At 40.9% G+C, this 235,366-nt stretch overlaps 5 protein-coding genes across 24 annotated transcripts in view; 3 read left to right on the forward strand and 2 right to left on the reverse strand.

The window, feature by feature from the left end:
• Positions 1–1,711, forward strand: part of baiap3 (BAI1 associated protein 3) — a 313,607-nt gene extending 311,896 nt beyond the window's left edge. For all 4 annotated transcript variants that reach the window (XM_063058746.1, XM_063058745.1, XM_063058744.1 and 1 more), the window contains one exon: positions 873–1,711. In XM_063058746.1, the coding sequence (XP_062914816.1) occupies positions 873–973 (101 nt within the window). In that variant the 3' untranslated portion in view covers positions 974–1,711. The remainder of the gene's footprint in view (positions 1–872) is intronic.
• Positions 1,712–9,947: 8,236 nt separating this feature from the next.
• On the reverse strand, positions 9,948–27,104 carry tsr3 (TSR3 ribosome maturation factor). 8 transcript variants are annotated; one of them, XM_063058749.1, is made up of 8 exons: positions 26,120–26,712; positions 22,317–22,434; positions 19,589–19,802; positions 16,627–16,820; positions 15,982–16,152; positions 15,000–15,060; positions 14,095–14,302; positions 9,948–11,109 (listed from the first exon to the last, which is right to left on the reverse strand). In XM_063058749.1, the coding sequence occupies exons 1-7, from the start codon at positions 26,174–26,176 to the stop codon at positions 14,122–14,124; spliced, it is 996 nt and encodes a 331-aa protein (XP_062914819.1). In that variant the 5' UTR covers positions 26,177–26,712; the 3' UTR covers positions 9,948–11,109; positions 14,095–14,121. The 8 variants fall into 8 exon arrangements, with proteins under 8 accessions (XP_062914819.1, XP_062914824.1, XP_062914826.1 ...); XM_063058754.1 differs by lacking the exon at positions 26,120–26,712 and adding an exon at positions 26,961–27,059 and having other exon boundaries at positions 9,949–11,109; XM_063058756.1 differs by lacking the exon at positions 26,120–26,712 and adding an exon at positions 26,972–26,988 and having other exon boundaries at positions 9,949–11,109.
• Positions 27,105–27,180: 76 nt separating this feature from the next.
• On the forward strand, positions 27,181–53,233 carry gnptg (N-acetylglucosamine-1-phosphate transferase subunit gamma). 3 transcript variants are annotated; one of them, XM_063058758.1, is made up of 12 exons: positions 27,181–27,624; positions 28,009–28,063; positions 30,881–31,101; positions 35,407–35,474; positions 35,722–35,776; positions 38,206–38,289; positions 39,899–39,992; positions 40,697–40,811; positions 41,255–41,337; positions 45,558–45,680; positions 51,586–51,664; positions 52,654–53,233. In XM_063058758.1, the coding sequence occupies exons 3-12, from the start codon at positions 30,941–30,943 to the stop codon at positions 52,701–52,703; spliced, it is 912 nt and encodes a 303-aa protein (XP_062914828.1). In that variant the 5' UTR covers positions 27,181–27,624; positions 28,009–28,063; positions 30,881–30,940; the 3' UTR covers positions 52,704–53,233. The 3 variants fall into 3 exon arrangements, with proteins under 3 accessions (XP_062914828.1, XP_062914829.1, XP_062914830.1); XM_063058759.1 differs by lacking the exon at positions 28,009–28,063; XM_063058760.1 differs by lacking the exon at positions 30,881–31,101 and having other exon boundaries at positions 52,654–53,231.
• Positions 53,234–55,370: 2,137 nt separating this feature from the next.
• Positions 55,371–208,216, reverse strand: unkl (unk like zinc finger). Of its 4 annotated transcripts, XM_063058762.1 has the most exons (17): positions 208,081–208,216; positions 207,576–207,785; positions 151,840–152,016; positions 124,292–124,425; positions 113,976–114,111; positions 110,814–110,931; positions 108,985–109,069; positions 103,981–104,162; positions 102,407–102,446; positions 102,258–102,331; positions 98,216–98,281; positions 92,508–92,673; positions 77,142–77,234; positions 73,816–74,034; positions 65,458–65,660; positions 64,486–64,743; positions 55,371–62,384 (listed from the first exon to the last, which is right to left on the reverse strand). In XM_063058762.1, exons 1-17 carry the CDS (start codon positions 208,143–208,145, stop codon positions 62,229–62,231), a joined length of 2,382 nt encoding a protein of 793 aa, XP_062914832.1. In that variant the 5' UTR covers positions 208,146–208,216; the 3' UTR covers positions 55,371–62,228. The 4 variants fall into 4 exon arrangements, with proteins under 4 accessions (XP_062914832.1, XP_062914831.1, XP_062914833.1 ...); XM_063058761.1 differs by having other exon boundaries at positions 102,258–102,446; XM_063058763.1 differs by lacking the exons at positions 207,576–207,785; positions 208,081–208,216 and adding an exon at positions 207,408–207,522.
• Positions 208,217–224,679: 16,463 nt separating this feature from the next.
• On the forward strand, positions 224,680–232,432 carry h3f3a (H3 histone, family 3A). 5 transcript variants are annotated; one of them, XM_063058769.1, is made up of 4 exons: positions 224,680–224,808; positions 225,869–226,011; positions 228,748–228,901; positions 229,474–232,432. In XM_063058769.1, the coding sequence occupies exons 2-4, from the start codon at positions 225,884–225,886 to the stop codon at positions 229,600–229,602; spliced, it is 411 nt and encodes a 136-aa protein (XP_062914839.1). In that variant the 5' UTR covers positions 224,680–224,808; positions 225,869–225,883; the 3' UTR covers positions 229,603–232,432. The 5 variants fall into 5 exon arrangements, with proteins under 5 accessions (XP_062914839.1, XP_062914838.1, XP_062914837.1 ...); XM_063058768.1 differs by lacking the exon at positions 224,680–224,808 and adding an exon at positions 225,322–225,415; XM_063058767.1 differs by lacking the exon at positions 224,680–224,808 and adding an exon at positions 225,346–225,428.
• The last annotated feature ends 2,934 nt before the right edge of the window (positions 232,433–235,366 follow it).

Genomic DNA, 235,366 nt, shown 5'->3' on the forward strand with positions numbered 1-235,366 from the left:
CTGTTCAATCTTTGTGAAGTTCCAGAATTCTCCTTGCTATGTCGATTCATGCTACCAGTAATAGCTCTTAGGTAAATGCTTTTCATTTTCAAGTATGGACGTTAAATATCAACAAATGTTTTCTTTAGAAACACACACAAAATGCTGGAGGAGCTCAGCAGGCCAGGCTGCACCTGTGGAAAGACGTACCCTTCCGGAGGGTCTTCGCCCAAAACGTTGTACTTTTTTCTATAGATGCTGCCTGGCCTGTTGAGTTCCTCCAGCATTTTGTGTGTGCTGCTTGGATTTCCAGCATCTGCAAATTTTCTCATTTGTTTTCTTTAGAAAACTATGTTTGTAGGATCAGCATGTTGCTGACAAGAACAGAATGTATTGTCCATCATTAAGTGCCCTTGAGAAGCTAGTGTAAGCTGCTTTTTAAAATCCTAGCAGAGACGGCACTTTCCTAATGTTGTTGGACTGGAGTACCATTATATTTAGATCATTGCAATGTTGGAGAGGTGATATATTTTCAAGTCAGGAATGGTGAGATATGGAGGGAAAGTTGCAGGGGGTTGGTGGGGGGGGGTAATGTTCCATTGTACTTGTTGTCCTTTCTAAGTGGTAAAGTCATAGATTCTAGAGGTGGAGCAGTACACCAGGTATGGATGATGATGACTGAACATTTAAAATGGGGCAATCAATGTCTGACTGCTGTGGTTTGCACCTGAGGACAATGCAGCCCCTGATAGTATCTGTTTTGCAGGTGTCTGTAGCAAGAACAAGAATTACAGTCCCTTGGGCAGTTAGATTGGGACATTTCTGGTTAAATGGCTCAGCGCCACTTTCCTGTAATGCATTCACTCTCTATGGAAAACTTTTTTTTTTAACAGTGATGAGACCAATCGTGAAGATAATGGAAGGACGCACTGGTGACAAAGAAGCACAGGACTTTGTCAAGATGATGAAGGAGATGGAGGTGTCTCCAGAGTAAATAAAGCAAATTTTAAATGTGTAAAAGATTCGGACTTACAGAAATGCATCAACTGTTGGAGTCATGGTTTGTAAATATGACGTTGAAGACATTCAAGAACTCCTCAACATTGAGACTCCATTGACCTAGTGCCACAGGGGGAGGGTAAGGGGCAATTTGATCCAGTACCTTTGGAGGCAATATTTGTCGTGTGCTGCAAGGACAGAAGAGGCGGTGATGACCTAGGGTCTGAGGAAGTGATGATCCATTGACACAGGCATGATCAAATGCAGTAGGGATAATGTTAATCCATGCTGTGGGTGTGATCCAGTGATATGGGAACAACAGCAATCCAAGAGGAAAAGGCAATTCAGTGCAGTAGCAATAAAACTGATCCTGTGCCTGGGGAGGTGGAACATGGGGTAAAAAAAGAAGTGCAGTGTTTTTCCAGTGCTTATAGCATCTCACTGTCATCACTGTGGAAATAATGTTGTAGCTCCTCGTCTCTTGCAATTTGGAATACAATCTGATGCTTCTTACCGCTGTGTAGGCAGTCACTGGGGTGATGTAGTGCCCATTTATTACCATAGAAAGACAATCAATGTGGGTGTGTTACTTTTTGTAATGAATTTCAGTGACCTGTCTGAGAAATGTTGATAAATGGTGTTAATTTTGTCCAAAATTCTGTCAGATTTTTGTAATTGTAATTTTGAAAATGTTTAAAAGTATTCAAAAGAGAGAACCTCCTGTTTTATTGTGGTAATGAAGTTTAAGCCAAGACCCTACCTCTGCATTCCAGTCATTGAAGGTCCAACCACCTGCACAACATTCAGCATTTAATCAACATCATCTTGTTTAATTGTTGAATCAGTGTGGGTTACCATGGAATTTAATGCAGACAAGTCTGAGGTATTGCACTGTGGGAGGACAAACCAGGGTAAGACTCGCACAGTTAGTGGTAGGACACTGAGGATTGTGGTAGAACAGAGGGATTTGAGAACACAGATCAATAACTCCTTGAAAGAGGCATCACAGGTAGACAGGGTTGTAAAGAGAGCTTTTGGAATATTGGCTTTCATAAATCAAAGTATTGATTATAGGAGTTGGGATGTTATGTTGAAGTTACACAAGATGTTGGTGAGGCCTAATTTGGAGTATTGTGTGCAGTTCTGGTCATCTATCTACAGGAAAGACATCAGTAAGATTGAAAGAGTGCAGAGAAAATTTATAAGGTTGTTGCCGGGACTTGAGGACCTGAGTTATAGCGAAAGGTTGAATAGGTTGGGACTTTATCCCCTGAGAGTGTAGAAAAATGAGGGGAAATTTGATAGAGGTATGCAAAATTATGAGGGTTATAGATAATGTAAAAGCAAGCAAGCTTTTCCTACTGAAGTTGTGTGAAACTAGAGCTAGAGGTCATGGGTTAAGGTGAAAGATGAAATGTTTTAGGGGAACTTCTTCACTGAGAGGGTGGTGAGAGTGGAATGAGCTGCCAGTGCAAGTGATGGATGTAGGTTTGACTTCAACATTTAAGAGAAATTTGGATAGGTATGGAGGGCTATGGTGTGGGTGCAGGTGGATGGGACTAGGCACAAAAGTTCAGCACAGACTAGATGGGCTGAAGGGTCTGTTTCATTCTGTAGCATCCTATGACTGTATAACTAATTCCCACATTTACCTGAGTCACTGTCATTGATGACATTGCCGACAATTCATCTCACACAAAGTGTCATCAAACCATGAGCTAAGGAAATAAGGTTGCATCTCACTTCAAATTCACAGTCAACAGAAACTGTGACACAGGTTCCACAAAACTTCATGTCAGGTGACTAGCACCTGTTGGTTGTCACAGTTAGAAATGGGAAAGACATGAAATATTATAACAAGGAAACACAACTTAACAAAACTAAAGGGAGCAAAGAATTCATGCTGCCAAAATGCACGAGCCATTAAAGGTGGTAGCAGAATGCCACAATAAGGCAATGAATAAAGATCATAGATCTCAAATTTAAGTGAACAGCGGGTGAACTGTTTGGGGGCTTGCTGCTTTTTGCTCTATGAAACTGAGAAGGTTCTGAGATCATCTCATAACAAGGTGAGATGTAGCTGATTTCTACAGGTAATAAGATGACTACAGGGCAATTTAAAACAAAATATAGCAGGAGGAGTTATACATCCTCTCAAATCTGCTCCATCACTCAGTTAGGAAATTCTTACATGGAGTTCTTCAGGAGTTTCTGAGGTCGCCTCTGAGCTGATCAACCTGGGTATTTGCGTACAACAAGACTGACTTGAGCAGACTGATGTCTGCAGTAGTCTGTTTCATTTAGAATCTTCCTGGCTCTCAACTAGAGCAGAGTTGGAGACACTCCAAAACAAGAGCAGGGGAAGTCACTTTGCCCAATTAGAGTGTGGTTGGTTTATTAGAATAAGATAAACCCAAGCAAGGTAGAGCATAAGGATTTGCAGAAACTGTTGCTAACCAATTATCAGGTGGCAAGGATAAAGCCTGTTGAGAGGATACAAAGAAGGCAGGATGTGGTACACGGGATTAGGAGGCTCTCCAGGGTGTTGAAGAGTAATGGATTAATTTTAATGGATACCGTTACCAAGGGTGTAGATCGAATTCTGTTTAAACTGGTGGATCTGCCCATTACTACTGGGGCCCCAAGGGTGGAGGGACATGGGCTGTCCATACTTTCCGAAAGGAGGGGAGTGTAGGCGAGGGTGCCGATTTGCAAGCCGAGTTTCCCATTGCTGAGGGCGGAGACCTTAAAGACAAGTTGCTCTAGTTTCTATGGTGCGAGGGGAAGCAGTGGTCTGATCTGGAAGGTCTAATGAGTCCTCCAGCGGGGTGGGGGGGGGAATGAATTCAGAGTTAGTAGCGGCCCTCACATCCCCGGCGAAGAAATGGCCAAGTGCGCCGGTGGAGAGTCCCTGTTATCGTAGGCTGAGGATGTTCTCAGGGGCGAAGCCCATCCCTGAGGGGGAGGAGGAATACGAGGCTTGGGCGGACAGACCTCTTTGATGCTGGGTGAGTGGCAGTGCCGTGATAATGTGAAAAGGCAGCGACTGGGAGAGAGTGTGAGCGGTCCGGCTGCTGAAGTAGCGAGATCCGTAAAGACAGAGGACACCGCAGGATACTTGCAAAGGTGCTTATGGCGCGGTGGGAAGCCGAATGAAGCTTATGACGGGGTTTAGGAACACGTTTCTGGGGAAGGGGGAGAGACAGCTGTGTTGCTTGCGGCGTAGAGGGGCCATCCAGACGGCTGAGGTAAATCAGTTGAGGACCGACCAAGTGGCGGAAGGCGCGCAGTCACAGGACATGATCGCTCTCAGCCTCCGAAAGTCTCGGGAGACGTGCCCCCTCTCTCGTTTGTTGAGCTGATCAGCGATGTAAGAGAGGAAGAAAACGCGATGGAGGAGCGGGAAGCCTCTGTCAGCAAGGTACTGTCCTCGGTAGCATCCTCCGTTGCCGAAGTGGCCCCTGAATCCCACAACCGGGGGTGTTAAAGGAGTTGGTGGCAGAGTTTCGAGCTGAGGTGTCTAGGTTGTTTCAGCAAGCATGACAAAGCGGACAGGGCCCTAGCCGGACCCACTGAGGGGACGCACGAAGCAGAGCACAGCCGTTGAACTGGGGCCTTGAAAGGGGATCGACCCGGTGTTGTCTGTTACAACTATGGTGAAGAGGGGCACTTCAGGCGGGAGTGTGATGGACGGGAAAGCCTTCGGAAAGTGAGCCCCCGGGTACCTAAGGAGAACGGGAAGTCGAGAAACTTCGAAAAGACCCAGTGAGGGAACGGCCTGGCGTCTCGGGGGTCTTCGCGTTCCAATCAATATATCGAGGAACTCGAAAGCGCAAAACCCTATTCCTGAGGGCTTAGTGGGGCCAAGCTCCAACGTATCCCTACAGATCGAGAGTATTTATGCTAGAGCTATACTTGACACCGGCTCTTAGGTCACTTTGCTGTGCCGTCCGTTTTACAACCGGTACAGTACTTGACACATTTACCATTGCCGCCACTCGGTGCGCTAGAGATCTGGGGTCTTAGTACGATTGACTATCTGTATGATGGTTATTTGTGAAGCTGGAGTTTTCGGAGGCAGATGCAGGAGTAGCTGAGGTCCGTGATACGTTAGGGTGGATTTGTCCGGACCCGGTCAAGAAGGGCGAAGCTTCAATTCTTGTGGGAACAAAAACTCCTTCTGTGAGGAGGCTGGTGGGACCCCGCTTAGCTTTCTGAAAACCTTGTCCATTCACCGTGTCCCGAGCGGCTTTTGAGGAAATGCGTGACCGCACTAGGCTAACTGATGAGTTTAAACGAAGAGCTGTATGGTACCGCCCCCACCCCCAGCCCAAACCAGTCATGATTCGGCCTGGGGAAGCAGCGAGAGTGATTTCCCGGAATGCCTGATGCCGAGGTCCTCCCAGTGGATGCTCCGGAAGACCGGAGGGAATGCCAATGGCGCGCCGTTTATTTTTAACCGGTGACGGTAATGTCTCGTTTTCCTGTGAGACAAGCAGGAGAGAAACCATCTCCCGGAAAGGGAAAGTTGACAGCCAAGTCATTCACTTTGGTGATTCTCCGGTACCTGGAGGCTGGAAGATGAGATTGACAGAGAATGCGTTGAAGCGGGAAGATGTCTTTTCTACCGACGAGTTTGATGTAGGATTGTTCCAAGGGTACTCGCCGCACCATCCGGGTGACAGAGGACACCGTGTTCAGAGAAAGGTCGCGGCGACGGGCACCCGCCGAAGTGGAGAACGTTCGGCAGCATCTGCGGAAGCTGGGATCATCAGAGTCCAGACGCCCCTCTGCGTCCCCCATAATGGTGGCGAGGAAGAAGAATGGGAAGCTACGAATATGTGTTGACTATCGAACTCTGAACAGGCGTACAGTCCCGGACCAGTAGACGGTTCCGAGAATCGAGGACGCGCTGGCCTGTCTGAGTGGTGCGAACTTGAGGAATGGGTATTATCAGATACCTATGAGTGAGAGGGACAAGGAGAAGACGTCATTCATCTGTCCACTTGGATTCTTTCAGTTTGAAAGGATGCCCTAGGATATATCAAGAGCACCAGCTACTTTCCAGCGTGTCGTGGAGAAAACAGTGGGGGATATGAACTTGCTTGAGGTGCTGGTATACCTGGATGATCTCATAGTGGTCGGGTCCACCTTGGAAGAGCATGAGGCGAGGCTACTGAAGGTGTTAGGCCGCCTGAAAACTGAAGGGTTAAAACAATTGTTACACGGGCGTGGTGGTGGACGAACCCAAGTGCAGAACACGGGCGCGGTGGCAGAGTCGGGAGGTGTTATTGCCGTAGCGAGCGTGGAATCGGTAGCCAAGAGGGTCTTTACCCGGAGTCTTGGGTTTGGAGAGAATCCGGGAGCGATGCTAGACTTAGAACTGACAGTCCTAAGAACCATGAAACGAGGTTACTCACACCGGACTCTCCTTATTGGGGTCACAGGGTCTTTATCCCGTATTTTCTGATGAAAAGCAGGTGTGCGTAGTTAGTGGAACCTGGGAATGATTGGAAATTAAACGAGGGGATTGAGACCCAATTCCTGAGGTAAATAGCAAGGTGGGGATTGCCAGAAGGGACCATGACAACAATTGCCAGTTCTGTAAGACGTCTGTCAACTATGCTGGGCACATAGTCTGACAGGATGGAGTAGATCCAGATCTGTCTAAGATAGAGGTGGTGACCAGCTTGCCAAGGACCCAGACTGTGAACACTCTATGAATTCTGTGGTTCCTGAAGGACTATTCTAAAGTGAGTCACCCTTTAAATCAGCTTCTGTGCAGTTACCCTCCTCTGAGAAAGAAAGGACAAAAGGAGAGGATGGTAAAGATTATCTTAGCCCTTCTGAATCTTTTGGAGCGAGATGGGATGCAAACTGTGAAGAGGCCTTTCAGTTGCTGAAAGAGCTGCCGATGAAAACGGCTGTGCTGACTTTTGCAGACACCCGGTTGCTGTATGTATTACATACGGATGCCAGGAGAGAGCGCTTAGGGAGTGTTCTGTATCAGGATCAGGGCATAGGGTTGAGACTTGCCCCGTTTGTCAGCTGGAGTCTGTCATCCCCTGAGCGAAACCACCCCACACGCAAACTGGAGTTTCTGACATTGAAATAGGCTGTGGTGGATAATTCAAGTGATTATCTAGATGGTGTCAAGTTCGAGGTGAGGACGGACAACGATCCATTTACCTGTACCTTGACCTCAGCGAAATTGGATGCCGCAGTTGGTTGGCGGAGTTGTCTGCTCTTCATTTCAGCCGGGAAGTAGGAATATCGATGCGAACACTTTGTCCCGATGTGCGCAGGAAGATCTAGAAATGGGCGGAGAGTACGAGAGCATTCCTGCACCTGGAGTTAAAGCCATGTGCCAATTTTCCATCACGGAAAATCAGAGGTGAGGCAAGGGCAGAATTGAGCGGTGGATCATTCGGGAGCTTCTGGTTGAGCTATTCCGCAAACTTACTGCAACCTGACCATTCTTAATACAAAGCAGTTGCCCGAGCTGGCCGCTGCTCAGCCAGATAACCCTTGTATAGGTACCGTTTGGTCAGCAGTTGTGAAAGGGAATATGGCCAAGCTGAAAAGATGATACGCTGCTGTATCTCTACTGCTGAGAGAAAGGAACAAACTAGAGTTGAGGGAACAGATTCTATACCAGGTCATGTCTCCTCCAGACAGGCTTCAGTGTTCCCAGTTGGCTTTGCCTGAGAAGCATCAGAGGATTGTGTTCAAGTCACTTTATGATGATTCAGGTCATTTGGGATTTGACAAGACCTATGGAGTGCTCAGAGATCGGTTCTACTGGCCTCGAATGAAGCCAGAAGTCAAAGAATACTGCAAGTCATGCATTCGATGTATACAGAGGAAGACACTGCCTAGGAGGGCCACTCCTTTATCCCACTTGACCCAGTGTGTATGGATTTCCTCTCCATAGAGCCTGATCCAAGCAACAGGGCGAATGACTTGGTTATTACTGATCATTACACCAGATATGCCCAGGCATTCCACAAACGATCGGAGGGCGTCCACTGTGGCCAAAGTGTTATGGAAATATTCTTTTGTTCATTATGCCCCCCACCCCCGACCTAGCAATCAGGGAAGGGATTTTGAGAGCAGGCTCGTACATGAGTCGAGAAGTACCCCTATTCACCTGCAGTGTGATCCCCAGCCTGAGAGGTTCAACCGGACATTGCTAGACGTGCTCGGAACCCTGGAGATCAGCAAGAAGAATAAGTGGAGTCAACATATTGGACATTTGATCCACTGTTACAACTGTGCACAGAATGAAGCCATCGGATACTCGCCGTATTACTTGATGTTTGGGTGTGAAAAGAGGTTGCCTGTTGACCTCTGTTTTGAGGCAGGCGGGGGAGATTTGACACAGACTTACCTGAAGTGTGTGTCTGATATGAGGAGGGAAAGTCAAAGGGCTTATGAACTAGCCGGGGTCTTGGCTACCAAACAAAATCAAGGAAATAAGAGGAGATATGGTCAAAAGGTTAGGTTCCTGGAGACAGAGTTCTCATAAAGAATTCCGGGCTACCAGGGAAGCAGAAGTTGGCTGACCTCTGGGACAGGAGGTACATGTTGACCCAGAACTTGACCTGGACACTACACCTAGTAGGTGGACTCTATGGTGACGTGGGAGAACAGAAGGACAAGCAGCGGAAAGGCCTGGAAGGGACTGAACCACTGAGTGTGGTACGGACTCAGAGGATGAGGAAATGGGGGTGTGGGGAATGCTACCCTACGCGAACTCCCCAATAATTGACAAAAAATTCCCAAACCTCCCTACGCTGAGGTTTGCAGCTGGACGATGAAGGGAGACTGGGCTCTAAAGTAACTGGGAATGAAGCTGAACTCAGCCAAGTGATGGGGGGCCTGAGTTGCTGGAAGACACGAGTAATTATCAGGGGGAGGCCTTTCCACATATACAGCAAAGATCCCAAGGGATGCCCGACACTGAAGAAGGGATTGGACAGCAAACCCCCAGACAGACTGGTATGTCGCACCGGGGGAACAGCGTGTGGCGCCTAATCCCTTAGTGAGATATGTCACTGCCATTAAATCAGGGGTCCCGACAACACAAAATTCCTTTGAAACTTTGTTATTCATGGGGAGATGATAAATTATCTCAAAGTCATGAGGACGTAACTATTTTTGGTGTGGGGAGAGTGTAATGCCCTGGTAAAGGTTGCACTGCTAACGTTGTGGGTATTTGATGTAATGGTCTTTCTGTAGAAGCAGAGGTTGGGTTATTGTTAGAGGTGCTTAGGAAAGTGGACCATCCAATCAGGAGAGAAGGCTGGGGGAGCAGGTTTTTTTTGTGCCTGACACCGGTGGGAGCATTCGGCGGAAGATGGAGAGAGAAGACACTGGAGAGAACCCATTGTGGGATTCGATCCACACGGACCGTGACTCGATGGAGCGAAGTGTGGGAGCCTACTGAGGATCGGTGAACGTGACTTGGAAGAGTTGAGCTCCAACCTATGCACATTTGACTGTTTAATTATAACAGGCCCTTTTTGTTTTTTTCCTTTACCAACTCTGTAGTTGTTCATGTTCATAAATATACTATCTTTAGTTATATGCCGTGTGCGGTCTGTTACTACATGGCAACGAGTTGTAACAGGGTAGCAAATCACACAAACCGGGGCTTGGGTGGGAGAGACATCTCAATCTCACGGATTTGGCCTGGAGCATGTATACCTCAGACGTAGGAGACCAGAGAACGATGGGTTTCTGGATGCTGAGTTGGGAAACTACCAGCGAGGGCTAACGAGCCAGCCCCTGAGACGTCCGGAGAAGAAAGGGGTTGCACATCTTGCCACACAAGTGTTAGAACAGAGAACAGTACAGCACAGGAACAAGCCCTTTGGCCTAGGATTGAGTCTGGATCAGCGTAGCTGTGATACAGCAGCTCTACTAACTATGCCAGTGCTACCAAAAACAAAACATTACACTCAGTGGCCACTTTATTTGGTACAGGAATGGAAGCCTGTGTGATCTTCTGTTGCTGCTGTAACTCATCCACTTCAAGGTTTTATGTTTTGTCCATTCAGAGATGCTCTTCTGCACACCACTGTTGTAAAGTGTAATTATTTGAGTTACTTTTGCATTTCTCTGAGCTTGAACCAGTCTGGCCATTCTCCTCTAATCTCTCTCATTAACAAGGAACACCATTCTTTGTAAACTTTAGAGACTGTTCTGTGTGAAAATCCCAAAAGATCGGCAGTTTCTGAGATACTCAAGCCACCCTGTCTGGCACCAATAATCATTTCCCAGTCAAAGTCACTTAGATCACATTTCTTCCCCATTCTGATGTTTGGTCTGAACGACGACTGAACCTCTTGACCATGTTGGCATGCTTTTATGCATTGAGCTGCTGGCACATGATTAGCTGGTTAGATAATTGCATTAATGTAAAGTGAATTTAATAAAATGGCCCGAGTATGACTGGAAACTCCGCAGAGTCCCTTCTCTAAATCAGTTAACAACTTTTTGAATTTTAGCTAAGAACAGAAGACAGGCTGATATTTATCCTCCTTCGGAAAAAGGAAGGAAGGAATTAAAGTTGATAAAATTATTTAGAGGCCTTAACAGGAAGGACTTGTTTCCTAGTACTGGAAGAAAATGCCCCACCCCCACTTCTCAAAGGGCAGTAAAGACGAGAATAAACTCTAATTACATTAAATATAATTGAAGGTGTGCTTGATAGACACGGTCTGTTGCACCACTGCTGTGCCAATTTCATATTAATATTAAAAATATATTATTCAAACTCTTAATAGGAAAAGTAAAGTACAAGCATGAGATCATCAGATTGTCAGCTTTGTGACTTCCCTTTGTTCTACAAATCCCACACCCAAGGTTCCACTTTTGAGTGTTAGTCCCAAATTCTTGTATTATTCCCATTTCCGCAGAGTTAAATCCTGTTTCCAATACCCATCTTGCTCCAGTTCCTTCTGTTTTCCAATTAGATTGTTGCACATCAATTTGCCAGTCCAGGTCCATTTTAGTATCCATGCAGCTGGACTACTAGTTGGTATTTGACAATCTCCATCTTTCACTTCAACAACTATGTAGCAACACACACAAAATGTTGGAGGCACTCGGCAGGCCAGGCAGCATCTATGGAAAAAAGTAAACAGTCAATGTTTCGGGCCGAGACTGGAAAAGAAGGGGAGAAGTCAGATTGAGAAGGTGGGGGGAGGGGAGGAAGTAGTATAAGGTAGTAAGTGATGGGTGAAACCGGGAGAGGGAGAGGGGTGAAGTAAAGAGTAGGGAAATTGATCGGTGAAAGAGATAAAGGGCTGGAGAAGAGGAGATCTGATGGGAGAAGACTGAGGACCATGGAAGAAAGGGAAGGGAGAGGAGCACCAGAGGGAGGTGATGGGCAGGTAAGGAAAGAAGGTGTGAGAGGGAAACACAAATGAGTAATGGTGGGGGGGCCGGCAATTACCAGAAGTTCGAGAAATCAGTGTTCGTGCCATCAGGTTGGAGGCTACCCAGGTACTACTATTATGTAGTATCCTCATCACTGGAACTGAGTCAAACAGAAACAGGAGCATGGAGTTTGTTGCTCCTGACAGTTTTCCCACATGGTTCTCATGTCAAAGTCTTACCACACAGATAACTAATCAACTTAACCTAGGCCTTACGATATCTTGTATTACCAAAATAACAACTAATTCTTCTAGAGAAACTCACACAAAAAGCTGGAGAAACTCAGCAGGTCAGGCAGCATCAATGGAAATAAACAAACAGTCAACATTTCAGGCCGAGACCCTTCTTCAGGATCGGAAAGGAATGGGGAAAACACTGGAATGAAAATGTGGAGGGAGGGGAAGGAGGACTAGCTGGAAGGTGATGTGTGAAGCCAGGTGGGTGGGAAAGGTAAAGAGTTGGACAAGAAGGAATTTGACAGGAGAGGAGAGTGGACCATGGGAGAAAAGGAAGGAAGGTACTGGGAGGAGGAACTAACTCCTAAGGCTTTGAACACCTGAATTCTACAGAAGACATTTATTACCATTGAATGCGTCACAATCCATTTCCTGATTTACAATTGTGTAGTCAATTAATGCCTAGATGTGCATTCTTTCAAACATGTTATTAATTTCCATGTACTTTCTGCACATTCTCACAGAATTTCATGGCCATTAACTATTCTTGTACGTGGCAATCTCCAGATGTTCATTTAAACTGGGCACCAACTGTGATGATTGTTTTTAAACCCTTTCACTACTTCACCAAGGACCTCAGACATCACACTGGAAGGAGGCATTAGGATGGCCTCAGATTTAACATTGCCATTAATGTAGAGGAATGAACAGTTTCCTTCAGTGTTATGAATTTTCTATAATTCCATTGCAGTGAATGAGTTCTCAATTTGGCAGATGAATGCTGGGGTCACAGCTATTCACTTCATTAACAGGATAAGACAACATGTGTCCAAGTTTGCTGGTGATACGGATAACATTGAATGCAGTATGAAAGATGGCATTAAATTACAATGAAGTATTAATAAAGCAAATGGATTCAAAAAATGAGTTTATTAATTTGGAACATAGGGTAAAATAGAATTTCCAAGTGTTCAAAATCCATAAATATTGAATGTCTAATGATCGCTAGGGGTGCATGAAAATTGTTTATATTACTAAAATAGCAGTCATACAAGTTACTCAATAAGCCAATTGAAAGCAGTCCTTTGTACCCCAAAGACTAGAGTACACCGGAACAGAAATTGTGCTACAGACTTATAAAGCCCTAATCAAACCCACAAGTGATGTGTGAAATTCTGTCCTTGGAATAAATTATCCTTGCTGGAGAAAAGTGCAGTATTAGTGTACTGTATCTGGATCAAGTGCTAGCTAGTTCACAGAAAGAGTGCAGAAATTAGGGGGTAACTCAGAAGGTGAGGGGCCGATTAGAGCTTTCAAACTTAATTCAAAAATTAGACCAAGGTCATTCACAGCTGTACTTAGGATATACTTCTGCAATCTGCGATTGAAATCTGGATCCCATAAATGGATAGAGAGAAAAAAAAAGTTTTGTAAAAAAGAAAAACAGCGCAAAATGCTGAAGGAACTTAGCAGGTCAGGCAACATCTATGCAAGGGAATAAGAAGTCAACAATTTTGGTCAAGACCCTTCATCAGGAGTTGGCCTGAAACAACTATTTATTCCCCTCCATAGATGCTGCCTGACCTGCTAAGTTCCTCCAGCATTTTGTGTGTTGCTCTGGACCTGCAGAATCTCTTCTGTTTATCAGCTATAAACTCATTGATGATATATTAGGCTTGAGAGGCTAATGGTTTACTATCTTTACATGGTTAAGGATACTGAAAAAGTGCAAGCTCTGGGGGCTGGCTGGTGGCACAATGACATCAGCACTGGACTCTGGAACGGAGGTTCCCGGGTTCGAATCCAGTCGGGGCGGCTCCCGAGTACGCTGGGTTGAGTGTCGAGATCGCAACTCGACCTCGTAAAATAAAGGGAAAAAATACTGCGAAATGGCTGTGTGAGGCGTCACACAGTCTCTCTCTCTCTCCGTGCCTTGTAAAGACATGAAAAAGACATCGTCCTGCCAACATCACATGCACACACGGACATGCAGCTGCACGCACACGCCGAAAAACAAAGAAAAAGTGCAAGCTCTTCAATTTGACCAATTCTACTGAGGCCGTCGTAATGCCTCCTCCCAGCGTGATGTCTGAGATCCTTGGTGAAGTAGTTAAAGGCTTTAAAAACAACCATCCCAGTTAGTGCCCAGTTTAAATGAACATTTGGAGATTGCCACATACAAGAATAGTTAATGGTCCACGAGTTTCTGTAAGAATGCTAAAAAAGTATATGATAATTAATAACATGTTTGATGTATGTGTGGATACAATAGGGTCTTTTAAGAGATTCTTGGATAGGTACATAGAGCTTAGGAAAATAGAGAACTATGTGGTTGGAAATTCTAGGCAGTGTCTAGAGTAGGTTACATGGTTAGCACAACATTGTAGGCTGAAGGCCTGTAAAATGCTGTAGATCATGTTCTAACCCAACTATATACACGCATTCTGAACATACTAATTTTTTAAAATAAAGTACCATGACGGAAGCCTCCTACCAATTCCTGCAAAGTTCTTCATCATTGTCACCCACAATCCTCTGCAATCCCAGTGGTCTTTCCAGGAAGTTGTTCTTCCTCACTGTTTGATGCTTGCTCTTCACATTCCCTGCAAACCTCTGCTTCATTTCTTTCCTCTGGGATACTATCTTCATCTTCTTCCTCAGGGTCTTCATCACTTTTGTCTTCAAGCTCCACAGTTCTTAAACAACATTAAGTGAAAGATACAAAGAAATGTGAATATAACAAAGTATTCTCACAATTTCCATGAGCTTAAAAGTTGCCAGGCATCCTTGAAGTATTATCTTGGGAAGTCACCCCCATTACTGAAAGTCATAAGATCTTGCGACATAGGAACATGGTTCCTAGCTCTTGGGCCCTGGTCCCGTAGTCTCAATTCGATCCATCACAACTATTGTGTACCTTCACACCACAAAAATGCCAGGTTGTACTGGGGGTTCAAAAGCTCCACTCCGAAAGGGAAGTTATTGATTGCAGTGCTCACTTTCCATTAAAGTGTGATGAATTGAGTAGTTAGCAGTTTTGTTTGCTGCCAGTAAGACGTCGCTGAGTTAAGGTTGGGTGGGACTACAACTAAAGGTCATGAGTTAAAGGGTGAAAGGTGTAATGTTTAAGGGGACCATGAGGGAGAATTTCTTCACTCAGAGGGTGGTGAGTGTGGAGCACTTGCAAGTGGTGGTTGCAGGGTTGATGCATTTAAGAGAAATTTGGATAAGTCCATGATGAAAGGGGTATGGAGGGCTGTGGTCCAGGTGCAGATCGATAGGACTAGGCAGATTAATTACTCGTCACAGACTTGATGGGCTGAAGAGCCTATTTCTGTGCTGTAGTGTTCAGTGACTCCATGACTTCAAATTAAATATATATACGGGCTTAGCCCTTACCTTCCAAGCATGGGCCTATTAGGATTGCAGAACTCTTTTCCTGAATCAACATCAAATGGATCTGCAAAAGAGAAATAATTTGAATAACAAAGTCATTTCACATTTTCCAGTTACTTTACATTTGTGAGAGGAGAGGAGAAGATGGCGGCACGACGCAGCGCGCAGCGGCCACTCTGGTGATGAATATCTGTTATTTGTCAAGTAGGGTGCTGTGCACAATCCTGATTTGATGGAGACAGACATGAGAGCACGGAGGAACATCTGGTGAAACTTCTGAAATGCCTGCTTCACTGCCGCTGCTACTGTGTGATCTGAAATCTTCGGAGGGGAAGGCCCTGAGTCCTCGGCTTTGCTTGTTGCTCGGCGGCAGAGATGGTACTCGGTGTCGGAGGGCTGGTCGGAGGCTTGAAGTTTTCGGATGGACTCAAGAGTCAGCTGTGGTCGGGTGCTTCCAGGGTGCTGCATCGGCAAGTTTGCAGTGCCGGAGGCTCATGGCAGAGAGAGTTTCTTCTTTCTACCGTCTGCGTGAGATGTTGGGGCTATCAGGACTTTGAGACTTTTTTTTTACCGTGCCCATGGTCTGTTCTTTATCAAATTATGGTATTGCTTTGCACTGTTGTAACTATATGTTATAATTATGTGGTTTTTGTCAGTTTTAGTCTTGGTCAGTCCTGTGTTTCTTGTGATATCATTCTGGAGGAACATGGTATCATTTCTTAATGCATGCATCTCTAAATGACAATAAACGAGGACTGAGCGTCCTCATAATCTAATCTAATTTCCCTTGAAAGTGCAAGCTCTCACTGGATTTCATTAGTGTCCCAACAGAGGAAAGCACAGTTACTGCTCCAGTTTACCAGCCAGACACACCTACTGGAAGAGGAGCAAACTCTATCAATACTCGGTCATAAAAGGACCATAGAGACTGTACCTACACAGAACAAATACTTCCAGAGAAGGCAGTGTATAAGATGAGTTTTACCTTCCACTTCTTCTGGCTCTTGTTTCGCAGCAAGCCATTCCTGCTCAGCCTGTTGGACCTCCACCTCATTCTGGCACATACTATACTTTGTCAAGACTATTTGATTCAGTTCCAAGAAAGTTTTGCCCCATTTGAACTTCTTCAGTAGAATATCAGCCAGTTCTGGAAACCCTGCAAGAATCAAACACTATTACCAGGATAAGTCAGTCTTCTCTCCAAATTTTAATCTCTCAAACCCATCCTTATACGCCCATAACCTGCTTCAATTCCTTCCTCCTTCCCATTTCTGCAACAATACCCTTGTACAACCTTCAGGTACTATGTTTCATAACTCTCCTCTTGTCTTGAAGCATAACACTACCATTCTCCATGACCAGGCTAGTTCTTTTCGCCAGTTATGCTCTACTCCAAGACGACAGCAACATTCTTTCACTGTCCTTCCTGGGTACTGCATCCAATCTGCGCTCAGAAACAAGAAAACGCAGGATTCTGTTTGGCTACAATCCCTTCCATAATCTTACTACCACCTCTCTGTCCCCAATGACTGCTACGAATCACAAAGCCCATGCAGCTCCGTCGGATGGGAGATCAGAACTGATGAATGGACACATCTGAAACTCATTCAACACAGCTCCTCCAACTTACCCACAATGAAGAAGGTGGCGGCAAAAGCCTCCACACAGGAAAGCTTGCAGGGTCGCCCGTAGTTCACTGGATTAGCAGCAACGAGGTGTGGCAACAGCCGGAGGTGTCTGCCCTTCATCCTTGAGAACGGAGTCTCCGTTAGTTTAGCCCAGGAACAATCGATGACGGCCACACCCCGCTGCTCCACAATCTCTCTGGAGGGGTACAAAATGCAAAACTAGGCAGACAGAATATTAGACAGTGTAGCAAGGGTCTTATTCTGTACTGTGCCTGTGCTGGGGATCAACTCCAAACAAACCTAACAGCAAAATACTACAGGAGCTGGTAGCTTGAAATGCAAACGTGTGTGCTAGAAATACTCAGAGGTTCAGACAATACCGACAGAGAAAGAAAGAATATTAATTCTTTAGGTGAACAACGTTTGCATCAGAACTGAAAAACGTTATAAGTCAGAGAAGTCATTGCAGATGCAGTTCAACATGGATGATTGAGAAGTTTCCCACTTTGGTAAGAAAAAAAGGAAAGACAAAAAGTAATACCAATAATACTGGGAAATACAAACCCCATTTCCAGAAAAGTTGGGATATTTTCCAAAGTGCAATAAAAACAAAAACCTGTGATATGTTAATTCACATGAACCTTTATTTAACTGACAAAAGTACAAAAAGATTTTCAAAAGTTTTACTGACCAACTTAATTGTATTTTGTAAACATACACAAATTTAGAATTTGATGGCTGCAACACACTCAACAAAAGTTGGGACAGAGTTAAAATAAGATTGAAAAGTGCACAGAATATTCAAGTAACACCAGTTTGGAAGACTCCACACTAAGCAGGCTAATTGGTAGCAGGTGAGGTATCATGACTGGGTATAAAAGTAGCGTCCATCAAAGGCTCAGTCTTTGCAAGAGATGTTTTTATTGCATTTTGGAAAATATCCCAACTTTTCTGGAAATGGGGTTTGTATTTATCTACAAAGGGGTCTGGGTATCATTGTATACAATTTACTGAAAATAATGAGACAGGTACAGCACGAAGTTGAGGAAATTAATACGTTGGCCAACATCGCAGAAGCAAGGATATCTTCCTATAATTAGACAAAGCCTCCGGTGAAACTGCATTTAAGAGTATTGCAAGCATTTGAAGCCTCCTTATCCAACAATTTACCAGACTGATTTGTGGCACTGTCATACAAGGGGAAATAGGGTGAACTAGGCCTGTATTTCATTAGCATTTAGGACAGGACATCACATTTACACTAAACTAGGGCCAGATTGAATGCAGGAATGACTTTCCCCTTGTTTGGACATGGTAGAATTGCCTTGAACCAGGATACATGGCAAGACATTTTGGAGATGAGAAATTCCTTCACACAGGTAATGGTAAACCTGTGGATTCCAATAACAAAGAAGGCAATGAAACTACGTCACTGAATATATTTAAGGGAACAGATCTCCAGACACAAATGGAATCAAAAGATATGGGAAGTGATCAAGAATGTGGTAATGAGATGGATTAGCCAGTAAGGGGATCAACAGGGCAACCCCACAGGGCAAAACTACCAACTCCTACGCTTTGTACAATGTTTGGAGAGCTGTGCTCAGACACAAAAAAAAATTGAAACAGGACTCAAGAATCTCAAGTCTATCCAAGAGCAGGCATAACTTCCAGGGCCAGAGGCAGCTTAGCAGACCGTATAACGTTATGACAGCCCCAGTGACCAGAGTTCAATTCTGCCACTGCCTGTAAGGAGCTTGCATTTTTCCCCATGACCCAATGGGTTTCCTCTGGGTACTCTGGTTTCCTCCTGTTATGGGGTTCATATTTGCTGTGGACTGTCACTTTAAGGCACAAGAGAGGAACCGAGACTGACTTTTGGACACTGTTTGAGCTGTTACAGAGAGAGGGATGAAGCCTGCCTTGAGATGGTGTTTATACCTGTTCGTGAGTTCTTAGAGAGAGAGAACAACGAACAGCTCGTGAGTGGTCATGGTAACCGACGGCAACGTTATGTGATGGACAGCTGGTGTTCAGCATGCTGAGATAAATATAAGGTCAGCTGGTTGTTAGACAGACACATGGTTTTGGACACTGGATGAACTTTATTGTGCCCACAGAAAGGTGGGTTTTTGGAGGATCGATCAGTCGCTGTTGCAGTGTGGACAAGGGATGACTGGTGGGAAGTTATTAGTGTGGCCAACCCTCGCCTGGGTTGATAACTTAACCACAAAAGACGGTCTCCTTTTCGTGGTCACATTCAGTGACTTCTAAAGGATTTCAGAGGACAACGGAGAATCGACGGCATCTGCTTACCTGAAGAAAAAACCCCTCTCTCTCTCTCTCCAACACTACTCAACTCAATAATACGAACTGAATTCTACCTATCATCGTAAGACTGTATCCAATTACCTCCTAAGCTCGAAGAAGCCTGGTGTTATTACTTCCACGCTTATATATAATCATTGCTAACCTGGTTGATATATCTGAATTTATATTACTGTATTGTGTAGTTACTAATAAACGAGCTTTAGTAAATAGCAATACCAGACTCCAGCTGTTTTTCATTTCTGCTGGTTCTTTAACCCATTATGGGGTACGTAACACTCCCACATTCCAAAGATGTACAGACTAGAAGATTCATTGGTCATATGGGTGTAATTGGGTGGCACTGGCTCATTGGACCAGAAGGGCCTGTCACTGTGATGTGTCTCTTAATAATAAAAAATAAAAATGTGTTACCCAAAAGGCTCCACACACATACAATACTTAAGTTTGCCGGTCAAGATCTGACATGTAGAGAACAGGGCCGGCCTGCAACACTCGCAATCTGTGATCACAAGAAGCAAACCATGCAGCACCATTGATAACTGAGCACCACTCAAGGACAGTAGCAATGCTCAGTCTATGGACAATTTTCAAGCTCTAAGTGGTCTAACATGGCTTAATGGATGTTGTGTTTACCTGTCAGAAGGGGAGACGTATGTGGTTCCTACAGGAGACAGAACTAGTCCGCTGAATCTCTCGTTGATGTACAGGTTGCGGACAAACCCTTTGCGAATAAGTTTCCTGCCTGTACATCTTTTTGGATCACAGTGTCCCAATTCCCACATAGCCAGTGGGCATGGGAAGCGGAATTTCGGGCACATTCCATCCTCGGATACCCCATTAGCAGCAGCTGAAAAAAAAAATCAGATACCATGGAGCTAGAGACCAACATGTGCACACACGCACGCGCAAGAGATACTGCAGTAGCAGCAACCGAAAAAATATTTGAAACTCAAGACAGAGTGAGACGGAGTAACACACACAAAATGCTGGAAGAATGATGTAGGTCAGGCAGCGTCTATGGAGGGAAATGAACTATTGACATTTCAGGCAGAGAGCCTTCATTAGGACTGGAAAAGAAGGGGGCAGAACCAGAATAAAAAGGTGAAGGGGAGGAGCACAAGCTGGCAGGTGGGAGGCGAGTCCAAATGAGAGGTGAAAAGAGGAATGAAAGGAAATTATGTGAGAAGTCAGTGGGTGATCGGTGGAAGGGGCAAAGCGGAATCTGAATCAGGAGGATGGGAGACCATGGAATGAGGGAAGCAGGAGAGGAACCAGATGGAGGAAATGGACAAGTTGTCAGGGTAGGAGAAGGGGAAGAGAGGGGGTGAGGGGTCACAGGAATAAAGGAAAAGGGGAGAGGGAGGAAAAGAGGAAGGTGAAGTGCTGCCTCACCTGGAAGCATTGTTTAGGGCCCTGAAAGGTGATGACAGGGGTGGTTTAGGGGCAGGTACAGGTGCAGCGTTAAGCATGGTTGAAGGAACAAGTGTTCAGAGAGAGATTGGAGGGATAGTACGAGCAGACAAGGGAGTTGCGGAGAGAGTCATCCCAGCAGAAAACCTGAACATGGGTTGTGTAGGGAATGTGTGCCTGGTGGTAGAATCCTGTTGTAGACGACAAAAGTCACAGACAATATCATGTTTGATGCAGTCTCATGGAGAGCTAAGTGAGGACAAGGGAATTCTTATCCAGTTATATTAATAGTGGGGTGGGAGATGAAATGAGGGCAGATGTGCGGGAAATAGAGGACAGAATTGATTGCAGTGGAAGGGAAACCCCATTTTCTGATAAAAAGAGGACAGATGTCCTGGAATGCAAAGCTGTATCATGAAGACAGATATGGCAGAGGTAGAGGAACTGAGGACAAGGAAAAACATTTTTTCCAAGTGACAAGGTGGGAAGAACTATCACCAAGATATCTGTGGGAGTCAGTGCGTTTGTAAAAGATGTCAGTGGACAATCCGCCTCCAGTGATGAAGACAGAGAGAGCAAGAAAGAAGAGAGAGGTGTCAATGATGGACCAAGTAAATCTGAGGACATGGTAGAAGTCGGGGGCAAAGTTAAAGAAACTGATGAGTCCAACATGGGTGCAGGAAGCAGCCCCAATGTAGCTGTCTAAATAACGAAAAACAGTTGTGGACCGTTTCCAGTGTAATACATAGACTTTGTCCACATAGCTGATGAAAATTCAGGCAGAGCTAGAGCCCAAAACAACACCTATGGTTTGGAAGAAGTGGGGGGCAGCTGAAGGAAAATTTGTTGAGACGGAGGGTGGAAGTGAAGGTGAACTGATAGGGTCCACTGTCCAGAAAGAAGCTGAGGGATGGAAGTGTACAGGGACAGGACATCCATGGCAAAAGTTAGGGTGGTCAGGGCTGGGGAACAGAAAGTCAAGGTGAAGGAGAACATGTGAAGTGTCATCATAGATATATGTGGGAAGGGACTGCACCAAGAGGGCAAAAGTGAGTCAAGATATGCGGACACAAGTTCAGAAACATGGAACTGCCAGGGCAATTAGGTACTGAAATGAGCAGTCCAAGGTGGCTGTATGTGGGAGATCTCCAAAGGTGACATGGTTAGTAATGATGACAATGGCCTGAAGCTTCTCAGTGATATCCTGATACAGAGGTGGTGTCGGAGAGCTGCCGTCGCTCCTCAGAATGGTAGAGGTTGGTTTGCCAGACTACAACAGCACCACACTTGTCTGTAGGTTTGATGTTTCCCCGATTCCTGTAACAACCCTCAGCCCTTTCCTTCCCCTCTCCACCCTCAACCTACCATTACCTTCCTCTAGAAGGATCTCCTTCCCTTTATTCCATGATCTATTGTCCTTGCTTATCAGAATCCTCCCTCTTCAGCCCTTTGCCTTTTCAACCAATCACCTCATATCATTCTTTTTCAACACCCATCTACCTATCCCCTCTCACCTGGACTCACCTATTCCTGCCAACCTGTGCTCCTCCCCATTCCCAGACCTTTTTGTTCTGGTTTTTGTCCTCTTCCCTTCCGATCATGATGAAGAGTCTCAGCCCGAAATGTCAACTGTTCACATCCCTGTACAAATGCAATCTGACCTGCTGGCTTCCTCCAGTGAGTGTAGGTACAGTATCTCAGTATTTTCAGCACCTGAAGGATCTCCACAGAGAAGGATTGACCAATCTGGTTACATTCCACTATCTTACTAGAAAAGGAGGCAGAAAATGACCAACACCATGATAAAGAGCTTATCAGTGCAATCAAAATCAAAGTCTGAACACTGTCTGCATTAGCCACACACACACGATGCAGAAGGCCAAGGAATAAACAGCATTTCCCTACTAAGCTTTGCTTCGTATTGCGCTAGGACATGGTAACAATCATGTACCTTCTAGTGCATTTTTAAGATCGTCTTCAAATGACTCTAAAGATCGGCCCTTCTCCCTATGGCGAACATCTTTCCATTTCAGAGGAGCATTCTCTCTTTTCGGTTTCTTCCGTCCCATCTGAAGAGGAGTGGTTGCAATAGAATTAAAGGTGTTGACAGCGCAGGGAATGCAGCTAACACAACATTTCATGAAATAAAAATACACAAAATTAAAGAGAACCTAGGCAGACAGCCCATGAAATAAGATCATCGACAAGAAAACTATGCATCGCTTTGTTCACTAACTCCATTCTGTATCTGAGAATTTATCGATCTGACTGGAATACAAAGTCTTAGAACACTGAGCAGGCCCTTCAGCTCAGTGTGTCTGGGTCAACTTTCAAGCACCGAACTACACTGATCTATAGCAGTCTTGGCCCAATCTCATCCCAAAGCCTCGATGCCACAGCATTTTGTGCATTTATCTGAATTCTCAAATGTTAAGAGTACAGTACATTTAGCATTAGGCAGTGCATTTCAGATTTTAACCAGTTCTGGGTGAAAAAATTATTTGCCACATATGCTTTAAATCTCCTACTGTTACCTTAACACATGTGCCCTCTGGTTATGAACCTCATTGTTAAACCAATAAGCATGTCACTATGTACCCTTGCTATGCTCTTCATGATTCACTGTACCTCAATCCAGATTCATTTATCGGGTGTACATACAATGAAATGCACTGCCTGCATTAAAACCAGCACAACCCAAGGACATGCTGGGGGGCAACCAGCAAATATTGCCATACATTCTGGTGCCAACACATCATGCCCACAATGCTTGGCAGAAAAAACACAGAACACAGCATGCAACAAAACAACAATAGCAAAACAAGCCCCTTTCCTCTCTCCCACCTACACAGACAGTCCTCCAGTGAACTTGCAAACAGGCATTCCAGTCAGCCATCCAACCTTCTCCAGGACAAAGAAGCCAAATCCAGCTGAAGCACCCTCCTAAGTAAAATCTGAATGAACCTCCTCTGCACTATTTCCAGTTCAATCACATTCTTCCTAAAATACACACAGTATTCCTTTATAGCCTATCTAATGACACTGAATATCAAAGATTTTGCTTCCTGAATACTTCTGGGTGTATTTTATGGATTTTGGGCTGCTGATCATAAAAATCACCATGAAATTTCCCTATCATACAACCATATAACAATTACAGCACAGAAACAGGCCATCTCGCCCCTTCTAGTCCGTGCTGAACACTTACTTTCACCTAGTCCCACTGACCTGCACTCAACCCATAACCCTCCATTCCTTTCCTGTCCATATATCTATCCAATTTAACTTTAAATGACAACATTGAACCTGCCTCAACCACTTCTGCTGGAAGCTCGTTCCACACAGCTACCACTCTCTGAGTAAAGAAGTTCCCCCTCATGTTACCCCTAAACCTTTGCCCTTTAACTCTCAACTCATGTCCTCTTGTTTGTATCTCCCCTATTCTCAATGGAAAAAGCCCATCCATGTCAACTCTACCTATCCCCCTTATAATTTTAAATACCTCTATCAAGTCCCCCTTCAACCTTCTACACTCCAAAGAATAAAGACCCAACTTGTTCAACCTTTCTCTGTAACTTAGGTAATGAAACCTAGGTAATATTCTAGTAAATCTTCTCTGTACTCTCTCTATTTTGTTGACATCTTTCCTACAATTCGGTGACCAGAACTGTACACAATACTCCAAATTTGGCCTTACCAATGCTTTGCACAATTTTAACATTACATCCCAACTCCTATACTCAATGCTCTGATTTATAAAGGCCAGCATACCAAAAGCTTTCTTCACCACCCTATCCACATGAGATTCCACCTTCAGGGAACTATACACCATTATTCCTAGATCCCTCTGTTCTACTGCATTCTTCAATGCCCTACCATTTACCATGGATGTCCTATTTTGATTAGTCCTACCAAAATGTAACACCTCACATTTATCAGCATTAAACTCCAGCTGCCATTTTTCAGCCCACTCTTCTAACTGGCCTAAATCTCTCTGCAAGCTTTGAAAACCTTCCTCATCATCCACAACACCACCTATTTTAGTATCATCTGCATACTTACTAATCCAATTTACCACCCCATCATCCAGATCATTAATGTATATGACAAACAACATTGGACCCAGTACAGATCCCTGAGGCACACCGGTCTCCAATCTGACAAACAGTTATCCACCACTACTCTCTGGAGTCTCCCATCCAGCCACTGCTCATTATCATGCACCATTAAAAAAAATCACCTATATTTTTTATTTCAATTCATAATTCAAGTCAGAATAACTGCTACCAAGATTAAGGACCACAAATCAAACAGATCATTGACAGGCAATTCGAAAAACATCTAGTGGAACCAGAGAAAATCTAATGGAAGGCATTCAAGGATGTTGAAAGTTTTCTTGCAACTACAGAGCACCAAACTACCTGCAGCTGGTTGACAACTTGCTTCAACCATACAAAACCATGAAGTGCAACATGTCACTAAGATTCATTTTGTGTATTCCCATTTAGATTTCTTCCCTGCAAATCTTGGTGCTGTCAGTGACGAGCATGATGAAAGGTTTCACCAGGATATTGCCATCATGGAGAAACGGTATCAGGGCACTGATTATTGGTGGATACTTCAGCGAGAAGCCTCGACACTAAGACCAAATCAAATTCAGCAACAAAATATTTTTAGCTTAGTTGAACTATTGCAAAGGCTCAGCACCATTATGCAATTAAACACATTATATCCAATAAAAGTTAATTTCTTGTTTCTCCAAATTCCTACATGATACAAGTGGTCTGAAATTATATTTGTGTTCAGCTTCAGGCAGTCTATAATAAACAAAAAATGACTGAGGAAGCAACACTTTTGAAAAGATTTGTTCTCCAATATTGTTAATATGGTTGCAGCACACAGACTCCCTGCTCTTACATTCTGTACGCAGGCTAATGACAGCAAGTATACCACGTGCCTTCTCAATCACTCTTCACTCGTGCTTGGGCATGCACATTAAGATCCCACTGTTCCTTTGACTTCCTGCAGACCTGCTATTCGGTATGTACATTTTAACCGTATTAGTTATCCCAAAATACATTACCTCACATTTTTCAGCTTTAAATTTAACCTGTCTTTCCTCTGTCCATCTTATCAACTGATCAATATTATTCCGTAGCCAAAGACTAACCTCCCATCTGAAAACTTACTAAAGATCTAAAGAAGGGTTAGCTTTATTTGCCACATGTACATTGAAACATACAGTACATACATACAGCTTGCACCAAATCAAATCAGCGAGGACTGTGCTGGGCACACACACATACATCTGGCACCAACTTAGCATGTACCCTAACCTATACATCTTTGGAATTTACTAATCACAGCCCCTACATTCACATTCAGATGGCTAAGGTATCCAACAAATTGCAAGCATCCCAGAACCAATCAATTGCTGGTCATAAGCTTACAAAAAGAACCCTACCTCCTGTAACCACCCAACTTTGATCCAATTTGCCAAACAAGCCGTTGCCTGGAGAACCCATCTTCCACATGGTAATTTGTAACTTATTAAGGTCTGTGGTTCCTTAAGGTTGTCATAGCTGGGGTGGTAATGGGGACAAGCTCCTACTACCTGTTAAATACTCCCAATGGAGTGCATCTCAAATAACCTCTGACAACCAAGCCCAACTCTGGCCTTCACATGTGACTTAGCTACAAAGCCCAGCAGAACTGTTTTTACTGACAGAAGGGGCAAAGGCAGGTTACTGGCACCTTAAAACCAGTCGCTTCGGGCAATTGGGGTTCGCTGGGTTGTGGCTGGTAGCTCATCTAGAAGCAAAGTTCTGATCTCAAACTTCCGCTTGCTTTGTGGCTATACTCATTCACGGGGAAGGCTTCGGGAGTGAACCCCGAGGAAAAATCCAGAGATGACGGCCTTGCAGCAGGTAAGTTCAATGCTGACTGCCAACCGAGCATTCCTGTGACGCCACTGGTGCCAAACTGCATTAGTCCTCTGCCGTTCCTTTGGATTAATCAGCTGTGTGGAAAGGGGGAACCTGCTGCATGGCCAGCAGATGGCTCTCCATATTGTACTGCCCAGACTTGGGTACGACAGCTGGTACGCAACATCCGTGGTCGACACCGACCATCGGCGGGCCTCAACTAAGGTCTATGTAAACAGCATCAATCACAATTCCCTCTTCCATACAATGGATAACTCCACAAAATAATAAATTAGTCAAACAAGGCCAACCTCGATCACTCCCCCAAAAGAACAAGCTGCTGGAGAATCCTAGCATACAAGTCTGCATCTGCGGATGCAAAAAAATTACCCTGCAGGTAAAACCCTGCATCAGGACTGAGAGATTGTTCCTTTGGCCTGTGACTGGCCCTATTCTTTCGCTGGTTACCTTCTTGCCCATAACATACTCTCGGGTGTTTCGGGATTTCCCTTACTCTTTCTGCCGCTGAATTCTGCGTCTCGCCTTCGCATTACTTTTTACGTGGGCCACGCACACAAATGCAAGCCTGCGAAACCAGGCCACGCCGTGTGACTGACAGTCATGGGCAGAGCATTCCACAGCCTCAGCGGCCTGCTCACCACGCCAAGCACCTTTATTTCACCGGCGTTAAGTTGGAGTTGTAACCCACCCCCGTACGGAAACTCGTCCACGGCAGCAACGCGCCACGAAACCCCTTCTTCCCCGGTCAGACTCGCCAGAGACCGAGGCCCCAGTGGACCCACCCCCAGGGCCGCTCCACCAATCCGACCGTCCCTTCCTATCTCCGACCAATCACTGCAAGGCTTGCTCGACGTCACCCTTTATGTCCGGGTGCCTGTGCACCGGTGTTTTGTCCGGCCTGACAGGGCGCCTTCTACTTCGCCGTGGTCCGGCCTGACCCCGCCTTCCTCCGGCCCTTCTACCTCGCCGTGGTCCGGCCTGACCCTGCCTTCCTCCGGCCCTTCTACCTCGCCGTGGTCCGGCCTGACCCTGCCTTCCTCCGGCCCTTCTACTTCGCCGTGGTCCGGCCTGACCCCGCCTTCCTCCGGCCCTTCTACTTCGCCGTGGTCCGGCCTGACCCTACCTTCCTCCGGCCCTTCTACTTCGCCGTGGTCCGGCCTGACCCTACCTTCCTCCGGCCCTTCTACCTCCCCGCAACTGACCGAGGGAAGTGTTGGGTTTACCCAGAACCCCGAGCTGTCGAGGTGCCCGGAAGTTGGCCGGACTCTGGTGTCGTTATGGTGACGGGTGGCTTCGGCCTCCTCTGGCTGCAGGGTGAGTCCGCAGGCTGCCTTCCTCCGAGTGACCGCCGCAGTAGACCCCCGGGGTGGTTACGTGTCCGCCATCTGGACATTTGAAATCGGGGTGACACCCCACATCCCCCCCGTTTGGCATCACAGTGAAGTTAATCTGTCCCTGACATAGTTTGCGGCCAATTACCAGCCGACAAGTCCCGTTTTTATTTGTGGGGCGCCGGGAACTTCGAGCGCTCCGCCGCCTGCAAATCGGGCTGCCCATCCTTGATCCGTCCCGCTGCTCTGACCGACTGTTGTCCTGGTCTCCGCGGGTGTATTGCCGCCAAAGCTACAACTGCTCTCAATTCTTTCAGTATTTCTGGGCTTTACTTCCAATAGTAATGGATTTTTCCCCCTCTTACAGTTCTGGCTATCTCGGCTGCTAAAATGAAAATTGTGGAAGAGCCCAACACCTACGGGTAAATCGATGCAACAATATGTTTCTATGGCGGGTCAGAATACAGCAGCACCTCCTTCATCTCGCTACTTTTCCTCCCAGTGTATTTTATGGCTGCTAAGTTTGTTGCTTCTCGAGGCAGAAGGTTGTGGATCAAACGCCATACCAAACAGCCCCGATTCAAAAGCTTGACTAACATATTTGAGTGTAAGGGAAACAAAGGTGTACTGGGGAACCGGGAGCTACAGGGATGTTTAGCACTCAGCAGATATAGAACATAGAACACTACAGTACAGCACGGGACAGGCCGTTCGGCCCACAATGTTGTACTGAACCAGCTAAAAAGGAAATCATAAACCCCCAAACACTAATCCTTCCTACCTACATGATGACCATATCCCTCCATCCTCCTCGCATCCACGTGCCTGGCCGAACATCTCTTAAAAGCCTCTAATGTATTTGCTTCTACCACCAGCACCTTCCAGACATCCACCACTCTCTGAGTAAAAAAAACTTGCCCCTCACATCCCACTTGATCTTACCCCTCTCACCTTCAAATCATGCCCTTTACTATTAGGCATTTCAACCCTGGGAAATAGTTACTCCCTGTCCACTCTATCTATGCCTCTCATAATCTTATAAACCTCTATCAGATCTCCCCTCAGCCTCTGGTGCCCCAGAGAAAACAACCCAAGTTTATCTGGCCTCTTATGATAGTATATGGCCTTTAAACCAGGCAGCATCCAGGAAAAACCTCTTCAAAGCCTCAGCATCCTTCCCATAAAGTCATGATAGAAAAATCCCATGACACTTTTTGAAGTATTTTTACCAGGGTCCTGGGATACTTATTGTCCTTGTAACACCCAAAGTGCTTGCATACTCATTTCCCCTTAAAGTACTTTCAGTAAATGTGCAAATGAAGCCATATTCTTGATTAGAAGGTAGCAGAGAGTGGGGATAATCCAGAGTAAGTCATGGCAGGGGAATCTGGGGGTGAACCTAGTCAGTATTGGTTACAACTAAGGGAATAGAGAATTAGGTAAGCCATTAATCAAAATGTTTCATGGTTCTGTAGGTCCTGAGAGAATTAGTGATTTATTTACCAAGGCATTAAATTATCAAAGACATTACAGAACCTAATCAAGAAGTGCAAGTGGACTGCTTCTCCAACTAACTGAGTGCAAGGTGGCACAAGCTGCAGCTATACAGTCTTTAGGTATTAAAAGGAACTGAAAAGGCAGGTAAAGAATTTCCATGAACTTGGTAATCTAGAACTGCTAAAAATGGCAGGCCAAGAGCTATTATTGCGAGGCTACACCACTACCAGGTTAAAGAGCTGGTGCTACGGTTGTCCCGGGAGAGACTCCGCTGCTATATAATGGGCGTCCGGTGTTCATTTACCCAAATTTAACCTTGGCTACCGTGAGGAAACGTCAGGATTTTCAGCACATTAAGGAGAAATGCAAAGCCGGGAAAATTAGGTGTGGATTCTGGTATCCGGCGAGGTTTGTGGTTACAGTTAACAATAGCACCCGTACATTCAGCACTGCAGCTGTAGCGGAGGAGTTCCTCAGCCAAGAAGTTAGAAATTGGCATTCGGACACCATATCAACCTAAAAATGGGTTAACGCTGGGTTACTGGATTCGTCGTTGATTGATAGCTTCATCTGGAGACTGTTCTGTTCAGTGCATGAGGAACTGAAAAATAAGCTCACACTAAGATGTGGGTGAGGACTGATTGTTGTTGTTTATTTTTATATTTCACAGTGTATTTGTGAAGTGATGTTTCTCCCGTGTTTCGTGAGTAATGGGTAGTTATCTTGCTATTCCGGGCCATGTGTTGGCTCTTGGATATAGCTTTGACTCTAGGTTAGGGGTATGAAAGTACTACTCCTGGTGTGTTTTTATTATTGGGAGGGTTTTTTGTGTTTCTCAACGGGTTGTTACAGCACATCTATTTGTTCGAGTTGCAGTTTGTGTTATGCCATGACCATATGACATTATCTTTTGTTAAGCAGCAGATATGACATCTAATTCGCATTTGCACAGCGTTGGTGAGACTAAACTTGTCAGCTGGAATGTATGGGGGATGAATAGTCCACTGAAGAGAGGGAAGGTGTATGCACATTTTCGTACACTCAAAGTTGATATTTGTTTTCTCCAAGAAATGCACATTAAGAAAACAGTAGCGAAAGTGCTTTGTCCCTCCCGGGCATCTCAGGTCTACCAGTCAAATTTTAGTACTAAACCTAGAGGTGTTGCAATCCTAATAAAAAAAAACCATACTGTTTATTCATACATAAACTATCGCTGACCAGAGGGGCAGAGATGTAATAGTAAGTGGAATATTAAATTCTTTACCATTGACACTAGTGAATGTGTACGGGCCCAACTTTGATCTAATTTTTTTTTCAGAACCTCTTTAAGGCCACGCCTAATCTGTCTGACTCTAACATAATTGTAGGTGGAGACTTTAATTGCATCTTAAATGCCCTCCCAGATAGACAACGTCCCCAAGTTTGTTCACTTAAAAATAATGTAACACTTAATAATCTCATGCAATCGTATAATATAGTGGATATCTGGAGGCTTCTTAATCCCACGAAGAACGATTTTTCATATTTCTCTGCAGTACATAAATCCTACTCTAGGATTGATTATTTTCTGTTAGATTCGAAATTGGTGTTGTCAGTAGTCGGTTGCACTTACCATAATATACTTATATCGGATCATACTCCTGTCTCCCTTATACTCAAATTGAACTACAAAAGAGGTGAATATAGTAGGCATTTAAATAATGCTTTGCTAAAGGTTAAGGATTTTTGCTCTTATCTTTCAGATAAGATAGATAAGCACCAATGATGTGGGCGGTGTTGATGATTCCACTCTTTGGGAGGCCATGAAGGCGGTTATTAGAGGTTGTATAATGGCATATGAGACAGCGGAAAAAAGAAGATTGAAGAAAAGGTTAACTGAAATAGATGATCAGTTGGCAAATCTGGAAGCTTCTTACAAGATAAACCAGGAAGCAGAATTACTTTATAAGATTACTGCCTTACGGTACGAGTATAATTCTATAATCTCCAAGAGTGTTTCAAGACTACTGACACAAGTCAGAGAGAGGTATTTTGAGCTTGGTGAAAAGCCCCATAAGTTATTAGACAGATGCAGGCCTCTAGGGCTATATATCGTATAAAGGTGAAAGATGGCTTTTTATTGACAGACCCAGAAAAAATTCATAAGTCTTTTGCGGAGTTCTATGCTAATGTTTACCAATCACAAGGCGGTCTGGACATTGAAGCAATGGAAGCATTTTTTGATAATCTGAATCTGCCCATGCTGTCAACAGATTCAGTAAATACACTTGATGCTGATATAAGTCTAGATGAGATCAACAAGATCATCCCTTTCCTCCCCAATAATAAGGCAGCGGGTCCGGAAGGTTTTAGCATGGAATTCTTCAAAGTATTTGGTCCAAAATTGTCACCTCTGCTCTTACAAATATTGAATCACTCTAGGATAGCTTCCAGATTGCCACCCACTTTATGTAAAGCTAATGTTTCTCTGATTCCAAAACCAGGCCGTGGTTTCATCATATCGCCCCATTTCGCTGCCACCCATTGAAACCAAAATTCTTGGGGAAAGTCTTGGCCAATAGGTTAAACGAATGCATTTGTTCTATTATTCATCCAGATCAAACTGGCTTTATGCCAGGTAGACATATGTACAGGTGCCCCCCCGCCCCCCCCCGTTTTCCGAACATTCACTTTACGACACCTCGCTGTTACGAAAGACCTACATTAGTTACCTGCTTTTGCTAACAGAAGATGTTTTCACTGTTATGAAAAAAGGCAGCGCGCGCCCCGAGCAGCCAAGCTCCTCCCCCGGAACTGCATTCTAGCCGGCATTGTTTAAACACGTGCTTTATCTTGATTTATTTTGTGCATCCATTAGCAAGATGAGTTCTGAGGTATCGGAAAAGCCTAAAAGAGCTCGTAAGGGTGTTACACTTAGCATAAAACTAGACATAATTAAGCGTTTTGACCGTGGTGAACGAAGTACAGACATTGTCCGCATGTTGAACTTGCCTGCGTCTACCATTCGCACTATTTATACGCAGAGAGAAAGAATTTTGAAAGCTGCCGATGTTACTGTTGGTTCTGCTTGTAGCAAAGTGGTCTCTCTTAGTCGGCATCCAATAATGGATAAAATGGAAAGTCTATTGCTTGAGTAGATTGATGGGTGTACAAAGCATGCTGTTCTGTTAAGTTTTCTTATACTTAAGGAGAAATCAGTCAGTCTTTTTAATAAGCTGAAACAGAAAGCACTGGACAAGGGTGATGAAAGTGTTGTGAAAGTGGAACTTAAGGGTAGTCGTGGGTGGTTTGATCGGTTTCTGAGGCGAGGGCAGCTTCATAGTTTAAGCAGTGGTCCCCAACCTCCGGGCTGTGGACCCGTGAAGAATGCAGCGGTACAGCGGTAGTCGGAACACACCAGCACATCTTTAAGAAAAAAGTCGAAATAAACAAGCTAATTAATTAGGTGCCACCCGGCACGTAAATGTCGGTCCAGATCAGAGGCGATTGCCGATTGCGTCAGGCAGTTATTCGTATAAGCAAGTGTTTAACTGTGACGAAACTGCAATTTATTGGAGTCTTCCCAATTCCGGTAAGTGAAACTACACTGTACATACATTATTTCTACTTTATATAGGCCGTGTATTTTTATGTGTTATTTGGTATGATATGGTGGCTTCCTAGCTTAAAGGTTACTGGAGAGCGCTTGCGCTGTGTTTCTGCGGAGAGCACTTCTGCGAGGTTTTCACTGCACTAGACAGTGCTGCAGAAAAGTATTTCTACTTTATATAGGCTGTGTATTTATCATATCATTCCTGCTTTTACTATATGTTACTGTTATTTTAGGTTTTGTGTTATTTGGCATGATTTTGTAGGTTATTTTTTGGGTCTGGGAACGCTCAAAAGTTTTTCCCATATTAATAAATGGTAATTGCTTATTCAGTTTATGACATTCCAGCTTACGAACCATTTCATAGGAACGCTCTACCTTCGCATAGCAGGGGAAACCTGCATTTTAATTTGCGTCGTCTTTTCAATATTTTATATACAAAACATGCAGAAGAGGCTGTAGTCATTTCATTAGATGCGCAACATGCGTTTGACCAAGTGGAATGGCCATATATGATGTTTGCACTTAAGAAATTTGGATTTGGACCATCTTTCGTTAAGTGGATTGAGATAATTTATTCACACCATCTGCTTCTATTATCACTAATCGGAATATTTCCTCCCCTTTTGCAATTCATCGTGGGACTCGTCAAGGCTGCCCCCTTTCTGCTTTTTTGTTTGCAGTTATCATTGAGCCACTGGCTGTTAGCATCAGACAGGACCCTTTGATATCTCCCATTGATCTGCATGGGCGTAAACATCACCTTTCGTTATACGCTGACGATGTCCTTTTATATATCTCCAGCCCACAAACATCAATGCCCGCCCTTCTGACTCTAATTAATAATTTTGGTAGTTTCTCATGTTTCTCTATTAATTGGGATAAGAGTGAGCTAATGCCAGTCACTGCAGTGGTTAATACAGTGTATTTACAGTTCATTCCCTTTAAAATAACATGATAATTTTTCCTGTCTTGGTGTGACTATTACAAAAAACCCAGATAACCTTTTGCAAGTGAATTGGCAAAACAAAGTTGAGCAGGTTAAATGCAATATTGACTTTTGGAAAACCCTTCCAATTTCTTTGGTGGGGAGGGTTAACGCAATCAAGATGATTGTACTGCCACCATTTCTTAATCTTTTCCAGTCAATTCCATGCTTTGTTCCTCTGTCATACTTTAAGCAATTGGATTCATTTATTATACCCTTCATTTGGAACTATAAAGCCATTAGAATTACTAAAAAGCACTTGTCAAAGCCCAAGGAAGCAGGTGGTTTTGCCTTATCGGACATTAAAATGTATTACTGGGCTGCCCACCTACCCATTATTGCATGGTGGAAAAAAGGCCCACCCTCTACCTCAGACTCATGCCCAGCATGATTACTCATAGAGCGAGTGCTTTGTAAGAAGACTTCCTTACCAGTTCTCCTTAATAGCCCCACTGCAGTTAATAACTCACATTTTAGTAACAGCTTCGTGGTTGGCAGCACTATAAGAATTTGGAAGCAGATTCAACTACACATTAAGGCCCCAAAAACTTATATTAGCACTCCGATTTGTGACAATCATTCCTTTTTGCCTGGCCTGAATGATACTGTTTTTTTCTACCTGGAAACAGAGAGGCATCTGTAGTGTAGGTGACCTATATATTAATGGAAACTTTGCCTCATTTGCGCAGTTACAAGCAGTTTACAATATCCCTGCATCTAGTTTTTTTAGGTATTTACAAATTCGAGATTATGTTAGAAAATACATACCTAACTTCGAAGTTTTAGACAAAGATGAGTCCCTGGAGGCAATAAATAAATTTGATACTGTTACTCGTAGTGTGGTATCCTATTTTTATCAGACCCTACATAATGGAGCTCGGGTGAATACTGCAGGTCTTACACAGGCATGGATGGATGAATTGGGTGTAGAACTGACAGAGGAGGTCTGGGATGAGGGTTTAAAGAGTATACATGATTGTTCGGTCAACGTCAGACACAGACTTATACAGTTTAAAACAATACATAGACTCCATTATTCCAAAGAAAAGTTGCACAGTTTCTACCCTGATGTTTCACCAGTTTGTAATAGATGTAAATCTGTGAACAGTAACTTGTCACATTCATTCTGGTCATGTTGTAAGCTTTATGCATACGGAAAAGTATTTGTCACTGCTTCTCTGAGGCTTTTGGGAAGCGGTGGGAACCAGACCCGCTCATAGCCGTCCTTGGAGCAACAAGCTCTCTATCTTCAGCCAATATGTATGAAAAAAAGGACTGTATTGTTTGGAATGGTGCTTGCTAAGAAGATAATCCTGCAAACGTGGAAAATGGACTCTGTGCCTACGTACGATTTGTGGCTGAGAGAACTGGCAAATACTTTACATTTGGAGAGACTGAGACTGTATAATGAGGAGAGAGGGGACATCTTTGAAAGGATATGGGGCCCTGTATTGGACTTTCTCACAGGGTGAGGACTGAGGTTTTTTGGTGCGGTGCACCTCTGCTGTGTATGTTTACTTTTGCCTTTATATTTTTCTCCCTTTTGCTGCTCAATAGTTAATTTGATTTTGTTATGGTTGTGGTTTTTGTGGATGTGCTTTTTTTTGTTTTTTTTTGTTTGTAATATATTAAAAATTATTTATTTTTATTTTTTAAAAAACTTCAATAAAATGTAGCTATTTGTATTTCAGGCTGAATAATCCTTTCATGTCCCAAGTAAACCGGCTTCAACCAAAAATCAATCCTGCTACCATTTCAGGTAATGGATAATGGGATTTTCCTCCTTCATTCTCACCTGCGTCTTACTCAGCCTCAGTTTCCCACCACCACCTGCTCACTACCTTCCTCTGCTACCTGTATCCCCTGCATCTCCTTGTCCCAGATTGTTTCTGCTCCCATCTGACCTATTTACCACTCCTCTTTCCCCTGCTGCTCCTCATCAGCTCAAATTTAATTGATCAAGTGACTCTGCTCAGTCACCAGTACAGGTGTTTGTTTTCTTTCAGGCCCCACTCATCTGCACAGACTGGCCGGAAAATGCTTCAGTATGATCGAGTCATCGTGAGTAGAAACTTTATTGACTGCAATAACTACAATTTCCCAGTTAAATGTGCGGTACACTTTACTTGCATTTTGCATAAAAATATATCACGTCTTAGAATTTTCTGTTGAAACTGTAAATTTCAATCTATTTTGTACTTTCACTTGGTTGTGGTTATGACTTTGTGAATCTTTTATTTTGCATTCATTCCAGCATCTTTTGTAATGTCTTAAAATTATCGTATTCCTTGCGTAATGGTCTAAATGAGAACTTGCTGTGGTTAGCAGTTCTGTAAGGTTATAGGTTATATATAGACTGGACTTGCACAGACGCTGAGGCTGAGATCAAGTCAAAGTTGTACAGCATAGAAACAGGCTTTTTGGCCCTAATTGTTCATGCTAACTGTTGCCAACCTTAGCAAGTTCCATTTGCCTGCATTTAGCCCATTGCCCTCTAAACTTTTCCCTTCCTGTCTGAATCATTGGAGGATCAGAGATGGAGAGGGTTAGCAACTTGAAATGCCTGGGTGTTAATATTACAGAGGGTCTGTCGTGGACCTAACACATAAGTGCAATTGTGAAGGAAGTACAGCAGAGCCTCTACTTCCTTTGGAGTCTGCGTATATTCGGTATGACATCTAAAACTTAGATTATGAAGACACGCAGTCCTCTTTTATTGTCATTTAGTAATGCATGCATTAAGAAATGATACAATATTTCTTCCGGTGTGATATCACAAAATACAGGACAGACCAAGACTGAAAGAAACTAACAAAACCACATAATTATAACATATAGTTACAACAGTGCAACAATACCATAACTCGATGAAGTCCATGAGCACAGTAAAAGTTCAAAGTCTCTCAAATGTCCCACATCTCACGCAGACGGAGAGAAGAAAGAAAAACTCTCCCTGCCATACCCGACCACGGTCCGACTGAGTCTTTGACAGACTTCCATAGATGTGTAGTGGAGAGTATTGACTGGCTGCATCACTGCCTGGTATGGGAACACCATGCCCTTGAATGGAAAATCCTACAAAAAGTAATGATTATGGCCCAGTGCATCACAGATAAAGTCCTCCTGGCTATTGAGCACCTACTTAAAATACTGTCATAGGAAAGCAGCGTCTATCATCCGAGATCACCACTACACAGGCTATGCTCTCCTCTCACTGCTGCCATCATGTGAAAGGTACAAGAGCCTCAGGACTTGCACCACCAGGTTCAAGAACAGTTACTACCCCTCAGCCATCAGGCTCCTGAACAAAAGAGGATAACTACACTCACTTATCCATCCATTGAAATGTTCCCACGATCAAGGCATTTCTTAGGAGCTTGGCAGAATGAAGGTGACCTTATTCAAGCATATAAGCTCTGAAGGATATTAGGGTGTGTGTGTGGAGTTTGACAACGTAGATGTTGAGATGTGTCTCCTAGTTAAGAGAGTCATGAATGAGAAAACATAGTTACAAAACAAGGGGGTGGTCCTTTAAAACTGAGCTGCAGAGAAATTTATTTTCTGGAAATACTCTGGCTCCTAGGGTGGTGCCAGGTCATTAAATATATTTAAGATGGAGATGGACAAGTATGTGAAAGATCAACAAATTGGGGGGTGGTGAGAAATCGGTAGAGAAGAGGAATTAAGGCCTGCATAGATCAGCCTTGTTCTAAGTAAATTTTTTTTTATCAAAGTACATATATATCATCATACACCACCCTGAGATTCATTTTCTTGTGGGCATTCACAGTAAATACAAAGACACGCAATAGAATCAATGAAAAACCATTAACAACAGAGACAGACAACCATTTGCAAAAGACAACAAACCGCAAACTATTGCGGAACAGATGGGGCAAATGAAGTTGAGTGAAGTTATCCCCTCTAGTTCAGGAGCCTGATGGTTAAGGGGTAATGACTGTTCCTGAGCCTGGTGATGTAGGCTGTGAGTCTCCTAAACCTCCTTCCTGATGGCAGCAACGAGAAGAGAGCATGGTCTGGATGGTAGGATGGTGTGTATGGGGGGGGGTGGGTGCGGTGTTCCTCCGATGATGGCTGCAGCTTTCCTGGGACAAAGCCCCTTGTAGATATGCTGAATAGTGGGAAGGGCTTTCCCTTGATGGACAGGGCTGTATCCACTAGCTTTTGTAGATGTTTCCATACCAGGCAATAATGCAACCTGTCAGTATACTCTCCACCGTGCATCTATAGAAGTTTTAGTCTAAAAGTTTTAGTCTAAAAGTTTTAGTCTAAAAGACTTTCTTTCAAGACAAACTTTCAAGATGGTAGCTGCCATGCTTTCTGTGTAGTGCAGTTACATGCTGGATCCAGGACAGATCCTCTGAAATGATAACAATGTGGGGGGAAAGTAGGGGTTTAAAACTAATTGAAGAACTCTACCTAAGAACCAGTGCAATGGTCTCAATGGTCTTATTTTTTGTTTCCTGCAGGTATAAGTATGAGTTTTGCCCCTTCCACAACGTTACACAACATGAACAGTCATTTCGCTGGAATGCATACAGTGGGATCTTGGGGTACGTATTTTATGATGGAGGCAGAAAGGAGAGAGGCATAAGCATTGGTTGGGAGATGGGTTAGTCCTGAAGTGTGCGTTGAATGCATTTGATATATTTTATAGCATTTGTCAGCAGGTATTTAGCTTTACTTCAATTAGCTTTGTTCAAATAAAATTATTCCAGACGTGATCCAGCCTTCACATAACTATCAGATCTGGGTCTCTTGTATCTGCCATTTAAGGTTGGAAATACTAAATATCTAGCGTTTCTCTTACTTTGAAATTAAGGTTCAAGTTTATTTATCATAAGTGCATCAAAACTTACAGTGAAATGCCTTGTCTGAGACGACAGCCAACACATCCGAGGGTGTGCTGGGGGCAGCCCGTAAGTGTTGCCACAGGTCCTGGCACCAACATGGGGCAAGCCCTCAATGCTTGGCAGGACAACACGGAACACAACAAGAAACAAAACAAGTCTTGTTCCTCGCTCTTACCATGCATGTACATAGTGCATTAACCGTAGACAGGCCTCCAGCCTCCTGCAGATATGGACTTGCAGAAGTTTGGCTTCAACCTCCCCAGCAGACTTGCAGACTCGGCTTCAGCAACCGGCCTCAACTTCCATACTTGCAATTCGATTCTTGAGCCTTGATCTTCGGCAACGATCTCGGGACATGCCAATCACCGAACACAAGCCATCAAACTCCGGATTTGCCGATGACAGGAATCTGAAGGCTAGCCCTCGAACTCTGGTCTCACTGATTCGTGAACCCAGGGATTTATTGGAACTTGCTCTTCTGGCTCCAGAACGAGCCGACAATTCCTTACGCCTGAGAGTGAATAAAAATGAAATGTTTAAACGTGTGAAGCTCTGTGACAGACCTGAAACCTTTCAACGATGTAGAACCCAGACCATAATTCCGATGCAAGGCGACATGGGAAATCTCAAGGATAAAGTAGAGTAAAACTCCAGTAACCCAGTATCCTCAAGACTTGGGTGTTCGACAAACAGATTTTCTGGACGGTCAGATATTATGTTGCACCAACATGCTTTTATTTTACTTTTTTTGCATGCTGCACAGTGGTGTAATAAATTTTACAGTGAATCTGATGAGTTAAAGGAAACAAAACTGAATCCTGTTAAGGGAGTGTGAGAAATAGATCCAGTGAGTTTCAGCTTGTTAAGCAAACTGAAGCATAAAAACATTCCAGATTCCAGCTCTAGCCACAAACTCGCCCATATTCCTGACCTTAGACAATAGTCTTCTAGTGATATATTGTGTGGGTTGTGGATAATGAGCACTTGATCTGTCTCACTCAATAGTACATTTTGAATTATGAGGTTTCCAAACAATTGGGTGCCAGATATCACAATTTTATGTACGGAATAGGATACGACCACTGTTGAGCAAGAAAGCTCAATGGGGTTCAAGAAATTGTATCCTGGGATGTCAGAATGTGACCTGTTAAGTTGGTTTTCCCCTTTGTCAGGTGGTGAGTGTTGCTGAGATGGGGGTAGAGATGGGCTATATCATCATGCAATTCATTGAGGCTGGGGCATAAACATGGAAAGAGTCAGGATTCAGAAAAAAACTGTGGATGGAATCTGACTGTCTTTTGTCCTGTAGAATATGGCAGGAATGGGAGATTGAAAACAATACCTTTGTAGGAATGTGGATGAAGGAGGGAGATTCTTGTACCACCAGGAACAGACAGACTAAGGTAAGTGTTCCCTATTCTTGTGCCCAATGCCGGATCGCAACTGACAGTACCAGAAGGGCTATTTACTTGCAAGCTGAGGAAATCTGACGCTGGAAACCAATATTTCCAAATTCCTTGCTGCTGCTGTAAGATAAGCTAACAGCATGTTGCAGATAAGTAAGAATGACAGTGCACTGAGTTACTCAGAGAGGGGATTTTTTTTTGCTGTCACGGCAGGTACAATCTTTCACAGCTCACAAATCAGAATCGGGTCTAATATCACCAGCATATGTTGTGAAATTTGTTAACTTTGTGGCAGCGGTACAAGCAATACATAATAATAGAAGGAAAAACTGAATAACTATCTATATATATATATATATAAAAATAGTTACATAAATAGTGCAAAAAATAGAAAAAAAGTGGTGAGATAGTGTCCAAGGGTTTAATGTCTATTTAGGAATCGGATGGCAGAGGGGAAGAAGCTGTTCCTGAATTGCTGAGTCTGTGCCTTCAGACTTCTGCATCTCCTTCCTGATGGTAGCAATAAGAAGAGGGCATTTCCTGGGTGATGGGGGTCCTTAATGATGGAGCCCACCTTTTTGAGGCATCACACCTTGAAGATGTGCTGGACACACTGGAGGCTACAGATCCTGGGTTCCTCTAGCAAAGTGAGGTTAATAGTTCTGCCATTCCCCAACCTTGTTTTTCTCTCCTCTTTGCAGGTCCTTTTAACGTGTGGAACCAGCCATAAACTGGCCCATGTTTCTGAGCCCCACACTTGCATCTACTGGCTGACCTTCGAGACGCCATTGGTCTGCCATCCACAGTCCTTACTGGGTGGGTAAGGAAGCCATTTCACAGAGCAGGGCAGGGCCAAAGACGGGTGTTCAGGCAAAGTGATGTTGTCACTCTCCTGCTGGAATAGGAGCTGCAATGCTATCCCACACTTCAGATTGACAATGTGCTTTGATCCAGCCAGAGACTGAATATGGTTTATGGCATAGTGTTAGCATATTGTCAATATTGTCATCAGTGTGAAGGGCTGAGATAAGTTTGGTGGGAGGGGTGAAGGAGGTTCTGAGTATAGGAAGATTAAAGATGGGAAGAATAGATTATATGTTTAGGGGTGATGGTTGTGATGAGAGTCTTGAGGTTAATTGTAGGGTGTTCTGGAGGGGAAAAGGTGTGGGTGGGTAATGGGTGTGATGTTGGGTACGTGGTAGAATTGGGGGGGGGGGGAGTGCAATATGGAACCTGCTAAAATGTGTTTATTTCTGTAGTTTACCCTAATCTGAAGGAAGAGCTGCAGAGGAGATGGGACCAAGCAGAACAGGCACTTTACGATGGCCTCATTACTCAGCAAGTATGTTGTATGTTTAGCTGGGCCTGGGTCTGAATAGATGTAAACTAACAATCAGATAAAAAGGACAGTACTGCTATATCTGGCTGCAGGATAAATAAAGGACAAAGGAATTCAGGAAAGAGTAATTATCAGAATTATCAGAGATTGGTGGCGTAAATGTTGGAAATCCAAAAATCCTGTTCAAGTGAATGGGATCTCTAGGCAGAAGCTTACAATGGTGCTAGAAGGTTTGTGAACCCTCTACTTTTTCATAAAAAAGGGAACTCAATTAAATAAATAACACAAAAACATTATACTTGTTCATTTATTTATTGAGAAAAATTATCCAATATTACATGTATTTGTTGGAAAAAATGTGAATCTTTGCTTTCAGTAACTGGTGTGACTCCCTTGTACGGCAATAACTTCAACCAAATGTTTCTGGTAACTTGATCAGTCCTGCACATCGGCTTGGAGGAATTTTAGGCCTTTTCTTCTTCCAAAACTGCTTCAACTTTGGGATGTTGGTGGGCTTCCTTGCATGAACTGCTTGCTTCAGCTTCTTCAGGACTTTGACTTGGCCATTCCAAAACACAAATTTTCTTCTTTTTAACCCATTCTTTTGTTGATTTACTCTTCTCTTTTGGATCATTGACTTGTTGCATTATCTAACTTCTATTAAGCTTCAGGTGATGGACTGCTACCCTGACATTTTTCTGTAAAATGTCTTGATACAATTTTGAATTCATTGTTCGCTCAAAGATTGCAAGCTGACCAGGCCCTGAGGCAGCAAAGCAGCCCCAAACCATGATGCTATGTTCCTTCCACCATGCTTCACAGTTGGGATGAGGTTTAGGTGCTGCTGTACAGTGCCCTTTTTCCTCCAACCATAGCAGCATGCACTTCTGCCACAAGTTCAACTTTTGTTTCTGTCCACAGAGTATTGTCCCAGAAGTGTTGTAGAACATCCAGGTGGTCTTTTGCAAACTTGAGATGTGCAGCAATTTTTTTTTTGTAGACCAGTGGTTTCCTCCGTGGTGTCCTTCCAAGAACACCATTCTTGTTCAGTGTTTTTCTTATAGTCGACACGTGAACAGAGAGTTTAGCAAGTTCTGGAGATTTTTGCAGGTTTTTTTGCTGTTATCTTTGGGTTCTTTTTCACCTTCTTCAGCATTGCACGTTGTGCTCTTGCAGAATGCTCACACCTAAGGAGAGTCACAACAGTACTGAGTTTCCTCTGTTTGTAGTCAACTTTTTCTTACTGTGGACTGATGAACACTCAAGTCTTTAGAAATGCTTTTGTTGCCTTTTTTTGGCTTCATGCATCTCTACATTTCTTCTAAGATCCTTTGAAAGTTGTTTTGATTGAAGCATGGTGAACGTAAACAGATCTTTCTTGAGAAGAGCAGGTTCTGCCAGTAACCTGACTTTGTCTTTTTGATAGGGCAGGGAACCTCTACAACCCGTTCTCATCTCATTGATTGATACACCTGATTCCAAGTAGCTTTTGTAGAAGGCATTACCCTATAGGTTCATGTAATTTTTCCAACAAATACATGTAATATTGGATAATTTTTCTCAATAAATAAATGAACGAGTATTATGTTTTTGTGTTATTTGTTTAATTGGGTTCTCTTTATCTAGTTTTATGACTTGCGTGAAGATCTGATCTCATCTTAGGTCATTCTTTTGCAGAAATAGAGAAAATTCTACATGGTTCACAAACTTTCTAGCACCACTTGTATGTACAGAATGGATTTTCCCACAAATCATGCTAATAGAAATGCAAAGTGCTGCATCTGATTGAAATCTATAATATAGACAAAATGCTGGAAAACCAGAGTTCATGTTTCTAGTGCATGAGTTCTGATCAACACTGGGAAAAGTTGGAACCGTTCCCACAGAAATGGATTCACTTTCAAGGGCTCTTCATCTCATGTTCTCTATATTTATTGCTTATTTGTTCTTATTTTTGCTTTTTTTTTGTATTTGTACAGTTTGGTTTTTTGCAGTTTGTTGGCTGTCGGGTTGGGTGTTGTCTTTCATTGTGTTTCTTGTATTGACTGTGATTGCCCAGAAGAAAATGAATCTCAGAGTTGTATGTGGTGACTTATACTGTATGTACTTTGAAGTTTGAAGTTGAAGATTTTAAGATCATGAGAAAGGGACATGAGAGGCAGGTACAAAGAGAGATTAACCAGGAGAGATTAAGTGATAAAAGGAATGTTGATACAAAGTTTAAAAAAGTGGTAATAGGAGAAGTAAAGAAACAGAGGGTCAGTCAGGTGAAACTATATATTCAGAATAATTGTTGCTACCAGAAGATACTGGATTGAATGCTGGAAATCTGGAATAAAAACTGATTATTTGAAATTGAGCTCTTGTCAAGTACAGATGTGTTCATGTGCTTTGCTGGGAGATGTGTTGTTTCTTCAACTTTAATTAAGATATGTATGGGAGAGCTGAGGATAGTGGGAGTGAGACCAAGAATTAAAAGGACAGGTAATTTGAAACTTGGGCCATACCAATGTATTGAACAAAAGTGTTCTACAAAGTTGTCATAAGAATATAAGAAATAGGAGCAGGAGTAGGCCATCCGGCCCATCGAGCCTGCCCCGCCATTCAATAAGATCATGGCTGATCTGTCTGTAAACTCAGCTCCATCTACCTGCCTTTTCCCCATAACCCTTAATTCCCCTACTATGTAAAAACCTGTCACTTTATCTTGCTGCCTTCAATAAATACACCATTTTGAAAATAGAAGTAAATTGGTGCTTCACATGGAAAGACTTGAGGACGGTGAAAGGGAGGTAGAAGGTGCTGCATCTCCTTTTATTATATGGAAATGTACTATGACAATGGAGATAGCAAACCAAGACATCATTGGAGTGAGTAATCCTGGACTTCTCGAAGGAAGAGTGAATTTGGCATTATTTTGGAGATACTGTAAATTGTGGAGAATACACAGCCCTTTGAATGAGAAGACGTAGATAGTTATTGTGGAAAAGTAGTAGTATTTCTTGGCTCTGAAGTAGGGGTGGAGATAGGAATAAGCAATAGTGTAAAAAATGGAACAGGCAAGGTGTGGACACTTTCAACTGTGGTGAAAGGGAATCCATGATGACAAAAGACCTGTTGCATGCACAGTAATGAAAGTTCTAGTGTCATCATCGATTACCGATTACATGGACTTTTGACAACTTGTATTTGTTCATCAATCACACTCTATTTACATGTAAACAAGAACAGTTCTGCCCCTGTCACCAACCTGCTCTGAAGTTGCAACTCAAATTTGTCAATTTGTATAGACGTATTAATCCAACAGAAGACTTAGTGCAGTTCTAAATGCTATTATTGGTATATTTAAGTACCAATCATAATACATATTTCAAGTGTTAATAACCAATAAAATCTACACATTAAAGGCCAATGACACTTGAGAAATAGTAAAATAATGGACCAGTAGCTAGTAAGTGCCATCGAGCTTGTGTTTGTATTCTTGTGTGGGTATGTCTGGTGGCCTTGGTTCTTAGGCTACAAACAAGAAGCTCCACTCAAAGTTAGAATTTTGTTTGGTAGCCTTGTTCATGTCGAGTGGCCATACAATGTCTGCATGCCGTCTCTGTCAGCAGATCATCTTAACCTTTGGCTTGCTGCAAATTTTACACTGGGCTGTAGCAGTTTGCACCAGTTGTAATGGAGGAAAAGTCAAGAAAATCAATTGTTGTTTTTCTCCAATGACTTGTTAATGGAGACATACCACAAGGAAACAGTCCCTTCAGGCCACAAGTCCACACACCAATGACCTAATCACATTATCCTACTTGTATTTGTTTTTCTCCCCACATTCTCTATCCCCCAGGTTCCACCACTCTGCTACACCCTAGAGACAATTTACACTGACCATTAGCATGCTTTTTGGATGTTGGAGGAAACCTATGCTATCACAGGGAGAACGTGCAAACTCCACACAGACATCACCTGAGGTCAGGATTGAGCCTATGTCTCTGGAGCTGTGGCTGTACTCACTATGCCACTCTGTCACCCTCAGAGATGCTGTTTGCTCACCATACTAAGTTTTGAAGAAGACTTTCACCTGAGAAAGCTTCACAGCCAGGCTATCATTCAAGCAAAGGGAGACTGTAGCTGTCCCTAATTCTGTTACTCCTCTCCAGCAGCCACCAGCTAGAAATTAAGCAGCCTCTCATGACGCAGATCACAGTCTACTTTGTGTATTTCAGGGTTACAGGAAATTGCTGCAAGCAATATTTGAAGATGCAGGCTACTTGAAAACTGGTCAAGAGAAAACAGAAACTGAAGAACAAAGCCACTTGCAAGAGGAGACCCTAGAAAGATGCAGTGAGGTAAGGTGGGATTTGGAGTATGGGGCAGGATGATAAGAGGAGAGTTGACTTGGAGGAACATTTATTGATGACAACTTCTGATTGATTAATTTTTTTTTGGCAATTTGCTTGAAGTTCTACTCCCCATAGTTTGCCTTTTGGGTGGTGGGTAGAGTGCAGTATGAGTGGAGTGTTTTACTATGTCAGATCAGATTTCATGACTTCATCACTTCATTCTGTATACTTCTCTGGATACCTCCAGGAACACTCTTTCGTGTTTTACACCAGCACTTCAAAATATTTATTCAAAACAACACTGTGGTCTGCATAAAAGCAGAAAATCCTGTGGTAGAAACATATACATACCAAGTCCACAACCTTTATCAAGTTGTTCATTTAGTTAAAATGTTGATTCTTGGTTCTTTTTTTAAAAGTGTGTGTTGATCAGCATTTTGGTTTCTGCAGTTCAATTTAATGCAAAAGATAGCAGCAGATGCTGGAATCTGAAATGAAAACAGAAATGCCAGAAGAACTCGGCCAGTCCAGCAACCAGGAAAAGAAACTAATTAATGTGTCCAGACCTTTCATCAGAAATGAGTAAGCAAGTTAGTCTAAATAATAGAGAAGGTGTGGGAGAGTGGTAGAGCAAAGGGAATGTTAATAACAGGACAAAATAAAGATGCCAGTGAATGGGTAATATTTCATCTGTCCTGAATCAATTCCCCTTCCTCTTTTACCATCCCTATGACACCCCAGAATATTGAGCTACCAGACCACAAAAAGCTCAGTACTCCGTGGGTTAGGCAGCATTATTGGAAGGAAATTGGTCATCAACATTTCAGATCAAGACCCTTCAGCTTTTTGCCTGCTGCTCTAGGTTGCAGCATCTGCAGCTTCAGATACCCACCTGCTGGCACCTAAGAAGAATGTGGTGACCTGCCTCAGTGACCATCATCCAGTTGCACTTACATCCACCGTGATGAAGTGTTTTGAGAGGTTGGTGATAAAACATATCACCTCCTGCCTGAGAGGAGACTTGGATCCGCTCCAGTTTGCCTACTGGAGCAACAGGTCCACAGCAGATGCCATCTCGCTGTCTCTTCTCTCAATCCTAGAACATCTGGACAGCGAAGGTGCATACATCAGAATGCTCTTTATTGACTATAGCTCAGCATTCAAAACCATCATCCCCTCAAAACTAATCTTCAAGATCTTGGCCTCAGTACCTCCTTATGCAATTGGATCCTCGATTTCCTCACTTGCAGACCCCAGTCAGTTCAGATTGGCAACAACATCTCCTCCACAATCATTATCAACACAGGAGCACCACAAGGCTGTGTTTTTAGCCCCCTACTCTACTTATTTTACACTTATGACTGTGTGGGTAAGCACAGCTCTAATGCCACATTCAAGTTTGCTGATGATGCCAATGTCGTAGGTCAAATTAAAGTTGGTGATAAATTGGCATATTGAAGATTCAAATTTGAAAAATCTGTTTGAGTGGTGCTATTACAACATCTCTTACTCAATGTCAGCAAGACCAAGTAGCTGATTATTGACTTCTAGAGGAAGAAACCAGAAGTCCATGAGCCAGTCCTCATTAGAGGATGAGAGGTGGAGAGGGTCAGCAACTTTAAATTTCTGGGTGTTATCATTTCGGACAATCTTTCTTGGACCCAGCAATTCAGTAGTGCAATTATGAAGAAAACACGGCAACGCCTCTCCTTCCTTAGGAGTTTGGGATGATATCTAAAACTATGACAAACTTCTATAGATACAGTGTTGAAGTCAGAAGTTTACATACACCTTAGCCAAATACATTTAAACTCAGTTTTTCACGATTCCTAGAAAACATTCCCTGTCTTAGGTCAGTTAGGATCACTGTTTTAAGAATGTGAAATGTCAGAATAATAGTGGAGAGAATGATTTATTTCAACTTTTATTTCTTTCATCACTTTCCCAGTGGGTCAGAAGTTTACATACACTTTGTTAGTATTTGGTAGCATTGCCTTTAAATTGTTTAACTGTTGGATGGTCTGTAATATAGCCCTGTTAATGTGGTCATACCTTCCTTATTTCTCAGTTCCACCCATAGCACCTCACTAGCTGAGTTCTCCAATCTGTCCTGACGGAGCAGTGTCATGACATTTTTCCTGACGAGTAAGGCCACCCCTGCTCCTTTAATTCCTGCCCCTCCTGCAACCCAGTTTCACTAATGGCTACATCATAATTCCAGGTGTTGATCCATGCCAAAGCTCATCTGCCTTTCTTATTTCAATAATTCTTGTATTGAAATATATGTAGCTCAGGAGACGAGTTGCACCTATTGAGTCTGGACTTTGTCTGAGGTCTTACCAACATCTGCCTCCACAACCACTCCACTCACTGTTCTGGCACTCTGGTTCCCACCCACTGCAACTCCAGTTTAAACCCCACCGTGTAGTATTAACAACCCTTCCCACTAGGATATTAGTCCCTCTCCAGTTCAGGTGCAAACTGTCCCTTCTGTACAGGGCTCACCTTCCCTGGAAGAGAGCCCAATGATCCAAAAATCTTATACCCTCCCTCATACACCGACTCCTTAGCCGCGTATTAAGCTGTATAATTTTTCTAATGAATCCCCCATCACCACAGCATGCTTCTTCTCCCCCCCCCACCCCCCAACTTTCTCTTGAGTCACAGAGCCAGACTCAGTGCCAGAGGCTCAACCACTGTGACTTTCCTGTTAGGTCAACCCCCGCCCCCCCCAAACAGTATTGAAAGTGATATACCTGTGTTAAGGGGGATGGCCCGGGGGTACTCTACACTGGCTCCTTAACCTCTTTTCCCTTCCTGACTGTCGCTCAGTTTCCTGTGTCCTGTACTTTGGGTGTAACTGCCTTTCTACCTGTCCTATCTATAACCACTTCAACCTCCCGAATGATCCACAGTTCATCCAATTCCAGCTCCAGCTCCTTAATTTGGATTGTCAGAAGCTGCAGCTGGATACACTTCTCACATTTGTAACCGTCAGGGACACTGGAGGCTTCCCTGCCTTCCCACATCCTGCAAGAGAAGCATTCAACTACCCTGCTGCAATTCGCTGCTCCTTTTTTCAACTTGGGCAGTGGACCAGAGAGAAATCACCTCCTCTCAAACTTCTGATGTCTAGATTGGTCGCTGGTCAAAGCTCTATCAGTTATTATTCCATAATGGATTTATTGAATTTGCCTGCAAAAATGAATCTCAGGGTTGTATCTGGTGACATACATGTACATTGATAATAAATTTACTGTAAACTTGTGTGTTTCCAAGCTGGCAGTCCGACCTATCCCTCAATCATGTTTCTGTAATAACTGTGATATTACAATCCCATGGGCTGATCCAAGCTTTGAGTTTACCTTACCTGGTCAAGTTTGAGTTAAGGTAAATGCAATTTAGCCCTACAGACCTTCCTTGTTCTGTGTCTTTCCCTTGCTTGCCTGCTGAACTTGTTTGCTTGCTTTAACCTCTCTATTTGCTTGAACTTTCTCACCCAATGCACTCCTACTTAGGGTCCTAAACCTTCATCCCCTTCCAGACTAATGACACAGGGAGTACAAATCTGGAGGTCCTGCTTCTTAATCTTCTTTCTAAATCCCCACTACAACATGATGTCCTAATTGTAATACTCGGTGCCTCAGCCTTTGAAGGTAAGCACACCAGTGCCGCCTTCACTGTCTTAACACACCATTTTCAAGAACTATGAACTTGCGCCATAAGATCTCTCTGTATATTAACTCTGTATAAGATCCTTGCCATTTACACTTAGCTGGATGAAGTTCCAACTGCTATTGGTCCACCCAACTTTCCAGCTGATCTATGTTGCCCTCTGTCCTTAGATATCTTTGCTATCCACAATTTTCATGACATCAGCTAACTTACTAATGAAACCAATATGACAAAGAAAAAGCCTCAGCACTAATCCTTGGAATACACCACTTGTTGCAGACTTCTAGCCATCCACCTCTACCTGTCACCAAGCCAAATTTGGATCCAGTTTCCAACATTTCTTGAATTCTTTGTACTTCAACCTTGTGGATAAGCCTACCTATACAGGACTTTTCAAAAATGTTGCTGAAGTCTACATCTACTACCTTGTCTTCATCAGATTTCTTGGTTACTCCTCAATACAGGTTAATCAGATTGCAAACATGAGGAAAATCTGCAAATGCTGGAAATCCAAGCAATACACACAAAATGCGGGAGGACTGACCTCTACCTTGCTGAGGTCAAGTAACAACTTTCAGACACTTCCTCTTACTTACCCCTCGAACAGGACCCCACTAAGGAACATCAGGCAATTGTCACCCGCACTAACTCTGGGAATCTCCCATTCACTGCCACCAATCTTATCCTTCCCTTATCCTGCACCTCCTACTGAAACAACACCTTGTATTCTGTCTGGGCAACCTCCAACCTGATGGCATGAACATAGATTTCTTGAATTTACAGTAATTCCTCTTCCCCCCCCCCCTTCACCATTCCCATTATCCCCTTTCACCTTATCTCCTTACGTGCCCATCACCTTCCTCTGGTGCTCCTCTGCCTTCCCTTTCTTCCATGGTCTTCTACCCTCTCCTATCAGATACCCCCTTCTCCAGCTCTTTATCTCTTTCACCAATCAACTTCCCAGCTCTTTACTTCACCCCTTACAGTTTCACCTATCACTTACCACCTTGTACTACTTCCTCCCCTTCGCCTCCAAACCCCGCCCCCCAACTTCCTTGCTCTGACTTCTCATCTTTTTTTTTCCAGTCTTGATGAAGGGTCTTGACCCAAAAAATGGACTGTTTCTTCTTTTCATAGATGCTGCCTGGCCTGCTGAGTTCCTCCAGCATTTTGTCTGTTGCTTAATCAGACTGAGATGATAAGAGCAAAATATTTAGCCCAACAAGTCTACACCAACCACTGTTCATCAGCTAGTCTGTTGCTTGCATTTGGTCCATCTCTTTTAAGACCCATCCATCCATCTATCTATCCAAGTGTTTCCAAAATGTACCTGCCTCAACAAGTTTCTCTGGTAGTTCATTCCATATACACACCACCCTGTGTGTGGAAAAAGTTACCCCTCAGATCCAGGGTGGCTATTGCTGGGAGTGATTGCTCTGTTGAGACCCAAGAGCAGAAAGCAAACCTATGCTTACCCCTATTACTTCGTGAGTTAGAGCATTGAACCAGATTAAAAACATGGAGCCCGAGAGTGGAAACTGAACAGGTGTTCAGCACTATTTGCTTGTATTTGACCAGTCTCCCTCTCACTACTACCAATGGATGGGAGGTGCAGGAGCCTTGGTTACCCACACTACCAGGTTCAAAAGCAATTGTTGCCCTGTGGCCATCAGGCTCTTCGACTGGCTTCACTTGCTTCAGCAGTGAACTGACTCCGTAGTTATTAACTCACTTCAAAACTCCGCAGCTCGTGCTCTGTGCTATTTGTTTACTTTTTAAAAAACTATTTGCACAATTTGTCTTCTTACCCATTGAATGCTCAGTAGTCTTCATTGTGTGTGGCTTTTCATAGATCCTTCATTTTGTGGGAGCTTGCAAAAAGATGAGTCTCAAGGTTTTATATGGTATATATACTTTGATAATAGATTTGAACTTTTAAATCATTCCCCTCTCACCCTACATCTATGCCCACTGGTTTAGGATTCCCCTGTCCTGGGGAAAAGATAATTTTCATTCATTTATCTACGCCTCTCAAAACTCTATGTGTTTCTATAGGGTTGTTCCATCATTTTCCTGTGTTCCAAGGAATAAAGCCCTAGCCTGGCCAACCTCTCCCTATAAGTCAGGCCTTCTAGAGCTGGCAACATCCTAGTAAATCCAAAGCTGTACACAGTTTAATGTAACTGAACTTAATGTAGCTTCTCCACTGTTCCTTCAATTTTTTGTCTCATTTTAGGAGCGCAATAAACTCTCGGCAGAGGTGCAGAGGCTAAAGGATATACTGACACACCACAACATCACTACATTCCTGTCAGGTGAGCATTACCTCATCCCTTTATGTGTCACTGCTTTTTTTATTCCAGGGCGGGTCAGTTCTAAAGGACATGACACTTGTCGAGGTGAAGTTCAGAATACCTCCCTGATGCTGACCATGTGGTTTGTTTTTCCTTTTGTCTGAGGATAGTGAGTGTAGCTGGGAGATTTTTCATGCCTATCGTCCTCTTTCAGATTCCTCCTCCTTCAGCTCTTTCACTTCCCCATCTATGACTGAGATGATGTACATGTTACTGACCCTTTATTTCTGTTACCCAACTCATTTGAATCCCCTGTGTAATCTCACCATTCACCATCTGATCTATCAGAACATAAAAAATAGAAGGCTTTAAATCCCTTAATTCCTGTTCCATGATTTAATTACATCACAGATGATCCTTCAGCTGAGCACCAAGTTCTCGTATGCACTCTGTCCCATGACTCCCTTAATATTAATCCAGATTACTGCAGCTAACTGATTCCACTGCAGAGCCATCACTTAAAGTTAAAGAATTTATGGCTGCATCTAAAAACCCCATAGATGGGCACACCCTGGATTACTGTCCATTTTAATTTTGTGTTCTAAGATTTCAGGTTACAGGAGTGATTGTTGAAGATGGTCTATTTGAAAAGTGGTTAAATGTACTTAAGAATTCCAAAGATTCACCACTCTGTGGAAAAAAAATTCTCATTTATATTTTAAAGGGTGCACAACCCCTAATTTGTGACTGACCCCTGGTCTAGAAATCTTGTCCACTTTAAATTGTTTTAAGACCCTACCCCAGCCATTTTAATTTTCTCCTTTTGCTGTTCAGTGGGAGAACAACTTGGAACCAGGGAATTTTAGGTGTGAGGGTGGGAGAATTGGAGGAACAAGAAATTTTGTGTTTGGGTTGGAGAAGAGTAGGCAAGGAAGGGGGCTTATGAAAGAAATCAGTGAAAAGTTTCAACTCTGTAACATAGCATCACTGAAATGTTTCTTTTTTCTCAGTGAGTGAGGATACACCAGCTCTACGCACACCTCAAATCCCAGGACACTAACAACAGCAGAGAGGCCCCGGGTTTTGGACAAATCACCGTGTGCAGCAGATGAATACTCTGGACCTTAAAACAGGCATTGTGTAGTTTAGAGGAACGTTTGTGCTTAATACAAACTCTGCTGGTACTACTGATTTTATTTTTGCAAAAGGGGATTTAAATGTAAAGTTTGATTTTATTCTTGTAGATGGTTTTTAATTAGTTTGTTTCTACATCGGAGATGCGAAGTAAAATTATCAGATTAAAGCTGGAATGAGAATGGTGAAGGGGGGTGTAAGGAGTTGAACTTTTAAAAAGCAAGAACAAACTAGAGATGAAATAAAACAACGAAATACAGGAGATAATGCATGACAGCAGCATGGAGAGAAAGAGTTAATGCTTCAGGTCTGTAGCCCTGTATTGTGATTAAATAAGTAAAATATTAATGGACTACTGTATATAGCTTCCTAAAATTAAAATCAACTTTTGAAACACAACTGGATTTTCTTTAAAAGGTGTAATGTGTGGAATAATTAAAAGGGTTAAGATTAAGAAAGGTGTCAGACTGAATTGCTAGTGAGTCTGGCAGCACCTGTTCCTGAACAATTTCTAAACTACAGCAGGACCATGGTGCTGTTCAGGAAGTGGACAGATATTACACTGGATCCTCTATTAATGGAGACCAACTGTCATTTTCTTTTGTTCTGGTTGGCTTCTAGAAGTATAGGTAGAAACAGAAAGCTACTGCAATAAAAGCAGTAATTAAACAGGTTACAAAATATGCATCTTCATCCATTACCGGAAGGCTGCAATTCAGTCAAAAAAGCAGCAGTCAGTGTTGCATAATAGTTTTGCAGTGTTCAGTAATACCTATTTGGCTACCCCAACTAAGCAACTGGTCCTGTGCACCATCCAATAGCTAGGACCCTGTGAAGTAAGAACTGCCTCAACCAAGTCAAATTCAGTCACCAACACAATGGATAAATGGAACCCAGTGGTATATGGATGTGACCAAACATTTCTCTTTGTTGCAACCTAATGCTGAGAAACTAGGTTGGAAACTATTTTCATTGACATTTTCAGTACAAGTTCCTTATTTCTCAAATCAGAATACTATTTGAGTATTAGCTATATGCAATTTGGATGTGGTACTTCCTACAAGTGAATGCATTTTTTAAAAATGTATTTCATAAATTTTGGAATGCTCCTGGGTAATGTTACATAGATGCACATTCAGTCTAGCACAAATAAGCAAAACAAATATTTGGCTTCTACCTGCTAGTAATTGGTTATTCTTCAGTTCATTTGAGCATGAGCACTTCAGCCTAGGAGTGCACTTTAAAGAATTTTAAAGCATTCAAACTCCACTCTCTGTATGGATGCACCTGTTTCATTGAAATGAAGTCAATTTGGTGAGGTGCTACCAAAAGCTTGCGATTGCATAGTGGGATTAACTGAAGATTGAATGTTAACTTGCAACTTCAGACTGAAAATCGATTAGAGCAGGAAAAAGTTATTTTTAAATTAACATAAGCATTTCAACTCCAGAGCACTATGTAGGGTGTTAATGAGCACAGTGCTACCACCTGTAGTGCCTGGTTAGTAATCCCCACCCTCCATACTATCTCACTGTGGCAATGAACAGCTATTTATCCTTTGTAGAGCAATAAAAATAAGTGACCAGAGATTCTCAGCAGGTGGAACAGCATCAAAGAGAAAAGTATCTACGTTTTGGGTCAAAACCCTGTATCAGGAGTATTTCTTTTTTTAAGTTGCTGTTGACACCACTGTTAAATTGCACTACTAGTAAAGCTAGCATAGTGTAATTCGTTATTTCCCATTGAAAATTAGGAACTATAATTGTATGGGATGAATAGCACTGTTGATTTCCAAAGTTGTAATGTGTCTATGGCAGGAGCTTGGAAGCGGACAATATGGATCAAAAGTGATGGTTTCATAACACAGCAGGACATGATCCAGAATTTATAACCTAAAATTAGAAACTGGCACCAAAAATGGAACTAAAGAAATAGCTGAAAGCAAGAAAGCTTTTGTGATAGATACTAATTATTTTTGTCCTTCTGTGCCGTTGACCACTCTGATGCTTCTACCATGTCAAATGCACAGCATGTGGCTTAAATTTGGAATCCAGAACAAAGTTTTTAAATGTATTGTCAATAGTAGAAAGGCTCATTTATTAAATACTGGTGGGCATGAAAAAAAATCCCAAATAGCACCATCATGGCCCAGTTTACACCAAAACTTAACATTTATTTTCTCCCCATGGCTAACTCTATTCCGTTAGAGGAGCACAGTGAATAGTTTACTGAATATATCGGGGTGATTAGGCATTAAACTAAGTTCAAAGAGCACACTCCATACTTGTAGCCTAATCACAAATTAAGGCACTTGGCACAAGAGAAATTTTCAAGTGTTATTCCCTTTCTGTAATCCCAAATAAACTTAGTTTCGTTTGCAACAACCAGATTGGAACAGGTTACTCAATCACCCACTACTGCAAATTTCCAAATTAGATTTGGGGATCACCTGGCTCCGAAGTTTCAAGGCACAAATTTAGCTAAGACCAGTGAATTAAGATTAGTCATACTCAATTTATCTCTTCATTTTTAAATCCTTAAGAATGATAGTAGTCTGGGAGGAGAGAAGCAATGAATAATAACACACTGAGGATCAAAAATTATTTTAATTCCCATATTGATAATAAAAATAATTCCATGAATTCTGTAAACCACTGCATAAATGCTATAGTGTAAAAATCTTAACAAGTGTTAACAATTTAAACAATGAACTAGAGTAAAATGATTATGCATTTATAAATACCTTCTGTAAGAACATTCCATTCAGATCGCCATTGTTTGTGTACACTCACCTAGACTGCATACAACAGGCTTCCATAAATTAATACACAAAATGAAAAATTCCAATAATATTCAATTAAGGTCTTGTTTTGACCACACAAAATTAATATACCAAGACAATATTTCAGTAATATTTAGACACTAGTTAAGATATGAGCTATTCCACATCAATACATAAATCACAGAGTCAGGGATATGTTACTAATGTAATACATTTCGCCAGTAATGTAATTGAATTCTTGCACCTTATGTAATTGAATGTCAAATTTTCATGAGAACAAGGTGGCTAAATTAGTTTGTTGCAGATCTGAAGCAACTATTTACTGGTTTAGCTGTTTTCTATTCATGCAAAGTTTTAGATTGGTCAGTCCTGTATGCCTTCTGATTTAAAAAAAAATGCAAGCGGCATACATAATTATGATTGGATTAAAGCAAAAAAAGATAAAGGGGGCAGTTGGGTATTTCATTTGAAGTGAAATGGTGATGTGCACAGAAACTAGCACAAATACATAGCTGCTGGATTTTTCCAACAGTCCATCATGCCTGCTGCCCTGGTCATAACAATAACCCCATTCAAAGAGCTTTCAAAATAAACAGATCTATAAATGCAGCTTAACTGCTACAGAATGGTTTACAGATTGTTCCTTTAAACCCTGAGAAAATACGAGTTTTTTTCCCTCCCATTTCATTGCTCTTCCCAGGCTGAGGAACTTGCATATAAATATTCTGAAAGTGTGTTCACATAGAAACTAATTCCATTAAAAAATTAAATTTTTACAGCAAAGTTAAGATCTTAAGACTGAAAATACTTTTACTCTGTACATTTACATCAATGGAATTATCGTCAGGTAAAAGATGAAGGCTAGTCTCAGTAATTGGCCATCTCAGCACATCTACCACCCGTCAATTATGGGCTATTATATAATGAATCCAATTTGTTTCCATGAACAATTCTGGCAGTAAAAAGTTACAATAACCAAGATTAACTATTTGTTGTTGCTTAACTTGTTCGTCTTTGATTACTGTTGCCCATGGTGATTTTCTATAGCATGGACCAATTGTGAAGTGGAGCAAATTATGTTATAAACTTAATTAGTTATTACAATTTAATTAATTCTACAAACCTTGCAGAAAATAGGCATTACTGCAATAGCCACAGGATTACATTTTATTGACATGGCAACAAGCTATTTCTATACTCAAGCATGTATTACAATAAATGAGCCTTAAAACACACCTACTGATGTGCAACAAAGTTATCACTTGCTGGAGGATACAAGTTTATTCATATACTAAAATGCTGCACTTCTGCTACGGGCAATTGGGGAAGACCATAAACACAGCTAATTAATTCTCCAAAAGGGGTAATCAGAGTATGACAAGGAACTGCACTACTCCCATCCTCATTAAGAGGGAAATAATTAATAGAAAAAGGTTCAGCCACAAAAGAATGTACCTATTGAATCAAAGGGCACAGGCACTGGATAGAATTCAGGAATTGTTAACATTATCCTTCCTGGCTCAATAGAATAAATTCAGACTGCTTAAAGTATCACTGACAAATCACATCAGTTAGCCGATATCTCACTGAACTATCTCTAAGTGGGATTGATACAATTCTTTAAAAATAGCGATGGAGATGGATTCATAAAATAAATGACAAGTTCTTTCAGCCCATCATGTTTGTGGTGGTTGAAAAAGTGCAAACCCACCTAATCCCATCTCCCAAGCACTAGATTCTTAAACCCTGCATTTCACAATTTTTAAATACGTCAAGCTGGTGCAGAATTCTATTTCGGAACCACTGGGCAATGCGGTTAACCGTTATATGGGGGAAATAGTTTGTATACCAACACACATTCAGTGACTTCACATACCTGGGAAAGATTTATTTCAACCCTGACAAGCTACTCACTATGGGAATTTCAGCAATTTATTCGTTATCACACTGCATGTAACTGTACCACCTTCCTAATCTTAACTGACCGAACCCAAAACTCAAGTCTGTTAACTATAAAACACATTAGATAATGTAAATGTTTATCTTTTGATATATTTTTGTAATATAGTTGGACAATTTTTTCTATACAATTGGTTCCTTGAGGATGGGGCATAGTATTCAGCATTTAATGTTTGAGTGGCTCTTAAGGCAGTTTTGGCACTGTAGGTTACTTTTTAAAATGCTCTTTGTTGACCATTTACACTTTTCTACCAGTTTGGCACCATTAATGCTAACCATTTCTTCCACAGGTTACTTCTGCGCATACTTCATACTTAATATATAGCACAAAGTGTGCAGGTCAAAGAAAACTTACATTTAATATATACATTTTCCCACTATCACTCAGCAAATGGAAGGAACTACAGAAAAAGAATCAAACATTAATTCACTGCAAATATTTAGGACATTTTGTGTTCAGGGTTTAATGTTTCTTATTAAGTGCTCTGCAACTTCAACTTTGCATTTCATTTTTTTAAAATTGGAGTTCATTGAGTTCTTTCTTGTACAAAAGTCACAATAATGCTAAGTAGTGGGGCTTCAGAGGGTAAATGCTCAGCTGGTGTTGTGAGGCAGTGGTTTACTAGGCCAGGTCACTCAGCACCTCCAAAGTATTTTATAATTTATAACTGACAGATCAGGGAGAAAAAAAGGAAAAAGTTAATCTCATGCTATCTAGGTTTAAGACAGTGAATGAGTGATCAAACGGTTCATTGCTGCAGTGATGTACAAGCTTTGGTACAGCACTGATGTTGTGCAAAGAACAAAAAAAAAGGTTAGTTAGGACTAACAAGATCCAATGAGAATAGTGACAGCTAGCTCATGAAAATCTGGATGATAATCTTAGCTTGGGCTGAATATATAATTTTACAACATATCAATTAAGGAAATTAAGTTGATTGGGCTTTCTGAACAAGTACTGACCCACAAAGCCGAAGAGGGAGGACACCAATAAAACTACAGGCAATCTGGTATTTCTGTTACCTTTATAAGTCTTTGGCCTGGGCAGCTAATAGGCAAGTACTTGAAGAAAGCAGTTAAGAAATTGCCTTGTCAAATGTATTTATTTAGAGATACAGCATAGAATAAGCCCTTTGAGATGCACCGCCCAGTAGCCCCTGATTTAACCCTCACCTAATCACGGGACAATTTACAATGGCCAATTAACTTACTAGCCAGTACGTCTTTGGACTGTGGCAGGAAAGCAGAGCAACTGGAGAAAACCCATGCATTCCACAGGCAGAACGTACAAACTCCATACAGGGGTTACTGGGATTGAACTCCGATACCCCAAGCTGTAATAACATCACGCTAACTGCTGCGATACTCTAAAGTTGACTAATAATCTTGCTTTAATGCAACAGAAATTCTTAATACTGATTTATATCAACTCTTTTTTTCCTACCATACTGTTTCCTTCCAATTACTAGATACTGGCCAAATTGCTAGTTTATGAAAAGAGAGTGAATACTTAAATGTATAATGAATACTGCACGTCAGTCAATGGCGCACATTCAGCACACGAAGTGAAAATAAATGGGGTCATTGGTTTTCTATCATAATGATGGCAGAGTACAGTACATGCAGTAATGAACGAATTTAGTTACATAGTTCCTCATGAATGCCAACAGTAGTGCACAAGCAATAATATGTAATAGGTTTAACCATTAACATGTTTCAATACAAAAAAAACCTACAAAATTCTTCTAAGCAGTTTAATTAAGCATTGATGCATATGGCCACTATTTCTTTTGGAAAAAACAACAAATACCAAGCAAAAGTTTTCTTCACAATAATCTTGAATACATGAAAGTAAACCTTGAATTGTTGACTGCTTATGTAAAGTTGCTATTTTCCCCCAATAGTTTACTTAGTAGCTGCTGAACTCAACACAATCCACATTCTTTTAAAGAAATGTTAGCAATCTGTGATCAAAGAGCATTTCATGTAATAAGTTTCATTTTTATACAAAAATTGGAATTTTTTTTCCCTTATTGAGAACATGATACAGAATTAAAATTTCTAATTTTGGTCACTGTTTCAGCAATTCTGCCTATAACAAGCTACCGTTTAGTATATACATGTCTTGTTAAAACTACAGATAATAAATTGCTATACAGAGAAGTTCTTTGGCAAAGACTACATGTGATCCAGAAGTCCATTATAACACTTCACCAAAGTGCAAAGAGCTTGTTTGGTTTGTGCACACAGTTCAGCAATAGTGGAGGATAGGGAGACATTGAGATTTGGTGGGTGGGTGAAACAAATGAATTTCACATGGTAAAATTTGTATTACTCCAGGACAGGGGTTTCCAATCTGGGGTCCATGACGAAAAGAAAGGTTGGGAACCTCTACTCTAGAAGCAAGTTCAACTCAGTTGCAAAATTTATACTGATGTGCATAGAATTTTAATCAGAGGTGGAAAATTACCCACCCAATGACATGATGAAAACAGTCTCTAAATCCACAGTGTACCAGGACACAAGTTCCTCAGTTTACTGCATAACTACAAATATATTTAAAGGTTAGTGGCAGTGTGTTTCATGAAATTGGTCCTTAACCACTGCATTTAGTTTACTGTACTACACAGAGTTATAGTCATTTAGACTTTCAATCAATAATGGACCCATCATCGAAAGAGAAGTATACACATAAATTCAAGGACATTAATTCTGGGTGCTTTTGAGGTTTTGGCTTGGATAAGTTAATCCAATATTTAATGTCATTGATACTTTAAAGACTTCAAATTTATTAATTATACATAGAATGGGAATTTCAAAGTTTTCCTGATTACATGTTACTGTAAACAATTAAAATTTAGTTCAGCTGCCTTAGTTCAGATTTCTTCCAAACACGCTGTTTTGGTGGAAGCTTAACTAGTAAGGTTGGTTGTAATGTCAAATCCATAACTGTAATGATTAGGTTCTATCAAACCAGCCACTTCCTCAGTTACTTGTTTCAAGGATGTTCCAATAAGGACTTGGACTCCTCTACATTTACACATGGGGCTAAACAATATGCAAGTCTTAAAAAGATCTCAAATTTTAAAATTAATGGTCAACAACACTTTATGATCCATTCACTCAGGATTTAAAGTATATGTTACTATAGGTTTCTTTGAGCACTTTGTTGGCAATATTATTAATGGACTTCTAATACAGAATGACAAGAAGTGAAGACAAATAATTTAAATCAACACAGTAATAGGTCAGTTTTTTTCCATTCTTAATTACAACTTGTACATACAATGCTGTTCAATCAAGTGACCAATATGAAAGAGAGGATAGGTCTTAGCCCTCCTGTAAGTATACTCAGAAATCAGACGGAACAAGTGGTGGAAATTTCAACATCCACAATCAGTATGGTTTTATCCTGAATTTTATGCACCTTACCTCTGTTCTATTAAGAGAAAGCTGGTCTGTGGTTTTGCATTAATTATATATTTAAGTATAAATCTGTATATATAATCAGTGCAAAGATTTCACAAAGTACCTTTGCCTGTCTGACAAAAGTTGTCATTGCAATTCAGGTTTAGGCAAGGCAGAAGGCACTTGGTAACAGTGGCCAGAAATTAGATAGTTATTTAAAATACTTAAAAGGCTAGGAGTTGCACCAACAGAGGAGGAAAAAAAAACTCATTAAAAATTTTCATGATGCTAGCTACAAAATCTCCAACCACAAGCTGGTCAATGCAGCTTACTTTGGAGAAAAGAAAAACAAAAAAAAGACTAGTTCATTTTATTATATAAAATAGCAAACTTGTCTTCAGACTATTTGTTTGCTTAGTTTAGCATATGTGCCTTTATGAAACTGCTGCTGGTTATCCTTTTAAGCATTAAAAGTTTGCATTTAATTTATAAATTGAAAAATGTAAAAATCCTAGCAAGTTGCACAATACTAATATTTATAATTGTACTTAATTAGAATAGGAAATCTAACAATGTTCACTGTACTATAATTTAACAGTAAGAATTGGAATACCAAATATCTATTAATAGGTTTCACAGTACACATACAAAGCTTTATATCATCACATATTCTGAAAAAAAACTACAAAGCAGCTTGAAAGCAATTTATTATATCTTCTAAATGAAAAAAAATACCCAGGTTAACAAAGTGCTTTACAGGAAATTAAACCTCTTCACATAACCTAGTCTTTTTTTTCCTTTTTAAATTTTATATGTAAAATACTAGAACATAAAAATGCTAAAGCTGCAGTGCTCTGCATGCAGTATTCATTGGAAATACACAGCAAGTCAATCCTACACTAGAACTTGGTATCTGAAGTGCCTACAGTTTACTTCAATTGCATTTCTGAATGCATGCGGTAGAGTCCAGTTGTAAACTTAGAAGTGATGGAAATGCAGCAACACTGTCTATGAAGCACGGTCAGACTAAAGCAAACTGTATAGCTAAACGTGCTTAACAAAATACCGAAGGAGTTACTGTGAATAACAGGTTTACCAAGATGCATATAGCAAGCTTTCCTAGTGGAAAGAGCTATATGCATTTTTTTAAAAATTAGAGACGAATGCTGTATTTTGTAGGGTAGGATGTACTCACTGCGTAATATAAAATATTTCCAACATGAGGGGGCACTACAGCTTTGATTTGTTAGAATAGTGTAGTCGTTCTTCAAAAGGCTAGTCCCTGTACCTAGAATATATTCATCACCAGTTCATTACTTTAGTTTTACAATAGGGACATTCAATTTTGTTAGGTGCACAGTGCTCACAGAGGACATAATGCTGGCAAGGCTGGAGTAATATAGAACGGTCACGTTCCTGGCATACAATGCATTTCTTCGACTGGAGCTGATATATTACCTGTATTGAATGAAAAAAATATTGTGATCTGAACATAGTAATTTCTTTGCCAAGTTTATAACATTATGTACATTTTTTTTAATTTGTAGAGATTACATAAAGGCTTTTTATGAGAGGTTACAAAAACTATTGAACTGTTAGTCTGACATCAGTGGTTATGAAGTTGTTAGAATTGACTGTTAGGGATGAGATTACAGAGAATCTCGAGGCACATGACAAGATAGGCCAAAGTCAGCATGGTCTCCTGAAAGGAAAATCCTGCCTGACTAACCTACCGCAATTTCTTGAGGAAATTACAAGCAGGCTGGACAAAGGAGATGCAGTAGATGTGGTGGACTTGGATTTTCAGAAGGCCTTTGACAAGGTGTCGCACACGAAGCTGCTTAGCAAGGTAAGAGCCCGTGGAATTACAGGGAAGTTACTAGCATGGGTGGAACATTGGCTGATCAGCAGAAAACAGAGTGGGAATAAAGGGATCCTATTTTGGCTGACTGCCAGTTCCCAGTGGAGTTTCACAGGGGTCAGTGTTGGGACCACTGCTTTTTACTATGTATGTCAATAACTTGGACTATGGGATTAATGGATTTGTGGCTAAATTTGCCAATGATACACAGATAGGTGGAGCAGCGGGAAGTGTTGAGGAAAAAGAGAGAGCCTGCAGAGAGACTTAGAGAGTTTAGGGGAATGGGCAAAGTGGCAAATGAAATACAATGCTGGAAAGTGTATGTATACTTTGGTGGAAGAAATAAACGGGCAGACTATTATTTAGATGGGGAGAGAATTCAGAACGCAAAGATGCAAAGGAACTTGGGAGTCCTTGAGCAGGATACCCTAAAGGTTAACCTGCAGGTTGAATCAGTGGTGAAGGCGGCGATTGCAATGTCTAGAGGTATAGAATGTAAGAGCTGGGATGTGATGTTGAAGCTCTATAAGGCACTCATGAGACCACATGGAGTACTGTGTGCAGTTTTGGGCTCCTTATTTCAGAAAGGATATACTGACATTGGAGAGGGTTAAGTGAAGGTTCATGAGAATGATTACAAGAATGAAAGGAATGAAAGGGTTACCGTATGAGGAACGTCTGGCAGCTCTTGGGCTGTATTCTCTGGAGTTCAGGAGAATGAAGGGGATCTTATAGAAATATTCTGAATGTTAAAAGGCCTGAACAGATTAGATATGGCAGAGTTATTTCCCATGGTAGGGCATTCTAGGACATGAGGCCACAAATTCAGGGTTGAAGGATGTCCATTTAGAACAGAGATGTGGAGAAATTACTTTAGTCAGAGGGTGGTAAATCTGGAATTTGTTGCCACAAGTGGCTGTGGAGGCCAAGCCAATGGGTGCATTTAAGGCAGAGATAGATAAGAATTGGATCAGCCCATGATTGAATGGCAGAGTAGACTCAATGGGCCAAATGGCCTATTTCTGCTCCTATATCTTATGGTCGTTTGTAACATGCATCTATGACCACTGCTGGGCAAGAAATATTCTAGTTTAGTACAAGCTCTGTATCTGTCAGTCCCTTTTCCCCACCTTCAAGCAAAATAGCACAGCCCTATTAATGGAACCTCCTGGCCTAAAGGTCTGGGCAAATAACAGATAGTTTCCAGTTCATGATACTCAAAATAAAATTATTTTATTCCTCAGGCTCCACTCTCTGATCACGAGGGCTGAGGCAAGTAATTTCCAAGGTTTTGTTATATAGCAGAATACAATGAAGTTGGCCTCTGAGAGTGCCAACACTCAATATAGTCAGCCATCATTTAGTTCTTCAAAGCCAAGTTTACATTACTTGTGCAAATATAATTCAATCTGTGGGTAAAACTTCACACACACAAACAACATCAACTGGAAAGCAGAAAGGAGAGCTATATTCTAGAAGTGACATGGTGAATTGAAATCAGTCAATTCAACCAGATAAGCAATGAAACTAATTGCTTCCTATTACGTAGAGGTTAAGTCATACAGTGGGTAATGCATGCTTACTTAAGTAAATAATGCAATAGAGGTTTCAAAATAGGAGAGTGGATAAGAACTGTATAGTATTTTTTCAATGTATACATGCCTCTATTTTCAACACCGTAAACAAATTCCAACTCACCCCATCTACAAGGTCCAAATCTGCACGCAATTGGCCTTGTATAGAATGTAACTTTGGTAAAGGAAGCTTGTCTATATCCCCATAGTTTCTAAGGAGGAGAAAGTTTGGAGAACGACATAAAGCATCAAAATCCTCCTGAAGCTTTTTTAGCTGTTTATCCACTTCTTCCTTCTGTTGTATTACTACTTGCCGTTCTGTATCAGCCACTTTTGCCCTTTCTTTGGCCTCCTGAGCTTCCTTTTGCCATGCATCACATGCCTAACAACAGAAACAAATCATAAAACAAGCAGAGGAAGAATGACTACTGTTATGGACATTAATTCATTCTCAAAAGTAAATGAGCAACTCCATCAGAACTCTTTTTTTTAAAAAAGAGATGCTGCATTCAGAACCCAACACCAATTAATGATCATTCCATTCAATCTGGGATTGAAGGAAGCTATATTGTGCTAATAAAATAATTGGCTGAAGCAAAGCAATAACAATCTACACTTGGAGCTACACTAAAGTGAAGTCTATTTCTATTGTGATGACACCAGTGAATGTGGTTCAGTTCAGTATATAATCATTTAGTTACACGATTTGTTATAACAGATACCAAACATTAGTTCACTATATGTAGTTTGTTTCATGTAATAGCAATGGCACACACTGAAAATAAACTGGAACTTAACAAATAAACAAACAAGAATGAAAAAACACAACTCATATAAAGCCCATGCAAACCTCTTGCCACCATCTCACCCCGGTGGGATTTCAACATTCTCTTACTAACTTTCTGGCAAACTAAACATCTATTAATAAGTGTAGAACCTCAGATCCTTCTTTTAATACTACTCCAATTCCTTGCAAATATATCAAATGATTCATACTTTCTAGTAATTTGTAGCATATCTGCACTAACTGGTGGGAGGTGAGCATTAGAAAGTTAAAGAAATATTTAAAAGTTACATCCACCTCCTTCACACCCACCTGTTTCACTTGTTGCCAAGAGTCTTCCCACTGTTTTATCTTGCGCTTTGCCTCCTCAAGTTCTCTCCGCACTCTGGCAAGCTCATTGTTACTAGAGCCAGCAGTGGTCGTTGTGGCACTACTACTGAATACAGGGGATGGACTGGGAGAGAAATTACCACTAACAAAGTGATCCCAGATACTTCCAGAAACACCATTCAAACCTAATGGAAGGAAAACAGATATTAAAGTGCACAATTCATTGAGCAAGCATGGGAAAAAAAAAAATCAGATTCTGATACTTGTGGCCTATCATCCACAAAATCTGGCCTTAAAAGCAAAGGAAGCATGGCAGTACCTCTACTTTCTTAGGAAGATTTAGCATGACATCTAAATCTATGACAAACTTCTACAGATGTGTAGTGGAGAGTATACTGACTGGCAGCATCACAACCTGGTATAGAAACACTGATACCGTTGAACTGAAAATCCTACCAAAAAGTAGTCCATCACAGGTGAACCCCTCCATTGAGCACATCTACTTGAAGCATTGTTGCAACAAAGCAGCATCCATCAGGGACCTCCACCACCCAGGACATGCTCTCTTCTCACTGCTGCCATCTAGAAGGCACAGGAGCATCAGTACTCACACCACCAGGTTCAGGAATAGTTATTACCCCTCAACTATTAGGCTCTTGAACCAAAGGGGATAACTTCACTCAACTTCACTTGCCCCATCAGTGAGGTGTTCCTACAATCTATGGATTTGCTTTCAAGGACTCTTCATCTCATGTTCTTGATATTTATTGCTTATTTATTATTTCTTTCTTTTTGTATTTGCAGTTTGTGTCTTTTGCCACCAGATGAATGCCCAAATTGGTGTGGTCTTTCACTGATTCTACTATGGCTATTATTCTATTACAGATATATTGAGTATACACACAAGAAAATAAATCGAGGTTATAAATGGTGACATGCATGTACTTTGATAATAAGTTTACTTTGACTTTGAAATCAACATGGAAGTGGCAACTTCCAGCATTTAATTTTCTACTCTGCTCTTGATACTTATTTAGCTAATTTCTTTATATCAAGGCATTATGCTTCTTTGTACTATTAATGTCCCAACCCAGTGTCATGCCCTTTCTATTCCCTCTCCATCCCCTCACCTAGAACTCCATCCTCAATTTGTGCTCCTTCATCTAGTTATTGTGCCTTGGCTCTCCCTAGACCCAATGCAATTTGGCTGGAGTATTCACGATGGTAATCAAATTTGAGAGAAAGTTTCCACCAAAAATTGGTAGAAAACTGGTACCAGTTTCCAGAAGGAACTGAGGAACATGTGACATAAGGGAGTGGAGGTGGCAGTTGGCACAAGAGTATGAAGTAGTAAATGAAGCGGGGCTAAGAGAATGACGATCATGAGTTCAGAAAGCATGTACAATGTATACTGTAAATGCAAAGTATGGTGAAACACGCAGGTGAGCTGCAGGCACAAATAGATGTGAGATATGTGATGTTACAACAATAACAGAACATGGTTGGAAAGAGAAAAGAATTGAATATTTTATAAATCTAGATGGTATAAGAGAGAAAATAATGGTAAAAGAGAGAAAAGTTGTTCTTGAGGAAATAAAGGACAAATTAAAAAGGACAGCATTATCAAGCAATTGGGATTATTCTGTAAACACCAAAAGGTGAGAGTGGGCTGAAGGAAATCTCCAGAGCAATTAGAGAAGTGTGCATGCAAACCTTCAATTACCACATTAGAGTATGAGGGAGAAGAATTTCTGAAATCTGTTCAGACGAACTTCCTTGATCAATACTTTTTTAACCCAATGAGGAAGAATGCATTAATGGATCTCCTTCCAGGGAATGAAGTGAGCCAAGAGGATCATGAAACTGTGGAGAATATCAAAGATGTGGATTATTCGCTCCCCCTTTCCATTACCAATCTAAATCAGAACTTAATTGGAAGAGGTCTAACAACAGAATGAGGGGGAATCTTGGCAGAGTGGACTGGCAGCTAAAATTGTAATGGAACAATGAGACCTTTCAAAGAGATGTCTCAAGAAGAGGTTACTTACATTCACACAAAAGTGAAAGACGGGGAACCAAAGCCAGAACTCTCATTTTATAGATAATTAAAAACAGAAGAAATGTGTGTGACAGATATCAGATGAAGAATTCAAGTGAGAACTGGGCTGAATACAAGATGAGAGGAGGTATAAAGGAAAATGAGGGCAATTGGAGAACATGGAAAAAAGCACAAGTTAACATAAAAAGAACAGCAAGTCTTCTAAAGGTGCATGAGTATTATGCAGGTGAGAGACATGGATCAAGAAGTAAATTTATACAGTGATGTAGATGGCAAAGTAGAAGACAAATCAGTGTCAGAGAATAGAAGTCTTCAGGCAGGAATTCACTGGTTTCACTGCAATCACTTTCTCCACATAAAAAAGGCAGGAATTCACAATCTGATTACCCCTGGATAACAAAGTGCATATAAAACAATCAGTTTCGTAGCATTAGTGAGGTATTTGGCTCCTTGAGCTTGTTCAGCTAATCAACATTACAGTGAATATGGTAGTAACCTGAATTCTGCATTCCTGCCAATTGCTAGTAACCTTACCCCATGCGCTTCCGGTTATCAAGCAGCAATCTACTTTTCCCTTAAAAAAAATACTCAAAAGCTTTGCTTCCACCATCATTTCAGGAAATGGCTCAACCCTCTGGAAAAAAATGTGCGTTTTTCTGTCTCCAAAGGATGACCTTACTTTTGAATAGAAACTTCAAGTTCTAAATTCTCTCAGAGGAAATATTCTTTTCACATTGACCTCGTCAAGATGCTTCATGATGTTACATCTTTCCCCAATGGACAAATCCTCCAAAGATACAGAGAGGTATCAGTGAAACTAAGAATAAAGTGAACATTTTGGCAGAAGGACACAAGGAATAATATAGACTAAGTAGTACAGATTTAAAAGGTATTTAGGGACACAGACCCTAATTCTTTGAAAGTGACAGGATACTTGGCAGGTACATGGAGCCTTCGGGAACAGGAGAGATCAGAAGCCTGACAAGACATAGTTCACTCAGGCTCGCCAAGTGAGCAGAAAGGGCAGCGACCTGTGGCAGATTTTGAGCTTTAAGCAGCAGCTAATCGGAGAGATCGGATGCCTAAGAAGATGTAGTTCACTGATTAAGTAGAAAAGGCAGTTTTGGAGCTTTGAGCAGTGGCCAATCCACATTTGGGATTGATTAGTAGGATCAAATTAAAGTAATGCAGAGATAAGTGGAGCAGCCATCATTGGAGTGTACAGAGTTAGGTGGAGGTTTTGAGGTTTTAGCTCTTCAGTGAGAGGACTGAGTGAGAGAAGGCAAAAGAGCAGTCCTGCTGAAGGATCTTGGCCCGAAACATGCACTGTACTCTTTTCCATAGAAGCTACCTGGCCCGCTGAGTTCCTCCAGCATTTTGTGTGTGAATGTGTATCTAGGTGCAACTGCTAACAACTCGTGTTGAAGAGCTGGAGCCGGAATGGATGAACCTAGGATCATTCAACAAGCTGAGGGTATGATAGATAGGACATACAGAGAGGTAGTTACATCTAAAGTGCAAGACACAGGAAACTGGATGATAGTCAGGAAGGGGAAAGGTGTTAAACAGCTAATGCAGAGTACCCCTGTGGACATCCCCCTAAAAAAGATATTACTTTGGATATTGTTTGGGGCGGGGCGGGGGGGTTGCTGAAATGAACTAGCAGAGGAAAGTCAGAATGGTCAGGTCTCTAGCACCGAGTCTGACTCTGCAAATCAGAAGGGAAGGAGGGAGAAGAGGTGAGCTGTGGTGATGGGGGATTTGTTAGTTAGGGGAACAGAAAGAACGTTCTGTGGATGAGAATGAGATTCCCAGATGCTAGGTTGCCTCCTGGGTGCCAGGGCCCAGGATATATTGGATCAAGTCCTCCACATCCTGAAGTGAGGGTGTGAACAGCCAGAGCTCGTTGTCCACTTAAGTATCAAAGACAAAGGTAGAAAGAGTGACAAGGTTCTGCAAAGGGAGTTAGGTGCTAAGTTAAAGGCCAGGACCTCCAGCATTGATCTCAGGATTGCTATCTATGCCATGTGCTAGAGAGGCCAGAAATATGAAGATTATACAGTTTAACACTTGGCTAAGGAGCTGGTGTAGGGGGGGAGGGCACAAGATTTCTGGATTATTGGGCTTTCTTCCAGGAAGGTGGGACCCGTACAGAGGAGATGGTTTGCATCTGAACTGGAAGGGGACTAATATCCTAGTGGGAAAGTTTGCTAGTGCTGAATGGTGGGGTTTAAACTAGAGTTGCAGGGGGATGGGACCCAGAGTGCCAGAACAATGAGTGGAGAGATTGTGGAATCAGATGTGGGTAAGACCTCAGACAAAATCAGGAATCTAAAGTTTGAGCACGGTGCGACTAGTGCCCTGAGCTGTGTATATTTCAATGCAAGAAGTATCATAGCAATGGTGTAAGAGCTCAGGGCATGGATCAACATCTGGAATTATGATATTGTGGCCATTACTGACACTTATTTGCAGGAGGGACAGGAATTGCAGCTCAACATTTCTGGGTACAATTGTTTCAAACGCAACAGAGCAGGAGGGATTAAAGGGGGACAAGTGACATTACTAGTCAGGGAAATTTTTACAGCAGTGCTCAGTCAGGATGGCCTGGAGAACTCGACCAGTGAGGCACTGTGGGTGAAACTGAGAAATAGGTATAACCACGTTAATGGGGCTATATTACAGACCATCCAACAATCCGAGGGATTTACAGGAACAAATTTGTATAGAGATCGCAGACTGTTGCAAGAAACACAAGATTGTTATAGTAGGTGATTTTAACTTTCCACATGTTGATTTGGGACTCCCATACTATAAAAGGACTAGATGAGATAGAGCTTGTAAAATGTGTTCAGGAATGTTTCCTTAATCACTACATAAAAGTCCCAATGAGAGAGTTTGTGGTGCTCCATCTGTTATTTAGGAATGAGACAGGGCAGGTGACAAAAGTTTGTGTAAGGATCACTTCGCATTTAGTGATAACAATGCCATTAGTTTCTAGGAAAATATACAAAAAGATAGTAACACACACAAAATGCTGGAGGAACTCAGCAGGCCAGGCCGCATCTATGAAAAAGAGTACTGTCAACATTTCAGGTCGAGACCCTTCACCAAGACTGGCCTGCTAAGTTCCTCCAGCACTTTGTGTTTATTGCTTGGATTTCCAGCATCTGCAGATTTTCTCTTAATAGGTCTGGTCCACAGGTTGAGATTCTAAATTGCAGAAAGGCCAATTTTGATGTTATCAGAAAGTATCTGGCAAGTATGAATTGGGAAAGGGTATTTTCAGTAAGTGGGAGACCTTCAAAAAATTAAATTTTGAGAGTACAAAGATTGTATGTGTGTCAGAATAAAAGGTAAAGATAACAAGTGTAGGGAAACTTGGGTTTCAAGAGATATTGAGATCTTGATTAAAAAAGAAAGGAGATGCATAGCAGGTATAGGCAAGTTGGAACAAATAAGAAATGCAAGAGAACAATTAAAGAAATCAAGAGGGCTAAAAGAAGGCATGATGCTGCCCTAACAGACAAGGTGAAGGAGAATCCTAAGGGTTTCTATAGATATATTAAGAGCAAAAGGATTGCAAGGGACAAAATTCGTCCTGTGGAAGATCAAAATGATAATCCATGTGTGGAGCCAAAAGAAATGGGGGGGGGGGGGATCTTAAATATTCTTTTTTGCATTTGTATTTACTCAGGAGACAGACAGAGTATACAGAAGTGAGGCAAGGCGGCATCAACTTCATGGACCCTAAACAGACTCCAGTGGAGGAGGTATTTGCTGTCCTGAGGCAAATCAGGGTGGATAAATCCCCAGGGCCTGACAAGGTGTTCCCTCAGACCCTACAGGAGGCAAGTGCAGAAAATATCGGCACCCTAACAGATATTTAAAGCATCTTTAGCAACAGGAAAGGTACCAGAGGACTGGAGGATAGCCTATGTTGTTCCGCTGTTTAAGAAAGTCTCTAAACGTAAACCAAGAAATTATAAATCAGTGCGTCTGACATCAGTAGTGGGAAAGTGACTGGAAGATAGTCTAAGGGACCAGATAAACAAGTAGTTGGATAGACGTGGATTGATTAAGGATAACAAGCATGGCTTCATGCCAGGCAGGTCATATCTAACCAATCTTAAAAGTTTTTCAAGGAAGTTACTAGGAAAGTGGATGAAGTCTACATGGACTTTTACAAGGCCCTGTATGGGAGGTTGGTCAAGGCTCAGTTGCTTGGCCTTCATAGTGAGGTAGCAAATTAGATTAGACATCGGCTTTGTGGGAGAAGCTACAGAGTGATCGTAGGTGGTTGCCTCCCTTGGACTGGAGGCCTGTGACTGGTGGAGTGCTGCAGGGATAGGTGCCGGGTCCATTGTTATGTGTCATCAACATCAATGATTGGGATGATAATGTGGTTAACTGGATCAGCAAAATTGTGGATGACACCAAGATTGTGTGGACAGCGAGGAGGAGTATCATGGCTTGCTGAGGGAGCTGGAAAAGTGGGAAATGGAATTTAATGCAGACAATTGCGAGGTGTTGCAAGGTTCAGCAGGACCAACTGGGGTAGGTCTTACACAGTGAATGGTAGGGCACTGAGGAGTGCAGTAAAACAGAGGGATCTGGGAATACAGGTCCATAGTTCATTGAAAGTGGTGTCACAGATACATAGTGTTGTAAACAAAGCTTTTGGTACATTGGCCTTCATAAATCAAAGTATTGAGTACAGGAGATGGGATGTTATGTTGAAGTTGTACAAGACATTGATGAGGCCCAATTTGCAGTATTGTGTGCAGTTTTAACCACCTATCTACAGGAAAGACATAAATAAGGTTGAAAGAATACAAAAAAAAATTTACCAGGATGTTGCCGGGTCTGGAGGACCCAAGTTATAAGGAAAGATTGAATCAGTTAGGGCTTTATTTCTTATAATTTTGTATACCACTATCAAATCTGTTCTCAGTCTGCCACATTCTGAGGGATATAGATAAGATAAATGTAGGCAGACTTTTTCCTCTGAGGTTGGGTGGGACTATAACCAGAGGTCATAGGTTAAGGGTGAAAAGTGATAAGTTTAAGAGGAACATGAGGGGAACTTCTTCAGAGCGTCGTGAAAGTGTGGAACGAGCTACCAGCACAAGTGGTGCACGCGAGCTCGATTTCAATATTTTGAGCAAAGTTTGGGTAGGTACATGGGTGGTAGAGCTATGGTCCTGCTGTTGGTCGATGGGAGTAGACAGCTTAAATGGTTTCAGCATGGACTAGATGGGCCAAAGGGTCTGTTTCTGCACTGTACTTTTCTAGAAACACACAGGTCAGACAGCATTAGTGGAAAGCGAACGTTATTGTTACAGCTCAGAGCCTTCATTAGAACTTCAGTTAACTGATTTTCTTCCCACGGGTGCAGTCTGAACTGATAGAAAATATTGAAAGCTCTTGTTTTTGTCAGATAAGATTTTTGTTTTACTTCCACATAGGATTCTGTGATTCATAAAGATATAGACGAAAGTACATTAGACTTGAAGTAAGATACTGGTTAAACCACAAATGGAGTACTGGTTATAATTCCCATCACCACACTTAAGCAAGTGTAAGCCTAAACAAATACAGAAGAGCTATAAGAAAGATGGATTTCAATTACAAGGTTAGACTGAAAAAACTGGGATGCTACTTGGAGCAAAGTTCAAGAGGAATTCTGATAGAAATGAACTTCATAGAGAAGCTACACCAATCAAGATATTGTTTCAAGAAGCAAGTAACAAATTAAAAGCAATGGCCAAGAAATGTAAGGGTTCTTTTAAAAAAATACACGAGCGTAGTTATGATTTGAAGCTCACAACCTACAAGGATCGGGTAATTACTGAAGCAAGGTTTTCAGAGAATTGTATAGGGATTTGAGAAAAAATATTTTTTAAGCTCCATGAGAAAAGAGCAGGGTAATGGGATCAAATTATTCAATAGAAGATAAGGGTCAGGGCTGTAGCCAGCAACACTGCAGGAACGACTTTGTAAATTTACATTTCATTCATGATAACACAAACAATGACACTATAAGTGTGCAAAATCTACATGCATGTGAATCTATGCGAGTATACCATGGTTTCCCCCCTAGAAATGTTCAACATACTACAAGGACACATTATTTAATAATCTACATGACAATAAAATAACAGATTATTGTAAATACAAGACCTACCATCAAATCATTAATAGATTTCTAAAAGTTTAATTTAAGATTTCCCCAAGTCAAAATGCATAATAGAAATCTGAGAAAGATTATAACAACTTACCCAAGGAACTGTGAGAAGAAGCTGAAGTACCTAGGAGAGTATGCTCAGATTTTGATTGTTGCTGAGACTGCTGCTGTGGAGCCATGCTGGATGAAAGGAAAGACTGGGAAAGGGAACCAAGTGGAGAGGCAGATAAGGAGGAAGAAGAATGCAAAGAAGAAGAACGAGCAAGAGATCCCGGAATATTTACAGGAGCCGAACTGCCCAATAGTCTTTGACCTGTGAATGTAAAGTAAATGAGAACTGAATATTTTTTTTTAAATCCGCTGTGCCAGAAAATACAACACATTACAAAGTTTATATCTTTATTGGGCCATTTTTAATTGGCACCAAGGCAAAAGCAACTCAGTGTTCAGTTAGAATTCAGCAGCAAAGCAGTAATGCTCATGTACTCCAAGTTACAGTAAATCTGTCTATGGGTCAATGGATCACAGCTTAATGATCTGTAGCCAAGGGGAAAGATGCCTGTACATACACATATTAATTAAAGGGAAAAGCTCTTTGACATTGCAATTTGCCTGAAGACATGAAGTTCAAGATCCACATCTGAAAAGTGAGCACATAATTCAAGGTAAGAGTGCATCACAATATAGCAAAACTTTGATCTGGTAGGCTGGGAATTTGGTGGTGTTAAAGATTTGCACATTTTCTAGACTATTGGACATTATTCCAACTAATGCTCCAACATTTCTAATTCACTTTATGACATCACAAAGTAGAGTAGCATAACATTTTCCAGCAAATCCAGTTGGTTTCAAGGGACTTTAGGAATGGGGGCCTTTGGGTGTCAGAGAGGGGCAAAACCAGAGCTGCCACGTGTCAAAGGGAGCAGAGGAATTGGGATCTGTTCAAAGGGGACACACTGAGTGAATTTTCAATGTGTCAAATACTGTGTTGATACTAGAGCCCCAGTGTCAGAGGAGGCATGGGGATATTGGTCTCTGATGCTGTGAGCTTGTGATGCAAATAAGCTTTTCATTGCAACTGTGCATATACAGTGTCTATAAAAAAATATTCAGCCCTTTGGAAGTTTTCATGTTTTACAACTCTGAACCACAGTGGATTTAATTTGGCGCTTTTTTTTAAAAACACACTGATCAACAGAGAAACTATTTTGTGTCAAAGTGAAAACAGGTCTCTACAAAGTGATATAAATTAATTACAAATATAAAAACACAAAATAATTGATTGCATAAGTATTCGTCCCTTTTTATATGACACACCAAATCATCACTGGTGCAGCCAATTGGTTGTAAAGTCACATAATTAGTTAAAAGGAGATCTGTTTTTGAAGACCAGTGTACAGTGTGTTTCAAATGATCGTAGTAAAAATACACCTGTATCTGGAAGGTCCAACTGCTGGTGAGTCAGCATCTGGGCAGAAACTACACTATGAAGTCAAAAGAACACTCCAAGCAACTCCACGAAAAGGTTATTGAAAAGCACAAGTCAGGAAATGGACACAAGAAAATTTCCAAGTCACTGAATATCCCTTGGAGTACAGTTAAGTCAATTATTAAAAAAAAAGAATATGGCACAGCTGTAAATCTGCCTACAACAGGCCGTACTCAAAAACTGAGTGACCATGCAATAAGGGAACAAGTGAGGGAGGCCACCAAGAGACCTATGACAATTCTGGAGGAGCTTCAGTGGCTGAGATGGGAAGGACTGTGGATACAACTGCTATCCTGGTGCTTCACCATTCACAGATTTATGGGAGAGTGGCAAACAGAAAGCCATTGTTGAAAAAAAAATTCTCATGAAATCTTGGCTAGAGTTTGCCAGAAGGCACGTGGGAGAGTCCAAAGTCAGCTGGAAGAAGGTTCAGTGGTCTGATGAAACCAAAATTGAGCTTTTTGGCCATCAGACTAAACTCTGTTTGGTGTAAGCCAAACACAGCTCATTATCTAAAACACACCATCCCTACCATGAAACATGGTGGTGGCTGCATCTTGCTGTGGGGATGCTTCACTGCAGTGGCCCCTGGAAGGCTTGTGAAGGTAGAGGGTAAAATGAATGCAGCAAAATACAGTGAAAACCTGATGCAGAGAACTGCGACTTGGAAGATTTGCTTTCCGGCAAGACAATGACCCCAAGTACAAGGCCAAAGCCACAAAGCTTAAAACAACAAAGTTAATGTCCTGGAGTGGCCAAGTCAGAGTCCAGACCTCAATCCAATTGAGAATCAAGCTGGATTAGAAAAGGGCTGTTCACTCATAATCCCCATGCGAAGAAGAATGGGGAAAAATTACAGTGTCCACATGTACAAAGCTGATAAAAGACTTATCCACATAGACTTGAGGTGTAATTGCCGCCAAAGGTGCATCTACTAAATACTGACTTGGAAGTGAGTAACTATGCAATCAATTATTTTGTGTTTAATAATTGCAATAAATTTAGACCAATTTGTAGAAATGTGTTTTCATTTTGACACAAAAGGGTCTTTTCTGTTGATCAGTATCAAAAAAGGTAAATTATATCTACTGTGATTGAATGAAACATGAAAACTTCTTGGCGGGGGGGGGCAGTGGTGGTGGTAAACACTTCCTGTAGGTACTGTACGTATTTGTACTTTGACAATAAACTTGAACTTCTAACCTTGGAGTCAGTAACAAGTGTTCAGATGCTAAACCACTGGGATTTCTGAATTATTTGTTAATGGATTATCAGAATTTAATTGCACTGTTGAGATTAGTACCACTGCAGTTTACTACTGCTGAGATTTTCCTTGTATTTTCTAACAAGAGTGCTCACAATTCAAATTAAATACCAGATAAACTTTTTACAAGAAATTACATATGCAAAGGAGCTTGATAAATAATTTCACTAAAAGCCTTTTTTAGAATTGCCCTGCTGAGTCTCCGAGCTTAACAGATTGTGGTCAATTAATCACTACATTCTAAGAAAAGGTTGAAGAAAATCATCGAGTCCAAGTTGTGAAAATAGTTCAAGGCAGAGAATATTTGAATGAAAGTCACGGATCTACTTACTGTCCTAAGCCATGATGACAATTTTGTAACTTAATGTTTGTATTTTTCTGTGGAGACTTCCTTCCATTAAGTGTGCACTAAAGTATCCCCAAGTTCTAAAGAAAAATAAAATACCCTTGCTACAAGACCCAGGTATGTGGTGAGATAACATTCTCAGTGCCTCAGTGATCAGTCAAGTAACTTGCAAAGCAACGTTGCCTAAATTCAGCAGAGCTAAGTAAAGAAAGATCAGTTACTCTGTGAAACCAAAGCACAGTGCTAGCCATCAAGAGGAGAACACCGGAGAAAGTAAGAATGAAATTACAATATTCTAGTGATTAAATACTTTCTGATTACCTTTTAATCCTATGTCACCAGTATCTTGATCCTCTAATTCTTTATCAAGAGATGCAACATTTACGTCACCAAAATGAAGATCTAAAGCAGAACCTAAGGTGTGAAAAGAAATTTAATATTCAAATTAGAATCACAGAGAATTTATGGGACACACACAAAATGTTGAAGGAACTCAGGAAATCAGGCATCTATGAAGACGTTTCAGGTCAAGACCCTTCATCAGCATTACCAGACTTGAAACACCAACTGTTTATTCCCCTCTGTAGATGCCACCTGACTTGTTGAATTCCGTAACATTTGATATGCGTTGCTCCAGATTTCTAGCATCTGCGGAATTTCTTGCAACTCAGATAAATTTTGGAATGGTGAGGCCCAAATTTTTTTTTAAATCTTCTCTGATGTAGACTTACCACAAGAAAAGCTGTCAATCTCAGAAACAGCAAGTGAAAAGTCACTGAATAGTTTTAAAGGACACAACTAATCTCAGCAAGGAATTTGTTGTACAGCAAGCTCTGCTGCCAGAGCACTGTTTGGGAAATTAGGAACTTCAAGTACATTAAAACCTCAAAATGAAAGTAATGTTTAAGGAAGATTAAGAGTAAAGAGCTTTGGAAAATAAGCCAGGTTATTATGGCAGCATAAACGTTGGACTTTAAAAAATGACTGCAAAATTCTAGTTCATATGGAATACAAGAATGTGGGAAAAAAATTGCTGCTGTGTTTAGGAACACAATTTAACAACTCAGTTAGTATAATCAGATATGGAAAATAACACAATTGGAAATTAAATAATGCAGATGATGGTTTAATATTTACTGTAAAAATGATACACTAATTTTCCAGGGAATGAAAAATATAACAAATAAAATTCAATAACAAATTCCTGTTGGATTCTAAGTCTAGTGTCATGAGACATATTGACCAGAAATTTCTATTCCTGGTCTGTACAGACCTCACACAGATGAGGAAAGGCTGGTAGAATTGGCCTCAGCACTGAGCAAAAATAAAAATCAATCCTTGGGGTGGCATAGTAATGAGGCTGTTAGCCCAACACTATTCAAGTGCCAGCTGTAAAATCAGAGTTTAATTCTCACTGCTGCCTGTAACGAGTCTGTACATTCTCATGACAGCAAGGGTTTCCTCCAGGAGCTCCAGTTTCCTCCCACATTCCAAAGACCTACTAATAGATTTAGTAAGTTGTGGGCATGCTATGTTGGCACTAGAAGCATGGCAACACTTGCAAGCCACCCAACACAATCCTTGTTGATTTGATTTAACACAATGGTTCTCACTATGTTTTGATGTACATGAGACAAATAAATCTAATCTTTAAATTTGATCACTGACTAATGACCGCTATATTCAGAATATTCAGAAAATATAGCCTGCAGCTCAGGAGAACAAGGAAGAGAATCAGAGCGTGTCACAGTAGCACAACTAGTAAAGCTGCTGCCTTAATGTTCTAACAGTCCAGATTCAATCTTCTATATAGGTTTCCCATCATGTCCCAAAATCATGTGGGCTGGTAGGTTAATTGACCATTTTAAATTACCTCTCATGTTTGGGGGGTGGGGGGGGTGAAGGGAAAATCTGGGGAGGGGAAAGAAAAGGGAATTTGAGTGAATGAATGCTTGATGGCCAATGGGCCTAAGAACCTGTACAATGACCTTATGATTATAGCACAAACTAGCAATCAAACAAATTGAATTTTTTTTCCCCCACAACAAATTTTGCAGACTTCTATTTTTTGTTGCCAAGTTCCTCATTCTGCTCCTCTTTAAGATAGTACTGTTACCAGGATACAATTCTGTTAACCAGCATGGGAATTTACCCTCATTCATGATATGGCTTATTCTTCATTCGACAACCTCCAACATCCACTTAAATAGGAAGCAGAATACAGCAAATTAGATCTTCCCAACTACAGGTATGGGCCAGCTGAATGAGCCTACAATCTTTCTCATTAAGAAAAATGAACACAGAACAGGTCAAGGAATAAACCACCTTTTGTTTTTAAACTTATTTTTGGAATCTAAAAGCCACTAGCAATGCCAGTATTTTCTTCCCCTTCATAATTCCCCTTGAATGTAAACTGTGATGACCTTCTTAAATGAGTTGTTTGTACAAACGTTTGTAGATCATTCCAGAAAGCACTCAAAACTCAAGCAAGCGGAGTGACCACATGGGTCAGGATGGCTGATTTCTTCCGTTGAAGGCAATGAAACAGATTGATTTTCTTTAAAAATGACAATCCTGTAGTCTTCATGCTGATCATTACCTAGAGACAGTATTTCTTTTCCCTACACAAATTCCAGATTATTCACTGAATTTAAATTCCACATGTGCAATTCTACAAGTTCTGAATGCCAGTCTTGGAAATGTTAACCCAGGTCTCTCTCCAGATTTTTAGTCTAGAAATTTTAACAATGCACTCATAAAAGTAAACTCTATTCCTAAATTAATTAGTTCAGATTTGACTGAGAGGTAGGATGAATGAACACCTCAGTTACGAGGCGAGACACAGTAATTACACCAAATTAAAGATAAACCTGTTTAAGGAAGCTCAGAATCAAAGTTAAAGAAATCCTTAATTGCACAAGGAACTTTCACTGATACCAAGAAATACAGCTTTCAAAAGCATCAGATAATTTTTTTTAAACTGCACTCCACACCAACAATACAAAGATACAGCAATAATTATCAAAGGACAAGCTGACCATCCCCAGGTTATTAATAAATGGGCAATACACCAAGTCAATTAGTGCAATATAAATACATGAGTAGAGGTGCAATACCAGGTCCTTCTTCAAAGTTTAAAAGCTCGAAGTAAATTTATTATCAAAGTACATATATGTCACCATATACATCGTTGAGATTCATTTTCTTTCAGACATACTCAATAAAACCAATAACCATAATAGAATCAATGAAAGACCCAACCAACAGGTCGGACAATGGGTGTACAAAAAAACCATGCAAATGCAAAATGAAAGAAAAAATATTAATAACAATAATAATAAATAAGCAATAAATTTCAAGAAAATGAGATGAAGAGTCCATGAAAGTCAGTCCATAGGTTGTGGAACCTATGATGGGGTGAGTGAAGTTATCCCCTCTGGTTCAAGAGCCTGATGATTGAGGGGTAATAACTGTTACCGTTACAAGTGTCATTTATAATTAATCAAAACAAAATCAAGAACACAGTCCTAAATCTGACATCAGTAATCTGTCAAGCAGGGTACCGTGCACAATTCTAATTTGATGGAGACAGGCGTGAGAGGACAGAGGAACATCTGGAGAAACTTCTGAAATGCTCGCGTCGCTGCCACTGCTACTGTGTGGTCCGGAATCTCCAGAGAAGGCCCCGAATCCTCAGCTTTGCTTGTTTTGGTGGGCAGGGCGAGGTGAGGTTGAAGGCACTTGGCAAAGGATGGTGCTCAGGAGGCTGTATCGGAGGCTTGAAGTTTTTGGATGGACGGACTCAGTGTCGGCTGTGGTCAGCTGCTTCCAATGCATCGGCAGTTGTTGGTGCCTGGAGGTTTATGGCGGGGAGTTTCTCCCTTTTGCCGCCTGCTATCGGGGACTCGGGGAGTTGATCGGGACTTTGAGACTTTCTTTTTTTACCGGGCCCATGGTCTGCTCTTCATCAAATTATGGTATTGCTTTGCACTGCTGTAACCATATGTCATAATTATGTGGTTCTGTCAGTGTTAGTCTTTGGTTTGTCCTGTTTTTCTGTGATATCACTCTGGAGGAACATTGTATCATTTCTTAATGCATGCATTTCTAAATGACAATAAACGAGGACTGAGTGTTCTCATAATCTGATCTAATGCTGTACAAGAACTGAGTATGCATCAATTCTGGGTACTATACTATAGCAAAATAGTTTAGACAAAATCTTTTGCTTAAGTTGGGGGGCATTCAATGTCAAATTTAAATTACTATTCCCACCTGTTGGCCTGAGGTATCATTGGAGTACGTTTGCAGAGATGATGCCCAGCCTCCTATTACCACACATATATCCCTACTATTTATTCAGATATCTCAACAGTGAGTGCTGCAGCCCAGCCATTTACTGCAGATCATGCTCTGTCACTTTCCACACACCTCAAGTGCAGTTAGTCTCTTCATATGTACTTGCACTGGGCTTTCCTCTTCCCCAAATTACTAAGCACAAAGGCCCAATGTATCAGGCCAAAGGGCAGTGACATATTTTAAAACTCTTTCAGTCGTCAGTACAAAGATGCTGATACCATATAAAGCATACCTTTACGATTAATATGAAACTTTACACGTGCAAGACCCTGTACATTACTTCTTTTTTGACAACCTGAATCAATACTTTAAGTGTTACACAAAACTCTATGTAGCCTTTTACAGAGTTCAAAACCTAAATCACCTATTACAGAACATTCCTTCCTCAATCAAATACTTGCGTTCTGATCTGTTCAAGTAATGATGCCACTTCCTAACAAAGCAAGACACTCAGACAAGAATTAGGCTTAGCTTCCTTATTGTGAATGTTCTTAAAACATCAAAACGTCCAAACATCCGTAAAACTCAAGAGAAAATCTTACATAGCAACACAATACATTATAATGGAGTATGACTGCAACTGAAAGCTTAGCAGTAAGAGGACACTACACTGCAGGAACTTATGCATTCTCACAGTAAATGTGTCCTCACCTTGGAGGAGTAAGCTGTTCAGGACTGGTGCTGGCCTTCTGACTGCTGAGTCACTCTGCACCAGCCTCTGTTCCACACCCATTTCCAGTCAAGCACACCCCTCCCTCTTCACAAACTGACTAATCAAAGCAATTTGCATCACGTGTTCTCTGCAGCCTAACAGCATTAAAAGCAACCCGACACCTCTGAGGAAGAAGCAGGCTGTATTAGTAACAACTTCATTTAACACTGTAATTACCAAGTCCCTTGTGATGGAAATACTGATTGAGCAACTTGTGAATAGTCAAGTTCAGCACATTAGCGTGAATAGCACCGTACCAATATATAAACCTAAAAAAAAACTAATTTAACTAATAAATTCTACCAATTTATTAGAACAGATGGCTGGGTAGATGATGTGTTGCAACTGCAACATGTGGGATTGGTGGATCCCATTGTAGTAAACAGTGATTGTAGGTGCAGCATGTGTTGGCTGCTCAAGGAACATCAGCTCAGGGTAGGTGAGCAGAAGTTCAGGTATTGACACTGCAACCCATCAGGGAGGGATAGAGTACCCTGGACATGGTATTTCAGAAAGCAGCCACGCCGCTTAAATTAACTACCTCAAAATTGGTGCATGGTCAGAAACAAGATGGTGTGACTACAGACAGGCAGGTTGAGGGAACTGAGAACCTGAAGCCCAACTGTTCACATTATCTAATATGGTCTTGCTCCCTGTATAGATCTGACGAGAGGACTGCGAAGAGGGTATGCAAACAGTCCATAGCAAATGGTGCTAGGAAGGCTGAAATGTAGCAGTCATATAGGATGGCAAACGCGAGGAAATCTGCAGATGCTGGAAATTCAAGCAACACACACAAAAAATGCTGGTGAACGCAGCAGGCCAGGTAGCATCCATAGGAAGAGGTACAGTCGACGTTTCGGGCCCAGACCCTTCAGTTAGGGGAATAGACACTTCTCTGCAGCAAAATGGTTTCCTGAAGACTGTGTTGCTTGTCTGGTTCTACAGTTAACGACATCTTTTCTGGACTGGAGAATAACTTGGAATGGTAGAAGGTAGAACCAGTTCATGGTCATGGACTATGCAAGTACTAGTGACATAGCGAGATGAGGAAGTAAGTTCTGTTGAAGTATGAAGAGTTCAGGCAAAACTGAAAAACAGAACCACTACGGTGATAATATCCACATAATTATCTGAGCCACAAAGGGTAAATAGGTTTAGAGAAGTAAATGCAGGGCCTTGATTCACCTGGACAATGCAAATACATATGTCAGGATGCTGATATTGACTATAGTTCAGCATTTAACACATCATTCCTACAGTCCTAATGAAAAAGCTACAGAACCAAGGCCTTTGCACCTCCCTCTGCAACTGGATCCTCGACTTCCTAACTGGCAGACCACAATCTGAGCGGAATGAAATAGCACCTCCACCTCACTGACAATCAACACTGACATACCACTGTGCTTAGCCCACTGCTCTACTCTCTGTACACCCATATCTGTGTGGCTAGGCATAGCTCAAATGCCATCTATAAATTCTGCCGATCATCAGCAAGACAAAAGAACTGAATGTGGACTTCAGAAGGGGTAAGACAAAGGAACACAAACCAATCTTCATTGAAGGATCAGATGGAGAGAGTGAGCAATTAAGTTCCTGGGTGTCAATATCTCTGAAGACCTAACCTGGATGCAACATAATACTGCAGCTATAAAGGTGGCAAGACAGCAGCTATATTTCATTAGAAGTTTAAGGAGATTTGGTTTGTCAACTAAAACATTCAAAAACTTAAAACAAAAGTACCATGCAGAGCATTCTAACTACCGCACAAGATTCAAGTGAGTTGCAGAAACTTGTAAGATTAGTCAGCCCCATCATGGATACCAGCCTTCACAGTATCCAAGACATCTTCAAGGAGTGGCGACTTAGGAAGGCAGCGTGCATCATTAAGGATCCACACCACCCACAATATGCCCTCTTCTCATTGTACCTCCTTCCGACAGTAACAGAAGCCTGAAGGCACACACTCAGCGATTCAGGAACAGCTTCTTCCCCTTTGATTTATAAATGGACATTCAATCCATCAATGCTACCTCACTACTTTTGTGTCTTTTTTTTAACACTACTTATTTTGACTCAACTATTTAATGGATAGTTGCTGGGACCAATGTGCTGGTAAATTGCTTATCTAGCATTGTAGATAGGTCTATAAACATACTAGGAAGGGGTGAGAGCTCCAAGAACATCAGATTTAATAAACTGGAGAAATCAGGAAGAATTGAAAGAGCAATGGTACAGGGTAGCGACAGGGAAATTGACAGTCATAGTGTGACAGGCTTGGGCAGACGAAGTAAATAAGTTGTTAGCTCGTGGTAGCAAGGTGTCCAGGATTAGTTGCTCAATATTTCGGGTTATACATTTTCCAAAAGAATAGGCCAAAGGGCAAAGAAACTAGGATTGTTTTGTTAATCAAGGAAGGTACCAGAACAATATCAAGTCATGATATAATGGCAGTGCATTGCAGTGTCATTGGTTTGGGTGAAGTCATGAAGAGCAGGGAAAGGCAAGCATGGGCAGGAGTAATCTACAAACCCGCAAAAAAAAAGAGACCTCTCAGTAAGTCACAGTATTAATTGGAAAATACCAAGGATGTGTTTGAAGGGTACTACAATTATCATAAGGGATTTCAGTTTATATATTAATTAGACAAACCAAATTGGCAAGAAATAAATTAGAAGAATATACAGAACGCATCAATAGTTGCAATTTAGAGCAGTAGATGCAGAGCTTACCCAGGAATTAAATAATTCACATTTGAACTTGCACGTGTGTTTATTTATTTAGAAGTACAGCACAGAGTAGGCCTTTCCAGCCCTTCATGCCGTACCACCTCACAACACCCAACAACCCCAATTTAACCCTAACCTAATAATGAGACAATTTAAAATGACCAATTCACCTAACCAGTACATCTTTGTTCTGTGGGACAGAACTGGAGCACCCGGGGAAAATCCACACGTTCCACAGACAGGATTTACAGACTTCTTAAAGATGATACCGGAATTGAACTCCGAACTCTGACACTGCAAGCTGTTCTTACGTCCTGCTAACTGCTACTCCACCATGGTATGTAATGGGAAAAGATTAATAAGAGATCTATTTGGTTAAGGATACTCTAGTGCAGGGGTTCCCAACCTTTTTTATACCATGGACTCCTACCATTAATCGAGGGGCCAGGGTCCCCAGGTTAGGAACTCCTACTCTTGTGGGTAGTGACCACAAATACAATAAAATTCCAAATGTAGTTTGAAAATGAAGACTACAGATTTCCAACCAGTGTAATCAATTTAAATAAAGGCCATTATATTGGTACGAGGGAGGAATCATCCAAGGTGGATATATCTTTTGTGTCAGTCTTCTCTGTGGAAGACTCTGCTGCTATCACGGTAGCGAAGTGGTTAGCACAATGCTTTACAGTACAGGCAACCTGGGTTCAATTCCTGACGCTGTCTGTAAGGAGTTTGTATGCTCTCCCCGTGACCATGTAGGTTTCCTCTGGGTGCTCCAGTTTCCTCTCACAGGTTAGTTGGCTGTTTAAATTGTCCCATGATTAGGCTGGGCTTAAACTGAAGGATTGCTGGGCAGTGTGGCTCGAAGAACCGGATGGGCCTATTCCGCGCAGTATCTCAACAAATAGATAAATAAATGGAATATCAATTTCAAATAACATGGTAGAACATATAAAGTTCCCCAATTACAACGGATAAATTATTGGAAAAACTCAGAAAACTAAAAGCTGACATTGGCAGGATTCAATGGACTGCACACCAGGCTTTTAAAGGAAGTAGCTGCAGAGATGGTGAACCCATAGGTTGAAAATTTTCGTAACTTGCTGTATTCCAAGGTACGAGAATATTAGAAGCCAATCTGCCTCCTCTGCTCAAAAAAGGAGAAAGCAGAAGGCAGGGAACTTCCAGCCAATTAGTTTAACAGCTGGAGCCAATAACTAAAGTAATAGTTAATCATTTAGAAAACTGAATATAACTATATATTACACGGTAGAGCAGGCAGAAGGGCCTTATAGCTACTGCTCCCATTTTGTGTTCCCATATCAACTTCATTCTAAACAAAAGACAAAAAGAAACTGATCATGCTGCCTAACATATCCAAGATAAGAATTTCACAGAATTGTGGTTTTGTTTTCAGAAAGGAGAATGTGGCCATACACCTCATCCCACTTTTTTACTGTTTCAAAGAGTTCACTAGATGTTCTTATTTTCTAATATAACAAATCCAGATGTGGTGGGGCTATGGGGAGATCAGGAAGAACAAAGGAAACCCAACCTGACCAACTGGTTTACATGACCAGTGGAACAGAGAAATGGTATATAGGAAGGTATATATGGTGATTATTTTCCTAAAGAATGGAAATGTACCAACACTATACTCTAAAGCCAAACATTTTTTACTACTGTGCAATTCTTTTAGATTCAGTGTTGCCAACATTTCATTGAAGGGTGCCAGAGATTTTCTGGAAAATTTATTTCAAATAAATTGAATGTTTAATTCCACATTACCAACCTGCTCTTGCAGCTATGGTTGTTAATGCAAATTGCCAGGGAAATCAGAAAGTAATGTCAATTGAATGTCAAATGTAAGCAGTTGCACATTTACTGGAGATGGCCTTTGGCTGGCACTTAAGTGGCATGCAAGTTACATCACTTGACAGCCCAACCTTCCAGGCTGTATACAGAAACACGCTGCTTCATTTACTGAAGAACTGAAGTGAAACTGATCATTGCACAGTAAGCACCCATCCTCCACCACTTCTGAAATTATGATGGAAGGAAGGTGGCTGAAAGAGCAGCAGGAGATGTCTGGTACTAAGACACTGCTTTGAGGAACTCCAATGATAATATCATGGGAGTGAAATGATTGACTGCAATGTCCACATTTTCTTTTGTGCAAAATACAATTCCAGTTAATGGAGAACGTCCCCATTTCTATGATTTTAGTTTTACCATTCTTGGTCACTTACTGCTCTGATGTGAAGATAATCAGTCTCAATTGACAACTGAAATTTTGTGCCTTGGTACAGACCAAGGCTGTAATGAGCTCAAGAACAGAGCAGCTTTGGAGAAATCCTAACCAAGCATCAGTAGAAAGGTTAATGATGAAAAATGTACTTCTTGCTAGCACTTTTGACAACTTCATCACCTGACTGATGAATGATATTCATGGGTTGGCAGTGGAAGGAATCAGCCAAAATAAATTTTAACTGGGAAATTAACTGGCAAACTCATTCAGTAGAAGTCAAATAGAATCAATTTGTCCTGGAGCATTCTTTGCTGTATCTAGTGCTCTCAGCAACTTCCTGAGATAGTATGGAATGTATCAAATCACGGAAATCATGAAATCTTTAACTACTCTTTGAGCTCTTTAAACATTCTGTATGCTTCTCCAGAAGTTTTTCTGAAATTAAGAGTTTTATAGAAGACCTGTTCATTTAACACCTTCTCAAATCAATCTGGTGAACCTTCACTATACTCACTCTATACTTGGTAGAAGTACCTGAGCTATCAACAAGGTCCAGTCTTACTAATGTTCTCCATAATTGGAGCAGTACCTCCAGCATAAACATTTACCTTTCTAACTGCTTGTTGAACCTGTACATCTACAACTCACGCACAGAACCACCCTCTAAACCGACCTTTCTCAACTTTTTTGTCTTGGAGGAATCTTTGAAATAATTTTCAGGTCTTGGGAATCCCTGCGTAAAAATTATACCCACAGCACACAGTACGTGAGAGTGATCAGTCAGTTTAATATCCAGAAATAATTGTCAATGCCCTTTTGAGTAGAGAATTTATTTTTAGCTTGGAAAAAAAAGGCAGTTAAGCTTAGCTTACCTTTCTTGAAATTAATCTCTTTCATTCCCTTTCATAAATTTTAAAAACTCATAAGGCAAACATAATAAATTTCTGTTAAATAACTGGCTTAAATTAAAATGGGATTTAATGTTTCTAAAGGTAGGCTCATTAGATTTAATTTAAATAAAGGGTGTAAATTGATTTTAATTAATGCTATTTACAACATGAAAATTTAGTGACATTGTTGAATAGTAAAGTTACTAAAAACCATAAGCCAAAGCAACACAGTTTCTCCAAGACAAACAATTTGTTTCCAGCTATGAAGACAAAACATTAAATACATCTTGGCCTTTGCTTGTTTCAGGCAGCTCTTTGCGCAGAAAAAGTTTTCTTGATTTTCATCATCATTTACTAATCTTACAAATGCTACAACATGATATTTATTGGTGAAATCCATTGACTCAACAACCTGGAGAGAGATGATGAGCCAATGGATTTTCAGTTTATCACACAAATGTGACATGTCATCAATATGTTGACTTATAGTACAGTTTGAGAGGAAACTTTTTCAATTTCTCAGTACTGCTTTTTGTCCCAACATTTTGCCCTCTATAATTGTACATGCTGGAACTATTAGGCTCTCGTCAACTGTGTGACTTTTCCTTTTCTGGGTACAAATTTTTGCTACTAAATAGCTTGCTTCCTGAACCCTTTTACTGACTGTGACTTTATTAACAAAAACTTTCTCTGTTATGAGATTCCAATAGGCGTTTAAAATAATTGGTATTTTTAGATGTCCTATGGCTGTGATTTGTAGTCAAGTGTCTCTTCAATTTTGCTGGAGCTATTGCTGCATTTGTAGGTTATTTGCTATAGACTAGACACAATGGAAGAAGACAACTTGGATTGCTAGTCCATGTAAGATCCATTGACAAGTAGCTTTCATTGTAAAGACGATTTTTTTTTGTGTTTGTTGTTGTACCAGTGCAGTGCAATACTCAGAAGACTGTACTGTCAGACATGTCTGTAAAACACAGGGGTTAATAAAATATATAAAAGAACAGCATAATAAATAACTAAACAGGAAAACTGTGAAAAAATACAAAAACTTCACAAGACAATTCACTTCTAACCTACACAATCACCTTTTGCAATGTTTACAAAAAACAGCAAACTGGCAGGCCAGCAGCTGAGTCTCAGCGCGTAAAAGTTCCTTCTTTAGAATGAAAATTTCCCTCCAATTTCCACTACACCAGTAGGGTAAGTCAGTTGGTGGCATGCAAGGGGAAGTTGGGGGAGGTAATTCAGGAGGGAGAGGCTAATGTCACAGCCCAAGTTGGAAGAGTCTATTAAATGCTCAGAAAATGCACTTCACACTTATCAGCCTACTGTCCTCCCTTCCGTGCAATGCAGTACTTACCAAGTATCAGTGGCCTCCCCCATCTGAGAATGGACGCAACCAAATAAAGTCTGTCCTTTAATGAGATTGCTAACGGGGGTGCTTGGTCACTGCCCACTACTGTGAGCGCTAGCATTGTGCGTCGCACAAAGATCACAAAGCTATGTTTATTTTTTTTAAATCACCATCTTTTGCAGAACCCCTAACGACCTCTCGCAGAACCATAAGGATCTGCGGAATCCTGATTGAGAATCCCTGCTCTAAGCAATACCATTCTGCCTTTATTTCTTCTAGCAAAACAGACAACCTAGTTTTTTTTTCAGTTTCACAACTTGCATTTTCTTGCCCAACCATTTGTCCTGATTATATCTCTGCATCCTCCACCCAGCCAACAATGCCATCTACTTTTGTATAATTAGCACATTTGGATATATTACACTTGACCCCCTTATTGACAGCATTGACAAGAGATTGTGAACAGCTGGGGCTTCACCATCAATCACTGCAGACCTTCATTGATCACAGCCTCACAAACTAAAAATGACTTTTATTCCTGTCCGTTTAAAATTGTTAATCCACACCATTACATTATCCCAATATTATATGATATAATTTAGTTTAATAACCCTTCAGTATAGCACCTTTTCCAAGAAATTCTGAATCCAAATCAAAAGTTAAGCTCTTAGTTATTATAAACAATTTCAAACAGATTTGTCAAATATAATTTTACTTTCATAAGCCAGTAACTCTATTCCTATTATTGTTTTCCATGCATTGTGTTAACACTCCCTTTATAATGAATTCCAGTACTTTCACTTCTATTCACAGAAGACTAAGTGGCCTATAGTTCCCCATTATTTTCTCTTCCATCTTTCTTAAATAGTAGGGTTACATTTCCTACCTTCCAATTTAGTTCTAAAACCGATCATTATTTTGGAAGCTGGTGATAAGTGATCAATTATCTCTTGAGTTACACCTACAAAACCTTGGGATATTTATCATACTTTTGGGATTTATTACCATTCAGTCCCACCAACTTTTCAAGGACATTTCTTTTTACTAATAATAATTTGAGATTTCGTTTGCTTTAGATTTGTCATTTTCCACCATTTTTGGAGGATTTCAGTCTTCTTCCCAAGGAGACAAAATATTCAATTTCTCTGCCATTCTAGATTCACTTACTTGGTTAAATACAAACTCCCTTGCTGGTGCTAACAGATTTGAATTCACATCTTTAGAACAATGATTCTGAACCACTAACCTAAAAATACAATGGAGCTACTGTAACACATTGCTGCAATAGGGCTTTTGAACACTGATCCCTGTTGTTCAACTAGTAAACCAGACAATGAGTGGAAGATAAACAAAACTCAATTGTGCTGAACTTACTTGCAATCAGACTGCCAGCTCATTTCCCTTCCCCACCACAAATTAGAGGCTTTAAATAGAGAACCTATATGGCACTTCAGATGGTACCGAAATGGAATTTTTAAAATATTAAATAACAGCTGAGTCATTTCCAAACAGAACACTTCTGTCCCAAAACCATCTTCTGCAACATCCGTGTGAAATCCCCATCCGTCATGCATTCAACTCTCTCCAATCTCAAGGCAAATTCAATTTATTCTCTACACAAAAGAAACAATAAAACAATCAAGAAATATTTGGCACACATACCCAGAAGTGAACATTTTTCATGGCCTTGTAAATCTTCTCATATTGAGATAGCATTGAACAGTTTACAAACTAATCCACATCCACAATGAAAACTCAGATAACACATGATAAGAGCAACTAAAAATATGGAATTTTTAAATGCCAATTAAAGTTCTTGGCATTTGTTGAATACTGACATTATCCAAGGATGCATTTCACATCCAAAGCCACCACTGGCTCAGTTACTTCTGTGCTAATGAATTTCACTATTAAAAGCCAAAACAGAGTAATTTTCTCATTGCAATCAGAGACTACCTTCTCATAGCTCTTTAGCTCATTTAACTGCTTTATGCCCAAGGCTGGCAGATTTTTCCATTTCTTCTTCAAACAGCTCCAAGTGTGGGTGGGCAGATGTTAACATTTTCAATCATTAATATGTTTTTAACTCACAGAACACATTCAAGAAACTAATGAAAGGATGTAAAATGCATACAGATTCGTGAAGTGATGTGTTTTGGAAAGTTAAACCAACATAGGAAATACTATGAATGATAGGGCACTAGGAAATATAATGGAACAGAGAGACATAAGAGTGCGAGTGCATAATTCAATGTCACAGGTAGACAAGAGTGGTGAAAGAGGTTGTTTAGCACACTGGTCTTCATCAGTTAGGGCACTGAGTACTGGAGTTGGGACACTATGTTGCAGTCGTACAAGTCACTGGTGAGGCCGCATATGAAATACTGCATAGTATCATCTCATTACAGGAAAGATGTGCTTAAACTAGGAGTGCAGAAAAGACTAGAGGGCCTAAGTTATAGGGAGAGGTTGACCAAGCTGGGTCTTTATTCTTTGGAACATAGGAGAACAAGGAGCAATCTTGTAGAAGTGTTTTAAGTTATGAGAGGCATAGATAGTTTAACAACCTTTTCCCCAGGGCAGGAGAGTCCAAAACTAGGGGACATTTAGGGCAAGAGCGACAAGATTTACAAACAGACCTGAGGGGCAATTTTTTCCACACAGAGGGTGCAAGTATATGGAATGAGCTGCAATAATATTATTTAAGCACCACCAGGATAGGTACATGGAGGTTACAGTACATGAAACATAAGATGTTATACGCAGGTAGAGCAAGGAATTAGGAAGCCTAATGTAATTGATTCAACTTTACATAGTCTTGGGGGATTGTGTAAAGTTCTGTCTTCATATTTAAAGATGGATGTACATACACCAGAGGCAGTGCAGGGGAGGTTCAGTAGGTTAATTCCTGGGATAGAGGTTTGGCACAACAATAAAGGCTGATTACAATGATTCTATGTTCACTGAAGTATAGAATAGTTAGAGGACCTTATTGAAACTACGATTCTGAGAAGATTGACAATGTTGATGCTAAACTTACGCGTTTCCCCTAGTGGGTATACTTTAGATGAAGATGAGGAAAAATTTCTCTCAAAACAGCATGAATCTTTGGAATACTCTACGCCCCAGTTCCGATGGGGGAAAACAATGAATATATTCAAGGAAGAGATTGGCAGGCATTTAAAGTAAAATATGTCAAAGAGCATGAGAAGATTTCTGTAAATGTTAAGGCCAACAATAAATCAATCATGACTCATAGCGAATGGCAAAGCAGGTAGGAGGGGTTAACTTGCCTACTTTCACATTTTATAACAGATCTTGACACTTCCAGAGATCTGTAAATAAACATTTACTTATGTTGAATAGGTCACTGAATTATTGTTATCACTTACCAATTACTGATTCCACTGTATTGCTAGCAGGATAAAATGGAACTGCTTTGGCATTCATTGTTGACAAAGTAGAGGGAGATGAAGTATCAGATCCAATACTGGATGCCAAACTAGATGTTATACTGGATGTTAGTGGATTTACCACTGAAAATACATTTAAAAGGTTCTGCAGAGGATAGAATGAATTTGATTAGAACATATTTAACAACTTTTCAAAGAAGAGCTTTTAATAAAACTTATGATAAATTTCAATGTAAAACAAAATGAAATTCATACATACTGAGCTTTCAAGTATTATTCAAACTCACTTCTCTCCATTGAAATATAAATAAAGGAAAGGGACTGGAGGGGCAGGGGGAGGGCTGAGGGGGAAAATAAATGTTGATGAATTGCTTTTTATCTAATAAGGAATGCCCAGCCAAAATCTTAAGAGAACATCATGACTACAAGTGGCTAAACAAATACTTCCAAATCACATTGCAATGCTTACAGTGCCTTGTAAAAGTATTCGGACCCCAACACTTTGTTCACATAAGTGAATGAAGCAACTTGCAATTTTGATTAATTTAACTGAGAATTTTCATTTGTGAACCAAATGCTCCTTAAAAAAAAAACAAAAACACAGGGAAACTTGTAAATCATGAAAACTAAAACTTCAAAAAGTGAAATGTCGGCAGTTCAAGAGTATATATCCCCCTTTGTTCAGTGTTTAGTTGAACCACCTCTGGCAGCTATTACAGCCAGTCTTTTTGATTAAGTCTCTATTGGCATTGCACAATGTGGTGGAGCAAGATTTGCCCATTTCTCCTTGCAAAATTGCTCAAGTTGTGCCAGCTTAGTTTGGGAGCAGCAGTGGACAGCCATCTCGAGATCTTGCCAGAGATGTCTGATCGGGTTAAGGTCAGGATTCTGACCAGGCCACTCAATACATCAATTTTCTTCATTTGCAGCCATTCCATGGTTGTTTGGGCAGTGTGCTTTGCGTTGTTGTCCTGCTGAAAGACCAACTTACTCCGGCAGAGGCTAGCAAGTTTTTATCCAGCATCTCTCTGTACTTAACAGCATTCTTCTTCCCCATCGATCCTGACCAGATTACCGGTCCCTGCTGCAGAAAATCATCCCCAACACATGATGCTATGCTATTCCATCATACTTTCCAGTAGGGATGGTGTTACCAGGCTGATGCACAGTATTAGATTTACACCACATATACTACTTAGTGTTCAAAGCGTTCCATTTTGGTCTCATCCGACCTCAAGGCTTTAGAGATAGTGGAGCTTCTCAGCTCACACAGTGACTGTTGTGGTCACAATAGCTTTTCTTACAAGTGCCATTCTTCTCTGACAACTCAGTTTAGAGGGGCAGCCTGACCTAAGCAGTGTGGCTGTGGCTTCATATTTTTTCCACGATAGACTACAGAGTTCTGGGGTATATTCAATGCCTCTGAGATGGTCTTGTGCCCATCCCCAGATTTGCGCTCCTCTATTATCATTTCCCTGACTTGTCTTGAAAGTTCTTTTGTCTTCATTTTGGTTTGGTCTGTTGAAAATCTACCTTACTGTTGGACTTTACAGAGAGAGGGGGTATTTATCCTTATGAATTCATTAAAAACAGGTGATCCTCCAGTTTTCTACGTCAACAAATTGGGTGAGCTGGTAAGGTAAAATACAGTACAACACCTGAGGAAAATTAGCATAGTAATTACAGCTCCATAATTTTGGTTTCTAATTTTTAGTAAATTGTTGACAGGTTTTGGTTTTTTTCTTTGATTTGAAATAATGCAGTGTTTTATAGATTGCTCAAAAAGTCTTACTTCAATATTTTAAATTTACAAAATGAGACAGTAAAAAGTGAAAATCGTTGTTGGGGCTGAATACTTATTCAAGGCAATGTATATTTGACATTCTTATGAAGACCACTCATTCTTATGCCCACACAAAATGCTGGAGGGATTCCACAAATTAGGCAACGTCAATGGAGAGGAATAACAGGACCCCACCACCAAACACATCTTTACTACTTCCACCCCCACTCACTGCTATCTGCAGAGATCACTCTGTCTGTAAATCCCTTGCCCATTTGTCTTTCCCCACTGATCTGCCTTTTGGCACTTATCCCTGCAAGCAGTAGTACTACATGTGTCCATTCACCTCTTCCCTCACCACCATTCAGGACCCCAAACAGTCCTTCCAGGTAAGACAATACTTCACCTACGAGTCTGTTGGAGTCGCCTACTGTATCTAGTATTCCTGGTGCAACCTTCTCTACATTGGATCTCACTGATGGCAGACCGCTTTGTTGAGCACCTTTGCTCTACCTGCAACAAGCAGGATTTTCTGGTGGCCAATCATTTTAATTTCACTACCTATTCCCACTCTGGCATGTCGGTCCAGTTTCCTCTGCTGCCATGATGAGGCCACTCTTAGTTTCGAGAAGCAACAACCTCATATTCCATCTGAGTAGCCTTCAAACTGACAGCATGACAGCAGTCTAACTTCCAATAATTTTCCCCTCCCCCTTTTCCATTCTCCAGTGTGGCTCCCCTCTTACTGCTTCTCTTCTCCTCACCTACCTAAGACCTCTTGGTGCCCCTCCTCTCCCTTTTATCCCCATGGTCTAACTAACTACCTTGCCCCTCACTTGGCTTTACTTATTATCTTCTGGCTTGTACTCCTTCCCCTCCCCCCACCTTATTCTGATTTCTTCCCCCTGCCTTCGCAGTCCTAATGAAGGGTCTCAGCCCAAAACATCAGCTCTTTATTCCTCTCCATAGATTCTGCCTGACAATAGACCTAGTAGGAATAGGCCATTCCGCCCTTCGAGCCAGCACCGCCATTCACTGTGATCATGGCTGATCATCCACAATCAGTATCCAGTTCCTGCCTTATCCCCATAACCTTTGATTCCGCTATCTTTAAGAACTCTATCCATCTCTTTCTTGAAAGCATCTAGAGACTTGGCCTCCACTGCCTTTCTGGGGCAGAGCATTCCATATATTCACCACCCTCTGGGTGAAGAAGTTTTTCCTCAACTCCGTTCTAAATGGCCTACCCCTTATTCTTAAACTGTGGCCTCTGGTTCTGGACTCACCCATCAGCGGGAACATGCTTCCTGCCTCCATTGTGACCAATCCCTTAATAATCTTACATGTTTCAATCAGATCCCCGCTCAGCCTTCTAAATTCCAGAGTATACAAGCCCAGACGCTCCAATCTTTCGACATATGACAGTCCCGCCATCCTGGGAATTAACCTCGTGAACCTATGCTGCACTCCCTCAATAGTAAGAATGTCCTCCCTCAAATTTGGAGACCAAAACTGCACACAGTACTCCAGGTGTGGTCTCACCAGGGCCCTGTACAGCTGCAGAAGGACCTCTTTGCTCTTATACTCAATTCCCCTTGTAATGAAGGCCAGCATGCCATTAGCTTTCTTCACTACCTGCTGTACTTGCATGCTTGCTTTCAGTGACTGAGGTACAAGAACACCTAGATCTCGTTGTACTTCCCCTTTTCCTAACTTGACTCCATTTATATAATAATCTGCCTTCCTGTTCTTACCACCAAAGTGGATAACCTCACATTTATCCACATTAAACTGCATCTGCCCACTCACCCAGCCTGTCCAAGTCACCCTGCATTCTCATAACATTCTCCTCACATTTCACACTGCCACCCAGCTTTGTGTCATCGGCAAATTTGCTAATGTTACTTTTAATTCCCTCATCTAAATCATTAATATATATATTGTAAACAGCTGCGGTCCCAGCACTGAATCCTGCGGTACCCCACTGTTCACCACCTGCCATTCCGAAAGGGACCTGTTAATCGCTACTCTTTGTTTTCTGTCAGCCAGCCAATTTTCAGTACTCTGCCCCCAATACCACGCGCCCTAATTTTGCCCATTAATCTCCTATGTGGGACTTTATCAAAGGCTTTCTGAAAGTCCAGGTACACTACATCCACTGACTCTCCCTTGTCCATTTTCATAGTTACATCCTCAAAAAATTACAGATTAGTCAAGCACGATTTCCCCTTCGTAAATCCATGCTGACTCAGACTGATCCTGTTACTGCTATCCAGATGTGTCGTAATTTCATCTTTTATAATTGACTCCAGCATCTTTCCCACCACCGACGTCAGGCTAACCGGTCTATAATTCCCTGTTTTCTCTCTTCCTCCCTTCTTGAAAAGAGGGACAACATTAGCCACCCTCCGATCCACAGGAACTGATCCTGAATCTATAGAACATTGGAAAATGATTACCAATGCGTCCACGATTTCAAAAGCCACCTCCTTAAGTACCCTGGGATGCAGACCATCAGGTCCTGGGGACTTATCAGCCTTCAGACCCAACAGCCTATCCAACACCATTTCCTGCCTAATATAAATTTCCTTCAGTTCATCCATTACCCTAGGTCCTTTGGCCACTATTGTATCTGGGAGATTGTTTGTGTCTTCCCTAGTGAAGCCAGATCCAAAGTACCTGTTCAACTCACCTGCCATTTCCTTGTTCCCCATAATAAATTCACCCGTTTCTGTCTTCAAGGGGCCAATTTTGGTCTTAACTAATTTTTTTTCCTTTTTACATTCCTAAAGAAGCTTTTACTATCCTCTTTTATATTCTTGGCTAGTTTACCTTTGTACCTCATTTTTTCAATGCGTATTGCCTTTTTAGTTACCTTCTGTTGCTCTTTAAAAGTTTCCCAATCCTCCAGCTTCCCACTCGTCTTTGCTATGTTATACTTCTTTTCTTTTATTTTTATACTGTCCATTACTTCCCTTGTCAGCCACAGCCTCTTCTTACTCCCCTTAAGATCTTTCTTCCTCTTTGGTACGAACTGATCCTGCACCTTCCGCATTATTCCCAGAAACACTTACCATTGCTGTTCCACTGTCATCCCTGCTAGGGTATTGTTCCATTGAACTTTGGTCAGCTCCTCCCTCATAGCACCATAGTTCCCTTTGTTCAACTGTAATACTGACACTTCCGAGCTTCCCTTCTCCCTCTCAAATTGTAGATTAAAACTTATCATATTATGGTCACTACCTCCTAATGGCTCCTTTACCTCGAGGTCCCGAATCAAATCCGGTTCATTGCACAACACTAAATCTAGAGTTGCGTTCTCTCTGGTAAGCTCCAGTACAAGCTGTTCTAAGAATCCATCTCGGAGAGACTCCACAAACTCCCTTTCTTGGGGTCCAGTACCAACCTGATTCCTCCAGTCTACCTGCATGTGGAAATCCCCCCCATAACAACTGTAGCATTACCTTTGCGACATGCCAATTTTAACTCTTGATTCAACTTACACTCTACATCCAGACTACTGTTTGGGGGCCTGTAGATAACTCCCATTAGGGTCTTTCTACCCTTAGAATCTCTCAGTTCTATCCATACTGACTCTACGTCTCCTGATTCTATGTCCCTCCTCGCAAGGGACTGAATATCATTCCTCACCAACAGAGCCACCCCACCCCCTCTGTCCATCAGTCTGTCCTTTCGATAGGACGTATATGCTTGAATATTCATTTCCCAGGACCTGCTGAGGTCTTCCAGCATTTTGTATGTGTTACTCCAGATTTCCAGCATCCGCAGAATCTCACATTCATTCTTATGCACTTTACATCAAGCCAACACAGAACATTGTTAGTGAGGATCAAACTGCCATTGGTAAAATACTCAAGTCAAAATTTAGCCTTAACTCACTCACCTGTTTACTATCATGTTCATTTAATTTCTGGTTATTTTCTACTGTTTGGTTCTTATGTTGTTTTGCCTGCAAGTAAACAAACTAATTGTAAGCATTCAGTTTTTATGCAAATATCTATCATTCTAATCACCAACATTTACTTTCATTGCTACTAACTACTCCCTCGCCACTCAGGGTGGAGAGGAATAGAGCAAGATCACCAACTGCACCTGGTCACCATTTCTAGAAAAGGTAGTTGTGCATTAATCATTTCAGTAAACAGATACCTACACCACCAGTCAACAAATCCCACTATATTCACCTCTGTAATCTCTGCAAAGATGAAATTATCATCTCTGCTCAAACCTGGATGTGACTAATTATCCAAGAATGTTTAATTTACCTGAAAAAAAATCACTGAGATTCCAAACACTCTAAGCCTTCAAGTTGCCTTTTTTGATAAGCTCCTGTTCTTTAGTGCAGGGTGGAAAATCCTAGATTGTAATGCTAGGTTCCTTCAGAGTCTGGAACAGTACTTCTTTAAATGGTGGTGGCTTCACAAATGGCACAAGTAGAATTTAACAAGTTGGGTTGTGACAAAAGAGGAACAAATCTCACCTGCTACGCAATTTCCAGAAGCTGGTTAAGTCAGCTCTAGGATAAACTGCAGTACAGATCAATCTGCTATTCATTTCAGGAAGATGTATTATAAACAATAAAGTTAAAACCAGCAAGTTGCAGGGGAACAACATCACTATTCCAAATTATTAAAAATCTAAAATTGATTTCCATTATCTTCAAATATTGCTTTTGAAATGTCTTCGGCTATCAGTTAGAATAGAACTCACCTGAATTGATCTGGAAAATTGGTTCCATGACATTACACTTCTGCAAATCCATACATCAGAGACATCAATTATCGAAAGCTAACACCTAATATGGTGGCCAAAACAGCTCTAAACTGTTGTCAGATTAGACAAGAGCCAAATTAGGTATATTGGAATTTTCAGTGTACAGAATAGAATGGGCTTAGATGATATAACCAATCTTTTCTGCACATCCCTAACTGGCATGGAGAGTATTGGTGAGCCAATGCAGTCCTTGTAACAAAGATGGTCTGCTTGATGTATGGGGTTCCAGAGTCTGGTTTCAAACAACAAAAATAAGTGATAGACTCAAAAATTATGATACTCTTCTACTTAGATGAGAACTGAAGTTGGTGTTCCTGTATACCGTATTTATATGTCCTTTCAAGAGTTCTGTCAAAGAATGCCAAGTGAGTTGTTGGATTCATGCTGCACCTGGACAGGGCAGCCAAGATATGTCAATGACAAACAGAATTAATGTTTAGAATGAAAGATAGATACCAGTTGGCCTGGATGTTATTGACATTGAGGTGTTACGGAAACTCAATTTACAGCAGTTAGGCAACCAGTCCAACTAACTTTTCACGTGTGGTCATTCAGGATTGTGATCTAATTCAATGGTGAATTAGTTGTATGCACTCTTTCTGAAAATAGTTACACGCCACAAGTGTGAGCCAGGAAATCACTTCCACCATAAGGCATACGAACAGAATTAGGCCATTCAGCCCACTGAGTCTGCTCTGCCATTTCATCATGGATGATCCCGGAAGCCATTCAACCCCATAAACCTGCCCTCTCAACATATCCCTTGATCCCACGACCAATTAGGAATCTATCAACTTTTGCTTTGAACATACCCATGGATGTGGCCTCCGTCACAGTCTGCGGCAGAGCATTCCACAAACTCATTCTCTGGATAAAATAAATTCCTCCTTACCTCTGTTCTAAAAGGTTGCCCCTCAAATTTGAGGCTGTGGTCTCCAGTTCTGGATTCCCTCACCATAGGAAACATCCTCTTCACTTCCATCCTATCCAGTCCTTTCAACATTAGGTAGGTTTCAATGAGATCCCCCACTGCATTCTAAATTCCAGTGAGTACAGACCCAGAGCTGCCATCATTCTTGTGAACCTCTTCAATGACAACACATCCATTCTGAGATATGGGGCACAAAACTGCTGACAATACTCCAAGTGCAGCCTAACTAGTGTCTCAAAACGATTTAGAATTACCACCTTGTGTTTATATTCTATCCCCCTTGAAATAAATGCCAACACTGCATTTGCCACCTTTACCACAGACTCAACCAGTGTATTAATCTTCTGGGAGTCTTGCATAAGGACTCCTAAGACCCTTTGCACCTCCGATATTTGAACTTTCTCCCTGTTTAGATAATAATGTACACTATTGTTCTTTTTACAAAAATGCATTATCATACAGTTCTCAACACTGTTCCAATTTATCTAAGTCCTGCTGCAATCGCATTCCTTCCTCAACACAACCTACCCCTCCACCTATCTTCGTATTATCCACAAACTTTGCCGCAAAGCCATCAATTCCAATATCTAAACACTTCTAATTGCTGGCAGCCAACCCTTTATTCCCACGTGTTATTTTGTTCTCCAGATCTGAATGTTACCCAGTTACAGTTAAAACTTTATGATGATTTGTGGATGCTCCTATGCTTTCCACTTCGATTAATTAAAGAATGCTCATTGATAAAGCACCTGAATGTTACTTAGCATAGAACACTGATCTCCAATAGCCCAGTAGATGAAATAACAGGCTTGCAACAATCACAACCATCATCTTCTGTGCCATATAGTCAAAACAGTGTTCTCCCTTGCTTCCCATTTATTTCAATATTACTTGGGCTCTATGCTGTCACACTTCCATGAATGCTGTCTTAACATCAAGAGAATTTAAATGAATCTTTCCCCACAGAATTCAGTCCTTATGTCATAAAATTCCACATGGCAGGCTGGTCCAGAAGGTTAAGTTGCTCAGCATTCAGGATGAAATAGTCAATTGGATCCAACATTGGGTTAGTGGGAGAAGCCAGAGAGTGCTACATGGTTGTATATCCACTGGAGCCCTGTGACTAATAGCGTGTCCTGGGTCTATTGTGGTTTATCATCAATATTAATGACGTAGATAATAATGACAACTAGAATGAGGGAGTAGTGGACAGCAAGGAAGGTTATCAAAGCCAGCAGTGGGATCTGGATAGCTGGAAAATTGGGCGGATCAATGGCCGATAGAATTTAACACAGACAAGTGTGAGGTGCTGTGCTTTGGGAAAATAAACCAGGTAAAACTTGCACAGTGAATGGTAGGGCACTGAGGTGTATAATAGAATAAAGAGGCCTGGAAATACAGATTCATAATTCCTCAAAAGTGGCAACACCAGTAGATAGGGTAGTAAAGAGATTTGTTAGCACACTGGCTTTCATAAATAAGGGCACAGAGTCCAGGATTAGGGATGTTATGTTGAAGCTGTACAAGATGCTGGTGAGACCAAATTTAGAGTACTGTGTGCAGTTCTGGTCATCTACTTGCAGGAAAGATATTAATAAGCTTGGAAAGTGGAAAGAAAGTTTACAAGGATGTTGCCAGGACTAGGGCCTGAATTATTGGGGGAAGTTAAATCAGTTAGAACATTATTCCGTGGAGCACAAGAGAACAAGGTGAGTTCTTATAGAGGTGGACAAAATTATGAGGGTTATAGATAAATGTATGCTGGCTTTTTCTCCTGGAGGCTGGATGAGTCTACAACTGAAGGTTTAGGGTGAACAGTGAAATATTCAGGAGAATCTAGTGGGGGGGAAACTCCTTCACTCAGAGAGTGGTACAAGTGTGGAACAAAGTGCCAGCATGGGATCAATTGTAACACTTAAGCAAAGTTTAGATAGGTACATGGATGAGGAGCATGGTCTGGGTGGAGGTGGATGGGATGAGTCAGAAGATCAAGTTGGCATGTACTGAACAAGTTGATAGGCCTGTTTCTGTGCCGTGGTAAGTGCTCTGTGACTATTGTTGGACCAATATTCTAGTGATGCTTGGAACCAAGTTTCTGACAGACCCCAATTTGAATACCTGTCAACAGGTTACTGTAAGCACAAAATGGGAAAAAGCATTTTCAGAAAAAGACTAGCACTTAGCCTCAATCAAAATGCAGATATTTTTGTATACAAATTACCTGATCTTCGCGTTCAAAGCCCGGTGCTTTTGGATACGTAGATGTGGGTGACGAAACACTGGATGTCGCAGCATCTGAACATAAACTACAGTTAGTAAAATATTTGCACCTACTTATTTGTCCAACAGGATACAATGAACCGTTACTACCTGAACTTGAAGTAACTGTTGGGCTGCTTGATGATGAAACCTGAAATGAAAACAAAAACATTTAATACCGAAAAAGAAAAGCACAATTTATTCCTTAATTGTGTCACTTAATAATATACTGACAGACATTTGATTTATACACTCAGAATTGCATACTTAATTTATATGCAACACTTTAAATAGAATTTCTTAAAACGAACAAAATATCAAACTTAAAGACATAAATGTCAATATTCTTGCTGCTCCACAACTAATTCCATGCTGATCTTGTTACTTCCCCATTGCCGTTGGGGAAAAGCGTTTGGATATATTTCAGGCCGAGATATTTAGAAGGGAATCAAGGGCTAAAAGGAAAGTGCAAGAAAGTGGATCTGAGAATTAAAAAGTATAGGTTTAAGGCGAGAGGGGAGAAATCTTTAGGAGTTCTGAGGAGATTCCCACACAGAGGTGGTGGAGGCAGATTCCATTATGTTTAAAAGCTCTTGTGCTGTTACTTCCATAGGAATCAAGTTGAGGGATATAGGGTAACAAGGCCAAATGAGATTTGTATAGATGGTCCTCCTTTTTTCCCCATATAATTATATGAATTTTAGTTGTACACTTAACTGGACATAGCTCACAAGAACAATATAGCAGGCATTTAATTATGGGTGAACCTATACCAACTTGTATCAGCTCCCTCATCTATCACCCTGTGCTTCTTTTGTTTTTGGCGTGTGCCTGCGTGCGTCTGTGACGATGTCTTTTTCATGGTTTTTTTTACAAGGCACGGAACGAGAGAGAGAGAGAGAGAGATAGAGAGAGATAGAGATAGAGAGAGAGAGATAGAGAGAGAGAGAGAGAGAGAGAAAGAGAGAAAGAAAGAGAGAAAGAAAGACTGTGCAGCCCACCACTCCTCAGAGACATCTTCGCAGTATTTTCCCTTTATTTTACGAGGTCGAGTTGCAATCTCGACACTCAACCTGGCACGGATGGAAAGCGTACTCAGGAGCGGACCCGACTAGCTTTGAACCCAGGAACCTCCACTCCCGGGTCCGGCACTGATGTCATTGCGCCACCAGCCGGCCCCACCCTGTGCTTCTTAATGTGTTCAGCCACAGTAAACTAATCAAATAGCGAATGGACAGCAGATCAACTGCATACAATAGGTAGCTGAGTTCCTCACATCAAAGCTTCCAGTGTGGCTTTGACAAACAGCAGCGGCAGAACTAATTCAGCTTTTTTCCCCTGAATACATTTATCTTACTACCTATCCTCCTATATATAAACAGAATGTATAGTCTCTCTGGACCCCTTTCATACCTTAAAACCAATATGGCCTTAGAAAGGCTAATTCTTATTTGAAAATTGGAATTCTCAAACCTATTTTCAGGAATTATAGATGATAGAGTGTGCTTGTAGAACCTTCCTATTATTCACAAAGTCCTCAACATCTCCATGAAATGTTTTAGCAACAATAAATACACACAAGTTGCCCGTGAATGTCCAAGTTGCATTACGTTGACAAAGCTTGTCAGGATACGGATAGTAGAACAGACAGTTTGATAACATGAGGAAATAAGATATCTACTCACATTTCCTATCTGTCCATTATTGCTGGCTGGATTAATACTTGTGTTCCATTCGTTGGTAGATCCAAGACTTTCTGTAGAATAAAGTCGAGGGCCTTGCTTGGGCTGAGCACTTGCCACAGCTCCTGCCTGCATCATTGAGGCTACCTGATTCATGATTTGTACTTCCTCAGTAGAGGGTATTCCTACAAGTAAAAAATAATCAAAATTTATAATGAAACACATGACTTAATCAATAAAAGAACATTAACCTAACAAATAATGACCAGCTATTTAAGAACCAAGATTTCAAGATTGTAACTTAAACCTTGTAAATGCGGTGAAATTAAAACACTCCATTATTCATAACATCATGAACTGCACTAATTAATAAACAGTAGCTGTCCCATACATTCAAGCTGTAATATTTCTAAAGAATATACTAGCTTCATCCCCCTGAAAACATCACATCCTCCAAAACAAAAAAAAAACAAATCTTCAAGCCTGCAGCCCACAACAATCTCACTCTTTTGCTTTCCCCCATGCCCTTTTATTGCTATTTAAATATTTATCCCTTAAAATTTGCAAAGTATTTGAAGTTGCAATAAGCATCCATATAAACAAATATGCCACAATTTCCTCTATCATACTTAGTGACCACTTTATATTGATCAGCTTTTACAGACAGTTTCTGAACTGATCCTTTTATGACTCTCTTTTTAGCTCTTCTTTGCACACTCTGCTTTTGTGGAAATTATAGTACTTCTAATAAAATTCACAACATTGTTTTTTCATCTTTGATGTTACTTTGTGGAATCTACAAGATGCTTTTCATGCTTGACAAGTCTGAAACTGCACTTTGGCCCTACACACAGACTTGAGGAAAAAAAACTTTGCAAGCCATGTCTGGTCAAATTTCATATTTTTAATACTTTTTTTTTCCACTTTCAGGGACTTAGGCATTTGAAACCAGAGGATTTCTTTCATTAAAAACAACTTTTCAGCATCTTTCCATTTAGTATCAATAAATGGGATCAGTATTCTGATGGAAGTCAGTAAATTGAAATATGAACATTCTTTCTACAAAGATATTTTTTGACCTCTTATCATTTCCAGCACTTGAGTTTTTATTTCATAATTTCAGAATCTGCATTCTTACTTCCATTTCTGTTTTACTCATGACAGCACTGCAGAGATCCATAACATTGAGTGCTAATCTGCTCAATGTTGTTACTGCAGTATCTTCCAAACCTCTGATACTTGCTGAATTCTGCAACTAAGTTTCAATAGTTTGTTACTTACAGTGATTCAGTTAGAGAAAAAGGTCTTCTCATCTTATGATAGCTCTTTGAAACAATTTGACTATTCCACTTCCTTTGTCTTTTCTGCAAACACCTGCACAATTTTTTTTTCCTTTTCAGTGGTGTCCAAGACAGTGGATTCCAGTTAATCCGGTCACATCGGGACCAGTACATTTTAGCCCAATTAAGTGACTGTCCCAATTATTCAAAGCTTCATAAAAATAGTTAGAACAAACTACTGTTAAACTAAAAACAAATTATGTATTTAAGTTAAATACAGAATAACTTAGAACACTACCAATGCTACTATAATATTATAAAACTGTATATTATTTCCTAATCGTTATCGACAGTGGAATTCATCCAGTGTACACTACCCTGTATGGGGTGTCTAAGGAGGCATAGCAACTCTGGTGAAGGGGCTTGTCATGCTATTTAGGGGTAGCTCACTCTATCCCCACTGGACACTCAACTCTCACATGTGGATCCAAGTAACTGTTTTCAGCGACAGCAGCCACATCTCAATACACCGCTTCGACAGACAGGCTAAACCAGTTGAGGGTAGCCGATGGGCCTCATACCCAGTGAAACTGGGACATGCCTGTCCTAGCATGTGGTCAGTTCCAGTGGACTGGACAGATGAGTTCAACAGTGATTTTCAATGTCCAAGTGTTTCTGTAACACTTCATGGAGAGCAAAAGGGCACAATAAGACACAGGAGTAGAAATGTTTATCTACTGCAACCAAGGAAGACCCCAGTTTGTGGCGACTACTCATACCACTGGACCTGGACTTCTGAGGTCGAGAGAGTGGAAGTGTCCTAGTGCAACACCTTTTCCACTTTAAAAACTCTCCTGCACAGGTTTCTGATCATCGTTGGATACGACATACAAACCACTAAATGAACAAAATCAGTGCAGACATCTCGTACAGATAATGCACTGAATTCATAAAATGCCTTTCACGATTGTAACCTCCAAATCTTCATTTTTATTGTAAAATTCAAGGAGATTGTCAATACCTTCAAATTCTTTGTAGTTCCTATCTTGTTGAAGTAGTCAAATTGTTTCCTTTTCATTTCCAGCTGTTTCTAGCATCTCCAAGCCTAAATGCTTGAAAGCCCAGTCAGCTTGTCTAAATCGCCTTACTGTTCATTTCGCACCAACCATCAGTGGAAAAAAAATCACTTTTTTTTTAAAAACTCAGGCATTCGCAACTGATGCTATTTAATAACTATTTACTCCAAGCATGATTTAGTGTCTAACGGCCACACAAGTTCATGCAACTGATGCTAGTAGAAACCGCTCAGCAAGTCTCCTGTCCCATGTAAGCAGCACAGTGTCCCAAATAAATGAAGGAAATCCTGGCTATTTTCTCGATGAGTTTTTATTCTTTAAGAGTTGACCCATATAAGTGGCTGCCCCGATTAACCAATAGACCAATTAACCAAAATCCACTGCTTGAATTATGCCACTGAATCATTTTATGCCATTATTTTAGGCATCAAATTTCTGAGCACAAAATTCCATGAACTCTTCCTTCAAACAAAATCTGTGCCTTTTGATTACAGTCGGCCCTCCTTATCCACAGGGGATTGGTTCCGCGACCCCCCATGGATACCAAAAAACGCGGATGCTCAAGTCCCTTAATTAACCTGTCTCAGTGACTTTAGGACACGGGGGAGCTCAGAACCGCTGCCCGTGGCTGCTGCTGAATCTGCAGTGTTTCTGTTCCGTTGACGGAAAGCGATCACGGTTGAAAATAAAGTGGAAATAATAAAGCGATCGGAAAGAGGCGAAACACCATCGGTCATTGGAAAAGCGTTAGGCTACAGTCGGTCAACGATCAGAACAATTTTAAAGGATAAAGTGAGAATAATGGAGCACGTGAAAGGCCCTGCCCTGATGAAAGCTACAATTATTACTAAGCAACGCAGTGGTTTAATTATTGAAATACACGTTTCTTAAGTGTTTTATATGCATAGAAAGGTAAAATATATACTATATACTAAGACAAGCATTTCACTAACAGACGTTAAATAATACTGGATGTACCTGTTCCGACTTGCGTACAAATCCGACTTATAGGCTGCCTGTACTTTAAATCATCTCTAGATTACTTATAGTACCTAATACAATGTAAATGTTATGCAAATAGTTGTTATACTGTATTGTTTAGGGAATAATGACAAAGAAAAAAAGTCTGCACATGCTCAAACAACGAGTGCTGGAGAGAGAACTTCCGGGTTTTCCCAATCCGCGGTTGGTTGAATCCGCGCAAGCGGAACCCGCGAATATGGATGGCCAACTGTACTGACCTTTCTGTTATTGGGATAAGCTTCTCCTCACTTAACTTTTCAAACAATTCACAATTTTGAAGACATTTTGTCTTCAACATTTTGCTCAAAGGAAAACTATTGTGTTTTCTCATGCTACCACCAACCTGAGCTCATGCCAGTCTAGTAAACTGGAAAAGCACCCTCTCAGAATCCTCCTACAGATCCTTCCTAGAATGTAGTTGCCAGAATTTATCACAATCCAGTTGTGGCTTTATCAGTGCTCTTATAAATATTTGTTTAAAAAAAGTTTACAGATAGCATTACGTTTTTTTAATAAATATTTTCAACTTGTTCTGTTAACTTGAAAGGATCTGTATATTAACTGCCAGGTTTCTATAAAACAGTATTATTTTAATCATCTGCTCCATCTTGTTCTTACAATAAATTCTGTCATTTCATATTTCAATTGAGAATGAGAAGAGTCAGCAGGAAATGATGGTGTAAATAATTTCTAAACTTGCTCCAAATGGAGCTATGCAAAATCTGTGCAACACCGACTCAGCATACTAAAGCAGTATGGCTCTAGGTATAAAAATAGTTAACTCACTAAATAGTTTACAAATGATGTTAAGAAGAAAGAATTTTATGTAACAGATAAGCAGTAGAATATTTATTGGATAGATTTTTTTTTCCATGAGGATCAGTAATTAGAGGGCAAAATTTCAGTATAAGGGGTTTCCCATTAAGATGGCATGAGGAATTCCATTTCCATAGAGCTTCATGGCTCTTTGGAATACTCTAGCCCAGAGAGCTGGCTGTTTATTTTGTGTATTAAGAGTTGGAAAAAGAAGTCTTTTTTGGATTTATAGGAAGTCATGTATACATAGGATCCATTGCACTTATTTTCAGAGAACTGAAAATTGTTAAGGACAGCTTATATTTGAAAGATCATCCAGGTCATCGTGATTCCCTAACGCATTTCTAAATACTTCCAATTTCAATCTAAAATTAAGTATTCTGAATATACAACCCCTGTTAAGATTTCAAGAGTTATAGCTGGTGAACCCCAGGACCAGTCATAGACTTGGTTTGTTCTCTCTTCTACAAACACCTCCATCAATCCTTTGACATATGCAAATAAGACTTAAAGACTGTTGTCTGCACTTCTGCTTTCTTTTATCCAATTTCCTTCATTGTGATTAAAAATATTAATTATGTCTTGAATATGTAATGGTTGGTTTCAAAAGGTCTCAAAATTAGCATCTTTGGATAAAAAGGCTATTAAAATTAAAATATTGAATCTTGTGACTCTTTCTACATGTTAAGAAATCAATCATGCTTCGACTAAGTAATCACATAATGTTGCCCAACAACATGTGAGAGAACTGAAAGAGCTTCAGGAAGATGAAGATTCTTAATGTGAAAAAAAGCCACAGATTGCCAACTTACGTTCAACATGTGCAAATGCACAGAAAGGCCCACGTGGGCAATATCCTGTCTGTCGCATATCATTGCATTTTGTGGATTTGTAGATCTAGAGGGTGGTGGAAAAAAAGTTAATGCAAATAAAAAATACTGTCTAGCTCACTTACATTCTGAAACTGATTATGCTCACCAACCACCTTTACTGTTCAAATTACCTCTTGCCCAGTCTCAAATACTCCAGCTCTGCAAAGTTAAGTTTTCTTGCTGTGAATGACAGACCCCAGGGAATTGTTATTAAAAACAGAGAAACTGAAGAATACATGTACTTCCTTGTTCCTTGAAAGTGGCAATACAGGTATACATTCACCCAATCCAGTATAAAGAAGGGTAACCACAGTAAGAAAAACAGAAATATGGAAAGGGAACTATGGGGTCAGCACAAAATGGTATCCATCATATAAAAAAACTTAAATTTACATTCAAACCATATGAATGCAGCAAAGAACATAGCATGCTTCCAAATAGGGCAATTTTCTGATCAATAGCTGGTATTATCAGTCAATCATATTATTTCTTATACAAAGATGATATTAAAAGAGCAGCAATGACAGACTATGGTTAAAATTTAAGTGTCTACCAGAATTTTTCAATAATACAGGTTTATTCCCAATTTGTAAATATGCAGGGTAATATTTGGGTTATTATTTTTGTTGCAAATAAAGTTTATATTTATTAAAGGTCTAACTCTAAGATTCACGCCAATAATTAAGAACATTCACTGAAACCACACATGCTTGCATCCCATCTCGTTACTGATACTGAATTCATTTTACACATCAGGGCTGATGGAAACGGAGGCAGAAGGGGCTAATGGATCAAAAAATCCCACCATACTTTGGTATACAGCAACAAGAATTCAGCTTTAGCTGTATCCGCTACAAGGAACCCACTACAGGACATAACTTTTTACAATATGCAAGGACACCTTTCAACAACGTAAAAGAGATGTAGGGAGGAACTCGCCTGCACTGTCCAATTTTATGGGCTGCCAACTTAATAAGAGAAAAATCAATGTGCAGCTTTCATGGAGATTCATGTTGGTTCTGTAGGTTAAGTATAGATCTAGTGGTAGGAAGAGATACATGGATTGAAATAGCTATTTTCAAAGCAAGTTACTTTTGAATTATTGTTGCAGTGTTTTTTAAAAATGTAAAAACAGCAGCAAATTTTTAGGACAAGATGCAAGATAGATAATCTGCTCTTGTGGTGATGATGATTGAGAAATAAAAGTTGGTCACTATACAAAAGTTGGTCACTATACTATTCTTAGATCTTTGTCCACACAAGGAAGCAGATATCATTCTTGATTGAAAAGGCATGTATCAACATACCATTCTTTCAGCACTGTATTGAGACAAAGCAGGCAAACAGCTTTCTATGCATTTATTATGTGCAAATTACTAGTTATGGGGCAGTTATTTAAAACTGAGATACATAGAAACGACTTCTTGTTCTGGGTAATTAATCTCCGGAATTCTCCATCCTGGAGGTTAGATTATGGGAATCATTTTTGAAAAAATATCAGTGAAGGTAAGGTCAGGAGATGAGGGCTGGAGGATTTCAGCCATATTCATACTGAACAGCAAAGCCAACTTGAGGAGTCGAATGGCTTATTCCTGCTTTTATTATGCTCTTACATGAAGAATGGTCACTGCTATGTCTAGACGTAACTCTACCCAAATTTTTCAGAGTGAAGCCCACCTCAAGTTGCAGTCATAATTCCCTCCCCCCTTGATCAAATCACAGAATCCATATTCATTGCCGTTTTGTGTGTTCACACATTTTAGACTTACCTCTGGATGGAACTGCTGCTCGGTGCGAGAGTGACAGTACTGACAATTATCTCCACTCTCACATTTTGTGGGCTCTCCCCATTCGTCCCCATGTTTGACATTAGGACAAGGCGTTGACCTAAAATGCAAATCAAAATAAGTTTATTCTGCAAGGTATGGGATACAAATATTGTAATCTGTAGACTTTTCTGTGCATTAATACATCTCAATTTATTAGTGATTGACAATAATAGTAAGACATTTACATAAAACTTACAGTAAAGGAATGACAATATAGCAGATACATCTGTCATTTTAAATGCACAACATAAACAACACATAATGTAACATTTTAACTGCTGTACTGGTTTAATGATATTTTGGTAAAGAGATCTCCCGAATTGTTGCCCATGCTCAGCAATATGGGCTACCATCTTAAGTACCTTAGGTTATACAAATATAATGAAAGACTGAGATGACAGCTACAAACTTTAATTTCAATGAGAAAGTGAAAGAGAACAATGTCTTCTGATACAAACAAGCTGAAAATGCAAGCAGAGACTTACCTTGTCTGACCAGTCTCCTTTCCCAAAGCCCCTCTAGTGCTACTATCAAAATGATAGAAACTCCAATCCTTGTGCTTCACTGCAACTTCATCCATTGCTGTATTCATGCTTCCCCAACCAATACTTCCACTTTTAAAGCTCTGAACAGCACCTCTTTGATAAAGCTTTTTGCTTACTGTTACAAATTTGCTTTAAATAAACTCCCAGCTTCAATCACACCCACAAGTGGCCCAAATCTCTATTTTCATAAATTAACTCTTGTATTTGTTGACATGGTAGCAAATCTCAAGAGTGTCCAAGTAGCATCCCCTTGTGATCAGCTTCAGACATTTACGGCTTTTAGTGTTGAGAAGTACCTTCAGCAACAGATTCCAGCCATTAAACACAATGGCTGACCTGGATACTTTTAAACTCAAACTCACGTGCAATAAATGCATATGAGTAAACACATATTTACAGAGAAAATCCTGAAAATGCTCAGCAGGGCAAGTTATAGAATGAGAAAAAATATTAACATTTCCTCAGACCTGCCCATATTTTTAAGCATTTCTATCATTATATAAATTGTTGCTGCAGCATAAATTTGACAAAAGCACAACCCAACTGCTATACTGAAGACTTATTACGAAATGAGTTTCAAGAAATTCCAATACTAAAATGAGCTACCGCTAAAGTGGGATCAAAAGCTGAGACCTTGCAACTTTATTAGCAAAGGGTCTACTTTCGTTAGTTTTGATTATCACCCTAAGTTCTGAATACAGTCAAAAGCAGTGAACTGCTTCATGAGTGCCACTGCAGCTTTGAGTGTTGGTTTATTATTGTCACATGCACCGAGATACAGTGAAAAGTTTGTCTTGCATACTGTTCATACAGATCAAATCATTACACAGTTTATTGAGGTAAAACAAGGCAAAGCAATAACAATGTACAGTAGAATAAAGTGTAAAGGCTACAGAGAAAGTGCAGGGCAGGTAAACATAAGTACAAGATCATAACAAGGCTGATCGTGAAGTCCATATTATCATACAAGTGGTCTGTCCAAGTGTCTACTAACAGCAGGATAGAAGCTGTCCTCGAATCTGGCGGTACGTACTTTCAGGCTTCTGTATCTTCTGCCCCATGGGAGAGAGAAGTGAGAATATCTGGGGTCTTTGATTATGGTGGCTACTTTACTGAGGCAGCGAGAAGTATAGACAGAATCCATAGAAGAGAGGCTGATTTCTGAGATGTGCTGAGCTGTGTCCACAACTCTTTGCTTATTTTGCAAAAGCACATCTTGCGGTCACGGGCAGAGCAGTTGCCATACCAAGCCATTATGCATCCAGATAGAATGATTTCTATGGTGAATAGATAAAAATTGGTAAGGGTCGATGTAGGCATGCCAAATTTCTTTAGCCTTTTGAAGCAGAAGTGTTGGTAAACTTTCTTCATCGTGATATCAACATGGTTGAACCAGGAGAGATTACTGGTGATGCTCATTTCTGGGAACTTTAACCTTTCAATCTCAACGTTATGGCTATAGACAATGAGGAAAAAGTTGTTGTCATGACACCACTTCACTAAGCTGACTGTGTATTAAGGGAAAATTGCCTGAGTTGACCTACAGATAAACAAAACTCAATGGGAGCAACATGCAGGGAGGAGAGCAGTGGCTTTAGTTCTGGATTGCTCTAAGAAGCAAACAAGCATGGATGCAACTATCTAAATGGCTTTTTCACCGTGCAGTAAAATATCAGGGTTCTATGAATTCCAAAGATCCATTGCACAAAGTGATGAACAACCTGCATCAAAGTGTTTAATATGGTGCCTTTAGAAATGTTTAGTGTAGTCTGGCCTCCAATATTGAACATATCTGATTTAATTTTAAAGCTAGCCAATTGTGAATTTGATACCAAAAGTCTAAGCCATATTCCTCAAAAAGGAAGAACAGAAACAAATCCCAGTATGGCTTTGAATACTTTCCAATAATTCAAGTTCCAGAGTAATTTGCAGTGTCTCTTCAGGGTAGGGAGAGATCAGGCATATTCCTATGACCTTATAATTTCATTCATTCCCAGTACCAAAAAAATTTTTCCTTTGAATCTTTTCTTCGCTCTTATCTAAAAATTTTAAACCCAACCTGCAAGGACAGTATTATCTCCTCTTTCATCATATACTCTGCAAATATGATTTTATACTAGTCTTGCTTTACCTTAAACTTTTTAGCAGACAATATGATCATTAATCAATTATGTCAGATTCAACCAGGAGCTTTCCTATTAATGTTTTAAGCCTGGCAAACTGAGAAGTAATAGCAGCATAACAGTCAATGAATATGATAAGTTAATTAAAATGGACACAGCTGTACTGTAGTGAAGAACATAATGGTAGACAAAATACGAATCCAATCTGCCATTTTATCCTGGTCCATCTCCCTGCCAAGTCATGATTTGTAATTAAACTCTAAATTGCAGCATACATCAAAATAAAATTTAAGTTCAAACTTAAATAGAGTTCACAAACCATGCTCCAAAAATTACTTGTTGAAATCTAGGAGAGGTAATACTTGTGAATGGTCAGGTGCAAATCAGCATCACACAAAAGCAAACAACACCCCCAAAATAAACTGATTCTTTACCGATATTTAAATTTTCGTGGATTCCTTCTTCGGTCTCGGCTATTGTGATAATGAGGACAAGCATATCCCTGTCGGCAGAGTCGAGGTGGTTTATTACACTGATCAGTCTTGTAATTTGCTAGCACAAAGTTCGTTTCTGCAAAGTAAGCAAATTTACATCAAGGTTACACTACTCAATAGTCCACAACACAAAGTAGAAAATATAATATGGAAAATGAACTTTTGCTGAAAATAATGCACACAGCTCTCTTCCACACCAAACTAACAAAACCTCCTTCCTACACTAAGTCTCCTACAGATTCAGATACATTTATCTATCACATATACATTGAAGCATACAGTGAAATGCCCTCTCATATCCCCTTTGCCAATCACCTGTCCAGCTCTTGGCTCCATCCCTCCCCTTCCTGTCTTCTCCTATCATTTTGGATCTCCCCCTCCCCCTCTCAAATCTCTTACTAACTCTTCCTTCAGTTAGTCCTGACAAAGGGTCTCAGCCCGAAACGTCGACTGTACCTCTTCCTAGAGATGCTGCCTGGCCTGCTGCGTTCACCAGCAACTTTGATGTGTGTTGAGTGAAATGCGTCACTTGCGTTAACAACCAACATAACCTAACAAATCTGGTGACTAAGAGTGTTCCACAGGGATTGGTATTGGGGCCGCTTCTTTTCACATTACATGACAATGATCTGGATGATGGAATTGATGGTTTTGTAGCCAAGTTTGTAGATGATACAAAGATGGACGGAGGGGCAGCTAGTGTTGAGGAAGCAGGGAGCCTGCAGAAGGGCTTGCACAGAGCAGGAGAATGAGTGGCAGATGGAATACAGTATAGGGAAGTGCATGATTAGGCACTTTGGTAAAAGGAATGACTGGAGTAGAATATTTTCTTACAAAAAGGAGTAAATACGGAAATTAGAGGTACAAAGGGATTTGGGAGTCTGAATTCAGGATTTCTTAAAGGCTTATTTGCAGATTGAATCAGGAGTAAGGAAGGCAAATGCAATGTTAGCATTCATTGCAAGAGGATGAGAGTGTAAAAACAAGGATGTAATGCTGATACTTTATAAAGTTTTGGCCAGACCACTCCTGGAATATGGTGAGCAGTTTTATGGTGAGCATCTTTTATTTAAGGATTTGAGAGGATCCAGAGGAGGTTCAAGAGAATTATTCCAGGAATGAAAGGGTTAACATATGAGGAGAGTTTGATGGCTCCGGACCTGTGCTCTCTGAAGTTTAGAAAATGAGGGGTGATCTCATTGAAACTTGTCAAATACTGAAAGGTCTAGAGTGGATGTGGAGAGGATGTTCATTTGTAGGGGAGTATAGGACCAGAAGGCACAGCCTCTGAATATAAGGACGCCCCTTCAAAACATATGAAGATGAAGAGACAGGTGGATCTGTAGAATTTATTACCATGGACAGCTGTGGAGGCCAAGTCACTGAATATATTTAAAGAAGAGCTTTACAGATTCTTGATTAGTAAGGGTGTCAAAGGTTACAGAGAGAAGGCAAGAGAATGCGGTTGAAGGAGATAATAAGTCAGCCATGATGGAATGGTGGAGATGATTTGATGGGCCAAATAGTGTAATTCTGCCCCATGTCTTATGATCTTAACCTATGGATGTGTTGGGGACAGCCTGAAACTATCACCATGCATTCTGGTGCCAATATACCCTGTCCACCATGCTCTACAAAATAACACAACAGGAAAGCAAGCCCCTTACCCACCCTCCCAGTGACCCACACACAGAGACAGGCCTCCAACCCCATGACAAATTACCTCTGGGCCTCCAAATGCGAGTCCTTGGCCCTGAACTCTTAGAATCACAGACGAAACAACCCCCCCCCACCCACCCCATGAACAGGAATGTGATTGTTTAGCCAACAAATCTTGCTGCCTGTCCCCCCCCCCAACATAACTTCTATCTAGCAAAGATCTACAGAATTTCCTCCGATCCTCAGAATTTCCCTTGAAGCAGAAAGAGACCCTCCCTGACAAGCAGCCACTACACCATAAACCCTAAAAATTGATTTCCTATACACTCGTACTGCCAAGACTCCACCTCCATCTTTCACATACTTAAAAACCATCCTTCCCAACTTCAGCATCCAATACAAAGAAACATTCTTCTGAAACTCCTCACAAAGCTCTGTTAAATTATAAACAAATACAAAGGTGTCACATACTAATCATAAATTTTAACATTTTTATTGTTCAATTCACAAGAGTAGGATATTCAGTTAAATTCAGTTTCTCAATTACGTTAGAGCATTCAAGTGACAAATGTTTGTAGCAAACATATTAAGAACATCACTCACAATCAGATTATATTTTCCTACTCAAAATTCTTAAACCCACTTCTTATATAGTTTACAATTCTGTGTAAAAGCAATAGCCACTATTAGGAAGCTGTATGCAAAATACTCATTTTATTGAGGCATTAATGCTTCACAATTAACTAATATGAATTGGATACAAACCAGATTGAAGTTAAGAGTACACTTCAATCCCCAATTAATAATATCAATTAGAAAAGTGCACTTTTAAAAATGCTTTAGAGATATATTTGCCATCTGATAATAAGAATTAATTTCACACCCACACTTTTAATTTCATACCCTGACTGATGGTAGAAAGCATCCCCATAATCTTTCAATGATTCTGAATTTTCACAAATGCATCTCAGATTTGTATGCTCATTGCAAATATTACTGTTAAAATTGGAAAGTACATTAACAGAACTTCTTTCTTCACAGGAGAACACTGACTATACAATGACTGTTATGCAAACCCAAGCGCAATGACTGATTACTTTCGAGAGGAGGTCCACAAGCAGAGCATGCTGGAATCGAATCTGTAATATGTCATTACTGTCAGTTCTTGAGGTCGTTAACCAACTGAACTAACAGAAAAATTAAATTCAACCAGAAGCATAAACATGATTTACAACATTTGGACTTAACATATCATGGAACAAGATGGCACCGGTGATTGTCAGCAACATTGTGAGCTGCAGACAATAATTCTAAATATTCTTTCAAATATACCTCTTTCGAATTACTCTCACTGCAACCTGCAACATGTAACTTCCCTCTAAGCAATATACTTTTAAATCAACTTAATGAACTACAAATCTCACAATCGTCTGAAGGACGCAGCAGACCAATTGGGAATTGCACCTTTAAGTGGTCGAAGGTTCCTCGCCATGACCAGGCAGACGCGGGCGGACTACAAGCCAGGCTGAAATGCAGAGGGCCAAAGCCTCCTCCACCCAGCATCTTGTTGGCAAATGTGCAGTCACTTGAGAACAAACCTGGGGACCTGAGGGCAAGATTGCTGTATCTGAGAGAAATTAGAACTTGTTGTATTCTATGTCTGACAAAGAATTAGCTTTCACCAAGCACGTCAGGCACAGCGACCACAACCAAAGGCTTCTTGATTTACTGAATGGACTGAACTGCTGACTTGGAAAAGGCAAAAGGAGGAGGTGTGTGTTTCGTGATAAACTCTCAGTGGTGCTCCAATGTGGCAGTTTTGTTGAACTCATGTTTCCCTGATTCGTAACACCAAATGGTCAAGTGTCGGCCGTTCTATTTATCTAGGGAGTTCTCATCCATGATCCTGACCGCAGTTTACAAACCACCAGCAGCCAACTATAATCAGGCGCTTGCGATACTGCATGATGCCATCTCCAATCAAGAAAAAGTCCACGCTGATGCATTTCAAATCATAGACAGACTTCAACCAGGCTTGTTTGAAGAAAACCCTGCCCAATTACTTTCGGCCTATAATCTGTAGCACCAGAGGTCCCAACACACTAGACCACTGTTACACTAAGATAAGGAATGCCTATCATTCTATGCCAAGACTGCATGTCAGTAAATCAGAACACTTGGCTGTCCTTCTACCTGCATCTAGAGATTAGGACAACAAAGAGGTGGTTGCGGGAGGCAGAGAAGCAGCTACAGGACTGCTTTGAGTCGGTGGACTGGGCCGTGTTCAAGGACTCATCTATGGATCTGAACGATACACCATGTTTGTAACAGACTTTACTAAAACAGCTGTACATGAGTCCCCCACAAAATCATTCAGAGTCTTTCCCAATCAGAAGCCCTGATAAACCATGAGATCTGAAATCTGCTGAGAGCCAGATCAGAGGCACTCAAGTATGGTGACAAAGAAAGTCCCAGAAAGCCATCTTACGGGTGAAGTAGCAATTCTGGACGAAAACTGAATCAACAAAGGATGCTCAACAGTTGTGGCAGGGCTTGAATACAATCACCTCTTATAAAGTTAAATCAAGCAACATAGAAGAAGGTAGGGCTTTACTTCCAGATGAGCTTAATGCATTCTACGCCCGCTATGACCGTCAAGACCCAGAGAAACCATCATGAACTCGCACATCCCCCGATGACCCTGATTTCAGTCTGTGAAGCAGGTGTACGAGCAGCCTTCAGGAGGGTGAACCCATGAAAAGCATCCGACCCAAAAACTGTACTTGGCCAAGTTCTAATGACCAGTGCTGATCAACTGGCTGGTGTGATCACTAAGATCTTTAGCCTCTCACTTAGTCAGTGTGTGATACCCACCTGCTTCAAGCAGGCTTTAATTATACCAGTGCCCAAGAAGAGCATGGTGACCTGCCTCAATGACCATCGCCCAGTAGCACTTACATCCACAGCAAAATGTTTTGAGAGGTTGGTGATGAAACACATCAACTGCTGCCTAAGAAGTGACTTAGAACTGCTCCAATATGCCTACTGGAATGACAGATCAACAGCAGATGCCATCTCATTAGCTCTTCATTCAATCCTAGAACATCTGGACAGCAAAGATGCATATACTGAATGCATTTTACTAACTATAGCTTGCCATTCAAAACAATCATCCCCTCAAAACTAATCAATAAGCTTCAAGAGCTTGGCCTCAATGGCTCCTTGGGCAATTGGATTCTTGATTTCCTTACTTGCAGACCCCAGTCACTTCATTTTGGCAACAACATCTCCTCCACTATCTCCATCAGCACAGGTGCACCACAGGGCTGTGTGCTTAGCCCCCTGCTCTACTCGCTTTACACTTATGTCTGTGTGGCTAGGCACAGCTCCAATGCCATATTCAAGTTTGCTGATGACACTGCTGTCGTAGGCTGAATCAAAGGTGGTGAAGCATCGGCATGTAAGAGGGAGATTGAAAATCTGACTAAGTGATATCACATCACAACCTCTTACTCAATGTCAATAAGACCAAGCTGATTATAGACTTTAGGAGAAGAAAACCAGAGGTCAGGAGCCAGTCCTCATCAAAGAATCAGAGGCTGAGTGGGTTAGCAACTTTAAATTCCTAGGTGGGGTCATTTCAGAGGACCTGTCCTGAGCCCAGCACATAAGTGCAGTTACAAAGCACAGCAGCAACTCTACTTCCTTAGGAGTTTGTGGAGATTCGACATGACACCTAAAACTTCTGACAAACTTCTATAGATGTGCAGTGGACGGTATATTGACTGGCTGCATCACAGCTTGGTATGGAAACACCTAGGCCCTCGAACAGAAAATCCTACAAAACATAGTGGATACAGCCCAGTCCATCACAGGTAAAGCTCTCCCAACCATTGAGCACACCTATGTGAAACACTATCGCAGGAAAGCAGCACCCATCATCAGGGACCCCTACCACCCAGGAGATGCTGTGCAAGAGTCTCCGGACTCACACCACCAGGTTCAGGAACAGTCAGGCTCTTGAACCAAAGGGGATAACTTCACTCGCCGCATCACTGAACAGTTCGCACATCCTATGGACTCACTTTCAAGGAATCCTCATCTCATGTTTGTGATACTTATTGCTTTCATTTTTGTATTTGCAGTTTGTTGTTTCCTGTAATCTGGTTGAACGCCCCAGTTGGGCAGTCTTTCATTGATTTTGTTATGGTATTATTCTATAGATTTATTATGTCCACAAGAAAATAAATCTCAGGGTTATATATGGTGACTATGACAATAAAATTTACTTTAAACCTCCTTTAATACAAGAACAGTCAACTATTTCAAATAACTTGCAGCAGCCACAAACAGCAATCAAAAAAGCTATTTACTCTTAGCTTTCTTGATGAACCAAACTGTTCAGTAGGAGACAGTGTTTATTAGAGGTGCCTACAGACCCAACAACTTTAAAAGAGACTCAAACAATATTTCACCCTAAAATGGTTGAAACACGCGAAGAATTTTAACAATTCCTTGTTGCTTGGTTCCATGAGCAATGGTTCAATTCTATTTCTGAATCTGAACATTATTCATCATAGCAAGGTGTTGTTTCTTAGACTTGTATTAGAACTCTGCAATAATATAAGAGATCACACAGGAATTGGCATGGTAAATTAATGTGGCAGACAACTGGAAGCTCAAAGTCACTCCTGTGGAATGTTTGGTTACTCTTTTGTAGAAAAGGCCACATTGTGAATAGCTAATACAATAGCCTAGATCAGAGGTGCAAGTCTATCACTGCTTCAGCTGGAAAGACTGCTTTTATTTTCCGAAAAAAAAATGAAAGGATAGACACTTCACCTTCTGCATTGGATGGAAAAGTACCTTAAAGATCATTACACTGGTAAAGCATCTCCTCACTCTCACTCTGATCTTCCTGTCTGTGACTTCCTACACTGTTACAAGGAGGCTCAATGTAAGCCTGATAATTTATCTAAGCAAAGTGGAGCCTTCAGACATGAACGCTCCAACTTCAGGAAACATGCTTTCTTGTGAATTGTATCAGAACTAGCCATGTTTGATTAAGGATCTTGCCCACAACCTTCACTTCCACACATGGGCTTCTTTAATGGTCCCTAATAACTTCTTACATCAACCAACACACATCAAAATTGCTGGTGAACGCAGCAGGCCAGGCAGAATCTCTAGGAAGAGGTACAGTCGACGTTTCCGGCCGAGACTCTTCGTCAGGACTAACTGAAGGAAGAGCTAGTAAGAGATTTGAAAGTGGGAGGGGGAGGGGGAGGGGGAGATCCAAAATGATAGGAGAAGACAGGAGGGGGAGGGATGGAGCCAAGAGCTGGACAGGTGATTGGCAAAAGGGATATGAGAGGATCATGGGACAGGAGGCCCAGGAAGAAGGAAAAGGGGGAGAGGGGGAAAAAACCCAGTGGATGGGCAAGGGGTATAGTGAGAAGGACAGAGGGAGAAAAAGGAGAGAGAGAAAAAGAATGTGTGTATATAAATAACGGATGGGGTACAAGGGGGAGGTGGGGCATTAGCGGAAGTTAGAGAAGTCAATGTTCATGCCATCAGGTTGGAGGCTACCCAGACGGAATATAAGTTGTTGTTCCTCCAACCTAAGTGTGGCTTCATCTTTACAGTAGAGGAGGCCGTGGATAGACATATCAGAATGGGAATGGGATGTGGAATTAAAATGTGTGGCCACTGGGAGATCTTGCTTTCTCTGGCGAACAGAGCGTAGGTGTTCAGCAAAACGATCTCTCAGTCTGCATTGGGTCTCACCAATATATAGAAGGCCACATCGGGAGCACCGGACACAGTATATCACCCCAGCCGACTCACAGGTGAAGTGTCGCCTCACCTGGAAGGACTGTCTGGGGCCCTGAATGGTGGTAAGGGAGGAAATGTAAGGGCATGTGTAGCACTTGTTCCGCTTACAAGGATAAGTGCCAGGAGGGAGATCAGTGGGGAGGGATGGGGGGGGGGGGGAACAAATGGAAAAGGGAGTCGCAAAGGGAGCAATCCCTGCGGAAGGGGGGGGGCGAGGTAAAGATGTGCTTAGTGGTGGGATCCCATTGGAGGTGGTGGAAGTTACAGAGAATTATATGTTGGACCTGGAGGCTGGTGGGGTGGTAGGTGAGGACCAGGGGAACCCTGTTCCTAGTGGGGTGGCGGGAGGATAGAGTGAGGGCGGATGTGCGTCTTACATGTCTATTTTTTTTCTTCTGCTCTTTATGCACTTAGAAAAGATGCTTGAATTTTCTTTGATTTTACTTGCCAGTGTTTTTTTTCATATATTCCTTGCATCCTAAAGATTCTCATAGGCTTTAAACTCTCAATATCTGACATGTACAGTATTTGGTTTTGTCTCACTTTATCCTGAAAAATTCCCAGTACTTAAAAGGATTTTCTGGATTAGTCAGGGTTAGGGACTTGAAACTGCAAATGAAGTAGATAAAAAATATTTAGAGCACACGAGTCTTGACCTGTGCCATTATCTCAATCTCTGCGGTTGTCAACCAGGTATAATGGCCAACTGACCATAACATCGTGATGTAGGAAGTCATTTAAGTGGGTGCAGCCAACACAACTACAACATTTGCAAAGGTCAGTAAAGCAAGGACACTGACACCAGTTCATCAACAAACAGCAAGATATCGGAAAGATATATTGCTTAGCCAATGTTTGGGTTTACAACCTGCAAGGGGGGGGAGAGAGGAAGAGGGGAATAGTCATCATTGTTCCTTCAACACCGATAAGATATTATTGTGTTTTGATCAGGGATAAGAGAATGTGACGCAAACAAGGCAGGAGTAGCAAAAAGGTTCTGGAAAGTTGGTATAAGAGGGCCTTAAGATTAGTATTGTCCTTTTTCTTTATGGGAAAATATTTACTCCAAGACAGCCTGAATCTTTCTTGAATGCCTTCAGTGCTCTGGCATCAATTTATATTCAAAAAGTTATTTCCAGTCCATAAGACAGAGGAATAGAATTTGGCCCATTTGGCCCATCAAGTCTACTCTGCAAACCCATTTTTGGTAAATCACTTCTAAGTCTCATATCTAATTCAGAATCTTTCTTCAAATTTTATCCTTAGTCTATACCATAACAAAACAGAATTAAATGATCAATACTATGATTGATTTCCCACTGATACTCCCTATATTTATTCCCAAAACCTAAATGCAGAAATGCCCTCCAATTTCTTGTCGGGACTTTTTGCATTGTTGCTTAAAAATTCCACTGAATTTAATGCTGTGCCCTGTACCCCCTTACACTGACTGCAGCCCCGTTAATTTTAGAGCAACTGAGATCCCTCACTATTATTGTTTTGGACTGATATAAATGGAAAGAGCCCAAGGGATATGAGATTGGATCAATACTGGCTTGGTGGTGAAGTCAGAAGTTGATAGTTAATAGTTGTTTATGTTTTGGTGATTGGGAGCCTGTAACCAGTGGTGCACTGTAGGGATCAGTACTAGGAACCATTCTATTTGTTCCATACATTAATGTGAAAATAAATGTACAAATTGTGACTAAATTCAAAGAATACACAAAGATTGATGGTGTAACTGAAAGCAAAGAAGATAATCTTCAGCCACAGATGATATTGATCTGTTGTTATGATGGGCTGAAAAATAACATGAATTTCTGTCCTGAAAAATGTGATGTGATTCATTTGGGAGGACAAAATCTCAGGGTAGACACAATGAATGGTAGTATCCCAGACAGTACAGAAACAGATGACCCTTGGTTTCCATGTCCAAGGAACCCATAAGGTAGCAGCATAGGCAGATAAGGTGGTTAAGGCTGCAGAGAATTATTGTCTTCATTAGACAAGGTAAAGAATATAAAAGTAGGGAAATTATGGTACAGTCATACAAAGCATTCATTAGGCCACAACTGATATAGTGTTGGCAGTTCTGATCAGATTAAGGAAGATGTTTACTTTGGCAGAGATACAAAGGAGATTCACCAGGACGTTGGTCGGAAAGGAACCCATCAGCGATACGGAGAAATAAGATGGGTGTACAAGGTGATGGAGGAGATCTGATTGAGATACACAAAACTGTGGGCCGCAAATAGGAAAGAAATGTATCCCTTTTTAGTGGGGATGGCTAAATCAAAGTAAAAGGTTAAGGTAAGGAGCAAGACATTTATAGGAGATTTAAAAGATTCTTCCCCCACTCAGAGGGTTGCTGAAATCTGGAATGCATGGCTTGAAGAAGTGTGAAGGCAGGTACTCACAATATTTTAGTTTCTAGACAAGCACTTGAAGTACCATGGCTCAGAACATGAACTAGCTGCTGGAAAACTGATTTAGCATAGAAAGTATTACTATCTACAGCCAAAGGGCAAATAGACCGACTCTGTGCTTACTAACTCTATCACTCTGATTCATTAATACCTTTCTTGATGTGCTTTCTCATATTCTGAAGCATTATATAGCTTGGAGGTGTTCTGTTGCTCTTGCACAAGAGGCTGAACACTAACAAACCTACTGAAATAATGAAAAGCATCTAAAAAGACATGACACCCATTAAGGAACCAAGTTTTAAGTGATATTTCACATGTAGTTCACTCTATCCTTACCCTGCCATCTTGGATCTTCAGATAGTGTTTTCTCTATCATGGCTTGACTAGCCAGCACACCTGGTTGGAGATCAGGAAGGCCTTCCCCTGCTCCGAGCTGGCCATTCTGCAATGCTTCTTGTGCTTGGAGTTCCCTAAAAGAAAAATGCTTATTAAGAAAATGGATTAAGACATACATACTTTAATAATAAGCAGGTAATTGTAAATATAATCCCACTAGTTTGCAGGATTTACCAGAAATCTCTCATCTCTTTTCAAAAACCTAAAATTTCACAATAGCAATCTTCTCTGATGTTTCTGCATAATGCTTCTCAATCAAATGGACAGCTGCTTGCACTGCCCAGACGCCTATCAGAAACTACTCCAAGTGGCAGACCAACTTATTTCCATTTAGTATCTTTTATAACATAAAACACATTGGCAGCACTGAGAGGAATAAAGATCAAAGTTTTACAGAAAAGTTTTATGTAGACTTGAACCCATGTTCTATCATTCTAAATGTTTTAACCAAAACATCTGCAAAGGCTCTTAAAGTAAGATAAAAAAAATTACTCACTACCAATTTGTGTCTAACTGGTCAAGATCTCAATCTCAAACAAATTTTATTTTCAACAGAATTTAGCAGCATCTCTGACAACCACTTCCATGCAAATGTAGTTAGTTTGCAATCATTCAAATGCTGAACTAAGTCAGATGGTATGGGATCCAGGGCAACATGACTGTGTGGATGCAGAACTGACTTACCCATAGAAAGCTGAAGGTGGATTATAGATGCAAACAAGAGGAATTCTGCAGATGCTGGAACTTCAAGCAACACACATCAAAGTTGCCCAGGCAGCATCTCTAGGAAGAGGTACAGTCGACGTTTCAGGCCGAGACCCTGGCTCCTGACGAAGGGTCTCGGCCTGAAACGTCGACTGTACCTCTTCCTAGAGATGCTGCCTGGCCTGCTGCGTTCACCAGCAACTTTGATGTGTGTTGGTGGATTATAGATGGAGCTTTTTCTGCTTGGAGGTCAGCGACCAGTGGTACTCCATAGTGATCTGGGATTCCTGCTCTATGATTGCTCTAAATGACTTGGATAAGGAAGTGGAAGGGTGAGTTAGTAAGTTTACAAATGACACAAAGGTTGGTAGTGTTGTGGATAGTGTAGAATGTCATTGTATTGACAGGATACAGAGCTAGGCCAAGAGGTGGCAGATGGCGTTCAACCTAAAAAAGCGTGAGGTGATTCACTTTGGAAGGCAGAATACAGGGTATATCAGAATATCAGGATTCTTAACAGTTGGAAGGAACAGAGGAATTTTGGGTCCACATCCATAGATTCCTCAAAAGTTGATAGCATTTGGTGTATTGGCCTTCATTAGTCAGAAGATTGAGTTCAAGAGCTGCAAGATATGAATGTAACTCTATAAAAACCTTGGAGTATTGTTAAGGTTACCTCAGCAAAGGAAGGATAACTTCAGAAATGATGCAGAGTAGACTTACCAGGATGCGGCCTGAATTAGAGAGCATATCTTATGAGGAAAGATCAAGTGAGTTAGGGCTTTTCTCTTTGGAAAGGAAGAAGATATGAAGCGCCGTAACAGAGGTGTACAAGAGGCATAGATTGAGTAGATAGCCAGCGACCTTTTCCCAAGGTAGAAATGGCTAATATGAGGGGGCATAATTTTAAGGTGATTGGAGGAAAATAAAGGGCAGAATTCCTGTTGTTTGGGATGTCAGAGGCAATTTAAAAAAAAAACACAAAGTGATGAGTGCAAGGAAAGCTCTGCCGATGGTGGCGATAGACACAGATGCATTAAGGGTATTTAAGAAACTCTTAGAAAGGCACATAGAAGATAGAAAAACCTGGAGGGCGATGTAGGAAGGAAGGGTGACATTGATCTCAGAATAGGTTAAGAGATCAGCACAACATAGAGGGCCAAAGGGCCTGCGTTGTACTGTAATGTTTTATGTTCTATGTTCTAACTCCTGATCTTAATATTGTTGAACAGGACTGGCGACATTTAGAGACAGAGTTCAATATAAAAAACAAACCAGAGCCACGACATCTACTTTAGTTAAAAGCCACTAAAGTTTAAGATCTTGCTGCATAGATTATTGCACTTTTTCTTGCTGCATTACAAATGATACATGGAAATTCAAACCTCTAAAAGCTCCAAATCAGAAATAAAAACAAAACAAAAATCCTCAACAGCTCAGGCAGATTCTGTGGAAAGAGAAATCAAGGCTACTTTTGAAGTCAAATACTCAGTCAGTTCCAAAGAAATTAACTGAATTTATATTATATCTTTTACAAAGTAGTACTGTGGTTCTAACGAGAAAGATACCATACATTCTGCAGCATTCTCCAAAGCAAAAGCACCTACTCTTGCAACACTACTTACCAAAAAATGCATGTAGTAAAACATACCGGTTGATTACAACATGACTTGATGACCACAGTACACAGGATATTGATTTTCTAGGCGAAAACCCAATTATCATTGCAGGAATTCAAAGCTTGGTTATATCAATGAGGAAAATGGGTACAGGAATGACAGATGGAATTTAACTCAAACTTGTGAAGTGATGCATTTTAGGAAGTTCAACCAGGCAGGACAACACAAATAATATACAGGACGCTAGGGAGTGTTGAAGTACAGAAAAACCAAGGGATACAGGCACAAACTTTCCCAAAAATGGTGATACAGGTCAAACAAGTAGTCAAGACATTGTTTGGCAAGCTTCACTTCATCAGACAGGACAAAGAATACAAAAGACGGGATGTCACTTTTCGCATAGAATGTTGGTGAAATTGCAAATTGTGTGCAATTCTGGGTGTATAACATAGGAAGGATGTGACAAAGCTAGAGAGGGTGCAGAAAAGGTTCATAAGGATGTCGCAGGACTGCAAGACTCTAGTTTATAAGGAGAGACTGAAAAGGCTGGGACTGTTTTCCCTGGAGCAGAGGCAGAGAAGTGATCTCATATTTATAAAACACTGAGAGACACTCAGACGGTCACAGTCTTTCTCGCCCAAGGGGTCTAAAAATAGAGGCCTAATCTTAAATCTAGATAAGATTAGAAATCAAGATTAAGATGAGAGGAAGAATTTAAAGGGGATCCCAGGGATAGGCTTTTCCCACAGAGGGTGATTGGTATGTTGCCATTTAGAACAGTAATTAGCTGGACTGCATTTGTCATGCTTTCTGTGAAAATGATTAAGAGCAAATTTTCCATATTGTCAGGTGTGACAGCTGTACAATTACAGGTTGGCCCAATGTATGGATACTTCTAGAGCTCAAATGATCATATATACAGTTGTAAAGTTATATTATTTCATTTGCATTTACTGCATCTACAAAAATATAAACATTGAGGTTTCTCAGCCTGTTCAGCCATTTGGTACGATCATTCACTTCAACACAACTTTCCTGCTCAAACCCCAAATTTTTTGATTCTCATCTAACAAATTATCGGCTGCACAAGTGGAAGGTATGTAGCTACTAAATCATTAAAACTCCTTGGAAAGAAGTTACAAGCTTCATTAGTCTCTGATGAATGACTCCTTATTTAGAAAGTACTGTGCCTCATTTTGATGACGCCAACCCTACTTCTATCCTGTCAAATCCAAAAGAATTCTGCACATTCCAATGAGATCTTCTCTCATTCCTCAAATTTGACTGCTTAAATGCAGTCTGCTTAATTTTTCCTCAGACAACATATCTGCTATCCCTGGAACAGTTTCCATTTCACGCATGTCTGCTCTTACCCCACCCTCCGGCCACCCTACCAGGGATAGGGTTCCTCTTGTACTCACCTACCACCCCACCAGCCTCCATGTCAAGCACACAATTCTCCAGAACTTCTGCCATCTTCAACAGGATCCCACCACCAAGCACATCTATCCCTCTTACCCGCCCCCCCCAAACTTTCTGCTTTCCACAGGTATCACTCCCATGCAACTCCCTTGTCCATATGTCCCTCCCCACTGATCTCCCGCCTGGCATATACCCTTGCAAGTGGAACAAGTGCTACACCTGCCCCTACACCTTCTCCTTCACTACCATTCAGGGCCCCAAGCAGTCCTTCCAGGTGAGGCGACACCTGTGAGTCCGTTGGGTCATATACTGTGTCCGGTCCTCCCTGTGTGGCCTCCTGTATATTGGTGAGAACCGATGTAGATTGGGAGCCTGCTTCACCAAGCACCTATGCTCCATCCACCCAAAGAACTGGCATCTCCCAGTGGCCAGCCATTTTAATTCCACTTCCCATTCCCACATGTCAATCCATAGCCTGCACTACTGTTGCAATGAAGCCACACTCAGGTTGGAGGAACAACACCTTATATTCCTCCTGGGTAGACTCCAACCTGATAGCATGAACACTGAATTCTCAAACTTTCAGTAATGGTCTCCCTCCCCCCACCATTCCCTGTCCTCTTTTCTCTTTCTCACCTCATCTCCTCCCCCCCACTTTTCTTTCTTCCATGGCCTTTTGTCCTCTCCCATCAGGCTCCCCCTCTTTAGCCCTGAATCTCTTTCACCAATCCACTTTCCGGCTCTTTACTTATCCCTCCCCCTCCTAGTTTCACCTATCACCTTGTGTTTCTCTCCCCTCCCCCACCTTTTAAATCTACTCATCTTTTTTTTCTCCAGTCCTGCCAAAAAGTCTCGGCCTGAAATGTCAGTTGTACTTTTTTTCCTGTAGATGCTGCCTGGCCTGCTGAGTTCCTCCAGCATTTTGTGTGCATTGCCCACTATCCCTGGAATCAATCTGGTGAGCCATCTTTTGATTACAAGGACATCCTGCCTTGGATAGGGAGACAAGCCTGTATACCACATATAGTTTCACCAGGACCACATAATTCAATAGTTCCATTTAATATTAGAGAAATGTATACAATATACATCCTGATTTTTTTTTGTAGACATCCACAAAAACAGAAGTGTGACCCAAATAATGAGTGACAGTTAAAATGGCAGAACCCCAAACCCACTCCCTCCATTGGAGCAAGATTACTGTTTTCTTATAATTAAATCTGTTTGACCCTTCGCTCTATCCACCAGATGGCCGCTGGGAGATCCCACTTCCAAAGATGAGAATGCAACATTTGTCATCTTAATTACTTGCTGTAGCTATACATTAATTCCAAGTCCCTTCCAACAAATGTCAAAAGTCTACTAAAAGGTTTTCAGCTTAATTATCAACTCTGTTCTTCTTTCATAGATGTTCCTGACCTGACTATTTCTGGCATTTCCTTTAATTAACTAATACCATTTGGCTTTATATAATTGGCAAATTTGGATATGTTGTTCTTCATTAAGTTGATACAATTTGTGAAAAACTGACAGTAGCACTGATCTTTGCAGCATCCCATTAGTCAAAGCTTCTCAGCACTAAATAACTGCTCTATTTCTATTCTGCTTTCCATCCAACATTCCCTCTCACTTTTTTTTTTTAAAAACACCTGCATGGAGCAACTATTGCTCTGAAGAGGATTTTTTTCCAGATTTTAATTTATTTACCTAGCCTTAAATCTGTGTGGTACTTTAAGTGTTTTTTGTAATATGTATACTCGGAATATTTAGAATGAAAACTAAAAAAATCACATACTTTTGGTTTTATTTCTTAATTGAATGGAATAATGAAATACAGTACAAAGCAAACTTTCACATAAACTTTTTTATTACATATCCATTGTCAAAAAACACTGTCCAGATTAATTTTGCATCCAAATGAAAGATGCATCTTAATCTTCATTAGATCATCCAAATGTTCTACTTCCGGGCTGTTTCTGGATTTACACTTGATTGAATTCATTAGATTGAATCCATGTTCGCAGACTGCACTAGAAGCTTGAAATGTTCCAACAATGTCAACAGTTCTTCAAATTCTTTGTTTCTAAGTACACAGTTCAACATATTAGTGAACATCTTAATTGAACCAGTCTTAACTTTTTCAAAAATTACAAATTTGAAATCACGGTATTGCTATGATATTTTTCAGGCAACGCTTTTGTTGCAGTTCATAGTAGTAGCTGAGTTTTTTTTCCTCAGTCATACAATATTCTCTTTTCGAAATTCAAAATGGGTTGCATTTGCAATAGTAACAGGGTCAAAAGCTTACCATTCTCTTAACCTATTATCAGGAAATCTATTATCCAAGTGATTACACACACGTTGACTGAATCAAATAATAGGTGCAGTATCAACATCAGAACTCAGATGCAGTTATTTCACTTTGTCACAGGAATACAGCGGTCCCCAACCACCGGGCTGCGGACCGGTACTGGGCCACAAAGCATGTACTACCCGGCTGCGAGGAAACGATGATTTGGCGATATGAGTCAGCTACACCTTTCCTCATTCCCTGTCACGCACTGTTGAGCTTGAACACACGTGAGCTCATTACGCACGCGTCATCCATGTCAGCGCGGGAAGGAGATCAACTCCTGGAGCTTGCAAATGGTGGCAGGCTGAAAAGTATGTTTGACATAACATCTCTGCTGGCATTCTGGATCAAAGTCAAGGCTAAATATCCTGAGGTAGCCATGAAAGCACTGAAAACGTTGCTTCCATTTCCAACATATCTCTGCAATGAATGCAACGAAAACTAAATTGCAGAACAGACTGGACATAAGGAACCCCCTTCGAATATTGCTGTCTCCCATCACCCCTCGATAGGACCATGTTGTTGCAGGGAAACAAGCCCAGGGCTCCCACTGATTCAGCGATATTGGTGGGTCACAATTATTTTATATGTTCATACGGGGAAAATATGTGCTGTATGTTTAATATCCAAACGTTACTTAAAATGTTATGATGTTATTGATTTATAAGTGACCTATATAACCATATAACAATAACAGCACGGAAATAGGCCATCTCAGCCCTTCTAGTCAGTGCCGAACGCTACTCTCACCTAGTCCCACCGACCTGCACTCAGCCATAACCCTCCATTCCTTTCCTGTCCATATACCTATCCAATTTTTCTTTAAATGATAATATCGAACCTGCCTCTACCACTTCTACTGGAAGTTCGTTCAACACTTACTTCAAGCTCTCCTGTCCTCCCCTGATAATTGACTTATCACTATATTCATGCGAGGAAAATATGTTGTGTGTTTAATATTAAAATCGTTAGATAAACCCTTTTAGAAACGAAATTGAGTGTATTAGCCACTTATCCCAGTCATGATTAACTTATTCCAGTCGTGATTAACACTCCCCCCCACCAAAAGAATCGCCAAAAGCGACTTGTAGAAAAAAAATCGGCACATACACACATGCACACTGGTGCCCGCGCAAGGCTTCATGGTAATTGTAGTCTTTCTCGGGGCAAACACAATGTATTTGACTGCTACTCTTGTCCGTTGGCAACCCTACCCACCCCACCCCACTCCCCGGGTCGGCCGGTCCGCAAGAATATTGTCAATAATAAGCCAGACCGCAGTGCAAAAAAGGTTGGGGAACCCTGCACTAATAAACAGTATTGCCAAGATACTGTTGCTGTAACTTGTTAATGATTGCTTTTGCCAACTGCAGTGCTTTAATTGTGTTCAAACAGCTTTTCTGAAGGAATTTATAAAGAGATGCTAGATCTTCTAAAACATCGTTATAGACAGTTAATTTAGTCAATATTGCGGATTGGTTAAAATTATCAGGCAGTAACTGCTGATCGGATTGTTAAATTCATGGACTTACTCTTTGCAATACTGGATCAAGCTGTTGTAATTCCTCATTAAAGAAGTAACAGCAAAATGTCTCGACAGCCACCTTACTTCATTTAGTGGTCTAAATGACATAACATCACATTCAGTTACATTAGGTGATTCTTTTAGCTTTCTTTTTAAATGTTATGTCACTTCAACACTGGTAGCAGTGTTTCTCTATCTTGCATATTTGATACTTTTTTCCCTGCATTGTCTAATCCCAGGACTTCTCTGTTTGCAACACAATATTGCTCAGACAGATAGTTTATTTCTTGTCAAAGAATTGCTGTTACACTATTATTTTCTACACCAAGAATAGCATTTGCCCTGTCTGGCATAAACACCATCTTTTCAATTCTAGATTGTTATTGATAACTTTTTTTATTGCTTCAACAATAGTGATATTGTCACATGCAGTTAGTTTCAAAATACCCACAACAGTTTCATTTACTGGTCAAAACTTAAATATAAAGTTAGCATTTTCTCTACCGAAATGTCTGTACTTTCATCAGCAATTAGTGTATAGAAAGCAGATTTCCGCAATTCTTCCATTATGTCTCTGAAGCACAAAGCTGATGCACCCAACAAACTCAAACTGCGCCAACTCTGATATATTTACATAATTGGCCACATATGCATGAATTTCTTGCACAGAATGCAAAGTAGCCATTACTAAATTAATGCCATCAATTACCACTGACCATATTGGAGTTAGATTTCTTTAAAGCATCTTGTTTTCACTCCTGCTGCGTGCTCATTTGGAGCTTCAATTAACATGCACATAATTTCAGATTTCTGACTGCATGATTTGGTAACTGCCATCTATACGAATTCTCTGGTTAAGATGTTGTTTTAAGTAATCTAAGTTCCATTCTTTCCATTTTTTTTCCACTACTCACCTCTCCCCTCACTTACACTTCCACACAAACGGTGCATACATCGCCAGTATCAAGTTAAAATTTTGCCAATTTTTATCTTTTGTTCAGTATCTATGAGTTGCAAAAGCTACCTTAAGTTTTATACAAGCTGTGATCTTCAAATCATTTGACCCTCTATTTTTCTTTTTGACAACCTTCGGATATTAACATTAATAATAATCTGAATATATTAAAAAGATTATTTTTTAAAATTAACAAGTGAAATATTTATAATTTTAATAAAATGACCAGTCAAAAAATCTACAGAAATGAATTTTTTCCTTTAACTCTTTAATTTAAAAATCTTATCTTATGATTTTTTTTAAAGAGAACTTACCAAATCAGAATATAGAATTTTACAGAGCATACAAACAAACCCCAACTCACAACACGAGTAAACAATATCAGGCAATCAAAACAACCGATGGCACAATGGAAAAAGTAAAATGTTTTGACTGGACAGTGTCGACATCAGCAGGCTGGTGGTTTATTAACAGTGAGCTACCGACTTTAATTCTGTGTTTATTGTAATAACTTGTAACAGTGTTGTAACTTGAAACACTGACAATGTAAATATATTGAAGCTCTAAAATGTTTCAAAGGTTGTGGAATGTTCATTATTTAGAAAACTTACAGATTTATGCATTAACATATAATTGCATGGCATTTCACAATCATATTAACATGATTTCAAAATTATAATAACACAATTTCAAAATATTAACATTATAATAAAAGACAATTTCAGCCTCATGGCAACAAGAGCTTTGTGCGCGGCAGCATTTCAGTTACTGAAATTTTTGTGAGTATTCAAATACACCACAATGATTCACATTTACCTATGGCGGTTAAAACCTCAGAAGCACAGAATTGTCAAACATTATCTTTCCTTCATTATATTCATATACAGTTGCACCATAAATAATTAAATAGTAATAAAACCATACAGTTGCACCATAAATAATTAAATAGTAATAAAACCATAAATAGTTAAATAGTAATATGTAAATTATGCCATGAAATAAGTCCAGGACCAGCCTATTGGCTCAGGGTGTCTGACCCTCTAAGGGAGGAGTTGTAAAGTTTGATGGCCACAGGCAGGAATGACTTCCTATGACACTCTGTGTTGCATCTCGGTGGAATGAGTCTCTGGCTGAATGTACTCCTGTGCCCAACCAGTACATTATGTAGTGGATGGGAGGCATTGTCCAAGGTGGCATGCAACTTGGACAGCATCCTCTTTTCAGATACCACCGTCAGAGAGTCCAGTTCCATCCCCACAACATCACTGGCCTTACGAATGAGTTTGTTGATTCTGTTGGTGTCTACTACCCTCAGCCTGCTGCCCCAGCACACAACAGCAAACATGATCGCACTGGCCACCACAGACTCGTAGAACATCCTCAGCATCGTCCGGCAGATGTTAAAGGACCTCAGTCTCCTCAGGAATTATTGTACATCCTATTCACACTTTTCACTTTAAATGTCCCATTACTACTACTTAAATAAGATCCCAGCATTTCTCCTACTACTGTCAAGCTGAATTATAATGTCCTACCTTTCTTATAGTGAATAATAATTCTTAAATTATTCTTTTTTGAATGATCCAGTGCTTGAAGCCACTTTTGAACATCAAGATGGTGCCAGTGAACCATGCTGATGTTCTATGGGCTATGTACAATAATTCTAAATATAGCTCTTTTGAATTACTCTCACTGCAATCTGCAACATCTAATTTCTTTTTAAGCAATGTAAATTAAGTAATCTACAGATCTCACAATCCTCTGAAGGATGCAGCAGACCAAGCATATAGAACGCCTTACAGATTCATCGCCATGACCAGAAGCGAGGAGGTGGTGGTGGTGAGGGGGTATACTCCAACCCAGGATGAAACACAGGGGGATGAGGCTCCCTTCTATCTAGCATTTTGTTAACAAATGTGCAGTCACTGGCGAACAAAACTGAGGACCTGAGGGCAAGATTCCTGCATCAGAGGGAAATGAAAGATTGTTGTGTTCTATGTCTGATAAGACACAACTTTCTCCCAGCAGGCCAGATATAGCAATCAGACCCAAAGGCTTCTCGATTTACAGATTTTCCAAAATGCTGATTCAGAAAAGGCAAAAGATATAGAGTGGTGCTTTGACGTGGCAGTTTTGTTGAGTTTGCGTTCCCTCGACCTTGAACACCTAAAGGTCAAAGGCCATCTACTTACCTAGGGACTTCTCAATAACCTTGACTGCAGTTTACACGTCACCAGTGGTCAACTATAATCAAGCTCTTTGAGATACTGTACAATGCCACCTCCAGACAAGAAACAGTCCATCCCGACGCATTTCAAATCACAGTTGGGGATTTCAGCCAGGCTTGTTGAAGAAAACCCTACACAATTACCATCTGCACACACCCTGTAGCACTAGAGGTCCCAACACAATAGACCACGCTAATAAATAAAATAAGGAATGCCTACCGCTCCACGCTCAGACCACATTTTGGTAAATCACATCACTTGGCTATCCTTCTACCTGCAAACAGGCAGAGGCCAAAGAGGAAAGCTTCAAAGATAAGGACAACAAGGAGGTGATCATGCAAGGCAGAGGAGTGGCTCGAGGATTGCTTCAAGTTGGTGAACTGGGCAGTGTTGAAGGACTCATTTGTGAATTTGAATGCATACATAATGGTTGTCATGGACTAAGTCCCCACAAAATCATTCAGGGTCTTCCCCAATCAGAAGCCATAGATGAACCATGAGATCTGCAATCAGATGAGGGCTAGATCAGAGGCATTCAAGTCTGATGATCAAGCAAGTTACAAGAGGTCCAGGTACGATCTCCAGAAAGCCATTTCACGGGTGAGGTGGCAATTCCAGACTAAACCTGAATCAATGAAGGTAGCGCAAAAGTTGTGGCTGGGCTTGAATACTATCAAGCGACACAGGTGATAACAGGGCTTCACTTCCACATGAGCTCAATGCCTTCTATGCTTGCTTTGACCATCAAAACATGGAGGAACCATCACAAACTCCCACAGCTCCTGATGATTCTGTTATTTCAGTTTCTGAAGCCAACGTGTGAGCAGCCTTCAGGAGAGTGAACCTACAAAAAACATCCGGCCCAGAGAGGTTACATGGCCAAGTACTAAAAACCTGTGATTGTTCACCAATATCTTTAACCTCTCGCTTCAGCAGTATGAGGTATCCACCTGCTTCAAGCATGCTTCAATTATACCAGTGCCTAAGAAGAACACAGTAACTTGCCTCAATGACTATCATTCAGTAGCACTTACATCCACAGTGATTTAAATGTTTTGAGAGGTTGGTGATAAAACATAAGACCTCCTGCCTTAGAAGCAAATTGGATTCACTCCAATTTGCCTACCAAAGGGTCTACAGCAGACGTCATCTCACTGGCTCTTCACTCAACCCTAGAACATCTGGACAGCAAAGGTGCATACATCAGGATGCCCTTTAATCGACTACAGCTCAGCATTCAATACTAATCAAAAAGCTTCAAGAGCTTGGCCTCAATATCTCCTTTTGCAAATGGATCCTCGATTTCTTCACTTGCAGACCCCAGTCAGTTTGGATGGATAACATCTCCTCCTCAACCTTAACCAGCATAGGTGTACAAGTCTGTGTGCTTAGCCCCCTGCTCTACACTTATGACTGTGTGGCTTAGCACAGGTCTAATGCCATATTCAAATTTGCTGATGACACTGTGTTACTACAATGTGTTTCCACTCAACTGAATAGTGTTTGGACACAACTTCGTTTGTGGCAGTTGGTTGTGATAATTGAGGATTTGGTTCATATTTGTTCCTTTCCAGTAAACCGATGTTTTTAAATTTCTGTTCACATTCTTCCTGATCAGCACATCTAGGAAATGGAGTTGGTCATTCTCTTCAACTTCTATGGTAAAGCTCTAACAAAAATCAGATAAAAGAGGTGCAAAGCCAATCAGCAATGTATGCAACTGTATTAAACTTTACTGCCAATTATCACAGTGATCACTCTAACTGCCACAAAGTTGCATCCAAACCCTATTCAACTGTGTAGAAACACACTGCAGTAGCACGGACCTCAAGAAGAAAGAAGAAAATCACCTTTTCAAAGAATTCCCATGCAACAGCTATCTAAAAAATATCATCAGAAGGTGCCTTGTCCAGAGAAACAACCTTTTAACTTCTATTGAACAGACAAGAGGTGAACCCTTCCAAACATCAGGAATATTTCCAAAATAATGGTACGACTGCTTCAGCCACATGGAATAACAGTAGCACACAAACCCAATACAACCATCAGAATGCTTGCCTCAAGACCCAAAGATCTAAAAGCCCACCTGGAGAGAACAAACATAATATACTATATCCAATGTGGAAAATGCCCCAAACACTATGTAGGACAGGCAGGGAGAAAACGATCACGAGGCTACATGATCGTCAGCTAGCTGTAAGAAGACTCTATCCTCTGTCACATCCCAGTACATGAAGACCAAGGAGGACACAAGTTCGTCTAGGAAACTACAAATTCTGGCAGAAACACAAAGCAAGAAATCAAGAAAATTCTTCAAAGCTTGGTTCTCAACAGAAGACTATATTGAATTGGGTGCAATTTATAAACCTAGGTGTCTGTGGGATCAGGGCTGAGGGATGAGCCATGGACACCCGAGGAATCAACATTCACAGTGACCGATAACCAGGGATATAGGACAATAGAGATCACTCAGCTAATTGGTTGGCCGAGACCAAGCAGAGTCTAGCAGCCAGTGTAAAAGCCAACCAATCAGAGCGAGATGGACCAATATAGATGCAAACACTCAACAGAAACAGCACTCAGTTGCACACTGATGATGTCACCTTGACTGGTATTCTAACCCCCATGCTCAGTGAGCAATCCAACAAACAGCCAGATCAAGCTACCAATCTTTTCTTTCATTTCATTTGCTTACACATTTACTTTAAACTTCGCAGTTGATTGAATCAATCTAGATGAAGACTGACTTCAGCCAGTTTGATTCGTTCAATTTGCTATCAAACAATTGTACGGGGTTTCTTCTTTGTTATGTTAAAATTAAAATGGCTTCTTTGTTATGTTATGTTAAATGCTGTGGAAGTCTCTAGTTAGCACTTTGCTTGGGTTATAACAGATAGCAGATGTACTATGAGACAATTGGTGTCCATGTTATTCTTTCTTGGTGTGTTATGCTGTCTCATATGGCTGGGAACCAGGGCTTTTGGCGGGGAGTTGGAGGAGAGACCGTGAGGACGACAGATGTACTCAGGTTGATCACTCCAGGTGGTCCCAAGCTGCGAGTCGAAGGGGTCAGAGTGGTCCCAAAGAGGTCCCCAAGCTCCAACGTGTGCACGAAGAAATTGAACTTTGATAAGTCTAGCGCCTTTCCCATTCCTTTTTTGTATTGAACTTCTATTAATCTCATAGACTTAGTAATATCTATAAGGTGCTGGCTGATGATTGATGTTTGAAGCTGAATCAGGTGGCAGTTGTACAGCAACCGACATCACCGGGAGACCAGGTGGTCAGCGGACAGGGTTTCCCCTGGATAAATACAAGCCACTATAGCTGAGCGTTACACAATGATAGAAGCCTCAGCTTCCACCACAACTTCCTATTTAACTTCCATGTCTAACTTTCAAAACAAAATAATGGAAAATGGCAAGTCTGGCCAAAAAAATGACCACACTGTGTGGTGCTCAAAAAAAAGGGTAAAATAGAAACATGGATGTTTAAAATAAGATGACTTTTCCTTCAAGTTTTGCTGAGTTTTAATTATTAGCTCCTGATCAAGCTGCTACAACCTGAAAAATTGCCCAGCAGTTATTTTCTGCTTAAGAGACTATTGAAATATGCTTAACATTTCACTAAGCATTTGTTAAACAAGTCCGTACAAAAGATCAATTAAGCACAGCAAAATATTCCATTGCAATTTAAACGTATTATGTTTATCTCAAAAGATTCACATGGTTTCAAGTACTTACCATTTGGCTCTTTTATGTACAATAGTATACTTTGTCCAAACAACAAAACAAAGAGATACTTTAACTCTAAGGCTATGTCCACACTAGACTGGATAAATCCATAACTGAAGCTTTTTCTGTTTGTTTTGACCCTTCGTCCACACTGAAACGGTGTTTTCCTCCCCCGAAAATGGAGCTTTTCTAAAACGCTCTCCAGAGTGTTTAAATCTGAAAACGCCAGTTGGGCGATGTAGTGTGTACGGGGTAACCGGCTATTTTTAAAAACGCTGTCATGACGTGCCGGAGCAGATGGTGGCGGCAGCGCTGCATTTCATTGTTTTCTTGATCACAACCTCCAACACCACAACAGTATCTGACAACAGATGTGTAACAGCCTAATGTAACATTGTATGGACATGCAAGATAACACTGATGCAGACATGTTTTATACATTTAACAAGGTGCTTTATTAATGTATTGCTTGTGCAAACAGTCAATAGATGCAATTGTCACTACTTCCAAAATGTCATTTTTAAGTAGTAGCTTATGTTTGGCACAGACGTGAAAATGTTAAGGCCAAAAAAGGAAAATTGTAAGGTTCGCTTTTACTCAGGTAAAAATAAAATCACTTTTGCCGAGTAACTCGTTTTATTGCACATGTTAAATACAGCAAAATAATACAGAAAGACATGGTAAAAGTAAAAGCAAAAGCAAACAAATGAGGTAACAGCAAATCACACTTTTGCCCAGTAACAAGCCTTATTGCATTTAGTTGTAGCTGTCGTCCCACTCATCGGTGAAGAGACTATGGCTGTAGGAAATGTTTCCAGGGTGACCCCTCTGTGGGAATGGGGAAGATACTGGTGGGGCCACCCGGAGGTCTGTGTGTCTGTATGTGTAGCTACTGTAATGGCTGTGAGGCTGGTATTGTGGCGATGAAAGTACGGGGGGGGGGGAAGGGGGCCATCATATTCCTCATCATTGCAAATCCCTCTGCAACAGAGTTAGTCAGTTTTTCAATGCTTGTCAGCCGGGTCATACTGTCTGTGAACTCCCTGTCGGTTGCCTCCATACACTCCAGTATTTGTTTTTTTTAGTTTTAAGTCCTCCTGCGCGAGAGCCAACAGCTGTTCATCGTTTGGCAATTTCCTTTTAAGCTTTTCTAGTCTGTAACTGGACAAACGCGTACCAAGTATACTGTTTCCACTTCACTTGTTTTCTGTAGATGTGTCCCGCGCATGCCCAGTAGGAGGAGATTCGCCCAAATACCCGTTTTAATGCGGACAGAGGTATTTTCAAAAACGCCTGGTGTGGACGCCTATCGTTTTTACACGAAACTGGCATTTTCAAAATTATCCAGTCTATTGTGGACGTAGCCTAATTTTTCTTTAAAATAGCATAATTGTTCAAGGAGAATACAGGTGTCCCCCGCTTTTCGAACGTTCGCTTTACGAAACCTCACTGTTACGAAAGACCTACATTATTTACCTGTTTTCGCTAACAGGTGTTTTCACTGTTACGAAAAAAGCAGCACGCGAAAAAGAATCAGTGCGCGCCCCCAGCAGCTGCTCTCCCCGGGATTCGGAATGGCATTCTCGCCGGCATTGCTTAAACACGTGCCTGTGAGCAGCCCTTAGCAAGATGAGTTCTAAGGTATCAGAAAAGCCTGAAAGAAGTCGTAAGGGTGTTACACTTAGCATAAAACTAGACATAATTAAGCGTTTTGATCGTGGTGAACAAAGTAAGGACAAAGTGAGTTTGGCTTGTGGAAGTTGACGAAGATGATGTTGAAGAGGTTTTGGCATCTCATGACCAAGAACTGATAGATGAAGAGGTGATGCAATTGGAAGAGGTAAGGATGACAATCGAAACCGAATGCAGTAGCGAATGGACCGAAAGTGAAGTTGTCCAGGAACTGAACATGAAGCAATTTTCACTGCAATGGTAAAGTACGACTTTAATTTTGAAAGGGTATGTCGGTTTAGGGCATATTTGCAAGATGGTTTGAGTGCTTACAAAGAACTGTATGATAGAAAAATGCGCAAGGCTAGCAGTCAAGCATTCTGTCGTTTTTCAAGGTTCCACGTCAGCCACAGCAGACGATGAACCCTGATCTTCGACATCAAGGTGGGCAGTCATAGGAGAAGATGACCTGCCTGCCCTAACGAAAACAGACAACGATGAAATGACACCCCAGTGTCCCACCACCCCAACCCCCAGGCCGCGGACAGATATCGATTCGCGGAGAATGCAGCGGTAGCCGGGAGGCACTCAGCACATCTTTAAGAAAAAAGCCGAAATAAACATGCTAATTGATTAGGTGCCACCCGGCACCTAATTGCATTAGGCGCAATTGGCAATTGCCTCTGATCTGGGCCGACAATTATATGCTCGGTAGCACCTAATTAATTCGCATGTTTATTTCGGCTTTTTTCTTAAAGATGTGCTGAGTGTGTTCCAGCTACCACTGTACCACTGCATTCTTCGTGGATCGGTATCAGGTCGCTGCCCAGAGGGTGGGGGCCACTGCACCACCCCAACTTCCGACGACTCAGCCTAACACACCATCATCAGTGTGCTCGATGTCTTCCCGATTCCCGTAAGTGATACTACACTGTACGTATATTATTTCTACTTTATATAGGCTGGGTATTTTTAAGTGTTATTTGGTATGATTTGGCAGCTTCATAGCTTAAAAGTTATTGGAGAGAGTGTTTTTGCCGACAGCGCTTGTGCCATTTTTCTGCCGAGAGCGCTTGCATGAGATTTTCGCTATGGAGAACAGTGCGGCAATGATTGTGGAAAAGTATTTCTACTTTATATAGGCTGTGTATTTATCATATCATTCCTGCTTTTACTATATGCTACTGTTATTTTGGCATGATTTGGTAGGTTATTTTTGGGTCTGCAAACGCTCACAAATTTTTCCCATATAAATAAATGGTAATTGCTTCTTCGCTTTACGACAGTCCAGCTTACAAACCGTTTCATAGGAACACTCTACCTTCGGATGGCAGGGGAAACCTGTAAAAGCAGGGAGGAACTTCAGTCTTCCTTCAATAAATTTCAAAAGTGTATTAATACATCCAGACATTTATACTTGTTACAGCTGTAGACAATTCCAGTTTTCACTTTCATTCACAGATGTTTGCTGTTGACTTCACTCCAGTCAGGAATTTAAAAAAACCTAGATTTCATGCACATCTTTGCATTTCAACAAGTTTATATTGTAAATAACTATATGGCTGTAAAGAGAAATATTGAGCTAGTTAAGGTGATTTTTTGTTCCTATTAGAGAGCTGATCCTCATCCTCTGAAGCAACCTTATTATACAATATACATAGCACCAGCCAGCTTGTGGAAATCTGGCTCAAGTCAAATATATAAATAAAGCAAAATATTAAGTAGCAAACAAGACTGAAGTACAGGCTTAAATCAGAAGCACCATGGAACAACATAGAAAAGAAAGCAAAATACAAAAATAGAGGATATTAATAGTAGCATTTGCACCAGATGAAAGTTTGTGTTATCTTCTATTTTCTTGTATTTTCCATCCAAAATTCCTCTAGGACCTTCCTCGCCAATTACTTACAATCACTGTTTCCCCTAACCTGTGCACGTGAGCAGCTATGCAAAAACACACTTCCACGCACATAGCCTTTGTTGCCGCTGTTGAAATTGGACACAGCTAGAAAAACTTTATCAAATGTGAAAGATTTTCTTTGTTGTATTCTTTTTCAGTATACCCTACAATTAATAAATAAAAAGTATGATGTTGAGCACCTTTTCACTACGTCTTATAACAAAAAACTCAAGGGTATACCAATTATAACTGGTTTATTTTACTTGCTGCAAAAGAAGGCTAGCACTGCACAACAGTCAGTGATAGCTTTGTGAAAAAAAGACAGCAAATCACCCCTTATCACCACAAGTGTTACTTACCTGCCATAAACAAGAGAAAATCTGCAGATGCTGGAAACCCAAGCAACACACACACACAAAATGCTGGAGGAACTCAGCAGGCCAGCCAGCATCTATTGAAAAAAGTACAGTTGATGTTTTGGGCTGAAACCCTTCAGCAGGACTGGAGAAAAAACGCTGAGGAGTAGATTTTAAAAGGTAGGGGGAGGGGAAGGAGAAACACAAGGTGATAGCTGAAAACTGAAGGGGAAGATAAGGTGAGAGAGGGAAAGGAGGATGGGGAATGGTGAATTGGGGGGGGCGCTATACATCGGGTCTCACCGATATACAGGAGGCCACACCGGGAGCACTGGACACAGTAGATGACCCCAACAGACTCACAAGTGAAGAGTCACCTCACCTGAAAGGACTGTTCAGGGCCTTGAATGGTAGTAAGGGAGCAGGTATAGGGACAGGTGTAGCACTTGTGCTGCTTGCAAGGATAAGTGACAGGAGGGAGATCAGTAGGGAGGAACAAATGGACAAGGGAGGATCGGAGGGATAGATCCCTGCAAAAAGCAGCAAGTGGGGGAGGGGGGAGAGAGAAAGGGAAAGATGTGCTTGGAGGTGGGATCCTGTTGGAGATGGCAGAGGTTTGCGGAGAATTGTGTGTGCTGGACATGGAGGCTGGTGGGGTGGTAAAGGACAACAAGAGGAACCCTATTCCTGGTATGATGGTGGGAGGAGGGGGTGAGAGCAGACGTACGTGAAATGGAAGAGATGCAGTTGAGGGCAGCATTGATGGTGGAGGAAGGGATGCCCTTTTCTTTGATGTAGGACAGCTTCTTTATTTTGGATTGAAAAGCCTCATTCTGAGAGCAGATGCAGTGGAGACGGAGGAATTGAGAGAAGGGGATGGTGTTTTTACAAGTAACAGGGTGGGAGGAGGTATAATCCAGGTAGCTATAAGCATCTGTGGGTTTGTACACACATCAATAGACAAGCTGCCTCCAGAGAGAGAGAGAGAGATTGAGAAAGGGGAGAGAGGAGATGTCAGAAATGGACCAGGTAAATTTGAGGGCAGGGTGAAAGACAGAGGCAAAGTGGATGAAGTCGATGAGTTCAGCATGGATGCAAGAAGCAGCACCAATGCAGTCGTCGATGTAGCGTAGCAAAAATGCAGGTGGTCACCAGTGTAGACTTGGAACATAGACTGTTCCACGTTGCCAACAGGCAGGTATAGCTGGGACCCATGCAAGTGCCCATGGTGACACATTTTGTTTGAAGGAAGTGGGAGGAGCCAAAGGAGAAATTATTTCGAGTGAGGATAATTTCCACCAGGTGGAGGAGTGTGGTCCATTTCACGCACAGGTGCTCTCACCCTATCCTCCACCTCTTGTCCTCACCTACTACCCCACCATCCTCCACGTCCAGCACATAAACCTCCACAACTTCCGCCTTCTCCAATGGGATCCCACCACCAAGCACATCTTTCCCTCCCCCTCCACTTCCTGCTTTCCGCAGGGATGGCTCCCTACTTGACTCTCTTGTCCATTCATCCCTCCTCACTGATCTCCCTCCTGGCACTTACCCTTGCAAACGGAACAAGTGCTATACCTGCACCTACATATCCTCCCTCACTACCATTCAGGGCTCCAAATAGTCCTTCCAGGTGAGGCGACACGTCACCTGTGAGTTTGTTGGGGTCATATACTGTGTCTGGTACTCTGGGTGTGGCCTCCTCCTGTATAATCGGCGACACCCACATAGATTAGGAGATCGCTTCGCCGAGCACCTACGCTCCATCAGCCAGAAAAGGCGGGATTTCCCAGTGGCCACCCATTTTAATTACACTTCCCATTCTGATATGTCTATCCATGGCCTCCTCCACTGTCGTTTCGAGGCCACACTTAAGTTGGAGGAACAACACCTTATATTCTGTCTCGGTAGCCTCTAACCAGATGGCATGAACCTCGATTTCTCAAACTCTTCCAGTAATGTTCCCCCCCCCCATTACCATTCCCCATCCCTTTTTTCCCTCCCTCACCTCAATTCCTTGTCTACCTATCGCCTCCCTCTGGTGCTGCTCCCCCCCCCACTTTTCTTTCATGTCCTTCTGTCCTCTCCTATCAGACTCCCCCTCCTCCAGCCCCGAATCTTTTTCAATCAACTTCCCAGCTCTTTACTTCATCCTTCCCCCTCCCTTGGTTTCACCTATCCGCTCCTCTCCCACCTTTTAAATCTACTCCTCAGCTTTTCTTCTCCAGTCCTGCTGCAGGGTCTCAGCCTGAAACTTCAACTGTACTCTTTTCCATAGATACTGCCTGGCCTGCTGAGTTCCTCCAGCATTTTGTGTGTGTTATTTACCTGCACCAGTTCAAAGACTGTGTGCGTTCTGTTAGTCTGCTTAATTAGTTTATTTGCCATTCTTCCAGTAACCAAATCCACTTGCCTTTTTGCAGTTTGCCAATGCCATGTTAATCAGTTCCCAGGACAATCTAGCCTTTCCCATATCCCAAAAAGGCAATTATCCAAAATCTCTCCGCCTCTGTTATGGACCTTTGGTGCCACCTGACCAGAGGGTGGTGAGATAGTGACGCCAAGTGTCGCACGTGGTGCACTACGTAGGCAAGATAACAGCAGCCCTTCCAGTGCCACAGGTCTCTCTACTTCCCCAGTAACATACCCATTAAGTGGCGTTTAGCTGAAGAGGAAGGCTGGATTTTGTCAGTTCTGTACATGTACCTTTACTGCTCCCCAGATAGGGGCCCTTGCCCTTTCAGTTGCAGTGGCATGTTACCTGATGGCATGTTACCCTCGGTTCCAGAAGCAACCATTTGAATCATTTGAGAAGCCAGTGTATAGAGTAAATCTTTTGCAGAGCATTAACCAACAGGATGCTGTCTGTCTCCATGCTCTTGAATTAAGACTGCTATCACGTGTTTTTCATTGAGATACAGAGTGAATTGTCCAACTGCATCAAAGCTTCTTAACACAGGCACAGTACACTGTTACCGTTAAACATTAAAATACTTTCAGTTGTTCTTCATTAAGAGCCACAGGGTTGTCTGAGCATTTCTTGTCCTTCAGCAGATTGTTGAGTGGTTCAGCAATTATCAATTGAATTGCCACTAGCTTGTCAATAAATTAATCAGCAATAGTTTCATCTGACATAGCTGTCAATCTACTTGTTTCTTCACTGTCATTCTCACAAGTCACTTGGGGTCACTGCAGAGTCCATGTCACGTCCATTTTTGATACCTGGGAGTTCAGATGATGTTGCTGTTCCCGGGGTGCTGTAATTCTGAGTTTCAGTCATGGCACTGTACAGGGAGAATAATTGATGTGAGCAGTAATTCCTTGGGCAGAGCTTCAGTAGTAGGTGTTTCCCAGGGTGGAGCACCAACAGTAGTGTCACAAGCAGGACCGCCCACTTGAAGTTGCTGCGGCACTTTTTCATTTTGTTTTTAGTTTGGTTTGAAACGTTATACAATCCATAATGTGGTGTTTTTTCACTCATTAAGTTAATGCAAAGATTTGCTCTTTGGACTTTTCACTGTCTCTATCATGCTGTTTATCACATGTTCGGCATTTCTTTAGATTAGTAGAAGATAACTTGCCTCATTAAATTTCAATCACTCACACATTTTACTAAGCTTGTTTTTAATCATTCCAATCATCCTTTTTACTAAGCTTGCTGACTGAGGATGGTAGCCATAATGGAAATGTTGGTCAATCTATAAAGGCTTACATACTCTTTTATTACCTTCCCAGTAAAATGAGAACCCTTGTCGCTAGACAGTTTCCAAGGGATCCCGAACCTTGGGATGATTTCCTTGAATAAACATTTAGCTACTGTAACTGCACCATTCTTTCTACAAGGAAATACTTCAACTCACCATGAAAAAACATCAATAATGACTGAATCATATTTATATCATTCACATGAAGGTAATACTATGAAATCCATCTGTAAGCGCACAAACAGTCCATCAGAGGGTGCTGTAGTTGATCCTTCCAACTTCACTAGTTTCCCTGGATTTTGTAAAAGGTGTATCATATACAGGTGTCCCCCGCTTTACGAAACCTCACTGTTACGAAAGACCTACATTAGTTACCTGTTTTCGCTAACAGAAGGTGTTTTCACTGTTACGAAAAAAGGCAGCACACGCCCCAAGCAGCCGCTCTCCCCCAGATTCGGAACAGCATTCTCGCTGGCATTGCTTAAACACGTGCCTGTGAGCAGCCATATGCAAGATGAGTTCTAAGGTATCGGAAAAGCCTGAAAGAGTTCGTACGGGTGTTACACTTAGCATAAAACTAGACATAATTAAGTGTTTCGATCATGGTGAACGAAGTAAGGACAAAGTGAGTTTGGCTTGTGGAAGTTGAAGAAGATGATGTTGAAGAGGTTTTGGCATTCCATGACCAAGAACTGATAGATGAAGAGCTGATGCAAATGGAAGAGGAAAGGATAAGAATTGACACCAAATGCAGTAGCAAATGGACCGAAAGTGAAGTCATCCAGGAACTGAAGGTGAAGCAACTGCGTGAGATTTTCGCTGCAATGATAAAGTATTACTTTAATTTTGAAAGGGTGCGTTGGTTTAGGGCATATTTGCAGGATGATTTGAGTGCTTACAAAGAACTGTATGATCTAAAAATGCACGAGGCTAAGCAGTCAAGCAAGCCTTCCACATCAGCCACAGCAAATGACGAACCTCGATCTTCGACACGGAGGCAGGCAGACATAGAAGAAGATGACCTGCCTGCCCTGATGGAAACAGACGACACCCCAGTGTCCCACCACCCCAACCCCGGGGCCGCGGACAGGTACCAATCCACGAATGCAGTGGTAGCCGGGAGACACCCAGCACATCTTTAAGAAAAAAAGCCGAAATAAACAAGCTAATTAATTAGGTGCCACCCGGCACGTAAATGTCAGCCCAGATCAGAGGCGATTGCCAATTGTGTGGCCTCTGATCTGGGCCGACACTTACATGCCGGGCGGCACCTAATTAATTAGCTTGTTTATTTCGTTTTTTTCTTAAAGATGTGCTGAGTGTGTTCCAGCTACCACTGTACCACTGCATTCTTCGTGGATTGGTATCAGGTCGCTGCCCGGAGGGTGGGGGCCACTGCACCACCCCAACCTCTGACGACTCAGCCTAACACACCATCATCAGTGTGCTCGACGTCTTCCTGATTCCTGTAAGTGATAGTACACTGTACATGTATTATTTCTACTTTATATAGGCTGGGTATTTTTAAGTGTTATTTGGTATGATTTGGCAGCTTCATAGCTTAAAAGTTATTGGAGAGAGTGTTTTTGCCGACAGCGCTTGCGCCATTTTTCTGCCGAGAGCACTTGCATGAGATTTTCGCTATGGAGAACAGTGCGGCAATGATTGTGGAAAAGTATTTCTACTTTATATAGGCTGTGTATTCATCATATCATTCCTGCTTTTACTATATGTTACTGTTATTTAGGTTTTATGTGCTATTTGGCATGATTTAGTAGGTTATTTTTGGCTCTGTGAACACTCACAAATTTTTCCCATATAAACTAATGGTAATTGCCTCTTCGCTTTACGACATTCCGGCTTAGGAACCATTTCATAGGAACGCTCTACCTTTGGATGGCGGGGGAAACCTGTATTGTTCACAAACTTGTGATAAACCAGACACATACCAAGTTTGATTTATATCATCTATCAATCCCCTTTTCAGGCTCTGGGAAAAGATTTCCAACTGAGTTAGAATAAGCCATGCAGTAAAGAGAACAATGCCGCTTACCGAGTTGTTGATCTGATGGAAATCTAGAAAAATCTGCTTAGGCTGTCAAGGCACTGTCGCAAAAAATGTTCCAAACTCCTTGATAAGTGAGTGGTGAGTAACTGCCACTTGTACAAAATAGGTTGACTACTACTGAAATAGTTTCACCCACAATGGCTTTCTGCTATACACACGTTAAGTCCCTCAGTAGTGTAGGTAATAGCAGCACACATTTTACACAATAAATCTCTTCCACATATGTTTATAGGAATGTCCAGAGAAAAACAGGAACGCATGATATAAATCCTGGTCTCTTGCGCTAACCTCCACTAGGTCTGATTTTGGGACATTAATAAGCTGTTCTGTTTTGGAAAGGATAGAATGCAATTTGGGCCAAAGACCATTTGCGATAATACTAATTATAAGTCCCATAGTCTGCTCTTTCAGCAGTTCTCAATATTGTTCCATTTTCTGTATATATTCTTTTAAATATTCACCTCTACCTTGTCTCCATAATCTTAGACCAATTAGCCTTTTTAGGAAAGGCAGCATGTAATGCATCATACATACTTTTATTAAAATCTTCATTTGGCACCATTACAGTGTTCCTGAAAGCCCTGAAATTTAACTTCATAAAAATTTGAATTTGGGGGCTAACCATGTCCTCATTAAGGTTTGTGACAACAAACAATAGTTTTAAGTTCTTGAATAGCTTTTCCCAAACCTGTCTTGGGTCGGGCTGTTCTTCTACATGGCCTGTAGTTCTCCTACAGTCCAAGGTCGATGTACACTCCTTGGTTTCCCATCTGTAATTCTTCTACCAATCCCCTCCCTTAATTATTAAACATATACCATGCTGATGTCCCCATATTTGGGACAGGCAGGACTCTCCTTGTCCCATTATTACCAACTTCTAATCTCCCTTCCTCACCCTACTTACCGATTTTCTTTTTCTTTTGTTCACTAGAGTGTTTTATAGGGATTAAACTTGTGAGCTCAGATTCCACAAATCCCACTCTTACTTAAACTATTTACTGGTACCAGTATATCCCTGACGCCAGATTTTAGGTGTCCCTGACACTCTTACTGTTTAAATCTAATCATTGATACCCATACATTTCTGGTCACTGTGCCGTAAGCGTCGGAATCACGGTGAGAGAAACTGATCCACTCAACAGATAGTAGCACCTATGTGTCCGAGCTTTCAGTCATTCCAAATGACCTCACGTGACTGCCTGTCTTTTGTGCAACAATGAAAAAATCTATCAAAGTACTAAATGAATTTAATGTTTGCATTAATCCCATGTTTAAAGAAATAACTCCTTTCCAGGGACATAAAGAAAGTAAACTAAGAGAAAGTGCAAGTTAGACTTCCAGATAAATATTTGGACCCAAGTTATACAGCTGACCTAACTTTCATTACTCTCAGGCTAGGATCGGGAAAAACAAATATAATCCATTGAAAAAAGTTACTTCTCAGAGGGGAACAATATTTTCCTTACTTACCCACAAGGCTGATGAAGTAACAAGTGACTCAAAATATAAATTGCAGGGACATTCTACTCTCTTCTCCAAAAAAATTGTCTGTAGGGTTCTATACCTCCAAAAAAATTCTCTGTAGGGTTGATTTTCATTGGTTCACAATGCGAGGGAAATCAGCCAACTCTGAAGTTGTTTTAAGCATGCCCACAGTAGAAGGCATTTTCATCTATTTTCAATCATGTCACATTATCACTCAGCTTGGATTAAAAGCTTAGATACAGTCTTCACTGACTGAAGAAATCCCTGTACAATCAATGGATATCTCAAACATTTTCTTAAATAACAAACTCTACAAAGACTAAGACTGGCCCTGTAAGAGACAAGGCAGGATGTCATTTTCATAGTTAACAGCTATGCCCAGAACTTTCACATAACTACTGATGTAACTACCCTAATAGGAGAAGGCAAACCAGGGAATTGATATTTCAATATAAATTAGGTGCAGCTGCTTGAAATTTTAAAAAAGTACTGGAAATGATGCTCAAAGTGATTCTGATGAACACTTCTGATGAAAAATCTAAAATACCAGTTCACTCTCTATCTACACATACTGCCTCACCTATTGAGTTTTTCCCAGCATCTTTCATCTTGACTTGATATTTCAACACTATAGCACATCAAATACAATGCACCACATTGTAAACATAATTCACTAACTGCTCACATATATAACCTCTGCTTTTCTGAAATCAGGGTGTAAATTCTAAAACAAACAGTACTGAGAAAGTACATATGTTAGGAAGGCTTGAGGGGTGGGGATAGCAGGGAGGCAAGGCAGAGATTTTTTTCTCAAAATTCTCCAGGCAATAGATGAATTTTCAACACTTAATAATATATAAATCCCTAAGTTTGTATCAAGACATATTATCATCTTATTGAGGTAATAATTTCCCCTTTGTCTTCAAATTAAATCCAAAACAAAGTTCTGCATTTAAAATCATATTAAGTGGGTATTCATTCAACTCCTACAGGGTTTAAATTTGGAGCTAGAATGTCAATTAAAATCAACAAAATTTAGCAATCAACTTTGAATGGAAACATCAAGCCAGTGCCAGAGATTCATGGAAAGAAGGCACATTTGAGCAGATACTACCAAGTTCCACTCTGAAATCATGGACTGAAGATTACAAATGAGGAGTGCAACCGGCAAATGGAGAGTATATTTTTGACATGGACAGTATAGTGGAAATACCACCATTCTTCAACTCAAGAGCCAACATTGTTAAAGAATGAACTAGACATTCCTTGATGTCTAAGAACTGTATGAATGGGTGCCTTCAAATGGATTTCTCAAACCAAAACTTGTGTGATAAATCACTCATCAATTAGCAACAATATTTATATGCACAATATAAAACCTACAACAAATATTTACTGGTATCTACAAACCCAGCATATTTCTGCATTGAAACTATTCCACCTGCTGTGTAGATTATTAATGTATCTATACAACAGTCTAATGAAACAACGTATAACTGAGGCAGTGCATTACTAGGAGTCAGGCAGACAAGGGGAAAAAAAATAAGTGGCTTGATATACATGGAAAATACAAAAAGCAATCCAAGCACAATGCATGTCCAGAAAGATTGAAAATTTCATTAGGAGAATGCACTTAAAGAAACAAATCTTACATGCCAGAAAAAGTTTGAACCAAAGATAACAGACAACACAAAGACAAGAGGTAAAAGGCAGACATAAAATTATGTCAAGTATGGTATAATCATAATAAAAAACAAAAATACCTTATATCATATACTGGAGGGCGAAGATCATGTGGTCCATGCGCAAATGCACAATGAAGTCCATTCTTCACACAATGCCCACGAGCATCTGTTTCATGGATACATGTACCAGTCTTATAATAACGTAGATGATACTTTCTTTCTGTGTCCCCAGTTGTTCGATGGAGATATGGACAGCTTTAAGAGAACAGAAAATATTTTTGCATCACTAGCTGCAGTTCACCCAAATACTTATTAATCAGTACAGACCTAAAAACATGCAACAAAGTTTACTTGACATAATGTTTTATGCACATTTTCCCACCATTCTTAGAAAATACTACAGCTTTAAGATAGCTCTGCTGTGGGCGAGGGACAACTTACTCACAGTTAACAAAACAAGAAATACAACGAAATACCTTATTAATCACACTTTTTATGCAAAAAATGATGGTTAACGATCACCACAAACAAAGAGGTGAGTGAAAGAGAGAGGCTGAATTAAGAGTTGAAGGATGCGGGTGTAAGGCAAAGTTAGGGCAAGGTCGAGGCATAGTCGAGGAGAAGTCAGGGCGAGCAGAGCAAAGGAGAGGCAGATTCGTGGCTTGTCCACCTAAACCAAGAGTGAGGTTTGATCGATCCAAGTGCTGGGCTGATTTGGAAACATTGGTTATAGGTCAAAATGTGGCTGTAGAGTATAGGCCCAGAGTGTAACAATGCAACAGGGCCTGGGTCTTAGAACAAGGAATGGGCGATTTAAACACTAGGCCAGATTAATTGAAAGGGCAAGGTTTCTGAACCAGAGACGAGAGTCAGGCCAGTTCCGTTCACTGCTTCACGATGTTTACTCTGCTCTTTGCTGAGGTTGTGGGCCTGCTCCAGGCTTCATGTCGGAGGACTCACTTTCATTCTAAATGCAATTTGCTTACTTTTATTGTTTGCACAATGTTTTATCCCTCTCTCTGCACAATGGGTGTTTGTCTTTTTGTTTTAAAATGGGTTCTTTCTGGTTTCTTGTTTTGTGGCTGCCTGTAAAGAGACACATCAAGGTTGTATACATACTTCGATAATAAATGCAGTTTGAACTGATAGAAACTCAGATTTCTAACTCCACTGATTAAGCCAAGTTCTTTTGTGCTCGTCTGTGAAGATAACTCAACTCATGATGTCAACTGTCTGCCTGTAACTCAACTGGTGGAAGTTGAAGATCATTAACTTCTCATGATCTTCAGGTGCCCATACTACTAGATGCCATGCATCAAGAGGGTCAGGTCAAGGCAAACTGCTATGACCACTTGGGTAAGTGATTGAAGAAAAAAAAAGAAACGTAACTTGCAGCAGTAAGTATTATATCGGTTAATGGATCACAAGTTAAAATAATTTCTATTCAAGTTAGAACGATTGCTATTATTGATACAAAATGGAGGAATAAGCACAATACACAACTTTAACTCTTGTGGTAGTTCTTGGGATTTGGATCAGATTGAACTGAAGGTGAAGGTACAAGTTTAGAAATATTAATATCCTTGGAAATAATCAATAAGGTTTTATAAGGATCAACTCAAACTACTTTTAGTTTGAGTTGATGACCTTGGAATGACAAAATTAAAATACAATATTCAATGCATTAGTACATTTCCGTTCAGTCAATCGTTTTAACTTATAATATTTTGTTCGGTGTCCTATTCACAGCCGATATTTTGTGGACAAAAGTGACAGAGGCTGGGAGCCCTGTGTTACTCTGTCCTGGTGTACAGTCCACAATGCAAAATGTCAACAATCCTTTTGCTCCAAAGATGCTGGTTGACTCAGAATTCCTTTTTTTTTTGGGCCTGCATTACGTATTTGTGCCAACAATAAAATTCATCTTTTGCCATTATTATACTGTAATATTAATACCATCCTCCAAGAGGACCACAACCTTGTCGTGGCTTGGATGCTTGCATGCCTCAATGACTTGGAGAGCTATGCTGGCTGGAGTCAGGATCAGTTTTGGCTCTTGGTAGGGTCACCCATGTCAGACAGGTCAAAATAGAGGCCAGACTAAGAGTTGTCCACCAGTCCTCTTGGTTCAGGGCTAACAACCCTGACTAGTCAAACAAAACTGTTACAGAAACAGCAATGACGAACCCTTCTATATCTAGATATCCAAGGACAGACAGATGGAGGACCTTTATTGCTGCCCAAATGCCAAAGGGTGTAATGGACAATAAGTAAGTAATTGATACCAACACTGGGATTTCTGTGTGTGCAAATTTTTAATCAGAAATCATAAAATTCCTGTCATGTGTTGCTCTATAACTCTATGATTCAACCCTACTTCAAAGGCTGCACAAAGTGTCCACTGCAGTGAAGAGAAATCAATCAGATTGATGAAAAATTCATATACTCGTCCACAATCCCTTATCTGAAATCCTTGGGGCCAGATGCATTTCGGAATTCAGAATTTTTTGGATTTCAGACCTCCCCCACCCCTCCACCCCCAACTCGATACCAAAAAACACGTATGCTCAAGTCTCACACATAAAAGTTGCTGGAGAATGCAGCAGGCCAGGCAGCATCTCTAGGAAGAGGTACAGTCGACGTTTCGGGCCGAGACCCTTCGTCAGGACTAACTGAAAGAAGAGCTAGTAAGAGATTTGAAAGTGGGAGGGGGAGATCCGAAATGATAGGAGAAGACAGGAGGGGGAGAAATGGAAAGTGTCTCGAAGGTATGGAAGGGCCTGGGATAGGGACACCAAATACCTCCTCATGGCGGAGAGGGTTGCCTTCAGAGCTTGACGGGAGAAGCGACGAGAGGCAGAGTCAACAAAATGTAAGAAATTACAGATGGGGAGCAGTGAGAGATGGTTTCACTGAACTCCCTTCAAAGAGAAGATTTAAACTTCTTCAGTGTAGGCATCACCGGAAGAGGCTTCGCAGTAGTGAATTTCAAAACGCAAACACAACGAAATCTGTAGATGCTGGAATTTCAAGCAGCACACATAAAAGTTGCTGGTGAATGCAGCAGGCCAGACAGCATCTCTAGAAAGAGGTACAGTTGACATTTCGGGCCGAGACCCTTCTTCAGGACTAACTGAAAGAAGAGCTAGTAAGAGGTTCACTACTGCGAAGCCTCTTCCGGTAATGCCTACACTGAAGAAGTTTAAATCTTCTCTTCAACGGGAGTTCAGTGAAACCATCTCTCACTGCTCCCCATCTGTAATTTCTTACACTTTATTGACTCTGCCTCTCGTCGCTTCTCCCGTCAAGCTCTGAAGGTGACCCTCTCCGCCATGAGGTACTTGGTGTCCCCATCCCAGGCCCTTCCACACCTTCAGGACATTTTCCATCCCTCCCCCTCCTGTCTTCTCTTATCATTTCGGATCTCCCTCTCCCCCACCCACTTTCAAATCTCTTACTAGCTCTTCTTTCAGTTAGTCCTGACGAAGGGTCTCGGCCCGAAACGTCGACTGCACCTCTTCCTAGAGATGCTGCCTGGCCTGCTACGTTCACCAGCAACTTTTATGTGGCATGCTCAAGTCCCTTATTTAACCTGGCTCAGTGTGGTGGACTTTAGGACCCGGCGGCGCACCAAATCTACGCACACCCTCCCGTATACCTTAAATCATCTCTAGATTACTTATAATACCTAACACAATGTAAATGCAATGTAAATAGTTATACTGTATTGTTTAGGGAATAATGACAAGAAAAAAATTATTTCCAACAAAAACATTCAATAAAACAAAAATATACAGCTTCAAACAAACCGAATCAAACACATGGTAAAGGACTCATTGGAATAAATGTAGAACATCATTGTCACTATAAAACTTCAATAACTTGTCTTTCTGTTTATTTAAATCATATACAGTGGTAGTTCCGACACTATTTTCTTCAGTAAGATTCCGCATAGACACACCACGATCAAGCTTCTGCAATAACTCCATTTTCTGCGTTATTGATAATGATAAATGCTTCCTTCTCTTTTTCTCATTGTTACCCATAGGGGTATCTGCAGTTCTTTTTAACATTTTCACAGTGAAATTAAACACAAAGTCAACAGTGAACACAAAATATCAGTGAACAGCAAATGCACGTGTGACATTAAGGTCCCAAAGTACTTCAGATTTTCTCCCCTTGAACTATACACAAATTGCTGTAGTTTTCCAACAATCCTTAATACATTCCTCCAAATCTTCCCTTAAAACTTCAATACTTTAGAAAATGAGTGACAAGTTAAATGGTGAGATATGATGTACTTTAAACAGCTGAAAAACCAACACTTAATTTAAAATTTAACTTTGAAGTTCCTATTCCATATCTCCCTTCCACTTCAACCAAAGCAGTATGTAGCAGGTTCAAGGAACCAGATTTCCTACTTTATTACAGATTTTAGTTAATTACAAATAAATGTAAAAGGTTAAGTTTTCCAAATATATTTTAAAAATGGCACTGTGCACATTTGTTTAAAGTAGTAGATTTCTGGCATCATTGCTTCTAGAATTTCAACCACAATTCCTAAATCAATTAAAACAAGATAGTGGTCGAAAGATCTGGGATTATTTGTCAAAAAACAGAATTAATGTTGCAAGTCAATTAACCTTTCAGTAGAGCTTTCATATCAATTGCAAAATTATGCAAATATATTGCAAAGTGCATGAAAGTGATTCAGAGGGGATGACTAAATTTTAAACTCCCATGCCAACAGAAGCAAATGTTGTATTTGAAGACAACATTGAAAAATTCCTTTGATTTTAATGCAAATGCTGAAAATGAAAAAAATCACATTCATAATAGTCTATCCATTTTTCTAAGCTATTTTGCAACATCCTACGATTCCCCTCCACCAATTATTCAAGAAACCATTCAACCAAACAGAAACTATTGCCTATAGTTGTCACAGGAAAGCAGCATCTATCATTAGGAATCCCCACCACCTAGGCCTTGCTCGCTTCTCGCTGTGCCATCAGGAATGTGATACAACAGCCTCAGGACTAACATCACCAGCTTCAGCAACAGTTACTACCGTTCAACCATCAAGCACTTGAACCAAAAGAAATAACATCACTCAATTTGATAATAAATTACTTTGAATTTTGATGTATCCTATAGTGGGGGAGATTGGGACCAGACAGCACAGCCTCAAAATAGAGGGATGCCCCTTTAGAACAGAGATGAGGAGGAATTTCTTTAGCCGGAGGACAGGGGATCTGTGGAATTCACTGTCAGGAGAATGGGGTTAAGAGGTATAATAAATCAGCCACAATGGAATGGCAGAGCAGACTCAAAGGGCCAAATGGTCTAATTCTGCTCGTGGTCAAATAAGGCTTTTTGGGATTAATGACAATATTGAAGTCAAAAATATTTCAGACATTGCTTCTAAAATTTCAAAACAACATTTCAAAGTACTTTACAGCAAATGAAATGTGTGATAATGATAAAATATTAATGGGGATATGCCTACATAGGGAATTTTGGTTATAGCAGTAGAACAGTGAACTTCACTTATTGTATTAAGTAACCTTATTTTAGAGCCCAGTTAACTAACCTGACTGTAAAATATCAAGTCTGATTTTTTCTTTTTCAATATTTTTATTGATATTATATAAATTGCATGAATACAAACACAAAATTCATAAGGATACAAATAATACAAATTACATTACGTTTAACAGTAATATGATCACAGTATCCCATATTCCAAATCAATCATGTATTAAAAAAATTGAATTATGAAATGAAATAAATAAAATAATTGTATTTTATTTTTAAAAAAAATCTACCCCCACTACCAAAATGAGCTGGTTGGTTAAAAAAAAAGAAAAAAGAAAAATACCTTACCATATGATATTATAATAATAATGGCTCAGATCCATACTTCAATAACAGTTCAAAGATTGTGAAAATAATTCAGAAAGGGTCCCCATAACATTAGAAAATCATGTTTAGAATCAGAAATCGAACAACGAATCTTCTCTAGATCAAGGCACAACATAATGTCAGATAGCCATTGAACATGAGTGGGCAAGGCGGCCTCCTTCCACATGAGCAAGATTGCCCTCCCGGCCATAAGAGACATAAAGGCCAATTCCCACAAATTAGATGGCTTCAGTTTTGTAGCACTATCCTCACTCAACAATACCAAACAAGGCAGTTAAAGGACTGGGCTTAAAGCTGACATTGAAAAGTGCAGAAAAAGTTTGAAATACATCTTTCCAGAATTTTTCAAGGCTTGACATGTCCAAAACATATGAATTAGTGTGGCCACTCCATTAGCACATCTATCACAGTAAGGGGAAATATCTGCGTAGAAACGGGAAAGCTTGTCTTTAGACATATGAACTCTATGTACCACTTAGAATCGTAATAAAGAATGACGAGCACATAATGATGAAGAATTAATCAATTTTAAAATAATCTTCCAGCTCTCTTCAGATATGAAAATCTGTAAATCCTTTTCCCAATCTCCTTTAATTTTATCTAAAGAGGCCTTTTCCAGTCCCAACAGTCGACCATAAATGTAAGATATTGAACCGTTATCAAAGGGTTTCAGGTTAAAAATTGTATCTATTATATTCTTATCTTTTGTAGGAATTGTAAATAATTGAGGTCTTAAAAAATCTCTAATCTGTAGATATCGCAAAAAGTGAGTGTTGGAAAGGTTAAATTTCGTTGAAAGGTACACAAAAGAAGAGATTCCCTCCATCAAACAAATCCTGAAATCGTTTAATACCTAATCTATCCCATTCTATAAAAGATAAGTCAATTAAAGATGGTTTAAAAAAAACAATTAGAAAATATGGGACTTGAGAGGGAGAATCTCAATAAATCAAAATGTTTTCTAAACTGTAACCAAATCCTCAATGTATGTTTAACCACCACATTGTCAATTAGTTTATTTAAAGACAAAGGAAGCGAGGATCCAAGTAAAGAATTAATGGAAAATTTTATAATGGAGTTGACTTCCAAAGAAACCCATGTAGGGCAATTCTCATGGTTAATGTAATATATCCAGAACGTAACATTACGTATATTAACTACCCAATAATATAACCTAAAATTGGGTAAGGCAAATCCTCCATTCGCTTTGGTTTTTTGAAGGTGAACTTTATTTATACGAGGTTTTTTATTCTTCCATACATAGAAAGAAAGAACTGAATCCAAAGAGTCAAAAAAAGATTCAGGAATAAAAACAGGCACAGTTTGAAAATGGTATATAAATTTAGGTAAGATATTCATTTTAATAGAATTGATTCCGCCAGATTTTTTTAAAAAAGAGACAGACAAATAAGGTGGGATGGATGGAGAGAGGGATCAGTGTGAGGGTGTGGAAGGCTACCGTAGATAAGCAGAAATGACGAGGTTATAATCAGATCAGTGCTCATCTAATTGAACGAAAAGCAGGAACCAGTTACACAATAACGTATTCTTAGGTCTATTTTACTTTTGATTTTTCAGACAAATGCTTCGGCATTTCTGGATAGCTGTGCTGGTCTTGAAAGCCAGATTGGTCTTTTCATCAAACTTCTACAAAATTTCAATACAAATCCTGGTTCAAAGCAGTTTCATTTTCCTGTTGTAGCAAATACCACATCCATTTCCTCCAGAGTATAGAGAAGTATTCCACAGATTGCAATGGTGTTCCCTTATCTCCTCCATTCATCATTTCTTGTTCATCAACATTCCTGACATTAAACAAACTTTGGGATTCTAGAAGGCAAGTCACTGATCCATGCCACCACTTTTTGTAATATTTTCATAGAACAGCAAGTCTCTACTATAAACCAATAAAACATGGGAAAAAGCTGCAGAAAGTTGTGAGTTCCGTCAGTTCCATCATGGACACTAGCAGCCCCAACATCAAGGATACTTTCAAAAGGCAATACCTCAAAAAGGTGGCATCCATCATTATAGACCCACATCACACAGACATTTCCTCTTCCCACTGCTACCATCAAGGTGGTGGTATAGGAGCCTGAAGACACATGCTCAACTTTCTAAGAAAAGCCACCATCTTCCCCTACGCCATGAGATTTCTGAATAGACAATGAACCCACATATACTACCTTACTATTTTACTTTTCTTTTCTTGCTCTTTGCACTACTTAATTTATATATATTTCTTATTTTAATTTATAGTTTATTAATTACTGTGAATTGCAAAATACTGTAGCTGTACAAAATTACACAATCTTTAAGTAATATTTGCTGAAGTCAGGGATACTGAGAAGTCACCAAACACCCCTCTCAGTTCTTAGAAACCTGAAAGTGCAAGTGAAATGACCTAACCAGCCTCTCTGGCTAAGCAGTACTGTACTCTCGTGAATGGAAACTTCCCATACCAAGGAACAAATTTTGAATTAAATGAGATCCGGTATATCATGAGTGGAATACTAGAGTAAAGAGCTGTTGACTGGCTATTGACCCGGGGTGACCATCACTTCAAACACTTAATGGAGGGTCATGGTAGCACAACAGTAAGTGCAACACTATTACAACTCGGGGCATCAGAGTTTGGAATTCAATTCTGGCGCCATCCGGAGGGAGCTTGTATGTTCTCCCCGTGTCCTTCCTTCAGGTGCTTTCCTCCCACTATCCAAAGACATACTAGTTAGTAGGTTAATTGGTCATTGTAACTTGTCCTATGAACAGGCTAGAGTGTAAGTATGATGCCGGGCAGCACAGCTTGCTGGGCCAGAATGGCATGTTCTGTGCTGTACCTCTAAATAAAAAGTCAGGAGATATGGCTAGAAAGATTCTACAAAACTAATGAATAATGTTAGGCAAGATAATTTTTAACCAGTCATTATTCATAAACATGAGAAATTCTGCAGATGCTGGAAATCTAAAGCAACACACACACAAAGTGCTGGAAGAGCTCAGTAGGTCATACAGCATGGAAATGAATAAACAGTTGATGTTTCGGGCTGAGACCTCGTTGTTTTATAGAATCTTTCCAGCTATGTACATTAAAAGGATATTTTAACAAAAATGTAAGAAAAATAGTGAAGTTCTCTGTTCTTTTTGATGTTATAGAACCATTCTCAAGCCACTTGTAACAAACAGAGGAAAGATAATAAAGTGCCTTTTCATCTCAGGAAGTTTTTCAACTTAAGTACAATGGAGATAAAATCAAATGAAAACACTACCTAACTTATTTTTGGAAATTTTATTCCATCTTCATCAAAGAGGGAGCTAGGTCTTTCGTAACCAAACAACCAAAGCACAATATGCTGCTAACAGCCAGGTCCTGGGAGATGAGGGTCGACATGGGAAGGAGGTTGCAGTTCCCGGATGTGGTGCACACAACCCAACATTATACTGTGGTCAACCGAAGACAAGAAAATAATTCTGGTTGAGCTGACTGTGCCGTGGGAGGAGGGATGGGAAGAGGCCCACGAGAGAAAGGCCTTGAAGTACCAGCCCTTAGTGCAGGAGCGTAAAGACAAGGGATGGCAGGCATGGTTGTTCCCTGTGGAGATCGGCTGCAGAGGTTTCCCAGCCAAATCAGCATGGCTGTTGTTGTCAGATCTGGGCCTGGACGAAAGGAGCAAAAAAAACAAGCAGCTCGGAGGATGGGGGACGAGGCAGAACAAGCCTCTTGGTGGATTTGGAGTAGGCGAGAGGAGGGAAGCTGGAAGCCAGGAGCAGATGGGCAGTGATTTGGCCACCACTGCCAGCCCACCAACTGGAGAGTGTCGTAGTTAAGGGTCGAAACACTCTGTGAAGGTTGGGAACCACCTGATGATATCTGCTCCCGGCTGAAGGCTATGGTTACCTTATAAGGTAACTGGAGAATGCACCCTAACAGGTGTATGTAACAAGGGCTCTCTATAAATAGCTTATCTAAACTAATTATTCGCTCAGAAATCCAATGCAAAATCAACAGCAATGAGTTTACTTAACAATAAGATCAGATAAGCCATGATTTCATTTAACAAGATGAGCAGGCTCAATGAGATTTATAGCTAATTCCTGTTTCCTACTTTTTTTTGTTACATCCATAAATTTGTGTCTTCTGAGGAAAAAACTGCATTCTGTTATATATTCCCTACGAGAAAAGAAAACCAGTACTTTAGAAAAATAGTACAACAGAAATTCTACTGGATAAAATGTTATTTAGAATATTTAGCACAGAAATATTTTTCAATATTTTTCATCCTTCCTTATCCAACTCTTAACATTATCCGGCATTGCCTTTCTTGTTCATTTCGCTTTTTCTTAAATTTATCAATGCTATTTCCCTAACAATATCCACCATTAACTTCCTCTCAATAGCTGCCCTCAAATAAAATTAACAACAAATCTAACCCAATGAAGGCCAATCTGAATCTGATCTAGCTAGAAGACAATTGTTTTTGACACCTAACCAACACCCACAAATTATATCCTGGCCTGGATATGCAGAGCAAGGCACACCTCACTCTCTCATTAACATGTGATAGTGAATTTACAAAGTCCTCAGCGTGAGCATATTTATTAGTAGAGAGTCAGCCCACCCCATTCTGACTCAAATCCAAGTGCAATTTTGTTTTGTAAATTAGACTATCTGAAACCAATGCACAAAACTTGGTCATAGCAACTTTCCCATTCTCACCACTCTGGAAAAGTCATTATCTTCTCCCACCACCCACCCCACCCCCAAAAAAAACCTACTTGTCTTTTTTGGTAAGTTGTATGGAATGCTACTTATTCTCCTTTTCCATGAAAATAGGACCTTTCATAACTCTAAGTATTTCCATACTGTCACCTTTTAAACAGAAAAGGGCACTGGTCGGCTCCCCTCTCCAGTGCCTACATAGCCCTTTTACAACCTATTGATCAGAATTTCCATTTTCTCCAACTACAAGTTCTCTATATATGAAAGAGCTCTCATCTTGGCTATTCCTTTTCCCACATTTCTCTTTTCTTGCAGAACAACATTCTTGTCCTCAACATTATTCCCACCAGCCTCCATATTCACATTATTATCAACTTTCAACAATACTAACACAGCAGCAACACAACATCTTTTCATCTCTTAGCATTTTGAATGGCTGTCCCCTCCAGAATATTCAAACTTTCCAACTTTATCAATGTCACTCTCATTCTTACATCTCTAGCAATGCTTGGCCTTCTTTTTACTATCTTCCCACTGACCAGTGCACCTGATGTATGACTAAATTCAGTGAGTTCACCGCACTGTGGCGTTCCACAAGGATTAATGCTAGGACTTCCGTTTTCAAAATATTTATTAATTATTTGGATGAAAATAGTGTATCTGATTAGTAGTTCTGAAGATGACAAAAAAAATCAGTGGAGTTGCAGAAGGCTGTCAAAGAATATAGGAGGATTTAAATCAGTTGAAAATTGGGCAGAGAAATACAGTCTAAAAGATATGAGGTGATGGCCCAATGCAAAGGGAAAGTATATAAACAGCAGAACCCTTGGAAGCATTAATGTACAGAAAGATCTTGTAGTGTGAAGCCATGACTTCCTGAAACTGACAACACAAATGACTAGAATGCTAAAGGCAGCATAAAGCATACCTGCCTTCATCATTTGGGGTGTCAGCTATAAGTAGTCAAGTTTCTCGCAGCTGTATAAAACTTTGGTTAGGGCACATGGAGTACTGAGTGCAGTTCTGGTCACCACACCACAGAAAGGAACCAAAGTTTTGGAGAGGACGCAGAAGAGGTTCACTAGAGTGTCACCTGGATTGGAGTGTACAAGTTAAAAGGAGAGTTTGAACATGCTTACAATGTTTTCACGAGAGTGTTGGAAGCTGAGGGGTGACCTAACAAAAGTATAGGAAATTACTAGATAGTGAGAGCCTTTCTCCCCGGGGTAGAAACGTCTAATATTAATGGGTCTATGTGCTGCAATGGAGGGTGTAGAAGCAGGTATGATAACAACATTTAAGAGGCATTTAGACTAACATGATCAGGCAGGAAATAAAGAGATGACAATCATGCCTGGCTAGATGGGATTAGTTAGATTAGTGTCATTGTCAACACAGACAGAGGGCTGAATGGCCTGTTCCTGGGTAGTAACTTTCTATGTTCACAATGTATTCTTCTGTAACTAGGGAAACTAAATGACAACTGGAGAAAAAAGACACACACACTTTCAAATGGCGTGCCTGGGTTTTCTGTCTTGTCTTCTGACTTATCTATCTATATACTACTAAAACTCTCAGGCTCTGACTGTCTGTTTGTGACCTCCAACTAGCGCAAACGGTGCATTACATCGGCACTTATTTTTGGCTAAATCGAATTAAAATGCGCTAACTTACAGAATGCAGGCAAAGTTCAGGGTTATATGTTCGTATAAACTTGCTCATTCGCCAAAAATCAACAGGCTTGCTTTGACCCGAGACCCCATTGGCCATCATGGAAATCAGGACATGACAGCCCGATGCGTGCGCATGGCCAGCCTCAGCAGCGACACCTACCGGAGCAAAAGGGCAGGGCAGCTCTATTTCGAGGGGTCACATTCTACTAATCACCATCAGCATGTGCAGGATTGGGACAGATCTAACTGCCACCCATCAATAAGAGATAATTAAATCTTATCGTAATGACGTACTCCGAGACACCCATAAAACCCTTTGCTGCAGTCAAAGGAGAGTGGTGACTATATCACATCCATTTAGGACAGCGCCAACCACATCACCAAGAATAATCAGCATCCTTTGGTGTTACTGCTTCGTATCTTCTATCCAGCATTAGGGTAAAAAAAAAATGGTCAACCTAATTATGCTGCGTGGAAAGAGAAGGGGGACATTATGGTCAAGAGATGACGCCAAACGTTGTCGGGAAGCGGTAAGGAGAGGGAGAGAACAAGAATCGAATGAGGCCAGGGCCGCACAACTCCAGGATCAAAGAGTCAGGACAAAAAAAAGAAATGAGAAAAGAAGAAACAGAGGAGGAGAGGCATGCGTGTCTCCAGGATCAGAGACAAACAACAAACAGCAGACGAGATGAAGAGATGGGGGATGAAAGGGCTGCACGTCTCCAGAATGACAACAAGAGGCACAAGGGTGGCAGAGCAACACTCATAACACACTGGAGGAACTCAGCAGGTCGAGCAGCATCCACGGAAATGATCAGTCAACGTTTCGGGTCGGAACCCTTCGTCAGGACTGAAGAGGGAGGAGGCAGAGGCCCTATAAAGAAGGTGGGGGGAGGGTGGGCAGGAGAAGGCTGGTAGGTTCCAGGTGAAAAACCAGTAAGGGGAAAGATAAAGGGGTGGGGGAGGGGAAGCAGGGAGGTGATAGGCAGGAAAGGTGAAGGAATAGGGGAAAGCACAATGGGTAGTAGGAGGAGGCAGAACCATGAGGGAGGTAATAGGGCAGCTGGGGGAGGGGGCAGAGTGAAACAGGGATGGGGGAAGGGAGGGGGAGGGAATTACCGGAAGTTGGAGAATTCAATGTTCATGCCCAGGGGCTGGAGACTACCCAGAAGGTATACGAGGTGTTGCTCCTCCAACCTGAGTTTAGCCTCATCCTGGCAGTAGAGTAGGCCATGTATGGACATCCGAATGGGAATGTGAAGTGGAGTTGAAGTAAGTGGCAACCGGGAGATCCTGTCCATTGTGGCGGACGGAGCAGAGGTGCTCGACAAAGCAGTTCCCCCAATCTGCGTCGGGTTTCACTGATATAGAGGAGGCTGCACCAGGATTATCAGATGCAATAGATGACCCCAACAGACTCACAAGTGTTGCCTCACCTGGAAGGACTGATTGGGGCCCTGAATGGTGGCAAGAGAGGAGGTGTAGGGACAGGTGTAACACTTATGTTTACAGGGATAAGTGCCAGGTGGGAGATCCGTGGGGAGGGACGTGAGGACCAGGGAGTCGCGGAGGGACTGATCCCTGCAGAAAGCGGAGAGCGGTGGAGAGGGAAAGATGTGCTTAGTGGTGGGGTCCTGTTGAAGGTGGCGGAAGTTGCGGAGGATAATGTGCTGGATCCGGAGACTGGTGGGGTGGTAGGTGAGGACAGTAGGAACTCTGTCCCTGTTGTGGTAACAGGATGATGGGTGGAGGAGATGTGGGTGAGGGCATCATTGATGACAGCAGAAGGGAAACCATGATCCTTAAAGAAAGAGGACACTTGAGATGCCCTGGATGGCAGATAAGCCAGAAATGATGTCATCAAAAGTGTCCTTCATTAAACGAGGAGGAGCTCTATTTGCTTTGCTACACGTCATTCTTCTTTAATAAACTGAGGTTTACTACTTCAGTTTCCAAAGCAAAACGATACCAATAGCATTCAGGAAAACTTATTGTTCATTCTGGTCACATCAGATTGCACTACCCTTGTCTCAAAGGGTGCCCCAATGGGTCATTCCGTTATCTAGTTGCTCCTACAATACTCCAATGAAGCTCAACTGAACGAGAAACATCACACCTTCTGACCTAGATACAATGCAGTCTTCCAAACTTAATGAAAAGTCCAAAATATCAAATAAATCTGTACTTCTGGCATTTTTATTTCAGAATTACTCCATTCATGGGTCTTAGTCCTCTGATAATTTCAGAGAACTAAACTGTTTCTCCAAACCACAACTCATCCAGAATGACTTTTTCATCCCTTAGCACTTCTATTAATATTAGCATCCCCATGATTCTCTCTAACACTAATCAAAATTCCAAGAAAATTATGAGTATGATAGTCAGAAAAGCAGACAGAAATTTTTAAATTTCCACATATCGACTGGGACTAGATGGGATAGAATTTGTTAAGTGTATTCGGAAAGTTTCCTTAATCAGAACATTAAAAGTCCCAATGAGAGAATATGCAATACTTGATCTCCATTTAGGGAATGAGACAGGGCAGGTGACAGAAGTTTGTGTAGGGGAACACTTTGCATCTAGGTGATCATTATGCCATTAGTTTCAAGATAAATATGGAAAATACAGGTCTGGTTCTCAGGTTGAGATTCTAAATTGGAGATAGACCAATTTAGGTGGCATCAGAAAGGATCTAGCAAGTGTGGATTGGGACAGGCTATCTTCTGGCAAAGGTGTACTTGGTAAGTGGGAGGCCTTCAAAAGTGAAATATTGAGAGTACAAAGATTGTATGTACCTGTCAGAACAAATGTTAAAGATGGTAAGTGTAGAAAACCTTGGTTTTCAAGAGATATTGAGGCCCAGGTTAAGAAAAAAAAGCAGGTATAGGCAGGTAGTAACAAATGAGGTGCTTGTGGAGTATTAAAAATGAAAGAATGCAAGGAGGACTGAAAGAAGGCATGAGGTTGCTCTAGCAGACAAGGTAACGGAGAATCTACAGATATGTTAATAGCAAAAGGATTGCAAGGGACAAAAATCAGCCCTCTGGCAGATCAGAATGATGATCTATGCGTGGAGCCAAAAGAAATGGGGAAAGATCTTAAATGGATTTTTTGCATCTGTATTTACTCGCGAGATAGACAGAGTCTATAGAAGTGAGGCAAAGCAGCAACAGGGTCATGGACCCTATACAGATTAGAGGAGGAGTTGGAGGTGGTTACTGTCTTGAGGAAAATCAGTTTGGACAAATCCCCAGACGCCTGACAAGGTGTTCTCTCTGACCCTGTGGGAGGCAAGTGCTGAAACTGCAGGGACCCAGCAGTGATATTTAAATCATTGTTAGCAAAAGGCGAAGTACTGGGAGGATTGGAGGATAGCTAATGTCGTTCCACTGTTTAGGAAAGGCTAAGAATAAACCAGGAAATTATAGGCTGATAAGCCTAACATCACTAGTGAGAAAGTTACTGGAAGGTATTCTAGGAGACTGGATATTTATTTGGATAGACAGGGACTGGATAGGGATAATCAGCATGGCTTTGTGCATGGGAGGTTGCGTCTAGCCAATCTTAGAGTTTTAAGATGTTACCAGGAAAGTTGAGGAAGGCAAGGCAGTGGATGTTGTCTACATGGAAGGTTGGTCAAGAAAGTTCAGTCACTTGGCATTCAAGATGAGGTAGTAAATTGGATTAGACATAGGCTTTGCAGGAGAAGCCAGCGAGTGGTAGTAGATGGATACCTCTTTGACTGGAGGCCTGTGGTTAGTGGAGTGATGCAGGGATCGGTGCTAGGTCCGTTGCTGTTTGGCATCTATATAAACGATCTGGATGATAATGTGGTTAACTGGATCAGCAAATTTGCGGATGATGCCAAGATTGCGGGTGTAGTGGACAACGAGGAAGACTATCAAAGGCTCTGAACAAGCTAGAAAAATGGGTTGAAGAATGGCAGAAGGAAGTTAATGCAGACAAATGCAAGGTGTTGTATTATGGTACAACCAATCAGGCTGGGTCTTGCACAACGAGAGGTGGGGGCACTGAGGGGTATGGCAGAACAAAGGGATCTGGGAATTCATTCAAAGTGGCATTACAGGTAGGTAGGGTCGTAAAGAAAGCTTTTGGCATACTGGCCTTCATAGACCAAAGTACTGAGTACTGGAGTTGGGATGTTATGTAGAAGTTGCAGAAGACTATGGCAAGGACAAATTTGGAATATTGTGTGCAGTTTTGGTTGTCTACCTACAGGAAAGATAATAAATAAGATTGAATGAGTACAGAGAAAATTCACAAAGATGTTGATGGCATTGGAGGGCCCAAGATACAAGGAAAGATTGAATAAATTAGAAATTTATTCCCTAGAAGGTAGAAGATAGAGGGAAGATTTGATTAGAACTATACAATATTATGAGGGGTAAATACAAGCAGGCTATTCTGCTGATGTTGGGTGGGACTTCAACTAGAGGTCATGGATGAAGGGTGAAAGGTAAAATGTTTAAAGAGAACATGAGAGGAAACTTCTTCACTGAGAGGGTGGTGAGAGTGTGGAACAAGCTGCCAGTGCAAGTAGTAGATGCGATTTTGATTTCAATATCCAAGATAAGTTTGGATAAGTACATGAATGGGAGGGCTTTGGAGGGCTATGGTCTGGGTGCAGGTCAATGGGATTAGGCAGTTTACATGGTTCAGCACAGATTAGATGGTCTGAAGGACCAGTTTCTGTTCTGCAGTCCTCCATGACTAAAATGAATAGACCAACTGTGGCTGTTCAATGGGCATTCTACTTACCTTTCTGTACATATTTTATCAATATTAAATGATCAAAATTGTTTTAAATGCAAAACCCATTTTTTCCCCAAAATTGTTTTTGCTCCATGGTTTAAAGTACATATGTCACCACATACTACCCTCAGATTCACTTTCTTGTGGACATTCACAGTAGATACAAAGAAACAGAATAGAATCAATGGAAAACTACACACAAAGACAAGCAGCCAATGTGCAAAAGATAAACAGTGAATACCAAAACAAAAACAATGAAAATATAAATTGTAGAGTCCTTGAAAGTGAGTCCTTAGGTTGTGGAATCAGTTCACTGCTGAGGTGAATGAAGATATCCACAATGGTTCAGGAACCTCATGGTTGAAGGGTAATAACTGCTCCTGAGTCTGATGGTTTGGAACCCAAGGCTCCCATCCCTACTTCCTGGTGTACAGTGTTGTCAGAGTTTGGACATGCAACCTCTGCTTCAATTAATGAACTCAGGATCATGGAGTAGTACCAGCTGAGAATAACAGCTTGTATTTGTATGATAACAATAGGTTACCAAGTTAAGAGCTGACACAAAGAGCCTGGAAAGATATACAATTGCGAGAAGAAGTTTGTGAACCCTTTGCAATTATCTGGTTTTCTGTATTAATTACTCATAAATATGGTCTGATCTTCACCTAAGTCCCAAAAATAGACAAACATAATCTGCCTAAACTAATGACACACAAACAATTATACTTCTCGTCAATACTGAGTACACCATTTAAACAAGCACAGTCTAGGTTCAATCAAGTACGTGAACCTCTGTGATAATGCCTTCTACTAAAGCTATTTGGAGTCAGGTGTTCCAATCAATGAGGTTAGACTGGAGGTGTGGGTTGTGGAGGAGTCCTGTCCTATATAAGAAGAGACATACAAGGTCAGGTTACTGACAGAGAGCCTGCTCTTCAAGAAAGATCTGTTTATGTGCACCATGCCTCAATGAAAACAACTTTCAGAGGACCTGAGAGGTAGAATTAATTGTAGAGATACATGAAGCTGGAAAAGACAACAAAAGCATTTCTAAAGACATGAGTGTTCATCAGTCCACAGTAAGAGAAAATGTCTACAAATGGAGGAAACTCAGTACTGTTTCTACTCTCCCAAGGAGTGGGCATCCTGCAAAGATCACACTAAGAGCACAACGTACAATACTGAAGGAGGCTAGAAAGAACTCAAGGGTAACAGCAAAAGATTTGCAGAAATCTTTAGAACTTGCTAAAGTTTTTGTTCATGCGTCCACTACAAGAAAAACACTGAACAAGAATGGTGTTCGTGGAAGGACACCACGGTGGAAATCACTGCTCGCCAAAAAACATTGCTGTTTTCAAGTTTGGAAAAGACCATCTGGATGTTCTGCAGCACTTCTGGGACAATGTTCTGTGGACAGATGAGACAAAAGTTGAATTTTTGGCAGAAATGCACACTGCCATGTTTGAAGAAAAAAGGGCACTGCACACCAACACCAAAACCTCATACCAACAGTGAAGCATGGTGGAAGGAGCATTGTGGTTTGGGGCTGCTTTGCTGCCTTAGGGCCTGGACAGCTTGCAATTGTTGAAGGAATAATAAATTCTAAATTGTATCAAGGCATTTTACAGGAGGCTGTCAGGGTAGTGGTCTGTCACCTAAAGCTTAATAGAAATTGGATGATTCAACAAGACAATGATCTGGAACACAAGAGTAAATCAACAACAGAATGGTTTAAAAAGAAGAAAATTTGTGTTTTGGAATGGCCAGGTCAGAGTCCAGCTCTTAACCTAATTGACAAGCTGTGGCATAAGCTGAACAGGGTTGCTCATACAAGGTATCCCAGAAATACTGATGAACTGAAAGAGTTTTGTATGGAGGAATGGTCTAAAATTCCTCCTCGCCCTTGCGCAAGTCTGGTCAGCAGCTACAGGAAACATTTGGTGGAGGTTATTGCTGCTAAAGGAGGTTCTACCAATTATTAAATACACAAAAGTTCACATACTTTTTCTAGCCTGGACTGTGAATGATTAAACATTGTGTTCCATAAAGACATGAAAAGTACAATTGTTTGTGTGTTATAATTTAGACAAGATAGTGCGTGTCTATTATGGTGACTTAGATGAAGATCAGATGACATTTTATGAGTAATTAATGCAGAAAACCAGGTAATTGCAAAGGTTCACAAATTTTTTCTTGCAAATGTAGATTAATTAAAAGTTGGCAAATGGAGCATATAGGGAAAATGTGGAGGGAAGATTTTGGAAGAATGAATGTAAACAGTAAGACTGCAAATTGTTGCTACATAAAGATCTGGGGATCTCAGTAGATTAAACAGAAAAGGTTAGCATACAAATACAAGTGGAATTAGGTAGGTTAATGGAGTATAAAAGTAGGAAAATTTTGGATGCTCACAGGATGCTGGTGAGACCATACCTGGAACACTACATTTAGTTCGATCTACATATTGAAGGAATGACATGCTTTCATTGAAGGCAGTGCAGAGAAGGTTTACTAGATTGTTTCCTGGAACCAAGAGATTGATGTATGGAAAAAAAAGATCGGGCAAGCTGAGATATGCTCATTTAAGTATTATAGAAGAATGAGAAGTGATTTTATTGAAATTTACAAACAGTCTGAAAGGAAATTAACAGAAAGAAAACTACAAGGATGTTTAAGCAGAGGTATCTAGAACTGGAGGACACCATTTCAAAACTAGGAAGAATTTCTTCACCAAGTTTCAAGAATCTTCAGAGTTCTCTACACCAGAGGGCTCTGGAGGCCAAGTTATTGATTATATTCAAGAAATTGACAACCATTTAAACTATACTGGAGTCTATAAGAATGGGAGAGTGCAGAAACTCAAACCAAGATTGGATCTTATTAATTAGATAAGCAAGTTTTCCCCAAGGGTAAACCAATCTACTATTGCTCCTGTTAAATCTTGTTTCCAAGAATTACTAATGTTCTTTTGAACTTTATTCTGCATTCAGTTATTTGTTTGCCTTGTTCTACATCAATTTGCTATGATATGATTTGATCTGTATAAACAGTATTCTAGACAAGTTTTTCACTGCATCTCCATTGATATAACAATAATAATAAACCAATTCTATTTCCAAATAGTTTTACCAATGATTTTAAAAAGTTTCATTCACTACTATCTTGCGACTTCTGAAAACCCAAATTCAATACAGGCAACACCATCTTAAAGCTGTTTGGCTATGGATTCACACTTAAAGCATTCACTAATTAAACATTTTAGATACAGAATAAAATTCATTCCCAGAGAACTTAAGTGAAAAATAATGAGAACACATTTTTTTCAACTTACTTCTTACTACCCTGGTATTCGCATTGCTATACTGGGTGGTGGGGCTGAACCCTAAAACAGGTATGGCTGACATGCATCAGACACCCCAAATACTTCACACCTGGTTAGGGATTTGTAATCAGCAAAACAGAAGGCAAACTATTATTTTCACTTGTCTTTAATAGTTTTTAACAAAAACATTTTTGTAATATTTACATCTTTTCTCGTGCCTACAAGTGTCAGTGAAATTCAAACTGCTTCACAGCAAAGCTTCAAGATGATAGTTCAGCAAAGCTTTCTGTGGATATTTTTGGGACAGGGCCCCAGTATTCTGGCTCTTCCATCCTATTCTCTGTATTCCACCTTACGATTCCCAAGAGGAGAAATACAGAGGCCCAGTCTTGCTGGACACAGTTAAGCTTAGTGCAGTGACCATTGTTAAGTATTTAGATACACAGATAAATAGATAGATATACTTTATTAATCCCGAGGGAAATTTGGTTTCGTTACAGCCGCACCAACCAAGAATAGAGCGTAAATATAGCAATACAAAAAAAAAACCAACAAACACACACCAAAATGCAAACTATGCCAGATGGAAAATAAGTCCAGGACCAGTCTATTGGCTCAGGGTGTCTGACCCTCCATGGGAGGAGCTGCACGTTCGATGGCCACAGGCACGAACGAACTGCCGTGCCGCCAAGTGTTTTATCACGGTGGAATGTGGCCAAAGTCCAACAGTAAAAAGTTCAATATCCAGTCTGCAAACACATTTCTCGATCGTAATATACCACGGATTGCACCATCCGTTGTTAGCCAGGTCAGTGAGCACCCAATTCCTTTACGCTTACCGCTCTCAGTGCACTTCCGGTCAGCCGGAACGGTATTACCCACCGAACTCTTCTCCAAAAGTCTCTGTTGTCTCAACTCGATCCTCTTTCCTCAGCTTTGTGATCCCCCTCTGTGTGTTTTCCTCCGGATTTCAGCAGGGGTGGCTGCCCCCTCTCTGTTTGCTAAGCCGGCCGGTGTTTGCTGGTCCGTGGAATACACAATGCGACCTTGCTTCTGTCCCGCGTGTCGGGATGTAACCATTTCCAGTGCTAAAGAAAACCCAAATAAAACTCTCTCTACCAGCATGTTAGAGACGGTGCAGCTTCGACATGTTACCATGTGAAAAAAAATACAAAAAATAACGTAAATTAAAAAGTAAGAAGAAGAAAGTAAGAATAGATCGGAACAGTTGTACCAAGTTGCATGCACGACCGGCACATGCGCACTAATTCAGATAGAGATCAACTAAAATCCAACCCAGTGACCAGGAAGTACCTCCAGTTCCCTGGGGGAGTACCAGTATCTACCTTCCTCTAAAGGCAACTGTCCACTACGAGTCAAAACGAGTTATTTCCATCTTAGCATAGTCCCATTTATTACATGGGTTTCAAACTTACTGGCAAGCATATTGCATGGCAATAATCCATTCTGATTACTGATTTACTTTTAAGTACAGCAAGCCTTTCCATAATCTCATTGCTATGGGATTGTTGCCTCAGCTCCATCTTTTGTTGCAAATATGACAGCAATTTTTCTCATTAAGTGTCGGAAACGTTTCATTTAAAATTTCAACCACAACCCCTTCCCATCTCATTACCATGCAGCTATAACTTTTCAGCTTACACAAGTTAATAGTGACAAGTCTAGAGATCTGTTATTCTAATCTAGCTTCCTCAGTCTCTTTACTATTCACCTCCCTTACGGATCAGTCCCTGCCATGATCTTGACCACAGCTTACATCTACCAACGGCAGATGTCAAGCAAGCACTCGTACTGAACTCCATGATTAACAAAAGAAACGGCTACACTGATGCCTTTCACATCCCTGCTGGGGACTTCAATCAGGCTAACTTACAGAAACTTCTGCCCAACTACCATCAGCATATCACCTGCAGTATCAGAGGACCCAAACACTGCTGCACTACCATCATGAATGCATACAAATTGATTCCTTGACCACATTTCAGGAAATCTGATAATCTGGTTGTCTTCTTCTTAACTGCATAGGGGCAGAGATTATAGAGAAAGGCACCAGAGGCAAGGACAACAAGTTGGTGGTCACAGGAGGCAGAGTAGCAGCTAGAGAATTGGACTGAGCCATGTTCAAGGACTCATCAGTGGACCTGAATGAGTACAAACAGTTGTCGCAGACTTTATAAAGACACTTGTGGATGAATGAGTTCCCACAAGAATATATATCAATACATAGTGCAAAATAAGAGCGAAATAGTGAGGTAGTGTTCATGGACTGTTCAGAAATCTGATGTGGAGATGAAGAAGCTGTTCCTAAAACATTGAATGTACGTCTTCATGCTCATGTACCTCTTCCCTAATGGTAGCAATGAGAAGAGGGCATGTCCTAGATACTGATGGATTCCATCTTCTTGGAAGGCATTGCCTTTTGAAGATCTGTTCGATAGTAGGGAGTCTAAAGTCCATGATGGAGCTGGCTGCACTTTCAACCCTCTGCGGCTTTTCTCAATCCAGATGGTGATGCAACACTCACAACATGCTGGAGGAACTCAGCAGGTTGGGCAGCAGCCGTGGAAAAGATCAGTCGATGTTTCGGGGCGAAACCCTTCGTCAGGACTGAAGAGGGAAGGGGCAGAGGCCCTATAAAGAAGGTGGGGGGAGGGTGGGAAGGAGAAGGCTGGTAGGTTCCAGGTGAAAAACCAGTAAAGGGAAAGATAAAGGGCTGGGGGAGGGGAGGCAGGGAGGTGATAGGCAGGAAATGTGAAGAAAGAATAGGGGAAAACACAATGGGTAGCAGAAGGAGGCGGAACCAAGAGGGAGGTGGTAGGCAGCTGGGGGAGGGGGCAGAGTGACATACGGATAGAGGAAGGGAGGGGGAGGGAATTACCGGAAGTTGGAGAATTCTATGTTCATACCAAGAGGCTGGAGACTACCTAGACGGTATATGAGGTGTTGCTCCTCCAACCTGAGTTTAGCCTCATCATGGCAGTAGAGGTGGCCATGTATGGACATATCCGAATGGGAGTGGGAAGCAGAATTGAAATGGGTGGCTATTGGGAGATCCTGTCCGTTTTGGCGGACGGAGCAGAGGTGCTCGACGAAGCGGTCCCCCAATCTGCGTCGGGTTTCACCAATGTCGAGGAGACCACCGCCTCCTTCTACTACCCATTGTTTTCCTCTATTCTTTCTTCACCTTTCCTGCCTATCACCTCCCTGCGTCCCCTCCCCCACCCCTTTATCTTTCCCCTTACTAGTTTTTCATCTGGAATCTACCAGCCTTCTCCTTCCCACCCTCGCCCCACCTTTATAGGGCCTCTGCCCCTTCCCTCTACAGTCCTGACGAACGGTTCTGGCCCAAAACGTCGACCGATCTTTTCCACGGATGCTGCCCAACCTGCTGAGTTCCTCCAGCATGTTATGAGTGTTGCTTTGATCCCAGCATCTGCAGATTATTTTGTGTTTTAGATGGCGATGCAACCAGTTAGAATGCTCTCCACAGTACAGAAATTTGCTATTCTTTGGTGACACATCAAATCGCTTTCAACTCCTAATGAAATACAGTGGATTCCAGTTCATTGGGCCATTGATTAATCAGGGCAGCCATTTATTTGGGACAATATGCCGCTTAACATTTTCTAATCAGTCATGTGCACCTCATGTGGCCATTAAGACACCACATCAAGTTTAAATCGAACAGTTGTTAAATAGTGTCAGTTGCATGTTTATTTTCAAAAAGCAGTGGTTTTTTTTCTATCAATGATAGTCGGCAAGAAATAAGCAGCAGCAAGACAATTCAGACTTATTTTGTTCACCAGTTTCAAGCATCCAGACTTGGAAATAATAGTAAGAGCTAGGAGTGAAAATGAAACAATCACTATTGAACAAGTTAAGAACTACAAAAAATTTGAGGTATCGACAATCACCTTGAATGTTACCTTTGGTCCTCAGTGGACACGCAGCTCTCACCTGTGGCTCCAAGTAGTGTTTGCGTGTGACAGCAGCCACACCCGGTACACCACTACCACAGATGGGCTAAACCAGGAGCCGGCTGGTCTCCTACCCCAGTGAGATAGGGACATGCCTGTCCTACCATGCAAAGTCAGCTCCAGCACATGGCGCAGATGGGATCTACAGTGAGATCCAACAGCCAGAAAGGTGGCTCTGCAAAGCGATATGAACAGCAAAGGGCATGACGAGGTACAGAAGCAGTCATGGCTATCCACTACAACCAGGGAAGACCCCAGCTGCGATGTCTACTTGTCCTACTGGATCTGGTCTTCCAAGGTCTAGAGACTGGAACTGCCCTAGGACAATGGCTTTTCCACTTTCAAAATTCTCCTGCACAGGTTTCCTGTCATCAGTGGATACAGTCGCAGTATCAGAGGACCAGCAGTAGTATTAACAGTGCTCCAATCTGTTATGTATTTCATTTAAATACATAATTATCCAGTTAAAAAGCAATTTGTCTTTTTTTAAATACTTTTTTGACTATTTCTATAAATACCGTCTATTTGAGACAACTGATTAATTGGGCTGAAATGTACTGGTCCCGATATGACCAAATTAACCTGAATCCACTGTATAGTCGCTGATGTGCCTTCTGCGTAATTGCGTCAATATGTGGGGTCCAAGATCAAACGTGAGATGCCAACTCCCTGGAACTTGAAGTCGCTCACCCTTCCCATTGCTGACCCTTCGATGAGGACTGGTATGTGTTCCCCCGACTTCCCCTTCTTGAAGTCCACAATCAATTCTTTGTCTTACTGAGATTGGGCGCAGGTTATTGTTACAACACCACTCAACTAGCCAATCTATCTCACTCCCATATACCTGGTTTGTCATCAACTGAAAACAACAGTTGTATCATCAAATTTATAGATGGTGTTTGAACTCTGCCTACCCACAAGGTCATGGGTGTAGAGAGAATAAAACAGCGGACTAAGTACACATCTTTGAAGTGTGCCTGCGTTGACAATCAGCAAAAAGAGATATTTCTGACCTGTACTGACTGTGGTCTCTCAATGAGGAAGTCAAAGATACAATTGTAGAGAGAAGTAGAGACCCAGATTTTGAAGCTTGTTGAATGAGGGGAGGATAGTGTTGAATGCTGAGCTGTAATCAATAAACAACAAACTAACATCGATATTGCTGTTGTTCAGGTAGGCCAAGGCCAAGTAGCGAGTCAGTGAGATTGTATCCACTGTCAGCAAGTTGTAGTATGAGGCCAATTGCATTCCACTGCCATCGCCCTAACTGCGGAGAGTAACATATTAAGAAAAAGAAACTCCTCAAAGTGTTGTGACTGACTCTTAATAAATCAATATTCCTACTTTTAATTACTTGATTAACAATTTTCTGGCAAATAATGGCGCCTCAGCATATAAAGAATTATGACTAAACCCAAAGTATTTAGAAAGGATATCTATCACTTCATTTCTACGTTAGTAAAGTTTGTTGGATATTTTTGTAACATAAGGAAACAAAAAAAATTGGAAAAGACTCCATTAAGAGCAATCAAAATCAGTAAATTAATCCATTTAAATCTGTTTTCCTTCCCATTCTATAAAAATATTTAGGAGCATGAAGCTTTAAATTTTACATACATTAACATGATGCAAGTCCAAATATATTTATTTTGAAGCACATTGATTTAGATCTAAAATGAAAGAATCTGTATTTAAATAATTTCAATTCTGATGTTGGGCGATGCCTTTATATTAAATTCTAAATTTATGTAGTTTATTAGTTTTCATTTGTACATCAGCTTTCAGTACAATGAAGGCCAAATATTTACAGAATTGCAATGGGGCAAAAAATATCTGCAATAATCCATTTGAAGATGGTAACAGCGAACAACACTACCAAAGGCAACATCCTCAAAGCTGCTGACAAAGCAATTCCTTTTACTTCTTTTACATCTTTTTATTTCAGATATGATTCTGCTACTGTAGAGCTTGTTACCTACACTCTCGGTGTGGTATCAGGACCCCTCGTGTGATCTGGCACTTTACTGAGTCAGAGAGTATTCCACAAGGCTGCGATCAAAGCGTGTGGCATGGAGGCCAAGAAGCTAGGAGACAGGGTGTGGGCCCACGATCAACTTCTCCTCTCGCCAAGTATTGAGGAAGATTGAAATCATCAAGCTGGTGAGTGTTCAGCACCATCCACCAGCCTCTCGCTCACTGCTGCCAGAGAAGTTGTCTGCAGGTGGCAGTCTCTCGCTCTCTGCTCCTTGCATTCCAGTGCTTTCTCTTTCTCCTCGGTGCTGTTGGCAGATTGCAGGTTTGGACTCTAATTTAGGTTTATGTCTGTTCTGGTCACTTTTTTAAAAAAATACTACTAATGGGCAATTTTTGAATCAGGATAATGAACACTGTGCTGAGCTGAGCAAAAATATGCATTTTGATTTTGTATTTTATGTTCTGTATCTTTGCTAGTTTTTTTGCTGCTGTTTGCGTGATTTTTTTTGCATGTGGGGGGATGTTGATGTTTCTCTTTGAATAGGTTGGTTCCACGGTTCTTCTTAGTTTCGTGATTGTCTGTAGTGAAGACGAATTTCAGAGTTGTATACTACATACATACTTTGAAAATGAAAGTACTTTGAATCTTGAAACCGAATACCTTATTTCTTGATTAGAATTCAACAGAACTAATGGTAGTTTTGATGGGGGTGGAGGGCAGAGAGAGAATACATTCTAGCTCCTAATACCTAATATTAAATAACAACTGTCAGAACGATTAAATAATATGACATCAGATCATAGATCATTTTCATACTGCCAATAAGACACCAAGTGTAATTCCCCTCAACAGTCTGGACTCATCTTGGCTGGAGTTATCGAGCTGTAACCAGGGCAAAATAATACCTCTTGCTATACTCAGCGTTACTCTTCGCTCACCAGTAGTATACAGTACCATTTCATCCTGTAATTCTTTCTGACTATATTTCATGCTTATTTATGTTGATATAGTTATTTCTTTTTTCCTTCTGAAGATACTCCAGCCATTGTTTCAACAGCTTAGACTTAGAAGAGCTCTTCAGAATAATGGCTGTGGTAAATGCAATGACTATACCAATCAGGCTCAAAACTACACTACCTGATTACATCTTTCTCTGTATACCTTTCTGTGATTTCTTCTTTTCTTTCCTGTATATTTTGAATTGCTTTCATCACTCCTCACTTCCTTGCTACGTCTCCATTAATTAAAAGAATGATAACATTAGCTGCTTTTCCAGTACAAAACTGTTTCCTCACATCCATGTTTATTTCCTAACCTAATTTTTCATCACACCTTTACCATAAGTTTATCAGATGAATCCATGATGCATATTATGCAACTTCTGTGACTTTTTGGGTTCTGGCATTCCGTTTTTCACTTTGGCTTTTATTCTTCAGCATTGGCTCTGGACTGCACATCCTCCCCCAATTTGTAAATATATCACCATTCCTTCATCATGGCTAATTTAAAATGCAGAAATTTACTGCCTAACAGCATTTTACCATCATAGACTTTCAATCTTAAGAGACCGGTGCAAATCTTACAAATAAAGCCAAAAAAAAAAGATTCAAATTCCTACCTTTGATTCTGCAATACTGTACTTCAGTCGTACTCAAGAGTATTTTCGCACTTCCAAAATTGTCACCACCTTCACTACTGTTTTTATCCCCAGAATTCCCACCTAGATTTATTCGGCACTGAATGCTAAAGTACTTGGTATAATACAAAGTTATGTCAGTTCATAAACTTCCTGTATTGAAAAGAGAAAGGTGGTTATTAATTGGATGATTTAAATCTTTAAACATCTTACTAACTTTTTTTTAAGATTTAAATTGTTCAACTAACAACCAGCTTTTCTCCCTTTTCAATACTGGAAGTTATGAACTGACATCCCCAACCCCTTCAAAAAGGAGGGAAAAAATATGATCTTGCTCTTAAATGGGTGCAAGATCTAAAAAATATAAAACACTAATAATCAGTCTATTACTGATCTTCCAGACTCAAAAACAAACAAGGAAGAAATATGTAAAAATTAACATCCTTATATGCAGTTATGGGATTAAAAAAATCAATTAACTTGCTGTACGTTACCTACTTCAAGCCACAAACTCTTAATATCTCAAGTTCAAACAGGAACCTAACATCCTATTTCAGGGCAGTAATGATCTTTAAACAATAAATCAAAAGGGAACTGTTAAGAGAAACAACACCAGTTTTGCTTTCTGCTTCCTATTTGAAAGGATTGACAACCAGCCTGAAAAAGATGGAAATTTTGTACCAACCAGCTCCTGGCTCAAGCTACAAAGAACGAACTGTCCTCATTGATGACACTCCTCTCAATGCTGTCAACAAGTTTTTCTACCTGTGGAGCACAATAACATCCTCAGCTTCTCTGGATGTACAGATTGAGTCAAGAACCAGAAAAGCCTGCTTTGCCTTTGGTCGGCTGAAAGATCGAGTTTGGTCACAGAACATCGGGTTGGCTACCAAGTGCAAGGTATACAGGGCCGTTGTCATATCAATCTTGTTATATGGATGTGAGACATGGTGCCCATATCAGAGACACTTACGCCAGCTTGACCAACTGCAGCAGCGTCATCTACATTCTCTGATGAAGATCACCTGGCGAGACAAGGTCTCCAATACTGAGGTCCTCTCTCGAGCCAGAATGCCAGCAGCTTCAGCCTTGGTGATGTCAGCCCAACTGCGCTGGGCAGGACACGTTGTCAGAATGCCTGACGTAAGACTGCCCAAGGACATCTTGTACAGCCAACTGTCCAGTGGTACCTGAAAAAGAGGAGGCCAGCAACTACAGTACAAGGATGTTCTGCACAGGAGCCTCAAGAAAGCTGACATTGCCCCATCAACATGGGAGGATCTGGCTCAAGATTGCTCACAGTGGAGGGACACCATCAGAAAAGGTGTCGACACTGCTGAGAACAAGCTCAATAAGGCAACAGAGGAAAGGCACAGGAAGCGCCACAACAGAGCTTCTGCCCCTACTGCCCCTCCAGGCCTCACCTGCCAAGTATGTGGCAAGCAGTGCCTGTCAAGGATCGGCCTGTACAGCCACTCCAGGACGCACATATCAAACCCCAATAACTGACTGAAAAATCCCATTATCATCCTATGGGATGGATAGCCAGAGAGAGAGAGATTTGAAAGTACTTTTAAGCAGATCCTAACAGATGACTACATCCAAGTAACAGCAACAAATTTTTCCACAATATGAGAATATGTTTGGTACAAATCATATTAACATTTTGACGTTTGCTTTTGAAGTTAAAATTTTTTTTTCTTTCTAAAAGTTCTATCAAATATAAAATTGCGCTCAACAACTTAAACTGAGCAAAATGTCCTAATTATGTTTCCATAACACTCCAGCTGAGTAATTCTAACCGGCATTTCTGTTGATCTTAATCTAACATCTAGACCGACAGTGTTTTCCAGAACTCCCGCACGAAGTTGCTTAAAAGTAAAAGAAGCAATACTTTACGTTCTGCAATTTACAAAAGATAACTTCAACAAACTACCAGTTAGTAAATTCATTTTCTGTATTTTGCCAACACTAGAATTACAAAAATCATAAAAGAAATAGAAATTACAAACTGCCAGAAACATTTGAATGTATCTCATGGCTTGAGGTACGAGAATGTCACCTCCAAACTCAAGAACTTACTACATTGCTTACTTTCAAAATGTAGAAACGGAACAAATGCTGATCAGCAATGGAACTCAAATTTAGAGTCAGGGGAAACAAAACTGTCGTTTACTGTCATTATGCCCATGAGCAATGCAAACTTATGCATCAATGCATGGTCAGAAGTAGCAGAATGCTATACAAGTTGTGTTGCTGGTGTATTTTCCAAATTGAAATTCAAAGCCTACAGTAACATAATGGGCACACAATTAACTTCATGGTCTTACGGACAAGGTTGTGCAAGGTTGTTGTTGCAACACCACTCAACCAGCTGATCTTTCTCACTCCTGTAAGTTTCCTCATCACCATCTGAAATTCTACCGACATCAGCAAATTTATACATTTGTACATTTGCACTGTGCCACAAAGCAATAAGTTTACAGGGAGTAGAGCAGCAGGCTACACCAGCATACCTGAGGTACACCGGTATTGATTGCCATCAAGGAGATGTTATTTCCGATCCTCACTGACTGTGTCTCTGATGAAGAAGTCAATAATAATCCAGTTTCAGAGGGAGGTACAGAGGCCCAAATTTTGAAGCTTGTTTATTAGTATTGCAGGGATGATGGTATTGAATGCTGAGCTGTATTCAATATACAGCAGTCTCACCTAGGTACTGCTGTTATCTAGGTGGTCCAAGGCCAAGTGGAGATCCAGTGAGATTGCATCTGCTCTAAACCTAATGTGACAGTAAGCAAATTGCAATGGGTCCATGTGCATACTTAGGCAGGAGTTAATGCTTGCCATAATCAACCTTTCAAAGCACTGCATCACAGTAGATGTGAGTGCAACTGAGTGACAGTCATTGAGACAGCCCCTTCTTGGGCACTAGTATGATTGACATCCTTTTGAACCAGATGGGAACCTCCAACAGAGAGTAAAGATGATTTTTAGCCAGTTGGTTAGCATAGGTTTTCAGTACCCTATTAGGTACACCCTCGGGACCTGATACCTTCAGCGTGTTCATGCTCTTGAAAGATGTTCTGATTTGCCTCGGAGACAGGTATCAGAAGGTCGCCAGGTGCTGCAGGAATTCACACAGCTGTAGTCTTATTCTCGATTTCCAAGTATGCAGAAAAGGTGCTGAGCTCATCCAGGAGTGAAGCATCACAGTCTAACATGACATTAGGTTTTATCTTTTAGGAAAGCAATGGCCTACAAATCCTGCAAGAATTGATATGCATTCAATTCTATCTCTAACTTCAATTGTCTTTTTGCTCTTAAAATAGCCTTCAATAGGTTGCACCAAGACTTCTGGATCACCAGTCCTGAATGCCACAGACCTAGCACCCAGCAGACTGCAAATCTTATGGTTCACCCATGGTTTCAGGTTTGGTTTTGTCCATTATGTTCTAGGAGGATCACGCTCATTCACACAGGTCTTGAAGAAGTCAGTGACAACTATGGTATAGTCATTTACACTTGAATTTGAATCTCTGAATAATATCCAGACCATGGATTCAAAGCATTCTTGCAAGTGATCCCCTGCCTCCCATATAGTTGAGGTGCTACAGTCCTCAGTCTCTACCTGTATTTTGGTAGTACAGCCAGGCAATCAAACTTGCAAAAATGCAGATGTGGAAAGACATAGTAAGTGTTCTTGATGGTGCTGTAACAGTGGTCAAGTACATTGGCTCCTTTGGTTCCACAGGCGACACATTGGTGGTAGTTGGTCAGAGACGTCCTCAAGCTGGCCTGGATTGAAATCCCCTGCAATGATTGATAAGACATCAGGGAGAAATGTCTCGGGACTGTTGATCACTGTCTTCAGATCCTTCAGCGCCTGCCTGATGTTGGCTGAGGGGGTGGATCATGCTTCCATGAAGCAAAGTACAAAGCAGACCAGATGTCCCTCCGATACTGCCAGCTTGCTCTGAGGTCTTCAATTTTATTTTCCAGAGACTACATTAGCCAACAAGATGGTAAGGAGTGAGGGGGGGACCCTTAGGGCCTGTGTTTCAATTTCACCTGCAGTGACAACTGCACTTCCTTTTTCTTAATGGAAACTGTGCTCATGACCCGAGTCTGCAGTCTGGACTCTGCTTAAAGGCATTTTAAAAAATTTATCTGTTTTTCAAGTTAGCAATGTTGCTTTTTGAAGTACCCACAGTTGTGACTGTAGATTTCAGCTGCAGTAGTTCTAAACAGGAATATTAGATGATTCCTTTCAGAGTTGCTTACGAAGTCTCCAGTTGTTGTTAATGCAACAAGTTAGACTCAATCACAAGCAATATCAAGTATTGTAAATTCCAGTAAAACCTCCCATTGAGACTTTATACATAAGCAAGCTAGCTGTAAGAGATTTTGTCTTCAAATCTGGCGCTTGTTTGACTTATTTGACTTCTAGAGGAGTATTCCATGTGTTAAATAAATATTAGCAGTACAAATTAGGTTTTTATACTTTCTCCCTTGCATTTTCACCAACAAAGTTAATCCTATTTAAAAATTATATTGGAAGAAAATTATGCTGAATTTGCAAAAGTATGAAAAACTGCCAGCTGTGATTGGTCACATTGTCAAAAAAGTCTTCAAGACTTTTACAGGATGTTGCACTACTGTCAGCAATTTAATCTCACACAATTACATTAATAAAATGCAAAAATCAGATCAGGTTCAGACAGCTGCAGTAAGAATCAAATTTTCCCTCATGCTTCAGTGGCTGGAAATATACTCAGTGCATAAAGCGGTTTTAAAGAAGACATTATGAATATAAAGTGTTTGAATACCGATTGTAGGTCCTCCTGAAACTATATTATCTTTATTATCCTGCAGCTCTATTGAATGACAACCACATAAGAGGAAATAAATCTGCATTTTTTTTTAAACCATCACCTTCCACAATTACAACATTGAAAAGCTCATTGTCAGAACGGTGTTGCATGAAGCTTGACATTAATCTCCTTAAGCAGGGCAGGAACAAAAGTACATCTTGATTTGCTCACCAGCAATAAATTCTAAGCTTATTTACATAACCAGGAACATTTATTCTGAATCGAGTATTAAAAATATTTAGTTCAAATTTTAAATACTGTTTACATGTGAAAACACAAACATTAATTTTTTAAATAGTTATGCATTATTAACAAGCACAGTGAAAATACCTTGTCAGTTATCAGTAAGACTTGCACATTAATTATTTTGTACAGTCAAGGGAATCCTTGTTTTAAGTAGTCAAATATGCGTTCAGTAGTTGTTGATACCCCCCTATCAGACACTGGGATCAACTGTCTGCTGCTCAAATTTGAAGTTTTAGGATTTGCACAAGCTCCCTACTAATATTAACAAAAAAAAGCAGCTTGGAACAAAGCAATAAGCAATTCAACACTTTCAGCATAAACTCTCTCCTTTGCCATAGACTCTTCTTCATCCATTCATGTTTTGTTGATCTAGCAGCAGGTATCCAAGATAAACTCAAGACAAATAGTTGAGTTATTCCATTTGAAAATGGTCTTTAAGCCCAGAAAACACATTCAGGTAGAAGTGTGCTTTGGTGCTGATAATAAACGTAAATGTCAGAGACTGACAGGTTCTTGATTGGACATGGCATCAAAGGTTACAGGGAGAAAGCCGGAAAATAGGGTTGAGAAGGAGGCGAAAAAAAAGGATCAGCCATGATTGAATGGCAGAGCAGACTCAATGGGCCAAATGGCCTAATTCTGCTCTTATGTCTTATGGTCTATAACTGCCGTGAATTAAATTATAATCTGGAAAATTAGTTGCATACAATAAAGAGTAGTGGAGAATTCACAATCAATTTACTCTTCTATGGCTAGGGGGTTGCAAAGTTTAACTTAACTACACAAATGATAACAAATTTAATCCATACCAGTAATGCTTCGCAGAAAAGTCAGCAATTTGGAAATTAGTATCAGAGTGTGAACAGCATCACAGCTAAACCAAGCAACTTACCAACTCTTGCTCAGAAACAGATACTTGGACAAGATCTGCAGCTCAAAAGCACCCATATTCACCCTCTGTTAGCTTTTCATAAGAAAAACAATAACAAATACGGCACTTTTAGAAGTTGTATCATCATACAAGAGTGGTAGCAACTTATAGATTGATATCCAGACTTTGAAGTCAAGCTGTGGCAACTGGTATAGCCATGCTTTGAGATGAGAATCTAGCTGCTTTGAAGTTTTGCAGGTTTTTATCAATACTGCAAAGCATATTTTTACATACGCTTTCACATTTACAGAATAAACAATCTGCTCCAAGATATACATCTTCAAGTTTCCTAAATTGAAAGCAAAGTTTCAGATGGTTTTAACACATGACCAGTCTTGAACTGTAATAATTTTCACAACTCAAAATTAAAAGTTTCACACCAGAGCAAATATTGCCACGCATCACAAAAAATAGCATTTTCTAACAGTAGTTTAGAAATACCACTATAGTTCACTCAAAGAAATAGAACAAATATCTGGAGAAATGCCACACCACATTGAGGCCTGTAAAAAGATTATGGTCACAAAAAATGGAAAAAGGGTGGATTTGAGCTAAACAGTGGAATATTCATGTTTTTAGAGTATTTCACTTACTGCTGCAATTAAAACATACTGCTGCTATTACATTTGGTAAATTTGAGCATTAATTTTTAAGTTGAAGAGTTTTGGGGGTAAAATTCATATGCTTCCCTTAATTTGGAAGTAAAAACTGCTCTCAAATTAAGTAAAATAAACTTCTGAAATAAGTAATCAACCAAGTTATCGTATACCAGAGCATTTTCAAAATATCTCAAATTGACTTCTCTGCCTGTCGTTTTATTAATAATAAAGAAATTGTTGCTCCACATCAATAACTGAATGCACGGGGAATTACTTCTAATTTTTGAGGTTATAAAGCAAAAAGGAACAACGTACAATGAAAACGTCCTGCACATCTTTTACACAGCTATTTCAAAGACCAATGCATTTCAAGTATTAAAATGAATTGCTATAGAAAAGTGAACCAGGGTTAAAAAAAAATCAGCGTCTATAAGAAGTGTAAATGCAAGCTAGTTCATGTTTAACTGTCATTCAACCATACATGAACACTCATGCATACAGCCAAACAAAATAGCGTTCCTTGGGAATCAGGTGCAAATCACAGTACCAACAGTCAATACACAGCACAAGGCACATATGCACATAAGATAGCAAGTAAACTTAGTCACACAAAAAATATAACCCAAGTCAGTGAGTGACATATCTTATAAATTGATGCTGCATGGGTGTTATCAGCACAACTAAGCAGTTCTCAGATGAATGCATGCATGCAAGCACCCAATCCAACATGTCATGCCACTGGGGGGGCAGCACCCAGACCCCAAATGAGCAAGCACCCAGACCCCAGATGAGCATGAACACTGCACTACACCACCACCAACATCTCCCCTCCTGGACTGCTGCAACAATCAAGCCCACGGCTTGAGGTCTAATTCTCACTACAACCGTGCTCAAGCAGCTCCCCCGCCATCTGTCTCATCAATAAACAAGGGAAATGGGCGTACAGCATTTTACATTTATATCCAACAGGGTCTTATAATCGCAAGAGAAACATCACTGAGTCTGGCTCTGCAGTGCAGAAGGGAGGGTATAAAAAGAGGAGAGCGGTAGTGATAGGGGACTCGATAGTTAGAGGTACAGATAGGAGGCTTTGTGGTCGTGTCAGAGAATCCAGGATGGTTTGTTGCCTCCCGGGTGCCAGGGTCAAGGATGTCTCTAATCGATTGCATGACATTCTGAAGTGGGAGGGTGATCAGCCAGATGTCGTGGTGCACATCGGTACCAATGACATAGCAAGGAAGAGTGAGGAGGTCCTGGAGAGTGAGTATAGAGAGCTTGGTAGGAAGTTGAAAAGCAGGACCTCGAGGGTGGTAATCTCAGGATTGCTACCTGTGCTACGTGCCAGGGAGGGTAGGAATAGGATGCTCTGGAGGATGAACAAGTGGCTGAGGAACTGGTGTAGGGGGCAGGGTTTCAGATTTCAGGATAATTGGGACCTCTTCTGGGGCAGGTGAGACCTGCACAAGAGAGATGGGTTACACTTGAACTACAGGGGGACCAATATCCTTTCAGGGAGGTTTGTTAGTGCTATTGGGGAGGCTTTAAACTAGATTTACAGGGGGATGGGAACCAGAGTGCCAGAGCTGACAGTGTGGCTGGGGTGAAAATAAATGATGTTAAAAGTTCAAGCAAATCCGCTAATAGAAAGGTTGAGAGAGGTGGCAAAAATCTTCTAAGGTGTATATATTTCAAAGCTAGGAGTATTGCGGGGAAGGCGGATGAGTTGAAGGCGTGGATTGACACGTGGAATTATGACGTTTTAGCAATTAGCGAAACTTGGCTACAGGAGGGGCAGGACTGGCAGCTTAATATTCCAGGGTTCCGATATTTCAGATGTGATCGAGGCAGAGGAATGAAAGGTGGGGGAGTAGCGTTGCTTGTTAGGGAAAATATTACAGCAGTGCTCGGGCAGGACAGATTAGAGGGCTTGTCTACTGAGTCCTTATGGGTGGAGCTGAGAAACAGGAAAGGTATGGCCACATTAGTGGGATTGTATTACAGACCACCCAATAGTCAACGAGAATTGGAAGAGCAAATCTGCAGAGAGATAGCAGGCAACTGCAGGAAACAAAGTTGTGGCGGTAGGGGATTTTAATTTTCCATATATTGATTGGGACTCCCATACTGTTAGGGGTTGAGATGGTTTAGAGTTTGTAAAATGTGTTCAGGAAAGTTTTCTAAATCAATAGAGGGACCAACTAGAGGGAATGCAATATTGGATCTCCTGTTAGGAAACGAGTTAGGACAAGTGACAGAAGTCTGTGTAGGGGAGCACTTTAGTTCCAGTGATCATAACACCATTAGTTTCAACTTGATCATGGACATGGATAGATCTGGTCCTAGGGTTGAGGTTCTTAACTGGAAGAAGGCCAAATTTGAAGAAATGAGGAAGGATCTAAAAAGCGTGGATTGGGACAGGTTGTTCTCTGGCAAGGATGTGATCGGTAGGTGGGAAGCCTTCAAAGGAGAAATTTTGAGAGTGCAGAATTTGTATGTTCCTGTCAGGATTAAAGACAAAGTGAATAGGAATAAGGAACCTTGGTTCTCAAGGGATATTGCAACTCTGATAAAGAAGAAGAGGGAGTTGTATGATATGTATAGGAAGCAGGGAGTAAATAAGGTGCTTGAGGAGTATAAGAAGTGTAAGAAAATACTTAAGAAAGAAATCAGGAGGGCTAAAAGAAGACACGAGGTTGCCTTGGCAGTCAAAGTGAAGGATAATCCAACGAGCTTTTACAGGTATATTAAGAGCAAAAGGATTGTAAGGGATAAAATTGGTCCTCTTGAAGATCAGAGTGGTCGGCTATGTGCGGAACCAAAGGAAATGGGGGAGATCTTAAATAGGTTTTTTGCGTCTGTATTTACTAAGGAAACTGGCATGAAATCTATGGAATTAAGGGAAACAAGTAGTGAGATCATGGAAATTGTACAGATCGAAAAGGAGGAGGTCCTTGCCGTCTTGAGGAAAATTAAAGTGGATAAATCCCCGGGACCTGACAGGGTGTTCCCTCGGACCTTGAAGGAGACTAGTGTTGAAATTGCAGGGGCCCTGGCAGAAATATTTAAAATGTCGCTGTCTACAGGTGAGGTGCCGGAGGATTGGAGAGTGGCTCATGTTGTTCTGTTGTTTAAAAAAGGATCGAAAAGTAATCTGGGAAATTATAGGCCGGTAAGTTTAACGTTGGTAGTAGGTAAGTAATTGGAGGGAGTACTAAGAGACAGAATCTACAAGCATTTGGATAGACAGGGACTTATTAGGGAGAGTCAACATGGCTTTGTGTGTGGTAGGTCATGTTTGACCAATCTATTGGAGTTTTTCGAGGAGGTTACCAGGAAAGTGGATGAAGGGAAGGGAGTGGATATTGTCTACATGGACTTCAGTAAGGCCTTTGACAAGGTTCCACATGGGAGGTTAGTTAGGAAAATTCAGTCGCTAGGTATACATGGAGACATGGTAAATTGGATTAGACATTGGCTCAATGGAAGAAGCCAAAGAGTGGTAAGTAGAGAATTGCTTCTCCGAGTGGAGGCCTGTAACTGGTGGTGTGCCACAGGGATCAGTGCTGGGTCCATTGTTATTTGTCATCTATATCAATGATCTGGATGATAATGTGGTAAATTGGATCAGCAAATTTGCTGATGATACAAAGATTGGAGGTGTAGTAGACAGTGAGGAAGGTTTTCAGAGCCTGCAGAGGGACTTGGACCAGCTGGAAAAATGGGCTGAAAAATGGCAGATGGAGCTTAACACAGACAAGTGTGAGGTATTGCACGTTGGAAGGACAAACCAACGTAGAACATACAGGGTTAATGGTAAGGCACTGAGGAGTGCAGTGGAACAGAGGGATCTGGGAATACAGATACAAAATTCCCTAAAAGTAGCGTCATGGGTAGATAGGGTCGTAAAGAGAGCTTTTGGTACATTGGCCTTTATTAATCAAAGTATTGAGTATAAGAGCTGGAATGTTATGATGAGGTTGTATAAGGCATTGGTGAGGCCGAATCTGGAGTACTGTGTTCAGTTTTGGTCACCAACTTACAGGAAGGATATAAATAAGGTTGCAAGAGTGCAGAGCAGGTTTACAAGGATGCTGCCGGGACTTGAGAAACTCAGTTACAGAGAAAGGTTGAATAGGTTAGGACTTTATTCCGTGGACCGTAGAAGAATGAGGGGAGATTTGATAGAGGTATATAAAATTATGATGGGTATAGATAGAGTGAATGCAAGCAGGTTTTTTCCACTGAGGCAAGGGGAGAAAAAAAACCCAGAGGACATGGGTTAAGGGTGAGGGGGGAAAAGTTTAAAGGGAACATTAGGGGGGGGCTTCTTCACACAGAGTGGTGGGAGTATGGAATGAGCTGCCAGATGAGGTGGTAAATGCAGGTTCTTTTTTAACATTTAAGAATAAATTGGACAGATACATGGATGGGAGGTGTATGGAGGGATATGGTCCGTGTGCAGGTCAGTGGGACTAGGCAGAAAATGGTTCGGTACAGCCAAGAAGGGCCAAAAGGCCTGTTTCTGTGCTGTAGTTTCTATGGTTTCTATCACTCTGTTAGATGACACACCACCTTCCTGCACCAAGTAGAGTAACACAGTCCACACCAGGCAGCTACTTTTGCTCCTCTTTAATTAAGCCTCATACACACTAATTCAAACTCTGAAATTTAAAGCATTTTACAAGAATCACCTTCATTTTAAACAGATGCAAAAATCAAACAGAAAGATTAATGCAATATTGCCCTTTATCTCAAAGGAACTGGCTTTTCAAAAATAAGGAAGTCACTTGATAATTGTGAAAAGCAGGCATTTTAACCTGACAGTATATAGAGTCCTGCATTCAATTTTGGATGAAGTAGTTCTGGAGTGATGTACTGGCTTTGTAGATTTACCAAGCACCAGGATTTAAATAACTGTATCTTTCATCTTAAATTGGTTCGACTTGGTTTGCTTTTACTCCAGTTGAGACATCTGTGAGTGATGTGATCAAACTATCAGAGATGCTCGGTCATTAAAGGTGGCTACCTGTTCCTCAGTGGTCCAGGTAATGTTTTCCCTTCCCTCAAGTCAAAGCACTTCTTTTCCTCTTTTTAAACACTTGTCACCAATTCTGATAATGCATCTTTACAGAAATGTAAATACTGACTGTTTTCAAGTTGAAAAGGCCACTGTACTGCATTATCAAACAGTTATAAAAATATGGTCAGAGAAGGCATGAATTTCATGCAAACATACTTTTCATAGTTAACCTCCATGATAATATTTTCACCACACCAATCAAGTTGCAATGCTTTTCAAATCAAGAAAATAATGCCTGTTACAACTTGATCAATAGCCTGGAATGAGCTATGTTGGGCCCAATCTGAAATCTACTTGTGACCTTAAATCACAATATTAAAGAATGGTGACTATTTTTTATTCAGGTAAATGATACTGAATAGATGGACATGACTTAAATCTAGTAAACATCTCTTTTCCAACAGATTGCCACAGTATAAGTAAAGCCAAGGTGGTCACTTTACATACAGTCAGATGGATTGCTGCTGTGTCCACACGCATCATTAAGTAGCTGCTTTAAGATATGGCAGGTCAAAATTAATTTTCTGCTTATTTCTGTAACCTTAAGCCCTACACGTGTACTTGACTGAGAAGGTTCCGTAGGCCAACCTCTAGAACAGATGACAGCAATCAACTACACAAAAAAGAATTAAAGCACATATTAGACAATGAATAATTTTTTTTCTGCAGGATTAGAATCACATCATTATTCATTATGTGCCGTATCGTATGATGTGGGTCATCATGGTCTTTCCATGACCATGGAGAATGATTTTGGAAACGTTTTTCCAACGAAGAGGTTTGCCATTGCCTTCTTCTGGTTGGTGTCTTTATAAAACTGGTGACCCCAACCACTGTCAATACTCTCCAGAGATTGTCTGCCTGGCATCTGCAATCCCATAATCAGAGCTTGTAATATGACCATCTACCACCTGCTCCTATGGTTTCATGTGACCCTGATCTGTAGTGCTATACCTTGCCCAGCGGTGACCTGCAGGCTAGCAGAGGGTAGAAGCGCCTTATACTTCCTTTGGTATAGACATATCTCCACCCCACTACCCATACATTATGACAGGATAAGGAAAACAGGCATCCCTCTTCAAAGGACACTGATGAATCATCTGAATGGTTACAACAATGACATATACTTTATCACATTTTTTTTTAATTTACACATTTTTGAGCATAAATTTAAATTGTTAAACTGTAATATTAAGATTTAGATATACCCCTAGAATTTGAATAATGTAGCATAAGATTTCTTGAAGGGAAAAAAGCAGCTGAACTCCCAAAATAGCTCAGAAAATTTGATTTGATACTTCCATTTGTAACCTGTGACTATATTCTGTAATTTGCGCTTTTAGAAAGTAATCCTTGTATAGTTGTAAGCAATTAATTCACTAGGTAAAGAACTGTTTCTAAAAAAAATTATGACTAAATACTGGCTGAAAAGCCCAAAATATAAGTAAGCTTTCAGAATTAATTATGGCAAATTATACCACCAAACACAATAAGACTGGTGATAAATACCTTCCTTTTAAGCAATTATTAGTTTATTATTTTGTATTAATCAATATAGACACTAGACAACTCTTGGTGCCTTTCTTTGTGAAAAATAAGAATATCATTATGTTTTGCATGAGATTCCCTCAAATAATCCAGACTTTCAATTTCATCCATTTCATAAAAAGGTAGACTTAGATTATGTTAAAAATTAAAATTTACAGGAAAAATGTAGCATGGATAAAAGATTAGTTGACTGGCAGAAGCAGAAAGTGGACAAAAAGGGAGCCTTTTCTGATTGGCTGCCAGTGACTAGTGGTATTCTGTCGAGGAAAGTGTTAGGTCCACTTCTTTTCACATTGTATGTTAATGAATTGGATGAAGGAAATGATGGCTTTGGGACCAAAATTGTGAACAATATGAAGATAGGTGGAGGGACAGGTAGTGTTGAGGAAGCAGGGAGTCTACAGAAGGAGCTAGACTGGGAGAATGGGCAAAGAAGCGTTAAGTAGAATAAAGCGTAGGGAAGTATATGTTCATACAGTTTGGTAGAAGGAATAAAGGCATGAACTTCTTTCAAAACAGGAAGAAAATTTTTTAAAAATCAGAGATGCAAAGGGATTTGGGAGTCTTTGTGTAGAATTCTCTAAAGGTTAGCTTGCAGGCATGAATAATGGTGAAATAAGGGAGGGAAAAATGGATATTTATAGAACATCACTATATAAAGGCGATAGACAGACTGAATGATACAAGTACTACTACTGCTGCTGTCAGCTGAGAAGATGAAGGTGATAGCAGATTATCTGTCTGGAGATGCAAACAAAGAAATGAAGTGGAAGTGAAAGAAAAATGCTGAAACTATAGGATACAAAACTCTGAAGGGGCAAGCCACTGCAGATGCTGGGAATACAAAATGCTCAGCAAATTAGGCAGTGTCTGTGGAGGGAACAATCGTTAATACATCAGACTGATAATTTTGTTTAAATGCTTATTATCTGAAAGTGCAGAATTCAATGTCAAATCCTGATATTTTAGGTATTCCAGCATTTTCCTTTCATGGTTATCTTTTATCTTATACTTCATTTTTCTTTTTGTTCCTGTTTTTATTCAACTCTTTTTTACATCTCTGCCAGACATATCTACAGCTAATAATCAGTCACCATTCTGTCTCAGCAATCACCAATACTTGTACCATTCAGTCTCTCTTGGTCTCCATGCTATCACAAAACATCCAATGGATTAAGACACAGAAACCCTTTTGGGCTTCAAAGCGTTGAACATCCTGGAATGAAAATACAATACTGGAGTTGGAGACTAAGAGCAGAACTGTCTGGAAACAAAATAGTGGGAAACTTCAATTATACCTTCAAAAACTTGAAATGAACTGAATGCCAGCACATCCCTTTTGTATATTACCTCAGGAAAAGTCTGGCAACAAGACAGTATTCATTCAGAGACCAGCACATTTAGCAGCTGGAGTCACTAGCAAGAGCACTCTGAATAAAACAAAAATTTAAATTTTCCAATTATGATTATTTCCTTCAGAAGTTCCTTTCACTACAAAAATGCACGTGGCAGTATTGGAAGAACCAACAAAAGCACTTTTTTGGGTGTTGGTATCAACCCAAGTGGAAAAAAAAATCTGATATCTGTCCAACTATACCCTAGCAAACACAAGTCTTGCCCTGAATCCATAACATTTCTCATGGCTCAGCAACACAATGCTTATTTACCGATTAAGCAAGAGTGATAGGAAAGGAACTTACCTTACTGGCAATAACAACTGAACTCCCATAATCCACAATATAACTCTTTGGAAATCCTCTTGTTTGTCACCTGGCTGATGATGTGATGTTTCCCTGCTCCCCTTCCACTCAGGCAGGAATATTTTTGTTTTAAAATCAGTCTATTCACTCATGCTGTATAGCTAAACCTGCTGGTTGATTAGAATGAACAAGGGGTAATCCTCCCCAAAAACATCCTTGCGACTATACATGTACTCTACAGATAGGCTTCCCCAACATAAACCAAGTTCAGTGCAGAATAACAGCTGCTGTTGCACCTCCCATGCAAAGTGAAAAAACACTGCAATACTATTCCATGGAAGAGCATGCTGAAACTTGTAGATCATTATACCAAATATCATATTTATATTTTCTTTAGACATGAAGGAGTTGGGGTAGGTGTAGAGGAGGGGAAAAGAGCCCATTTGGCCCATTGGTCTGTCCAGCTCTCAGAACAATCCGATTAAGCCACTTCCCCCTCTGATCTCCAGTGTCACCTACAGAATTTTTCTGTCATATTTCATGCACAGCAACCTATTAGTATTTATTACATATGCAATCGCAAACAAACACTATATTGGAAAAAAATTTGTAACACAAGTAGAACAATGTAAGCTACATACGTCACATATTTACTGTGCCATTCAGCATGATCATCAATGCAATTTTAGTGCACTGTCCCCATTCTTTGAATACAGGTGTCCCCCGCTTTTCAAACATTCGCTTTACGAAACCTCACTGTTACGAAAGACCTACATTAGTTACCTGTTTTCGCTAACAGGTGTTTTCACTGTTACGAAAAAAAGGCAGCGCGTGAAAAAAAGCAGCGCGCCGCGTGCCCCGAGCAGCCGCTCTCCCACGTATTCAGAACGGCATTCTCGCCGGCACTGCTTAAACACGTGCCTGTGAGCAGCCGTTTGCAAGATGAGTTCTAAGGTATCAGAAAAGCCTAAAAGAACTCATAAGGGTGTTGCACTTAACGTAAAACTAGACATAATTAAGCGTTTTGATCGTGGTGAACGAAGTAAGGACAAAGTGAGTTTGGCTTGTGGAAGTTGACGAAGATGATGTTGAAGAGGTTTTGGCATCCCATGACCAAGAACTGATAGATGAAGAGCTGATGCAATTGGAAGAGGTAAGGATAACAATCAAAACCAAATGCAGTAGCGAAAGTGAAGTCGCCCAAGAACTGAACGTGAAGAAAGTGCGTGAAATTTTTGCTGCAATGATAAAGTACGACTTTAATTTTGAAAGGGTACGTCGGTTTAGGGCATATTTGTAAGATGGTTTGAGTGCTTACAAAGAACTGTATGATAGAAAAATGCACGAGGCTAAGCAGTCAAGCATACTGTCGTTTTTCAAGCCTTCCACATCAGCCACAGCAGACGACGAACCTCGACCTTCGCCATCGAGGCAGGCAGACATAGAAGAAGATGACCTGCCTGCCCTGATCGACGATGAGATGACACCCCCGTGTCCCACCAACCCAGTGGTCCCAACCCCTGGGCCGCGGACAGATACCGATTCACGTAGAATGCAGTGATAGCCGGGAGGCATCCAGCAAATCTTTAAGAAAAAAACCGAAATAAACAAGCTAATTAATTAGGTGCCGCCCGGCACCTAATTAACTAGCTTGTTTATTCCAGCTTTTTTCTTAAAGATGTGCTGGGTGCTCCCGGCCACCGCTGGACGACTGCATTCTTCGCAGATCAGTAGCGGTTCACTGCCCGGAGGGTGGGGGACACTGCACCACCCCAACCTCCGACGACTCAGCCTAACACACCATCATCAGTGTGCTCAGCACTGTCCCAATTCCGGTAAGTGATACTACACTGTACATACATTATTTCTACCTTATATAGGCTGTGTATTTTTATGTGTTATTTGGTATGATTTGCCAGCTTCATAGCTTAAAGGTTACTGGAGAGCCCTTGCGCCATGTTTCTGCCGAAAGCGCTTGCATCAGATTTTCGCTACGGAGAACAGTGCAGGCAGTCGTTGTAGAGAAGTATTTCTAATTTATACAGGCTGTGTATTTATCATATCATTCCTGCTACTATATGTTACTGTTATTTTAGGTTTTATGTGTTATTTGGCTTGATTTGGTAGGTTATTTTTGGGTCTGCGAACGCTCACAAATTTTTCCCATATAAATGGTAATTGCTTCTTCACTTTACGACATTCCGGCTTACGAACCATTTCATAGGAATGCTCTACCTTCGGATGGTGGGGGAAACCTGTACCTAAATATTCAAATATCTATCAATTAGTCATTAATCAGTAACTAGGCCTTCAAAGCCCTCTTACATGAAGAATTCCAAAGATCCACTATCTGGATGAAGGAATTTCTTCAGATCTATGTCCTGAATGACCCTTTGTGACAACCCAGCTATGAGAAACTATGTCTCTTTATACAGCGTTAAGTCGCATTAGAAACTTATATATGTCAATTAGAGCACTTTTCATTCTTCTAAACTCCAGTGTATCTCACCAGTCATCTTATGATTAACCTACCATTTCAGAAATAAACCTTGCTAGCCTATACTTGTTTTTAAAATGGCAAATTGTCACAGCGAGTACTGCATTGTCACAAGTTCAACATGCAGGGTTTCCTCTGAATGCTCTAGTTCACTCACAAAGACATATGGCCTGGTCAGTTAATTGTCCACTTCAAGTTGTCCCTTAGTACATAGGCAGTGTTAGAATATCTGGAGAGTTGGTGAGAACGTGAGGAAATATTTTTAAATGGATTAATAATAATAATGATAGAGGTTAATCGGTGGTGTAAATTTGGTGACTGAAAAATTTATTTCTCTATAGCAATATACCATTTATTTGCAGGGGAACAAGACAACTGTAATTTCAATGGGGCCTTAAATAGCTGCAGGAAGGTTGGGCATACTCTTCATTAACCAAGAGTTTATGATGAATGAGGATTAATTTATGTATTTGAAATTTATGCTCCATCAAGAAAACAGGTTGAAACCTGTAACTTAAGGAGAATTGTTAGTAAGTAAGTTGACGTGGCCAAGGTTACAAACTCAGCAAAAGGCTCATATCTAGTTACTTTGATGAACAAGGGTTGTCAGAGGTTACAGCAGGACATCGATAGCAGAACTGGGTTGTGAAGTGGCAGATGGACTTCAACCCAGACAAGTGTAAAGTGGTTCATTTTGGTAGGTCCAATTTGAAGTCAGAATATAATATGAATGGTAAGACTCTTGGCAGTGTGGAGGATCTGAGAAATCTTGGAGTCCATGTCCATAGGACACTCAAAACTGCTGCGCAGGTTCACAGTGTTGGCATTAATCAACTGTGGGATTGAGTTCAAGATCTGTGAGGTAATGCTACAGCTATACAAGACCTTGGTCAGACTCCACTTGGAAGACTGTGTTCAATTATGGTCACCTCACTACAGGAAGGATGTGGATACTATAGAGAGTGCAGAGGAGATTTACAAGGATGTTGCCTGGATTGGAGGGCGTACCTTATGAGAATAGGTTGAGTGTACTTGGCCTTTTCTCCTTGGAGTGACAGAGGATGAGAGGTGACCTGATAGAGCTGTATAAGATGATAATGGGCATTGATCGTGTGGATAGCCAGAGGCTTTTTCCCCAGGGCTGAAATGGCTAACATGAGGGGGCATAGTTTTAAGGTGCCTGGAAATGGATATCAAGGGGGTGTCAGGGGTAAGTTTTTTTTTTAAACACAGAGAGCTGTAGGTGCATGGAATGCACTATCAGCGGCAGTGGTGGAAACGGATACAATAGGGATTTTAAGAGCCTCTTAGATAGATATATAGATGTTAGAAAAAATAGAGGGCTATGCCGCAGGGAAATCCTAGACCAGGGGTCCCCAACCTTTTTTGCACCGCGGACTGGTTTAATATTGACAATAGTCTTGCGGACCGGTGCCGGGGGTGGGGGGGGTGTTCAAGTAGGGTTAAACTCACCTCAACATGTCTTTTACAGTTAGGGCTGCCAATTTTGTCACTCCCAAATAAGGGACAAAAGTAGCAGTCAAATACGGGACACTTTACCCCAGGGAAGACTACTATGACCATGAAGCCTTGCGCAGGCATGTGTCATGCGCATGTGATGTGCGCATGCGCGTACGTGCCAAATTTTCCCCCCACAAGTCGGTTTTGTCTTTATCTTCCCAACTATACTGTACATACATTATTTCTACTTTATATAGACTGTGTATTTATCATATCATTCCTGCTTTTACTATATGTTAATATTACTTATTTTCGGCTTTATGTGTTATTTGGTAGGTTTTTTTTTGGGCCTGGGAACACTCAAAAATTTTTCCCATATAAATTAATGGTAATTGCTTTTTCGCTTCACGCCATTTCAGCACAAAAGGTTTCATAGGAACGCTGCACCTTAGCGGGGGAAATACGGGACAAACCAATTTAGCCCAATATATGGGATGTCCCGACAAATACGGGACAGTTGGCAACCCTATGTTCAAGTTCAACAATGCGTGACAGGGAATGAGGAAAGGTGCAGCTGACTCATATCGTTTCCTCACGGCCTGGTAGCGCATGCTCTGCAGCCCGGTGGTTGGGGACCGCTGTCCTAGACAGTCTCCAGAGTAGATTACATGGTTGGCACAACATTGTGGGCCGAAGGGCCTGTAATGTGCTGTAAATTCCTATATTCTATGTTCTCAGCAGGATCCGTGCAAATTGATGTTGAAATGTTAATATTCTTAAAATCGTAAAAAAAAAATCAAGAGGCCAAATATTCACATCACTAGACAGGTATATGGAGACTACTAGACAGGCATATGGAGGAATTTAATGTGGGGGGTTATATGGGAGGCAGGATTTGAGGGTCGGTACAACATTGTGGGCCGAAGGGCCTGTAATGTGCTCTACTATTCTATGTTCTATGTTCTAATTTCAGTTTTGTTGCACTGTTACAAGACAAAAATATGGAGGATAAATAACATAGCAATTACAAGTTTGGAATGAATGTGAAAGGCTACAAATAACTGGTTAGGTTTAAAGTTGCTTTTTTAATAGAAAAATCATGGCTAGCTATCTGAAAACTCCATCAGAATGAACAAGAACAGAGTGCTACAATAGATCGCAACTTTATTTAAGTAAACTCAAATTTGTAACTAGAGGTTCAATACAACAGATGTAAAAAGTAATTTTTCTGGCTGCAAAGGGCATTCAGCCTTCTTACAGCCAAAAGAAATGTAATCACTGTTGTAATATTGGAATCACAACAGTTAACTTCTACACAGCAACTTTTCAGGAACAGCTACATGATAAAACATATTAACTGGTTTAGTAATGTTGATGGTGGTTACATTTCTTTGGGTTGTAAGCACTTTAAATCACCCCAAAATGAAAATGGATATTATAAGCTATCATATGAAAGCTGTATTTAAACTTTACAATGTTATATATTGCAACCAGAGGTTAGGCTGAATAGACCATTACCTTTCTCCCAAAGAATTTCATATGTGTATTTGCTAACAAAATTAATGACAACTACTTTGACTTTGGCAATTACAAAATTGTACAGTTAACTCACAGCTGGGCCATGCTCAAATCTCACCTCTCATTGACTGGCCTGATTTTCTTTCCCCATTCTTGAATGCTCAGGAGTTCTTTATTTTGTAGACTACCATCCTGATTGAAATCAAACAAGAGTTACATTTAGACCTACACATTTATGATTTGCAACCAAAAAGGATATGAGGACTGAACACAACATCCCACAGATGAACCAGTTGCTTTTTGTTCTGCTCACCCACCTCAAAAAGTTGCTCAGTCTGCTGAGTTCCTCTACAAACCATTTGTAACTCCAGACTCCAGCATCTGCAATTGCTAAAGTAACTGTCATCGCCGATAATAACTAACACAAATAACTGAGCCCAAAACATACACACTCTAACGACTCAACCATTTTTAATTTTATTAGTGCACAAGGAGAACGCATGGGTCCATGTCATAGACAGGGTGTTAAAACTGCAGAGGCTTCACTTGCTTGGCTTAAGTGCACACTGCTGGTCAACCCAGTCATCTCGTCTGTAGTAAGCAGCAGTGTCTCTGGCAGTCTCACCTCAACTGCCCAAGGTTGTTTTCCTTACCATGACTTCCACACAGTCTCATATCTCCTCTTTATTTTATAGTTTGAGATCAATTGAGGCCTGATTATAGAAAACTGTATTACATTACCTTGAACATGGATCATTATAAGGTTATTTAACTGTAGTGTTTAAGTTGATTGAAACACAAATAGAATACACATAGAAAAAAGGTGGAAGAAGACTGTTTCAAAGAGGCAACACTGAATGTGAATGATTAGATTAGAGGGCAAGAGACTTTGCAAAGCTGTGTAATTCATTTCAGAATTATTAACTCAGCAAGAAACTATGAAATCAATAAATTGATTGCATAGATGAATGGAGACAGAGGCCAAAAAGTTATGGGAACTGAGTTGACAAATATATTAACCGTTCACCCACAAAAGATTAAACAGACTAGTTGGACTGACTGGTCTATGGTATTGGGATAGATCTGCTGGAACCCAGCCTGCCATCCAGGATCAATACTGATGGTCCCACCCATCTACAAACACTTGTGCATTTATAGAGGCTACTCTCACTATCAGGCAGTGACTTCTAGCCTGCAACTAGGTCCTGGGCAGCTCAATAGAGATAGTATCAAATTGCCCAAACAGAAGGCAAAACTGGTGATGGAGCTTTGGCCCTGCAAAATTTTGAACCAAAGTAAACAGCTCTGACTTCAAGAGCCATTACTTACATCAAATTTTAATAAATATTTAGTTTAACAAGAATGTTTATTAAAATACTTACAAACATTTAGAAATAAAGGAATTACAAATAATAACTTCTCCATCCATACAAATAGGCTCTCCAGTTCTACACCAGGTCTGACCTAACACAGAAGGGAACAGGCAATTTCCCAAAGTAATATTGGGTAATGTTACCAAAATAAGGTTCTACCAATGAGCTCTATATGGTCAAGTGTTAGAGCACAGTGAGAGATGCTGTAATGTTTATCCTTTAACAAGTCTTGAACTTCCAATGGGTCCCATTATAAATTTACTTCCACTGTGATGGTTGAACTTCAGGGGCTCCCTTTGGAACTGCCAGCCACAGTAAGAAAGATTCGGTTTTAATTATATTTCATTACACAGAGCTAGGAAAGATTTTAATAATCCATGTCCCTACTCAAACCTAAGGTTACAGTTGTGGAATATTAACACTACCACTGTCTTATTTCAAGCACAAATGCCAAATTTAAAAAAAAACTGTGAAGAATTTGAAAAATACTTTGAATTTATTCTTATTCTAGGTATAACAGGGCCGATACACAAAATCAATACACATATACGGTAATGGACTGAAAATCATGCAAGTTAACCAAGGCTTTGGTAAAGACAAAACTGAACAGGATATATAGGTTATGTACAATGTGGAGATTAGGAACAGTGGACGTGGGACAAAATAATGTTTTGATGGTAATAAAAAGGAGCTCAGCAAAAGGTTGTAAAACATTTGGTTTGGCATAAATCATGAATATCGAGAGGAGTTCCTTGGATTACAGATGACCTGACTAATGGAAAACCAACTTTTAACAACATATTGTTATTAATAATAACTTGAAAATTTGCTTTATACTATTTCGTAATGTTCACTAATGATAAGATACAGTATATATTCTGTTAGTTAATTATAGGTAGTGTGAGGGTGATTATTCAATTAAACAAAATTATAGCAAGTGTACATAAAGCAATACAACATGGTCTTCTGTAGAAAACCACATTTCTGATCTGAGGAGAAAATCAGTTTAACAGTTCTCCAGAAAGAAACTGTTATGTAAAATGAAGATTTTTATATTTTACAAAGAAAAAGGACCCTTGACCCAGTTAGTCCATGACATTTTAGCTTCATTAAACCACCTTTCTTTCCTCACAAAATATATCAACATAATTCCCTATCACCTTCATCTGCCCCTTATATTTTGCTTTAACCACTCCATCTGTTCACAAGATCATTCACATCATTCTTTGGGTAGTTCCTTCTGAATTGAATTTCTTGGGGACCATCTTATTTTGATCTTATTTTCACTATTTTATAGACCTTTATTAGGTCATATCAATGAAAAATAGAGTTTTCACATTTCTGCCATCATACTTGCAAACTCACATTGCACCTTTTCCATTTTCTCCATGTCCCTTTTAATATTACAGCACTTCAGAACTGCATGAGTACTTCAGCATGGACTAAACAAGATTGAATTCACCATCTGCTCTATTTCAAACAAAGTGGATCCTGGTTAATTTGGCCACCAGTTAATCAGGGTAGCCACTTATTTGGGACAACCTTTAAAGTACAAAAATTAAGAAAATAACCCGGATCCACTTCATTTATTCGAGACACTATGCTGCTTAATTGGGACAAAAGACTGCGGCCAAACAGTCTCTAACTAGCATTAGTAGTCCACGTGTGGTCACTAGACACTGCACCATGCTTAGGGGAACAGTTTTAAAATATTGACAGTTGAGTGTGTTTGCATTCACAAGGCAGTGATTCTTGTTACTGATAGTCTGCAAGAAATAAGCAGTAAGACAATTCAGAACTGTTTTGCACACTGCTGTTTCAAGCATTCAGGCTTGGAGATGCCAGAAATAGCCAGCAGTGAAAATGAAGATTTCACTACTTGAATTCTTCCAAACTTGTTGAAAAGTATCAACAATCATCTTGAATGTTACAATGAAATTGATAGTCCATTATCTGCACTGATTTTGTTCATTTATAGTCATTCAAAAGAACATGGTGGCATACACTGGATGAATTCCTCTGTCAATAACTATTAGGAATTAATACACTCAGACTCCGCATAATGTTACCCCACATAGCGCTGATTCGTTACCACACGATTATTCAATTCTTTATTGAATTTTTTTAAATGACAAAAATTCATTCTAAATAACCCTTAAAACTTCAAGAACGCCCGCCATTACAGTTAATATTCAATCGGTCAATGAGAGCACTTTACTTACGCTCAGCAAATCACGTATTAGTTCATGCTTTGCCTCCCCCACGTGTAAATGTTCTTACTCCCTTGCCCAACTTATTCACCCATAACGTCTGGAAAATGGCCTGCAACTTCCAATGAGTGCAGTACATCTAAAGAGTTTCGAAAATCGGTAGAGCAACACATCCTGGGTGAATCTGAGGACATGGATAGAGAAGAGGAAACACAAGCAAGAAACCTCACCACAAAATTCCTCAGCACTAACATCACCACAATCACACAAATCATGGACCAGTTCATCGTTAACGACCCTGACTGGAAGCGAAGCAAAAGGCAAAGAGAGCTATTATCAACATGATTTCTTGCTATCAAGAACTGTTTCTTCCTCTAAGATGTAACCACCACATGTCTCTCCGTTGCTGCTGCGATGTGTTGCAGCAGCACTGATGTACAGGTTAGGCCCATTTGAGTTATTGTTCCTCCATGAATTACTGTGTATACATAAAATAATATTCTCAGGTTTGGTATTTTAAAATCAGACACACATCCATTTACATCACGTTATAATGACCCTGCATAGCGCTGATTTACATAGTATTCCACCTCCGCGGAACATATCCTCAGCATTAAGCGGGGTCTGAGTGTGCATAGTTTCATAGTACTCTAGTAGATAATTGTCATTCAGTTAAACAGTATTTTGTCTTTTTTATATCTTTTTAACTATTTCTATGAAACTTCAGCTATTTGGGGCAACTGCTTAATTGGGCAAAATGTACTGGTCTTGATGTGCCCCAATTAATTGGAATCCATTGTATATCCCTCTAGAATTAAACCCCAGTACTTTGCTTAAGGGGAATCAATTTGAAGTATCAAGATAAAATCTTTCAAAACCACTGGAAATCATTCCATAAGGTAACAAAACTCATAGCTAAAAGAGCTGAAAGAATAACAGGATTTGGGAACAACATGGGTGAATTGCAAAATTGTACATAAAATCTATAAAACAACAAGGTATGGGAGAGGGAACTTAATGAGGCAAATTATGTAGTAGAGATGGGAGGTCAAATACTTTGAAGCAACAGCCCATCCCCATCAATAATACACCTAATACACTGTGGAATTCCAGGTAAAATCCGTCAAGATCAGTCAGGACATTACAGCATATTAGGCCATTTAGCCTCTTGTACCATTCCAACTTCATGCAGAGCAACTGAACCATTCTCATTTTCCCACTATTATCACAGCCCTGAAAGTATTTACACTATCCTCCCCTTCCCCCTCTCTCCAATTTGGTATCAGAGACAATTTTAGAAATGCGTTTTTTAAACCACAGTCAAAACCATGAACACAAATTCTGAACAACAGTGCTCCCAGCATCGATTCTCATGGTACACTAACTACTTACAGTATTTTCCACTGGCCTGAACTCTCACCTGTTTCCTGACCCAAAATAAAGTAACAGTTTTCTGGGGTACCTTTTGAAAATACAGATTAAATACATCTATTGGATTATCACCGTTTCCAACTACATTTTCAGTAATTTAATGTTATGAGCAAAATCTTTTCTTTTGAAGTCAAAACCAACTGTTGTTATATTTGCACAGCTAATTTCTATGAAGATTTGTTTCTTGCTCTTTCCCCAGCTATTTGGTTTACAGAATAACCCCAGCAGGAATTTACACTATTTCTGCTTCTATTTCTAACAAAATGGACATCACCTTTCCAAAAATACATCTCCCTGTCAGTTTTGTTGTCTTAACTTAAATGCTTCATCTTTTCTGAGCACTCTGAATCCAAAAAGATTATGTATTACAGTCCTTACCATACTTCAACTACATTTCTGTTCTTGCCACCACAATATTCCCACATGGTTATTTGGACTGATGTTCATCTTATTCACTTTGTTCATTTATGTACATACAATCTAAAAATAAACTTGCCTTTGTATTTCTCATGCTATTTCTTGACCACATCTCATTTCTAATGTGATCCAATATTCACTCCTTTATGTGCCTCTTGCATGTTTCTCTGCTTAAATGCTAAAAACTGATCCTCCTGTGAATTTAGTTTAAATCCAAATGTTTCTTTCAACAGAAATTGACAACTTTTTAAAAAATACTAAATTTCACAAAATATACACAATGTCCAGAAAACAATGCTCCAGCTGGACTAATATATTTTGTTTACAGGTTAGAACAAAAGTTACCTCACTGCCTACAAATATAGCAAAAAAATGAATCACAAGAACTTCAGACCAACATACAAATGGAATCCACAATACTGCCTTCACAAACAACCACTTGTGAATCAAAATTCACAATCAAATTTTGATTACACTTAGATCAATATTAATTTTCAATTTTGTCCACTGCACTAATTTAAAAATAAAGATAGCAAGCAACAATTTTTAAAAACTCTCATAAAATATCTTGCAAACAAGCAATTTATTTGTAGTTTCTGAGAATCCCAACCAGTTAGTTGTAAGCATGCACCTTTATTCAACTTTTCATGATTTTAAAGCGATGCTTTCCAACATTTCCTCTAATTTTATGACTTTACATTTAATTACATAAACTATCATTAAAAATTAATTGTACATATAACCACAAAGATTTTAATTTACATATTTTAAAATAAGTGTCTTTTTCTAATTGCAAGTAGATGAGGGGAAATAAACCATACAGCTATATAGCAATGTTGTTTAAATATATTTAATTGGCCATGATGTAATTTGGGACAATAAGTCATGAAACTATTTAAATAGCTATCTTCCACCTTTTACATTGCCAGAAAATGCCATCCCAGTAAGACTTTGAAGCACAGAGAAATACATTTCATAACAAGAAGCATTTTCAATTTGTTTACAGAGTTATGTTTGATAATGTAACCTGTAATAAACTGCAGAGCTGTTCAATGTTATGACGACAGGAAATGCCACTTCAACTTAATATGAAAAGTTCATATAAAGTTTCAACTTTAAAAATCTACTTCAAAATACATTAATGAATTAATGCAATACATTTTTTTCTCAAAATTGAAAAATTAGGAAACTATACACAATTCAACATTGCAACTGATACAGAATTACTTTTTGACAGTGTGCATCTATAGATGTGGATGTGGTATCATGAAAACAAAACAAGCAAAAAAAAATGACAAGTATAAATAAAATCACATATGTAGTCACAGGAAACAACTGGAAAATCTCCAAGCCCATGTGGCCTAGCTTCATTAATTTTCAAACACGCATTGCTTTCAAGTGCCCTGACTAAAATTTACAAAATGAAGATTAAGCAAATTGTATTGCTAGAATATATCTAAATGATTGCCACAGCTCACACCGTAAAAGTTTGTTACTTCACCACCCTCTATCCCTAGAAAAAGACCTCTATCAATATACTGAAGTAAATTCGGAAGCAGTACTTTAGTTAATCTAATAAGCAAATAAAATGTTTGTTTTAAAATGAAATAAACCATGCAAACAGAATTTCGCTTTTCCAAGTTACGGAATCTTGGACAACTTCACAATCCTGAGGCAGAAAAACCCAGCCTACCACAGATCAACACGGGGGACAAGGGTCGTCACAATGGAAAACTGCAGACCTGAATCAACAACCCGCCATCGAGTAACATTCCATTCACCAGCCCCGAACCCCAAGTCCGTGGCAACAGTGAAACTCCTGAGGGGGCGGGCCCAGGCGCGTCCCTCTGGCTATTTCCTCGAACACACCTCCCACGGCCCGAGTACCAAACAGTGTCCTATTCACTCACTCGTCTCCGTCCGGGCAGATCCCTGTCGTCTCATCGTATTTCGTGCAATAGACGTCTGGGCTGTAGTTGAAGGTACCGTCCCGCCTCCTGATGGGCCTCCGCCGTCTCTGGTTCAGGAAATGCCAGTGGAAGCAGGTGAAGGGCCTGTGTTGGGCGCACTTGTGCTGCAAGAAGAGCGGGCATTGCTCCGTGCGGAACTCTTTAAGGTACCTGCAAAATAAAACGCGAAGGTTAGAGACTGACTTGCACAAGAGGAGCCGAGGGATGTATCTAACCGAGGTTGGGGGCGGGGGTAGGGGGGGGGACAGAGAATGGGCCTGCGGACAGGGGGGCCGAGGCCTGGGCCTGGCGGGCGGGGGAGGGTCGCTACTCCGAGACTAAATTAGCTAGCGTGAAGAGATTTGTTGGATAGCTTTCCTGCCGCTGCGTTTTTCGCTTCTAGCTGGTTGCAGCGTGCTCCGTGCGCGCTTGCGGCGCTGCGGCGGCGGGTGGGCTCGGTACCTACGTGTAATGAGACGGTTTCTCGGTCTGAGGAGAAGCGCTCGGCGCAGCTTTCGAAACCGACGGCATTTTTAGTCAAAACAATGAAATGCGCGTGCGCGGCGCAAAGCGCGCCGGGTAATTGGCGGGACGGTTCAAACGCTGGCCAGGGACACGTGGCCAAAATCGGGGGCGAGTCCAGCCGGAGCGCGAGCGGTGGGGTCGGCGGGGCGGGGACCGGCGCGAGAGGGGCGGGGCGGGTGGGGTGGGGTGGGGTGGGCGGGGCGGGGACCGGGGTGAGAGGAGAGGGGCGGGGACCGGCGCGAGAGGGGTGGGGTAGGGTGGGCGGGGACCGGCGCGAGTGGGGTAGGGTGGGCGGGGACCGGCGCGAGATGGGTGGGGACCGGCGTGGGTGGTGGGCCACTACCGTACCTGAAGAAAATCACCTCAGTGGTAAATACATTCGAGAAAGTCCGTCTCTGGTGACCGGCACTTTATGAGAGAGATTTCAAAATAGTATACAGAAACCACTGTCAATTAGTAAGTCAAAAATATTATCTCTTTCCTTTTTTTTAAATGCCTGCTATGTTGTTTATAATCAAATCGTCGCTGGAAAATGTAAAAATGTAGGATTCCGCTGAGGGAAATGGTCAGTGTTAGAACTTTTTATTCGTCAGCATTTCGCTAAATCTTGGTAGTTGCAAAATTGTCAATGGAGGCGTTGTGATTTTCTCAGATCGCGAAGGGTATTGTAGAAATGTCCAAATAATTGGCTAAAGTATTCTGTTGATTATAGTTACTTGCTGAACAGATATGACTGGTGAAAGTGTTTTCTCTAACTATACACATTTGAACTCCAGTCTACAGCTTGGTCTTGTGTAGAGATAATAATTTGAAGGGAAAATTGGAAATATAATCTAGAATCCCCGTCGATATAAATTACAACCCTGGATAACACGTGGAGATTCTATTGTGTTTGTGGTGACTCAACAGGCTGAGTCAGATTGTCAGCGAGTAGCTGAATGTTTTCATCCTGTAAAGGACTTGTTTGTCTTAGTCGAGCGGCGCTGAGGTTTTCGATATTCGTTTGAACGACTAATATTTTAAAATGTAAAGAGGCGATATCCATAACAGCTGGGTCACTCGGGCCCGAGAGTGTCAGCAACAGGAAATCTACTGTACCTTAATCTCTGATTCAAAATTGAAAGTGTGTAGTCAACAGAAAATACGGTCCAGTCTCTGTTGGGAGGAACTACGGTGCAGCGGTCAGCGCCACAGCCTCAGTGTTTCGGTCAGTCTGCACTCGGGTCCTAACCTCAGGTCTTCTTTATACGAAGTTTTCATGTTTTGTCCGGGACCTGTGTGAAGTCCCTTCTTTTCCGTCGCCTTCCAAAAACGGTGGGTCAATTTGCAACTGTACGTTGTAAGTTATCCCTTGGTGTCGGTAAATGGTAATGTTGAGGGGAACTCGGCAGGTCGAGCAACGCTTGTGGGAGGGAATGAATTAGCGACGTTTCGGGTCGAAACACTGCGTCAGAGGAAGTAAAGGAATTAGAACGGAGTATACATGTGTGTGCGAGATAATAAGTTGCACGACTACAGAGAGTTAAAGAGGAGTATTGGACTCTGGGGAGCCGGCATTGTAGTACAGTTAATTGGCCAATGCCGGTTATGACAGACAAAGGGGGTGTTGTTGTAGTTTAGCAGATTGACCTCAGTCTTGCTGAGGCCAGCCGGCAACTCTCATACCTCCTCTTACTTGCCCCTTGAAGAGGACCCCACTCGGTACAAGCGGAAAATTGTCTCGGACACCATCACCAACCTCATCAACTCTGGAGAACTCCCATCCACAGCCACCAAACTCATAGTCCCCTTACCCCACACTGCTCGTTTCTACCTCCTATCCAAAATCCAGAAACCTGTCTGGATAGACCAATTGTTTCTACCTGCTCCTGTCCCGCTGAACTCTCGTCTCCGCTGTGATGTTCGCTCCCAAGAAGTTAAAGATGAAGACCCTTTCCACTGCTTCACCGTTTAAGAGCAGTGGAGTTTGTTCATATTTTCTTGATTTCCCGATGTCGATAATCATTTTTTTTCATATTGAGTGAAAGATTCTGGTTATTGCATCATTGACTACAGCTCTGCCTTTAACATCATCATTTAAAATAAACTGATTCCTAAGCTCCGGAACCTGGGCCTTAGCGCTCAGATCTGCAGCTGGATCTTCAACTTCCTCACAGACAGGACCCAGGCTGTAAAAATAGGGGACAAGCTCTCTTCTACAATCACTCTGAGCGCCGGTAACCCCCAAGGCTGTGTACTCAGCCCCCTGCTATCCTCACTGTACACCCATGATTGTGTAGCCAAGTTTCCATCAAACTCAATATATAAGTTTGCTGATGACCCAACAATTGTAGGCTGTATCTAGGGTAATGATGAGTTTGAGTACAGAGAGGAAATTAAGAACCTGGTGGCATGGTGCGAAGACAATAACCTATCCCTCAACGTCAGCAAGATGAAGGAATTGGTTGTTGACTTCAGAAGGAGTAATGGACCGCATGACCCAATTTACATCGGTGATGCGCAAGTGGAACAGGTCAAAAGCTTTAAGTTCCTTGGACACGACCCACCCATCCAACAGACTTTTCGTCCCTCTTCCCTCTGGAAGAAGGTTCAGGAGCTTGAAGACTCGTACATCCAGATTTGGGAACAGCTTCTTTCCAACTGTGATAAGACTGCTGAACAGATCCTGACCCGGATCTGGGCCGTATCCTCCAAATATCCGGACCTGCCTCTCGGTTTTTTTGCACTACCTTACTTCCCATTTTTCTATTTTCTATTTATGATTTATAATTTAAATGTTTAATATTTACTAATTTTAACTATTTGTAATATTTTAAATATTTAATATTTGTAATCCAGGGAGTGGGAAGCACAGAATCAAATATCGCCGTGATGATTGTTCGTTCCAGTACCAACTGTTTGGCGACAATAAGGTATAAAGCATAAAAGTATAAAAAGTATTCTGACAGTTTCTGCACCTCCCCTCTATGCTGTTTCCTTGTTATTAGTAATTAATCCAATCACTGTGGTGTCCTTTGCAAACTTGATGATGGAGTTGGTGGAATCCCCCACAGTCATAGGTGAAAAGCGAGTAAAGAAGTGCGCTCAGTACATGTCCCTCCTGTGCATGGGAGTTCAGGGTCAGGGAGGCTGATGTGTACTTGCCCAGTCTGACTGTCTGGGTGCAGTTGATAAGAAGGTCCAGAATCCTGTTGCAGATTGATGTTTTGAGTCCCAGATTGATTAGATTAGATTAGATTCCACTTTATTGTCATTGTGCCGAGTACAGATACGAAGCCAATGAAATGCATTTAGCATCTGACCAGAAATGCAAAGAATAGTGTTATTTACAAAATAACTGCGAATTTTAAAAAAAAGTGCTACAGCACACAAATATAGAAGTACTGAGACAGTACAATATGGATGCAATACTGCTTAGCGCTGTGATGAGAGGTTCAGCAGTGTCACAGCCCCGGAAGAAGCTCTTCCTGTGCCTGCTGGTGTGGGAACGGAGGCTCCTGTAGCGCCTACTGGAAGGGAGGAGAGTAAAAAGTCCATGGTTAGAGTGAGATGCATCCCTGATAATGCTTTTCACCCTGCCTAGGCAGCGTTTATGGTATATGTTCTCAATGGTGTACTTTACTGGCCAACTTGCTGGGAAATATGGTGTCGAAGGTAGAGTCGAAGTCAATAAAAAAAAAGTATTCTGACATGGTTGTCCTTCTGCTCCAGGTATTCCAGTATGCCATGGAGAGTGATGGAGATGGCATCTTTGGTTGATCTGTTTTGCCTTGTAGTTGAACCGGTGCTGAGGTTAGTAACAACTACTACTACTAATATGTTGACTGAGGCCTAGGGGGCCATCATCGGGCACGATAACAGACTCTCCACTTCTCCCTCTCCCTCATCAGTGTGTTCAGTTCATCTACATTAGCCACGCTGCTGTCTTCTAGGGGCGTGTTGACCACAGTCTTGGGAGGGCGCCCAGGGTTCATCCTCCCGTGCTTGAGCTCCCATATGATGACTAGGCTGGCAGGTAGCTCTGGGTGGCATAGACCGTGCCCTGCTAGTTGCAGTCTTCTCGCCTCGATTTTAGTAGTGAGCACTGGTAGGTTTTCATAGAGCTCGACATTCCTCATATGTTGTTGCCAACACACGTCAAGAGCCATCCAGAGCATTCCTGTATAGCAACCATTAGAGACTTTCACATAGTCTTGGTGAGTGTCCACGTCTCGCATCCGTACATGAGAATGGACTCTATGACTGCTATGAAAATTCTCTTTTTAAGCCCTCTGGTCAGGTTCGACTTCCAGATTTCCTTCATGTCGTTCATAGCCCTCCACGCCAGCGCCTTCCGTATCTTTATGTCCTTCTCCGAACTCATCATTCTTTATGGTCTTGATAGTACCTTCATCGCAGTTAAACGCCATGTACTCTGTCTTTGTAGCGTTTATATGAAGTCCAACTTTATTGCACTCAATTTCCACTTTTGTCAGTAGCTGCTGTGCTTCCTCCATCTGGTCAGAGAGCAGGACTATGTCATCTGCAAAACTGAGATCTGTGAGCGTAACTGACAGGGGTTAGTAATGCCATTATGTAAAAATTTAGAGCTGCAGAAACACCAGCAAAAACTCCAAAAGACCTCATCCCTGGGAGAGGAAGGAGCTTTGAAAGGAGGGTTACACCTAATGACAACTTGAAAGGCTGGCCCAGGACTGAGGACTCTAACGAGTTGCTGTCAGTGGCCTGTGCCCAAGTAGGAATGATTGGCTTAAGTAAGTAAAGGAAGCACCCATTCTCTACTGTTTGACTTACAGCCTTGTCTACAGCCATTGTTAGCTGATTTATTTTAGCCTAATTCAAGTAAAGCCCATCAAGCCCTCCAAACTTGGCATCATCCTTGTGAATCTGTTTTGCACTCTCTTAAGTAGTGATCAGAAATGCTTACAATACTTCAAGTGTTACCTAATGGAAGTTTGGAATAACTATAACATTCAGAAAATAATTTTATTGCTTCCTATTACACCTGATTGAGGGTCACATTGTGTTTCTTAATGGTCCTGCTGCCGTTCCCTTTTGCCTTAAACTATCAACCAAATCACAACCTTCCATTTTGCCATTTCCTCCTTTCCACACTTTCTCTGAATCTTAACAACTGTTTTTATCTTTGACCTTATCTAATTTGGATTCATTGAGTTAAAGGATTATTTTGCCTACAGTTTGGAAGAGAATATCACATCTGAATTCCCTTCATAGATTTGTGCATTTCTGACTTCTACACTTGCACATTGCAAAACAGGTTGGGAATTCAGATTCTTGGACTTGTGACCTTCCAGTCTGCTATCAGAGAGTAGAGGATAATCAAATCGATCAGGGGCTGTGGATGCAATTAGTATCTGGCCCCCTAGCTTAATGTCAGACATGGCTGGCTTTTTTTTTGGCGTTTTGTAAAATAAAACCATCAAAGGCAAAAACAGTTTTTATTGCCCAATGGTAACAGCCACCAAGGAGTCACTTCCTTGGATCACTGCAGCCATTTTGGTAAAGGTGATTTGGAGCAGAGATTTCAAGAGCAAGACCCAGCAGTGATGAAGGAACAGTAATGTATTTCCGAGTTGGGATCACGTCTTGCTGGAGAACCTGCAGATGTGATGGTCCCAGCACCTACTGTTCTTGTCCTTATTGGCAGTTGGGTTTACAGGTTTTGGAGATACTGAGGAATTACCTAGGAGAGTAACTGCAGCGCATTTTATAGATGGCACACACCTCAATGCATTATTAGTAATACAAATGAATATTGAAAGAACAGGGTGATATGCAGGCAGCTTTGTTCTAGATGAATTGAGCTCCCTGAGAATTGTTGGATCTGAACTCGTGCAGGCAAGTATAGAATATTTCATCACACTTTTGATTTGTGCCTTGTAAACGGTGCAAGGACGTTGGATAGTCATGAAGTGAGTATCCTCTTCAGATCACCTCTTGGTGAATATTACTTGCCACTTAACAGTCAAATTAATTTTGCAGTGTTTATGTGACTTGGCCCAGTTAAGCTCTTGGCCAGTGGTGACTCCAGGATATTAATAGTACGGACTTGGAATAAGAATGCAGCCATATGTAAATGATATGCAGTTCAACTGTCACGTGTGTTCGGCCAGCGGTCCCCAACCACCGGGCCGCGGACCAGTACCGGGCCACAAAGCATGCGCTACCGGGCCACGAGGAAACGATATGATTTGGTGATAGGAGTCAGCTGCACCTTTCCTCACTCCCTGTCACGCCCACTGTTGAGACTGAACGCACGCGTCATCCATGTCAGCGCAGGAAGGAGATCAACTCCTCGAGCTTGCAAATGATGGCGAGCTGAAAAGCATGTTTGACATAACATCTCTGCCGGCATTCTGGATCAAAGTCAAGGCTAAATATCCTGAGATAGCCACGAAAGCACTGAAAACGTTGCTTCCATTTCCAACATATCTCTGCAATGAATGCCAATGAAAACTAAATTGCAGAATAGACTGGACATAAGGAACCTCTTTCGAGTATCGCTGTCTCCCATCACCCCTCGATAGGACCATCTTGTTGCAGGGAAACAAGCCCAGGGTTTCCACTGATTCAGCGATATTGGTGTGTTGCAATGATTTTATATGTTCATTATGGGGAAAATATGTGGTGTGTTTAATATCCAAACGTTACTTAAAATGTTATGATGCTATTGATTTATATAACCATATAACAATTACAGCACGGAAACAGGCGATCTCTGCCCTTCTAGTCCGTACTGAACGCCACTCTCACCTAGTCCCACAGACCTGCACTCAGCCCATAACCCTCCATTCCTTTCCTGTCTATATACCTATCCAATTTTTCTTTAATGATAATATTGAACCTGCCTCTACCACTTCTACTGGAAGCTCCCCTGATAATTGACTTATCGCTATATTCACGCGAGGAAAATATGTGCTGTGTGTTTAATGTTAAATTCGTTAGATAAACCCTTTTAGAAACGAAATTGAATGTATTAGCCACTTATCACCTATATTGCGTTCGTGATTAACACCCCCCCCAAAGAATCGCCAAAACCGATTTGTAGAAAAAAATCGGCACGCACACGCATGCGCACTGGTGCCCGCGCAAGGCTTCATGGTCATTGTAGTGTTTCTTGGGGTAAACCCAATGTATCTGACTGCTACTCTTGTTCATTGGCAACCTTACCACCGCCCCCCCCCCCCCGCCCCGGTCGGACGGTCCGCAAGAATATTGTTAATATGAAACCGGTCCGCAGGGCGATAAAGGTTGGGGACCCCTGTGTTAGGTAATGAGTATCTCCAGCTTTAATGGTGAAAATGCTACATGTAATCTATCAACTCGTGCCTGAATGTTATCGTGGTCTTGTGTATGGCTCATTTTGTGAGGAGTTGTGAAAGTAAAGGAACATAGTGCATTTCTTGCTGAACATCTTTACTTTTGACCTTCTGGTGGAAGGAAAATGGCCAAAGATGATTGGGCTTGGGTCATTGCCCTGAGGAGTTTCTGCAGTGTTGACTGGGCTCTGGTCTCCAGTAACAACAACCATTTTCCTTTGTGTAAGATATGACACTAACCATTGGTATGGTTTCCTCTTGAGGCCCTTCAGTGGCAATTACCAAGGTTCCTTAGTAGCCCAACCAGTCACTTGTAGCTTTGATCTATTGGGCAGTCATTAATGCTTTACTTCTGAAATTCACCAAATACATCCTTACCTCCTTTTGTTTTCTTCCCCCCCCCCACTCCATTCTCCACTTTCCGCTGGGATCACCCCCTCCTGGCACTTATCACTCCACAAGCAGAAGAAATGCTCCACCTGCCCAGTCATCTCTCTCCTCTCTGTCCTTCCATGTAAGGCAATCCTACAGCTGCAAATGTTGGGGTTGTCAACTGTATATGGTGCTCCTGATGGGGCCTCCTCTACATTGCAGAGACCCGGCGTAGATTGAGGGACCACTTTGTCGAGCACCTCAGCTCCATCTGCAAAAAAACAGGATTTACTGGTGTCCAGCTATTTTAATTCCAATTCCCATTCCAACATTTTGGTCCTTGGCTTTCTCTACTGCCACGAAGAGTCCGCACAGATTTGAGGAGCAACACCTCATATTCTGTCTGGGTAGCCTCCAACCTGATGGCATGAAGATAAATTTCTCCAACTTCTGCTCCCCACTTTCTATTTTCCTCTCTTGCCTCTTCACCTCACCTGCCTATCACCTCACTCAGGTGCCCCTCCTCCTTCCCTTGCTCCCATGGTCCAAACTCCTCTCCTATCAGATTCCTCCTCCATCAGTCCTTTACCTTTCCCACCTATCACCTCCCAGATTCTTACTCCAATCCCACGCCCCCCCCCCCAGCCCTCTTGGCTTCACCTATCACCTTCCCAAGTAATTCTCAACATTTTTGAATAGATACCAGTGTTGGAACTGTTTCGGTACTACTCTTTGGTTGGAGGTGTGTATGGTTTTTTGGGTAATGGACATTGAAAAATCACTTGGAGTAGGTTATCTTCTGTAGGCAAGGAGGCTTTGACCAAATGTTCCAGGGAATCATCTTAATAGCAGGAAGGCCAAATAAAAGGTCTATCTCCAGTTCACCCATAACAAGCCTCAAAATCATTGATACCAGCAGCAACTCCTGAACATGAGAGCTAAGATTATCACAAGTGAATCTCAAATTAAGGTTGACAGGTACCACCAAACTATGCTCTGCCATGAACATCATAGCTACAAAATACTTCTGTTCATCTTGGCTCAATAGCCACCTTACCAGACATGCTAGACATCCATATTGGAACATGATCCAAACCCTACAAACCAGTGACAGCCCCATCTCTATGGTGCACATGTTGGCTGATGATAAACAGCTGTCATCACAGCCTGGTTACAAACTAGAGTAATGAAGTGCCTGGCTTTATCCTTTCAAGAAAAGACCAGGGGTGATGGGGCGGAGGGGGGGGGTGGGGGACATGGTAGGAGTATCAAAACCAAGGGGAATTAGCTTGAAGGTGAAAGGAAAGACCTTTAAAAGGGATCTGAGGGGTAAAGATTTTTTTAAACAATGCTTGATATCTGGAATCTGCCCGAAGTGGTGGTAGAATAACAAAAGACAACATGTACCAGCTACCAAGATATGCCGATGACTATGTAGTGCGTAGACCATTCAGTAATGGAGCAAGACCCTCAAAGAGATGCTACTACAGCTCGAGGCAACAGAATTCAATTCTGGCACTGATTGTAAGGAGTTTGTACATTCTCCCCATGAGCGCTCCAGTTTCCTCCGAAAGTCCAAAGGCATACCAGTATGTAGGTTAATTGGTTATTGTAAATTGTCCTGAGATTAGACCAGCGTAAAATAGGTGGGTTGCTGGGTGGCATGGCTCATTGGGCCAGAAGGGTCTGTTCCACGTTGTGTCTTTGATTAAATGAATAGGTTTGCGGGTATTTTTGACTGCATCTTACTATTTAAAAAGTAATGCTCATTTCTGCACATACCCTAGAGTAGCATATATAATTGAGATATGAAGTGCTTAGTTGCCCAAGGGTAGTCATGGTTCTGTTAAGTGTGACAAACTGCACTTTAAGCCACACACATCAAAGTTGCTGGTGGATGCAGCAGGCCAGGCAGCATCTCTAGGAAGAGGTACAGTCGACGTTTCAGGCCGAGACCCTTCGTCAGGACTTTGATGTGTGTTGCTTGAATTTCTAGCATCTGCAGAATTCCTCATGTTTGCACTTTAAGTCAGTCCCTTTTACCAATGCTATCTTAAAGTTTTGGTGTTTGTATTTTCCATTTTCTTGCATTTTAGGAGATATCAATGCTCTAGAGCAGGAAAACATGTGCATCAAATAGACAGGACCATTTGCTTTGTCGTGAATCTGAGTGAAAAGGGAGAAAGAAACACTTTCAGTTGAACCAATGGTACTAGCAGAGACAGAAAGTGTTTGGATGGGTTAGAAACCAAACCACATGCCTAGGAAGAGGCATGGCTATGTGAAAGGTAAGCTGCAGCACAGTTATTATGAGACACGTGACAAAGATGATACTGCAGTGCTAGCAAGAGAAATTGTCTAGTTCTTCGGAAGAGTTGATTACTCAGACTACAAAGAGCCAGTTGCAAGAGGTTCAAAGCATTTATCCATATACAACTCTGAAATTTGTCTTCTCCAGATAGCCACAAAATGAAGAACATGAAAATCTCAAATAAAGAACATGAATGCCACTTAAAGTAAGAAATCCCGAGCAACATTAAAAATAATCAATTGCATTCCAATATTTGGGAATAGCTGCACCAATGGTTCAGATATCTGGAAAGGCAGTAAGAATCCATATACTTTAGAAACCATAGAAAAACTACAGCACAGAAATAGGCCTCTTGGCCCTTCCTGGCTGTGCCGAACCATTTTCTGCCTAGCCCCACTGACCTGCACATGGACCATATCCCTCCATACATCTCTCATCCATGTATCTGTCCAATTTATTCTTAAATGTTAAAAAAGAACCCGCATTTACCACCTCGTCTGGCAGCTCATTCCATACTCCCATCACTCTCTGTGTGAAGAAGCCCCCCCTAATGTTCCCTTTAAACTTTTCCCCCCTCACCCTTAACCCATGTCCTCTGGTTTTTTTTCTCCCCTTGCCTCAGTGGAAAAAGCCTGCTTGCATTCACTTTATCTATACCCATCATAATTTTATATACCTCTATCAAATCTCCCCTCATTCTTCTACGGTCCACAGAATAAAGTCCTAACCTATTCAACCTTTCTCTGTAACTGAGTTTCTCAAGTCCCGGCAACATCCTTGTAAACCTTCTCTGCACTATTTCAACCTTATTTATATCCTTCCTGTAATTTGGTGACCAAAACTGAACACAATACTCCAGATTCGGCCTCACCAATGCCTTATACAACCTCATCATAACATTCCAGCTCTTATACTCAATACTTTACTTAATAAAGGCCAATGTACCAAAAGCTCTCTTTACGACCCTATCTACTTGTGACACCACTTTTAGGGAATTTTGTATCTGTATTCCCAGATCCCTCTGTTCTACTGCACTCCTCAGTGCCTTACTATTAACCCTGTATGTTCTACCTTGGTTTGTCCTTCCAACGTGCAATACCTCACACTTGTCTGTATTAAATTCCATCTGCCATTTTTCAGCCCATTTTTCCAGCTGGTCCAAGTCCCTCTGCAGGCTCTGAAAACCTTCCTCACTGTCTACTACACCTCCAATCTTTGTATCATCAGCAAATTTGCTGATCCAATTTACCACATTATCATCCAGATCATTGATATAGATGACAAATAACAATGGACCCAGCACTGATCCCTGTGGCACACCACTAGTCACAGGCCTCCACTCGGAGAAGCAATTCTCTACTACCACTCTTTGGCTTCTACCATTGAGCCAATGTCTGATCCAATTTACCACCTCTCCATGTATACCTAGCGAATGAATTTTCCTAACTAACCTCCCATGCGGGACCTTGTCAAAGGCCTTACTGAAGTCCATGTAGACAATATCCACTGCCTTCCCTTCATTCACTTTCCTGGTAACCTCCTTGAAAAACTCCAATAGATTGGTCAAACATGACCTACCACGCACAAAGCCATGTTGACCCTCCCTGATAAGTCCCTGTCTATCCAAATGCTTGTAGATTCTGTCTCTTAGTACTCCCTCCAATTACTTACCTACTACCAACGTTAAACTTACCGGCCTATAATTTCCCAGATTACTTTTCGATCCTTTTTTAAACAACGGAACAACATGAGTCACTCTCCAATCCTCTGGCACCTCACCTGTAGACAGCGACATTTTAAATATTTCTGCCAGGGCCCCTGCAATTTCAACACTAGTCTCCTTCAAGGTCCGAGGGAACACCCTGTCAGGTCCCGGGGATTTATCCACTCTAATTTTCCTCAAGACAGCAAGCACCTCCTCCTTTTCAATCTGTACAGTTTCCATGATCTCACTACTTGTTTCCCTTAACTCCATAGACTTCATGCCAGTTTCCTTAGTAAATACAGACGTAAAAAACCTATTTAAGGTCTCCACCATTTCCTCTGGTTCCGCACGTAGCCGACCACTCTGATCTTCAAGAGGACCAATTTTATCCCTTACAATCTTTTTGCTCTTAATATACCTGTAAAAGCTCTTCGGATTATCCTTCACTTTGACTGCCAAGGCAACCTCATGTCTTTTAGCCCTCCTGATTTCTTTCTTAAGTATTTTCTTGCACTTCTTATACTCCTCAAGCACCTTATTTACTCCCTGTTTCCTATACATGTCATACAACTCCCTCTTCTTTATCAGAGTTGCAATATCCCTTGAGAACCAAGGTTCCTTATTCCTATTCACTTTTCCTTTAATCCTGACAGGAACATACAAACTCTGCACTCTCAAAATTTCTCCTTTGAAGGCTTCCCACCTACTGATCACACCTTTGCCAGAGAACAACCTGTCCCAATTCACGCTTTTTAGATCCTTTCTCATTTCTTCAAATTTGGCCTTCTTCCAGTTCAGAACCTCAACCCTAGGACCAGATCTATCCTTGTCCATGATCAAATTGAAACTAATGGTGTTATGATCACTGGAACCAAAGTGCTCCCCTACACAGACTTCTGTCACTTGTCCTAACTCGTTTCCTAACAGGAGATCCAATATTGCATTCCCTCTAGTTGGTCCCTCTATATATTGATTTAGAAAACTTTCCTGAACACATTTTACAAACTCTAAACCATCTCGACCCCTAACAGTATGGGAGTCCCAATCAATATATGGAAAATTAAAATCCCCTACCACCACAACTTTGTTTCCTGCAGTTGCCTGCTATCTCTCTGCAGATTTGCTCTTCCAATTCTCATTGACTATTGGGTGGTCTGTAATACAATCTCACTAATGTGGCCATACCTTTCCTGTTTCTCAGCTCCGCCCATAAGGACTCAGTAGACAAGCCCTCTAATCTGTCCTGCCCGAGCACTGCTGTAATATTTTCCCTAACAAGCAATGCTACTCCCCTACCTTTCATTCCTCTGCCTCGATCACATCTGAAACATCGGAACCCTGGAATATTAAGCTGCCAGTCCTGCCCCTCCTGTAGCCAAGTTTCACTAATTGCTATAACGTCATAATTCCACGTGTCAATCTACGCCCTCGACTCATCCGCCTTTCCCGCAATACTCCTAGCATTGAAATATATACACCTCAGAAGATTTTTACCACCACTCACAACCTTTCTATTAGCGGATTTGCTTGAACTTTTAACATCATTTATGTTCACCCCAGCCACACTGTCAGATAGAAAGTTGGGATATCTGTTCTCTTCATTGGTGGTCTTTTTTTTAATGGGTTCATTGGTGTTTCTTTGTTTTGTGGTTGCCTGTGAGGAGACAGATCTCAGGGTTGTATAATGTATACATAGATAATAAATGTACTTCGAACTTAATAGCATTGAGGGTAAAGGTTACTATAAGAATATGGAGTCACAATCATCTTGAGGATGTATTTAATCATTTGCTCACTTCCAGGCCATGCTTGCAGCTTCAGTTGACTGACTGTCACAATAAAAGTTTAAAAACTGAATTGCAGGAAATTTTACAACTCAGGACTCTATTCAACCTGTTTCTGTATCGGTTTAAAAAAAAGCTTCTCTGCCTAATCCCAGTTCTAGCGATTGAATTGTTTACTTGTAGTTCTTCCAATACTCAGGTTTTTTTAAATAAATGTTTGCAATGCTTGCTGTTCTTTTCCACCGTTTCAGTCAGCAGTCTCAGACCCTTGACATCCTTTGGGCAAAAGCATTTTTCTTACCTTGTAGAAGTCGTGGCAAGGCAAGGAGGGTCTTTGAAAAGCCCAGCTTTCCTTTTTTACAGCAGCGAACCAGACTTTACTAAGATGACATAAGAATACAACGTATAAAAGAAGGAATCAAGGGGCGATTACTTGATTAATTTCAAAGTATCATCAGTTGTTAGCTTATAGTTTCCATTGACTTAACACCGGCATTGTGAATGGTGATTGATTTTTGCAAGTAAGGAATTCAAATGTACAATTTATCAGAGGGCAGAGTTAAAAATGATGCCAAAGAGTGACTTCTCCCAGCTCATCAGCAAAGCAATTAAATTCTTCCTATTCTAATGTCTCTATTATTCTTTTCAGGATGGCTGGGGTCCTGTTGGGATCTTTGATCTACAGTGACACCCAAAAACTTTTGCACAATTGTGTATTCCTGTCCTCGGAGCTCGCCAATCGGTCGCATTTCAGTATGTCCAGGTTTGGCCTGATGTCAGGCAACATTGGAGCCTGTGGACACCAATTCTCGCAGGTGTCACAAACTAGCAGGAGCTGGAACATCGAAGACAGTGGGAGTGGCTATCAGGGGGCTCTACAATCGAGTCGGGGAACTCTAAATAAAAAAAGCAATCCTTCAGACGGACTACAACATTGATATAGTGACTGGTGTCTCCCCTGTTGCTATGGAAGGAGCAATATCTGACTAACAGAGAGACAGAGAAAGCCTGTGGGACGTTGAAATGTTGCATTGAACTGTTAGGTTTTGATGGACTGTAGACCATGATCTCTCTGTGGGGGGCTTTGCTTTTGCTTGCATGGTGAGTGCTGGGTATGCTGATGTTTTACACTAGAATAATGAGGGGGAGGGGTGATGTTGATGCTCTTTGTGTGTGGGAGGGTGCTTTGGTGTTCTTGTGTCTTTCTTCTGTCATTAATTCTGTGAGTTTTTATCTTCTGTTTCGAGGATATCTGCAGAGAGTAAGAATTTCAGGTTGTATATTGTATTCATTCTATGCAACTATTGGAACTATTGAAATTATGAATATCAGTTCTTTTTAATAAAGGCATTTCTCTGTTCCAACTTCAGAACAGTGTAGTGGCAAGGGCCATGCTGTTTTCCTTGTGCACAAGTGAATAAAAGTACGATTGAGTTTTCAAAGTTTAATTAATCGGCATAGACAATCTCTTAGAATTTATCAATTTTATTTATTATTATTATTATTATTTATTTTTGTATTTGCAGAGTTTTTTGTGCACCGGTTGAACACCCAAGTTGGTGTGGTTTTTCATTGATTGTATTATGGATTTATTGAGTATGCCTGCAAGATATTGAATATCAGGTTTGCACATGGTGACATGTATGTACTTTGATAATAAACTTTGAAATTTGAATTTACTTTAATTTTTTTGTATTATAATTTTTCTTGAGTTTTCAAAAAGAATACATGACTTTAATTATTTTTAAATATATGCCCCTCTATACTTGGGTGGAAAGGTCCTCATTGGGTCTAACATTCACTTCAGTGAAATTTCATTTCAGTCTCCCCTGTTGGAGAAAAATGAATCCTGCCTTAAAGCTCAAATTTTCCATTCCTGGTCATTTCCATTTATGCCTCCTTAGCACCCTCTCCAGCTTTGCTTTGGCCATGACTGTGTGCAGACTCAAGCGGTGTCCTAACCACTAATCTATGTAATTTTACTACATCTTTCATAGTCTTATATTCAGTAGTTCATCTAAGAGAGGAAAGCTTTCCATGTCTCTTTAACCGCCTTTTCTAATTTGACCTATTACATTTCAAATCTTATTACTGAACGTAACAACCATACACTATCCTCATGAAACCCCATTGGGCCACGGTGTTCCAGTCATGTAAACGTCTATCAACCATTGCATTGTATTCTTCCTGTCCCTTCGCAAATTTTTATCCAAAATTGGCTTATCTCCCCAGGACCACTAAGGCCTTGTATATTTGACCAGCCTGCCCACTGGGACCTTTCTATTGCCTTTAGAAAATCTATATATACTACTTTATTCTTTGCAGAAAATATTGAATAAAAGTTAGCCAGACAGGACCCTTCCTCGAGAAATCCATGTGGAATGCTCTTGTTTAATCTTTGTGTTTCAGATGTAGCTTCAGAAATCCTCTTGAATTAATTCTAATAATTTATTTGGGACTGTAATTAAATTAGCTGGCTTTTTAGTTAAACCAAGAAGTTTATCTCTTTTTTTTAACAACAATTCAAAGTTAGCAAGCCTTTTTTAAAAAGGAGTTAGGGCCTCCATAATTTGCTCCTTTGCTTTGCTATGTTTAATTGTCTGGTATATTTCAAGACTGATGATTTAGCCATTTTAAGTGTTTCTAAATGTAATGCTTCCTCTCTTTGCTTCTGCCATCACTATTTCACACTTCCTCTTCAACTACCCGATTAGCATCTTTTGTGTAAACAGTGGCAACATATTCATTTTACCGCATCCTCGACCTCTGTACATGGGTTATCTATTTTGGTCCCATATCGGCCCTACTCCTTTCTTGCACTTTGTGCGTTAAAGCACCTTTTGGAATTTCCTCATTTTGTCTGTCAATTTATGTTAGTGGCCAAATAAAACGAAGTGATATTCAACTCTGAATAATTCAGAAACCGCAATACACTGTGTCACTCATGTTATGTTCATGAGTTACAAGGTTATTTCCGTAGTGTTGCAACTCTGTAAACTACCGAATTGCGGCTTGAATTTCTAATTCAAAAATGATACGAGTATATGTTGTGTACGGACTGTTGAGTGGACGAGGGATGGTGTTTTAAAGAGAAGTCTTGCTTGAAAGCTACTTCATCCAGGCCAAAAAATAGTTTTTCATCGCGGAGGAGAAATATGTAAGGCTATTCCACTGAATCGCAACACTTTTATCATGGCATATAAACGAAGTGTAAAATGAGATCTGGAAACGGACGTTGGTTTTTAAGAGGGGGTTGGTGAGTGCAGGTCTGATTAAATTACAGGATGAACAGCTCCTAGACTGTACCTCGGCCTGACCTAGGGATTGTCCACAGGTGCAAGAGGAGAATGGGAATGTATCTCGTAAAACATGACTTCCTGTCCTCTCTTTACGAGAACAAGCGAGCAAAGGCGGACTGGCCGCCTTTCATCAGCAACTGGTGGTCATCGCCAAACCATTGGATTTTGACTTAATTTATTTGTTCAATTTCCAGTAACGTTGGCGTAAAATAACTTCCAGTTAGCAATCAATCTAAAACGATAAGTGAAGAATCTAAACTTTTGTTTTGGAATTTTAAAAAAGCTGAAGCAATTCCTTTTCTAAAATCAAGGTGTGAATTAAACACAGATGGGGCGGAGCCAGCGTTGTTTACTACAGTACGATTGCTTCAGCAGTTTTGGCCAATGGGCCTTAAGGAACGCTCATGGAACGTTGGCCCTGGAATGACGTCAAACGTGACACAAAAGTAGAGGACGACAGTCAGAGTGTGTAAAGCTTGTGCGTTAAATTTGGAGTAGAGATTTGTAGTAGGAATGTCTCTGGTCTTTCCGTCTTCGGTCGGTTTTGCGTGAATACTTTTGCCATTGGATTGTGTGTACTATTCCCTGTAATTTCAGATTCGGGGCATGGGTGGGAATAAACAATGATAAACCATTATCTATTCAAAAGTTAATTTTATTGTCAAAGTATGCCACTGTGATCGGTACCAAGATATTAAGTACGGTTTGGCTGGGCTCCGAGATGAAAGTGTTGCCATCGGGAGGGTTATGCGACCGCCATTTCATTACAAGAATTCGAGCCGGGGACCCGCCCCCATACTCCCCTTTGGAGCCACAGCGCCGCCACGAAATGCAGGAAGGCTGGTGTGTGAGTGGAGGCCCTGGAGACTGGCGACGTAAACTTGAACGTAGTGAAGTTTAATCTTTCCGTGTCTACAGATCCTATGAACGGAGATGGCTCGTACAAAGCAGACCGCCCGTAAATCGACCGGGGGTAAGGCGCCCAGGAAGCAGCTGGCCACCAAGGCGGCTAGGAAAAGCGCTCCGTCCACCGGTGGGGTGAAGAAGCCTCATCGTTATAGGTGAGTGGACTCCGGCTTGTACGGTCTCCCTCCCGTCTTTTAAGGTCATGGAATAATTCCCCATTAATAGATGTCCTCCTTTACGGTCTGTAATTACTTGTACCTTATTCCCTGAGTTATTTTAACTGAGCCTGTGGTTCAATTTGTCTTATAGTTAATATGTTTCGGTCTGTAAAGTCTCTTGCTGGTAGGGCCTGATTGACAATAGGAGGCACTTGTTGACTGCTCGGGTCAATGTAGAAATCTTCCAGTCAGAGCCGTCCGCGTCAGTCGTCACTTTGGTTGTTTTTGATGTTGGGCTCCCCACGGAGACACGTGGCGACTCCCTGCACTTTCACTGGATGAATTTGCCTGTTGAAATTGTACTGTGAACGCAGTTTATGAAACAAAAACAGTGTGATGATTCGTTGACCGTTTATTTATTTTCATAAATGCGGCCTGACCTACTGAGTTCCTTCAGCATTATGTGTGTGTTGTTTTCTGTAATACTCAAGTCAGGTAGCATTTGTGGAGAGAGAAACAGTTAACTTTCCGGGTTGCTGCTGAGTTATCACCAGAAACGGGGGAAAATTAAAACTGTAGAGAGAGGTCCGATTGTATGTTATGTGGTGTGCATCAGCGATACAGGTGGTAGTGGGGCAGGCCGAAAATGGGAGAGATAAACTTTGAACTGGCAGTAGAGGAGAAAGGAAGAGTAAAAATTGATCCCGGGGTGCTTGAATGTCTAAAGCTGGTATATTTGTACTCCAGAAGCCTACTTCGAGCGACTGAACTGTGTATATTCCTACTCCAGTGATACTGATACGGTGATGAGGTCAGTGTGATATCTGCCACAGGTATGAAGGGCTTAACTTCCGTAGACAGCTTGGGAAGTGATGTGCGCTTCTCTTTTGATGCAACCATGTTGGTTTTCCCCAGGCCCTTTGGCTTCTCCCTATATCCCAAGGATATGTGGATTGTTTGGTTTTAAATTCCACGGTAAAATGTCTTTCCTGTGTATGTGAATGGTAGAATTTGAAGGTGTGTGGAGAAATAGGTTGCAGGGAAAATTAATGGGGAATAGAATAGTTATTTTGAGCTGGTATCGGCTTTATTGGCTGAAATTTCCTCCCTCCTGCCTTAAAATAATGAAGAAATGAAATTGTAAATTTGTCTGAAGGTTTACTCTGCCAAAATTAGAATTCCATTAAGGACACACACTGTTACTGAAATGCTGATGTTGAACACTGAAGAATCTGTACATATTATGATTTATCATGTGTTGCAGACCTCCATCCACTATTTGTTAAGTGTAACACTTTCTGTTGGCCATTTGCCAGATGTCCATTTCTTTCCCTTGATGTGTCAGTTCAGTGTTTCCAGTTCAAGAATAAAAACTAGGCTGGTAGACAGAATGGTCAGGCTAGGCAATTATATCAGCACTTGTAACACCATGTTCATATAGATTACTGTACCTTGCTGTTCCTCACTTCCAGCAGATGCCTGTGCCTTGATTGAGATGAAGGGACAGTAGGAAGGGTGTTGTAGAGGCCCTTCACTTTTTTTCCCAATTAAGTGGGATACTGTTTAAAATGACAGGTAATTGAAATCTTAATCACAAACACCATTCATTTCAATGAAGAAAAATGACAAAGTCAAGATTTGTATTGTTTCCATTTTATTAATATTATACATATTTATAATTGAGTCAACTCAATTAAATAGATTTGTTTTCTACTATGGTCCAAGTTTTAATGGATCATTTTTATTCTGAAATTTTGAAAATTATTTAAAATTGTTTATGAATATTATTAACTTTGAATTTTTTAATATTTAGAAATACAGCGCAGTAACAAGCCCACCCAGTCCAACACCATTCAGTTACACACCTGACCAATTGACTGACTAACCAATACACAGTTTTGGGGAGACCGTACGTACTCCTTAGTGACAGTGGCAGAACTGAACCCAGGGTGCTGGCACTGTAATGGCATTATGCCAGCTGCTCCACAAGTGTGCCACTCTTTTGACAGATAGAAGTATTTCTGTCTGTCAAAAGGGCTTGTTACCTTAGGCATGAACATTCAGCTCATCAGCCAGAAGTTGTCTTCGAGGACATGGCAGTTTTAAGGGTTTTTTTTTCATGAAAGTATATCGGTGATATATGCAAACTGCAGATACACATGTAAGAAGAGGCTTATGCTATTTGATATACAGAAACAATTTACTTTCCATATACTTGTCATTTGTCAATTAATCTTTGAAATATCATTGATCTTAGCAGCATCCAAAGATGGCAGTAAAACTATCACCTGGTCTTAATCACTTGCCAGCTTGTACTCTTTCCCCACCCCAACACCACTTTATTCTGGCTTCTACCCCCTTCCTTTCCAGTCCTGATCAAGGATTTCAGCCCAAAATGTCGACTGTTTCTTCCCCTCCGTAGATGCTGCCTGACTTGCTGTGTTCCAGTATTTTGTGTGGCTGAAATAACTGTTGTGCAAATGTGGATGTGCTAATTTGCTGCCAGTCACACAACCAACTGGGAATGCCCTTCTTCAGAAAGGATTATGTAGGTAAGCACAGATATGAGAGTAGCAAGTGCAGAGAGATCATGTTATGAGTATTTTGTGGTTACTGTGGTTTCCTTTATGGCATTGGAGAAATGTCAGCTGAAACTACTTTGGCTTAACCTGACTGCTTTGCTAAATAGAGTGCATTTGCATTTTTTAGTAATGTTTATCTCAACACAAATAGGCCGGGCACAGTTGCTCTACGAGAAATCCGCCGATACCAGAAGTCCACTGAATTACTTATCCGTAAACTACCCTTCCAGCGTCTGGTCAGGGAAATTGCCCAGGACTTCAAAACTGACTTGAGGTTTCAGAGCGCTGCAATTGGAGCTTTGCAGGTATGGTATCTAATATTAGAAACTTCAAAGCGAGTAATTCTGTTTGTGCCTATAACTGTAGGCTCAAATACCGATATAAAATCAATATCTAATACTTTGCCATTATCCAGTCACTTACAGTAAATACTTGTAGTCTGCTGATTAGATGTGAAGTACATTTAATGTTTGCATGTGGAGTCCTGCATTAGTTTCAAGTACACTTTAATTCTGAACTTGTTTAATTTATACAGCCCTATCAAGAATATAAAACTTGCCGTCATAGGATCCTAGTGCCTGATATTGTACATTCCTTTTGAGGATATACATCAGTGTTTGAGATTTCTTTGGGACTATGTCTAATTCTGTTCTCTAGCCAGGTTGAATACCTTGGCTCAAACTTTCAAGGAAATGAATGGATAATGTGGAAGGAACAAACCATGAGCATGTTACATGTGGGGAAAATCTCAGGCAGTTTATATCGTTTTACAATGGGTTTTTGACCCATTGGAAGTTAGAGTATAAAGGTAAATGTATAAGAAAGTAAATGTTAATTTATTACAACTTTTTAAGTGAAAGATTTAACTTAATTGCAGGAAGCCAGTGAGGCCTATTTGGTTGGCTTATTTGAGGACACCAATTTGTGCGCCATCCATGCTAAAAGAGTAACTATCATGCCCAAAGACATTCAGCTGGCCCGGCGAATCAGAGGAGAACGTGCTTGAAATTATGCATTATGTAAAATTTTCTCTAAAAGTTAATTGTATTTTGGAATCAGTATTTGAAAATGATAATTTCTAAAGCATTTTTGGACTGTAGTCTTGACTTGTGAAGGCTAGGCCATGTTTCACATTTTTGTTAGTATTGACAGCAACTTGCAGCATTGAAGTAGCAGATCATTTTGTAAGCATTCCATGACACTTGGCTCAGGTTTCAAAATAAAACATTTTGTATCTTTAGTCTGTAATGTTTTTATATCACACAAATTGGGGATGGGAACTGCAGACTTCGTATTGCAGTTTTTTTTGGGGGGTAGAGGTTGTTTCCGCCGAGGTTCTAAATTAAAGTTCACTACCTCAGCTATGTCAAATGGCATTTCTTCAAATTCAAAGTTTTATTTTGAAAGGTGAAAGCTGTTTTGAAGATCTGTATTTATTGCTCAAGAAGCTGTTGGTGAGCAAAGTTGTAACTTGCAGTCAGGAAAGTTTTTTTTAAAAAAAACTGTCCTGAAGATTTTTTGACATGAGTTATTAAATCTTTTTTTCCCCCCAGGGGGGCTACCTGACCTGGTGTTTTTCTAGCATTTTCTATTTTTATTTCGTATGAACTAAAATATTACACTATCTGGATTTCAACTATTATTGGCCAACACACACCCCAGCATCCTTGCTCTATATGTCTATCCTTCCAAAATATGAAGTACTCTAGAGAATATTTTAGGTCCCAGTCTTCACATAATCAAGAATATGCGTTTTAAACATGTGTGAAGGTGGAATTGAAAACTTATATAAAGTTGGAAAAAATGGGGATGGAAACAATAGGCCAACCAAGATATTACTGTTAATTAAAATACCAGATTTCTACTATGGTTTTATTTCTGGTATTGTATTCCCCAGTCACCTATGAACATTGTGAAGGGCCTGCTGATGGAGCCATACAAAAGAGTACACAACAATATTCCAGTTCTTGTTTTCAAAAATATAATTACAGAAGTACTTCAGTTTTTAAAAAAATCAACTGTTTAGAACAATCACAATGATCGAATGCAAATGGTTCCTTTGTATCACAATTCTTACCTTTCCATCTGACAGATTGTTTGTACCAATGATTCCTGTGTTAGTTTTACCTGATTAATGTTGCTTTACATATCTAGAAACATGCTGCATTCCAGCAATTATGGTGTAACAAGATGGAGGTGAGAAACATTAACATTACATAATTGCACAATAATGTATTTACAGATGGTAAAACAGGCTTTAGATCAGATGACATGCATATTAAAGGACAATATTCAAAAGACTCACCTGCCTGTCTCCCAGAACAAAAGAAAACACCACCAACCACCTTCCACTCATTCAGTACAAATCCCTCTACCTCTTTTTGGGCTCTCAATTAAATGGACACATGCTTCAAGTTGAATATAGAGTAGGAAACCAGGCTAAGATGTATTTGGCTTGTTGTTACCATCTGCCCACAGATACACAAGGGAAGTTGCAGTACTTATGGTTGCAGGTCTGCTGAAACCTGCCATGTCTCACTTCACTTCCGCCATTAACATGCTGTAGTTAAACTGCAATATCAGACTGATATTAATAGTGCATTATTGTCATCAATAATCAGAGAATGTGAAGGGCTAAAACCTGAAACTACTCATGTAGTTTAAATGTTTTCTCCCCAATGACTGCTCTGACAGGAGAACTCAGTTCCTCAGGCAAAGGCCTTCCCAGATTATTGAAACTTTATAAATAAGGTATTAATAGAAATGTTCGGTCTCAACATTGCAAATTAGGACTAAGAGGTGAAATAGTGACAATTTTGACCTAGCTCAAAGAGACAAAGTAGCTGCTAAATAATACAAGTTATGTTGGTGCCACAAAGACTTTAACTGAGTAACCACACACACAGATCAAGGATTAAATGTGAACAACAACTGGTGTAGAAATAGATTGGAATAATTGATGCAAACAGAATATAACTTTTACCATTCAGAGACAGGTCATTCAATGCTTAGTTCTCAGTTAATACTAAGCAGGAAGAAAAGCATGAAGTGTTGTATCTCTCAAATTCTGCTTCTGAAAGAATCTCAAGAACTTGGATGGAATATTCCAACAATAACATTTCAACCTGTACAAATTTAAACTGAGGTTCAGCCAGTGTGCAGTTAGAGGAAATAAAAGCAGAAAATGCTATAAATACTCAGCAAGTTGGGCAACATCTGTAGAGGGAGTAACAGAATTAACGTTTCAGGTCAACAATCCTTCATCAGAATTGGGAATAGTTAAAGAAATTAAACAAGCCTACATTGCAACGAAAGGAAATGTCTCTATCCCGCTATTACCTAACTCCTATATTTAGACTCTTGCATTCCTCCAGTAAAGCTTAACAGAAGTTAATGGAACAGGATCAAAGGATACATTATAGGCTTCAGAACTCAAAAATTTTAAGTTAATCAACCAATTCAATGTTGGCATCCTATTTTTACTTTCAGCTTTTTTATTTACATCACTTCCAGACATACCTTGCTAATCTTTCTCACTCTCTAAGCTTGCACCACTATTATTGGTGTCTTTCACTCTCCCTTGGCTTCAACCATCTCAGACATTTTTGTCTGCCTGTCCCTCCTTCCCATCTCTTCCACTTAAAACAGTTCATTTTTAATTTTATTCAGTTGTAATGGAAGGTCATTAATTTGAAATGTTGTTAAGTTCTGTCTCCACGGATGCTGTCTGAACATTTGAATATTCCCAGTATTTTCAGTATTATTTCGTCTATCAAACCTCTGCAGTGATTTGCTTCTGGACAGTAGTTACATATTGTGTTTTACCATCTGTACAATTCACATTATTGGTCTCTAACTGTGGGAGTTACCATCCTCTGTTTACTAATTTGCTTGTCTGGTTGCTTGGCATCTTCTGGCTCAGCCTTTGACAGTTCGTAGTCAGGTAGGTGGTCACCCAGTGTTTGTTCCATGATTCTATCAGCATCAGTTTCTTTCCTGAAGAAGCACCAAGCTAAAAATGCAATTCCAGCAAGGCTGAAGGGAAGTACTTTCCACAAAGATCTCTGATAACTACTGCCCATGGTTTTCTCCACAGAAGAAACACGACTGGTTGCCTTACTGGTACTGAATTTTATGGCTCCAACTTCTTCATTAGTAATGTCCTGTAGTGATGGTTTGTGATCGCCTGGAGCTGTAGAGAAGGAAGCTCTTGCTGCGACGTTCTTTCTGAAGAGAAACAAAATCACCAACAGTTTGTCTGAGTAGGCCATTAAACTATAAATTATGCTGGAAAAAAAGACCATCTTTCTCCTCTCCCTAAAGGTGACTCCATCTCTCAATCCCCTTCTAGTAATCCAGAGAAGAAGCTCTTGCATACGTTTACTGGCTATGAGGATCAGACAGGATTAGAATATGTGCTGTCAAGGGTGGCCACCCCACGAAACATTTGTTGCCCACAATCTGCATCTTATGTTACATTCAATAGAGTTAATAATTCAAGTTCCCTAGTCACTGACACCGTCCCTCTTGGCATTGGTTTAAAACACAATGAGGATTTTCGCAAAATGTATTTGCCTCCTAGATAACATCATAAATGGCCGTGATGCTTCACTCCCCAAAAGAGCTGAACACATGCTTTGAAAGGGAGAATAAAACTATACCTGTGTGAATTCCTGCAGTGTCTGGTGACCCTGTGACATCTGTCACAAAGGCTGATACCAAAACAGCCTTCAAAAGGGTGAACCCTCACAAGGTGCCAGGCCCTGATGGTGTACCTGGCAGGGCATTGAAAACCTGTTCCAACCAACTGGCTATAGTGTTCCAGGGTCATCTTCAGAGTGTCACTCCTTCTGTTGGACGCTCCCATCTGTCCAGAAGAGCAGGGGCAGATGCCTCAGCGATTGCTCAGTAGCACTCCCTCCTACCATGATGAAGTACTTTGAGGGGTTGGTCACAGCTAGAATTAACTGCAACCTAGGCAAATTGCAGCGGATCCAGATCCTTGCTTATCCCCACAATAGGTCTACAGCAAATGCAATCTCACTAGCTCTCCGCTCAGAGAACAGCTAAACCTATATCAGGCTTATTGATTACAGTTAAGCAATCAACACCATCGTCCCATCAGTTTTAATCAACAAGTTTCAAAACCAGGGCCTCTACAACTGACTTCCACATTGAGAGACCAGTCAGTCCAAATTGGAAATAATATCTCCTCCTTACTGACAATCATCACAGGCCCAATTCAGGGATATTTGCTAGGCCCACTGCTATATTCTCTCTACGCCAATGACTGTGTGGCTAGGCACAGTGCAGGCTTCATCTATAGATTTGCTGATGACACAACTGTAGTCAGCAGAATCTCAAATGGTGCCGAGGAGGCATACAGGAAATTTATAGATAGATCAGCAGATTGAGTAGTGCCACAACAACAAACTGGCACTCAATGTTGTCAAGGAACTGAAGATCTATTCTGGGCCAACGTTTTGATGCAAGTATGAAGAAGGCATGCCAGCGGCTATATTTCATTATGAGTTTGGGGAGATTTCGGTATGTCACCAAAGACTTGAGCAAATTTCTACAGACGTACTGTGTACAGCATTCAGCTGGTAGCCTCACGGTGTGGTATGGAGGTGCCAATGCACAGGATCAGAAAAAGCTGCAGAGGGTTGTAAACTCAGACAGCTCCATCATGGGAACTAGCTTCCCTACCATTGAGGACATCTTCAAAGGCAGTGCCTCAAGAGGATGGCATCCATTATTAAGGACCCTCACCATCCACAGCATGCCTTCTTTTCATTGCTACCGTCAGGAAGGAGGTAGAGGAGCTTGAATACACATACTTAATGTTTTGGAAATAGCTTCTTCCCCTCTGCCGTCAGATTTCTGAGCAGACCATGAACATGAACATGACCTCACATTTTGCTCTACTTATTTTTATATATATTTATTGTAACTTATTGTAATTTTTCATGTATTGCACTGTCTGCTGACACAAAATGAATTTCACTACATACTACGTCAGTGATAATAAACCTGATCTGATTTGCTATATACTAAATCAGGCCATCATCAAGATGGAGTTACATTGCCTATCTTTTGCCAAAAAACTTACCTGTACCATGATTAGCTCCTAAGCGCGACCATTCTAACGCACTCCTGGCAGCCTGATCATCTGTCTTCTAAATCACACTGCATCTCATTCACCCTATTTTCCTTTCTCAACCACAGTTTTAATTTTAGTAGCTACACTGTTGCTAATAACTCCTTCCTTAGCCTTGCCTTCTCTTCATGTTACTTCATTCAGGTTTGCAAGATGTCTACTCTCTTTGAGCCCTGTCATGCTGTTCATCCTTGATTTTAATGATCACTTCTGCAATCAGCTGCCCACACCCTAAGCTCTGCCATCTCCTCCTTTAAGGTGCTCCTCAAAACTCTGACTAACCTTTTGGTCATCAGTCCAAATTGCACAGCTTGATGTGAAATCTTGTTGATAATGCTTTGGAGCAATTTCGGAATGTTTTGCAAGAAGTGTTACATTAGGGCAATGGATGTGGTGAATCATAAACTCGCGATTCTGCGACCAGCATTCTATTCCTCTCCATGGATGCTGCATGACCTGCTGAATTCCTGCAGCATTTTGCCTGTGTTACACTGGATGTGGTGGTTTGAATACTTCATCCAGCAGTCTTGATTAACAAACTGAGGATATAAAGGAGTCCAAACTCAGTTTTTGGATTACCTGAGATTATAAGTAAACCTGATTCTCTGTA

This window comes from Mobula hypostoma, chromosome 9 (assembly GCF_963921235.1).
Source record: "Mobula hypostoma chromosome 9, sMobHyp1.1, whole genome shotgun sequence".
Taxonomy (NCBI): domain Eukaryota; kingdom Metazoa; phylum Chordata; class Chondrichthyes; order Myliobatiformes; family Myliobatidae; genus Mobula; species Mobula hypostoma.

Bases quoted from the DNA above. Each gene is read 5' to 3' on its own strand.
- unkl (XM_063058761.1), bottom strand. From the start codon at position 208,145: ATGCCGTCGGTTTCGAAAGCTGCGCCGAGCGCTTCTCCTCAGACCGAG. The intron at 102,447-103,980 runs GTGAGTAGATAT...TTTTCATTTCAG, and splicing joins ATAATGGACAGATAGGAAAT to GTTTCATCATCAAGCAGCCC. The intron at 77,235-92,507 runs GTAAGTGATAAC...TTCACACCTTAG, and splicing joins TACAGTGGAATCAGTAATTG to GTTCTGCTTTAGATCTTCAT.
- gnptg (XM_063058758.1), top strand. From the start codon at position 30,941: ATGAAGGCGGTTATTAGAGGTTGTATAATGGCATATGAGACAGCGGAA. The intron at 35,777-38,205 runs GTGAGTAGAAAC...TGTTTCCTGCAG, and splicing joins TTCAGTATGATCGAGTCATC to GTATAAGTATGAGTTTTGCC. The intron at 41,338-45,557 runs GTATGTTGTATG...TGTGTATTTCAG, and splicing joins ATGGCCTCATTACTCAGCAA to GGTTACAGGAAATTGCTGCA.
- tsr3 (XM_063058749.1), bottom strand. From the start codon at position 26,176: ATGAGCTACCAGCCACAACCCAGCGAACCCCAATTGCCCGAAGCGACT. The intron at 22,435-26,119 runs GTGCCAGTAACC...ACTCCTCTTCAG, and splicing joins CCGAAGCGACTGGTTTTAAG to ATGGGACGGAAGAAACCGAA. The intron at 14,303-14,999 runs GTAAGGGCTAAG...CACTTAATGTTG, and splicing joins AATAGGCCCATGCTTGGAAG to TTTAAGAACTGTGGAGCTTG.
- h3f3a (XM_063058769.1), top strand. From the start codon at position 225,884: ATGGCTCGTACAAAGCAGACCGCCCGTAAATCGACCGGGGGTAAGGCG. The intron at 226,012-228,747 runs GTGAGTGGACTC...CAACACAAATAG, and splicing joins AAGAAGCCTCATCGTTATAG to GCCGGGCACAGTTGCTCTAC. The intron at 228,902-229,473 runs GTATGGTATCTA...ACTTAATTGCAG, and splicing joins CTGCAATTGGAGCTTTGCAG to GAAGCCAGTGAGGCCTATTT.